Source organism: Mauremys reevesii, linkage group 11 (genome assembly GCF_016161935.1).
Source record: "Mauremys reevesii isolate NIE-2019 linkage group 11, ASM1616193v1, whole genome shotgun sequence".
Taxonomy (NCBI): domain Eukaryota; kingdom Metazoa; phylum Chordata; order Testudines; family Geoemydidae; genus Mauremys; species Mauremys reevesii.
Genome location: NC_052633.1, coordinates 7,964,512 through 8,252,869, shown reverse-complemented (window position 1 = coordinate 8,252,869; position 288,358 = coordinate 7,964,512). Strand labels below are relative to the sequence as shown.

General features: G+C 46.3%; 2 protein-coding genes across 7 annotated transcripts; one reads left to right on the top strand and one right to left on the bottom strand.

Moving 5' to 3' along the window:
* Positions 1-67,089: 67,089 nt before the first annotated feature.
* Positions 67,090-125,634, bottom strand: NDUFA10 (NADH:ubiquinone oxidoreductase subunit A10). Of its 2 annotated transcripts, XM_039494118.1 has the most exons (10): positions 125,420-125,622; positions 120,091-120,259; positions 119,221-119,436; positions 117,927-118,013; positions 110,086-110,207; positions 107,056-107,135; positions 100,944-100,998; positions 91,265-91,350; positions 84,028-84,136; positions 67,090-67,526 (listed from the first exon to the last, which is right to left on the bottom strand). In XM_039494118.1, the coding sequence occupies exons 1-10, from the start codon at positions 125,498-125,500 to the stop codon at positions 67,458-67,460; spliced, it is 1,074 nt and encodes a 357-aa protein (XP_039350052.1). In that variant the 5' UTR covers positions 125,501-125,622; the 3' UTR covers positions 67,090-67,457. The 2 variants fall into 2 exon arrangements, with proteins under 2 accessions (XP_039350052.1, XP_039350053.1); XM_039494119.1 differs by lacking the exon at positions 91,265-91,350 and having other exon boundaries at positions 125,420-125,634.
* A 26,103-nt stretch (positions 125,635-151,737) lies between these two features.
* On the top strand, positions 151,738-276,080 carry LOC120374432 (aryl hydrocarbon receptor-like). Of its 5 annotated transcripts, none has more exons than XM_039494113.1 (11): positions 151,738-152,005; positions 157,878-158,065; positions 229,468-229,586; positions 240,512-240,601; positions 251,148-251,271; positions 251,711-251,844; positions 252,494-252,696; positions 259,669-259,778; positions 270,267-270,408; positions 271,049-273,116; positions 275,063-276,080. In XM_039494113.1, the coding sequence occupies exons 1-11, from the start codon at positions 151,947-151,949 to the stop codon at positions 275,138-275,140; spliced, it is 3,315 nt and encodes a 1,104-aa protein (XP_039350047.1). In that variant the 5' UTR covers positions 151,738-151,946; the 3' UTR covers positions 275,141-276,080. The 5 variants fall into 5 exon arrangements, with proteins under 5 accessions (XP_039350047.1, XP_039350046.1, XP_039350051.1 ...); XM_039494112.1 differs by having other exon boundaries at positions 275,060-276,080; XM_039494115.1 differs by lacking the exon at positions 151,738-152,005 and adding an exon at positions 152,614-152,698 and having other exon boundaries at positions 275,060-276,080.
* Positions 276,081-288,358: the final 12,278 nt, after the last annotated feature.

Genomic DNA, 288,358 nt, shown 5'->3' with positions numbered 1-288,358 from the left:
TAAAGGAGGTCAGGCTAGATGATCATGATGGTCCTTTCTGGCCTTAATGTCTATGAAGGTGACAACAGAGAAGTTAACCTGATTCACTGCTGGACCATGTACTTCCTGAACACTGGATCCGAACACACAACAGGCTCCTAAGCCTGAACCGCCCAACAGCACCCACAACCCGGTCTCAGTCTCCATCTCTGATTTGACACCAAACAGTCCCAAAGCTGTAGATGCTGCTGGGCTCATTTCCAAAATTTTGCTTGGCATTGAGACCCCAGTAGGACAATACTTGGGCTGTATTTTAGTGGTTCAGTCTCTGACACTGAGGGAGTTTGGTAGATGACCCCTCTTCTCTCTTCTTGGGAAGCCAAAACAAATAAAGAGGCTTCCTTGAGTCTCTGTCCTCCTCTTCCCCTTCGATTAAGCATGGAAGCGCTGCGTCTCAGCATGCGAAAGCAACGGCCAGACCTTTAGACCCGGTATTGATTTTCCCCTGAAACGCGGCTCAGATGGTTTTCACTTTGCCATCCCCAGGAGAGACGGAGTGGGGCTGAGATTACATTACATAATTGTGTGTGAGTAAGGCAATCTCTTAGGAAGCACTCTACGAGCCGCATGCCGACTCTGACAAATCGACTCACTGCTCCCACAATAGAAGCTGGGGTCATGACCTCAGCAGCAAATCCCAGAGATCCCTTTCCTTGTGTCTTTGCTAAAGAGTTTTACTGCTGCTCTAACATTTCACCACATGTTTTCCCCCTGCAGTGAATCTCTCACAGCTCCCACTAGTGAAAATGAATTTACAAGGAGTTGAGGCCTGAATCTTATTCACCGGAGGCCCTTGTCTGTGGGTGTGTTGGCCCCATAGCACCCCCTGCTGGCCAGACTTGGCAGTGCAGACACTCACTTCCTCAATTTCCCCTCAGCGGGGTTTTCTGTCTCTCCTGGGGTTCTCGTGGCTCAGTCCTCTGGCTGTGTCGCCCTCCGAGTTCAGTGCCTTTCTGAGGTAACAAAAGTCCAAACAAAACTTCTTTTGCCCACTTGGGCCCTCTTCAGCCTGCCCTCTGGGCTCTCTTTCAGGCTCTCTGGCTCCAAAGTAGAGCTCTGACTCCCAGGCTCCTTCCCTGGAGTCCCCTCAAAGTCTCAAACTGTTTTGTTTTTTCTTTTGGCCCTTTTATGAGGCCCAGGTGATTATCAGGCTGTCACATAACCCCCATTTGTTTAGCCCCCTTAGGCTGGGAGGCAGCTCATTATGGCATCAGCAGGAGATGACAGACTAAGGCCAGCTAGCTCCAGGCCTCCTGGCCCCTAAAGCAGCAGGCCATTGTGCCAGGCCCCATTATTCTGCTCTGGGTCATGAAGAGGGAGTGTAAAGGCCTGAGGTCCAGATCCTCAAATCAATGGGAATTAGGCACCTAAATACCTCTGAAGAGCTGGCCCTTAGTGTAAATAGGAATCAGGCCCCAAAATAGTTTATTGTCATTTTCACCCACTGTCAGGTGGCTTTACACTGACTGGGAAGGCAGGGACATAGGTTAGCATATTTGCTGTGTTTTTTTCCCTTCAACTCCCCACTGCCCCCAGGGCTCATAAAGCAATGCCCAAAATATTCAAAGCAGCTGAGTCCAAGCCCATTCACCTGTCTCAGTTGTTAGCCCTTGGCATGGTGTTTTCACCACCCTTTGCTGCCCTAGTGCTGAAGTGTGTGACCTGCAGATCAGTGATTCCTGGTCAATGAGGGGTTTTAGAGGGCATGACGCCTCTAATGCAGGTCTGTCTCTATGTCAAGATCCCTAGTAAGTTTTGGTACTGGCTGCAGAACTTTCTCATGGGCAGATTCAGTGGGTCCACCCCTACTCAGCACAGCGTTTAAAATGGGCTTAAGCATCGTGCTGAACTCAGCCCTAAATTCTGAAATGGATGCACCCTATACAACTATATAGGAAAACTCTCCCTAGCTACTTTTTAAGGAGACCTTCCTTCAAAAAAGGTGGTTACATGACTTAAAACTCCGTGGGTGAAGTGTGACCTTACTATCGGCGCACATGACATGTTTCCAATTTACCTCAAAGAGGGACAGCACATCCTGGGGCTCTTTGTTTCGTCTAGTTCTAATACAGAACTGCAGAGAAGATACTTGTGAGTCTTTGCCTCCTTTCCCCATCCCAAGGTCTAAAACATTGCTAGTGCCAGCATACACTGTGATGCCAAAGAGAAAATAAACACCAGATTGATCCAAAATGGTGGGTAGAATGTCCCTAGCGGGTTGTCTCTTACCAGCGCCCAGAAAAAGAGCTAACATTGCATGAGTATCATTTTCAGGAGGAGCAACTGAATCTGACTCTGACCTTGGAGAAATAGTAGGCATCCTTCAATCTTGAGAGATCATGGGTATGTGCCGCTGAAAGGTAAAGAATTTACACAGTTGGTTTTATGGCAGCTGTGGCTATGGCTGAAGAGACTCACTTGAGAGAGACAGTCTCTGCTGCATCTGTCACATTTAAAGGTGGTGTTTTGACCCTATTGGTTCTGCCTTTTGCAAGCTCTTTTCTCCTCTGCTAAGCTGGATAGCTTCCTCTAGGAACTCTGGAAACCTTTGTTAAGCTCTTGTTTCCAAAGCTGTGGTCCTGAGTGTGATCTTTCCAGTTATCCACATCCATTTTTTGGAGGTCTCGCTTGCACATGTCCTTGAAACACAATTTTGGGCATCCTTTGGGTCTTTTTCCAGATGCCAATTCACTGTAGAGGGTGTCCTTTGGGACGTGCCCATCATTCATTCAGCACACATGCCTGGGGCGAGTAGAGGTAAGCTAACAGTAGCAAAATAGGAATGCAACTTTGGAGCAATCCTAAAGAGAACACTACTATGGATCAGGATTTCTGGTGTGGGAAATGTTATGTTCACAGCCTACACACAGAGATGTTCAATTAAAAACATAAATATTCTTGCTGGAAGGTTGCAATGTAACACAACTTTGTTTCTTAGACTGCAGAACAATAACACATGAGAATCCAAAGGCCAAGAGAGACAAAGCAGGCTGCTCCCTAAGGCAGTGATATGCAACTCACCCCCATTTACTCAGGCTGGCTGTCTGCAGACTGCGAGCTGCTCCCAGATGCTTCCCTACAGAGCCCCCTAGTCTGCAAGCAGGACAAGGAAAAACCCCTACTCTTAAAGTGATAGCTTGCAGATCCAACACAGTCCTCAGCACACCTCAGAAAAAATAATAACAGAGTTAATTAATTTGAAGGCTCACAGGGTTTATAGATTTAAGAGACTGGACAGAAGAGAAGAAGTGAAGCTGTGGAAGAGGAAAATTTGAAGATAAGACTCGGAAAAACAGTGAGACGTGTATCCTGGCTGATGTTGCAAACAGCGGCTTTGAAAAAAGGATGCCTCTCAGAAACTTGTCATTGCTGGGCTAGGGCTGAGCGAATGAGACAAGTGGAATTCAAGCTGCAGCCAAGGCAGTAGAGCTTATATCTCCTGACCTGAAGAGCAGCATCAGGTGGGTTCTGCTGTCCTTTTGGACAAATGCAGCATCCCTGTGCTATGACAGTGCATTAGAAGATCACTACAATGTTTATCACCTGGATTGCTGGCCAAGAGGAATTCTGCTTTCTCAGAGTCTCCCTTGGGCACGTGGAGAGCTGGAAAGAGATATAGCTACATGGTGAAGTCACCAACTTGGGAGTCAGCTATGCTGTGGCAAGAGCTCATCCTTCGAGCACAGAGGGCACAATGAGGGGTTTGGTTTTGGCAGAACGTGAACCCGCATTTGCAGGTTTCACCCACCCACCCTTCTTGCTGCTCCAGAAGGGGATGGACTTAAGGCTAGAGAACACCACCTGATGTAATTTGACATAATGCCATTGACTTCCATGGATCTGTGCTGATTTAGGACAGCTGAACCATACGTTTTTAGGGGAAAGCTAGTTAAGGTAGCCCTAGAGTTAAGCCCCAAAGAAAGAAAGGGGTTGCTAGGGATAGTCAGAGGAAGTGCAGCCACCAAAGCATATGCCAATATTGTTAATGCCTTTTTTTGTCTGTATCTCAAGGAGAGTTTATTTTGGCAGCAGCAAAGTGTATTAAAAAAGCATAACTCTGTTGTATAGATGGCATATTTCACTGGCGCTGGCCACAGCTTCCAGGATAAGACTGTGTAGATTTTTTTTGAGGACTGACAACAGGGCCAGATCCTCAGCTGGTGCAAATCAACATAGCTCTATGGATTTCAATGGCGCTACGCCAGTTTACCGTAGATGAGGCTCTGGCCCTGGCCTGTTGTTTGTTTGTTTTTTAGCATCTTTTTTGGGCGTCTCATTTTTAATCAGGAAAATGGTGCATTATTGGATGCAAGAAGAATGTGTAGTGAGCGGTTTGGCTCAAGAGCCAGTCAGCAAGTAGGTGGACTCTTTGCACTAAGCCTGCCCCTCAACAGCAAAATCCTGTGTTGTCTAGCAAATGCGTGAAGTGTAGAAGGTGCCACACAAAAATATCTGCATGGTTTGAATGTCAACTAGGTCAAGTTGGGAAGCAGGAGATCTTTATTTCCGAATGAGCTTTATGAACAGCCATTGTGCATGTGTTGTGAGCGCACACGTCTGTTTGTCTGTCTGTATTCTTTTATCATTAAAAGGCTCTGCCTAGCATGGCTGATCTGAAAATCCTTACCAAGCTAGTTGGTCTAATTTTTGGAGTCCACACCATGCTGCCCCTCTATTCGGCCTATCTGAAGCATTCTGGTATGCCAAGAGCTCGATTGCTGTGTGTGTCTTCATGCCAAGAATGGAGCAGTCAGGCTGAATGAAGGTTTTGTCCTCAGCATGTGCACTTGAGTCAGATCCCCATGTCTGTGCTAGGCCCAACTGTCAGAGCAAGTCCCCAAAGCCAGCCCCCAGTGTTAGTTGGGGCTGCTCTAAATTAAGAAGGGTAAGCCAGTTCTCTAGGAACTGTGCTGCCACTGTGAGGTTCAGCAGAGGGCATGGCCTTATGTGTCTAGATACTGAGGTTCTCTGGATGTCACCGACCTGCTGCTTCTTGGTGTATGGGCAACGAGCTTCAGGTGGCATGTGACCAGAATTTGGTCTGCTCATTGGATCATTAGCTTCCCTGGGCCGGGGACTGATGCGGAGCGTAATGTGAATGCTGATCCATGCCCCCTGCCAACCTACTGATTGATCCAATATAGAATTATATCTATGACTTAACAAACATATACCATACATCACTGTGCTGTATCACTCTTATGCTAGCATAACTCACATGTGGGTTGTGTCTCCCTTTGTGCCTGATCTGCAGAGGCTATGGGTCTGCTCCAGCTCCGACAGGGAGCTCTAGCAATTCATGTTTTTATCTCTGGAGGTCGCTGGTTCAGCACCGCGCATATTGGGCCAAGGCGGTGGCTGTCACATAAGTGGGTGCTCATCTGGGATTTGAATTGCTGTAGGCCTCAGACACTCGGAATGAGCTTCCTCTGTCCAGAGGAAGTACGTAACCCACTGGTGAGTCTGTGGCACAGGTTCCCCCTCTGTGCCTGATCCACAGAGGATATAGGAGTCTACTACAGTCCAATCAACAGAGCCTGGCTCTTTAGCTCAATCTGTAGCACCTCATGTTTTTAGCTCTGGAAGTCTCCAGTATATCTCCTAGTGTGCTGGACAAGATGGCAGCCAGCACTTTATTGACGATATAATGTCAGATTAGGACTAGATAGTCCTGAAGTGTGAGTGCAACAGGCTATACGGGAGCCTTCCACACACGCCATGGCCCCAGCACATGAGCCGGATTCAGCCACAGTACACGAGGCCCCGGGGGATTCCAGTGCAGAGAGTGGTGCTAAAGGAGGGGGCACCTGCAGCATCTGGACTCCCTGGGGGCAGTACAGAGCCAAACCTGCACTCTGTGGTGACTAACTAACTGGTCCCCAAGTAAAAGGCTTACGGTCTCTGCTAGCTAGCATCTGCAGCGGTGGGGCTCACGCTACCCTCCTGCCATTGCTAGAACTGAAAAGTTGCCCAGCTAGCTCACTGCCTGACGCTGAATCCTGACCGATCACACAAAGCCAAGCTTCCAATCCAAGGTATTATTTGAACCAGAGGCTTCTTCTGGGGCCCAACTAACCAAACAAAACGCTAAAGATAACTGGGGAGAAAAAATCAAACCAAACCTACAACTGAGTCGCCAGTAAATCAGCAGAATTCTGTTAGTGGTGCCTGATCAGTGCTGTGCCCAGGAAATGAGTCTTAAAGGGGCAGGTCAGTCTCTGGCTAGGAAGAAATGTTTTGGATAGCATCGCTGCAGGGCTCCAGGGCAGGGAACACATCGCTCGAAATCTTTGCGGTAGAGGGCAGCCTATGTGCATTGGAAAGTGGACAGAAGTAATGTCTTGCTGCCCAATTCCCCAGCCAGCTGCCAATTCCCTGCCTAATCCATCTCCCACCTCCCTGCTGTTCCCACCCCAGCCCAGCACAACTCCCAGCTACCGAAGTCCCTCCCACAAAGCTAGGGATGGGTGACCTAGTTCAGACAAAGTGAGAGCTTCCAGGAGCCCTGCTCAGGACTCAAAATGGACCAGACCTGCCTTAAGCTTTGAAGAAGTCTGGTTATTTTTTTTTTATGTGCTTCAGCACATTCACACTGGAAGGTCGCTCTCCTCTAGATTTTTGGCCAGGAGTAGATGGGTTGAATTACCATGAGAAACACTGTTGCTCTCAGTACAACCGGGAGCGATACCAGAAGGCAGAGGGTCAGGAGCCCAACTCCGATGGAAAGTGCATGGCATCTGGGTGGCGAACTTTCTTGGGCTCCTTTGGAAATTCCAGCCCAAAACTTTTGATCTGATCTCACCCTAATGTAACGAAGTCAGGAATCCAGTAAATCAACTGAATGAAGAGCAGTCCCTCTAGGTTTACACTGCTGTAACTTAGAGACCAGATTCACTCTAAAGTCCTGGGCTGGCCCAAACCATCACAGGATGGCTGGCTGACTGCATTGCACAAGCCACAACTCAGCTACGCAGATCCTGGTGGGAGGAAAAAAATAATTCACAGGAGAGACCGAGTCAATGAGATTTACAAGCTGATTTGGCAGACTCAAGAGGTGTGGCTACTCCAGAGAAGCATGCAAACATAAAGGGGCCTCTCCAAGCTTTTAGGTTTGCCTCTCCCTGGTTCTCATGTGGGTATACAGGGCATGTGTTTACTTTGCTGGGTTTATTAATGAACATTTCTGCCCCGAGCTTTCAGCTTAAAACACTTTGCCATTTGCGTCCCCGCCTTGAAAGCAGCAAAGGGGCTGAAATTATATCCATCGCCGTTGCTGTTGGTTGACTGAGCTCCGCTGCCTTCCCCCCAGCCTGTTCCACATTTTTCAAATTTCTGGAGATTGTTTTTCGCCTCCTGATGTTCTCTGGAGCTTGCCCAAGAGAAGCAAACACAGCCTGCCCCTGGCTGGTGGGGCAAGGGGTGGGAGGTTATGCTCTGAGTAAATTTAGCCTCTTACTGGCAGATTTATCTCCCTTAATCAGAATTGTGTGGGGATTGTTTTTGTAGACTTAACTTCCCCAAATGCAGCCCCCGATTGCATAAATGCTTTTAGTTAAGAGCTAATTTCCTGGAGCGTGTGCCAGCACTCTCTCCATGCAAACAAAACAAAAAGGGTGAATACAAAATGTTTCACAACTACAAGGAAGTTTGAGCCAATAAATGTCCAGGAATGAGAAGGTGTCAGTGCACCCTTTCTCCACTTTCCCAACATCATTCGCATGTGTTACAGTGATGCTTCCAGTTAGCGCTGTCCCCTGACACCTGGCCCTTCTGTGGGGACCAAGAGACCCTGACACACATCTATGGAGGGTGTGTCAGGTTGCAGTCCCTTGTCCAGCTCCTCCAGAACCTCTTGGAATCATAGAACTGGAAGGGACCTCAAGAGGTCTAGTCCAGTCCCCTGCACTCATGGCAGGACTAAGTATCATCTCTGACAGGTGTTTGTCTAACCTGCTCTTAAAAATCTCCAATGATGGAGATTCCACAACCTTCCTAGGCCATTTATTCCAGCGTTTAACCTGACAGTTGGGAAGCTTTTCCTAATGTTCAACCTAAACCGCCCTTGCTGCAATTTAAGCCCATTGCTTCTTGTCCTATCCTCAGAGGTTAAGAACAATTTTTCTCCCTTCTCCTTGTAACGACCTTTTATGTACTTGAAACTGTTATCATGTCCCCTCTCAGTCTTCTCTTTTCCAGATTAAACAAACCCAATTTTTTTAATCTTCCCTCACAGGTCATGTTTTCTAGGCCTTTAATCATTTTTGTTGCCTTCTCTGGACTTTCTCCAGTTTGTCCACATCTTTCCTGAAATGTGGCGCCCAGAACCAGACACAATACTCCAGTTGAGGGCTAATCAGCGCAGAGTAGAGAGGAAGAATTACTTCTCGTGTCTTGCTTACAACACTCCTGCTAATACATCCCAGAATGAGGTTCACTTTTTTTGCAACTGTGTTACACTGTTGATTCATATTTAGCTTGTAGTCCACTATGACCCCCAGATCTCTTTCCACAGTACTCCTTCCTAGGCAGTCATTTCCCATTCTGTATGTGTGCAACTGATTGTTCCTTCCTAAGTGGAGTGCTTTGCATTTGTTCTTATTGAATTTCATCCCGTTCACTTCAGACTATTTCTCCAGTTTGTTCAGATCATTTTCACTTTTAATTCTATCCTACAAAGCACTTGCAACCCCTCCCAGCTTGGTATCATCCACAAACTTTCTAAGTGTGCTCTCTATGCCATTATCTAAATCGTTGATGAAGATATTGAACAGAACCGAACCCAGAACCGATCCCTGCGGGATCCCACTCGTTATGCCCTTCCAGCCTGACTGTGAACCACTGATAACTACTTTCTGGGAGTGGTTTTCCAACCAGTTTTGCACCCATCTTATAGTAGCTCCATCTAGGTTGTATTTCCCTAGTTTGTTTATGAGAAGGTCATGCGAGACAGTATCAAAGTTTTACTAATGTCAAGATATAGCCTTTTACTGAAGTTCTGGCTGCACTTTTCCTTTCATCGCCTGATGCAAGCACCAGGGCCGATTTAATCTTTTGTGGGTCCCAATGCCCAGACTGTGGCCCCCACCCACCCGGCCTCTTCTCCCCCCAAGTCCCTGCCTGCTGCTCACACAGGGGGGAGAAGGGGGAGAGAAGCGAGTAGAGGGTGAGGGGGCAGAGGCCGAGTGGCAGGTGGGACCTCACGGGGGAGCGGGGCCATGGTCTGGGTCCTGGGGCTCCTTCTTAGTGTGGGCCCGGCACCACGGTGCCTTTGGCACCATTGTACTGCCTAGTACACCTCATCTGTGGCCCCACAAAATCATGGGACATTCTCGTCAGCTTCTTCCTGGCACTGGCCATGACGGCCATCCGTCACCATGAAAGGAGGAAGCCAGTGACTGTGGGGCTTATTTCCGATCCCTTGTTGTTTACAACTTCAGGCAGAGTTCCCCTGGGCAGTGCCCATTGAATCCTTAGACTACTTTGAGGAGCAGTGGGGGCTGTCGAGGGTTCTCTGCTTAGTGTCCTCCTCTGGATCCCTGATTTTTAACCTTCACTCCCATCCCTGAGTTTTCATTTATTTTCCCAGTACGCAGGCATGGCTTGGCTCCTTTCCCTTGGTTGAGGGGGCGGGCCTTTAGCTTTTGGGCAGACTTCGCCCCATCATCACCATAAAGGATTCCACTTAGTACTGATGCAGGGAGTCCCTCACGGCTGGCCTTCACTAGAAAATTAGGTTGTGTTGGGACATGACCTTGAGGAGATGTGTTAACTAATGCAACCAGAGAGGGACATCATGTCAACTGGCCATGGGAGAACCTGGTTGGCATCATACATTTAAACATTACCAGTTGGTGCCATGTTAAACATGAGTTGGCCCTGGCTACAGAGTCATGTTAGTTAACACAACCTAGGTTTCTAATGAAGACTGGCCCAAAGTTATCTACCACAGCTGAGTCCTCCCAAAGACCTCACAACTTGTGTTTTCTCAAATGATATCTTACACAGTTAAGTCTGGAACTATTCTTTGTTATTAACTAAAACGTCCATCTTTAAACTTTCATGAACTATTCCCAAATTTACAAATTATCCTGATGAAAAAGCCATGGCAGCGAATGCGCCTGATAACTATCCCATAGCTGAGAGAAATGGACATGCTAAAATGGGAGGCTATTGGAATAAAGGATATGGGCTTGCTGGCTGGACATTCTGTGTGAGAAACCCATGGCTTTGGAATTCACATGGTCCCACTTCGTCCAACATAGCCTGAAACTGACGGCATTCTCTTCCCTGCTACATGTGGCTGGGTCCTATGTTGAGCCTGCTATAGGAATGCATCTTTTTCACTCAGGCAGTAGAGGCTCATGCCTTTAGAATACAAGGTGTCGAGTTCAATCCCTGCTGCTGACAACTCACCTAGAGACACAGTGAAATTCAAGTCCTTCCCTCCATAATGCTGGGTTCTGTGCAAGGAACCAGGGGCAGCGGGTTTGTATAATTTTTGGTGGTGACCAGAACGGGTCCAAGTCCCCCCCCACACACACACCTGCCTAAGGGAGTTTGGGTGGGAGGGAGTTTGGGAGCAAGGTGCAGGCTCTGGGCTGGGGCAGAGGGTAGGGGTGCAGGGGAGGGGTGCGGCGCTTACCTCAGGCAGCTCCCGAAAGCAAACTGCACACCCCTCCGGCAGCGGCTCCTAGGCGGAGGGTCTGGGGGCGGTGTCTCTGGGCACTGCTGCCTGCAGGCACCACCCTCGCAGCTCCCACTGGCTGCAGTTCCGGGCCAATGGGAGCTACAGAGTCGGTGCTCGGGGCGGGGGCAGCATGTGGAGACACCCTCCCACCCGGGGCTGTAGGGCCATTCCAGCCTTTTCCGGAAGTGGAGCACAATGAGGCTGTGCAGGAAGCTACCTTAGCCCCGCTGCGCTGCCAGTGGTGGTGGCGGCTGGGGCCCCCTGGGCCCTTTTAAATTGGCAGGGGGGGTGGCAGGCAGGGCCAGGTGACACTCTGGGGGAGGCATGTGGGGGTGGCAGGAAGGGCCAGGGGATGCTCTGGGGGAGGTGGGGCCAGGGGAAAGCATTGGTGGAGCCGGGCCCTCAGGCCCTGAATATTCCTGGAACATGGGCACCACAGGCCCATATAACTCACCGCCCCTGCAAGGAACAACCCCGGGTGTGAGGGAAGAGTCCATTTCTCCCGGCCCACGGATAGAGCACAGGACTGCAGCACAGCGCCTATCCAAGAATAGTGGCCACAGCCCCACAATGCCCCTCTGTGAGGGCAAGGGTTCTGGGACACTGGACCTGCCTAAGTACAGATCCCATGGCCTCCTCTGCACTGGTCTATTTAGGGTCAAAACGGACCCCCCACTCCGCTCTGTACCACCTGAGCAGCAACTCTACCCTCATCCATCCCTACAGGGAGCTACCCTGGGAGTTTGACGCTCTCCGTATTGGGTGAGTAAAGTCTGAGGCCTTTTTCTGCAGCCATATTAAGAAAGCAGCCGCCATGAGCCAAGAAGCAGGAAGTCACATCCTCACATTCCATTTAAATTACATTAAAACAATGTACTGCCAGGCTGTTAAGAAGGCGATCCCGTCCTAAAAGTACCCACCATCGCCAGATAAAGAAACAGATCTTGAGCTGTTTAAAGAAAACTTTCTTTGACATTATTCTGTCTGGCAAGGAATCACTTATCAACAGTTGTGGGTGCGAAATCTCAACAAATAGAGGTTATGGATATTATTGTTTCAGGCTCTTTCACTGGCAAAAGACCCTGCCAACCTGCAGAGTGTAGGGTTAAGCCCTGAGCCCATGGAAGGCTAAGGGTGGGTGCCTGTAGCGAGGCCGTGGGACACCCCACCGCCCCGCTGAGGGATAAACCTCCCGCAACCCCGCTGTGGGCGGAGCCACTGGGTCCTGCGCCCGCCCCTCAGAGGTCAAGGCGCAGCCCTGGAAGTATAAAAGCTGGCCTGCAGAACTCAATAGGGGCCCAGCCACCTCAGGGACCAGACGTCTGCGGCTGCGGCCCGTTGGGGCGCACGCCTGCCCTGCCGAGCCTGCCCCACGCTCGCTACCCAGAGGAGGACTGGCCGAGCCTGCCCCGTGCCAGCTACCCCAAGGAAGACTGGCCGGGACCACCCCGTGCCGGCTACCCCGAGGAGGAGCCGAGCCTGCCTCTCGCCCGCTACTCCGAGGACCCGCTGGGCCTACCCTCGAACACTTACCCCGAGGAGCCGATGGTGGTTGAGACCGCCGGTGACACCACAACGACCCAGGTACCCTACGAGGGGGAGAGTGGAAGTAGCCCTGGGGCAGCCGACCCCAGTCTGGCTGCTGCACTGCCAGAACCAATGTCAGTGTGTTGCGGCCAGGATCCCCACTGACACAGCAGCGGGCTGCCTGCCGCTGTTAGGGCCCGGGCTGGGACGCAGAGGAGGACGCCTGCGTCCCCCCTGCCACCCCACTTATGGGTGGCCCTCTCCCCCTCACACCAACGCTCAGACCCCGGAGCCTGGGCTTCTTGGGGCTTAACTGTTGCTGCTCAGCCCCTGCCTGAGGGCCTGAGCATATTGACGTACTGGTTGTTGCCCCGCCCTGATCGAGGACCGGGCTTACGGCTTTTCGTAGCAAGGCCGTGGGACACCCCACCGCCCCGCTGAGGGACAAACCGTGGCTGAGCCGCGCTACAGTGCCCTAGACTGTGGAGTTATGCCTTGAGCCCTAGGAACAGGGTAAATGTGGGTGCCCCCTGAGTGTGCGGGGAACAGGTGGATTTCATCCTTTGTAGCGGTGGAGAGGCTAATTCAGTCAAGCATCCAACAGACCCATCCATTTGACTCAGCAGTGTCTCTCTCTCCCCATCTGCCTTAAGGCTTTTTAACTGCTGTCCATCGCTGCAGCATATGAGCATCTTACACGTAAAATCAATAGCAATAACAGTGTCCCCAGTGGGCTGCATGGAGTCTCTGGCCCTGCTGCCTTTTGGATGGCAAGGCCTCAGGTGGGGGTATTTTGTTGGTTGCTTGGTTTGTCGTAGCTTTTTATTTCGTTTTTCATTTTTTTGGCGGGTGGCGTTGGGGTAGATTGGGGGCGTGAGTGTCATTCTTGCCATGATGGAAAGTGTTTTAAAAAGGAAATCTATGGAGGCATTATTAGCAAGAAATAGATTCTTCTTTCTGCCTTTTGCTAAGGGAAACAAACTCAGCAGCTTATGTGTGATTTAATTTTCTATGGATTTAGACCTTGGTACAAATGAGGGGACACGTTATCTGCTAGTGGGAATTTTTGGTTCCCTTTAATTCCAAGTCTGAGCCTACTGCATTTATGAGAGCCAAAATATTCCCTATGAATTCCTATCTGTGCTATCCAAAGACACCCATTTGCCTTATAGTTCAAAGTTATGGAATCCAAGTCCTGTATGGATGCAATTATTACTATTAAAATAATTCTTCTCTTTCTCACTCCGTGTTTCCAACACTTCATGATCTTAATCATCAAAAAATATTTTGCATCTATGGGCAAATCTTGCTTCCCCTTTCCCTAGGGGTGCTGGCTGGAGCACAACTGGTGTGGTTCTACCATGATTAGGGACAGTAATCAGGGGCTGGGTGCTCTGCACATCACAAAGCACAGCTCAGCAAGGACTCCTTTCACCTCAGCTTGCACTGGTGGCATGGGGTGGGGCCAATGAAGGCTAAATTGGCCATTCCCTTCAGAAGCACATCAGCTATGAGGGCTAGCACAGCAATGGTTGCGGAGTGTCTTGAGAGAAAGCTTCCCAGTGGAATCCCTCAGTCAACAGTCCTGTTGGCTGGGTTAAAGATTTGGTCCCCAGTAAAAATGCTGAGATAACTATTTGTGGAAGGAGCACAACATACCCCATGGTATAAAGTCTGACTGGCATAGCGTGAGCAGAGGTGATAGAGTGACCAGACAGCAAATGTGAAAAATCAGGACGGGGGTGGGGGGTAATAGGAGCCTATATAAGAAAAAGACCCCAAAATCAGGACTGTCCGTATAAAATCAGGACATCTGGTCACCCTAAGCGGTAACCATACATAGATCTTGGGAAAGTACTTTGCTTGATCTGTGTAGCTCCTTTTTTCCAAATGTTTCCTTGTTCTCGGGGTGTTGCTACTGCATGAGACCTTGCAGAGTGATCAAAACAACACCTGTGAACTCCCACAGCTCTGGACAAAAGAGCATGTAGCTCAGTGTCTGAAGTCTCTGCTTTATGTTTCAGAAGAACTGGAATTGGATTCTAGGTGCAGTTGTATTTTCATTACAATTCTATTAAGAATTCAGCTATAATTGTACCAATGGGGGGAAAAGTTATGTTTTCTTTTGCTTTAGAAAAAGTAAGATCTGCCCTGAAGTATTACATATTCACGAAGCAATTTAGATTGGTAAGGAACAATTCAGCCATGCAAAGATACGGTGGCTGGAAGCCAAAGTTAGAAAAATTATATAAGGAAAAAATATAAGAAACAAAAAAATGCAAATTGGAAAGAAGATGCAAATTTTGTTACAGGGAAGATAATTAACCTAGGGGGCAGATTATAAAAGGATAAGCTGGATTCTCCATGCTTTGCTGCCTTTCACACTGTAGTCCTACCACCAATTATTGAGCTTGATAGCATTTTAATAGGCCCTGATTTAGGCAAGCAACTGTGGTTAACTCCAGCCCATTTCATGAAAGCACTTGAGCTTAACTTCAAGCATGGGCTTATCTACTTTATTGACTTCAGTGAGACTTAGACACATGCTTAAAGTTAAGCACATACGTAAGTGCTTTTCTGAATCAGGGCCTGTGATGGGATCCCCGGGATGCAACCTGGGACTGTGGGACCGCTGTGCCCCCTTAACTCACTAATCTGGGTTGACTCTCACAATGCCTTACTGGTGACAAGCAGCAAACCCCTCCAGGTGCTGTTATCACTCAGTACAACTGCATGTGTGATGCCCACACCCAGGTAGATTGCATGAATGATCCCAGAGCCACTCATGAATCACACGGAGAAAGACACCAGCCAAATCTCCCCAGCTCCCAGACATGTATGTCAGGAATGTACCATTTTGCACTGCTCAAGCGTCTTTCTTGGACAATGCAAGTTTATTAATTGGTTCACCACTTCATTAATGGAAAGCAGATATACACCAGCCTTTGTAACCTGAGCAGATTAACCAAACACTTCAGTCAAACTCACTGATAAGGATGAATATTAGAATAAGTCTATTGATAACAAAAGATAGATTTTAAGTGATTTTATGTGATAGGCAAAAAGTCAGAGTAGTTACCAAAAGAAAATAAAAGATAAGCACACAGTCTAAATTCTCAACCTTATTAGACTAAGCAATATCTCACCCCACTGGATACTGCAGGTTGGGTACAATCTTTCATACACAGGCTCTCCCTGTTAGCATGGGGAACCCATCTCCGCAGCTCCAACGTTCTCGTTGCCTTCAACATAGGTGGAGAAGAGACAGGACAAAAACTGTGCAGCCTCTGCCCCCCATTTTATATCCTCATTCCATGTGCTTGGAGAACACAAGCCCAGTCATATCTGGTGGGCATTGCTGAGCACTTCCCTGGGTGTGCCTTTGTCCAAGTGAGTCATTGAATTGTAGCTCCCTTGCTGGACAATGGGTGTTGATGGTTGTTTGACACCCACCCAGGTGTTGGTTAACTCCCTTGATGTTGTTTCTAGGGGGGCTGATATCTGGGTGATTCCCCAACTGACAGCATATTTAAGTGACAACCATACCACACAATCTCATAACTTCATATGCACTAATGATATACATATTTAGATAGATAAAAGGCTTTCTGCAGATCATAGCCTTTCCCGTGATACCGTACATGCATGTTTTATATAATATCACAACTGTATACAAATGATGAATATGGGGGTTACAGGGCACTCCCCCAAGGTATAGAGTGTCACAGGGCCTAATGGCTCAGACATCAACTGCTTTATGCACCCACGTAAGGAAATCAGCATGTTTAAGGAGTTCCCTTACTTGCTTATGTGACATCGCTGGTCTGGTCATGGCAGTAAGGGGGCAGGTGGGTGGGGAGTGGACAGGCCAAGGCAAGGAAAAGGCAGTGTCTTGGCTCCACCCCAGGACAGCCAGTGCAGCTGAGCTAGTATGGAGCAGGACTTAAGCTGTGCCAGGTATAGGGGTGGTGCAGACTACTTCCCCTCCTTCCAGCTGACTACAGGGGCACTGGGACTGCATTGCGGCTCTCTGAGACACACTTTGATCTGCTCTTGGGGAGCCCAGTAATGGCCTGTTCTTGGCTCAGGGAACATGGAGACTCCACGAGGAACCATTGGGTGAGGTTCTCCGGCTGTGGTATGCAGGTCGGAGTAGAAGCATTGTGCCCCCTTCTGGCTTTAAAGCCCATGATTATCTCCTGGTGGGCAGCTGTCCATCGTGAAGGCAAGTCTACTTCCTGGCTTTCAAAAATTCTCCGGGCTGAAATCCATTCAAGCTGGAGAGCAGCTCAGACACAGCCCAACCCCAGCCGGAAGGGATTGCTCTTGCGCCACCCTGGGATCATTTTCTGTCATCTCGGTGCCTGTGGTCCTGCCTCTTACAGTGGAGATGGTTTCTCTCTGCTGCCCAGGTTAGGGGGTGGGAGCCATCTGTCCCCTTCTTTCAGTATTTTGTGTCCATCCTTTCCCCCATTTTTCCTCATCTGACACACTCCAGCTGCGGGGATCCCTGCTGGTTCCTGGGCTCTCCTCCTCCTGCCCACTCAAGCTTGAGGAGGCAGCAGGGTCCCACTTATAGGTCGATGTTTAACTACTTCGGTTTTGTAAGTTAAAAAATGCTGCAGCCAGCTAGGGAGTGAGGGCAGCAGCTCCCCCTACACAAATCCCCTGCTATCGCTAGGAGTCCGAATCTTACAAAAGGCTCCAGGCTGCAGTCTAAAATCCTCCCAATACTTGTATAATACTTGATTATAAGTAAGGCTACATTTTACTCACAGGTATTTTTAGTAAAAGTCATGGACAGGTCACGGGCAGTAAACAAAAATTCATGGCCCGTGACCTGCCCATGACTGTTACTATATTCCCCTGACTAAAACTTGGTGTGTGTGTGGGGGCACAGCTCAGGAAGGCAGCCCTGGGGGCACTGCGGGTGCTAGAGGGGAGGGCCTGGGGGGGCGCCATGTGTGCTGGGGAGGGGTGTGTGGCCCTGGGGGGCTGCACGGGTGCTGAGGAAGGGGCACAGCCGGGGGGAGGCTCTGCAAATGCTGGGGAGGGTGATGAGGTCTGGGTACTCGATGGGGGGCACCATGGGTGCTCAGGGGTATGGCTCGGGGGGGCTCCATGAGTGCTCGAGGGGAGTGTTACAGCCCAGGGGTGCTGCGGGTACTCGGGGTGCAGCCTGGGAACCACAGGTGCTCGGGGGCTGCAGGTGCTCAGGGGTGGGTGGGTGCAGCCAGGGGGGCGCCGTGGGTGCTTGGGGAGGTGTGTAGGGGGGTTGGTGGGGCTGGGGCAGGGTCCCTACCCAGTTCCTGGGAAGCAGCAACCCCAGCTCCTAGATCCACTGCTGCCTCTGCTCCATCCCAAGCCCCGGTTCTGCAGCTTCCATTGGCTGGGAGCCGCAGCCAATGGGAGCTGGAGGGCGGTGTCTGCAGGCGGAGGCAGCAAGTGGAGCTAGGAGCTGAGGGAGGGGAGTTGCTGTTGCCTTTCCATGGAGCCTCCCTCCACCCCCCAGGCAAGCACCACCCCCAGCCCTGAGTCCCCCCACCCCCGAGGTGGTGGTGGGAGGGGTGAGGGTGGGGGTGAGACTGCCCCAGCAGCAGCCAGTGCGACTGGCCCAGGGGCTGCCTGAGCTGCTTAGGTGGCTCCCCGCCCAGGTGCACCGGCTGCTGCAGAATCCAGGACTTCTGTGACCTCCGTGACAAACATGGAGCCTTAATTATAGGGCCATTGTGATCGTCTACTTTGACCTCCTGCGTAACACTGGGCTTCACTGCAGTATCCTTCAATGGCTGGCAGTACCCACTCCCTTCCATAGTACAGGCAGCCCAGCCTGCAGCCCGTCCCAACATGAGACAGGCGCTGTCTTTAATGGCACAAGCTGGAGCCACCTTAAGGATAAATTTCATTCTAATATCTTTTTTATAAAAAATAAAACCTCCTTGTAGTTCACATGTAAGGTGGGCATGTGTGGGATCCTTTCAAATTCAGTTTATTTTTACATAGCGTCTTTCAGACATTGCATCTCACGTGGCTTTAAAGTGAGAGAGAAAATAAGGAGAGCAAGACACAAAAGATGAGACGTTCCAAGAGGTTGTGAGGACGGGGATGGAGAGACAGGACTCCCTCAGCAAACAGCTGTGGTTTCTCTTCATGAGTCTTGAGGACAGAGTGGCGGTGAAGAGAATGCATTTCCAGTAATTAAGGCACAGGATTCTCAAATGAAGGACAGTCTGTAGGAAGATTCACTACAAAACCTAGAAGATGTGGATCCTATTTATACTGGTCTAACTTCAATGGAATTACTCCCAAATGACACCAGTGTATGTTAAATTATAATCAGGGCCAACATATGCATGGGCATTAGAAGATGCTTTTACATGGGCCATTCCCCTTCCTGTTGTTCTACCACTGGGGGCTAAGGAGGGGAGAGTCAAGCAGGAGTCACTTAAAGGTTGGAAACTGCCCCTTTTCTGCCTTGGAGTCACTTTCTTTAGTGTAAACAGCTGTGAGAAAGACCTAAGGTGATGAAGATACTGGTAGATGTCCCTGTGGCAGAAACCTGGATCCAAACTCCAGAGCTGGAGTCAAACATTGAGTCTCTGTGGTGGGCAGAACAAAACCCACAGCTCTGAACAATCTTAATGGAGGTGCTTGGAATTAGGATCAGTCACTAATTTGGGCCTTGGAATTCAGACTCAACTCCTTATAGAGACGTGGATGAGCTGTGAACTTGGATCAGAACCCAGTAGTTGGGTTTGCATTCAGGAGGTTGGCTCATCTCTAGAATACGTCAAACCAGAAACAGAGTGGTACTGTAGAAGAAGAAAGATGGAATGGATTAAATATATTAATCTCCTATAATACTTACAATACAACCAGCTATCACAATGTCAGTGGCTTCCAACATGTCTCCATGAGTTATTATTTGGGCCTGCCTTTATTTCCTAAGCAAAACAATAGCATCCGGGTCACTGCAGAAGCTGGGGAACCTACACATTACAAGCCTTGCTATTTGCAATGACAGCCAGCAGCATGTTCTCCAGTTACCATGGCAATGCTGCCAAGGTTCAGCTAGTTTTCTTCCACCTGGATTTCTGCTGTTTTCATTTGTTGCTTCATTGGCCATGCCAGCACGCGCCAGACCTCAGTCCTCGCCCATGAGTAGGCTGCGAAAGGGTTAAGATGCCTTGATGAAAGAAGATTCCATGAGGCTCACAGTCACATTGCATAAAGTCCTTGCTTAGGAATAATAGCATTAGAACTTCTGTCACAACAGAGGTAAAACTGAAATCAGCCAGCAGACACTAATAAATCCTCAGCTGTCTCTTCTCGTTAGTCTTAATCGCAAGGAAAAACCCAAAAGTCCTAAACCATTTTTGTCAAGCGAAAGGGAGGGAAAAAAATGAGTGTGTGCAGACAGCAATGTGGAAGGCTCCTCGTTAGCACCGTTACTTCTGGTACAGGTTCTCTAGTTTGGGAAGTCAAATTTTATGTCTTCATCCTCAATCCTCTCGTATAGTATTTTACACTGATCCAAGCACTGCCATGCCTCAGCTACGCTGAGATGGATCCTCCAGCTCAGAGGTCAGAAACATTAGCAGGCCACTGTGCAGAGACTTTTTTTTAATTTATTTTTTCCAGGCACATCCACCAATCACAGGATAGTCTGTTGTTGTTTCTATGAGGAAGCCGGGGCATTGAGATGCAATAATGTTTGGGCCTAACCAGTCACAGTCACGTCTGCATCTGTGTAAATACACCCATGCCGTCTTTGTGCTCCCCACGTACCACTGGAAGGTCCAGACTGTGTTACTGGAAGGTCACTGGAAGGGCCAGACTGTGTTACTCTTTCTCATGCTGAGTGCTGCCGTGGTCCAGGAGTAGTCCCAGTGGGATGATTTGTGGAGGAAGGTGTGAGTCAATGTTAGAGTAAAGCAGTAAAGAAATGTTCCAGAGGGCCTCTTTCAAAGGGGTTTGGGAGTATGGTTGCCATTTAAAGTGCTCCATCTTCAGAGGAACTTTGCACTAATAGCTCATTTGGATGTCAGAGGGAGCTGCAGATGCTCTGACCTCTCCGAATCAATCAGAAACTATGAGCTGAAATAATCAGTGAAGACAGAATGTAGTAAACAATCTCAAAAAGGCCAAAGGAATTAGTTGTCAACCAAGATCTTCTCCAAAGAAACATTCATAATCATTAAATGAGGGGACAGTGGCTATCCTAACCAGAAGTATCAGTGGCTTTAAAAAGGGAGGCCCATGTCAATGGTAGACGTGACCACCCTGTAGAAACTGATGGACTGGGGTGGGGAGCGATGGCTTCTTGATTCTCCAGCACTTCTTGGCCTCTGCAAGCTGTCTTTGGAGCAGCATTAATCTTAGCCCATCCAGAAGGCTACTTAGGCCTGGTCTACACTACAGAGTTAGGTCAACATAAGGCAGCTTACATTGACCTAACTGTGTAAGCTTCTACATTAAAATGAAGCTCCCTCCATATAACTCGCCCTCTACACTGACTTAATAACTCCACCTCTGTGAGAGGCATAACGCTTAGGTTGACATAGTTAGGTCAACGCAGTGTCAGTGTAGACACTGCATGGCTTACATTGCCGTTTGCTGCCATTCAGAAACATCCCACACTGGCAGTTAAATCGGTGCAAGTGCTCCTGGTGAGGACGCGCACTGCCGACAGAAGGAGCGTGGTGTGGACATGCAAAAGCAATGTAATTACTGAGGTGGCTGTACATTGCTGCAACTGAGGTTGACTTAATTTTGTGGGTAGACTCTCCTCATCAGAGAGAAAGCAAGCTTTGCTGAGAAGAGCGTGCAGATATCGGTGCTGACCCAGTGGTTCCGTTTTGGGGAGAGCTGTTCTTCAGGGCAGAGCATTGCAGCAAGAAACCCAGATGTCCTAATGATTTTAGTGGCCAGGCTGTTTAAAGCATTACTGAGACCACAGGGGCTGGCTTCCAACCCCCCAGGCTCTGCCTCAGGCTCCGCCTCCACCTAACCCCTTCCCCCCCAAGCTCCCACCCCCACCCTGCCTCTTCCCGCCCCCGCTCTGCCCCAGGCCCCGCCCCCACCTCACCCCTTCTCCCAACCTCCCACCCCTGCTCCACCCCACCCCACCTCTTCCTGCCCCTACTCCACCCCACTCGGACACTTGCTCTGGCAGTGGCCACATGCTCTCAGGTTCTAGGTGGCAGGACTCTTCTTCCCAGCATCAGCCCCCCCGTCAGGGTTACAATCCCCCTGTGTGACCTGCAGGGCCTCTTGGCTGGGGGCTTGTCTCTGTGCTGGGCCTGCTGCCCAGGATCCCCCTTGCTTTTGCCAGCTGCTCACCACACCCAGCTCCGGACTGCTCCAGCCCCAGCTCCAGCTCCACCGCTCTGCCTCAGCACGGCTGCTGCTGCTGCTCTGCCTCCAGCTCCCTGGGCTGCTTCTCTGGCTTTGGTTGCGCTAGCTCTGGTCCCAGCATTGACCTGCTTCCTGGGTGGCTTCTCTGGCCCCTCTGGCTGGCAGGGCTCTGCTCCCCAGCTCAGCTTGGGCCCCTGCTCTCTCCTTAGCTTGGCCCCACTCTGTCTGATCCAGGCAATTCCAGCTCACACTGAGGATGGGACCCCCCTGGCCTCCTGACTCTCTCATTAACCTGCCTGCCCTGTCAATCAGGCTGACCTGCAGCATTGGCCTCTCCCCATTGTTCCTGGGGACTGTCAGTCTCAGGGTCCTGATTTCCCATTGACCCTTCTTTTGGTATTGGGAGCTAGCCAACCGAAACACCCCACTGAATGTTAGTAAGGGGCCAGCAGTTCCGTTACACATACCAGGGCTGCATAAAGGGGAGTGAGGAGCCCTCCAGCCCTGGGCCCAGCCGTCAATACGACTGCCCATGCCTGAGACTGACACACTGACTGCCAAGAGCAACTTGCCTGAAGGGAGAGTTGCATATGGCGAGTAGGCGGGGTCACAGCCTGCTTCCCCTCCCCCATGTGCGGGGCTACTGGGGGAAATATGCAGCACTTATGAAAGGGCTGAAGCAAATTACTCCTTGGCTGAGGAGCTGTGGGAGGCATGGGGTCTGAACACCTTCAGATGCCCCCAGTGCAGCAGGGCAGCCCTACATGTGACCCCACAGGGCTGTGGCTGAACAGCACCAGTTAATAGAGCTTGATTTGTCACAGCTTGGGCCTTTGGGGCCAGTCATCGAAACTCACAAGCCGCCAAAGCACCCACAGAATTAGGAATCTCCAGGACAGACCACGCTCAAGATGGATCAGAACTGGAGCTCGTCTCATGAAATCAGCCCAATCACCCCTGAGGCCCAGCCATTGCTGGCTTAGATGAAATGGAACCTGGGTCTGAACCACTCTCACTCTGCTTTGGCAAAACTCAGGCCTGACTTACAAAACCCAAAAACGACCTCCTTGTGCCCAGTGGGATAGTGGTGACAAAAATAAAGGAGTAAACTAGCCCAAACTAAACTCCATGTCCCCAAGTGGAAAGTGGGTCAACTCCATTTACTCACCTTTATCCTTGACGACACTACTGCTTGTTTCTTCTCTACAGCAGAAGAATCAGAACACCTACACACCCTCTAACCTGGTCACTAGATTGCCCTGCCCAAGGGTATTGATCAGATTAATTCGGAGCAACAAGAGCTTCAAAACCTCCCTTTGAAAGATATCCCATAGATGTACTGTTCTCACTATTAGGATATTTTTCCTAAGGTTTAACCCAAACTTCTCTTTTTATAATTTCTTCTTATTCCTGCTAGTAATTTCTCCTTTAAGAATCGTACATACTTGTTCCTCTGCTGCTAGAGTAGACAGTTATCTCGCCTCTTAGTCATCTCTTTGCCAAGCAATTGTTAAGCTATAATAGCTTTGTATGTTGTAAAAAAGGATTAGACAGTGGTGGGTGGGTAGAACTCTGACTGAAGTGTGTGGCTCTGACATAGATGGTCTGATTTTTTAAGAGCTTCTTGCCCCGACAACCATGTGGGCACAATGGTGTCACATAATCTACTGGCCTGATTGTGACAAGTCAGGCAGGTCGGTGCATAAGAGCAAGTGACAGCATTTATCTGTGCTTGCAAAAACACACTAGCAAAACAGGAGACTGTTTCTGAAAGTTAGCTGAGAGCTCTGAATTTGCACGTGCGCCTGTTTGCACACCCAGTTACTGGAGCTGCGCACAGACAATCCAGGCCACAACCCAATCTACACGCGCACATAAGGGGGTTTATACAGATGACTGACATTTTGCATTTACGTAAACAGGACACCCTTTAAAAACATGACCAATGACTTTCATTGCCGTTGAAGTACCCTAGTTTGCCTGTATGCCCTACTTAGTGTGCAGCCAATCATAGAATCATAGAATCTCAGGGTTGGAAGGGACCTCAGGAGGTCATCTAGTCCAACCCCCTGCTCAAAGCAGGACCAAATCCAACTAAATCATCCCAGCCAGGGCTTTGTCAAGACTGACCTTAAAAACCTTTAAGGAAGGAGATTCCATCACCTCCCTAGGTAACCCATTCCAGTTCTTCACCACCCTACTAGTGAAAAAGTTTTTCCTAATGTCCAACCTAAACCTCCCCCTCTGCAACTTGAGACCATTACTCCTTGTTCTGTCATCTTCTACCACTGAGAACAGTCTAGATCCATCCTCTTTGGAACCCCCTTTCAGGTAGTTGAAAGCAGCTATCAAATCCCCCCTCATTCTTCTCTTCTGCAGGCTAAACAATCCCAGTTCCCTCAGCCTCTCCTCATAAGTCATGTGCTCCAGCCCCCTAATCATTTTTGTTGCCCTCCACTGGACTCTCTCCAATTTATCCACATCCTTCTTGTAGTGTGGGGCCCAAAACTGGACACAGTACTCCAAATGAGGCTCACCAGTGCTGAATAGAGGGGAATGATCACATCCCTCGATCTGCTGGAAATGCCCCTACTTATACAACCCAAAATGCCTTCTTGGCAACAAGGGCACACTGTTGACTCATATTCAGCTTTTCTTCCATCGTAACCCCTAGGTCCTTTTCTGCAGAACTGCTGCCCAGCCATTCGGTCCCTAGTCTGTAGCAGTGCATGGGATTCTTCCGTCCTAAGTGCAGGACTCTGCACTTTTCCTTGTTGAACCTCATCATATTTCTTTTGGCCCAATCCTCTAATTTGTCTAGGCCAAGTTTAACTATAAACCAATGTTTACTAGCCTTAGTTAAGACACAATTGGACAGTCACTCAAAGGCATCAGAAAGGAATAGGATTGCCAGTTTTGGTTGGATGTATTCCTGGAAGTTCCATCATAGGACATAATCTTTAATGAAAGATGAATCTTTAATTCCTGGAGACTCCAGGACAATCCTGGAGGGTTGGCAACGCTAATTTCCCAGGACAGAGGGTTACCACACAATTGTATGCACTGCATGGTGAGGCTGTGGCTTACTGAGGAGAGAAAGGAACCTGACTAAGGGGAAGAAGCCCTCTCTATTTCTATCTTCTCCTGAGGATCTCTGCTATAAAGCTGAGACAGGTCTAACCTTTCCCCAGGAAAAAGGGTGGAGTCTGCGCAGCCTGTCAGGGAAGCATGAGGATTTATAGGCATTTCAAGGGAATATTGGAAGCCAAAAAAAAATAATAATAAAGTAAAGCAACTAATTAGGAGTCAGTTGTTGGTCTCACATTGTATCACAAGCTGTTAGTAACTGACGAGCTGCTAAATTCTTATTTTCTCACTGCTAAATGAGATTAACCTCTAGTTACCTATGGATAGGAACCAATTTTGCTGGAGCACCAACAGAAAAAAATTAGTGGGTGCTTAGCGCCTACCAGCAGCCAAGCACCCCCCCATCCCCAGCCCCCAGCGCCTCTCACTTGCCGGCGGCCTTGCTGATCAGCTCCTCCCCCTCCCTCCGAGCGCCTCCTGCCTGCGGTGATCAGCTGTTCCGTGCCGGGCAGGAGGCGCTGGGAGGGACAGGGAGGAGCAGGGATGGGGCGCTCAGGGGGGACGAGGCGGGGATGGAGCGGGGGAGGGAGGAGGTGGTGGTGGGGCCTTGGGGAAGAGGCAGAGTAGGGGAAGGTGTGGAGCAGGTCAGGAAGAGGTGGGGGGTGGAGGTTTGGGGGAAGGGGCGGAGGGGAGGCTGAGGGGGAATCGAGCACCCCTCAGGTAGAGAGGAAGTCAGTGCCTGTGCTCTCCAGGACACCCGGTGCGGAGCCAATACAACAAACACAACCCAAAGGAGTTGCTGAAACACTAGGAAAAGTCAAAGGCCTAGGTTGGGGCACTCCCTCTGCTCTGCTAATTTACTGGTGCTGGAATTACGTTGCCTGAGCTTTTCCACCAATTGTCCTCAACGCCTACAAGAGCCACAGCCCAGCAACAGAGACAAACAGCGCTCTGATGCGAGGTTGATTCAGTGGAGTATATAGGCAGGGCCTCCTGGGAGGAGGCAAAAGGGGCAGCTTGAGAGGGTCCCCAAATCGAGTGGCATTGGGACATGGCACACGGGGTCCCAAGTCCACTCAGGTTTGGCCTGGCTGCCATGATAGAGGGGAGGCCAGGCCAAGCTTGAGTGGTGCTACTAGGCCTGGAACCGGGAGCTGGGCCCAGCCCCACAGGATGGGAGCTGTCCCTGCAGGGTGAGTGTGGGGTGAGCCTGCTCTGCAGCTCACTTCCCACCAGTCCCATTTCCCCTAATTTTTTGGGAAGAGTAAGGGGACCTCTGAACATCTCTGTGTGGCCCTGGATCCAGGATAGATCTAGAGACACTCTTGGGATTGGATGTGACTGGCAGCAAAGCTTTCTGCTCGCGCAGGTGTTTGAAATCTCATTCCAGTGGAAATAAGTCGGAATTCAGGACTAGTTTTCAAATGCATCTGATCAAAGGGCAACTGCGCTTTAGGATCTGTCTACACTGCAGTCGGGAGACGTGACTGCAGCACAGGTACACATACCCCAATTAGCCTTGATCTAGCCAGCCTGCCAAAACTAGTAGCAAACCCACGGCAGCTTGAGCTTAGGAGCTTATGTGTTCAGGAGCTTAGCAGGAGGATGCACAAGAGGGAGCAGGAGCATGCTCCCCCCACCAATCAGTGGGGGCACTGAACTCCTCTGGGGCTGGGGCAGAGAGAGCGAGCTCCACGGCCATGGGGATGCAGTGGGGAGAACCAGCTCCTTCAGCTGCGGGGGATGGGGGGAGGAGAGCCAGCTCCTCTGGCCATGGGGAGGGGGAGGGAAGGACAGCCAGCTCTTTGGGGCATGGAGAAGAGCCGGCTCCTCTGGCCGCAGGGAGCACAGAAAGTGCTCCTCCAAAAGTGGCCAAATTTGTATGCCTGTGCATGCCCCTGCTGTTTAGCCTGTGCAGTTGCAGCCACACTGCTATTTTTAGCAAGTTAAATGGATCCAAGCTGGCTCCGGTTTTCTACAAGTGCTGCAATCACAGCTCCTGATTGCTCTGTAGACATACCTCAGTCTGCCGGCATGACCTGTGTTTCCTCTCCCCAGAGGTGGGTTGCACATGCCCAGATGCTCCGCTAGTGATTTGCACTCTGAAACTCTCGGGGCCGGAAGGGTTAGATCACAGTGCTTGCATGGAGTGTCCTGCAGAAAAGTCCCGGCTGTGCAGTTCTCCAGCCTCTAGCCCCTGCTGTGGAGTGGGTACGCGGCCCTCAAGAACTTGCAAGGAACCAAGAATAATCACCCAACTCTAAGGCGTCCCTTGTGGGGGGTACCCCTAGATTTCTGGTAGGCTAAGGCTAAACTTGTATGGCTGCTACAACTGTGCTTGGGTCTGCTGGCTCCATCCCTCCAGTGGCTATTTATCTTATCTTTGTCTCACCATAACACCTAGGAGCTGTAGACCAGGGCCCTATTTTGCTAGGTGCTATGCAGACACGGAACAAAAATCTGGCCCTGTCCCAAAGAGCTGAGCATTGATGTACGAGGAAAAGACAACAGGTGGCAACAGACAGGCATGGGAGGACAAGGAAATGATGAGACAAGCCTGGTCAGCATGATGGGTGGTGGTATCAGTACTGGCTTCTCTCTCAGGAGGCAGAGGCTGCCCGGGAGTAGGCTGCAGCCTCTCCTGAGGCTGATGGATGGATAAATTAACTATACAGACAGATGTACTCCTACGCCAGGTGGCGGTTGCTCGCTCCACTGCTCATGCACATAGCTAAGCTAAGCACATCCCCTCTGACATATGAATGGGCTACCCACAGTCAGTGTGCAAAGCCGTCAAAGCCACATCTGGCACACAGCAATGTGCTGCTAGCCATTGCACCAATGGGCTAGCTACCAGAGCTCTTCCTTGCCAGCCAGTTACCGCTCCACTGAGTCCAACTGCATTCAGGGAAAATAGAGGTCGGTGCTGAATATCTACCCACTAGCACAAGAACACTTGTTTAAATTATCTTCCCCCCGTGTATATTCCATAGGGGGCTTATTTCCCAATTTAGTCTCGCCATAGACAAAAAGGGACAGTATTACGGGCACCAAAATGAAGGGAGAGCATCTCCCACATGAGAAGAAAATAGATGCACTATTTTTTTTTCTGAAGACAAATTAAAATGATGTATCCTTCCCTGGAGGCACATGTACGTGTACAACATTCACAGGAGCGAGGCACATGCATCCTGGGTAAAGCAGCTGTCTATTACGAGACCTCACTCCGAGACGAAGGGTTATCCTGAGATGATTCTCAGCAAACAACGAAGCCCTCCGGGCAGAGCTAGGTAAGAATTATAGGTCTGTCTTTTCCACAGTCCCATTAAAACACCTACTGAATACTTCCAGGACTGCAGTAAATCTCCACACAGAGTATTCAGTTTAAAAAAACTGTACCGGTATCATTAATTAGTTAATGTTTGTAAAGAACAGAGGATGGACAAGCACTATGAGGTGAGAATTACAGCAAGTAAAGGAGTTTGGCACCCAGCTCCCAATGAAATTCATCAGAGAAGTCCAAGGCTACAAAAATAAGCGCTACCTAGGGAGACTACAGTCACGGCGATCAGAGAGATTTTGGTAGGGGCAGAGATGCTATTGAAGAGAGGATGCAGAGGTATTGCCAACCAAAGCAGCCAAAAATCAGGAGGCGGGCCCAAATCATGACATTTTAAAGAAATACCTTTGGGGTTCTTGTTATTGGCTTCCTGTTAGTCTTTAAGGTGCCACCAGACTCCTTGTTGTTTTTGTGGATACAGACTAACATGTCTACCTCCTGATACTTGACACTCAGGGGATGTTCACAAGCTTTTCTCATGACCATGAGAGCTAGAAACATCTTTTTGTAAAAAATGAAAGGGGAGATTCTCCTGTAATCACATGACTGTGGGTGCTTTACCAAATAGAGCAAATATCGCAAGACTTGGGATCAGATCAAATCAAAGATAGTGCAATAACCAGAGCTTAAAACTAACCTCGAACAAGTGAGGAAACACTTGTGATTCCTTTGGCATTTTGATCTCATCAGGAGCTGCTGACTCAGCCTCATCCGAATGTGACTAATGCCACAACATCCCCCATTGCAAGATTTATCCTTCACAAAATGGGTAAACAGACAGGAAAGCAAGTCACGGAGAGGTCCACTGGGAACAAAAGACCAAGCCAAAGGGCTGTGTAGCGGCACCAAGGGGTAGGCATCTTGGTGGCAGACTCCTGGGCAGAGCAATAACTTGCTGGCTCTGCACTGTGCCCTTTCTCAGAAAGGAAAACAATAGAAACCTCTGCAAAAATATCCCCCATCAGCAGCTGGTAATCCACCTCTGACCCTCAACCCACAGTCACCCCATTCAAGTTGGGCGTCTCCGAGCGTGCAATTCCTTCAGCACCAGCGCTCATTAAACTTGATGCCTGCAATCTCTCACAAATAAGTGGCACCGCTGACTATAATTCAGTCACTAAGCTCCGTTAGTCAGCTGCATTGGCTTGCTCTGTAAAGTTTATATGTATGGGAATGGGCGAAAAGCTAAGCCTAAACAAACTGCTGGTTTTTGATCCCTTCAAGCCCAACTTGAACACTGTAAGTTCTACCTGTCCAACAGAGCTACCACTTTTTGGATCCCTCTATATCAGACTCCAAATTGTGACACCACAGGGCAAACCTGATTTTCAGAGGGTGAGCACCCAAAACTCCAGCTGAAAGCACTCAGAGGTGCAGGTGTCAGCTCCTCTGAAAATAAGACCCCGTTGCACTGTGCGACTGTGACCCAGGATTCTCAATGCCAACTGGCAAGGGGTTACAGAAATCTCATGAGTCAGCATGTACATACTGCTCCATGAAGCAATGTCATGTGAGGTCTCAAATTAAAGTTGGCCTCACACAGGCTATTAATATACGTGTGAAATGTATGTACAGATACTATGTAAGGAGTTATAGATATATATATACATTGAAACTGTTCTTATAGTCTGTGCAAGGTATTAGTTATCATTAAGGCTACATTTTAGTCACGGGTATTTTTAATAAAAGTCACGGGCAGTAAACAAAAATTCACATGACTTCCATGACTTCTACTATGTACCCCTGACTAAATCTGGCAGCCCGGGGGTGCCACAGGTGCTGGGGGAGGGCAGCCCAAGGGGCGCTGTGGGTGCAGGAGGTGGGGTGGCCCAGGACCCCTGCGGGTGCTCGGGGGGGGGATGGGGAGGAAGTTGGCAAGGCTGGCAGGTTCCCTACCTGGCTCCCACAAGTCCCTGGAAGCTGTGCCACCCCCCCCCACTCAGCTCCTAGGTGCAGGCGTGGCCAGGCAGCTCTGCACACTGCCTCCGCCCCAAGTGCCAGCTCCACAGCTCCCATTGGTCGTGGTGACTGCAGGTGAAGGCACTGTGCAGAGCTGCCTGGCCACACCTCTGCCTAGGAGCTGAATGAGGGAAATATCACTGCTTCTGGGGAGCCCTCGAGGTAAGCGCTGCCCAGAACCCACCCCACCCCATCACATGCCCCAACCCCCTGCTCCCTCCCACACCCAAACTCCTCCTGATGCTGGGGAGAGTGGGGGGTGCAGTGGGCCAAGATGGCCCCAGCAATGGCCAGTGCCACTGGCCCAGGGGCTGCCTGAGCTGCTCAGATGGTCCCTGGACCAGGTGCACCAGCCACAGCAGAAGTCACAGGGGTCACGGAAAGTGACAGTGACCTCCATGACAAACTTGCAGCCTTAGTTATCATCAGCAGAGGTGAAAATCAGGTTTTTGGTCATACAAGAGATGTTCATTCACCTAGCTCTCTGTTGAGATGTAAATTATGCATTGTAAGCTTACACAATGGATACCCATTTACATATGAAATCAGTAATGAGATTTGAAGTCAACAGGGACATAACACACAGGAAAAAACAAGCCACGGGTGGTTGTCCTGGCTGTGTGCGAAGACAATGAACTTTGGTGGGGTCTATCTAGGAAGCAAAGGAGACACCCCAGCACCCTGCACCTAGGAAGTAAACCATGTGTTAACATTCATGAAAACAGGCTCTCAGCCAACCTGGGTTGAAAATGCAGCAGAGGGCTTTTGGTGACATAAACTTCGTGGTTCACCTGTTGGTTAAGTTTAGTCTCTAGAAAAGGGCATTATGATTTTGTGTCATCTATAACCCTTTGTTTCCAGTATCCTTACTCGCTATCACTTGAATCTTTGATAATAAATCTATTCTTGTTTTCACTATAAATACATCTAAGTGCTGATACATTAAGCAAAGTGCTGATCCTGAGCTGAATCATAGAAGCTGGTATGTATGCAGTTCCTTTGGGAACGGCAGTCATGGCAATTCTGTGACTAGCCAGTGTCAGGGGCTGGAGAGCCCAGGGGAATGCTTCAAAGGGGCTCAGAGACTGAGGTGCACTTACTATTACCCTGCAAGGTGTTGACAGGGCTGGCATAGCCCAGGGAAGAGTGCTTGAGTGGCTAAAAGGCTGGTGGTGTTAGCGAGCTAACACCCAGCCAGGCTCAAGCAAGACTCCCTTATGCTGGAGGCAGGGGGTAACAAGCGGAATCACATTCTGGGTTCCCTGAGAACTCTCATAGCTACATGAGCAAGGGCCTGCTAGCTGATTTGCCTGTGACAGGACCAGTCTCCAAATCTGCATCCCTGGAGTACAGGCTGGTGGAAGTGTCGGGGTTTGGGTTCAAGTTAGCCAGACATTGTGGTCCAAACTGGAATATCAGTCCGAAACCTAACGAATCCTAATTAAGTCACGCTCATATGCATCATCAATTTAGGGACTGATCACTCATAAGCTAAGTAGTACTTCACTCTTCAGGCAGACCTGGCCTGCATGTGGAGAACAGTATTATTAGGGCAGAAGCCACCAGATGATGCTGTTACACACAGTCTTACAAGTTCTTTTCCTTCCTATGAGAACAGTGGGAAGTCTTGGAAGAAATGCTGTATTGTTGTTAGTTTTGTGATGTTTGAGGGAAAGTGGTTGCAAACAGCAAGAATTTTTGCCTTAATCTCTCTAACAAGAGTTGATTCTTAGCGCAGAGTTGCTCACTGGAGATGGGACTCTGGTGTTTGACTGAGATTCCTGAATGAAGAGTTTCCCTGCATGCCATTGGTGACCAGCTCTGTTCCAGGACTGGTGTACATACTATAAATAAACTAGAGATACTAAGGATATAACTTAAGCTATCTTAGGAGCCTGTGTACAAATTCAAAGAGCCTGGGAAACAAGCAGGAAGAATTGGAAGTCCTGGCACCAGGAGCGGCACCAGGGTTTCTGGCGCCCTAGGCAGAATTCGGGGGGCGGCATTTTGTGCGCTCCCCAGGGGGCGCGCAGCAGCTTCCAGTTCCACTCCCATCATGCCGCCGAAGAAGGACCCTCCACCGAAATGCCGCAGGCGACAGCGGCAGTCATTGAGCTGCTCAATTGCCTGCCGCTGTTTTCCGCGGCACGTCGGCAGAAGGTCCTTCTTTGGCGGTGCGACAGGAGCGGAACCGGAAGCTCCCGTGCGCCCCGTGGGGAACCCACAAAATGCTGCCCCCCGAATCCTGGCGCCCTAGGCGATCGCTTACGGTCGCCTAATGGAAGCGCCGGCCCTGCCTGGCACAGTCAAGGAACTATGATGTGATTGGAATAACAGAGACTTGGTGGGATAACTCACATGATTGGAGTGCTGTCATGGATGGATATAAACTGTTCAGGAAGGACAGGCAGGGGAGAAAACGTGGTGGAGTTGCACTGTATGTAAGAGGCAGTATGATTGCTCAGAGCTCCAGTATGAAACTGGAGAAAAGCCTGTTGAGAGTCTTTGAGTTAAGTTTAGAGGTGTCTTCTATAAACCACCAGACCAGGAGGATCAGGTAGACGAGGCTTTCATCAGACAACTAACAGAAGTTTCCAGGTCACAGGCCCTGGTTCTGATGGAGCACTTCAATCAATACCGCAGTGCACAGACAATCCAGGAAGTTTTTGGAAAGTGTTGGGGACAACTTCCTGGTGGAGGAACCAACTAGGGGCCATGCTCCTCTTGACCTGCTGCTCACAAACAGGGAAGAATTGGTAGGGGAAGCAGAAGTGGGTGGCAACCTGGGCAGCAGTGACCATGAGATGATTGAGTTCAGGATCCTGACAAAAGGAAAAAGGAAGAGCAGCAGAATATGGATCCTGGACTTCAGAAAAGCAGATATTGACTGCCTCAGGGAACTGATGGGCAGGATCCCCTGGGAGGCTAATATGAGGGGGAAAGAAGTCCAGGAGAGCTGGTTGTATTTTAAAGAAGCCTTATTGAGGGCTCAGGAACAAACCATATTGATGTGCAGAAAGAATAACAAATATGGCAGGGGACCAGATTGGCTTAACAGTGAAATCTTCAGTGAGCTTAAAGAGAAAAAGGAAGCTTACAAGATGTGGAAACTTGGCAGGAGAGAGATCACTTGATCATTGCCTGTTAGGTTCGCTCCCTCTGGGACACCTGGCATTGGCCACTATCGGCAGACAGGATGCTGGGCTGGATGGACCCTTGGTCTGACCCAGTATGGCCATTATTATGTTCTTATGATGACTAGGGAGGAGTATAAAAATATTGCTCAAGCATGCAGGGATGTAATCAGGAAGGCCAAAGCACAACTGAAGTTCCAGTTAGCAAGGCATGTGAAGGGTAACAAGAAGGGTTTCTACAGGTATGTTATCAACAAGAAGAAGGTCAGGGAAAGTGTGGGACCTCTACTGAATGGGGGAGGCAAACTACTGACAGATGATGTGGAAAAAGCTGAAGTACTCAATGCTTTTTTTGCCTCTGTCTTCACAGACAAGGTTAGCTCCTAGACTGCTGAACTGGGCAGCGCAGTATAGGGAAATGGTGAGCAACCCACAGCGGTGAAAGAAGAGGTTAAGGACTGTTTAGAAAAGCTGAACATGCACAAGTCCATGGGGCTGGATGCAATGCATCTGAGGGTCCTGAGGGAGTTGGCTAATGTGACTGCAGAGCCATTGGCCATTATCTTTGAAAACTTGTGATTGGGGGAGGTCCCAGATGATTGAAAAAAGGCAAATATAGTGCCCATCTTTAAAAAAGGGAAGAAGGAGAATCTGGGGAACTACAGACCTGTCAGCCTCACCTCTGTCCCTGGAAAAATCATGGAGCAGGTCCTCAAGGAATCCATTTTGAAGCACTTGGAGGAGAGGAAGGTAATCAGGAAAAGTCAACATGGATTCACCAAGGGCAAGTCATACCTGACCAACCTAATTGCTTTCTATGATGAGATAACTGGCTCTGTGTATATGGGGAAAGCAGTGGACGTGATATACCTTGTCTTTAGCAAAGCTTTTGATACAGTGTCCCACAGTATTCTTGCCAGTTAAAGAAGTATGGGCTGGATGAATGGACTATAAGGTGGATAGAAAGCTGGCTAGATCGTCGGGCTCAAGGGGTAGTGATCAGTGGCTCAATGTCTAGTTGGCAGCCAGTATCAAGCAGAGTGCCCCGGGGGTCGGTACCAGGGGTCGGTCCTGGGGCTGGTTTTGTTCAACATCTTCATTAATGATCTGAAGAAAAGGACCTGGGGATTACAAGTGAACAAGAAGCTGGACATTAATCAATAGTATGTGATTGTTGTCAAGAAGGCTAATGGCATATTGGGCTGCATTAGTAGGAGCATTGCCAGCAGATAAAGGGAAGTGATTATTCCCCTCTATTTGGCACTGGTGAGGCCACATCTGGAGTATTGCGTCCAGTTTTGGGGGCTCCACTACAGAAAGGATGTGGACAAATTGGGGAAGAGTCCAACAGAGGGCAACAAAAATGATTAGGGGGCTGGAGCACATGAATTATGAGGAGAGGATGAGGGAACTGGGCTTATTTAGTCTGCAGAAGAGAAGAATGAGGGGGAATTTGATAGCAGCCTTCAACTACCTGAAGGGGGGTTCCAAAGAGGATGGAGTTCGGCTGTTCTCAGTAGTGGCAGATGACAGAACAAGGAGCAATGGTCTCAAGTTGCAGTGTGGGAGGTCTAGGTTGGATATTAGGAAAAACTATTTCACTAGGAGGGTTGTGAAGCACTGGAATGGGCAACCATCCTTAGAGGTTTTTAAGGCCTGGCTTGACAAAGCCCTGGCTGCGATGATTTAGTTGGATTTGGTCCTGCTTTGAGCAAGGGGTTGGACTAGATCCCTCCTGAGGTCTCTTCCAACCCTAATCTTCTATGATCTATGATATACCCATATTTCTCCTCCAGTGGGAACCTGACATGCAAGTTCCCAACATCTGCTCCTGCTTGGCAAAGAGATGACAGTATTACTCAGCATCAGCACAGGTAATAGAATCTAGCGCTTAGTAATTTGGGACAGTCTGGTACTATTTGAAATTTCTAGTTACTTAACCGTAGCTGGCGTAACAATGACCTCAGGAAGAAGCCAGACAGTTGGGGTGATCCAAGATAGCACGGAGTTGGATATCTAGATGTTGGTACTCAGTCTGCAGCTGGCAGGCCCTGCATTGTTGTTTGCTCTTTCCAATTTCAAGAGTGGTACTTTGGCAGTTATGCTGAAGAATTGGAAGACACTGATTAGTTGCTGGGACATTGTTCCAGGAAACACAATCCATTTATCAAAGCGCTTGCAGCTCCTGGTTCAAGGCAGGTGAAGTAATAATAAATATTGAGAGCAAAGAAAGTAAACCTTAATCCAGAGCAGTTTAATAAATAAAAGGCTATTAAAAAATTAGTGCAGATCTCTGGCTTGTGCCAGCTCCTACTTCTTCAGAAGCAGCTTTAGGTGCTGGTAGTGAGCATTCAGATCTCCTCGGAAAACCCTGAACAGCTCAGATTACCAGATGGAACCTTTGTAATTTACACTGCAAAATCGAAACCTTGCAAATTTCAAACTGTGATCCAATTTCAGAACAGTTTTTCTAGGCAATATTTCTCCTGACATCACAAATTCTCCAGAACGTTTGTGCTTCTTGCAGTTGTTTTGTTCAAGTTTTAAAATTTCATCTGTGATAAACACTCATGACTTTGCCCTCCAAAATGTCATTTCAGAGCTGCCTGTATTTCTACTTGTGTATATGGTCCTATCACAATATACTTATCAGAGATTTTGTTCCCCAGTCTGCGCATAGGGCTTAATGCAAATGTGGAGGGTAGGGGACACCGCTGCGTAGTTGTTAAACACATCTCAAACACATCTCTGTGCAATGAGTATAAACAGATGTAATACATTATAGAACCATGCAATATGAGGGTTGGAAGGGACCTCAGGAGGTCATCTAGTCCAACCCCCTGCTCAAACAGGACCACTCCCCAGACAGATTTTTACCCCAGTTGGCCCCTTCAAGGATTGGGCTCACAACCCTGGGTTTAGCAGGCCAGTGCTCAAGCCTCCCCTCCTCAGGTACAGGCAGTGACATTCTTGCACAGGTTAAAGGACCACTGAGGATGCCCAGACATAAAGACTTTCCTTAAACGCCTTCATTAAAAGGAAGATGGATTTGAAGACAACTTTTCTGATTGGGAGGGAAGCTGCAAGAGAGATGTTCAAGGAGCAAGGACCAGTTTAAGAGCAGAATCTTCCCAAAGTTCAGAAGGGTTTGGCTGACTAGTGAGATAAGGACCAGCCCCCAAAATTGGGCTCTGATTCCAGCTCATCTTTAGTCACTATTGAGTCTCAATAGGCCAACATTCACCTGCAGATGTACAGTGAAAAAGCAGAGTGACTGGGTCGGCCCACCAGCAGTGAGCTTCCAGACGTGAATGCCAGAGAGCAAGTGTTTTCTACACTTCCTTGCATCGCTTCATGTCCAGAATGGATCCACTGAAGAGTTCTTCAATACCTGGTGCCCAATGAGGGTACACGCTAGACCCTGTGATACTCCTCATGTGAGGGAAAGGAACACTTGCTCCCAACCCCGCTGAAAATAGGGGGCCTGCCACTGGCGTGCAGTACTACAGTGAGAATCGTGGCCGTGCCCAGCCCTGTGACACGCAGGGCTTGGCAGAGCTTGTCCTCCCCCGCCCCCCCATACAGTTCCACTGCCGTTTGTACTTTTCGTAAGCAATCAGGCTTGGCGCAGGGACTTATGGAAGATGGAATTCAGCCTCCAACCCCTGGAAAGGGTGCAAGGTGCAACATAGCCCCTCTATGGCTACTCAGCATCCCTTTTAGGGAGGTTTGGCTCAATAGGTCTGGGTAAGAGAAGACCCCATTGAGCACCATTCCCCAGCCCAGCTCCAACCGCCCCCATGGAGTGGCCCAGAGACCCTCCTTTACAGTGCACAGTCGGTGCAGCTACTGTTCGGGGTGATTGTTCCCTTGACAGCACTTCATAGAATATCAGGGTTGGAAGTGACCTCAGGAGGTCATCTAGTCCAACCCGCTGCTCAAAGCAGGGTCAATCCCCAGACAGATTTTTGCCCCAGATCCCTAAATGGCCCCCTCAAGGATTGAACTCACAACCCTGGGTTTAGCAGGCCAATGCTCAAACCACTGAGCTATCCTTCCTCTGTGCAGTGCTATGGTTGGGGTAAGTGGTAAATTCATTTAACCCCGTGTAGCTGATTTGCACGTAGCTGCATGTGGCCAACAGCGAATATAGCACTCAGTGCATTTGCACACGTGATTACTGCTGTGTTTGTGCAGCTAATTACTGCCCTAGTCATACAATAAATCACCACTGTTTTGTTGCTATCTTACCATGTGAATTTAAAATATTTATTACGCACACACACACTGATGTTACACAAATGTTTGGGACCATTTTAAGCTACCTGCCTTTATTTCATTTGGTCCGTTTAAAAAATGACTATCTAGTAACTAGAAGCAACATGGAAAATACAGAACAACACCAGCACTACACCAACAGGTCAGCAACCCTAAAGTAAGGGTCTTGTGTAGGGCTCGCCTGCTTGAGATCAGATATTGTCTGCAGTGTAGTGGGGGAGACGCCACATTTTTTTAAAAAGAAGCTCAGAATTGGAGACTAAGAAACACCTAATTGCCTCATTATCTGGTTGCACACAAACTGGTTCCCACGAGCTGTGTAGGTTTGGGAAGCTGCACCACAGAACGGTACTTACATGACATATTGTATCCACCTGAAAACTGACACTGCAGCCTTTGGTGGGTGGAACAATAAGTGAATTCCGAGGGGAAGGTGTGTTGGAAAGGAAGAAATGCGGCTGCTCCTGCATTTAGGAAGAACAGGATTTTCTAAATGGCTTAGCATCTGTGGTTTGTATTTCTCAGGTCTGTCTGAGACTATAGTATTCCGAGTCCAGCTGCATATCTTCTGCTTATTAGAAGAATGTCTGCCTTGCAAATTGTCAAATGTGGGTGCCTATAGTTTGACTCCACAGTCCAGATGTAGGCATCTAAATAGAAAGAGGCCTGGCTGCTGAGTAGAGTTGCCAACTTTCTAATCGCACAAAACCAAACACCATAGCCTGGCCCCTTCACCCAAGGCCCCGCCCCCACTCACTACATTCCCTCTCCCTCCGTGGCTCGCTCTCCCCCACCCTCACTCACAGAGCTGGGGCAGGGGGGTGGGGTGCAGGAGGGGGTGAGGGCTCTAACTGGGGGTGCGGGCTCTGTGGTGGGGCCAGGGATGAAGGGTTTGGAGTGTAGGAGGGGTCTCCAGGGTGGAGGGTGGAGACAAGGGATTCTGAGTGTGGGAAGGAGCTGCAGGTTGAGACAGGAGATTGAGGTGTGGAAGGGGGTACGGGCTCTGGGCTATGGGGGTGGGCTCTGGGCTGGGGCAGGAGATTGGGGTTCAGGATGGGTGAGGGCTCCAGCTGAGGATGCAGCCTCTGGGCTGGGGCCAGTGACGTGGGGTTTAAGGTGCAGGATGGTGCTCCGGATTTGGGGATGCTCAGAGCTGGGGCACGGGCTTACCTCGGGTATCTCCCAGTCAGCGGCACGGGGGGGCTAAGGCAGGCTGCCTTCCTGTCTTGGTTCTGCACTGCACCCTGGAGGTGGCCTGCAGGTCTGACTCATTGGCTGCGGTTCCTGGCCAATGGGAGTGCGGAGCCAGTGCTCAGGGTGGGGTCTGCACGTGGAGAGCCATGGACCCTCTGCTTAGGGGCGCGGTGCAGTGCCAGGAGAGGCAAGGACCAGCCTGCCTTAGACCCGCAGCACCACCGATCAGACTTTTAACAGCCCAGTTGGCGGTGCTGGCTGGAGCCACCAAGGTCCCTTTTCTGGCTGAAAACAGGCCACCTGGCAACCCTATTGCTGAGCACCTGCAGGGCCAGTGCAGCCGGTGCAGGACCTAAGCACCTCTGAAAATCAGACCACTTTTATTTAGGAACCTAAACATGGATATAGGCACCCTCTGCTAGAGGAGACTCTGAACATCATTGGGACCAGGAAGATCCTCCGTGCTACACCCAACCTACAGTTCCCATGGTGCCTTGGGGAAGAGAAAGACTTCTGCAAGGGGAGCATGCGGTGGGCTCCCTCTTGGTGGGGAGCTGAGATCCTGGCCGGAGGAGTGAATATTGCTGTGTGGAGCTCTGTCCAAGCCAGCAGCTGGGTCTGAGAAACTGCTGGGGCTTTAAGCAAGCAGGGAGCCCCGGAGGCTATTGCTGGACCTCACGGGAGCCAGGGCAGAGACTGATGTGGTGCCCAGAACTGGCTGAGGTGGGCTTGCATGAAGGCAGTGGGAGTCACCACCACCTTGTTTGTTTGGCAAAGTGCTTGCGGGGAAGGGGGACAGCAAGAGGTGTCCTTGAGCCTGGGCAGAGAGGGAGTTACTGACCTCTGGTGATGATGACTCCCATCTCCAGCATGGAATGACCCCATGGGAGAATTGCTCTCCCCTTGTTGCGTTGGCTGGGCTGCTTTACCGGACTCACAGCGTGCTGTCCTGGGCTTCAAGATCTTCACAAGCGCCCATGCAAGTGTCTAGACCTCTGGCAGTCAGAGGGGTGCACACTCCGGGGTGGGGTAACTGGCATGAGTGGGCAGTTGGTTACGTTTTATTTACTGTTGTAAACTGCCTTTTATTAATTGATTTACTGAAATGCCCCCTGCTGATTTACAGGGGTTGTGACATTTTAATTAAGCTCAGTCTTTTACCTCATGGTTTTCCAGGTGGATAAGTAAAGGTGTGTCTAAGGTAGTCTAAGAGGATATTGGTTGTCTGTTGGATATAACTGATACTCCTGAGCTAGACCTATTGCATAGATCAGCTCAGGTTTACTCCTGGAGGATCCTTTAGGATCAGTTTCCTTTACAAGTAAAAGGACTGCAGCAGAGGGGTGGACAAAGGATTCCCACCTAGCCAGCATCACCACTGGGGTACTCAGGATCGCCTTTACTGTTAGGGTGACCAGATGTCCCGTTTTTATAGGGACAGTCCCATTTTTGGGGATTTTTTCCTATATATGTGCCTATTACCCCCCTCCTCCGTCCCGTTTTTTCACAGTTGCTATCTGGTCACCCTATTTACTGTTGAGGGGAGTGTTGCCTACTCCCGAGTAACCCAGGGAGGAAATGGTGGGAGGGAGCTTACACGGAGTTAGGAGCTGAAATTTAGGTGCCTGGGGTTGATCATTTTGACCAGAATTTTTCACTGCCTAACCTACATTAATTTAGGAATAAACTAGCCCCACTTAATTCCTCTTTCACTGCCCTGCTAATAAAACTTGGTTCACTGATATAAATACCCCAAATCTTCCAGTAGTTTTGGATTTTCATATTTGTTTGCTTTATTTTGCTTCATTGTTAGGCTTTTTTATTATTATTTATTTGTTTATTAATTTTAAAGTTAGGAATTGCAGAAGCTAAGGTTTCACCTCCAGTATTAAGCTCAGCACATCACATATGTGGGGGTAAAGAGACCTTTTATTTTCCTGGTTAAATGTGTACTTAGTTTACTGTTTTTATCATCAAACATACACTACGTGGGCGGTATATGTCTGCATACCCAGGCCTAACCCAGTAGCTCCTTGTGCCCCCCGTGGCTAGTCCATATGTAGCAGCTGATGAGCCTGCTACTGGATTTGAGTTACGGTGTCTGGTTCTGTCGTTCAGACAGTTAAAGCCTTAAGCATTTCAATCTGGGGACATGGACTCACTTCAAATACCAGAAGGCAAATAAAATAGAATCCAAAGTGTGTGTCTCTCTCAGAATGGTGGGGGTGGAGTCCGACTCATGTTTCTTGGATGCCTGGGGTTGGCCACACCGAGTTGGGGAACTGTTAGAAGCATAAGAAAGTAATATCCCACAGCGCACAAATTTATACATGGGAACCAGGTCTAGGCCCAAAGCAAACCCCTGGATAACTCCCCTGCCCCCCAGCCTCTAGAGAAATGCAGCTAGGCCAGAGTTGCCATGTTTGGGTCCCAATCTCAGCACTTCCTTTTTGGGCCTCACATTGGAAGCCGGTTTTAGATCTTTGTCGGAGGGCTGAGAGAGTCAAAGGGCACCTGGGCATTGGAGCTGGAGGTGTTATTGGACATACCAAAGGCCGTGGTGGATTCTCCATCGCTGACAATTTGTAAATCAAGAGTGGATGCTTCTCTGAAAGATGTGCACTAGGAATTATTGTCGGGCAGAAGGTCGGAATAGATTATCACAATGGTCCCTTCTGGCCTTGAAATCTACGAATACCTGCACTAGTTCTGGGGGAGCATGCATGCTAAAAATAGAAGAGTAACTATGGTGGCACAAGTGGTATCTCTAGGGTATCAGAGAGGATTGACTTCAGGGTGGCTGCCCATCCAGCCTCCTGTGCAGCCATGGCTATGCTTTTGTTTTTAGCTGGCTAGTTCAGTCAGCTGCAAATTATACCTCCAACTCCAGCGTAGATGGACCCAAACACACTGGAGTCTAGCTTTGCCTCTAGTGCTACGAACAACATTTATCACAGCCATTTTGGCAAAAGGTCTGTTTGACTCATCTGTTAGTTTAACAGTTGAGATCAAGTCATTATCCTTTTTCCTTTAGAAGTCGAATTGCAATAGCGAGAAATATATGAATTCCATTATGTCTATAAATTTTCTAGCACTTTGGGGAGCTACAGGTGTAACAAAAAACAAACAAAAATCTACACAACTCTCAATCCCTGAAGGCTAAATGTAGTGAATTAAACATAAGGTTTTTATCTGGATGCTTCTGAGAAAAAATATACCCATGAGCAAATATATTCCTACACAAGGCAAATATCCCAGAGTGCATTGGCTACATCAGAATATACTTAAACGTTTTTAGGAGCAGTTTTCAAAACAAGGGTTTATTCATAAAGAAGGAACCTGTACTGAGTTTTTCTTAAGGGGCACCAGCATCCCAGAGGCCTCCTTAAGCATAAATAAGAACATGTGCTGCCATATGATAATGGGAAGGTGTCACAGATTATAGCATGCTTTCTTCTAACACTGAAGGAAAACAGTATCATTTCCAAGCTGTTGCTTTTTCTCTGCTTCACTGTAGAGCTGCTGCCTAGATCCTTCCCAATCCCCACTTTGCATGGCTTTCTGTGGATGTAAAGAAACAGTACACATATTTTTGGACATGCTGAGAGAACATCTGTAAGGCAGTCTATGCTTTTAGCTCAGCTGGTCGGTGCTGTAAGCGGAAGGTCTCTGGTTCAACCCTTCTGAAAGTCATGTGGGAGAACCCAGCATGGGGCCTTCAGATCTCTGAGTTCTGAGGCAATCGGTGGTATCTGCAACCGATGTTATGATTATACTACAGACTTGACTTGCACTGGGGCAACTCTTGAATTTCATACTCAGCTTTATACGCAGGCAAAACGTTCAGCACACTTCACTCCGATTTTTGGCTTAAAAGAGAAAAAAACACTTCATTCCTGAAATATGCCATTCGCACGTAACTCCAAGAGTTCTGATTTGGATGGGACAGCAAAATTCCAAGAACCCAGCAGGCCACAGTAACTTCTTTAACAGCGATTGGAAGGGGTACAAACCGAAACAGTGTTTTTAGAGATTGCAAGAATTCCATTATGGGCCAAACCCCCAACTGATGTAAATCCATGCAGCTCTACTAGAGCCAATAGTATCCATTGGGACTGCTCCATTGAAGTTGAAGGGTGAGCTCTCCAGCTGCTGTAAAACAGCATAGCTACCCTGAAACCCATGGAGCTACGCTCATTTACACCAGCCGAGTATCTGGCTGCATGTTATCGCATACCAACAGGGCCTTTGGGAGAGGCTATGACCAGAAAGCTGCATCCAGGAGTTTTGTGAGTTGCAGCTGTTGTGCAACTGATCTCGGCTCCCGTAGGACTCTCAGAATTGTCTGTCCTGATGCTCCATGCACTGAGCTGCAACAAGTCTTAGCCAGCTAGGAAGGGGCCTTTTTTCCTGGAGTAGTCCAGAGGAATGAAAGCAAGCAGGACAGACAGTCAGCAAATGCTTTGCTTTCATTCAGACTCCATCACTAGTTCACTGAGGGTACATCTACACTGCAGAAAACACGGCAGCGAGCCTCAGAACTCAGGACAACTGACTCAGGCTTGCAGGGTTCATGTTCAGGGGCTAAAAATGGCAGTGTAAGGTCCCCCTCGGCTCACAGAATCACTGCTACAGGGACTTTTTATTTTTGAAGTGTAGATGTACCTTTAGTGGCCAGGAGTTACTTCATCTTCTACCTCAGTTTCCCCATCTATAAAACCTGTCTGACAGGTGTGAGGACTAGCTAATGTCTATACCACATGTGGACAACTTCGGTGCTAAGTATTATGGCCAAAATCTTCAGAGTGAAAGCCCACAGTGAGGCATCAAAATCCATGTGTAGGCACCTACAGATGTGGCCTTCTTGTCAGAGGTGAGCCGATATCAGCATCGGGGAATACACGCACGAGTAAGGACAACTTGCCTGGGGAAAGGCTTGCAGGACCCAGTCCCCGGTTTGAGGGGAAAGCAGGCAAACCCGTGAGGTCCGTGTACATTTTTCCAAGAGGGCTCAAGTTCATTTGAGCTTCACAGACCTTCCATGAGTGTTTAGGCAAACCTGGGGTGGGTTTCAAGTTTGTAACCAAACTAGATGAAGTAAATCAGTATATTTGCTTGAATCCCTAGTTTACAGATAGAAAAACCAAGGCACAGAGAGACTAAAAGACATGAAGGCCCAGAGGAATTAAGGTACAAACACCTCTGAGGACCTGGCCCAGGTGACTTGGCTACCATCACACAAGTGGTCTGCAGCCAAGCTGAGAATACTGTAGGGTGCAAGGCTCCAGACTTGCTACCTGCAGCCCAGGAAAGACCATCCATCTTTCGAGAGTTGCCTTTTCCTTGGATTTCACTGCAAATATTTCACACAGCTCCACCATATTCCCAGTTCATCGATGTTTTGCCTGTGGCTTTTATTCACTAAAACGCTCTTTAAAATGTAAAGTAAACCAAAGCCTTTCAGATCCTGTTCCCAATTAGGCCCAAATACTCCTCCAAACATGGGGAAATTCTCTCTGTAAAGTACTTTTAAGAGCCCCGGTACCATAGTACCTGAGCGCCTCCCAGTCTGCAGTGAATTTATCCTCCCAACACCCCGTGATGAAGGGCCGCACTATGGTCCCCATGTCAGATGGAGAACTGAGATACAGAGGCAATTCCTTTGAGGAGCCAATCCTCAGTGGCTCGTTCCAGGTCACTCGGAAAGTCTGTAGTGGACGAAGGAATTGAATTCTGGGCTCCTAAGTTACAGGCTAGTGCCCCCAATGCTGCTGAGACCCCAGCCACTCCAACCTTCTACTCACACCACCAGCATCCTGCAGAAGATGGGGCAAGCCTGTCCTAGGTCAGACACTCAGGTGCACTGGAGCAATGAATTTTATGTGTGGCCAAAATGGCTGTATAAACACCTCTGAGGATCTGGCCCAAGTGATCATTCCTGCAAACGTCTACCTGGGGGAAAGATACAGTTCTACTGTGGCCTTAAGAATAGAGGATTTTTAAGCAGGGGCATAAACTATACTAATACTAATATACTCAGCATATACTAATTGCTGAGTTCTGTTCCCAACATGCAGCAGAGGCCCTCACCGTGGACAGACTCGAACGGGGCTTCAGGGAAACTGGGTATTGGATCACTGGGCTGGGTAGCTGGCATGGGCTGTTCTGATGCACCCTGCTGCCCTCAGTCACTTGAAGAGCACATCTAGGCAGACCTCATTAGGCGCAATCAATTCCTTCCGTTTTCCATGGCAAAAACCTGGTGACTGCTGGGCTTCCCATCCCATTCACTGGCCTGGATAAGCTAGAGTGCAAGAATCTACCAGGATATTCCACACTCCCCATGCCCCCAGGAGAGGAGGGCTGCCAAATGTCATGCAGCAGGAATTTGCTCCCAGTCCACATCACATCTGCCCGCAGGCCTGATGGAATCTCATGCATTGCATGGGGCTGAGCAGTTTACCCCTCAGTAAGTCATTGAGCAGTTTACCCCTCAGTGAGTCTTCCTGGGGCACCGGCCACAAGGGCAGGGAGACTGTACCTACCATTTTAGTCACCCCTGGGCTGGGGGAACGGCCCCTTACACAGGTTGGATAAAGAAGGAAAGTTCCATTTTTATATGGATTGCTCAATTAACCATGAACCGTTCCAGACCCAGCCTTTTGGGTGCTGTGCGTAGTGGTGTGGCCGTGGCCGACAGGCATCAGTTATGTTGGGGGCTCGCGTACGTCATTTCATAGACCAAACACTAAGGCTAGTTGTAGCACAAGTTGATCCCTGCCTGGCCCTCTTAGGGGACATCAGGATTAGAGGTTTCATTCCTTCCTGGTCCAAAGCATCCCACAGAAGGAAGTGGTGAATTTTGGCTGGGTTTTAGGTTGTCACTGCAACAAGTTTCCAAGAAGATTCCCTGGAATAAAACCACCCAATTCACTTTGGCCCCTTTTCATGATGAATTCCTGCAAATATTCTAGGGAAGTAGTTGGCTGGCAGAGATGTTCACCAAACAGGGAAATCAACGTGAACGCTAAAGAGTAATCATGGAAAGCAAATCTGAAGTTTAGAAATAGGAATATTCACAGTCAGGCTTCTGGTGTCAGAGTTACACGTGCAACCATTTCTACTAGGTCTTGTCAGCAGCAAAAAGGGCCATTCAATTCTGTAGGGGTTCCTTCTAAAGCCAAACACCACCAGCTCAAGCCCCCAGCCAGAAATCTGGGAAAATATAGATACCACCTTGTGTGCCCTAAAAATATTTCTTGTTTGCCCTTGGTAGGCAATACTTCCCCACTCATAAGCATTGAGTGCAGGGGTTTAAAACCAAGAGAACTTTACTGGGTGGGGAGGGAGAGGGAAAAGCACATGGACAACAGAATGAATTTGGGAAAACCAGGAATTAATAAATGAACAGTTTTAGGTAAGACTCCCCCAGCCACCTTGGGTGTCTCGGCAATAGTCCCAACAACCTCACTTCTCCTCTGATAGTTGTAAGTGGCTGAGGCATTCTACCATATCCCTGCTCCCCACTCATTGTTTGTTTTCGTTGTTCGAGAGTGGTGGAGTCCAAGGATTCTAGCAGGTCAGTGGCATCTGGGATGCTATGAGGTGATTTCAGCTTTAATTGCTGGGAAGGGAAGCTTAAACCAGAATCTCATAGGTAGGCTCATCGGTCAGGTAAGCGCTTTACCATTCACTGTTTTGCTGCATTCGCTACTTAACTTTTTAGAGAGAAATAAGTGGTATATAGGATCCTTAACAGAGTACTCACCCACAAAGAGTCATGAGAACAGAACCAGAGCCTACTGTTGCCGAGATCCCTTACCCAATCATGCCCAATTACAGTTTCAGTCAGGGTGACCCCTCATCCCAGGCACATTTGGTGCAGTTCTCTTATCCTTTCATTTCCCAACAGGGCAATAAAATGCTGTTGCCCCCCAGGCTCAAAACGTAACTGTATGTTAACCAAAAATGCACCAAATTGTCACATCGCTGAAATGCAAATACGGTGTGGCCCCCTCAGTCATTTCCCTTTGTTCCCCAACAGATGGCAGCAGAGAGCTCCCTCCCCTGTGTAGCCTTGGTTCATCTGGAGTTCCCAAGCAGCTCTGAGCCATTCTTCTCCCTGTATGTTAGGGTGACCAGATAGCAAGTGTGAAAAATCAGGACAGGGGGTGGGAGGTAATATGAGCCTATATAAGAAAAAGCTCCAAATATCGGGACTGTCCCTATAAAATCGGGACATGTGGTCACCCTACTGTATGTCAACAGGTGTCAATAGTGAGCGCTCTACTCTTGAAGGCTTCAGGCTACAGGACATTACGTATGTCATACCAATGCCGTGGTTAGGTCACCAACAGTGGGAATTAAACCTAGGACATCTGGTTCTCAATGCCTGAGTCTCTCCTGTCTGAGCTAAAAACACTTGTGTCTGTTAGCCAAGCTGGGAGCAATTTCTAGGTGGCCTAGATACCACCAGAGAGGGGAACTGTACCAACTGGGCACGGTTTTTGTGCATGAATATAACATGTGAACAGAAGCCAGACCACATGACCTGTATCAAATCAAACCAACACAGCTCAAATTTAAATTAATGAGCACTCACAAAGAACAGCTCACCAACAGTCCAGGGAGCAAAAAGGATTCATAGACATTATTTGGTGAATAGCTATAGAGGAGTTAGTATTTAAATTAAATCAGCCCCAGGCAAGGCCCCACCTAACTAGGTACTACGCAAACTCGAAGGAAAGACAATTCCTGACACAGAAAGCTTAAATCTGAGCAGAAAATGGAGTCAGTGACTTGCTAAGAACGATTTACTGTCCCATAATAAATGTCATAGCCATGGTTTTAATTTTCCTCTTCTGCTTTTGCAATCTCAAACCAAAGCTTAACGACTTCTTAGCCACTGCTCCTTGCCTTTCTGCTAACGGTGAGCTCAGACCAGGCTGGCTCAAGAGAGCTGGCTGTATTCCCCTCACCTGAGAAGGAAGCAGGGAAGAGGCAGGAAGGGGAAGTTTACGTGGAAATGGTTGAATCATTAGTGGGTTGTGGTTTACTCTAAGGTGCCCAAACCCCACTGAACAGCAGGGGGAATTGGGATCAGATTTTCAACAGCATCTAAGTGACTTGGCTGCTGCTTTGAAAATCCCAGCCCATGGAGGTAATCTTCACAGGAACTAATATTCATAATCACATATATATAACTGGCACCAACACTTTTCCATGCATCTACAATTTACATGAGCTGGATTACTTTAATGCTCACCCACAATTCTTTACCGGCATTTTGCCTAACCATTGTTGTGACTCCTTCCACTAGGTCACTGGTTACGCAGTGGTATTTCCAAAGAGTTTTTGAGGGTAGCCTTATTATCTTGAGCATCCTACACAGCAATGACTCTAGAAAGGGAAGAACTAGCCGAGGTCATATAAGCCAGCCCTAAACCACTACAGGTTCTTTTTTTTAAAGCTGGTCAAATAAATGTTTTGAAAAAGCACATTAAAGCCCTGGCTGGTTTCTCCAGGGAGCGATCAAGATAATTTTCCTTGGCCGGAGCGTGGTAGCAGGGTCAGGCTGTCAGCTTCTATTAAGATTCAGATTTGCGTCATTGCATGCAAAGTGCTTGGCTGTATTGCTTCTCATTAGATTGCTGTAGGATAAATCTAATCATTAACTTACTACACTTGGCTGATTTTAAGGTTAGAAACCTAGCTCTCCAGCTGCCCCGGCGGGGCTGTAACCACACCGAGTTCCCATTAGGAATGACAGCTTTACAGGAACATTACCTGTATTTCTCTGTAATGGCAAACAAGCTGACGTCTGACAAGAGCAACCTTGCAAAGGAGGTGCCGTGGTTTGTCACTGCAGGAGCCAGTGGGGTCTGTCTTCGCTGCACACTTAACACAGACTCTTACCCACGGTTTAGCCCAACCTCCCCTAATCGCCACACACAAGCACTTTTACCCAGCTCGATATGGCATTGAACCTGGGCTTGCTTGCCCAAATGGGGGTGTAAGTTTGGAGCTCAGGATACAGCGGAAGCCTGGGTTACAGAGCTCAGGCTGTGATAGTCCTCCAAGGCCTTCCCACCATTCCCCCAGGGCTGTAGTTCCTACCTTTCTACCTCCTCACTTCCTGTGCACCTCCCAGTTCAAATACACCCGGTCGGTGGTCTTGCCCCTCAGTCTGCACAGCCTGTCCCATTCCCTCACAGCTCGCTTGTCCCGCGATGCTGCCCAGGAGCTCCTCATCCCAGCAGGCTGCCAGCTGGCCAGAGGTGCACACCCAGGGACTGCTGCTGTGGGTCCAGTCATCGCCACGCTTGCAGGAGATGCACCCAGAATCAGCTGCTCTACAACCGCATTGCTGAGAGGCTGGAGGAGAAGACGAAGATGTCTGCACCTCTGTGCCCGGAGAGAAATAAAAGACTGCTAAGGGCCTGTGTGGCAAGGCAAAGGACCCCAGTGACAAATCTGGATTCCCCCATTCACCTGCCCCTACTAAGAGTAATTGGACCAGGTGCTCCGTCCTGCCCCAAGCCCGGTGCCCAGTGCCTGGCTTGATGGGCTTTTAAAGTGAATCAATCTGATTTTTAGACTGAGAGAGAAGGACCGGCAGAGCCAGAGGAGACCTGGGCAGCTGAGGGAGCAGGAACAGCCCCCAGACCAGACCATGCAGCCAGGCCGACTGGAGGATGCCCTCCAGTCCATAGACCTGTCTGGGGAAGGGCTTGGGGAACAGAACAGAGAGGAAGCAGCTTCAGAGGCAGAGTCACAGCTGGGTAAGAAGTCCCCACCAATTCTGTTATAGCCTGGCGGGGAGGTGCAGCAGAAGTCGGAGCATCTTGCCTGTTTATGACCAATGGAATTATTGTCATGGAGGATAATAAGTGTGATGGAGTGGACTTTGCTTCAGTTGAGCGCAGAAGCCACGCCCTTCCCATGGCCCCCTTTCTCCCCCCTATAATGTGTGATTGAAGATGGATTCCAAGTGGGGGGGGAATTACATGCACCCAGTGATTTACTCTAGCTGGGGTTGACCTGCTGACTGCTAAATGAAGACAGTTCTGTACAAGGAGTCAATGCATGGCCCAGTGGGGTGTAAATCTACAGTACTCGGGCGTGCTGCAAGCTAAGTGTCCGTGCGGACTCTGCTGCTCTGCACCGAAAGTTCCCCAGTGTGCTTTGACCGACTCCTGTTTGAAGCAGCAATACGCAAAAAGGGTGCAGGTGTCTCGGCTGTGGGGCACCCCGTGAATGGGCTCTGGGGTGGGGAGGGGGCAGAGAAACAGGAACCGGGTTGTCCTAGTGGTTTCTTTAACTCTCAACTCCGGGGGGGGGGGGGGGGGGGGTGTGTGTGTCTATATTGTTACAGACATACTTACTGACTGGTATTTTGAAATAAATTACCAAAATAATTGAAACTGGCACAATTATATTGTGTTATTTTGACAAATAAAATATGCAGTTTTGCAGAATTATAAAATATTGTGTGCAGAATTTTTAATTTTGGGGGGGCAGAATTAGGAGTAAGATTACATCTCTCTTTATATGTCACTAAAATCCAACCCATCAGTTTGTCCCAGTCCTTAACTTGTTGGTCTTTTCCTGTCCTTATCTTTGTCTTGGGTACTAGCACTTCAGGTACTGGGCTGTGAAGTCACCTCCGAGGTTTGTACTAGGGTATATCCTGTCCTTTTTTTGGGGACACGCCAGTACTGGCCTATTAGTGTGACCTGGTGCTATGGTAAAAAAAACCTCTTATGTCCTGATCCTGATGGTTTTCCTATTTACTGAGGGAAAACTTACTTCAGCTAACGCAGGGTATTATGGGATACAGAATGATAAAAGATATAGGCTAATTTGCGCTATATAATTGTTATTAATATTATGTGTTTAATGCATACTAATATAGACGGTGCAAATACTACATAGAATTATGTGCTAGTCAGCATATATTGGGCAACAGATGCAGCTGCTTCTGAACGGGCAACTGTGCAGAGTTAAATAAAAGTCTACCGAGGAGATAAAAATGTCAACTTGTGGCCTTGCTGTGACGCAGAATGTTTAAAAAGGAGAAACTTTTCTGTCTTTCCATGGACATAAAAAACCCCACACTTGGCCGTGGCAGGGCCTTCCACCTCTGCTGGCCTGAGGCAACCACCGAAGAGACCAAATTACTGGAGGAAAGGAAAGGAAAAGGATCAGAGATGACCTGCTCTAAGAAATGCAGAATGTCAGCAACAGGCTGGACCAGCCCATGAATTCCAGAGGCACCAGCTGGTGTGGAAGAAGGAATGGTAGGAGATGGACCAACAGCAGCACAGGGAGCTGCAGGCTGCAGATCCTAGCGCACTCCTAGTTCAGTTTCAGAGTGGCTTATTTTGGTTTAACTTAAGCGGATTCCTAATCAGTTTAAGATAAACTGAAATAAGCCTGGTTTAAGCTGAAATCAGGGCCGCCACGCTGCCTTTTGCCCCGCTCTCACTAAACCAGTTTAAAAGTCACACCTTAAGTTAAATCAGTGCCTCTTTCTGTATCGATCAGGCCTTAGGCATTGGTCTAAGCTAAACCAAAACAAGCCACTTTTAAAGCAAAATCAGAGTGTTCAAACAGGGGTGTGTGCATCAGTTTAACTGGATGGATTTTCAAAACAATGTCATTGACACCGGTGCAACGTCTGGGAGTAAACAAGCCCATAGGCTCCCTACAGAACTTAGGAAGGGAAAGGTAGATCCTCACACATCCACTAACCCCCAGGCAGAAGGGGAAGCCAAGTACCTACGTCACGCTCACTGTCACAGGTTGCTGCAATGGCACTCGGAAATGAAATTTCACACTTGGGTTTCTCCTTGATGACATTTACAGAAAACCAAGCCACATGCTCCCTTGTGAAGCGGCTCTGACAGAGCCAGGTGAGCTGCTCTGAGCTGGGGGTTTGATGGTGAAAGCGGAGGGCTGTATTTTGTGGCAGGGATACAGCAGACATTGCACAATCCAGCGTTGTATTTCCTAGGCTGTAAGTATTTCTGACAACGGATTCCTGACACTAGAACTTCAGTCTTCAGGCCTGCTCCAAAGCCCATTGAAAATCTTCCCCCATGATTGTTACATTCGCTCACGTGCATTGATATAGATGTAGCATTATGAATATCTTCCTGTTAGCAGCTGGCTATTCCCCTGATCTTTAAAGAAACACACACCTACTACACACCCCAGAAGTTAACTGAACAAACATTTCAAGCCGGGACAATTAGGTTAGTGCTTGAAATGCTGACGCTTTCCGAGGTATTAGTCAGTCTGGCCTGATCGCTTTCATGGAAGGTTTAAAAATAAGCGCTTACTTCTGGCAAAGCGTAATGCACCATGTCAGATCCATTATACAAACCTAGTTATTTACTGCTTCCCCAGCTGAAGCACAGTAATCCTGTGTTCCTAACTGCCTGCTGAATAAATGGCCTTCGTTTTTACATAAGTACCAGGCAGATATCCTTCCCACGACAGCAGATTTACTACCACAAATCTCTGATCATTAATAGCTCACGGGTTCTGAGCCTTCCAGAAATTCTCAGCAGCATGGAAAGTAGGTCCATACGCAGACGCTCTTGGGAATGTAACAGCAAGAATTGCCACTCTGCATTCTCCAGTCTTATAGAACTGATGCTTGCCCTACTTTCACATACCACTTCCTGAACCAGTCCCAGGTTTGGCTCTGGTTAATTACAAAGCTTAGGGCCTGATCCTCAGCCAGTATAAATCTGCATAGCTCCTGGAGCAATGTGATTTTATGCCAGCTAAGGGTCTGTCCCCTGGTCTCTAGCTTTTAAATCAAAGAACTGGTGTTCAAGTCATCTGAAGTTTATTCCCAGCTCTGTCACAGATCTCTTGTGTGATGTTGCCCACTGGCCTCCTCCTCCATTAGATGGACATAACATGCTTACCTGCAACAGATGATGTGAGACTAACAATTGAGCTTTGCCAAGTGTACCGAGCGTCTGATAAAAGACAGTCTCAAACAAACTGTGCACTCGGCCCGTGGTGAAATACGACCCGTTGCAGCCTCAAGAAGTTCTTTCTGATGTGTTTTAATGTATCTACTTTATGAGTGAGCCCCACTGCCACCACCACCTTCTTCTGCGTCTCCTCTTCTCCTCCTCTAGCAACAGATATACATTTAAAAACAGTGGGCCAGATTCTCAGATGGTGTAAATTGGTGTTGGCGTTAATGGAGATACGGTGATGTACACCAGCTGGGGATCTGACCCATTGGCTCCAATGGAAGAACAGCAATTTACACTAGCCTGGGATGAAGACATTGCATTTTTCCTCAGAGGAGCTTTGAGCACTTAACAAAGAGTAGTTCTCCCAACCCCCTCTGACACGAGGGAATAGTCTTACTCCCCTTGTACAGATGGGAAAACAGACATTAACCAGTTAAATGACCTTGCCAATGTCACGCAGCAAATTGACTGCACAGCCAGGCATAGACCCAGATCACATGACTTCCAATCCTTTACTTCAATCACAGATCCTATCTGAGGTCTCAAGCACTTGGAGTGTTGGGAAAAAGCCCACCAATGACCTGGCAAAAGGGGATGTTACATTCTCAGCACCTTTCTATTGCATTTACCGATCAGTAGACTTGGTCCTGCTGACATTAATTTAAACCTGTTTAGCTGAACTCAAAGTGGGTCTGGGCCTGGATTTTCAGTACAATTTCTTCCCATATGTTTTCTCTTTAAAGATCTCCTGCATTTAACAAATATACTTGAACAGACTTTTGTTCCGACATCAAAGGACAGTGACTGGGATTCTCCTGCTCTTCAGTGTCGATAGGCCATTCTTGGCTTCATGCTATAAAATAGCATTTACACTGTCGTTTTTCCCTTGGGAGACAACGGGTCACAAGAAGACCTTAGTCATTTTATTGTTTTTAAAACCTTCAATATTATACATGGTAAAAAAAATCTGCCAATTATTTTTTTAAAGGAAAATGCCTTTTTGATTTAAAAAAACCCCAAACTTTTTAATGAAAAGTTTTTGTTTTTCAGCCAAAAATTTCCAAATTTTGTGATGTTTTTAAAAATTGTTTCAGTGGCGGGGGGGGGGGGAAATTTCTTGCTTTATTACTCCTGTTTTGGGGTATGAAAAGTTTCAATAAAGGAAAGAGAGAGTCTTTTCTCTTGCAAAAGGAAACAATTTGTAATGGTGTAATCCTTCTGCCAGGAGGTGTTAGCAGCAACAAAGACAGGATCCAATATCTAGGGGTTCCCTCTTAGCATTACAGAACAGAACAGGCTCACACTCTCATGCAGAAACCTGGAGAAACTAAACAACCACCCACTAGGCGCCTCGAAGAATCAATGCTTCCCCACTTGCAAGTTTTGAGTCGATGTGTAAAAAAAAACTTGTATTAAGGGGAGAGGAAACACAACATTAGGCTGGGAAAATACTGCAACAATGACTTTGAAAGTATGCAAACTGAAGTAGGGGGCCCACCCCACCATACCCGGGGGAGTTTTGCTTCAGTTTCCCACCTTATGATGTGAAAGTCCAGTGGACAACTGTCCCTTTCACACACCACTCCCCCTTTCCTCTGCTGCATCCCACTCAGGGTTTGTTGTTTGGGGTCACCAAAGTCCCAGAACCCACTGGGGCTGTGTTCAAGTGGTTCACCTCCTGCTCTAAGGGTGGGAGTGATGCCTCTTGCTGCTACCCTCTGTCCAGACCCACAGCACAATGACCACCTAGCCCAGCAGCAATAAGTTATCACAGTGCTGGGGCGAGGGTGTCCTGCAGCCAATACACTGCCTTCAGTGGTGAGGCTGTGTCCTGAGCCTCCACCACCAAGCCCTGTCCACAGTGATTTCAACAGGCAGTGCAGAACTTCACTCCTGCTGCCTCCTCTGCATTCTATCACTGCAGCACCATCCACACACAGCTCCATCCCCCTAGATCTGCTCACAGAATCATAGAATCTCAGGGTTGGAAGGGACCTCAGGAGATCATCTAGTCCAACCCCCTGCTCAAAGCAGGACCAATCCCCAGATGGATTTTTACTTGAGTTCCTTAAATGGTCCCCTCAAGGATTGAACTCACAACCCTGGGTTTAGCAGGCCAATGCTCAAACCACTGAGCTATCCCTATCCCCCAGTGCCCAATTGGATTTGTGCTTGTAAGGTCACAATCGCCTGAGGGAAGTGTGTTCCTCTCCACCACTGCTACTCTCCTACCCCCAGACCTGCAGGGTGTCTACTGCACAGTGGTAACATGGAGAGACTTTCCCGGGCAGGGATGTGCACCCACCTACCTCCCCACTTCTGCACATTTTGGGCCTTTGGGCAGGGCTGAGCCATCACAGCTACTGGAGGAAAAGTTCAGAGGTGACTTGGTCACAATCTTTAAATACCTACCCGGGGAGAAGATTGCTGGTAGAAGAGCTCTCGTTACTCTATTGCACAAAAGCATAATATGATCCAATGGCTGGAACAAATTCAGATTAGAAATAAGGCACAATTTTAACAAGGCAGTAATTAATCACCAGAGCCACTTATGTAGGGATGTGGTAAATTGTCCGTCACTTGGAGACTTGAAATCCAGACTGGGCTCCTTGCAAAAAGAGAGGCTGGAGTAGTTCACCCCCTACTGCTAGGGCCTGTGATTGGAGGAGCCGCTTGGTGACATTCTCCGGCCTGCATTACGGAGAAAAGCAGACGACATGATCACAGTCGTTTCTTCTGGCTTGAAAATCCATGGAGCAGAGGGAAGCAGTTGGAGCACAATATGTTTGATGATTCACAGCCTGGCAGTAAATTATTTGAAAAAGTGCAGTTACTATGAATATTTTGCAAAACACTTTCAAATCCTCAGGAGGAAGGTGTCAGCGTCGTACGTGCAAAGAGGAATTAATTAAGCCTTTCCATACCACCATCTTATAGGTCAGCAGCCTAGAGATGGGGAAACAGACCTTGGTACATCTGCACGGTGATAAAAACCCCACAGCACCGAGTCTCTGAGTCCAGGGCCGCTCAGGCTGTGGGGCTAAAATTGCTGCATAGATATTTGGGTTTGGGCTGGAGCCTGGGCTCTAAGACCATCTCTACTCCCTGTCCCCGGGGTCCCAGAGCCAGGGCTCCAGTCTGAGTGCAAGCATCCACACTGCAGTTTTACAGCTCCACAGTGTGAGCCCTGTGAGCCTGAGTCAGCTGAGCCAGGCCTGCTGTGGGGCTTTTATCGCTGTACAGCCCCACAGATGTCTAGGGCAGCATTTTCAAGTGTCTTATTTCTGGTGCCCAGCCTGAGTTTATGGCAGAGTTGTGACCCAACAACTGAATTACTGGAGCATTAGACCCTGGGTATTTCATAGGTCCCAAGGCCAGAAGGGACCATCATGATCATCTAGCCTGACTTCCTGTATAACCCAGGCCACGGAATTCCACCAAGCGATGCCGGCGGTGGAAAGAATTGTTCTTCCCACTATCAAGCCAATAACCTGGAAGTGCACGACAACAGCGTGGCTTGACAGAGCCATCCAAACTTGAATTGGACAGGGAAAGCGATGGGGCGTCCCCCATTAGCGGCTGCTAATCTGTGCCAGTGCTTAATTCCCCTCACCGCTAACACTCGGTGGTGTCTCTATTCGTATTCCAGGTTGGGCACCCAGGGTGGCCTTAGTGGGCACTTTGGGCCTTAATGACCCACACTTTGCCAGAGCTGCATAAAACACATAGGCAGCCCGACTCCCCCAGCCCTGTTCTAAGCACCAAACCACACTCCCTCCTCATAAAACAAAAGAATTTATATTGCAGGAGATTATGCCGTCATTCAGTTCAAAGTGCTCTCCAGTTTAAACTCTTTCTTTAAGGGTAATTTGTTTCAGTTCTGAAGCAGCTGCTGCTAATTATGCCGCTAGGAAATATTATGCATTAACATTACTCAACTCCCTTTGGCCAGGTTGCCATGAAATGCTATTCCATTCGAAAGATCCAGCCCAAAATGTTTTCTGATCTCCAGATAAAATCCTACGTAAACAAGGGAGAGGCAGTGTCATGGCATGCACTATGGTGAAAGAGGTGACATCACAGGGCTGGCTCAGCTCACTGACTGTTTGACAGAACAAACACCACACCCCAAAAAACGCACGGACCGTTAAACCTTCACAATGGTTAGACAGCTGGTGTGCTCTGATCACTGCCTGTCATGCTGACCAGCATGGTCTCATGATTTCCTTGTTCTCTCCCATTTGTCTGTCTGTCTCCATCTGTTGTCTCTTATCGTATCCTATGTGCAGCACCTAGCACAATAGGGTCCTACTCCAAGGCTGGGGCTCCTGGGCACCACAGTTATACAAAGAAATAATAATAATAATAATGCCATTCCACTAGTGAGCTTAAAAATCTGAAGACAGGCATTTTCCTTCCTTAACCAAAACAGGCTACGATCCCTGGTGCTGAAAATTCAGGCACGTCCTCACCCTGAGAACAAGAAATATTTTTAGTGGAAAACATTAACTCTTCATTATGCACTTAGCAAAGTCGGAGTCATGAAGCGAAGCACTTGTTCAGTGCTTGGCTGGATCGGGGCCTTATTTACTTGTTCACCAGCACCTCAGTGAACAGGTGTAACCCACTGAATCATGGATCAGTGTGTGTCACATGTCACCCTCAGAGGTTGTGAGCCTGTTACAGCCCTCAGCAACAGATCCTGCCTCTTTAACTTAGTCTCTTTGCGCTGGCCAGCCCCAGTTCAATCCCCAGCGTCATTCAATATGGCGGCTGGAGAGGAAATTCTTTACCGTTCTTGAATAAGAGGACTTTTCCCTACAGTTTAGGAGACGGTCATGTGCATGTATAGTCTGCTCAAGGAGGTGACGCTACCCATGCTTATGGGCAGGAACATGGTTTCTACCACATGGAACAAGGAGCTGGTGAAAGGGATATGAAAACTTTGGCCCCAAACCAGCAAGTGAGTCACCATAGGCTGACCCCTCGGGCCACACAGAGCTCAGGAGGGGTTTGCCTGCTTGGAGCAGCTTGCAGGACAGGGGCTGTAGCTTTCTCATGTGGCCTTCAGAGCCCCCCTGTCCTTTGGTGCCACCGGTCCTCTCACTGAGCTAGATTGGCATAACATAGCACAGACACAACTGCGACATACCAGGCTCCAATCCAGACCAATGAGTAGCTGTGTCACCCCTGCCCTTTACACTGCTTTGCTGCTGTAGCCTCCAGCCTGGGCTGCTCACAAGCAGCCTCCAGCATGTAAGTCAGTCCCGGCTACATCTGTGTGTGTGCTGCAGCCAGCCAGCCACACCTCGGCTTTTACCAGCCTTGGTTATACTGCAGGGTGACCCCCAACTCACTCCCCATCCCAGATTTCCCCCCAGAACTGTATGTCCTGTACTGCCCAGCCCTCTCCTGGACAATACAAGTTTATATAAAGTCCGTTATTTCTTTAATAGAAATAACATGCACACAACTTGCCACCCAAACAGAGTTTCCCAGAGTTTTCAATTAAAAATAATGGATTAGATAAAACAGTGAAACAAGTTTGTTAACTACAGATAGAGAGATTTCAGGGAGTGCAAGTAATGAGGCAGAAAAGTCAGCAACAGAAAAAGAAAGATAAAATGCAACTAGTGCCTAACAAACTATATTAAATTCAAAGCAAGGTTTTCTCACCACATGCTCTCAGCAGTCTGGCTGACCGAGCTTCTTAGGTCAGACCCCTTCTCCCAGAGTTCAACATATGCTGCCTTTGTTGCTTCTCATGCCATGAATGCAATAGGCAGCAGGGGGTATCTTGGTGTGTTTGCACCTCCTTTATATAGTTTCAGTCCCTCTTTTGAAAAACATTTCCAGATGGGGACCAAGAGACAAAAGCTCTATATGGAAGGATGTTCCCTGCTGCTTTTTTCTCACCTGTTTGAGCCTCCTTTGTCTCCCCTTCCTGCTTGTTTACTGCATACATGCAAATTAAGCAGAGCACACACTCCTTTGTTTGAGACAAACCTGTTTGCCAACCTCAGTTTGGCACCTGTGATAACTCCACACAGTGGAATCTTATAACTCCCCATACAATGTTGCCACACATTTTATCAGGACAATATTGACCAGCAAACAATGAGTTTTCAAATGATACCTCACAAGGCGTACTTTGTAGAACGATCATCACAACAGCGTGTAGGGTGTGGACACGGGGGTACATTCTGTCACAGTCACCTGTCCTTTGGTGCCATCAGTCTTCCCATGGATTACATGGGCATAACACAACACAGACGCTATACATCTCATATTATAATAGAGCCTACGGGCCCCATTGTGCTAGGTGATCTATAGATACGTAGGAAATAGGCCTGGCCACCAAGAGCTTACAGTCTAAACCGACAAGAGTGGGAAGGGAAACAGAAGGGGAGTGACCTACATGCGGTCAATGGCAGAGCCAGGAATAGAACCCAGGTCTTCTAGCCCGGGGCCTACCCACTGGACCACACTGCCTCTTATCCTGCAGTTCTTATAATTATCTGGGAAGTAAATTCCAATGCGTCATATTCAGAGAGGAAAAAAAATAGTATAAGAAATGGACACAGTGTCTCTGGAGGCAGGAAACACAGGGCTGCTGGAGATGCTGGCTGAGGGCAGTTTGAGTTAGGGGGATGTGCCTTTGGGGAGTTTTCCTGATTTGTTTTGTATGAAGCATTTGCACAGACTCAGCTCCAGCATCCGTCCAGGTGACATCCTAGCCCCCAAAGGGGTGTATAAAGAGAATTCTTTGGCAAATCCTGGGAACAAACACATGAAGTAGATGTTACGAAGTGTTCCTGGGTGGGCTATTTGGCACCTGCCAAATTTGAGCACAGGCACAGGGACCTCCTCTCTATCCGGGAGGAAGTTTGACACCCCCTCGCACGCCACAGGCCCTGCCCCCACTCCACCACTTCCCACAAGCCTCCACCCCTGCTCTGACTCTCCCCACTCCACTCCCTACCCCGCGTGTGCCCTGTCCCCTGCTCCTCTCCTTGCCTCCCAGCACCTCCTGCATGCCGCAGAACAGCTGATTGCGGCAGTGGGAGATGCTGGGAGGGAGGGGGAGGAGTTGATCAGCTAGACTACCAGCGGTCAAGAGGCGCTGGGGGAAGGGGGGAACATGGCTGCCAGTGGGTGCTAAACACCCGCTAATTTTTTTCCGTGGGTGCTCCAGGGCTGGAGTCTGCGCCTACGACACTACAGCCAGAGGAGAACCAAATTCCTTGGATGAGCCCTGTGTCACACCAAGCGAAGACAACTGAAAATCCATGCTCCCAGAGCTGCAAAAGCCTCACGTGTGGTTACAGAGCAGGGGAGGGAATTAGCACTGGGATTGGGCTACAGCACCATTTGCTGTTCGGTTGCTGGTTCAAATCTATGGAAAGCATGCTGGGCCGTGTTCCTAATGGACTTAACAATAGGCCATCTCAAAAGTAAGAATCACCTAGGCACCAAACTCCACAGGGTTCTTACAAATGAGAGAGGCAGAGCTGGGAGCCGACACTGCTAGCGCCCAGTGTGGATTGGGTTTGAGGACTTCAGATGCCCATGCTCTAAAACACAGTTACTGAATTCATTGGGAAATCCAAAGGCAGAGAAACACGGCCCAGCCTGACAATCCTATCCCAGCACCATGCTCCTCTAGAAAAACAGGACTGCAGTGACACCTAGTGGGTGCTGGGGAAGAGCCACATTTACTCCTGGAAGGCAATGGGAAGAGCTGCCCCGACACAGGTTTGCTTCCAGTCAGTGAATACTGATCAGGACAAAGGCCCTGCTCTCTCATCTTCTGCCAGATCAAGGTAGGCGAGTTGCGGGGAAAAGGGCGGGTGCTTTGCAACAGTGAGCACTAAAAGCAAGAACATCCATCCAGCATGGAGGCAAGCACACTGCTGGGCACTGTGCTACTGAATCCACAGCCAATGGAGATATACCTGTCTCATAGAGCTGGAAGGGACCCCCCAGGGTCATTGAGTCCAGCCCCCTGCCTTCACTAGCAGCATCAAGTACTGATTTTGCCCCAGATCCCTAAGTAGCCCCCTCAAGGACTGAACTCACAACCCTGGGTTTAGCAGGCCAATGCGCAAACCACTGAGCTGTCCGACCCAGCAGCAGCAGGAATGGGCATGAAAGAGAGAATTCAGCTTTCAGGCACAGTGACCAAAGGACATAGGCCTTAGCTCCTTCCCAGACGTGCTGTCTGGGATTCTCTCTCCAGGGCAGTGCTGTGTACTAAATGTGCCAGCATTCGCAGGAGAGGAGGGCGGGTCTGTGTCTTTCCTTTATGGAGACAGCATGTGTGGGGCTGGTTAGGGAGCCTTGCTATCTCTGGCCGTGCTCTGGACACACTAAGCTAGTGGTCCCCAACCTTTTTCATCTGGCGAGTGCCAGACGAAGGGCCATGGTGGCGGATGACCATCCACCAAAATGCCGCCGAATTTCGGCGTCATCCAGAGGCATTGCCGCCGAATTTTGCTAATAGAGATGGCGTCGTCTTGTGCACCCCCAGAGTGTGGGTATTGGCTGACCCCTGACATCGTGTTAAGGTGGAAGGCGGCGGGTGGCAGAGATGCACAAAGAAAGAAGCCCACCAGCAACACAACCAGCAGGAGATTTAGGCACTGGGAGGTTAAGCACAGGCTACAGCCTGTTGTGATCTTGCTGTGAACACGCATTTGGAAAACAAAAAATTTCAGCTGGCAGCTTAGTGAAGCAGAACCTGCCCATGTTGTGCTCCCCAGGTGCCTCTCGAGCAAACACCACGATGCTATCTGCTTAATAACTAGGGGTGGAACCTGCCGTCTTATCAGGGTTAAAAGGGTCAGATCACACTAAGTGGTTCTTGCTGACGGCTTGTGAGGGGGAAATGGTTTCCCTTTTCTCAGAAGAGCTCCCTAGCGTGCGGCACCTGGGCTCATTTTGCTAGTGCGATAGCCATCTCCAGCCTGTGAAGCAACAACTGCAGCTCTGCACCCTGCCACGCAGCTGCTGGAGGGGCAGGGTGGGGTCCTACACGCAATACTTAAAGCTAGGATTCAGGTAGTAGCCGTGTTAGTCTGTAGCCGCAAAAAGAACAGGAGGACTTGTGGCACCTTAGAGACTAACACATTTATTTGAGCATAAGCTTTCGGGGGCTACAGCTCACTTCATCAGATGCATAGAATGGAACATACAGTAAGAAGATTATATATATATATATATATATATATATATACACACACACACACACACACACACACACACACACATACATATATATACAGAGAACATGAAAAGGTGGAAATTGCCCTACCAACTCTAAGAGGCTAATTAATTAAGATGAGCAATTATCAGCAGGAGGAAAAAAACCTTCCTTGCAATGCCCTCGCAGTGCTCCCAGCTGGAGGGACCCTACTCTGCAGATAAGGATGTAGCTCATCTTCCACAGACCAGACAGGTCTTAGCCCCCAGATTTGTTCAGGTCAACCAGGGTGAGGATGTATGTGACTGGGAGACCCTGCAGGCCCTTACAAAGACACTTGTGTACTTCTTTTAGAGCTAAGTATTTTATTGCATAGGGTCTTGTTACACTAAAAGACCTTGCAGTGCTCCTTTGGAAAGCTGTGCTCATGCAACAGATTGGTAACATTCCTCTGTATTCCCATAGCACATATTATCCCAATGCTTTAGATCAGTGGTCCCCAAACTTTTTACATTAGCCCCCCCTACCCCCCTTGGCTGTAATGTGATCTGTCCACTGGCCCTGGGAAACGGTGGTTGGGAGCCTGGGCTAGGAGCGGGGCCGTGGTTGGGGACTGAGGCAGAGCCTGGAATTGCGGCTGGGCCGGGAGCCAGGGGCTGTGGCTGTTAGTGTGGGCCAAGCCAAGGCCGGGGCATGGCTGGGTGGTGCTCCCTCCTCACCCCCAATGGGGGCTAGCCCAGGCCCTGGTGCACCCCCCTGTGATGAGGTGTGGGCACTGCATCTAGTGCGGGGTGGGGGCTCCCCATCCTCCTTGCATGCAAGGGGGTGTTCCCAAGCCACAAATAAGTTCACCGCACTGTTCTAGGTCCCAGAGTTACAAGGCCTAAGAACCAGCATTCATAGGATTGCCCTTATCCGTAGGGTGATCAGGCCTAATAGCTAGAGTCCACTGGCTTGCCCTTATCTGCAGGGCGGTAAGACTCAAGGACAATGAGCCTCACCTAGGGGTGGGTGGCAGCCAGAATAGGGGGACCTGAGCCCCCCATACTTCACTGGGTCCCAGCCCAGGGCCTGGTCAGTGGCAAGGGACTCCGCCACAGAGTCAATGGGGATCCAATTGCAACACACCAACAGTTATCAGCCCTGCGGCTGGTGTCCCCCATGGGCTACTTCCTACTCTGTTCCTTGTAGTCATGGTCCAGGCATCTCCACACTCGTCGGCACAGATGGCTCCCAGCGATCCTGGGTTCTCCTGGATGTCTGCATCTCCGCCTGGGTCTCGGCGTTCCTGGCTCCCGCTGTCGGTGCTTCCTGGGCTGGAGCCTGTAGCATGCAACCGTCCTTGTCCTTCAGCTGTCTGCCCAGACTGAACTGAGCTGCTCCTCTTTATACTACTGCTGCACTTGGAGCATGCCCAGTACGGCTTGGTGGGCGTGGCTTCCTCAGCCCACAATGTTGATCTCTCTCAGTCTAGCGCAGGTGAGTACACCCCATCATCCCCCAAATATTCTTCCTTGCCCCCCTAGGAGGGTGCATCCCACTGTTTGGGGCTCACTGCTTTAGACACAGTAGTTTTACAACCTTTCATATATGGGGAAATCCAACAGAGAATAAAGGCCTGATTTTCAGAACTGCAGAGCACCCATAACTCCAGCTGAGATCAATGAGAGCTGTGGATGCTTAACAGCTCTGAAAATCAGGTCCAAAATTACCTGCCCAAGATCCCACATAACCCAATGAAAAGACCAGGAAAAGAAGGAAGCCCTGACATCCACATGGTTTTGTTAAATAACTTCTGTGTCTTAAAACCAGGTATCATGTAGCTAGGCTGTATGCAGTCATCTCCCATGAAGTGTAATCACAGCACATTACTCCTGAGCATAAGACTCTCCTAATGACAGATGGCCAAAAAATGGTGTGGTTCTCCCAACAGGAGGAGGAGTTGAGACCTCTGACCTCAGTACACTTGTGGTTTTGCCCCCAAGGCTTGATCTGAGAGCTCCCTATTTACCACTCCCCTACTTAGCCTCTGCTACGCTTGTTTCTATCAACCTGTGCACAAATGGTGTTTTGCCAGCTCCTTTGTAAAGAACATCCCTAGCCCGCTAGAACGTGTTGTGGATCTAAATTACATTCTCTCCCGGCCTTTTCTACGCTGCCGCTGTAACTTACGTTGCTCAGCGGGGTGAAAAAGACATACCCCCGAGCGACGCAAGTTACACTGACCGAAGCGCTGTCCCCACCGTCGCTTTGTCTGCAGGAGACGCTCTCCCATCTGCACAGAGCGTCTTCAGCAGACGTGCTACAGCAGTGCAGCTTCTCTTGTAGACCTACCCCCAAGCAAGCTTTTCTGCAGAGGCGCATGGTTTGAATTTGGTCTGTGGTTGGGGTACAGCAAGTTTGTCTTCTGTTCTATTTCAGTAGAGGAGAGTTTATCACTGCATTCGCTCTCGCCAAAAAAGCCGTGTGGTTAACATCAAAACCATCTCGTTAGAAAACATCAGGAGGCACCTTAAGACAGGGAGCAGAGTAACTCATTGGATCCCATAGCCATGGCCCTGAGCCAATGTCACTGCTCATTCTCTAAAAGGGAAACATTTTTTTAGGAGGGAGGGAAGGCGTGGAATTCAAACGTCAAGCTGAAATACAGCGTTTGCTCTGTGGTTCAGGGTGCATGGAGATAACAAATGTAGACAGACTGACCCTGTTAAACGCCGGAAGATTTAAACTCTCCATCAGCTGACACGGAAACTACTAATGGACAATTCAAATGTGAAAACACAAGCCAGTTGTCAACTGCAGGGCGGGTTGGAGTGGGAGGGTTTACTGGGAACCCAGAACCCCGGAAACCCATGTGAACTAAGGTCATGTCTACACTACCACTTACATCGGTATAACTTACATTGCTCAGGGGTATGAATAAGCCACTCCCCTGAGCAAGGTAAGTTACACTGACCTAAGCACCAGTGTGGACAGTGCTACGTTGGCAGGACAGTGTCTCCTGCCGACATAATTACTCCACCCCCGAGTACCGGGGGAGGTCTCTGATGGGAGTTGCACTGCTGTAAGCTCTCTAGCATAGCCATAGCCTTTGTTTTAAAATTGGACAGGGGTGGGCATCAACACGTAGATTTTTAACAGCCGGAAAGGCCCATTGCGATCATCTAGTCTGAACTCCTGGATAACACAGGCTAGGGAACTTCACCCAGCGATTGGTTCGGTTCATATCTGTAGCATTTTGGAGACCTTAAACTCCAATGGGATTCGCACTCTGCGACTGGCAAGAGGTCTTGGTGACAGCGCAGACTAAAGCTGATATTGCACAGACACTGGATAATACAGAACAAACTTTAACAGATGGTGTCTTGATGACTGTAGATACTTAACCTTTTCAAATCTACTAAAAGGCAGGAGAGAGTTGACCGGGGATGTATAAGTTGACGTTGGCATGACACTGAATGCTAATTCATGGAATTAAAATCTAAATACCTTTTTCAGTGTTGGTTCAGAGGGAACTCTTTTCCCAGTAAGGAAAAAGTAAGAGCAAACAGAGAGAAGTTAGAATCAGGAGGAGGAACGTTGCTTTTCTTATATATTTAGTTTACAGTCCTCGAAGCTCCAGTTAAATCTGGAGAGGTTTATGCTCTATGTTTTGTGTCATAATGTGAGCTGTGTGCACATTTTTTTCTGATTGGAATTATGTTCCATCTAAAGCAGGGCTTGGGGGACATGCACTTCGTCAAACAGGACTCTTGGAATTTTAGGGGAAGATTTGTTTCTTTGCTTCTGACTGCTCCACACCACAGACAGACAGAGCACCCACCCTGGAAAATTAAACAAAGCGCCTTTTCCAGCATTCCAAATACCAGAACTTCACATTCCAGCCGAGGAGCTTATACCACACTTGCACACACAATGCCAAGTGAGTTACCAACGTCCGCAGAACACTGAGGACTAGCTTATGGACAGTGTTAGACCTCTCAAAAAAGGACTTGTAAGGTCACAGAAAGCCCAGCAGATGTCATCTCTCCTCCACCCCTCCTTAATGATTGCTTGTAGGGTGGCACTCAAAGCACGGAAGGAAAAGCTAGTAAAATATATCCCCAGCACACTCACTGTTCAGCTTGCATCTCATCTGCAAGGCTAATACAACGTCCAGGTGGCAAGAGGAGCCTCAAAACCGGCCCATGCTGACGTGAGAGCTGGCACACAGCCAGCTGGATAGGTGTGAGGACTACGGAAGTGTCTGACAGTGTTGCCAATTCCTGCTGCTCTCTTTGGTCCCTAGACCTGCCTGTCTCCTGTGGCAGTCAAGGTTCTGAGTGGTACCTGCATATGCACATTTCCACAGGGGGAAATGCCAAGCTCCAGCCTTGGGGCTGGAGGATCTGTCGAGGCCCTCAGCCTGAGAGCTCTGCAGTGCTCCAGGCCGGTCTGGAATGGGGGGCTGCGGCCCAGGTGGTTGGGCACACGCATTTGTCACTAAGGACTTTCCTGCTTTACTTGCACACCTGACATTATGCTGGAACCGCAGAAGCTGATCTGAAAGCCCCGGCGTGAACGGGGCATTGGCAATACTCTACCAAATGGAGCAAAACCGCTGAGTTTTGATCAGCCCAAAGAAATAGGCCGGAAGGGGGCTTGCCTATCTCAACATCTAACTGGGCCCCCAAGGCCGTTTTTAAACAAGCCTTTGCCCAGTAGGCTTGGCGCAGGAAAAGGGAGCTGGCCAGAAGTGGTTGCTTAGACAAAAGCCCTGCTCTAAACGCTGGAGTGCCTGGCAGCATTTTCATTCAATGATTGAAGAACTTGGCCCCTAGCTGGAAATGCAGAATTACAACAGCCTGAATCTGGACAGCGCTGCTAGAAGTAATGCCAGGAAGCCTAATTTTTATGATTGGTAACTAAAGCCAAATGAATCATTTATTTAAAAGAACTCTGTAACTTAGATTTTTAGAGACATGTAAAATAATAATGACTTTTAGTTTGTCTTTTACACTCCAATATTTTGATTTATGGTTTTATATTAGAGAAAGAAATTCGTGCTCAACTGCTGGCAATTATGATGAAATCTTTACAGTTGTAAGTGCAACGAATACTTTGTTGTTTAAATGTGACCGCTACTCATTTCCCCTCACTCTTGGTGGCTTTTTTAAAAAATATATATATTTGTTTGCTTTGATGTCAATACCTATGAAAGACCTATTTATAGAAATACAGCTGCAGCAGAATGGTGTGTCTAACAGAACTGTGTGCGACGGGGATGGAAATATAAATTGAAAAAATCATAAGGATACAGGTTTTATTTCTTTTCAGTCAAACAATCACAATCCTGTATAATATGAAGCCCCAGTTTTGATGGCGATTCCATGTTGATCTTAGAAAGGCTACCACTGCAATGTCGGATTATTACAATTATTGGGGATCATTCTAAAATAAAAATGAGCTGAATCCACAAGGAGGCAAGACGTTTCCTTCAATTAAATATTGTGGTGGTTTGAAGCCACTCTTACACTCTAATTTCCAAATCATTTACACGTGTGTCCTTTGTGCTCCATATACAGTAAATGGTGAGCAAAGAGATTGAAAGCAGCTTCTTTCTCATTCAAGTTCTGTGGCCATTCAGAGTTAGGGCTTCAAAATGTGGCGGGTTTCATTTCAGGAAGATCCACTTGTCCCCCACCTCGGAGTTGTAACCTTTGTCAAAATTGCGACCAGGAAGCTAGAACAAACAAACAAGCTCAGTCAGGGCTAGGCCATTTTTATGATAAACCATTTTTTCCTTCTTCTTCCGCACTTCACCCCCCAACACCTTTGGCCATGTTTTCAATTTAAAAAAAAGACTAGTGATTTTTGGGTGCCCAATTTTCAGCACTTTCTAAAAAACAGGCCTCTTTAAAGTAACTTCAATTGGGCATCCACAATGAGAAGTTGCTTTAAAAACCAGTGGCCAATATGTCTCTTGGTTGACAGCTTCAGAAACCTGGACACCTTCCTATGATCTCCTAATGAGTAGTTGTAATGAGAGGGGAACCTGAACGTTTAAAGGGTTCATTGTAGTTTGTCTCACAGAAATGGAGTAAGAGTGTAGATACTAATCCCAAAACAAATGCAAATGAAAATACAAAAGACGGCATGCATGAAAAATCCAGTTCATTATTAAAGGAAAACTAATCAATTTAAAACACATTAATATTCAGCCTTTATATGCAGACCTAACTCGAATTCATTAAAACAGAAAACTTTTTCAAGGGGTCAGTATTTTCACTGCATTTAACAGACAGCTTCTTCCTAATTTTCATGGCAGTTAAAGTTCCTATACCATTTATTCAGGTCTCAATGACTTCATCTGAAAATAAAGCGATGACAACCTTTGATTGGGACACATCACAATCTTATTACCATATGCTACTTATGCACAGTGTAATGCATTCCCAAATAGAATTATACATTACTTAACACACCATCCCTTTAAATGGAAACCAGTCTTCTGGAGAGATTTTAGGCAGCTTTCCCCTTAACATTCTAGTAAGTTCAGTTCTGCCCAAGCATCTCACGGCCCCTTCAAGTGGGATCCCAATGGACTCTCCAGCTGGCCTGATCCAACTTTTTAGACAGTTCTGGTGAGAGACTCATCTAAAAACAGTTCTGGCTGACAATTTCTGTGGTATAGCCCAGGTCCAACCCTCTGGGATGTGTCAGCCTAAGACCATAAGGGAAAGGGAAGCTGATCAGAACTTGAAGTTGACAGGTAAGAGGAATGAGTGGAGAGAACCGTGTGAAAACCAAGCAACAGGTGGGAAGTGCAGAGAAAAGGGGAGAGGCCAGGATTGCAAGGAAAGGGAAGCAACTGTGGGATCCATGTCTGAGGTGGGCAGGGGATCAGCAGACCTTCTGAGTGTGAGAAAGAGCATGGAAAATTCAAGTGCAATATGAAAAAAGACAATCCTTTTAGGGATAGTCTCATGCAATTTCTCATTACACACACAACTCTTCTACTTCAAGAACTACTCCCTGCATGGAAGGTGGAAGGAAAGAAGTGCAGGCAGCTTTGCTGAGCAATGCCAGGACAGCACAGTCCTGCTTCCTGTTCATGTGCACAGGCAGGGAACCAAAGCATTACCCAGCCTACATTTTCAGTATCCAGGAACACCACAAAACCACCCCACGGTACATCATGAGAAATCCCACTGCAATACAGAATTCAATTTCAAGCTACTAAGATTTTGGGGTGGAGGCAGTGGGGTGTTTCTTTTGAGTATCAGCATTTTTAAAGGATTACAAATCACAGTGTCTAAGTCCAGGCCTACACTAGGAAAGGTTTGCTGGGATAGCTATCCTGCCAACTGGCAAAAAGGTGCTCTGGCTGTCAAAGCTTATTTCAGTTCCCCGAGTGAAAGACATTACATCAGCAAATGCACTTTAACTGCGGCTATGTTAGGCCTATGGTCGGTATAGAAACATAAGAAAAGTTACACCCCTATCCAATATTAATAAACTAATGGAAGTTTTAACGTAGACTCAGTGTAAACTGACCCACCCAGTACAGAGACAAGGTGGGTGAGGTAATATCTGATTGGCCCAGCTTCTGTTGGTGAGAGAGAGATAAGCTTTCAAACTTACACAGGAGCTCTTCTTTAGGTCTTGGGACCAACACATTTATAACACTGCATGTATTCAGTAGACACATACTGAGGCCTGAGTCTACAATCTGATCCATATGAGTGAAACCAGACATAAAATAACTACTTTGGCAACAAATCCCCCAAATTCAGTGAGACGCCAAACAGAGGGAAATACATTTCTGCCTTTTTTAAACTCTGAGCTGTTAACAATTTCTCTGAAGGAGGCACAGGCAATGGTCTAAGAATGCCAGAAGTTCTCAGGCTCCTCTTTGCAGGATCCATCAGATAACAAAAGCCATCTATCCCTCTAAAGAGTTGGTACATAACTAACATCAAATATACAAAGCACATCACAGTTCTGCAAGATGATGCTCAGCACGTGAAGAAAACGTAACACTAAAAATCTACTGTGACCTCAATGATTTTTTAAAAATGCCAAACATTGATCTGTGATGTACAAACTCTTCCCTGCCTCGTTTCCCCACACATATAGTGGTGATACACCAAGAACCACAGGCTTATCGTTTTTCTTTTTTAAACAACAAATTAAGTCTGGACAAAGAACTATTTAGAGTAAGTGCACCTGTTCACAGAATGGGAAGAGGGGTGCAATTAGGTATTGATGTGGTCAATAGCAGTTTGCTATGCCACAGAATATTTATCTATTTAATAAAAATGGCCTCATCCTGGATTAAGGTCAGAAAGCAAGCAACATCTGTTACGACAGAGATCAAATGAGTCACAAAAGGTTTCCGTGTTTTGAATACAAACACACGCACCCACCCCACCTAGTAGAAACTATTACAAGTCACCCTTGATCAGATTCTCTGAGGTTTTTAATTTAAAAGTTGCTTTTTAATGTCTCGTCTAAATATCAGGGGCAATCACGCAGTCCTGTTAACAGCAACTCCTGCTGATTGAAGAGTAGATCTGTGATAGCATAAGTCATTTGTTTCCATCTCTGCAACACAAATTTACAGTGGAAAGCCGGAGAAAAAAAATCTATTAAGGCATCAGGCCTGCTGTGTCCGGCCTGCATCTATTAATTCTAGCATAAAAATTGCTCTCCCCAGCTTTGTTAAGGCAGATTTAAAGAAATTCCCAGATGATGATAATCAGATTATTAAAGCAATGGGGGAAGAGGGGAGAGGCGGGAAGGGGAGGAGGGAGGGGTCATCTCTGGGGGGGGGAAAAACATGAATTTTATTATTTCATTTCTGAGTAAATATCCATTCTAAAAAAAACCCATATCGTACCTCCACCACAATTCAAATTACCCAGTACAAAGATGCCATGTGTTTTTTGTTAGAGATATAAAGTACATGAAAGCCATTGTTATAATACAGGGGTTGGCAACCTTTCAGAAGTGCTGTGCCGAGTCTTCATTTATTCACTCTAATTTAAGGTTTCGTGTGCCAGTAATACATTTTAACGTTTTTAGAAGGTCTCTTTTTATAAGTCTATAATATATAACTAAACTATTGTCGTATGTAAAGTAAATAAGGTTTTTAAAATGTTTAAGAAGCTTCATTTAAGACTAAATTAAAATGCAGAGCCCCCCGGATCGGTGCCAGGACCCGGGCAGTGTGAGTGCCACTGAAAATCAGCTCGAATGCCGCTTTCGGCATGCTTGCCAAAGGTTGCCTACCCCTGTTATAATATGTATTCATCGAAGGAGGGTTATTCAGTCAGACTTTTGGCAAAGACATTTGTTAAAATACAGAGCCAAGATTATATAAATTTGGGGACGTATTACTAGACAGGCTCTTAAATTGCTAACAATTCAAAGGGAAACAAATAGAGTTAAATGAAGTCACATATCTAGTAAGCCATGCCATGCAGCAACAGCTCTGAAAACAAACCTGCAGCAATGAAGTCGATACAAGGGGTCTTAACTAAAAAGTGATGTAACTCCATAATTATTATAGAAATATATATGGTTTGTTCTGAGCACACTTCACAGAGGATGCCACCTTCCTCTGAATGTAGAATGACTGAGAAAATCTTTTCCAGTGATTCTAGTGAAGTCCTTTTAGGTCATTTAAACATGCATTTAAAAATAACTGGTGGGTAAGTACAGTTTAGTCATAAGTCAACTTTTTCTCTTTATGTAATAGGCAGAAGCAGAGCAGGATTTGTACTTGAAATACACTGCATCTCAGTCCCATTATTCCCTCCCCCCAAGCTGGGCTCCTAGGAGGGGGTTCCACCTTACCTACCCACACCTTTTTGGTCAGAGGTGGGGGAGGATCGCCCTGATTACCCGCTACATCCCCTTTTGTTCAAACAGGAGTTAGAAAAGTTCTAAGTCTCATGGAGAACAAACAGAGTTCCTCAGAGAGCAGTAATGAAAATCAGTTAATCCACACCATTAATGAGAGTGGCTGGCCTGTGCTTGAGAAAACTGGTCAATTTCACTAAGGCTTGAATTAGACTAAAGGGAAGATGCAGCTGACTGGCAAGGTAGAAATCCGAGCAGGCATTCTCCTCATACAGTTAAGAGAGAAACATTTAGGGCCAGGATCCTGTCCCAATTGAATGGCCAACCAAAGAATCCCCGGTTTAGAGGATTTCTCCAGTGGGGCAGGAGCTGAACCTATGGTGTGTGGCCAGGGAAAGGGGCGTAGCTGGAACACTGCTATCTCTGCCTATCCCCAACTATTTGAATTACCCCTGGGAACAAAGGCAACCTGAAGTGCCATGATTAGGGAGGGAGGAGAGGTATGAAACACAGACAAAGCCACCTTTGTCCCTTTAATTCCTCCTGGGCCTTGCACTGCACACAGCATGGCCAGATCTGCGGACTGTGTCATTACTAAGGTTCCCAAGTAGAAGAGGATTGTGGGGTGCAGTTTATCTTCATATACAAATCCCAGAACCCACTTTCTGATAAAGTAAACAAAGCCAAGTTATCTGTAGTACTGGAACAACATCTAGAGGGCTTGGCCAGATGCTGTGCCAACACAGAAAACAAGTGTCTGCCCTAAAGAGCTTCCAATCAAACACAAGATGGAGTGAAAGACACACATGAGCAATGGAAACACCCAACAGATCATTCTAATACATCTCCCTTGCAAAGAAATGTGCCTTCCAGCACAGTCACTGCTGAGTAATGCAAAACATAAGAAAAGCCAGCCTGGGTCAGACCAAAGGTCCAGCTAGCCCAGTATCCTGTCTTCTGACAGTGGCCAGTGCCAGGTGCCCCAGAGGGAATGAATAGAACAGGTAATCATCAAGTGATCCATCCCCTCTCGCCCATTCCCAACAAAGCCTTTTCTACTATCCTAGCAGAGAGAAGTACGGGACCAGGAATCAAGCCTGGATCTCCTATGTAACTCTGCACTGAATTAATCAAACTTGACCAAAGGGCCCATCTTAACAAGAGTATGTGACACATAACTCCTCAAACTGAATTGCTGCTCCAAAGACAGAAGTGACTCATACAAAGGAATTAATTTGCTCAGATTTTTAAAAAGCAAATTACATAAAAAATAAAAGATCACTTTACTACTTAACTTAAAAACTATACCACAGAAGTGTGTGTCAAGACCATGAATATGATGAAATGCCTCTTTAAAATGGTATATGTTATAGAATAACGAACAGCTTCAACGAGGTGTTTACTGTACACTACAGTTGCATTACACAGATCCTCCAAAAAACTGAAAATCTGGAAATATCTAAATCCATCATGGAGTTTGGAGCCTGTCTTATTTTCCAGAATTTCTGGACCAAAGAGAAGAACTACTCTCCTTCCCCCAACTCCTTGGCTGCTTTTATTAACTGCTGTGCTTAACAGCTAAGACAGGTCCATAAATAACAGGTTTTGAACACTGTTGATCAAAGAGTATTTAAAAACACAAGACATCACTCTGCAAAGCACGGAGGCTTTTACCAATCTCCAAGCCTTTTCATTTGCTGACCATTTATAGTAAGTACCATAGCAGCACCTGTCATTGCTGCTATTAGTTAAGGTCTATTGCTGTTTCCATTAGAAGCCCTGGTTTTCAGAGGTTTATAGCTAAGGTGGTTTATTTTAGCTGGCTGTAAATTAAAGTGCAAGCTTTTCACTTCAGATACTGTTTCTTCTTAGAACTCTTTAAACATTGGTTGTGCTGGACTTTTTGGGGGTAGGCTTGGTATTACTTGCTCCAGTGCAAAATTATCTAATAGAAAATAAAAAAAACATCTGTGAGCCAGATACACATGCTTCAAAAGAACAGCACACTAATTAGGATGCTAATTTTTAAGGCGCTGCTACAGTTCCTGATTTTGGCAGAACTCCCAACGAAGTCAATGGGTTTTTTAGCCTGAATAATGAGTACTGACCTAATATTAAAGTAACCTATTCTTCACTGAAGTACAAAAAGTTACAATATGAACAGATGAGCAACTGTCCTGCTAAGCTGACAGGCTCATTATTAGAACAGGTATTAATGGTCTCTGGTTTCCTCTAGGTTCTTAATGCATAAAATGTGTCAAGTTTCTCATCAGTGATTTGATTTTGCCCAACTCAACAACATCTTAAAGGGCCCTGATTTTCGGTCACCTCTATTGCTAGCTTCTTATGCTTGGCCTAATACATGTGTACATAGACATGAAAAGGGTGATCTAAGCTGCAGTTATGATGCCAATATAAGCAAGAGTAACGTCAGGGCAATCCAAATATTTTCTATGTTTTTGCTAAAAAATAAAGAAAATGAAATGCATACAATTTTTTTTTTAAGTAACACGGACGTTCGCCACACTTTTTTTGCTGACATGTTCTGAAATTTTACATAGATACATGTATGTTGCTGCATATAAACTGAGCTGTACTGTAAAGATTTTGGTCATCAATTGGAAATTATGAGACTTCTCTGCTGGCATATCCAGAATGCTGAAAAACAACAAATATGGTACCAGCAGCATAAGAGTACAATGCCAGGTGAAATATTTTCCATCCAATAGTCATATTGGGTTAACTGTCAGAAAACTACTTAAGGCCCTTTAAGAGTGCTGAGAAGAGTCATTAACAATGACATCTCTGGGACTCCTTGTTTGTTTTCTTTCACCGATTAACTTACCAAACTTGCTCAAATTAATAGTTGATTTCTCCAACTATCAGCACTACAGACAACCTAGAGCAGAGCTGTGTTCTTGCTTTTACAATGTTGCCAATAATAAAGATTCAGGCAGCAGAATTTAGAGAGATTAGTAACAAAATTCTATACTTCTATAACGGCAAATCACTACATCATCTATTCTAGGCACTCATATGCAAGGCAGAACAGAATCCACCTTGCTCTTTCTTAGTAGAACAGTGTTAATAGCAAACATTGACTTTAGTCAGTAAGGTAATACCTAGCTCTTACTTAGCTCTTATCAGCAGATCTCAAAGCACTTTACAATGGAGGGCAGTATCATTATCCCCATTTTACAGGTGGGGAAACTGAGGCACAGGGAAGTGCAGTATCTTGCTGCAGGTCGCCCATCAGGCCCAGTGGCAGAGTGGGGAGCAGACCCAGATCCCCACATGACACCACAGGAAGACGCTGTAGAGCCAACTGACTAGTGCCAGGCTGAATAAAGTATAACTGGGTATTTATTTTTCTGATTAGTCGGTACTAAAATACATCTGAAGCCTCTTACCTTTAGGCTTACTTATGGTTAGTGTCACATTAACGTATTTTAGCAAGGTAGCGGCAGGCTTTAGAAATGCCAATTTTAACCCCAGAAAGTTAGCTCGACACATAATTCAGTTTGTGTGTTGTCGGAAGTGCTTCTTGTCAGTGAGAGCTTCCAAAACAATGTTCCCCACGAACCAAGGAATTCAGAAATTAGAACTGACCCTTCAGTTTTAGGCTATGTAAAACCCAGCATATAAACTATGCAATATTTTCAATTCCTGGAGAGCCCTGCAGAATCCAGCCTTACAGAGCAAGTCAGGAATAACCAAAGGGAAAATAATGGGGCCAGTGTCCTTTGGACAGTAAAGAATCTAAAAAAAAAAGGCAGCCTGAAGTCTTTCCCCATTCCAAGAAAGAGTGTCCTATCTAAGGCCTGGTCTACACTAGGAGTTTATGTCGAATTTAGCAGTGTTAATTCGACTTAACCGTGCACCCGTCCACACCAGGAAGCTAATTAGTTCGACCTAGAGGGCTCTTTAGTTCGAATTCTGTACTCCTCCCCGACGAGGGGAGTAGCGCTAAATTTGACATGGCTATGTCGAATTAGGCTATGTGTGGACGGAAATCGACCTTAGTAGCTCCGGGAGCTATCCCACAGTGCACCACTCTGTTGACGCTCTGGACAGCAGTCCGAGCTTGGATGTTCTGACCAGCCACACAGGAAATGCCCAGGGAAAATTTGACACGCTCCGGCGCCTTGTGGATGTTCTGCAGGACCACAGGCAGGAGGACAGAGCCCCCCTGCACTGTATCTGCAACCGCCCTCCCCCACCACAAAGTCCCAAACCCCCCTCACCCAAAGTAACAAGAAGGAGGGGCGCAGGGGCCGTGAAAACTGTCACTGCACCCCTGCAGAGTGCACAAATACAAGAAGGCTCTCATTCCCTAAATGTTGAGAAGTCCTTCCCTTCCTGGCTCACCGAAGCCCCAATCCCAGTTTCATCCCCTAACTGTGTAGTTGATTATTAAAAGTAGTTTGCTGTTAATTACTATTTTCTACAGAAGACTGTCTGTGAAGGGCGGGGGGGAAGGGGGTTGTTAATTGCATAGGACAGTCACCTTTACCAGTGTACAGACACGGGGGCAGGATCAACAGCAGGTCACACACACAGTGCAGTCAGTAGGCACCCTGGTCGGTCTGGGAGATGTTTTCCATGTTCTGTGTGGGTGGGGGGTACGTGACTTTGTGGCATGGGAGGGCGGTTACAGAACTTATGCAGCGGTCCTTGTCTCGGACCACAGAGCCACGCAGCAGGGGAATCTGTAACCGTCCTCCCCCGCCACAAGGTCACATAGCCCCGGCACACAGAGTCCCGAAAAGGAGGGATGGCAGGCTCCGTTGAAACAACCAGTCTGGCACTGCAGACCGCTCTAGGAGCAGGAGCCTATCATTCCTTGAGTGTAGAAGCGGTATTAACATCACTGCACACCCTACTCACCACAGTCTGCGTCCCTGTTTCAACCCTTTAACGTGAATTCATTAATAAAGAAAATGTTGTTAATTAACAATGTTCCATTAACTTTATTTTTAAACGTGTGTTGGAAGGGGGGAAACGTGGTGAACGGGGTATGTAACCGCAGAAGAAAGTCAACAGTAACTGAAGCAGGGGCAGGTTCAGCTTCTCTGTAAAGAAACTGAACAGTCACAGGTTACCCTGCTCCCTGAGGAACCTAGCTTTCAAAGCCTCCCGGATGCACAGCGCTTCCCGCTGGGCTCTTCTAATGGCACGGGTGTCTGGCTGAGCATAATCAGCAGCCAGGCGATTTGCCTCAACCTCCCATCCCGCCATAAAGGTCTCCCCCTTGCTCTCACAGAGATTGTGGAGCGCACAGCAAGCTGCAATAACAATGGGGATATTGGTTTCGCTGAGATCCGAGTGAGTCAGTAAGCTCCTCCAATCTCCCCTTGAGACGTCCAAAAGCACGTTGAATGATGACAGTTATCCAAGACCACCCTCAACACATTTTTCCCCCCAGCATGCATTGGGGGGAAATCCCAGAATTCCAATGGGCAGCGGGGAGTGCGGGAACTGTGGGATAGCTTCCCACAGTGCACCGCTTCCAATGTCGACACTTGCCCCGTTAGTGTGGACTCACAAAGTCAAATTAGTGTCCTTAGTGTGGACACACAAATTCGACTTTGTAAGGTCGATTCCACAAATTCGAATTAAGTTAAATCGAACTAATCTGGTAGTGTAGACATACACTAAGAGATACTAGGATCATAACCAAATCTTGTCCTCCCTGATTTTGGTGGAGGCCTCCTGGGTGGCCCAAAGGAGGGGCGTGGGAGCTCTCTGACCCCAGAAGTGAAATAGCCAGGGTTTTAATCTTTAACAAAACTTTTTTCGCAGCTATTTGTTTGAATTAAACAGGCATATCTGAGGAATCACCTCTCCCCCCACCATACTGCCATAGCAGGGGTCAGTAGAAACACTCAAGGTGGATCTCTCTTGTTATAAAGGAGGCACTCTGTGAGGGCTACAGAATTCTGAAACTTGCTTGGTCCAATATAGCCTGAATTTGGTGACTTTACAGGCATGTTGCAAAAGACATCCGCTCACCAGGGTCATTGGAGGGGGCTGATGGCACGCTTCTCGCAACGATGAAGAGAGATTTTTTTTTTTTTTTTAGGTTTCTTGCTGACCGGGTTCCTGTTCGAAATGATTATTTTAATGGTGTTGGCATTTTATTGTATTAGTAATGATGTCCCAAAAAAGTTCTGAAGCAGTCTACCAAGCCTTCAAACTCATCATTTACACTGGTTTCACTTCCTTTGTACTCTACTTTGTAATCCTACTATTTCTTTAGCTGTCTAAAGATTCTTCCAGGGAAAACAGGGCAGGTAAGATTTAAACTTCTAAAGCAAAAAGCAACACAGAACAAAATAAAATGAAGCATAAAAGATTTTTGAAGTAGTGAAAGAAAAGCACAGAACACCCATTTTCCCCCGTTGCAGGTCAGCTTTAAAGATAATTTGGTAGTTCATTAAAAATGTACTGGTTTTTGTTTGTTAGACTCTTAAGGATATTTTTATCAGACAACAGTCTTTTCACATAATATGCACAAACATTAAATTTGGTGTCAAGAACAATTTTATTTACTGGAATCTGCTAAAAAAAGTAATTTTGAAGAGACAAATATTTCACAAAGCAGAACACTTAGAAATTAGAGCCTTTTCTTGTTTATTGCACGTCTGTCCTTATTAAACTTTTTCTTCCCAGCTCTGAGAACAGACAGTGCTCTGTATTAAAGCTGTCAAATATCTCCATTAAAATAAAAAATGGAAAGGGAGACCTTGATCCAGAAAAATGAAAACAACTTAAGATGGTAAAGGAAAAAATAGCAGGGGAGAGAAAACAGAAGATGGTGTTGCCATAGCAGCTGTCTTTGATAAAGTCATACATAAGGAGGGAGGGAGTTACCCTAACAATAATTAGCCTCCTTAATTTTGGAAAAACCAGAGAGAGGCTAAACTGAAACACAATTTACAATGTAATTACTTACATTAAAGAAAGAGCTGCAGTGTTCTAAAAACATGACATGTCTGGCTTGGAAAGAATTTTTTCTTTTCAACATTCTGAGGACATTTTCTGTGTAGGTAACATGCTGATTGTCTCAATCACCATATCTAAAATCAGAGACCAATGGCCAAACTGTTTATTACTCCACACTACAATTATTTCGGCGTTAACCCTACATTTATTATTCTGCCACAATCTCCCTGTTGCTCACCCTGACTCTGGAATCCCACAGCATCTCTATGGTGTCCTTGTATTTATTGTACAGGGAGGATTAGTATGGAAGCCCCGAGCGCTCTGTACTAATGAAGAAGAATGGGAAGATTGGAGGCTTGCCTGAGTGTTTATTTTCCACTCTAGGCATCATCCCTACCTCAACCAGAGCTGCCAGCATGTGTCCGAGTAGCACTTCACACACAGTGAGGGCCCATGCTGTATCTTCTTTTAGTTAACTCACTTCTTGGGCTAGTATCATTATTATACAATAAAAATACATCTCTTTATAGAGGTCTTATCTGTGGGGTTTGGGGTTTTTTCTGGGGAGGGAGGAGTAGGCATTCAGTGAAACTGAAAGGTGGGAAATTCAAAACTGATCGAAAGAAATACTTGTTCACCCATGTAATTAGACTGTGGAACTCATTGCCACAGGATGTAATTGAACAAGATCCTAAGAGGGAATGGACATTAGTATGGATGACAAGCATATCCACAGTTATGTCAGTTAATGCCTAAATAAATGGGAAGGGATATTAAACTTTACGTTTCAGGCCTTAAGCCAGATCTCTAATAGGGATCAAGACAAGAGTTACAGGGAGACAAGTTATCTTACATTCGTCTGCTGAAGGGTTTCTCAGACCCTCCTCTAAAGGAGCTAGTTTAGGTACTGTAGGAGACAGGACACTGGACTAGACAGACCACAGGTCTGATCCTCTAATACAATAGCTATGTTTTCTTCTTGTTCATAGACGAATGAGAAGGGAGACGTTCATCTATTGTAATTATAATATACATGCCAGAAAAGAGACAAATTGCTGGGCTGCATGGTTATTAATTCAGAGCTGCACTTCGAGAAATCCCAAGTGAACCTGACACACTGAAAACGATTTTGCATGCTGTTTACAGCCCTGAACAATGTACAGGGAGCAGTGGACTTCAGTACCAGCCTCAGACTCAAGGATGACTAGTGATAATTAGCCCCCACTAATTTTATTTGGCTCTCAATTAACAGCAATATCAAAGGTTTTCTAAGAGTGCGTGTAGGGGAAACACTGACTAGTCTTCCTTTGATCTGCAGTAAGAAGAGAAGAATTATCTAGCTCTGGTTTCTGAGGTACAAATGCTGCTTGCGTTAACGTTTCCCTTCAAATAATCATCTGCCTAATTTTGGGAGAAGAGAGAGGACATGTCTGGAGGGGTGAGAAAAGAAGTCCCTAGAAGGTTCCAGCAGGACTCACTGATTCAGTTTGGGAGCGTGAACTGTAGTGTTATTTGATTTCTTCCCCTCTGTGGACACCTCTAAGTAATCTAGCATTACCCCAGGAAGGCCGAGGACTTTGGAGTATTCTCTGTCAGAAGCTGTCTATCACTGGAAAGAGAGAAGGGGCACTTGTTAAAGAATTCTAAAGTCTTTTGCTGCTTCCTGTCAGAATTAACATGCTTATCTTCCAGTGACTTGACACAAAGTCATTTTTGTTTTTACTGAGTTTCCTTTTATCTCCCAACACACATCTTTAAATTTTATAAAAAGCTGCTGAACCGAGCCAGATACTTACTTAAAAGTAAAAGAAAGATGCAGCAAGTCTTGTCTCAGAGAGATCATTTAACAACAACAAAAAAGAAAAAAAAATTGAAGGAAGGAAGTTATATATAAGGGTAGAATTCCAATCAGTGGAGGTTTTTAAGATCTGGTTGGACAAAACACCGATCAGGGGTGGTCTAGGTTTATTTGGTCCTGCCTCAGCGCAGGGGGCTGGACTTGATGACTTCTCAAGCTCCCTTCCAGATCCATATTTCTGTTACCGTTTGAAGAAGGTAAAAACAAAAATCTTATGCAGCTGCCTCACTACCGTAAAATAAAAAGGTTGGATATGCCTTAAACCTTGTTCTTAGGAAGGTGTTTTCACAGGTCCTCATACCTAATGAGAATTTGAATGAAAAACAATTTCTGCCTATAATTTAAGAAACCTTGAAACTGCCATTATTAAACAGCAAAACAACATGCATGCGCTGGTCTGGAAAGCCTAGAGGTTAGTGATCTATTTGTAAGCCTTGGGACTGATGATTAGATCCAGGGCTGTGATTTTGCCTGAACCCTTGGAGGTGGGGAAGAGAAGCACTGGGGGGAAAAAAACCAGCCACGTGAAAGGTTTATGAAACATAGGCACATACTGTGCAATTCCCTTTGTAAGTGTATTATTTCCACTAACTGACTAGGCCTACAAGCTCAGACTTTCTGTAGCACTGTGCTCTGTTACGCCCCCTCCATGACACTGGCTCTGGGCTTCCCTAGCCACTCGTGGCTTTTGTATGGCCCCCTAAGTCCAGGGGTGTTTCCTAGCGTAGGGGAAGCTGGTTGGCTGGAGGAGATGCTTCTTATGCCGCACTTCTGCAGGAACAGGCTTGTGAGGGAAGGAGGGACGCTGCCCAGGAGCAGACAGGTTTCAGATAGGAGTGGGAGGAGGAAGGAGGGAGCTGCTGGGTCACATTTGCAGGAGGGAAGTGGAGAGGAAGGAAAAAAAGAGCCCAGCGGTTGAAGGGCAGATTGAGGGCAGATACATCATTTGGGTAGGAATCCTTCTCTAGAGCGGCCATGTGAGAGTACAGAAGGGTTATTACTATCATTTAAACATACTGGCCAAGCAAAAAGAAAAGACGAAGAGAAAAAGCAGTAGGATGTATGGCCTCAGTACAGGAAAGTACTTAAGCACAGTCTCAGCTGGATGGTTTTGGTCCCTAAGACTATCATGCCTTCCTTGATTGGCATCATGGAGAAACCGTGTGACTTGAGCTTCCTGTATTCCTTTCTAGAAGGCTTGCACGGTTCTTCCTCCCAAAAATCCTTCCACCATATCTGGGAAGTGGATCTCCCTATTTGAAATCCAATTTCCAACTCAGACAGGGCACCCTTGCCTTGTTGCCGAACACAAGATCGTCAGCTACACAAGTTAGGAAAAAAGCGTATTTAGAACTAGCATCCCTAGTTTCCAATCTGCTGCACCCCGGTCACCTACTGAGGGAGCTCAACGCACACCTACAATTCTGAACTCCATCACAATGTGATCCTTTAGCAGGGAAAGCCTGTTTTCTTACACAGAACAGGCATAGTAGGTACAGATGGATACTGCACTGATGAGAGTGCACATACTGGAGCAACACCCTTAAATATGCAATGATGCACACAAAGGTTTCTGTTTCATGTTGAAACACAAGAATCCTAATAATTCTTGGAACAAATATACTTAGTCATCAAGTCCAAAGTTTCAGATTCATGCTGGAAATGATGCCAAAAGCTACCATAAAAGGTATTTAATTCTGGAAATATTTTTTCCTCAAACTTATTAGGGAGTATTCTAAGCCATCAACTGACTTGAACTTATGCAACAGCGAGAAGCCTTCTGCTATTCTAACTCAATTTACAAGCTGTAGAGAATGCTTTCTAATAGAGATCTCAAAAGATGTGGAATTTGTATGAACCCAAAGCATCTTTCTCTACAGCCAGGTATGTACAGACTGAGTAGGAGCAGAGAAGGGGTAATGTTTATTGGAAATTCTAAACCTAATGCATAGATTCCCCCCCCCCCCCCAAAATAGTTTGCACTCTCCAAATGGGTCTCAAATACCAGAATTTTACACTAATTATAGATACCACAAGTGATTTTTCTAACCTTGCTAGTGCACTAATTAAACTGCTTTGACTCTGCAGATAATAGTTTACTACAACTTCCAAACACACCTGCCCCAGTTTCCCCAAGCAGTCAGCAGAGAAAAAGTTTCCATACAATTTAAAAAGATATAGACACCACCATCAGCTGGCTGTTCAATTTGTACAAACTAAGAATTTACAGTACCAAGTCCTACAGAAATTCTGCAGAGTACCTTGAAGAGCAGGTGATGTTAATTTTCGCCAAGTCCCACAAGACCCCATGCGGATCATACCACAGACTGACTGCATAAAGGTAGGAAGCCAATTACAGGCCATTATCTCCAAAACCAGCAAGGCAAGCAGCTGATTTGTTTGGGAGTCTCTGGGTATGTCTACACTGAAATTAGGGCTAGTCTACACTTACCAGAAGGGTCGACGCGGTGAGTTCGACTTCTCGGAGTTTGAACTATCGCGTCTAATCTGGACACGATAGTTCGAACTCCGGAAGCGCCGCGGTCGACTCCGGTACTCCACCACTGCAAACGGCGGTGGTGGAGTCGACCTTGGAGCCGCGGACTTCGATTCCGCGGCGTCTGGACGGGTGAGTAGTTCGAACTAGGGTACTTCGAATTCAGCTACGCTATTCACGTAGCTGAACTTGCGTACCCTAGTTCGACCCCCGCCCTTAGTGTAGACCTGCCCTTAGATGCAAGCCGTTTGATTCGGGCTTACGAGACTCTGTCTAAGGGGACCCTTGCAGGGTCCTAGAGCCCAAGTTCTAGCCTGAGCTCAAACGTTTACACCTCAATCAAAGAGTCCCTTAGATCTGAGCCCGAGTCAGCAGCCACAGGCCAGCCATGGGTTTTTAACTGCTGTATAGACATATCGTTTGTGGGCTGCAGGAAGGGGTGCAGCATATTGCACGTTTATAGGAACATGTTTATTTAAAGCAATAACATTTCACTGAACCAATGAAACATTCACATCCTCAGCATCTACTGTTCGAAAGCAACAAGTACTTCATAGTTGTATCAAAAAATATGTTTCAACAGGGATTCAAATTTCTCTTTGGACTTTAAGGAGTATTTTAGATTTATCAGAGGGCAGAAAGATGAATATAAAAAGGATTTATCTTTTAGTCCAAATTTAGAGAGAAACATGAATCAGCTTATAGACCTAATAATTTGCTTAATTATTTCCCCTAAATAGGAGCTAGATTTTAAGAAAAGTTGGGTTCTACACAAAGCTAGTACATATAATAAGAGGCCCCACTCCTGGGAAGACATCAGCGTATTATGCATAAAATTGACATAAAAGTGTGGTTGTAGTGGTGCTTGTCCTGGGATATTAGGGAGACAAGGTGGGTGAGGTAATAGCTTTTATGGGATCAACTTCTGTTGGTGAGAAAGAAGCTTTTGAGCTACACAGAGCACTTTATACGTGGGCTCACACCTTCACAGGGTTGGGGCCAAATTCTGGAATATCTTCTCCATTCCCCAAACTTTTCCTGTCCACAACATTTTCACTCCCTACAGACATTTCTTACCGATCTGTATTGGTGATATGTTTTATCAAATTCATAGCCTCCAATTGTGATTTCTGGGATGTAGTGAGGGACAGTTGTAGGGTGCACCACTTTGTGTTTGTCCTCCATACTAAAGAAAGAAAGAAAGAAAAAAACAGTTATGTTTATCCTTCTTGGAAATAAATCAATCAACTTTGCAATTCAGAGACATACATTAATGCAAAACAGAAATGCATTAATAATCTGGATGCAGAGGACAATAAAGAAGTCATTACTTCAGGCAAACCAAATACAAAAAAATTGATTTTTTTTTATACTTTAACTATATTTCTGCAGATGTAGGGTTCTCTTTTGGCTATATTGTATGCATGAACAGACTGCCTGCTGCACTCTTCCCTACCACATTTCAATATAGCCCTTTTCCCATTTGGCCTTTATTTGAAAGAAAGGCTAACTTTTCTAATGGTAGCTCTGCAGTTGCTGGAAGCCTGGTGTGTCAGAAAGCTGCAGCTACTTGCTTCTATGAAACATTTCAATGTCGTAACTCAGTAACAGATATAAATAAAACAGATGGATTTTTTGTACTCCGTTCATGTTTTGCAAACAGTGTCCATGCTCTGGCATTTCATTTTCAGTGGAAGGATGCTTTTTTCATCAATATTAATCTATATTTCCATCTTTAGTGAAATGAACAAATCACACATCTATGGCTCTGTCCCAGATACAATTTGAGCTTAATAGAACAGCTTCATATTGTTCTTTTTTTAATCTAGTTTGCTTAAATTGTGTAAATTAAGTTTAGCCCAACTCATGAAACTAATAGAGATCTTACTCACATTTTCTTCTAAATGCATTCAAAATCATTTAATACATTCTCATTTCTTAAGGGCTCAAGAACAAGTGAGGGAATAGGTCTCCTCTTCTATTACGAGGGTATAAATATTCAGCGTCTAAATTCTATTACTTTTTCAGTAACAGTTTGCATGAAAATGTTTTTAAATGGACCTGGCAACATACCAGGTGATACATGTGCACAAATATTCAACACAACAAGAACTGGCCCAACGGTAGCTCTTGACATGGTCACATACAACACCTGCTTCAATTACTGGCAATCTCCCAACCGGTAGGATCTGAGGCTAGAGTAGAGGAAATATGCTCAATGTGTAGAGGGTATGCTACCATTCTTCACAGCAAAACTCTGTTTTACCACCGTGTGGAGCTACAGTGTTCCTTAGGTTGGCTCAGATGATGTTAGTCAATCCTTCTCTAGCCTCTCTCAACAAGATGTCATGGCAGGGGGTCATGGGAAAGAAAACAACAAGAGGGGAGACTAGAAAGACAAGTGCCAATGACAGCAATATGTTTCTGAGCTATCCACAACTGCCCAGTTGTGATGGAATGCACCCCATATTCGCAACCTATACACCATTGTAATAATCTTTGTGCAAAATATGTCTGTGAGGTATCACTTGAAAAGTAATCACTCACTGGTCAATAACATCATGATGAAATGTGTGTAGCAACATTATATATAAAGTTATGAACTCTCCCTGAACGATGTTGGTAGCATATATTCAAACCCATGTAGCCCCAGTTAGGCTAGACTGGTCAAGCAGGTCTTAAAGAAATGTGTGTTTACCTCAGTTTACATGTAAGTTGTAAACAGAGTCCTCAGATAGTGAGAGGGAGAAGATAGGAGACAAGGAAAATCTGCATTTCAGCACAGGTGAGAAGAAACTGCGTGCAACCTCTTTCACCACCAGACACCACGTTGCCTTCTTTACTGTTTGAATGAACTTTAAATAGGGGGTAATCCTCAGTACAATGTATTTCAAAGGGTGACTGAACTATGAAAGTGAGGGGCAAAACACCCCAAGTTCTCTCTCCCTCTCCATCTCTCTCTCTTCACCTCAGATGACAAAAGAAACAGGTGTTGGACTTTGGGAGAATTTGGTCAACAATGTTAGTGGGAATGGACTTCATCTTGACCCAAGTCTAGTTTGTTGTTAAGTTTAGAAAATATATTTTATCTTTATTTCTCTTGTAACCATTTCTCACTTTAATGCCTTATACAGGTACTCACTTAAGCTCTCTCTTTATAGTTAAATAAACTTGTTTTATTCTTTAATTAAAACAAATCCAGTGTTGTCTTTAAACGGAATTGTGTAGGTAACGCCATTTAGAGTAGCAAACTGTTGTACATGGATCCACTCAGAGAGGCATTGGACCTAATATATCTGGACTGCCCAGGAGAGGGACACATGTTTTCTGGGGGAAACCCAGGACTGGCAGCGTGTTGGGGTCACCCTGCAGGCAGTAACCAAGGCTGCTAGAAGCCAGAGTGCAGCTGGTGAGTTGTTGGGGGGCAGAATTGCTGGACCGGGACTGTGGCTCTACAGACACTCAGGGTGTTACAAGCATGCTGTCTGCGAGTGGCCCAGGTGGGAGCTACAGCAGCAAAGCACTGTGAAGCACCCAAGTTGCAGGGCAGGTGATGATACAGCCCCTCACTGGTCAGGATTGCACCCCAGAATGTCATACTAATGAACTCCTAACAAGTCCTCTTTCCCATCTAAGGAGAAGCATAGGACTGGGGGAAAGATTAGGTGCTAATTGGACAAGACACTCAGAAGCAAGAGAAGTTACTGACTTTTGTAGAAGTGGTCCGGTTTTTGGAACATCATATCTCAAAAAATTGCTATGCCCATAAACTGGATAGTGCATCCTGGGGATATAGATAACACTGTTCTGAGTAGCATAACCCTGCATTTCCATACTTTCAATAGCTGCTCCAGGTGTTTTGAAAGTTTTGAAGTTGAAACAGTTTTAAAATATATATTGCATTAATTTACTCTCTTGCTATATTCCTACATCAAGTTCATCACTTTGTCATGTTTCATCATAAGAGTCATATAAAAAATTGCCAAGTAGACAAGTGAACCTAAACAGGACAAAAATATTGGATTCATGCTCATCTCCCCAAAAGTCCTATCTGAAATGTTTTAGTTAATTAACCCTCAATGTTACATGCAACAAGCAGTAACAGAATTTCAACTGGAAACATTATTTTGAAGTCAGTAGTGTCCCTTTACCAGAATAGGAACATTCTATTGCTATCATGTGCTATTAGGATTTTGCTGCAGTTCACCTCTGACTAATACAGATATAAGCAGCAATCCACCACAAAAAGGATACTCTGTGGCAACACTAAGCATATTCAAAAACCTAACATTTACTTGAAGAGCTTGAGAAACTGCTAGAAAAGCACAACTATTTAGATGAAGAAATTATATTCAGAGGAACAGTGCCATCTATATAAAGTCTGAGGAAAGCACACCAATCATGGTATTGCAGTTGACAATGAATTCAAAAACAGAGGTACACAAACACAGCTGTGCTTTTGGTTTTCAGGGATTGTCATTTCTCTAGAAACATTTACACCAGCATGCAAAGGAGTAAACACGGTGCAGAAAAGGGTTACTCACAATTACTACTGTTAATCATTTGTATTATAGTCGTGCTCCAAGAGTTCAAATCAGGACCTAGCTGTGCTCAGTGCTGTTTAGAACATAGGAGAACACAGTCCCTGCTTAGTTAGCTACTTAATTCACAACTGAATACAAACCCAAACGGTTTGTGAGTTAAGATATAAATCTACGTGCCACTCTATTACAGATAGATAACATAAAAACAACTCTGAACTGACAACCTGAATATTATTCCAAGATCAAAAAATGAATAAAAATAAATGCTCATTTTTCAAAGTTAGGATGAAATAATGTCAAAGAAATTCTCCTACAATTGAAAAGATTGTTCATACTACCTGCTATAAAACTTGTGGTTTCCCCTTAATCAGAGATCATTTTTTCCCTTCCAATTTAGTATATTGGGGCAGGAGAGGACTGGTACTTTGTTTTTGGGGATTTTTTTTTTTAGAACAAGTTTGGGGGTTTATAACCCTATCTGCAAGATGACGTTTACCAGGAAAACCAGAGGAGTCCTGGGTGTAACAAGGAAGCTAGGTTTCCAAAGCCAGCACCATCCACAAGTTACAGGACAGGAAGATGGGCCCTCCAGCCAAGACAAATATGGGTCTATTAGGAGCCACGCTGCCAATGACTCTCCCCACACCTGCACCTTCATCTCCTACCCCAAGAGAAGCAGAAACTGAAGGCAGAGTAAGTTCTGCTTGGAAGAACAGTATAAAAATCACATGTGATTCCCCCTGTGAATTCCATTTGCTCAGCAAAGAGCATTTCTGTCCTTGCCATATGTTAAATCTGGTCCATATAGGTTCTGTAGAACAGTGACAAGCCATTAAAGTGGAATTAACTTAGCCTCCTCCCATGCAGAAGTGATCTCTCCAAGTAGTAGTCTGCCAGCACTATAGAATGTAAACTCTCTGAGGCAGGGACCACCTTTTTGGTCTGTATTTCTACAGAACTTACCAAAATTAGGTCTCTGAGACCCATGATTAGATCTCTGAAGCACCTGTTTACAAGACATCAAACCATGGCTATTGACGTCAATAGGACTTTGCACATGGTTAGCATTAGGCATGGTGCTTAAGTACCTTTCTGCCCTGGGGCCTAAAAGCACTGGCTTTATATCATCCTCCAATTTATCAACAGTACTGTCTCATTCTAACAGCGGCACTAACCCTCTGCCAAACCACAGCAGACATCCTGGGCTTTGCAGGTTAGCTTCCCAGGGGAAGCAACACTCAGTCTGGGAATATTCCAGCTGTAACTTATTTACACACACGAGTCCGGGAACAGAGGATACTCCTTTGTCTGCCCCAGAGTGGGCTATTGCAATGGGCTCTACAAGGGACTAGGCATTAACTCCAGTCAGAAGCTGAAGCTAGAGCGGAATCCAACAGCACACATGTTAAGTGAGTAGGTCACTGGGAGCCCATGACACCAATGCTCATAAGATGCACTTCAAACCCATTGGTTTCAGGAGTTTAAAGGTGTTAAATGGCATGGGATCTGCCCACTTGAGAGAGAACCTCTCTCTGTTTCAGGCAGCAATCACACTTGGGCTTCCCTTTGGGTGTGATCCAAAGCCTGTTGAAGTCAATGGGAGTCTTGGAATATAGGAATGGGAGATACTAGTAAAGCATTCTCTGAGAGGGCCCTTGACTTCTGATCCCCTTTCCCCACACACACTGAAATAGTCAGGATCTTTTACCTTCAGGCTATGGTGTAGAGGCCCTTCATTCCCTCCCACAAAGTGTTTGGGATGGAAAGAGGACAGGGAGGTAAGAGATTTTATTACACAGGGTTTGTTTTTTGTGGGAATGGTCTGCTCTTTTGTTTAACTTATTTATTATTTGCATATTATTTGTTGGGAATCGTTAAGGGATACATAAAACAGAAAATATCGTATTGCCGCTATATAAATCCCTGGTATGCCTGCATCTTGAATACTGTGTGCACATGTGGTTGCCCCATCTCAAAAATATATATATTGGAATTGGAAATGATACAGAAAAGTGCAACAAAAATGACTAGGGGTATGGAACAGCTGCCGTACGAGGAGAGATTAATAAGACTGGGACTTTTCAGCTTGGAAAAGAAACGACTACGGCGGGATATGTTTGAGGTGTATAAAATCATGACTGGTGTGGACAAAGTAAATCAGGAAGTGTTATTTCCTCCTCATAACACAAGAACTAGGTTCCACCAAACGAAATTAATAGGCAGCAGGTTTAAAACAAATAAAAGAAATCATCTTTTTACACAACGCACAGTCAACCTGTGGAAATCCTTGCCAGAGGATGTTGTGAAGGCCAAGACTACCAGGGTTCAAAAAATAACTTGATAAATTCATGAAGGATAGGACCATCAATGGCTATTAGCCAGGATGGGCAGGGATGGTGTCCCTAGCCTATGGTTGCCAGAAGCTGGGAATGGGCAACCGGGGATGGATCACTTGATGATTCCCTGTTCTGTTCATTCCCTCTGGATACTGGGCTGGATGGACCTTTGGTCTGACCCAGGATGGCTGTTCTTATTCATAACAGCCCCATTGTGCTGGCCTTTGCACAAACTCAGTTAAAGACAGTCCCTGCTCCAAAGAGCTTGCAATCTAAGAAGTCAAGTCAGACAAAGGTGAGAGGGGAAATGGAGGCACAGAGGTGGGAAGTGACTTGCTCAAGGTCTCCCTTCAGGCCACTACCAGAGCTGGGAATAGAACCCAGGTCTCGTTTCCCAGTCCTGTGCCCTAGCCACCAGATCATGCTGCGTCCATGTATTTTAGTTAATGGCAGGGAGCCTAGAACAGGCTTCTTTCATATTAAATCAAACTAAAGGGACTGGTGTTGCTCTACACAAACTGGAAGGAATTTGGTGTGAATTATTGTGATGTACAATTATAAAATGCATGATGCTATATTTGAGAATTATCTTTATGGACAGGACTATATGATGGTGTTGTCTGCAACAGCAGGGGACTGGACTTCACGATCCAAGAGGTCACTTCGAGTCCTATAACCTATGTAACTCCACCACAGAACGAGGCTTTAACTTAATAGCTTATCCCTTTTAATGTCCACACGGGGGCAGCATGTGCATGAACATGGACAGCAGCTCACCCAGCACTCGAGAAATATATAAGTAGATTCTTACATAACAAATAAAAGCTTTTAACACTTGGCAAGTCACACATAAGTAGGGCTTGTGCAACCAGGGCAGGCTCCTTGAGTTCTGCTGAGGAAAAAACTCCATAGTTTTTTAACTCTGGGAATTCAGGAAAGGAGCATGCTATAGATTATCATTGGTGGCTAGAGCTATATAAACAGCTTGGCATGGTTACTGTTTGGGGACAAGAGTATTTACACTGATGTAACTTGCACATTGAACACAATTTCCCAAAGCTCAAAAAGCCACAGTTCATGGCAAAACTCTTATATTATGAAATAAGCATAGGATTCTGTGGTTTGGGGATTGATTAATGGGGTATGGTGCCTTCATCTGTGGGTCTCTGGCTGAATCTAGTTCAAGTTGGTAGTAACCAAAAAGCCACCACCATCTGATGTCCGGCTTACTAAAGTTGGTGATCCCCAGACCAGACTAGTGGCAACCATCCTCTCACAAAAGGCTACTATACCATGGAATTCTACTATCATTGTTTACTTCTGACAGACAAGTATAAAACTAAGTCTTGGTGCAAATATGCATTTTTTTTTAAATGCAAAGACAATAAAAGTTTCCCCTCAGCGGCAACACTGAATAGGATTAGGTTTACTTACTAAAGCCTCAAGTGATGGAAACTAACATCATCTTGTTCCAGCCAAGGTCCCTTATCAAACTTCAGATACTCAATATCTTCAATTACCTGAAAGAGGGGCATACGTTACAATTACAAGAGTTTATTAAAATTTATATCCTCAGTCAAGAAAAATAAAAGTCAGTCAAGCAAACAATACATACAACTAAACAACAAAGCTATCCCAATAAGTGATTTGCTATCACCTTCCAACAGTAATTCAAAATGTTAGTAACAATCACACGTTCAGACCACTCCAAAGCAGTGACCGGAGTCCTTGAGGAACTCTTGCTGAGTTCAGTTACTGATGCTTTACGTCCCTATGGAGGGCTAGGTGGGGAATACTTAGGGTGGTGGTAGGGGCTTTGTTTGTGCTGCTCTCAAAACACTCCAAAGTGACTGGCTAAGATGTTGACTAGATGCACACGTAGTCCAGACTGCAGCTGTTACACAGAGACATCCCTTAAGAGAGGATCTATCAATGGATATTTTCTATGTCCTAGTAAGGAGGAGAGGATGGAAGATGATAAAATACTGGTAGGATCTGATGAGAAACAGTCAAATGAAAAAGGGGCCCATTCAATTACATTATGTAATGCAGGGGTGGCCAACCTGAGCCTGAGAAGGAGCCAGAATTTACTAATGTACATTGCCAAAGAGCCACATACATCAGCTCCTCACCAGCTCTTCCCCCACCCTCTAGTGCCTCCCCCTCCCTCCCCACACAGCTGTTTCATGGCATGCAGGAGGCTCTGGGGGCGAGCAGGGAGGAGCGAGGGCATGTCAGGCTCAGGGGAGGGGGCAGGAAGGGGTGGAGTGGGGGCAGGGCCTGGGTCAGAGCCAGGGGTTGAGCATTCCCCGGCACACTGGAAAGTTGGTGCCTGTAGCTCCAGCCCCGGAGTTGGTGCCTATAGAAGGATCCACATATTAACATCTGAAGAGCTGCATGTGGTTCCGGAGCCACAGGTTGGCCACCCCTGATGTAATGGCAGACAGCTAAAAAGTGACAATTTTTTAAAGTGCTTATATACCAATGCCAGAAGTCTAAATAATAAGATGGGAGCACTAGAGTACCTCGTATTAAATGAGATATTGATATGTGGAAGCAGGAAAAAAATTAATAAGAATTTGAAGGGGATTTTAATGCATGTTAGTCAGTTAGCAAAAGTCAGGCCATACTGTAACCCTAATAACGTAAAATTTGTAAAAGCAAAATAATGTAAGACAAAGTAAACTGTGTACAAAGTTATTGCGACCTTGCATTAATAACCAAATATGCAGGCTTGCTTTTTCTTAGTAGTAAAACAAATAAAATAGCAAAAAAGCTTATGTATAAACAAAATGTATTTGTTGCTTTTTATCGTCTGTATTATTGCTAAAAATTGTCTGTAACAAATGTATAAAGCTTGCTGTAATTGTTTACCAGTGGAGAGACCTGTCTGGGACTGGGGTGACCCTGTGTCCTATGGCACTCTCTCCCTCCATTGTAATTACTGGAGAAATAATAAAGTATTTGATTTTGCTGCACCCAAACAAAAAGCAAAAACTAAGTTTTTTTTCGACAATTTGGGGGCTCGTCCGGGATGGCAACGCCCACGGACCCACAGATATAACAGACATCACAGAAACTTGGTGGAATGAGAATAATCAATGAGATATATTTTATACACTGGTATTACTGTATCAGAAGGACAAAACAGGTCGTGCTGGTGGGGGAGTGGCACTATATGTGGGGAAAAAGCATAGAATCAAATGAAGTCAAAATCTTAAATGAACCCAACTGTACTACAGAATCTCTATAGATAGTAATTCCATGCTCGAAGAAGAAGAATATAGCAGCAGAGAAATATTACTGACCACCTGACCAGGATGGTGATAGTGACAATGAAATTCTCAGGGAGATTAGAGAGGCTATACAAATAAAAAAACTCAGTAATAATGTGGGATTTCAACTATCCCCACATACACAGGGTACATGTCACCTCAGAATGGGATGCAGAGATAAAATTTCTGACACTTTAAATGACTGCTTCCTGGAGCAGCTAAGTCCTGGAACCCACAAGTGGAAAGGCAATTACTGATTTAGTCTGAAGTGGAGCACAGGATCTGGTCCTAGAGGTGAATATAGCTGGACCGCTTGATAATAGTAACTATAATATAATCAAATTTACATCCCTGTAGCAAGGAAAACACCACAGCAGCCCAACAGTGTAGCATTTAATTTCAGAAAGGGGGACTACACAAAAATGTGGAAGTTAGTTAAACAAGGGACGTTGCGAAGATCAAGGCTATAACAGGATTCAAAAAGGAACTAGATAAGTTCATGGAGGATAGGTCCATCAATGGCTATTAGCCAGGATGGGCAGGGATGGTGTCCCTAGCCTGTGTTTGCCAGAAGCTGGGAATGGGAGGAGGGATAGCTCAGTGGTTTGAGCATTGGCCTGCTAAACCCTGGGTTGTGAGTTCAATCCTTGAGTGGGCCATTTAGGGAATGGGGGGTTAAAAAAACAAAAACTGTCTGGGGATTTGTCCTGCTTTGAGCCGGGGGTTGGACTAGACCATCTTCTGAGGTCCCTTCCTACCCTGATATTCTATGAATGGGCGACTGAGGATGGATCACATGATGATTACCTATTCTATTCATTCCCTCTTGGGCACCTAGCATTGGCCACTGTTGGAAGACAGGATACTGAGCTAGATGGACCTTTAGTCTGACCCAGTATGGCTGTTCTTATGAGGTGGGGATTAACAGCTGGGGAAAATTTGGGAGGATGCAGTGAGGAGGGTAGTTCCTAACAGGTCTTCCAGGAAGACCCTTTAGATGAGTGGCTCTCAAACTTTCCAGACTACTGTACCCCTTTCAGGAATCTGATTTGTCTTGCGTACCCCCCAAGTTTCACCTCACTTAAAAACTACTTGCTTACAAAATCAAACAAAACTACAAACGTGTCACAGCACACTATTATTGAAAAACGGTTTGCTTTCTCATTTTTACTATATAATTATAAAATAAATCAATTTGAATATATATATTATACTTAAATTTCAGTGTATAGTAAATAGAGAAGTATAAACATGTCATTGTATGAAATTTTAGTTTGTACTGACTTTGCTAGTGCTTTTTATGTAGCCTGTTATAAAACTAGGCAAATATCTAGATAAGTTGATGTACCAACTGGTAGACCTCTGTGTCCCCCCCAAGGGTACATGCACCTCTGACTGAGAACCATTGCTTTAGATGAAACAGTTAGCAATACATCTACAAGGCCAGAACCTGAGCGGGTGTAATTGTTATAGCTCCACTGACTTGAAGGGATCGATAATCTACAGCAGCAGAGTTTCCAGCCCACTTGTATTTATCTATCTATTTACTGACACTTACACAACAGACATTTCTATTCTATGCTACATAGTACGACACACTATGTCCATATGAGCTGTATGGTAATCACTACCCTGTATCTCACAGAGCATCAAATGCTTCTTGGCATTTAAACAGAAAGGGGTGGCAAAGGTATCCATTGTTTATATTACAAAAGGCTCTTTATTATCTAAACAATTCTGCTTTGTTCCTCATGTTAAGTAGGAACAAGAGTTAATTTACACAGGTATGACTAATTGAATGATCATCATTTGACTTTGAGCACTGTAGTGTACATTTCTCTTAAGACCACCTAGTTGATGTAAACTTATAAACAGCTGGTTGATGTGCGATAGTCTCAAAACCTGACAGAATCTAAAGAAAACCCTGAATCCTCTATGCCCACTGTTGATCTGTTACTAACTGCAATACTGGCAAGATAAGGGGCTAAATTAACTGTGCCAAAGTCTATAATGTCTATGATTTATAAAGCATGAACCTTAGCATTATATAATATCCCATATTTCACTGTCTTTGATTTCACTAAATATTTCTTGGGGAACGGTATGGCAAGTTAGTTTAAATGCCCCTTCCTTATTCTTAATTTTAGATTCCAAATACTCAAATTAGATACCATATGTTTCACTTGACAAATGTGAAAGTAATTATTTTTCATGCCGAGGTAACCCTTTAATCATTGCCATTTAATGGCTGGTGAAAGCGCCCTCGCATTAATTTTTAAAAACATCATGAATCAGCATGTGTGAAATCGATCAGTACTCTAATCAGTTGCATTTACTCAAGAGACTGTAGGAAAGAGCATTTTTTCAGCAGCTTCTTATCCATATCACATCATTGTATTACTGTGGGTGGGTGACAGTGTGCATGTGCATGTATTTTTGCCTACAGAATCTATAGACTACAAATGATTTTGTCCGTCTTCCATCAGCTTTTAAGGAAAATTTCACTTTGATAGGAAACAACCTCAAAAAGGGAAAATATAGCATAAGTTCCTTCTAAGCAGAATTAATACCCATGTTTGTGGTTCCCACTTGGCATCTAACTTGCTAAATTGTATGCTATTCTTGCAGTCCGTGACTGCAAATAATAAATTCCTACTCTACTCCAGATCTGCTCAAATCCAAAATAAAATGGGCGTGACATGGGTCATCAACACACTCCCTGGCCATGTACTGTGATGATGTAATACTGCTGGCCTGGAGGAATATCTGCTTGAACAATAAGAGCTTTAGACTACTTTAAACCCCGATTTCCAGGATTAAAATAAAACTGTCAGCAATGGGATTTACTAAAAGTTACCAGGAAAGAATAGAAGGGAAGTAAATTTTTTCTCCTAAATCCTCTCCACTTCCCTATCAAGCCTGTGACTATCCCCCTAACCCTACAAACTGGGATCATCTTTTGATTCCTCTCACCCCTCCCACACAAACAGGTCCTGTCAAATCTTGCTGCATCTTCCTCTGCAACATATTGAAAATCCAACTGTTTCTTTCATCAACACCCTGATTATTTCCTCTCGTTTATAACAGCCTCCGCCTCCCTTGCATATCTGCACATCTTTCCTTAGTGCACCCAGAATGAAGTACTGAACATGTTATTCCTTGCCTGTTGATCTGACCACATCACAATCCTTCTTGAATCCCTTCACTTACACCACATTGTCCAACACCTCAGATTTAAGACCTTTTTCTTTTGCTTTTAAGGGTCATCTGACCTCCTCTCATATTCTCCAGCCCCACCTCTATCAATGACATCTACCTTGTTACCCTATTAAGCTCAATGCTACCTTTTTTATCCTGCTCTCTGGGTGCTCTACCCATTGTGGCCCACTAAGGGTTTGTCTACACTGGTATTTTGTCATTAAAACTTTTGTTGTTCAGGGGTATTTAAGAAAAAACATCCCCAAACGACAAAAGTTTTACCGACGAAATGCACCGGTGTGAACAGCGCTTTGTCGGCAGTTCTAAGCAAGCTTTCAATGACAGCTATTACACATCTTTAGCTCTACAATAATTATTCTGACAATCATTTAATAACCACCAACATGAGATGCAAATCATTGCTTAGAAATGTGTGTTCTGGAGAAATGGTTAACACACTCCATCATCATATGCACACTGAAACAACCAGCCTTGTTTGTGATTTTGAAATCAAGCTGCCTGACAAGTCCCTCAACCAACCACTGAAATCAGATTTTCTTAATAGCCTTTGCTTATTCAGTGTTAGGGAATTTGGTTACAACACAGTAGTACCCAACACACATCTGTATTACCAACATAAAATGGACTAAAATGTGCAGCAAAGTGTAGTAACAGGGATAATGAAGCCCAAGGCTTTCACACAACTCAATAACACAGTTGGACAGTTCAGACCCCTCTATGCCAGCAGTTCTCAATTAGCACACAGCTGCAGCCCAGCTGTGTGCTAAAAATATTCAAACTTTGCAGCTCTGACCTAAAGGGGGCGGGGCTGACTGAGGGGCACACAGCATCTGGCAGCCTGCTGGAGCGCTCCTGACACCAGGGGGCAGGAGAGTGGGTCTCTGGGCAGGTTTGGGGGAGAGAGGTGTTCTGGGCAGTGAAGGGGTGGGAGGTGCTGGGAACTAGGGGTTTGTGGTGGTGCTGCAGCACCCCAAGGTTTTAGGCTGCCCAGCCCCACAGCTCTGCTCTTGACCCCTCTATGGAGGGGTCTCTGGGCGGGGGGGCACTGGGCATAGGGAAGTGGGGGGGGGCTTTGAGGGGGGCACTGTGGTTCTCAACCTGTGGCCCACAATGATAAACAGGTTGAGAACCACTGCTCTACACCGAACTGTGTTGAGCATGACCATGAGGTAACTACCGGGGGGGGCAAGGGAGACAGCTCAGTGGTTTGAGCATTAGCCTGCCAAACCCAGGGTTGTGAGTTCAATCCTTGAGGGGGCCACTTAGGGATCTGGGGCAAAAATTGGTCCTGCTAGTGAAGGCAGGGGGCTGGACTCAATGACCTTTCAAGGTCCCTTCTAGTTCTAGGAGATTAGTATATCTCCAATTATTTTACTAGCTTCCCCAACCCAAGATTTTAATAGAGTTGACAGGACATAAATAATGCCAGTTTGCTCATCCCACCAAAACTAATCAATAAGAGAGGGGAGATTGGACCAAATTATTAGACTTTACCATCTGGATTAAACAGTTAAACATGCATCACCTGGGATGAGGTTTCATTTGACATTTTTTTTCCCATGAGATGCAGCTAAAACCCTAGGCTGCAATACCTGCGAATTAGATACATCTACCAATTGAAGGTAGGTATTACATCATATGCCTCCCATTCTCTGCCTTGTACTGCTCCTGGTCAAAACACAAACCCATGTCATCCCACAATTCAGAAAGTGGAATTTATACACATATTAGCTAACATGAATTAATAGGAATTACAGAGATGATTCCAACAGAAATTGGGTGGCACAAAGATTTTCCTGCTGCCTGACAGAGTCTATTCAGCTACAGTTCACAATTAGTTTTCTCTGAAGACTCCAAAGGCAATTGATTTCAGGATTTCCATGGTTCATTTGTACCCTGATGCTGCATTATGTCATTATCAATGAGCGAGGCATAGTGACAGCAGGTAACTTTCAACAAAGGTTTTAAAGCCGTTTAACGCTAAAAGGCAAAAATCCTAGTATAAAAACTTCACAAAGGTAGCAACATGGTAGCTAGGTCAGAAGCCTCTTTTGCTATTAACTGCCGATCTACATTTAAATATGTTCAGCTAAGCATCTCGTTGCAGACCAGGTGGAGAAGAGAAACTCAAGATCCTTGTATGGGGAAGAAAGAACCGGCAGCATGGTATTAATATACCAACCTGAATGCTATGAAAATCACCCCCCAAGGCAAATTTAGGCGTGCGGCTCATCACAGAAAAACACTCTGAAATTACCACCCAGCACCGAAAAACAATGCTTTTATTACATAAGATTGCACAGACTGCAAAGTTATGCAAAAGACTTGTGGATAAGCTATTTTCATAGCTAAAACAAATCAGGTTGGCATCCTCCCAGTTGTACAGAGGTGGAAAACAGACGTATACTTGGATCTGAGTGCTGCACTGAATTCAAATGTACATCCCATTACATCCAGGTTCTTATAGCCCACTCCCTTCAAAAATGCACCACTTTTCATTAAAAATAAAATCAGATTAATGAACTGCTCCAACATGAATTCACAGTGTTAAATTTTTGTTGATGTTTTCAGCCTTATCAAGAGGCAGAACTCTGAAAATTACAAAGCTACAACTTTGCTTTGCTGTCTGATTGCTCAGCAACCAGGTAAAGCTGAAATTCACATCTCTCTCACATCCTTGAAGTATACTGTCACCATCAGAAAGTTACCCTCATGAGGCTTCATTTTTTATCAGACCAAGACATAGCATAATGGAATATTATGGTTGAACTTGCCCATGTTAACTACTTAACCCTTTTGTTTAACCATTTCTGGACTGGTCCTCAAATGTGGTTATTTACCCACTGATCACCAAACGGAAGGTGGGCTTTCCACGGCAGCAGGAAATTCATGAAAGTTATGAGATGTCTGAATTCTTCTACTTTTAGGGGTGTGTTTATACTGCACTTGGGATGGCATTTCCCAGCATGGGTAGACAGAAATACGCAAGCTCTCTTTGAGCTAGAGTGCTAAAAATAGCAATGTGGCCACAGCACCACAAATATGCACGCAGGGAGTCAGGCAGGTTTGTACTCAGGTATTCGGCACAAGCCACTGTGGCCACACAGCTATTCTTAGCGCATTAGCTCAAGCGGAGCTGCTGAGTGTGTGTCTACCCATGCTGGAAAAAACCACCTCAGCTGCTGCATAGACATACCCAAAGGGTGAAGGAGCAAGATCCTTTTCACATGATGGCAGAAACTGTATTATTAACCTGTATGTTTATGTACAGCTGTTGTCAGCATGGGTTTTAGCACATTTTGTAAGACCAATATGCATCCCTGTGTTTAATTTTTTATCAAATGTTGATAAAAACCTCCCACTCCACACTTGCCATGGAAACCTGGATAGAACATTTTCCACTCCTGATGCATCAACAGAGCTGATCCTGAGACAGTTTCATCCGTAGCAAAGTCTGGGTTTAACTAGGAGGATTACTTTGCTAGTAGATCCCTGAACCAATCAAGTCCCCATCTCCTTCAGGAGGTCACCGTTCTGTAAATCCTCTCTTCCCAACCCTCCTCTTTCAGAAGCAAGCAACATGCTACCATGCAGGGGTCTGGGTCTCATCTCTCGGGCTATGCAATCAGCCCTGGGCAGGATTCTCTCTCTTTCTCTAGCAGATGAGAGGAGTTGAGTTAGACAGGCTCCTGATGAAAACACAAGGAAGGTCACTATAACATCAGGCCTTCAAAGCAACAAGTATGAGGAGAATCAGGTTCAGTTACATTGGGGGAAAAAAAAAAAAGATATGGGTAATGTAGATCTTGGGAGCTGTGCAGAACCTTATCACTTGTATAAAATTTGATTGTACTTTTAAGGAGTTGTGTACTGAAAATGAAAGATGATCCTTTGATGAGGGATCAAATCTACTACACACTTTTCCAAAGCTATAGAAGACAGTGAGCAGGCATTAGAAACTAGCCACAACTGTAGATACAAACCAACAAACAAGAGGAGAAAGGCCTTAATTATCCCATTACGAATCCTCTACAACCTTCTCCGACTTCTCCACACACTGTGACCAAGTGGACTTCATTTTTCCAGAATAAAGTTACAGTGAATCAACCCCAGGTAAATCAAATTGGATATTGTAAACTGGCCTATTATCCTGCAATTTGGTTGATTCTCCCCATGTCCACACTGATTTGCACCGATCCATTTGGAGAGAAGAGCTGCAATTTGCAGATACCATATGCAACTGTCGATACAGATCAAGTGACTGGCCTTTTAGCAGTCTCAACATTTGTAGTTTCATGACTACTTTCCAGCAGTTGGCTCTTACAGTTATCACAAACATTTTTCTCAGATCAAAGAATCTGTGGGATGGTAAAAGGAGTCAAACTTTAGATCCACTAGTAGTTGTCTAGCAAAGTAATAAAATATTCCCTTTAATTTTTAAATGAAACTAGCTCCAAGACTAGAGTGGATTATTTTATGTTGCTGTTACTCTAAAAAGACAGGACTAAATTGCAAATCCAAGATTAACGACAAAAGATGGCCAGAACAATGCATTTCAAAAACCAGATTTCCTGAATCAAAGCTTCATGATATCAACTCCATGCAGCAAGCCCTTTTACCTTCTCCACATCCTGCGCCTCGCTCGCTGTGTACTGTAAAACCTCAGAGGTCTCACTGCAAAGAAAAGAAATAATATTACAATGACTGGATATAGCTACCTTGCCCCCCAGAAAAAAAAGACTCCAATTATTCATGCTGAAATGAAATTAAAATGTAATACATCAAGATAAAGGGAATAATTTCAAATTAAGATTTTTGGTGGAGGAGTTATTTGGAGAAGTTGTTGCAGCAGAACGCTCCTTGTATTGCTCAATGTTTCTTTCCTGCAATGAAAGCGTTTAAAATTCCAAATGTCAGAATTAACTGAAAACTATCTTAGTACAGCTGAATCTAGGAGTTTGCTAATACGAGACTTGTCCTAATTATGCACTTCTGCTCCTATCCAGTCCAGACAACCACTCTCCAAACTTTTAGCAGCTGTCTGACCCAAAATTCAGTGAGAGTCTTGCATTTTACTACAACCACTACATTTGTGGATTATTTCTGGAGAGGATTAAATTGTTTATCTTTATTTACCAAGATAAAAGGTAACAAACAATATCAGAGGGGTAGCCGTGTTAGTCTGGATCTGTAAAAGCAACAAAGAATCCTGTGGCACCTTATAGACTAACAGACGTTCTGCAGCATGAGCTTTCGTGGGTGAATACCCACTTCTTCAGATGCAAGAAGAAGTGGGTATTCACCCACGAAAGCTCATGCTGCAGAACGTCTGTTAGTCTATAAGGTGCCACAGGATTCTTTGTTGCTTTAACAAACAATATGACATTAAAGCTGGGTCCATACTTATGGATGGAAAAACGCCCACAAAACAGACTGTAAGCACCCTGGCTCAAGGACCATCTTTCCGTGTTTGTACAGAACCTAGCATAATCAGGCCTGGTGCCTAACTGGAGCTTCTGGGCACTACCGCAACAGAACAAACTTGGTTGCATTTGCTCCTTTGAGTCACAAACACTTTTTGCAGTGCTCTAACTCCATGCTTGTCCCACCCCGTCTCGTCCCCCAGTTCCTCCCAAGTAACCCCCTGTGAATTCAAAAAAGACACCCCTGTGCTTTTTATGGGAACAAATAGCAATATTGGACCCTTTTATTTTCCTTCTAGGTTCTTTAAAGATGGAAGTTCACAGCCCAGGCAATTTTTAAGTTTGGCATTTTATTTAATTTGCAGCTAAAAAGTTCTGAGAAAAATCACCTTTTGCTTAGGAGAACAACCTGCAAGTCCAAAGTGGAAGTAAAACTTGGCAATCTGAAGCCTACTGCTGGCAGCAATCATGTTACCAGTAAGTGACAATTCAGGACAGCAGCAGCATGGAGGCCAAAACCAGTGTGAAGCCTGAGTTAATAGTGGCCCATCTTTGTTAATAAGAAACATATGCCCTTTATTTCAAAGGATCCCAAAAGCACTTCACCGCACCGATACACAGTCAGTTTCTGGCTAGAAAGCCCCTGCCCAGGGCACTTTAACGTTTAAACAGTTTCCTGGTTACAAGACAGGATTTCATTATTTTGTTCTTTTTACTCATTTTGTGCAATAATGATGGTTCTTCAAGACGTGTGTCCTTATGGGTGCTTCACAACCAACCCTCCACCCCTCTACTTTGGAGTTCTTGTCAAGGATTCTGTGGTTAAAAAAGAACTAAAGGGAGTTTGACCGCACGTGCTGGTTAACCACATGGCGGGGCACGAGGGGAGACAGAGCACATGCAGGCTGAATGGACACCGATACCAAAGTTCTCCAATCAGCAGTGCAAGGACGCAAGCACACCTACAATGGAGCACCCATAGGGACGCTACTCGAAGAAGAAGCTGTAAGATTCTTGAAAACTTCAATTCCAACATTCATCTCCCTACAGTCAACTGGCAGAGAAACAAAACTGCCTTGTTTTTTTACCCTCAAAGGGGACTGTTATCACAATGCAGCACAGACGTTTGCATCTTCAGTTTCAAGTTTCACTAAACAAAGGCTAGTGGGTTGTTTTGACCAAATACAGAGTTCTAAACTGGCAATTGCATTATAGAGTGGATCAAGCCACTTGATACTTCGCAAGCTTTCACAAAGAGGAAGCAGCTGCTCAGTGATAGCAGAATTAGATATGAAGATTAAGAACAGATTTGCAATTTTAGACTTATGGCCAGGAAAAGATCACCAAAGGAATTGAAGTGGTCTGTTCAACATGTTGAAGAGAGTACCTATCCCAGCATTAGTCAGATGATGCACTGAGAGGTTCTGGTATCTCCAGTATGACATCAATCTCCTGTTTTCATCTAACACAAACTACTGATAAGTTTCACACAGCGATGGAATTCAAGTGTCAAACATGTTAAAAGTTTTAACATCATAGGGGCAGTGTCCTCCTTTGAAACCGAGTACAAACTTCAGTTTGACAGGCTGTTATAAACCCATACACTGGAGATGCCAAGCAGAGTGATTGCTTAACAAGTGTATTAAACCACATACAGATGAAGAGTTGAAATCACAGCAGGACCAGCTAGACCAGGATTTAACCTGAATGAAGTAACAACGTGGTATGTTTCAGGGGCTCAATTTGATCCAAAGAATAAGCAACATTTTCCTCCTCACTGGTGAATTAAAACAACTCTGCCCTCAGGGATGGGAGTACTAAGGTTTCCCACCCCTTCTCTTCAGCCTTTAGTTCCAGCTTTGTTCTGACAGCTGTGCACTAGCTGCTAATCAATGGGGGTGAACTCACCAAGGGAGGCAGCTGACCTTAGCTGCATCAACACCTCAAGCTCCAGATGACAGACAGGCTTCAAGACAATGACATGAAATTATTCAGTTCAATTGCTGGCAGCACAATTACCCTGATTTATCTTGGGAGTCGCAGCAAGAAAACAAGAGGAGACAGACTATATACCTTAAGGTTCGTTCTGACTTACATCAATGAGACTAGATAACTAGGTGTAAATACAAGCTAACCAGTATTCCCTCTAATTTTTCCCAAGCATGTGTGGAATGAATTTTGGTATGTGCATCAATATGGAGGCGATGTGTCATACATCACCTCCATATTGATGCTCATACCAAAATTCATGTGGTGGGGGTGGGGCCGAGGGGTTCGGAGTGTAGGAGAGGGGCTCAGAGCTGGAGCAGAGGATTGGGGTGTGGAGCTGGGGCTCTGGCTGGGGGTGAGGGCTCTGTGGTGGGGCTGGGGATGAGGGGTTTGGGGTACAGACTGCCTGGGGGCTACAGCAGGGAGAGAGGACTCCCCCCAGCAGCACCTGGGGTAGGGGGGAGAGGAGCCTCTCCTCCGGTTGAGGCAGGTCCATGCTGGGAGAGAGACGCCTCCCCCCGCTGCAGCCCTCAGCCCTTGCGCAGGGCTTAATAGTTGGCCACGCAGCTTAGAGGGAATTTAGAAGCCAACCCCCAGCTTGATTATACTTACCTTGTTTTAATTCAAAGCAGGATTAGCTTTGTGACCTTTGAAAGTTACTCTTCCTGACCAGAGTCATCACACCACGACATACCATGAATGACCTGGTCTACACTTAAAAGTTAGACCAATATAGGTAGTGTGCTCAACGGTGTGAAAAATTCATCCCCCAGAGCACCATAGTTAAGTCTACCTAAGTAGATGTGTCTAGGTCAAGAGAAGAATTTTTCTGTCAGACTAGCTACCACTGCTCAGAGACAGATTAGCTACAGTGATGGAAAAACCCCTTCCATCAACGTAGGAAGCGTCTACACTACAGAGTTGTAACTGCAGCACCTGTAGTGTAGAAATGGCCTATGTTAATCACCCCAAAGACACCTACTTTCATGCAAATTTAGCCCACAAGATAGTTTTGATTTTGATGGCTCTCTCCTATAAGAACTGGAACGGGGACAAATTGAAATGGTCTCCATGGTATTGCTCAGAGCTGCCATACTGCAATCTCAAATTCAGTTCCTAGGTCCTTCCTTCCTACCCGGACAGAGCTAGGAGTGTTGCAGAGAAGAGCACATCCAATCTAACAGGTTAGGGAGGAGTGAGTGTCAATTAACAGAAGCTCCACACAAAAAAAAAAATCAACTAAAGAGTCTTTTCTGGCCACAGAAGACTGCTCAGAAAATGGTTGCCACAAGGGGATAGGAGGATAGAGAGTTAAAGCAAGAGATGGATATGAAAATCCCCCTCAATTATTTTTTTAATCATAAGTTGTCCAAAAAAATAAAAATTAAAAAAACAGACAACTATAGAGCTACCACATGAGAAGGTTTTTTGTTTTTCTTTTGTGTGTGTGTGTGTGGTGGTTTTTTTTTTTTTTTTTGGGGGGGGGGGGGGGGCAAGTATTCTCTCCCAACAAATCTGGCAGGTGATCATATTAGGACACCTCCGCTCCTCCTCATCTTGCAATGCCCCTTCCCCCACAAACACAGACTACAATAAAGAGCTAAAGCTACTGGACACCACTCTAGGAAACTGCTCTCTTCACCTCTATAGGCTGTCCACAGTATCTTGTCAACCGGAGAAGCAGCCAGGATGCTAATGCCAAATGCCCACAGTATATCACTAGAAGAGAGGCAAGCAACACATCTCTCATAGCTGGAATAAAGAGCACAGCAATCTCCGATCCTGGGATTTATTCCTTGCTTTATCACTGACATACTGTTTGGTTGTGAGCAAGCCAGTAACTCTCTGCACTATTGTGCACCCTTCTGTAAAATGGGATAATACTTCCCCACCCAACTGTGGAGTCGTGAGGCTGTTTACAATGTGCTCTGAGATACTAAGACGAAAAGCACTGAATTATGGATTTGGGTCCATAAACCATGTAATATATTCAATGCTTCTACCACACAGGAATTTGAGTTCAGTCTTGAAATCCAGTTGAGTTACAATTCAAGTGTCCATTAGCAACTACTCTGCCCTCCAAAAATAAATTTTTGCTTTTAGAAAGCTGGTGGAAACTAAAAGTTCAAATAAAATCTTTCATCTTTCTTAAGCCCCTTGAAGCAAGTCTAAGGGGAAAAGCAGTTCAAGAGAGAGTTGGAAGTTTTTCAAAGACACATTATTAAGGGCACAAGAGCGAACTATCCCACTGAGTAGGAAAGATCCGAAGTATGGCAAGAAACCATGACACCTTCAATGATCTGAAACTCAGAAAAGAGTCCTACAGAAAGTGGAAACTAGGGTCAAATCACAAAGGATGAATATAAACAAACAGCACAAGTATGTAGGGACAAAATTAGAAAGACCAAGGCACAAAACGAGATTAAACTAGCTAGAGCCAAATGGTAACAAGAAAACATTCTACAAATGCAATAGAAGCGAGAGGAAGATCAAGGACAGCCTAGCCCTGTTACTCACTGAGGAGGGGAAACAGTAACAGAAAATATGGAAATGGCGGAAGTACTAAATGACATTTTTGTTTCAGTTTTCACCAAAAAGGTTAGTAGCAATTGGACTATTATTCACAATCTAATATAGTGAAACTCGAGATAGTCCAGAGAAGAGCAACAAAAATGATTAAAGGTCTACAAAACATGACCTATGAGGGAAGATCGAAAAAATTGGGTTTGTTTAATCTGGAGAAGAGAAGACAGAGGGGAAATAACCTTTTATGCACTTGAAAACTGTTGTTGTTACAAGGAGGAGGGAGGGAATTGTTCTCCTTAACCTCTGAGGAGAGGACAAGAAGCAATGGGCTTAAATTGCAGCAAGGGCAGTTGGACATTAGGAAAAACTTCCTAACTGTCAGGGTAGTTAAGCACTGGAATTGCCTAGAGAGGCTGTGGAATCTCCATTATTAGAGATTTTTAAGAGCAGGGTTGACACCTGTTGGGGTGATGTAGTTATTATTTAGGCCTGACATGAGTGCAGGGGAATGGACTAGATGACCTCTTGAGGTCCCTTCTATGATGTTGGTAGCCAGGGTTCCCTGACATTAAGGGTAACTGCAGTGAATAATTTCAAAGGGTAAATTTCAGCACTAGGACCCAACTGTGTAGGTGCACAACTTACTACATCCACAGTTGAATATGGTAACAAAACACAAGGAAGATTTTTACATACAAGCAGTTTGAATCAAGTGTACATGTGGCGATTCTAGCTCTACATGCACGAATAGTTTTGCATAAATATGTCACACAAAATGGCTTAAGCTGCTAACCTGATCTGTGGCAGGAAAGATTTCTTGTAGACATCTTCAATGTTCTGGAGGTATGCAGGAGACACCTTTTTCTCATAGGGCTAAACACAAAGAAAACAAAAGGCTGTGAAACGTGGGTGTTTGTTTTCTTTTTACGCTGGTACAGATTCCAGAGATCCCAAGTAGAAGCCATGGCTCCCACACCATTTGTTGAAGCACAGCTCCTGCATTAAACAGCCAAACAGTCATTTACATCCACCTGCATTTATGAAGACTTCAAAATTACAAGTAACATATGGAGTATTTGGGATTAGAGAATATTGCATTAACATATTGAACACTACATATGTGGCAAAGGAAATAAGTTGCAGCTGCTGTAGAATCATAGCTTTTCACTGTACTTTTCTGTATGTTCTCCATAAAGCTGAATGCATTTGTTTTGCAATTCCTTTAATAACGATACAGATAAATAGGATTCTCTTGGTATAGGAGAGAGTCTGGAAAGACAGAAAAAGGCAAGCACTGCTGAAGAAAGCACTAAAAGACACTTCTCTACCAGGCCGAGAAGAAAGAATCTCAATTTTTCTAAGCTTACACAAACAGAATTACCAACCAAGAACAGGCTCCAGACAGATTAATTTCCAAACAGATGACTAATCCTACTCACCTACACATTTAAGGAAGTTATGTATAGTCAGCGGGTTAAAAAAGAAAAAGAAAAAAAGGATTGCCCACATCGACCCTTTCAGCACATTGATCAGAATGGGCCAACTATCCATCATTTCTTCTCTGGAGGACTGATTACATGATTACAGCATGCACCCCAAATATAATCCTCCCTAATTTTCAAGCAAGCAGATGAGCATCAGTGCACGCAGTACAAAGCCGAAGAACTTTTTCTTATAAGTTAAGTGGACTTCAAATCTACTGTCAAGGGGTTACCCATCAACTGCAAGCATCAGTTACTCTATATAGCTCTTTCATCACGATTTCCTGCTTCCCTTAAGAGCAGATCTGTTCTGCTCTTTCCCTACCCATTTACAGCCTGATCCTGCCGGTGATGCACAGAATGCCCTCACCTGCATGTCAGAGATGGAGTGCAGCACCTTGGGGAATCAGGCTCCTCAGTTAGTTGAGCACACAGAGGTACTTTTCTATTCCGAGACTCTAATTACTGTTCAGTCAATGCCAACTACAAGCCATTAATGTAAACAGACAGAAGAGATCCAGGGGCTGCTGCTAACAAACAATGATATATTAATAAATACATTCACCCTTCAAGGCCTCTACCTCTGAGAAAATATTATTGTAGGAGCAGTTTGTGCCAGAATAAAAAGGACTGCAGGGTCAAGGAGACCAGTTCTATTTTCCCCAAGATGAGCAGAGGGCGGTAAAAATTAGAAACCTCTCATGGGGCTTCATAAGGTATCATTAAAAAAAAGCAGCTTAATTTAAACGGAGTAGCTCTCCTCTAGTTAAGAAACAGTCCATTATTACTGTTGTATAAAGTAAGATCCTGTTCTTTAAACAAAAGAGTAATGTTCAGTCATGGTTTGAATATCTGTCGGGCATTTTATTATATTAAAGAAGTGCAAGACTGTGATATACAAAGCAACTCAGGACCGTGAGAAACCTGTTTCCCCCCCGACTACATATACACCTTTCCTGGACAATGGTCAACTTTGCTTTGACGCGAGCACAGCAATTTCCAAGCACAAAGCTGCCCTCCCAGATAGTCTAACATACACAGAAAGGGCTTTGGAAAACAGAGGCGGTCAAATGTTTGTAGATATCTGAATAAAAGGCTTTTTAAAATTATTATTAATTAGACTTCTCATGGTTAAATTTCTCACTCAGATCCAATTTCCTGTAACCTTTGAACAAGGTGCAGGGTAAACATCATTTTGCTCTTGTAGCACATCTGGGAGCAGTTACTGATACATGGCCCAATATCATTGGGGGGGGGGGGGCGGCGGGGGAGAAAACTAGTTCAGATTATCTGTTAAATGAGAACACTCCACAGCTCTCCTGCTCTCAGACTGTTACTGACCCAATTTTCTGGAACCATTAGAGGGGTAGTTTTAAAACATGTTGCTACAGAATACCAGAAGTCAAAGCATTCAAGAAAACTTTCAGTACCATATGTTAACAAAAGGCAGATTCTCTCTCTTCTCCTACAAAACTATTCTACTTTTAGAAGACTTTGAAAAGAAAGGGAGAAAACCCTTGAGTTTCACAGAATATCCTAGTTTCAGGAGAGTTCAGGCACCAAAATTTCAGACTGGGAAGTGAAATCATCTCTATGTTACAACAAATAATTGAAATAGCCAAGTCTCTGTGTACTCTGCAATAAGCGGGACTTAAGAACCAGCCTCTGGTTTCTGCAGCATGTGGAAACCTCTATGGCAATTTCATTTAAATATATAAAAAAAGATTTTTACTGAATCATAGATGAAAGTTAATAGCAATCAGTACAGTAGCCTTCATGTTATTTATCCGAATACCAAGTTCTGTTTGACACTGACCATATGCTGACGATATAACACTGCACGTTAAAGGTTGCAGTTGAGTAGAGAGGCTGCTAAGATTTTTGGGATAAGCTCAGTCAGAGCAGGATGTTTGTACTAAAATGATTAGCAGTGAAGGCCAGGATTTCCAATAGAAGTCCGGCATCTAATTCCCCTGGGCTCCTTGGAAAATTCCAGCCAAAAGAGTTTGCAATGCAGACATTTTAATAGTCAGTCAACTTTCTGTAGCAGCAGTAGTGCCCCGTGGAGATAGTCAGAGCAATTCACCTGTCAGAGCTGACATGTCAGGCTAAGTGCATGCCCAGGAAGACAGAACCTCACTGATGGGACTCCAAACGTTTCTGAAGGTTTTCTTCACAAGAAGATGAAACACAATTTAAAAAAAATGGAACTTGAGATTCTGGAGCACAATTCTGCAGCAGAGGGACAGACTCTGCAGCAAGTTCCACAGCTGCATGATTCATGGACAAGGCCCTGATCACGACATTTTAACACAAAAAAGCAAGCTAACAGCTAGAATTACCTTTCCTTTCTCTTGGATCCTTTTCTGTATCTCTGAGACTGGTACATCAATATAGATCGCCAAATGAGGTGGCAGGAATTCACAGATACTGATGCCCTTGACATCATTATAATGATCAACACCTGAAAGAAAACAAAACAAGAGCAGGGAATTCCTTAATCGGAGAATACAGACGGTTACGTATTTCTATGTATGTAATAAAGCTCAAGAACAAACAGAAAAGAAACAGTTTAATTTTGATCACCATCATCCCACCCACCAGGTAAATGATCAATACAGCCTCTTGAAAGGATTCTGTCAGCATTTGTAACTGCATTTCATTTTCAGAGAAGTCTGTCTGCTCAGTAGAAGTGTTTATGAAGTCTTATCTCCCTGCAAAGATTTCAGCCGGAATACACAGTTCAGGTTGGGGTTTTCCCCGAGGCAAGGGGATTTAGCAAATTTAAAGCTGAAAGAGCCTTACAGAAATAGAAAATAAGCAACAAATATTAGTCTTTCATATGCCACTATTACATTATAGGGTAGTTTACTTCTGACTTAAATGTTGCCAGAGTCACTGAGGTCATTGTTCTTAACAGGAAGAATCTCAGCCTAACAAGCCACAAATCTCAGTTCCCTCTAATTATTTTGCATTAGCCCGTTTGCCTCCAACCCTCCCTCCTTTCATGAACTTGCAGAAAAGTGACCCTTCCCCCTGCACAGGTAGGTTCTTATAGAAACAGCAAAGGACAGGGGCAGAGGGAGCTGTAGACACTGCCTGAAGGCAGCAGGCTGCTACTTCCAATAGCCACAGTATGAGGAGAGCTGCACCCACTGAGAACATGGAGGAGGGGCAAAAGGGGTTCTAGAATCATGGGTTCTCAGGAGTCTAGGGAAGAAAAGGAGGAATAACCACGACACGTCACTCCACTAAAAACTCATCCTATCTAGTCTTAAAGAAATCTGAGGGGAAGCGTGAGAGGCACATCTGTCCTCCCACAACACACGCACATCAGCAAGGGACGTCTCGGAGGAAGGAAAATATTGTTGGGGTGCCCAGCATCTGAGTGCACTGATCTGTGAGCTCAGTGCTCGCTCCCACTACAGTCTGTGGAGCCCCCAGACTCTCTACTACAGTGGTTCTCAACTTATTACGCATAGTTGGCTGCAAATGCATCCCACAATGTGTTACCTGGGCCACAGCACTGGCTGGCTGGCCCAGACCCCTGCTGCGTGGCTGCCCCAGGCCCTGGAGTTTGCGGGGCCGGGCAGCTGCCCAGACCCCAACCCAGCTATGCTAGGGCAGCCTGGCCCACTCTGCGCCAGAGAGGCGGGAACCTCTCGGACCCCAGCACACAAGCCTGCCTTCATCACACAGCTGAGCTGGTTTGCAGCTCTGAGCTAATCGGGCAGCATGCAGTCCACAGGTTGCGGGTTGAGAACTGCTGCTCGACTGCTACTTTCCCAACAGCTCTGGGCTCTCTCATCGGGAAAGACGTTAACCTGGGTGATCACCAACAGATCTAGGCACCTGAGCTAGCTTAGTCCAGGTGTAAGCGTTCCCACAAAGCCATACTGTGCCCTCAAAGCTTCTACACTTCCCCAGGCAGCTCTGGGGCCATAGCCCAGGGTTCTTTGTGCAAAGAAGCTTTAGGGTTCTTTCCCAGACGATTGTGGGAGAATCTCTCTGTACCTTGCAAAGAATTGTGGGAAGGCATGGGAGAATTATCTACACTTGAATGATCTTGCCTGCATCCTCACAGCAAAACTGGTGGATTCCAGCCAGAGTTGAAGTGGAACCCGGGCTCTAATGCGCAGACTCAGTCAAGTAAATTAGCCTGGGCTTAACACACCTACAAACCTGTTTTTTTTGCATAGATGGTGGGGTGGAGGATGACTAGTTAAAACCCAGATTCAGCTTGCAGTAAAGAAAGACCCCCGGGTATGTCTACACTGAAATTAAACACCCGCGGCTGGCCTGGGTCAGCTGACTCAGGCTTGTGGGGGTCAGGCTACAGCACTGTTTAACTGCAGTGCAGATGTTCAGGCTCAGGCTGGGGTCTGGGCTCTGGGACCCTCCCCCTTCACTCAAACCATGACCGAGGTCTCTGGGCACAACCAGAAATAACCATCCATGAACAGATTTCTATGAAAATCTTTTCTTCTGTAGTAGCTTTTTCAACTGTAGCCTAGAATGCCTCCGTTAAATTCATCTTTAGTGCGTTTCCAATGAAGTCTGTGGAAATTAACGGCGAATTTGGCTACATATATTTTATTGTGTTCTAATCCAAATAGTTGGAGAGATTTCCAGATTTGCAAGATGATCTTTAGCACCACTGATAAAACACTGTCACTGTCTTTACTGAAATGTCCATATTTATGGTTAGTACAGTATATGTTTGAGGATATCAGTATTGCTGGGTGTTTCGTAACAGATTAGTTGCTTCCTACAAAAGATTTATGCACAAGGGTGTGTTTCTAAATAAGATGTTATTGTTCTAAGGTTCCTGAGCTGTTTGCATGAACAAAATAATGGGCTGTGACTAACTTTCTATTATAAGCCTTATTTTGAAACACGCCTTTCTCCACAAAATTCCTCCAAATAAATTCATTCTGCATGAAATTTCTCCTCTGTGGTTGGGACACTAAACATCCCTGTATTCACACCTTACACATGATTGTAATAATCTTTGTACATAATATGCCTTGTCAGGTATCACTTTGTATTATGTATGTACGTGGTGGGTATAAAGAGATATGGACACATGCAGGAATGTTAACTAAAATATTTTTAAGCCAAGTATGTAAGGCGAGTTGTTAAATGGGTCAATCTTAAACTATGGGCTTGGCTACACTTGCAAGTTAGAGCGCATTAAAGCAGTCCCAGGCGCCCTAACTCATGACCCGTCCACACTGGCAAGGCACTTAGAGCGCCTGGACTCTGCAGCTGGAGCGTTCCTGGTAATCCACCTCCATGAGAAGCATAACACTTGCTGCACCTCGGCTGAAACGCCCCAGCATCAGTGTGAACAAGGTGTTACATTACAGCAGGGGTCCCTGCCATGGCGCCCGCGGGGGCATCTAAATGTGCCTGCGTCCTGGCCGGCGGTGGAGCGTCCACCAAAATGCCGCCGAATTTCTGTGGTGACACCTCTCGATGACGCCGCTTGCTGCTGACAAGCAACGTCATTGAGGGGCGTCGCTGCCGAAATGCTGCAGAAATTCGGCAGCATTTCAGCAGCTGCTCCACCGCTGCCACAGTCCTTCGTCTGGCGCCCACCAGATGAAAAGGTTGGGGGACCACTGCATTACGGCGCTGTGATCGGCCTCCGGAAAAATGACCCATAATCCCCTTAAGTCAAGTGGCCACTCTTCCTATTGTTTTGGAATCGGCTGCAGGAATGCGGATATGCACTTTCAGAGCTCCGGGACAAAACAACCATTAGTGTGGAATGTTGCTTGCTGTGAGTGAGGCTGTGGCTACACTTAGCACTTCAAAGCGCTGCTGCGGTAGCGCTGCCGCGGCAGCGCTTTGAAGCGCTAAGTGTAGTCAAAGCACCAGCGCTGGGAGAGAGCTCTCCCAGCGCTGTCCATACTCCACCTCCCTGTGGGGAATAACGGACAGCGCTGGGAGCCGCGCTCCCAGCGCTGGGGCTTTGACCACACTGGCGCTTTGCAGCGCCACAATTTGCAGCGCTGGAGAGGGTGTGTTTTCACACCCTGCTGCAGCGCTGCAAATCTGTAAGTGTAGCCAAGCCCTGAGAGAGAGAGAGAGAGAGAGAGAGAGAGAGGTGGGAGGAGGGAGGTCTGCTGTTGTCTGAACTTACAAGACAGCATGCTGACATACTCTCAGCTCTCCAAAAACCCACTGTTTCTCCCCCCCACATACACACAACACACTCACTGTCCACACCACCTCCCTCCCCCTCCCCCTTTTGAAAAGCACATTGCAGCCCCTTGCCTGCTGGGATAGCTACCACAATGCACTGCTCTCTGTGGCACTGGAAGAGCTGCTAATATGACCATGCAAGTGCACTGGAATCTGACAATGTGGACACACTGCAGCGCTTTCCCTACTGCGCTCTCTGAGGGCTGGTTTAACTCACAGCGTTCTACATCTGCAAGTGTAGCCATGCCCAAAGGAATGTGTGTTTTCCTCAATTTTACATATAAGCAGCAAACAGACATCAAGCAAATGAGGGATGGAGGCAAACCTCACACTAGCAAGTGGCATCTACACCCAGCAGGAGAGAGAGAAGCGTGGTCTCAAAGAATTCATTTCAACGGTTTACTGGTCTATAAAGACAGGGGACTGAACCTCAAGTGGTAAGCAACTGAAACAACAAATTGTATACAACATTACTGCAATGTAAGCGCACAGAGTGAGGTCTTCTCTCAAAGATAATGCCACACTGGTGATTAATAGCACTGTGAAATGTATATATTAACACTACAGAAGGAATTATGGATACTCATTAATATTATGTTTTAAAGCATGTGGCTGAAGAAAGGAAAGAACAGTTCCCACCCAGACAGGTTACCTCACAGCTATGTAAATTAATCTAGGTGTGACCAGAAACAATGGAAGCTGCATTTACATGGAGATCAGCAGAGGGATAGTATCAGAGGGGTAGCCGTGTTAGTCTGGTTCTGTAGAAGCAGCAAAGAATCCTGTGGCACCTTATAGACTAACAGATGTTTTGTAGCATGAGCTTTCGTGGGTGAACACCCACTTCTTCGGATGCAAGCAGTGGAAATTATGGATAGGACACTCACAGGAAGGGTAAAGCAACTGAGTATTATCATGCTTCTTGAAACAAAATCATTTAACTTTTGGTGATATAAACAAGGACAGAAGCCATCGTTGGCATCCATCACTAGACAGACACAAGAAAATATAGCTCTTACAAGCCGAGAACGATGGGTCCTTCAACTCTCACTAAATATTAAAAACAGTAAGGCATTGATTCAAAGAGAGCCATTTAAGTATACAGAGCAGCGTTTCTCAAACTGGGGGTCCTGACCAAAAAGGAGATTGCAAGTCTATTGTGTGTGGGGGGCGGGTCATGGCATTGCAACCCTTACTCTTGTGCTGCCTTCAGAGGTGGGCGGCGCTGGCCAGGCACTCAGCTCTGAAGGCAGTACTGCCACCAGCAGCAGCAGAGAAGTAAGGGCAGCATATTGAACAGTTGCCAGGGTCTAAGATGGATGCCTTGTCCCCCTCAAACCTGAAGAGTTACTCATTGCTGTGGGTGAAACATGCATAGTCAGTGTCCCCCCCAAAGCTTCTCAGACACACACACACACATGCACCAGAATACATTCCATGCCTCCCCGTTTCAGAGCCTCTGGTCTAGTACAGACACTTTGGGGTGTGACCTGCACGCATGGGAACTATGATAGCAAAACATTGTGAGGCACTCAGTGTTACAGGTAAGAGGTGACAACTCTGCACTGGTCTGGACTGAACCCCATAATGTGACAGTGGTCTCTTGCAACAGGTGATTTTGTTTTTAACTAAATCCAACATGAATCAGACAAGACATTTGAAACATACAGGATAAGACAGACAAGGGGTTTTCATTTTCTGAAAAATGTTTAACTGTTCTGAAACATCACCCCAGAAACAAACTCCAAACAGGCTTATCTACCTGTACTTGACAAAAACAACCATGCAAGAACAACTGATTTTGGGGAAGGTTTTACGCTTCATTTCAGAGTCATTTCTACAGACTTCTGAATCTTTCAGTAGCCCATGAGCTCCCCCTTGAAGCTTCTAAGGACCATTCTCAGCTGGTATGAAATACTCCTGCATGGCTCAAGAAGCTGCCTCACTTCTCATAGACTCAAACTTTAAAACCAGAAGGGACCATCAAGATCTTCTAGTCTGACCGCCTGCACATTGTAGGCCACGGAACCTCACCCACCCACCCTAACCTCTGGCTGAGTTACTGAAGGACTCAAATCATGATTTAAAGACTTCAAATGACAGAGAATCCACCACTTACATTAGTTTAAACCTCCAAGTGACCCATGCTCCACAGGAAGGCGAAAACCCCTCAGGGTCTCTGCCAATCTGACCCAGGGGAAAATTCCTTCCCGACCCAAAACATGGCAATTGGTTAGACCCTGAGCATGCGGGCAAAACCCACCAGACACACATCTGGGAAAGAATTCTCTGTAGTAACTCAGAGCCCTCCCCATCTAATGTCCCATCACCAGCCGCTGGAGATATTTGCTGCTAGCAGTCACAGATTGCCTACAATGAGCAGGAACGCAGTTTCATCTTACCATCCCCTCCGTAAACTTATCAAGCTCAGTCTTGACACCAGTTAGGTTTTTTTCCCTCACTGCTCCCCTTGAAAGGCTGTTCCAGAACTTCAGTCCTCTGATGGTTAGAAACCATCTAATTTCAAGACTAAACTTGTTGATGTCCAGTTTATAGCCATTTATTCTTGTGTCCACATTGGTGCTTAACTTATATAACTCCTCCCCCTCCCTAGTATTTATCCCTCTGATGTATTTACAGAGAGCAATCATATCTCCCCTCAGCCTTCGTTTGGTTAGGCTAAAAAAAAAAAAACAAGCTCTTTGAGTCTCCTCCAATAAGGCAGGTTTTCCAGTCCTTCGATCATCCTAGTAGCCCTTCTCTGCACCTGTTCCAGTTTGAATTCATCTTTCTTAGACACAATATTCCAGATGAAGTCTCACCAGTGCCTTGTATAATGATACTACCACTTCCCTGTCTCTACTAGTAATACCACGCGTGATGAATCCTAACACTGCATTAGCCTTTTTCACAGCTGAATCACACTGGCAGCTCATAGTCATCCTGTGATCAACCAATACATTCAGGTCTTTCTCCTCCTCTATCCCTTCCAACCAGTAAATTCCCATCTTACAGCAAAAATTCTTGCTGTTAGTTCAACTTGTGAGTTGAAGCATCTCAATAATTCCACCAGGGGCAGGGAAGGCAGGCACCAGATGCAGCATGGTCAAGTGCACCGAGCAGAGAGCTGGGAGCCAGGAACACCTGAATTTTATTCCCAGCTGTGTGACAGTGTGGATTTAATAATATTGTATTGTATCTTTCTCCTGCCTGCTGACCACCCAAGTTAGCTCTTCCTCCTAATCTGCCCCATTTCCCTTGCAGATTTACTGAAGGACTATTTCCATAGCAATAGATTATGATTTAATGAAAGAACAAAAAATTATGGTATCACTAAATCCAGGCAAGACTAAGGGGATAACCATAGGAGAACTGTCCCCTATATACACTCAGATGTTGTGATATGAAGTGTGAAAGGAAATGTAGAAGAACATCACACCACAGATTAAGAGGCTTGGGTAATCATTAAAAAGACTGTAGAAGTAACTTTGCTTGATTTGTTAAGAATACCTTTACCCAGCGTAACAAGATGGCTTGCCCTTTAAATGGAATCGGGCCTACCCCTAATCAGCTGTCTCCCAGCTGGTGTTATGTGGTCAGAGATCAGGTAATAGTTTGAAGATCACCTGGTCCTCATTAGAGGTAGCAAGAGACAATTAGGGGGAGAGTTGCAAGGAGCAGGAGTGCTTCTGCAGATATTCCCCAATCAGGGAAAAGAACATAATTGATAGGAGGAACTTGTGTTCAACAACTTTAATGTTAAATAAATAAACCTGAAGCACTGAAGAAAAGGGACTGGAATCCTGCAGCTAGAGAGTTCCTTGGTGCACAGGTCAGTAGCACAGCCTACTGGCTAAATGACACCTTCAGACATTAAGGATTCAGACTTGCTGCCTTTCCATCTGTTTACATGGCCATCATATTCCTCAGACAGTGTTACAAATTAAGTTTCTTTTTGCAGATAGGGACTTACATCTTTTGTGGATATAGCCTTGTTGAAACATCGCCTCCATGAACACAAAGTCGCTGTAGATGGAGCGTTCCATCACTACACCTTGTCCTATGATTACAAACAGGTTCTAATCATGAAAGGCTCAATAAAACTATGCCACAACAACATCTCAAGTCATCTCTATTAGATCATAAGCAACAGTCAGGTTCTTACAGTTACATAATCTTGGAACACACTCATATCTGGGCAAGTTAACGTATCAAAATTATTAAAGATTTCACCCCTCAACATATCAGGCATATGTTCAAACAAACATACATCTCTAGCACCACTGAACGTACCAATTGATCAATTCTATTCATGTTTTTATAGCACACCTATCACCATGATATCCAAATGCCTTCCAATGATGCAATAAGCAACACATCATGAGGAGACCCCATCTGAAATGTAGTTTGTTAATGTGAAGGCAAGTATATTATTGTTCCTCCTTATAGGAAAGAGCTCTCGTGTCTAAAATACACTCAAACACTACAGTGAGGGCTACCCTAGAAATACATGTAACAAACATAGCAGGTGCCAGATGGCTGAGTTAATGCTGCTGCTGGAACCTTAGTTAAGGTACAAAAGTGGAAATGGAAATAGCAACTTCTTACCTAACCAATCTGTTCCGCTCATTTGCTTACTTTACACTGATTATAATAAGATTGTTATTTTTTTCATCTCTGTTAATGAGGCAAATCTGATACAGCTATAGAAGAGGGAGACTTTTTTTTCTGGTTTACACATCATCACAGAATCTGTATTCCTGGTGATGTGTGAGCCAGAAACACCACAGCTTAACTTTCAGGTTCCAGGTCAAGCTTGCAGGACTGAATGTTAGAAAAACCACTTTCCTGCCCCCTAAGCTTCCAGATCAATTCTGCTTAGACATAGAGTGGCCACATGTAAGGACCCTTACAAGGCAATGTGCATTTTTATCCTGAAAGATGACTGTACAATTGGAGTTGTGTATTTTTGGACTTTGATTTTAACTGTGCCACCTTAATGATTATATTCAAAAAGCCACATTAACAGGTCTAAGTGAACTTCCCTCTGGAAAATTCTGCCAAGTTGACCTGACAGATTACCAACCTGACTCTGCTCTCCCCCTGAAAGAGCTTTATAAAAAGGACTATTCAAAAACTAATGGAATAATGAGATTTTATATTTTAAAATACAGCTATGGGGGGCAGTCAAACTGTAAAAGGCATCTTAATCATTTTAACAACTCTAGAATCCAAATTCACCAATTAATTTAGAAACAAAGCTTAACCTGTAGACAGGAGGAGCTCCAGTGCGTCGGAATACTGTAAAACACGATTAGTGTACAACCAGGCTTGTAGGCGATATGAATTTCCATCAGGACATTTAGGATCATTGTAAAATTTCTCTAGATTACAATGGCCATTAAATTTCTCATCCAGTAGTGTTCCATCTCCTGTGACCCTGTCCAAATAATGCACATCTGCTTCTGGGAAATACTGCATACCTGAGACAAAGAGGAATCAAGATCATAAAATTGTTTGCTTTGGTTTAAAATAGACATTTCCGATTCATTTTAGTTATTTTTAAAACTGTAGTTTAAAGTGACATTATTTTATTTACAGGCATGCATACATAACTCATCTCCACAAGTTATGAGCAAAATATTACTACACAATGATCTCCAATAAATTTCATCATGCCATCATGATTAGAGATGCACAACCAAGTTAAGAATATCTTTCAGTTTCTTCTTCCTTCTTCAAAATGGCCTCTAAACTGTTGTTCTGAGCAGCTGTTTCCCTGTCCACCCTTCTTATAACCCCAATCTATTGCTGAGAGAACATCCTTACTGCAGTGTAACCTAAGACAACCTACTGAGAAAACTCCCACTGACTTCCCTAGGGCCAGGATTTCTTCCACCAACACCCCTACAATTGCCCACACATTTGGAAAATGTGACATCCAGAAATCCCAGTGTGCCATATATTTGGTATTCTCATTGCCAGTCAAACCACTATATTAACTGCAGCAGCAAAGAACTATTCAAGCCACCCCAAACCACTGATACTTGATGAATCAGTGCCTTTGCTTGTACAAGGATTGCAATGTATTATGTTCCATAAAATATTATAGAGGACAGAAAAAGAGTCAGCCATACCTAGCTTTTCTGCTATTTGTTGTGCAAGTTCGCCCTTTCCAGAAGATAAGTTGCCATCTACAGTAAAGATTTTGCTGTATTTATTGAACTTTTTAGTAGTTCTCTCTCCCAGCATATAAAACAACCAACCATACCGCAACTTCTGCTGAGCGCTCACGTGAATATTTGCCTGCAAGAAAACACAACTAAGCTAATGAATTCAAGTTGTAGATTTTAACATAACATTTATATTAATACGACACAGAGGCTCCAATCAGGATTAATGCCTTTATTAGTGTGTATAGTGCCTAACACAATTAAAGGCATCATTCCTGCCTTGGAGTGTTTAGCATTTTAGGACCTGATCTTGTAATCTGATCCATGAGAGTACAACTATCTGCCCTGCAGACCTGATTGTAGAATCAAATGATTAAATTTGTTTAACTGTAGTATAACCCAGGAAGTGAAAAAATATTATCTAATAAAAATCAGGAGTGATTTACACTGATTGAATATATTACCACAAAACAGAACTTGGCCAGAAGAAAAGGATTGATATCCCTAGTCTAAAATGTGCCAAAAGATCTTTAATGACTTATTTTAAGGGACAATTTATTTACTATGGACTAACATATTTAGGGATCTAAAGGCGGAAGACGCCTGGGATTACTTCAGGTTGAAGTTGCAGGAGCTGTCAGAGGCCTGTATCCCAAGAAAGGGAAAACGGGTCGTAGGTAGCAGTTTTAGACCGAGCTGGATGAGCAAGTGTCTCAGAGGGGTGATTAAGAAAAAACAGAAAGCGTACAAGGAGTGGAAAATGGGAGGGATCAGCAAAGAAACCTACCTTATTGAGGTCAGAGGGTGTAGGGAAGCAGTGAGAAAGGCAAAGAGCCGGGTGGAGATAGACCTAGCGAAGGGTATTAAAACCAATAGCAAAAGGTTTTTTAGCCATATAAATAGGAAGAAAACCAAGAGGGAAGAAGTGGGACTGCTTAAAACTTTAAACGGAGTGGAGATTAGGGATAATCTTGGCATGGCACAATATCTAAACGAATATTTTGCCTCGGTCTTTAATGAGGCTAATGAAGGGCTAAGGAATCGTGGTAGAGGGATTGATGGGAATGAAGATATGGGGGTAGACATTACGGTATCTGAGGTAGAAGCCAAACTTGAACAGCTTAACGGAAGTAAATCGGGGGGCCCGGATAATCTTCATCCTAGAATATTAAGGGAATTGGCGAGTGAAATTGCAAGCCCGTTAGCGATGATTTTTAATAAATCTCTAAACTCGGGGGTTGTACCGTTCGACTGGAGATTAGCTAATATAGTTCCTATATTCAAGAAGGGGAAAAAAAGTGACCCTGGTAACTACAGGCCTGTTAGTTTAACATCTGTAGTATGCAAAGTCATGGAAAAAATTATAAAGGAGAGAGTGGTTACGGACCTTGAGGCCGATGGCAACAGGGACAAATTACAGCATGGTTTTACGAAAGGTAGATCGTGTCAAACCAACCTGATCTCCTTCTTTGAGAAAGTAACAGATTTTTTAGACAAGGGAAATGCGGTGGATCTAATATATCTGGATTTCAGTAAGGCGTTTGATACGGTACCGCATGAGGAATTACTGGTTAAATTGGAAAAGATGGGGATCGAAATGAAAATCCAGAGGTGGATAAGGAGCTGGTTAAAGGGGAGACTGCAGAGGGTCGTATTGAAGGGTGATCTGTCGGGTTGGAGGGGGGTTACCAGTGGAGTTCCTCAAGGTTCGGTTTTGGGTCCGATTTTATTCAATCTATTTATCGCTGACCTCGGAACCAAAAGTAGGAGTGGGCTGATAAAGTTTGCGGATGACACCAAGTTGGGAAGTATTGCCAATTCTGAAAAGGATCGGGATATCCTCCAGGGAGATTTGGATGACCTTGTAAACTGGAGTATTAGTAACAGGATGAAATTCAATAATGAGAAGTGTAAGGTTATGCATTTAGGGATGACTAACAAGAATTTTAGTTATAAGCTGGGGATGCACCGGTTGGAAGTAACGGAGGAGGAGAAGGACCTAGGAGTCCTGGTTGATCGTAGGATGACTATGAGTAGGCAATGTGATGTGGCCGTTAAAAAAGCTAATGCGGTCTTGGGATGCATTAGGCGAGGTATTTCTAGTAGAGATAAGGAGGTGCTAGTCCCGTTATATAAGGCATTGGTGAGACCTCATTTGGAGTATTGTGTGCAGTTTTGGTCTCCCATGTTTAAGAAGGATAAATTCAAACTGGAACGGGTACAAAGAAGGGCCACTAGAATGATCCGAGGAATGGAAGGCCTGTCGTATGAAAGGAGACTTGAGGAGCTCGGTTTGTTTTCCTTAACCAAAAAAGGATAAGAGGAGATATGATTGCACTCTTTAAATATATCAGAGGGATAAATACCAGGGAAGGAGAGGAATTATTTCAGCTCAGTGCTAATGTGAACACGAGGACAAACGGATATAAATTGTCAGTTAGGAAATTTAGGCTTGAAATTAGACGAAGGTTTCTAACCATCAGAGGAGTACAATTCTGGAACAGCCTACCGAGGGAAACAGTGGGGGGCGAAGGACCTCCATGACTTTAAGATTAAGCTGGATAAGTTTATGGAGGGGATGGTATGATAGGATAACGGGTTTAGTCAATAGGTCAATAACGTGCCACACTGGTAATTAGTATAAAGGGTCAATGTTGGGATACTGTTAGCCTTTTCCAGAGGGTCTGGCTGGAGAGTCTTGCCCGCATGCTCGGGGTTCAGCTGATCGCCATATTTGGGGTCGGGAAGGAATTTTCCTCCAGGGTAGATTGGCAGTGGCCCTGGAGGTTTTTCGCCTTCCTCCGAAGCATGGGGCAGGGGTCGCTTGCTGGTGGATTATCTGTTACTTGAAGTCTTTAAGTAATTATTTGGAGCATTCAACAGCAGAGTCAAGGGAGAGAATTAGTTCAGGAGTGGGTGGATCGGCTTATGTGGCCTGCATCTTGCAGGAGGTCAGACTAGATGATCATAATGGTCCCTTCTGATCTTGAATTCTATGATTCTATGATACTACTAATTTTATACATATCTACATCCACTACTCAGGCCAGAAGAGACCATCCTGATCATCTTGTCGGACCTTCTGCTTGCCAGACCACAGAACCTCACACAGTAATTTCTGCATCTGTTGAACCATAGCATATATTTCAGAAAGACATACAGATTTGTTTTAAAGATTTCAAGCAATGGAGAAACCACCACATCCTTAGGTAAGTTGTTCTAATGGTCAATTGCCTTCACTATTAAACATTTGCTCCCAATTTCTACTCCAAAATTGTCAAGCTCCAACTTCCAACCACTGGATCTCCTTATGTCCCTTTTTCTGCTAGGATTAAAGGGCCATCTATTACCAACAATTGCTTCCCCGTGTTCATACCTGCAGACAATGATCAAGTCACCTCTTGACTTTCCTTTGACTAAACTAAATAGATTGAGTTTCTTTAGTCTCTCATTGTAAGGCAGGTTTCCAGATCTCTAATGATTCTTGGAGTTCTTGTCTGAACTCATTCCAGTTTTTCCAATTCCCTTTTGAAGTGTGGACATCAAGACTGTACAAAGCATTCTGGTAATGCTCCCACTGGTACTACATACAGAGTCCGTGGGTATCCATGGACCATTTCTGCGGATAGCAGCGCAGATGCCAATACAAGTTTTGTATCCACACAGGGCTCGGATGGTGAGAGCCGGGCGGGCAACTATGAGGAACGGCAGCACAGATCCTCCACCTGCCCTGGGCGGGAGTCTGGGGCGCAGGGACACTGAACGAGGGGCTGCTCAGGCCCCCTGCCCAAGGTAGGTGGAGGGTCCGCCACAGCTCCGCCCAGCTGCCCACCCAGCTCTTATCGTGGCCAGGTCTGGGAGAACCACGCTGGCAGTTGTGGGGAGCCTGGGTCTCTCCACCTGCCCTGGGCGGGAGGCTGGGACACTGCCCGTGGGCTGCTCAGGACCCCCAGGGCAGGTGGAAGCTCTGCCGTGGCTCCCCACAGCTGCCAGCGTGGCTCTCCCAGACCCAGCTCCAGACAGGAGCCGCAGCCTGGCCAGAGTAAGAGCTGGGTGGGCAGCTGTGGAGAGCCTGGGTCTCTCCCCCTGCCCTGGGTAGGGGGCCTGAGAAGCCCCCGGGCAGCTCCACAGGTCTCTCCCTCCCAGGCCAGCATGAAGCTCAGCCATGGAGCTGTTGTGGACCCTTCACCTGCCCGCGGTGCATCACTAGTTGTCTCATCACCATCAAAAAGAACAGGCAAGAATATTGTGTATTTAGACTGGTAAAAATGAACAACATGTTTGTAAGACTCTTAAATGTAGAGTTCAGGCTAGTCTCTAAGAATAAAGAAAATAAATAGCGCTTTGCAACTCTATAGTACTCTCCACCCAAAGCTTTCTAAACACCTTCCAAACATGGGTGAATCAAGCCTCAAGTCTTTGGAATAGTACCCTCGTGTATCAGGGGCTCCATTTTACAAATAAAAAGCTGGGTTGGACTTGTGACATGACTTGTGAAAAGAAATCTGTATCAGAGCAAAGAGCAGAATGCGGATTCTCTGACTCCCAGCCCTGTGCCTTAATAACAAAACCATTTTTCCTGTCCAGGTGATCTGTTAATGATTACATGTAACATGTAGCCAAATTCTTAGAAAACACAAGGAATGTCTTCAGATTTGTAATGAATTCCAGGTTAGAATATGAATTAAGTTCACCTAGATGCGTGCGTGCATATTTTATCTAGATCTATATAATGTGGGTGCCAAACATGAATTTTATAAAGGATCCTCGTGTCAATTTTTTCACTCTAGTCTGAACCCTTGCAAAAGGTCGAGTTGCAGCACTTCTGTGGTATCCAGTCACTTGTGACAGCAAGACGAGATCCCGATCCTGTACCCTTCCCCAGGATTATTACTAAACACAGCGTGAGGTAACATTTGAAGGACGCAAGAAGTCATAGAATTTAAGGCCAGAAAGAACGAGTCCCACCTCTTGTAGATCACAGACCACCGCCCCGCACACTAAACCCAGCCACCAAAACGAGACCGAAGTATCACCGCCTACAAACGCCTAGACTGTTACGCGCCACAGGAGGGGCCGAGCTGCACCAGCGCCCGCGGCCCCCCACAATGGCAGGGCCCGGCAGGGTCGCTGCCCGTGAGCCCTGGGGGAAACTCCCCCCGCCCCGCGCGGGGGCCTGTCAGAGCCTGAGCAGGGGGGCGGGGGCCGGGCCCGCCAGGCGCTGCACGGAGCTAACGAGGGGCCCGCCCCGCCCTAGGGCACGGGACGCCGCGAGCCCCCCGCCCCGCCTCACCACTCGCAGGGCGCCGAGCCCCAGGCGGCCCCGAGCGGCCGCAGCCCCCGGGCGGGCGAGTCTCGCCAGGCGCAAGGACATCGCGGACCCAGCGCAGCAGCTGGACGACGCTCTTCCGCTGCGACCAACGCGACGCCGGCGGCGGAAGGCCCCACAGTCGGGGACCTAACCGGCTGCGGCGCGGAGATGACGTAGGAAGACCTGGTGCATAGGTGGCTGCGGCGAGCGCCTGAGTGGAGAGGGTGAGTTATGGGCGAGGCGCCTGCTCCCAGTCCCTCCTCCGCTTGGTTCCTCTCCCCTGACCAGCTTCCTGCGCCACGGGGAGTGTCTCGTTTGGCCGGGTAGGGGGAGCTCCGGTCCCCGCTGCGCCCCCGCGGGCCGGGCCGGAGCATGGCCCCTCCCTGCGGGCTGGAAGGGGGGGCCAGGCCCCAGGAGACCCACGTTCAAGTCCCTGCTCTGCCACAGGCTCCCCCGAGACCTTGGCCAAAGCACCAGATACAATGTATCTGTGCCTCAGTTTCCCCAAGTGACCCATGGGGACAGCAGCACTGTCAAGAGCAGGGCAGGCTCAGCTGCTACACTGATGGGGTCGGGGGATAAAGTATCTGTGGGACAGGGTGTAATGATCACCATGCACTCCCTATGTCGGGGGTAGGCAACCCATGGCACACATGCCAAAGGCAGCACGCAAGCTGATTTTCAGTGGCACTCACGCTGTCTGGGTCCTAGCCACCAGTCCAAGGGGCTCTGCGTTTTAATTTAATTTTAAATTAAGCTGCTTAAACATTTTAAAAACCTTATTTACTTTACATACAACAACAGTTTAGTTCAATATTATAGACTTAGAGAAAGAGACCTTTTAAAAATATTAAAATGTATTACTGGCACACGAAACCTTAAATTAGAGTGAATAAATGAAGACTTGGCACACTACTTCTGAAAGGTTGCCAACCCCTGCTCTATGTCACCCCAGGAGAGATGAGCAGTCCACTCAACTTGTCAGGGAGGAGTAGCTCAGCTGTAGGGCCACACATTATTTGTTAGCTCTGAGGACATGTGTGGCCCCGCACAGAACAAAGGGTAGACAAAGGACCTACCATGTCTTCTGAGAGGTTACTTTCAAAGGCCACTGTCCTGCAATCAGCTCCATAGGGAAGTGCTCCTCCCTCCCCATGTTCCCACCCAGATTCTGTTTGAAATCAGTGGTGCGCTACATGAGTACAGGAGTCTGCCTGCCCATTGCTCTAGGCAGCTGTAACCAATGTTAATTCCCAAACTGTTTCCACTGTTTAACACTTAAAGTGCAGACATGCTACTCCAAACAACACAGACACCTTGTATACAGTATTAAAGAAAAATAAAGCTATGGCAATCACCATAAGTTAATTATTCAAGTCTGACACCATACTTAATACAATTCAACTCACTGGGTTTTGTTTTTTTGGTGTGACAAGCTACGCAAGGATTGCCAGACAGTAAAAAGAAATGGGTCAGGTTATCTGTCAGCAGTAGGTACAATCAACACAAGACAGAGCTACATGTCCATTTCTTTATCATTACTGTCCATTCCTCTTCCGGTGGCAAGTTTCTGTGTAGTGTGATGCCACTTTGTGATTCCACAAACAGTGGAAACTCAGTCAAATTACAAAGGATGAATATAAACAAATAACACAAGTATGTAGGGACAAAATTAGAAAAGCCAAGGCACAAAATGAGATCAGACTACCTAGGGACATAAAAGGAAACAAGAAAACATTCTACAAATACATTAGAAGCAAGAGGAAGACCAAGGACAGAGTAGGCCCATTACTCAATGAGAGGGGAAAGAATAACAGAAAATGTGGAAATGGCAGAGGTGCTTAATTCTTTGTTTCGGTTTTCAGCAAGAAGGTTGGTGGCAATTGGACGTCTAACATAGTGAATGCCAGTGAAAATGAGGTAGGATCAGAGTCTAAAATAGGGAAAGAACAAGTCAAAAGTGACTTAGACAAGTTAAGTATCAGAGGGGTAGCCGTGTTAGTCTGGATCTGTAAAAGCAGCAAAGAATCCTGTGGCACCTTATAGACTAACAGACGTTTTGCAGCATGAGCTTTCGTGGGTGAATACCCCTTGCATCCGACAGGATTCTTTGCTGCTTTTAGACAAGTTAGATGTCTTCAAATCACCAGGGCCTGATGAAATGCACCCTAGAATACTCAAGGAGCTGACTGAGGAGATATCTGAGCCACTAGCAATTATCTTTGAAAAGTCATGGAAGCCGGGAGACATTCCAGAAGACTGGAAAAGGGCAAATATAGTGTTCATCTATAAAAAGGGAAATAAGGACAACCCGAGGAATTAAGCTGACTGATCTGTAACTTCTGTACCTGGAAAGATAATGGAGCAAATAATTAAGCAATCAGTTTGTAAACACCTAGAAGATAATAATGTGATAATAGTCACCATGGATTTGTCAAGAACAAATCGTGTCAAACCAACCTGATAGCTTTCTTTGACAAGGTAACAAGCCTTGTGGATGGGGGGAAGCGGTAGATGTGGTATATCTTGACTTTAGTAAGGCTTTTGATATGGTCTTGCATGACCTTCTCATAAATAAACTAGGGAAATGCAACCTAGATGGAGCTACTGTAAGGTGGGTGCATAACTGGTTGGGAAATTGTTCCCAGAGAGTAGTTATCAGTGGTTCACAGTCAGGCTAGAAGGGCATAAGGAGTGGTGTCCCCCAGGGATCGGTTCTGGGTTCGATTCTGTTCAATATCTTCATCAACGATTTAGATAATGGCATACAGAGTACACTTAGAAAGTTTGTGGATGATACCAAGCTGGGAGGGGTTGCAAGTGCTTTGGAGGATAGGATTATAATTCAAAATGATCTGGACAAACTGAAGAAATGGTCTGAAGTAAATAGGATGAAATTCAATAAGGACAAATGCAAAGTACTCCTCTTAGGAAGGAACAATCAGTTGCACACATACAAAATGGGAAATGACTGCCTAGGAAGGAGCACTGCGGAAAGGGACCTGGGGGTCATACTAGATCACAAGCTAAATATGAGTCAACAGTGTAACACTGTTGCAAAAAAAGCAAACATCATTCTGGGCTGTATTAGCAGGAGTATTGTAAGCAAGACACAAGAAGTAATTCTTCTGTTCTACTCCACGCTGATTAGGCCTCAACTGGAGTATTGTGTCCAGTTCTGGGTGCCACATTTCAGGAAAGATGTGGACAAATTGGAGAAAGTCCAAAGAAGAGTGACAAAAACTATTAAAACGGTAGAAAACATGATCTATGAGGGAAGATTGAAAAAATTGGGTTTGTTTAGTCTGGACAAGAGAAGACTGAGGGGGGACATGATAACAGTTTCCAAGTACATAAAAGGTTGTTACAAGGAGGGGGGGGGGGGAATTGTTCTTCTTAACCTATAAGGATAGGACAAGAAGCAACGGGCTTAAACTGCAGCAAGAACAGTTTACGTTGGACATTAGGAAAAACTTCCTAACTGTCAGAATAGTTAAATACTGGAATAAATTGCCTAGGGAGGTGGTGGAATCTCCATCATTGGGGATTTTTAAAACCAGGGTGGACAAACACCTGTCAGGGATGGTCTAGATCAGTGGTCCCCAACCTTTTTGTGGCCAGTAGCACATTCATGTTTTCAGAAGAGTGTGGCGGGCGCCAACAGTTTTTCAAGGCTTATTTTGTATTTGTACATTAAATAATACGAAAAACATCATATTTAATATAACATAATATATGAATCCAGAGAGAAGAGAGAAGCCGGAATGAAGCTGCGAGGACAGAGAACACAGGCGCCTGCAGCCCTGGAGTTCTCTGTCCCCGGCAGGCGCAGGGATGTGGCTTCTCTCTGGCTTACGCCACGGCCCCACACCTGCCAGGGACCAAGAACACCGGCACCCACAGCCCGCAGCCCCGGACTTCTCTGTCCCCAGCAGGCGCAGGGCTGCGGCTTGTCTCCCCTGCTGGGCACTAGGCGGGCCCCACGCCTGCTGGGAACAGAGAACACCGTGCTCGCAGCCTGAGTTCTCTGTCTCCGTCAGGTGCCGGGCCATGGCTTCTCTCCCCTGCTGGGCACTAGGTGGGTGCACATAAATGCCACGGCGGGCGCCACGGCGCTCGTGGGCACCACATTGGGGACCACTGGTCTAGACAATACTTAGTCCTGCCTTGAGTGCAGGGAACTGAACTAGATGACCTTTCAAGGTCCCTTCCAGTCCTATGATTCTGTCTTTGCCATATATCTCCTATCTCCTAGGATTAGGCCCTTTCTGCTCCCCCCACCCGCCGCAGCCGGAGGAGCTGGCTTTTCTCCCTTCCCCCACCCCTCTTGCCCAGAAGAGCTGGCTCGTCCCCCGCGGCCAGAGGACCTGGTTCTCCCCAGGCCTAGGAACTGCCATCCCCTGGCCCAGCCCTGGAGGAGCTCGCTCGCCCCAGAGGAGTTCTGTGCCCCCATTGATGGGTGGGGCCTGTAGCCCTGCTTGCCCCACTTGCACATGCCCTGTCTGCATTCACACTTGCCAGAGTCCTTTTTTGTCTTTAGAGGCACGAACAGCTGTGAACTATCCAGGAAAGGGCTGGACATTCCAGAGCACATGGTTTTGGGAAAATTTGAGATTGGGACTGTGTTGGGCTCACCTTGCTGGTTGTAACCAAGGCTGGTGGAAGCCAGAGTGGGGCTGTGGACAGGCTGCTGGGGTCCGAGCTGCTGAACCAGGGCCGTCTAAGCCCACAGACACTTCAGGGTGTGACTTGCATGTTTGCAGGCTGGTTGGGAGCATCCCAGGTTGGGAGCTACAGCAGCAAAGCATCATGAGGCACTTGGGTTTGCAGGGCAAGTGGTGACACAACCCTTCACTGGTCTGGATTGTCCTCCAAACCCTGTCACATGCTCTGAAAGTGGAACTAAATGGGAACTCGGGGGAGGGGGGAGTTTATAAATAAGAAGTTGGAGCCAGATGACAGGGCTGAGCAGTGTGAGTAGCACAAGGGGCTGTTGTAACTATTGTGGTACAGTGACTTTGCCTGTTTTGTTGGATTTTGAGTTTCTCCCCAACTTAGAAATGCCTGGATTTGCAAGCGTTGCAGTATAATGGAGCTTCAGGAAGAGAAGTTATAATGATAGAATATTATGTATATGGTACTATCTACTGGACACTGGGCTTTGCATGAACTGGTCTATCAGAGATAATGTAAATCTTGGTAATATTATGTACTGTATAATCCTTCTAATTTCCCCATCACTTTAGTATCCAAGAACTGGCTCTACGGACCATTGACTTTAACTGCTTTAGAGTCGTTAGTTTTCTGGAAACTCAGATCTTTCACTGTAGATTAACTGTTTGTTCCTGTTTAGTCTTCTGTGATGTGATGTACCCTAACACGGAGCATGTTGTGTCTGTCGTGTCTCTTTACATTAGCCCACATGTGATGAGATGTGAAGGATGCAGTCACTGTGCTGCTGCTGCTTCCCATCGCCAGGAATCAGCTGGATGGTCTGGAAAGATCAAAGAAATGTCAGATTTTAGGGGGTGTGAAAATCGCTATTATCCATGAAAAGATTAGCTAAGAATACCATGGGACCTTCAGAACAGTTAAGGTCCAGTTCAGACAGTGTACTGCACCAGTGCAGGTGGTGTCAAGATCTCCAAACCTGTACTTTCCTCAAGTTTTTCCAGGGAAGAAAGGCTGAAATTCAACCCTGCCTGTTTTCTAGCTGTTAAAAGCACCTCTTGTAGTCAGGAATTTGCTCCCGCTCCTGGTATAAACTTTTCTCGCCACACACACTGGTCTTTGGGGGGAAGGATAGCTCAGTGGTTTGAGCATTGGCTTGCTAAACCCAGCATTGTTTAGCTCAGTCCTTGAGGGGGTCATTTAGGGATCTGTCCCCAGAGATGGTACTTAGTCCTGCTGTGAAGGCAGGGGACTGGACTCAATGACCTTCCAGTCCTACACTTCTATGATTCATCATTTTGAGTCATGCTTACCATTAAACAGGTGCAACATCCATCTGCAGTAGGAATTGTATGAATAGATCTAAGGGCAGTGTGTGGTCCCAGTTTTGTAAGCACTTTTGAGTATTTTCTTTCAGATGAGCTGTAAAACTGTGATCTTCACCATTTGTGTCCACTAACAATTCCATGTCACTTCCACAAAAGGAGTGATCTGCCCAGATTCCAGTTAGTGTAAATACATTCTTTCTACCTGAACTGCCCTACAGGTATAACGAGATACAATATTATTTTCCAGTTCTAATCTCTTGCATGGGATTGCTAGGTGTGGGTAAAAAGCTGCCACCTTCCAGCCAGGTGGTGAGGATTCTTTCATTTCTTTGTATGTATTGAGCAAAATCTTACTCCTCACTTCATGAGTGTATTGGTGAATTGTGCCCCCCGCAGCAATAGGCAGGACTAGAAAACACTGCTCAAGTGAGCAATGGTTTTAAATGACCAGTAGGTTGGAGGAAGAGACAGTGCCTCAGCTAGTGCCCCCTAACCTTCAAGGGACATGCTTTGCTGTCTTGGGATGTCAACATAAGAACATAAGAACATATGTTGACAGATACTGGGCTAGATGGACCTTTGGTCTGACCCGGTACGGCCTTTCTTATGTTCTTATGTAAAGGATAAGCCCCACCTGAGAGGTATCTGGTCATTCCTGGAGCCAGGTTTAAGTGCTGGTTTAAGATGGGCAGTGAGGACGGGGGGAATGCACCTACTGCAGGATAATATTTAGCTTTTTCATCCATAGATCTGAAAGCCAGGTCATTTTCTCCATTTCACGGAGGGTGGGGGCGGGAACTGAGGTGGGAATTGACTTGAATGACCACCCAGCAGCATAATAGTAGCACTCAGACTAGACCAGAGGTGGGCAAACTACAGACTGTGGGCCACATACAGCCTGCGGGACTGTCCTGCCCGGCCCCCAAGCTCCTGGCCCAGGAGGCTAGCCCCCGGCCTCTCCCCTCCTCTCCTCCCTTCCCCGCAGCCTCAGCTCGCTCACTCCGCTGCCGGCGCAATGTTCTGGGCGTCGGGGCTGTGAGCTCTTGGGGCAGTGCAGCTGCAGAGCTCGGCCTGACACGGTGCTCTGTGCTGTGTGGTGGCGGCAGTGGCGGTGTGGCTGGCTTCAGCTGGGCAGGAGAGCTGTAGCGCCACCAGCCACCGGTGCTCCAGGCAGCACGGTAAGGGGGCAGGGAGCAGAGGGGGTTGGATAGAGGGCAAGAGAGTTTGAAGTTGTGGTCAGATGGCAGGGGTGTGGATAAAGTTTGGGGGGAAACAGGGTTGAATGGGGGTAGGAGTCCCGGGGGGCAGTCAGGAAGGAGGGGGTGTTGGATGGGGTGGCAGGGGGCAGTCAGGGGCAGGAGTTCTGGGGGCAGTCAGGGGACAGGGAGAAGGGGCAGTTGGATGGGGCAGGTGTCCCAGGGGGGCCGTCAGGAATGAGAGGAGGTGTTGGATGGTGTGGCGGGGGTCTGGGGGCAGTCAGGGGACAGGGGTCCCAGAGGGGCTATCAGAGAACAGGGGGGTTGGATGGGGCAGGAGTCCGGGGGGGGGCACATAGGAGGTGGGGGCCAGGCCCCAGCTCCCTCCCCATACCAGCCCTCCATACAATTTACGAAACCCGATGCAGCCCTCAGGCCAAAAAGTTTGCCCGCCCCTGGACTAAAACCTTAAACTTCTTACCTGCTAGTCTATCACTATGGCCACTCAACCACACTACCTTAACAGAGCTCACTTTTGTGAGGGACGGAGCTCATCTATACTTGCAAAGAGCTGCGTTTGCTGGGCTTCTCTAACAAAGTTCTCCAGTAAATCTTTTTTGAGCTCAGATTGGGGGATGGTGGGGACAGGGCCAAAAATGTTGTCAGAATAGTTTACAAAAACTGTCTTAGATTGTCTTTAGTTAAGACTATAGCCCAGATATGTGTAACAAACAAGCCCTTGCTGTAAAAGAGGGGAAGGAACATGTTAGTCTGATCCCCATGGGACCTTGCTAATCAAACAGTAAAGGCAATAAAACCAAAAAAGCCACCTCCCACACTGGAAGGCTGGGAAACATGGTGGACTAAAATACGAAATGTGTGGGCTACAGACTCTTTAGATGGAGGAGAAGTACAGACTTCAGTTACAGTATAAGGAGACACCCCTCTGTATATTAAACAGTATCCGATACCTCAGGAAGCAAAACAATCACTGAAACAGGTCATAGAAGAACTGGAAAAGTGAAAACTAATCCGGAGATGCTCAGCGCCTAATGCAGCCCCAATTTCGCTTGTAAAAAAGCCAGATGGAACATAGAAATTAACTATCAAGGTTAAATAAAACCGCTAAGAGCCCCCCCCCCCGCCATTCTAGCTGCTTATCTTGAGCTGCTGGAGGTAGTGTCACCCAAAATGAAGTGGTTTACTGTACTTAATGTGGCAAATGTTTTTTGAAGCTTACCTTTAGGCTCAGAATCCCAGTATCGAATGGCTTTTGTATTCCAGGGTACTAAATATTGCTGTAATGTTCTGCCTGTGGGGTACTGCGATGCCCCCACAATATTCATATTGCTGTAAGGAATATGTTGGAAAAGGAAGGATTGTTGCAAATGGGTAAAGTAGTTCAGTGTGGGAATAAGACCTTGGTAGTAAGCAAAACAGAAGAGGAGCATGCAGGGTTAGTGTGGAGGTTACTGTGTTGCTGCCAGGCATACACTTGAAACTTAACCCTTCTAAATCCCAGATCAAACAGAGAGAGGTGCAGTATCTGGGAATCAGACTCCATGCAGGGGGAAGATCAGTAGATAAGGAGAGAGAGAGAAGTGTATTGTAAACATTCCAGTGCCAGTGGATACTAAATTCTTACAGTCTCTTTTGGATCTCACTAATTTTTGCCGAGAATGTATGGTGGGATATGCAGAAAAAGCAGGACCCTTGTATGAGGTACTTAAAAGACCACAATGGACCTGGACAGAAGCAGCAACTTGTTTATGGGAAAGCTTAAAAAGAGAGTTAATGGAAGTGCCTACTTTGGCTGCCCCTAACAATGAGTTCCCCTTTGTGTTGTATCCTGGTGTTAAAAATTTCAGTATTGTCAGCTTGATCACTCAGGATACTGGTGCTGGGGAAAAAACAGGGCATATTATAGCCAAGCTTTAACAGCTCCAGAAAGCAAACTGGGAATCTGTGAGCAAAACTGCCCTTGCTGCCTCCTGGATGCTGCAAAAGGCACAAGCAATTATTGGAGCAGGTAAAGTAATTGTTAAAAGTCATCATGCTCTGGAACAATTAGTAAGTCAGGAAAACTTATCTAAGGGGCATGTGAAAGTGCATAAGGCTATACAATGGGTCTTTGCTCCCAACACAGAAAATGCTTAATTGGTTACCTGAAAAGAGCCTGAAATATCTGGGGACTAACTTTAATGGGTCAGATACATCTCTGTGAGCCCTGTCTTTAAGGTAACCCTGGTTAAACAGGTAATTGGGGGAAAAATCTGGTTTGTGAATGGTAGCTCCTATTATAAGGAAGGAAAGCAAAAATAATTATTGGTACTGATTCAGACTATGTTTGCAAGGGCACAACCATTTAGCTTCCATGTTGAGTAGTATAAGGGCCCTATGGTCAATTAAACGTTAACCCCACCCCTTGGCCCTTTAAGAAAATGTATTTTAACTAAAAGAAAAAAATATAGCCAAAAGCAGCCCAGTTGTGCAGACAACCTAATCCCCCAACCCAAGATCACAACAGGGAATGTTAGGGGAGGGGTACCTAAAGCCCTTAAATATCTATTAATTTAGAATTGTGGTGATCGAATCAACCTGCTAACTACAGACTTTTGAAGTCTGTTTATAACAAAAAATTAGGATGGTATAAAGCCTCTGTTTTTTGGACACTGTCTTCTTTCAACAGAAATTATGTTGAATTGAATTGTTGCTGGACTCCAAGAGGAGGTATGCTCCCTGCTTTTAACTCTGAAAATATATATTATATAATGTCACTCTTTGGCCATACTGTCCTTAGTAAATAACGGTACTTATCTTTATTGCAGTGTGATCTGTTTAGCATGGAACCAGTAACTTTAAGTTGCATTTCACCACCAGACTAAGGTAAAAACCAAACCAAAAAAAGCCAAAACCAAAAAACATTTTTAACCACAGTTTTACTTAATACTGTTAAATTAAAAAAAAAAAAGCCTTCAGGTATTACATAGGTTGCATAGGGATTTGGGGGTAATACTAACTAACATTTTTGCTTGTTCTTTAACCCATAGACCTGAACACACATGGGGGGGAAACAGAACAACCACATTCCAGCAACCCTTTATCCTGTGGTGGAAACTAATTTTCTGCAATTGTTTTTTAAAGCATCTGTGTGTGTGTGTGTGTTTAATAGCTGTAATGTTTAAATTGTGAGTTAAGGGCTGTTCAAGATATACAGTAGGTTTTTTTTTTTTAAGTATATTGCTAGGGGTTTTTATGGCGGCAAACTGCTGATAGTATTTTGTTGCAAACTTGGTTATAAACTGCTTGGGTTTTATGGCAGCAAATTGATGGTATGGTGTTTTTCTGTGCAAAATGGTTTTTAAAAGTTGGTTTTTAATATCAGTTTGGTTTTTATTCTGCAAAAAAAAAAAGAGATGTGTGGTTTGTTTGTTATTTTTTAAATGGGGTGGTTTGTCTTCTTAAAAGACTCTTTAAACCAAAAGAGTTGGCTTTAATGTTTAAATTGTTAGTGATTCAGGGGCCTAAGCTAGAGATAAGTGTGTGTTTAAAAATTATTTTGTTGCAAAATGTTGGTTTGGTGTTTTAAACTGCTCTGTGTGTGTGTGTGTGTGTGTGTGTGAGAGAGAGAGAGAGAGTTTGTGCAAAACAGATGTGCTTTTTTAAAAGTATATTGCTAGGTTTTGTTTTTTTCAAGTATATTGCTGCAAACTATTGGTTTGGTGTGTTTCAAGCTAATAGAGGGTTTCTGTGCAAAATGTGTTTTAAAATGGATTTTTAAAGCTGGTTTTTAAAGCAGTTTGGTTTTTATTCTGAAAAATGAGACGTGTTTTTCAAAATGTTTGGGGGGGGTATTTATTTTTTTGAAGTTGGTAGAAATTAAGTAAAACCTGTGTTTGTTGTACAGCCTGAAATGGATTATTTTGTTTAAAGCTCTGACTTTTTAAATAGAATAACAGTCTAATGAATATTTTATTTTTAAGTTTACAAGACTGTTTTATGTGTTTTAAAATAATGTTGTCTGCTCCACAGTACAGTCACAACATGAGGGACCTTTAGATTAGAGGAAAAACAAGCTCAAAAGAAAATGGAAAGAGATAGCTGAAAAGTAAAACTCACCAGCATCAGTGACTGATGGCTGGATGAAGCCCAGTAAATATATTTTGCTTATTGATTTGGTTGTTTTATGGGGTTGTGTATTTTAAGTAAATACATAGGTGTGGGGGAGAAAGATGGTAAAGTTAAGTTTTGTAAAATGTTTTTGTCCCCCTAATCAGGCCTGGGCAGCTATCCTGCAATGCTGTAGTCAGAGCTACAGGGACACCTCCACCAGAACCGCCAAAGAACCAGGAATCTGCTTTGAGACCTTTAACAATGCCAATGCAAAACAGCACAAGAGTGCAGATGAAGCATCAGGGCAGTCCAAACCTCATATACGTCAAACCCAAGGACAAAACAAAAGACTCTGGTAAAAACCAACCACGCAAACACAACTCCAGTTCCTCAGTGGCCACCTCCACACCAAGCCCTGAGAAAACTGTGAGCGAAAATGCCCACGTTCACAAACAAAACCAGCTTGGGATTCCCTGAATTCCAACCACCCAGTCCCAAACCGAAACTGAACTAACCTAACTCCCTCCAGCCAGCCCCTTCCTTTGTCCAGCTTCCCGGGCAAAGGTGCTGACACCCCTCCCCCCTACCTGGCTCAGGTTACAGGGTTAGGTCCTGTCCCTCACCTAAAGTCATCCCCTGCTCTCCCATCCCCCACACAGACAGTCCCTACTCCATCACATCTCTCCCCACTTCGAGACTGAACTGAGCGGAGTCACTCTGCTCAGTGACCTGGGGAAGTTCAGGGCCCCCTCTCCGGGACAATGCATCCGCTATCAGATTGGCACTTCCCTTCACATGGACCACGTCCATGTCATAGTCCTGCAGGAGCAGGCTCCACCTCAGGAGCTTGGCGTTGGCTCCTTTCATCTGGTGCGGCCAGGTCAGGGGAGAGTGGTCGGTGTACACGGTGAAGTGTCGCCCAAACAAATATGGTCTAGTTTCTTAAGGGCCCACACCATGGCCAGGCATTCCCTCTTGATGGCCGCGTAGTTCTGCTCCCAGGGTAGCAACTTCTTGCTCAGGTACACGATGGGGTGTCTCTCCCCATTTTCATCCTCCTGCATTAATACTGCCCCCAGTTCCATGTCTGAGGCGTCAGTGAACACCATAAAGGGCTTGTCAAAATCTGGATTTGCCAGAACTGGGCCACTAACCAGAGCCTCCTTCAGCGCCCGGAGAGCCTGCTGGCACCGGTCGGTCCAGACCACCTTGTCTGGCTTCCCCTTCTTGCACAGCTCAGTGATGGGGGCGGCTATGGCGCTAAAGTGGGGCACGAACCTTCAATAGTACCCCGCCATCCCAATAAAGGCCTGGACCTGCTTTTTGGTTTGGGGAGCGGGCCAGTCTCTGATCACCTCCACCTTGGCTGGTTCCAGCTTTAGGCAGCCGCTCCCCAGCCGATGGGACTCAACATCAGTAGGGGGTTGTACTACAAGTACCAACCATTTAACAGATTTTCCCCTTGGGTTGCCATAGAGAACATGACATTTCAGCGACCTCTGTTCCCCTAGTCTCAGGGGGTGACATTCACCAGCAAAAGATCTATGCATCACTAAAATCTCACCCACATTATGAACCCTGTCAGGGGGAGGGAATGCTGTTGAATTAGAGAGGGCTGCCAGTTGGAATCCTGCATTAGACTTGGAACCCTTCCCGTGCTCCTGAGGACACAACCTGGCCCATAACTAACAGATGCTGGGAAATGTTTCTTCTGTATTCTGTTAGCCTATGACTAATCGCAGACCAAGTATTCTTCTTCTGATCCACAAAAGTTCGCAAGTGTACAAAGTCCCAGACTAAGAGGCGATGCAACTGGAGTGCAGTTCCCTTTTGAGCAGGAAGAGTTCAGCCTCTCTAACAGCCCATGGTTGTCACTGATTAGAGGCCTTACTTCACTCTGGAAAAGTCAGCCTTTAAAGCTCTTGGGAAGCATGAGGGCTGTGGCAGGTCCCCAGCGCTGCATTGGGAAGGGGCTTGCAGACTCCATGTGATGACACTGCCATGGTGCCATTTCTTTAAGAAGCAAACAGGTCTGGACTGAAATGTATAGTAAGCCTAAAGCTGCGCTTTCCCCCCCCCCCCCTAAACTGTAAAGGTTTGATCTGCCTGGCAGCACAACAGCAGATGTTGGGCAGTGGTGAATGAATTCATGACTTATTCATCTGAGCTTCACAGAGTGCATTTCACAGCTCATTCCTTCCTGCTTCTGGAGCACCCTTGCAAATGAGAAAGCTGTGAGCTAATCATCTGCACACGCCAGGATGGCTTTCCTTGCTTTCCTATGGGATGGAAGGGAGGCAGGGTCTTCCTTGGTTCCATACAGTGGGAGCAACTGGGAATGGCAGCACTTCTGATGTGTCCCTCCATTTCTCTCTGCTTGCTCTGTTATGCCCACTTCAGTCATTCAAGCACATGCAATGCTGCCTCTGTTGTCTGTCTGGAGGGCCGACCTGGGCTGACATCCCTGCTGTTCCTGAACTTCTTTGAAAGACAGCTGTTCATAACATCAGCAGATGTCAGCCAGTTGGCTATCACCAACCTCCTTTTCCCCTCCCCTCTGCCGCTACAATGGAGACATGCATTTCAAGACATCTAGATCAAGACACAGGGACCTGCATTTAGTCAGACTCTCTCAAAGAGGAACACCATCGCATGTAACTCCAATGAAGTCTCCAGGCTCATCTCACCTATGGGAGCTCACTGTACAGTTGCTTGCCAGTTCCTCTCTTGAATGTAGTGGGAGCTTGGCAAGGGGAAGGTACTTAGGTGGAGGCCTGGGAGGTAGGTGACTTGGGTTCTATGCCCATCTTTACCATGGGCCAGCCATGTGACCTTGGGCAAATCACTTTACTCATAGACTCATAGACTTTAAGGTCAGAAGGGACCATTATGATCATCTAGTCTGACCTCCTGCACAATGCAGGCCACAGAATCCCACCCATCCACTTCTATAACGAACCCCTAGCCTATGTCTGAGTTATAGAAGTCCCCAAATTGCGGTTTGAAGACCTCAAGCTGCAGAGAATCGTCCAGAAAGTGACCCATGCCCCATGCTGCAGAGGAAGGTGAAAAACCTCCAGGGCCTCTGCCAATCTGCCCTGGAGGAAAATTCCTTCCCGACCCCAAATATGGCGATCAGTTAAACCCTGAGCATGTGGGCAAGACTCACCAGCCAGCACCCAGGAAAGAATTCTCTGTAGTCACTCAGATCCCACCCCATCTAACATCCCATCACAGACCACTGGGCATACTTACCTGCTGATCATCAAAGATCAATTACCTCTCTGTGCACCTGTTTCTCCTCCCACCCTTTCTCTATCTTCTCTACTTAGGTGGTAAGATCTTCAGGGCAGAGAATGCCACTCGTACAAATATATAGTATAGCATTAGCACAGTGGACCTTGATCTCAGTTGGTGACTCTAGGCATTACTATAATATAAATGGTGATAATAACAATAATTCTAATTTTGCAGTGATCTGATGCCAGATACTTGCTTAAAGGCTATCTCGCTGCTCTCTAGGGCTTTTTCCAGTAGATTACTCTGGAGGCTACTATGCATTTTCTGGAGGGAAAAAGGGAATTACTAGATAAAGACTGGGAGCGGATGGGTCATTACACAAAGTAAAACCTATTTCCCCATGCTAATTTTCCCCCTACTGTTACTCACACCTTCTTGTCAACTGTTGGAAATGGGCCATCCTAATTATCACTACAAAAGTTTTTTTTCTCCTGCTAATAGCCCACCTTAATTGATTACTCTTGTTATAGTTAGTATGGCAACGCCCATTTTTTTCATGTCCTCTGTGTATATATATCTTCCTACTGTATTTTCCACTGCATGCATCTGATGAAGTGCTTTTTAGCCCATGAAAGCTTATGCACAAATAAATTTGTTAGTCTCTAAGGTGCCACAAATACTCCTCATTCTTTTTACTAAATAGTTGATCACTATAAAGCAAACTTTCTAATCTTTTAATCATCCTTGTGGGTCTTCTCTGAACCTTCTCCAATTTAGCAATATTTTTCTTGAATTGTGAACACAAAAACCGGGCCCAGTATTCCAGCAGTGGTCACACCAGTGCCAAATACAGAGGTAAAATAACTCACTACTCCTACTCAAGATTTCCCTGTTTATGCATCCAAGTTTTGGCTGCAGCATCACACTAGGATTCCATGTTGAGCTGATTATCCATTATGACCCCAAGTCTTTTTCTGTCACTGCTTCCCAGTATAGTCCCCCATCCTGTAAGTATGGCCTACATTCTTTGTTCCTAGATGTATAAATTCAAATTTAGCTGTATTGAAAACATATATTGTTTTCAAGTGATCTAGATCACTCTGTATCAGTGAGCTATCATCATTATTTACCACTCCTCCAATTTTTGTGTCATCTGCAAACTTTATGACTGTATGTTTCTTCCGTCATTGATCAAGATGTTAATTAGCATAGGGTCAAGAACTGATTCATGTGGGACCCCATTGGAAACACACCCGCCTTACGATTCCCCATTTACAATTACCTTTTGAGACCTATCAATTATCCATCTTTTAATCCATTTAATATGTGCCATATTAATTTTATATTACTGGAGTTTTTTAATCCAAATGTTGTGAGGTATCAAGTCAAACACTTTACAGAAGTCTAAGTCAACACTATTACCTTTATCAAACAAACTTGTCATCTCATCAAAAAAGATATCAAATTAGTTTGATAGGATCTATTTTCCATAAACCTAGGTTGATTGGCATTAATTATATTACTGTCCTTTAATTCTATATTAATGTATCTGAGCACCTCATAATCTTTAACATATTTATCTTCACAACACCCCTATGAGGCAGAGCACTACTCTTATGTCCATTTTACAAATCAGGAACACAGAGAGAGATTAAATGAGGGCCAAGGTCATATCAGATGTTTGTGGCAAAGCAAGGACTTCAACCTGCGTTCCCAACTAGCACCTTAACCACTGGGCCATTCTTCCCATTTAGGAATGCTAGGGGGCATGTCCTACTGAAGAAGGCCCCAGTCTCAGCCTCAAGGAGCTAGGCCTGTAAAGGGGATTTTCAAAGGTCCAAACAGGAATTAGTGTCCAGGTCATACTGATTTCCAGTGGGAGTTGGGCACCAAACTCCCATCTGTGCCTAGGACAATCTCCCTCTAGCTCAGGGGGAGTTGGGTACTTCCTGAAAGTCTGAGGCCAAGTTCCTACACTGATTGTTAGCTGAGATTACTGTGGTTTCCCTTCCCCATTTGACAGAGATTCGGAGAGCAGTTTCCAGAGCTAAACTGAATCTTTGTCTTAAATTATGTAATTGAAATGCTTGTGGTCTAGCTACATTTCTGATCCTTAAGATGTCAACATCTAGTCTAGTTAGGTCATAGACTAATGTCTTACCAAACTTTTCATAAAACACTGATATCATCTCATCTGACCTGAGGAATTTTTGCTAAAATCTTTCTAGTAGCAGTAGCAACTTCTGCTTAGCCCCGGAGCAACTACTAATTGCATTTCTTCCAAAGAATGTATCTTTGGAATCTACAAGCAACTTTAAAAACCCCTCTGGGTTTCTTAGAAATGAAGATTTTTTTGTTATCCTTTTCTTCTTTTCTCTTTAACACCTTGGCATTCTAGGCTATCCTTAGCAAGCATTTCTTTCCAGGTGTTCTGCTTGAAAGCTGATGACTGTTACTCTCATAGAACCCCTCCCCCAAACCACACCATTTAGTTTGTCTTTTGTGTCATAGAAACAGGAAGATTTAGGCTGTGGCTACACTTAGCACTTCAAAGCGCTGCCGCGGTAGCGCTTTGAAGCGCTAAGTGTAGTCAAAGCGCCAGCGCTGGGAGAGAGCTCTCCCAGCGCTGTCCGTACTCCACCTCCCTGTGGGGAATAACGGACAGCGCTGGGAGCCGTGCTCCCAGCGCTGGGGCTTTGACCACACTGACGCTTTGCAGCGCCGCAATTTGCAGCGCTGGAGAGGGTGTGTTTTCACACCCTGCTGCAGCGCTGCAAATTTGTAAGTGTAGCCAAGCCCTTAGAGAGGAACTGGATGCATCAGGCCCTTGTAGTTATCCTATGTAATGTTACTAATCCTACTATACTGATCTGGGGGCAGTATGTGTGACAACCACATGCGGTACCTTTCGGGATTGCATTCTACTCTACGGTGGAGGGTTGTTGCATTCCCTCAGGAACTAAAATGTCTGGGGGCTGCTTGGTGCAGAAGTCCAAAGCTGGGTATGCAGGTAACCAACCCTTTGAGGTCTGACTTCCTGGGGAGAGGGGCAGTGTCTAGATTTACCTGGAAAGCAATGCAAGAGCTTGGGTATAAAGGCCCAACCTCAGGGCCTGCCTTTAGACTGAACCAGTGGACCTGGCCTTTGGCCCAAGGCGGGACCCAACCTTGGGAAAGACTGGAACCTGGCAGGGTCTCCATAGGACTGATGGGGCACTACTGGCAAAGGCTTTCGATTCTGTTTTGGGGTTCTGTGGTTTTTTTCTGTATGCTTTTGTCTTTGAATACATGTACTGTGCTCTGGAAGAGCTGTGTGGTGAGTGGTAAATCACTGCCATTGTTCCCAGAGTGACGCTAAAGAGCGGGGGGCTGGACGTTTGTCAGACCTGCTTGGGGAGAATCACAGTGCATGCTAGGTGACTGCAGCCTAAAATGCATGGCGAGAAGGAAGTGGGACATGGGTCCCTGACCAAAGAGAGGTGATGGCTAGAGAAGACCATGGAGGCAGGGAACAGTTGCTGATAGTCTGAAACTGATAATATGACCAAGTGGAGACTGCAATGAGCTGGGAATCAGGCTGTATCTCGGTGCCTCTGTTTGCCCTCCCATTATTTTAGCTTGTCTTCTTTTTGGTAAATTCTTCAAGGCCGAGACTGTCTCTTACCACCTTTTTGTACAGTGCCTAACACAATGGGATTCTGATCTCAGTTGCAGCATCTAGGTGTTATTGTTATACAAATGACATCAATAACCGACCCATTTTTATTTCACATCTTTGATTTCTGTCTCCCCTTCCCCTCGTACTGCAACACTCTCTTGGAATACAAGTCTACTAACGTCTCGTATTATTATTCATAGCCTGTTTTTGTTAAAAGGACACCGGCAGCTTAAAAACAAATCACACACCTCTCTGCATCTTTTCACCTCCTGTTGTTGCAAGCAACCCTCGTGATTCCTAAAACTGAAAGATCAGAAAAGATACTTTCTTCCTTTCCATTGGTTTACTTGGTGCATTTGACAGCACTTTGTCTCTAGAGTCATTTTCACTGTATCCACTGTCCATTTCTCCTTGTTCTGTGACTGGGTCTTCCACCGAGCAACGGGAGAGAGAATTTTTTTTTTAAGAAAACAGGAAGATGCGCTTATGAAGCCACACAAATGGGCAGCGCGTTCGAAGGCAGGTATAGTGCTAACACTGTTTATACTCAGTTTTTAAAAAAACAGAATATATTTCAGTAAAGCTGGTCAAAAAATGTTCCATCAAACAGTTTTCTATTGAAATCAAAACATTTTGTGGGAATATATCCATTTTGATTAAATTTTGAAATGGGGAAAAGTCAAAATGATTTGTTTAGACAGTAATATTAAAATATTAACTTTAATATTTATATATTATGAAAGTCAAAATGAAATTAAACAAAATGGCACTATTGAAACAAAACACTTTGCTGGTCCTAAAGCAAAATTTTTCAGAATTCTTGTTTCAAGGGAAATTTTGATTTTTTGTTTCTGATTTGAAACCTTTTTTTCCCACCAGAAAGTTGGAATTTCCCAAAAAATGATAATTCCAGTTCCCACCTACCTCTAGATTCAGTTTGAGAGGGTCTCTCTAACTTTTTTCCAACTGTTTTTGAAATTATTTCCTTCAAACGCTTCTTTCCTGTAACTCTGAAAAAGGTTTGTCTCATTTCACTGGTAGGTTTTTCTGTTTTAAACTTTAAGGGTACAATCTTGCATATGTCCACTACATCCAGGATTATTCAGCTATCATTCCCTATGGGTATCTTCTGCTGATGCTTGCTTCACATAACTGATTGTAGAAGTCTACCATCTGTTCTCAAAACCATCTGTCTGCTGTTACCAATTTTCTCAGACATACAATTAAAATCACCCCCTAATGGAATAAGTAAGGAGCCAGAGGCAACCATTTTATTTCTTATGTGCCTTCATAGATTGGAATTCCTTCCACATCGACCCAAGAAATGCCTACAAATAATAAAAATCATTATTCTGTTGGATTGTGTTAGAACCAGAGAGCCCTTTAGCACACAGCAACTCATTCCTCAATAGCCAGGACACTGAAAGAAACATGCTGACTATAGGCATCTTTACCATGGCTTAGGGAGCAGGTGGTCCTGTTGATGGGATCACATGGTTCAGTCACTCCTAGATCATGGAGTAGTTGGCACTGCTCAGAAGATCACATGTAAACCTGACAGCTGGGGATTTCCTGGCATCTCAGTCCAAATGGGCCACAGTCAATTGGGATATCACATCTTCAAATGTAACTTCATTGGCAGGTGAAGCAGAAAAAACTGAGCTGTCAGGAGGAAACTCTTCTTAAAACCTAATTTGAGAGAAAAAGATATATGGAAATATTGGCTAAATCCGTTTCCTTCTAGATAAATGTTCCTTTTCAGAATGCTTCAGTGTGAAGATCCCGCTAACTCCTCTTCCTCCTCAAGATCTCCTTCAATAAGAACAAATGGTTCACCTGCCCTCAAGGATCGAAGATTTTGTTCCTCTAGTCACATACCTTGCCTCTAGCAGAGACCAATAGCTGAGGTTTCAGAGGGAAGCAAGAGCTTCTAACCCGATAGAGTAATGTTGTACGTACAGCGTGAGAGAGGAGAAGGGAAATGCCTTTCTGCCCCCGGAGGCAATCCGCTTTACTCTGAGGTCTGAGATCTGACTAAGAGTAGTATCTCAGCTGGCTTTAAAAATGAGAGAGAAACTGTTGGCAAAGAAGTGAGTTGATGCTAGTCCTCTGAGAGCCACGCTAGTCCCCTAGTCACTGGGCAATCCTTCTTCTCCAGCTCATTTTTTCCAATGTGGTTTCTATAGAGATTATTCAGGAAGCAAGGGGAAGCCACAAGAGCTGTCACACACCCCTCCCCAGCAGTGTGGGTGCATCATTTCGGGTACCTGGAGCAGTTGGCATAGAGGTAAAAACCACTGGGGCGGTGGGCGGGTGCAAGGCTGAGGACACCCTGGCCAGTGGGTCCTACCCTGGGCCGGGGCCCTGCTGCTAGTCCTGTCTGGGCTGGGAAGGATGGGACTTCCTTTTCCCATACAAGGAGCAGCTGGGGCTGGGGCAGACCCATCCCCAGAAACCTCACCCAGTTGCAGGAAACTCTGCACCACACCTCCTCACTTCCTGCCCCCATCACTCCTCGGCCACACACCCAGACTCCCACACCCCGATAGCCCCACACAAAAACCTTTTACCCCACACCTGGATCCCCACCCACTGAACCCCTCCACACTTGGATCCTGCCAGGGTGAACTTGCTTGCCCCACACCCAGATTGGGGGCCAGGGCTGGGGATGTGGCTGAGATTTTGTCCCTCTTGCTTGCTATCTTGGTGTGCCTGGTGTGGAGGGGCAGGGCCCTGGGGTGTTTCTGAGGCAGGCCCGGCCCTTGCACTGTGTAGCCTCACCACCGAGTCTGTGTCCTGGGGGGCACTGCAGAGTGATCTCCCATCTCCGGGCAGCCAGTGGTCTGTGCTCCCCACTGCCATGCGGAGCATCCACATTTATTTATTAACAAATAAAATATGCAGAATTTTAAAATAGTATGTGCGTCATTTTTATTTTTTGGTGAATTTTTAATTTTTTGGCTCAGAAGTAAGCCTTAAAACCTATTAATCTATTAGTTCAAAGGTAATGGCTTGACTAGGGAAAGTAGTCATGGCTGACATAATGTTGGCTAATACAACACCAGCCATGGCTTTGTTCCTGGTGTAGAAAGCTTTTAACAGGTGTTAGCTGTTAACACTGTTAACGGTCGACCCTAGACTCCTTCAGAAGGTTGACCACAACTAGCTAATGCGCTAAAAGGTGTCTGCACAAAGGACAAAGCCATAACATGTTGTCAGTCATGACCTCTTCCTAGTTGTGATAGAGTGCTGAGGTCTAAAAGATGGGTTAGCCCTCTGATCCTTGTAGCATCAATTACTTTCCCTAGTGACAGCTGATTGAGGAAATAGGGATGAAATAGCTAATCAGATGGGGAGGCTGGGTAAATTAAGGAACTAACTGGCCCCTCAGATGACTATCTTGATAAAAAGCAGGAAGGAAATGTTATTGGGGTAGGGCAGGTCTGGGTTTGGCCCCGCCCTAATCTGATCCATGTAAGGGAGACCTCTTTTCCTCCCAGAGCTTTGATGAACAGGGGCTGACAGTAATAGGTATTGCACTCTACAGGAGTTGGTGGAGAAGACTTGAATAAATTATATGGAGCGTACACTAAAAGAAGAGGGGCTGGAGAATTATGCCCCATTACACTAGTCAAGACTAGGCCAATGGGAGTATTCACATACATAAGTGATTCCATGAGAGAGGCCTGATTTAAGACAAGACACAACAAGGAAGTATGACAAACATTAGCAGGGGAAAACAAGAGGAGGGTAGAGCTAATAGTCATAATATTACATGGTTAGATATGCTAAGTATCAGTATCTATTTTAGTACTTCTTCCTAACACTCTCCTTTGCTTGCTTGGTGTCTTTATTTGAACAGCAGTTTCTACTAAATGTTGTCTTACTCTCTGCCTGTTCCTACTATAAATGAAGTCAGGTCTGGGGAGGTGTAAACTTTGGGTAATGTTAACCAACAGAAATAAATACAAAACAAGAGGCAATGTGTTAGCAGAGCTACACCAGGAGGTAGTCCGGGCTCAAGTATCAAGAGACACATAGCTCCTTACAGCACACCACACTCTCAGCAATCAAAGAGACAGGAGCAGAGCTAGTTGGAAAATGTTGAGAAAAACAAATAACTTTTGTGTCTACATTTTCAGCTGAAATTTTCTTTTTTCAGCAAAAAATTGAATATCAGAGTATCTGGGCCAACAAAATGAAAGATTTTTTTATTTGGAAATGCTGTGCTGCCTCATGGGAGTTGTAGTTCAGGTTGCTACTCCCGCTGCTCCCATTGTTTTCTAGGGACAGGGCTCTTTAGTTGGACTACATCTCTCATGATGCATTACACTCTTCCTTTTGGAGAAGTGGGGCATCATGGGAGTCCCAGGCTGTGGTGCAGCATGAGAGATGTGGTCTGACCAGTGAGCCTGACCAATAGACTAATTGAAGAGACTATGGATTTAAGGTCACCAAACTATATCTTTCATAGGCACTGCAGCAGCATGTCCAAATCACATTTGTTTTTGTGTGTTCTTTATTTAATGAAAAATCTAAATTTCCCATGGAAAGCAGACACTTTTTACGAAAAAAGTAGTTGAATTTTCTATGGAAAAACAGTTTTGATGGAACATTTCCCACTAGTCATATCTAGTATGTTACTCACATAATGATAGTACTAATGGAGAGTGATCTGTGCATTCATCCCAATGGAAGAGTTCCCACTACTGGCCTTGGAAACGGATCGATCTGGTCTCGCCATAATCTCCATTAGGAATTTTCTGATATTTAGCCCTTATGACAACAGCTAGACCTGACGTCTCTTGCATCTCAGAAATGGTCATCGGTGCCTTGGGTTTGTAGGAAAGCCATTGAGTTTGGAGAAGGGCTGTTATTGGCAGAGAAGATAAAGGGCATGGGGCCAGTCCCACACTCTCCATTCAACCTCCTGGGAGGCTCCCTCTGTCTTTTGCTGCTCCCTGGTCCCACTCTCCTGCCTCTGACCCAGCAGCAAGGCAGGTAGCTCAAAGTGGCATCGGTAGCTTGTGGCAGTACAGCCTAGTGCAGCTCTGTGTTGAAGAGGCAGAAAGGGAGCATTCTTTGGGCAGTTCTGGAGGACTGGGGCAATCTAGGGTGGTGGGACAGTATCACAGAAAACAGACACAAAGGATAGAGTTAAACATGAATCCTTTTACATACTGAAGAAAATACACAGAAGGGAAAAGAACATAGTGATTGCCAGACTGGATCAGACCCGAGGCCCATCTAGCCCATGATCCTATCTCTGACAGTGGCCAGTGCCATATGCTTCAGATGACGGTCAAGAACCAGGTGTGGGATAACCCACACCCATACTGGATCTGATCCTGGTCTCTAATAGTTAGAGATTGACTTAAGCCACGTAACATGATGTTTAATGTCTCTTCCAAAATGTTTTGGAACCATTAATTGTGATCATTCTGGATATCCATATAAATGTCCAATCTCTTTTTTGATCCTTGCTAAATTTTTGGCCTTAAAGACTTCATGTTGCAATGAGTTCCACACTTCCACTTCATGTGGCAATGAGTTCTAATTAAACTTTTTGTACAAAAAAGTATTTTGTTTGATTGGTTTTCAGTTTGCTACTTTTCAGTTTCATCGAACATCCTCTTATTCTGAGGGAACAGGAAAAAAAAGGAGAAAAGGATGGATCTAGACTGTTCTCAGTGGTAGAAGATGACAGAACAAGGAGTAATGGTCTCAAGTTGCAGAGGGGGAGGTTTAGGTTGGACATTAGGAAACTTTTTCACTAGTAGGGTGGTGAAGAACTGGAATGGGTTACCTAGGGTGGTGGTGGAATCTCCTTCCTTAGAGGTTTTTAAGGTCAGGCTTGACAAAGCCCTGGCTGGGATGATTTAGTTGGGTTTGGTCCTGCTTTGAGCAGGGGGTTGGACTAGATGACCTCCTGAGGTCCCTTCCAACCCTGAAATTCTATGATTCTATGAAAAGAACAGAAAACAGAATTAATTGTAAATTCTTCTTACTTAGTTGAAGGTTGATAACTAGGTAAATATATCCTAGGAAGAGAGATGCCATGCATCAAAATTGTGGTGTTACACCTCCTCGGCACTCTTCCCAGGCTACCTAGTGAGAAACCTGTTTCTCCTTCCACCCAATGGTTAAGAGATAGAACAATGTGTTCACTATTCCCCTTTCTGCCAGTTCTCTTTCTGGGGGGGGGGGGGGCACAAAAAATCCTCTCACGTGTCTTAGATGCAGGATTTTAGAAGGTTGCCACCTGTGGGTGCTGGGGTGTGGATTATTCTCTGAAATGTGCACTCCTCAGCTGTGTTCACCATGGTGGGGCCTGATCCTGTTTCCTTCACCCCAAAATGCCATTGACTGCAGTGGGAGCATGGTTGGGCCCCATATGCTGCAGAAACACTCTGGATTTAGATGTTACAAAGTCAAATCACTCATCAGAAATGTACTGTACAGGAAGTCTCCAAAGAAAAATAGAGCCGTTTCAGTGCCCATCTAGCTTCCCAAATGACCCATTGTCATACTGGCTCTTCTGGTATAGAGGAACAGCGGGGGAGCAGGGCAAGGGAGGGAGTCCATGGTAGGGCAGGAGTGAGCTGTGCAGAACAGCCCTGCTGAGTGCCTGGGGATGATGCCTCTTCTTCCTTCTTTGCAGTTTGGTCCCTTTACGTTTATCTTAAATGCGCTCTCTGCTGCAGGGCATGGCTGAGCGGTCATGTAGCGCTCCCCGTCAATGTGCAGTCAAAAAGGTGAACAGAATGTTGGGAATCATTAAGAAAGGGATAGATAATAAGACAGAAAATATCATATTGCCTCTATATAAATCCCTGGTACGCCCACATCTTGAATTGAGTGACCACATCTGCACGCAGTATCTCAAAAAAGATATATTGGAATTGGAAAAAGTTCAGAAAAGGGCAAAAAAAAATGATTAGGGGCCTGGAATGGCTGTATGAAAAGCGATTAATAAAACTGGGACTTTCCAGCTTGGAAAAGGGACAACTAAGGGAGTAATATAATAGAGGTCTATAAAATCATGACAGGTGTGGAGCAAGTAAATCAGGAAGTGTTATTTCCTCCTTCTCATAACACCAAATGAAATTAATAGGAAGCAGATTTAAAACAAATAAAAGGAAGTTCTTCTTCACACAATGCACAGTCAGTCTGTGGAACTCTGCCAGAGGATGTTGTGAAGGCCAAGACTATAACAGGATTCAAAAAGGAACTAGATAAATTCATGGAGGATAGGTCCATCAATGGCTATTAGCCAGGATGGGCATGGATGGTGTCCCTAGCCTCTGTTTGCCAGAAGCTGGGAATGGGAGACAGGGGATGGATCACTTGATGATTCCCTGTTCTGTTCACTTCCTCTGGGGCACCTGGCATTGCCCACTGTAGGAAGACAGATTGATGGGCTAGACCTGGGCCAGGGAAGCTACTGATCCAACCAGGACCACATTTGGTGATGAATCCTGGTCAGGTGCCACCTGGGGCCCTCTGCACATATGCTAAGAAGCAGCTCTCCGCTCAGGAAGATGATCTTAGAACAGTGTTTTTCAAACCGTGAGTTGTAACCCAGTTCTGGCCGGGCTGCGGCAGGTAAGGCACTGGGTCGCTTTGCTCTGGTCAGCACCCGAGTGGGACGTTAAAAGCCCTCGGGGGTGCTGCCCAGCTAAGGCAGGCTAGTGCCTACCTGTTCCGACACCACGCTGCGCCCTGACAGCGGCCAGCAGTGGGTCCAGCTTCTGGGCAGGGGGGCCATGGGGCTCTGTGCGCTTTCACCACCCCGAGCACCGGCTCCGCACTCTCCCCCAAACCCAGAACCCCCTCCTGCACCCCCGCGGAGCTGGCAGCAGGGGGGCGAGGGCCATGCGGGCCCCAAGAGGGCATCAGGAAAGGGGGGCAGTGGGAGGCAACGCCCCAACCCCACTGCCAGGGACTCGGTGCCAACCTTCCGCTCCACCTTAACGCATCTCCCCGCGTGGCTGCGATTCCTGCGTGGGGTGTTGCCCGGGGAGCGGAGGGGGCTGGCGCGCGGCCCCGCCCTGCAGGCTTCTCCCTCGCCAGCTGCGTCAACTTTGTCTCAGTCCCTGCTGGGTCGGGACGGGGCGCGTGGCGTGGGGCTGCCGGGACCGGCCGCGGGAGGGGGCAGCAGCGTTGGGGCTTTTCCCGTCGCGGGGCAGGCCGGGCTCGGTGGGTTTCCCCTGGGAGCCCGGGCTTCCTCCCCGCCGCCCCACTGCGTGCCAGGAAGAGCAGAGGGACCTTTCCCCAGCGGTGGCCTGTGTCCCGGGCTCGTCATGCTGCGCACGGGAGGCGATTATGCCGTGAGAAAGAGGAAGAAGCCGGCGCAGAAAAGGTAGGTGTGTGTGGGGAGGAGCTCCCCTTCCCGGAGCCTGTGTAAATCGGGGCTTTGCGGGGCTGGCTGGGCTCCGCTGCCTCTGTTTGCTTCAATCAAAGGGCAGGTGTTTCCTCTGCCCCTGCTCGCCCCGGTGTTCAGGCAGGTTGTCCCCTGGCTCCAGTCCTTCTCACTGGTGCTCTTCAGCGTCCTGGGGTTCATTTCCCCCCTGCCCCCTGGACAGACCTCACAAGGCTTGGTTCTCTGCTCTCCCTTTCCTCCCCCTTGGCTCACCTATGTCTAAAGTATTGGCTCCAGAACTGGTTGTAAAATACACTCAGAGAGAAGCCTGGGTCTCTGGGATGGGGCTGCTGAAACAGCTGGCGGATTCTCTGATGCCACTTACATCCCATCTGGACTGCGCTGTTTGACTCTGAAATCCGAAATTCTCCAAGGACTCCCACACAAGTTCACGCTGAAGATATGTGCTTCCTCAGGCTCACTTAGCAGCTCCGCTCCAAAGACAAGCTGACTCTTAAAAAAAGCCATTCCCAGGGAGCACAAGGGTGTTGTTTCCTGCTTTGGGAATTCTAGTCAAAGTCCTTCCCAGGTCTTTTAAAGTTATAAATCCCCTTTGGGGCTGTGAGAACTTGACGGAAATCTCCAGGAAATGGAAAGGGCAGTGGTTTGTGGAGTTTGGGACATTTGCGCCAAGTAAGCTAAGGATGACAATCTAGGCTCTGGGCCGGGTTCTTAGGATGTCCTACAAGTAGGTCGGCTGGTGGAGACACTGGCCTATACTTGTACTAATAAAACGAATCAGGTTTTTCTTCCCAGTGCCCTAGAGGAAAGAACAGGAGTACTTGTGGCACCTTAGAGACTAACAAATTTATTTCAGCATGAGCTTTCGTGAGCTACAGCTCACTTCTTCGGTTGCATAGAATGGAACACACAGACAGGAGATATTTATACATACAGAGAACATGAAAAGGTGGAAGTATGCATACCAGCAGGAAGAGTCTAATCAATTGAGATGAGCTATCACCAGCAGGAGGGAAAAAAAACTTTCCTTCCTCTGGAGCTGCAGTGAGAGAGGGAGAAACCTTTGCCCTTGCTGGAGTGCCAAGTCAGGGCAAAAGATAATGGCTCTGATTCGCCACAGCTTTGCGCCTGTGCAGTCACTAAGGCTTTCAGATCAGAAAGATGAGTGCTTCTCGCTCACTTTGCATGGGTGTAAATGATTGCACAAGTTTTGGGGAAATGGGGAATCAGGTTTCCCCTGCTGTATCCTTGAGATTTACAAAGCACTTACCATTCCAAAATGTCTACTGGGTTAGTGTTGAAACATTATCATATAAATGTTTTATATACGTATCAGATTAAAATTAAGTTTAATATAATATAAAAGGAGTAATGAAATGCCTTGAAACAATAAAGTTGAAATGAAACAATTTGACATGATCAGAATGATTCATTTTGACTTTTTCCCATCAAAAAAATTCATTGAAATTGACACATTTTCTGATGGAAAACTGTTCTGTCAAAAGTTCTGCAACTAACTCTACATGTGACCATATCCCAGACCCAGAGCATTCCAAGCACTTGGCAGTCCCTCCTCAGACTGTGCCAGGACTGGAAGACAGAGAGGCATAGGTAAGAAGGGAAATTATGTCTGTTAAAGCAGAGCTGTTTGGTCCAATGTCAATTCATTCAAATTGTTGGGTGGTGGGGAATAGGTTAAATACCATTTGTAAATATAATTAATATATGAAATGCTATTAATAGGCATCGCATATATGCAAGACAAAGTCATGAGTATGTATCTACTTATCTTGCCTCTCAGTTCTTTGTTTAACTATGCAATATACATTGCTGCCCCAAACAGAAAACCCTAACTGATGTTATTAATTTACAGCACAGGCACTATTGCAGGTTCACCAGCTTGCAATGGTTAAGCTTCCTGCAGTGTTTCCCATGCTGAGTGTAGAGCAGTGGTTGGTGACCCCTTTCGCACAATGAATGCGACACCCCCCCCATATAAATTAAAAACTCTTTTAAAATATTTAGCACTATCATAAATGCTGGAGGTAAAGCAGGATTTGGGGTGGATGCTGACAGCTCGTGACCCCCCATGCAATAACCTTGCAACCCCCTGAGGGGTGACAACCCCCAGTTTGAGAAGTACCGGTGTAGAGGAATACTGTAGCAAATGTAAGTAGAATGCTGTGGGGTGATAGTGTATAACAAATCCAGTTGTCTTTGCCCTGTTAGAGAACAGTTTTATTTCCAGCAACACCCATGCTGTTTATGTTGGTGGCGCTAAGTTTGTTGACAGTTCCATCATAAATTCCGGTGGGAGAAACTTGCTTTGGGCCGCAGCCCAGTGTGTGTTTGCTGAGTTTCGCACTGTAAAACATACACATATAATATAGCTGTGTCTTGTCATGGCTCCGACAAGTAAACAAATTCACAGAGCTGACCCATTTAGTTGCTATGCTCTGCCTTCTGATGCATGTGGTTCAGTTTATGATGCTAGTTGATAATCGCCCGATAGCACCCCCTATTGGGAAAATATTTGTTGTAGCACCAAGTGGGGAGCCTCTTATTACTCAACAGTAACTCCTTTGGCCAATGAAGGAGCAGTGTTGCTGGGTACTCCTGTGCAGTTGTTGGCGGGAAGGATTGCAGTTTGTGTGTGTTTGGGTCCTATGAATGGGGAATTAAAGAGAGTGAAATGGGATAGTAGGGGGTCTCATGGGCTTGATTGGGACACAGGAGCTAGACAGACCAATTTTTAATGTATTAGCCCTGCAGAAGAAAAATCTCAAGTTCTAGTGTGGAAGAACTTGCTCTAGGAACTCCACTGAACCACCTTAAAATAGGAGAAATAGGCTGTCTAGTTTGGATGTGAAGGGACTTCTTCATTTCTCATGCTGGGAGCTGGAAGTGCTTATGAGCATAATTGTACTGTTCTCTTTAAATCTGGAGTAAAAAGCCAGGCTGGCAGGGCTAGGGAAGGTTCTAAGAGAAGTGCTACAGTAAAGCAGGGGCAGAGTAGCTTTAAGGATGATACTGGCTTCCTGATTCTAACACAGACCCTTGTTCAATGTGTGAAGAAAGTGACTTTCAGTGGTTTTTTACCAGTGTCACATGGCAGTGCTTTTATGCAATGTTAAGGCCAGCGTGCGTGGGGAGAGGCAGGAGTGGATTGCGGAGCACGTTAGTGTAACTTGGTATTGTGAACCGTCTATATGGTCAACATTTTCTGGTAGGAATTAGGATTTCATTTCTTCGAGAAAGAAGTTACGTTACACAACTTTGAGTTAAACGAGGCAATTTGAAATAATACTCAGCCCTTATAAAGTGCTTTTCATCTGTAGATCTCAAAGCACTTGACAAAGGATGTCAGTATCATTATTTTGCATCTGGGAAACTGAGGCACAGAGAGGTGGGCCAAGCAACTAGCCTGAGGTCACCCAGCAGGCCAGGAGCAGAGCTGGGACACCTGAATTCCAGGCCAGTGCTTTATCCACTAGGCCAAGTTTTTAGAACATTGGGCACCACGAGGGCTTGAATCTCTGTTCGCCAGCACTTTGCTGTCGTTTGCACTAGTGCTAAGCAGGTGGCAAACATTGTCAGATCACAATGGTTGCATATTATGCCTACTTAGCCCTGATGAAAAGCACTGCTCATGGAGCTGGGCACTGGCAAACCAGATTCATTTTGGACACAAGTTGTTGTTGGTTTGAAAGGCCTGGTCTACACTAATGGGGGGTGTCGAACTAAGGTACGCAAGTTCAGCTACGCGAATAGCGTAGCTGAACTCGAAGTACCCTAGTTCGAACTACTCACCCGTCCAGACGCCGCGGGATCGAAGTCCGCGGCTCCAAGGTCGACTCCGCCACCGCCGTTCGCGGTGGTGGAGTTCTGGAGTCGACCGGAGCGCGTGGGGAGTTCGAACTATCGTGTCTTGATTAGACGCGATAGTTCGAACTCCGAGAAGTCGAACTCTCCGCGTCGACCCGCGCGGTAAGTATAGACCTACCCAAAGAAATAGCAGTTGACAAAAATGTCAGCTGTATGATGTGTGAGCGTGGTGAACGTCTGGAGGAGGCTCCCTTGAGGAGAAATAGTTATCCTTTGCATTACAGCTGGATTAAATACTGCTTTGAATCACATTACTGTGTGTGAGCTCGCTGGAGGAACCAGATCCAAGAGGACTGATTGGGTGATAGGATGGGTAATGAGCTAGGATATCATCCCCCAGGTTGCTGTGTGAAACCAGCACAGGCTGGCAGTAACTGACATTGTGTGAGCTAGGTAACAGCTGCCTTTCGGACAGGAGCTGGTCTCGCTCCAGCTACACAGTGGATGTGTGTGTGCTTTACAGATGCCACTGCCAAGGCAGCCTCAGCAAAGAGGACAAGCAGGGAAGTGACGTAGGACTGAACTGTCCTTCCACCACCAAGACAGGTGGTCTGGTCAGGACAAGGTGAGACAGAAGGGCAAGGTTGTAAAGCTTCAGATCTGAGCAGCTGGGAATTTCCCTGGTATACATTATTTACTTTATGGGTAAGTAGTCTGGTTAAGGTGGAACCCCAGCTATTCTGTACAGACTATCCCTTTCCCTAGGATTTCCCCAGTGTCTAATGAACAACCTGTGCCTCTTTACAACATCTTCTCATCCATGGAGACCTTGGGAGTTCCTTGTGTGTTGAGCCAGGAGCATTAAAGAAGAAGCTATTGTAGAGGCTGTTTAATTTAAGCCTTCTTCCTAGTAACCTAAATTTAGCTCCCTCTTTCTGACACTTCCCTGCATCGTTGGTGAGTAGGTACCATAGAGTCCTCCACAGACCACTCTCAATGTTCATCTGGATGCTACAAGAGATCCTCCACCCTTGTACCTGACTGGCAACTCACCAAAAGCCTCCCACTGCCTCAGCATACTCAATTCTCATTATTTCTGAGGAGAGCCTCTTGTATCATTGCTGTCTGGCTTAAAAATCACATTGTGTGAGCTGAAAATACTGGGAAATACTTTGACCATAATACTTCCACTCATACTGAGTAGCACCTTGCTGCACAAGTGCTGCTTCAGCGTGGATGTGTTGGGGTGAGAGCTGCTATTGAGCATGGATAGCTGGATCACATAATGCAGTATCAAGTGCTGAGTAGCCTTGTATGCATCTTTGTGGATCTCTCCCATCACTTCCTGGGAAAGAAGTGGAAGAGTATTAAGGAAAGGGTGTTAATTTTCTAAGCGCAGCTCTCCAGCTCCAGACTACAGGATTTCCTTCTAGTGCTACTAACAATCGCTGAGTGAGCTTTGATGTGAACAGAGCTCACGTGGAGTTCAAATGCAATTGCCTCTGGTCATTCTGCTTGCTCTTGGTGACTGTAGTGAGCAGGTGATGACCATGTAATCTTGAATGGGGAGTCCTCCTGAAGCCTGTCTTTGGGAGATTGGTCCCTTCACCACCCATGCTGGTGCCCACCTAGACCTCTTTAATGACATGCGGCTGCATGCCTGTAACCCACCATTGAAAACAACCTGCCAGTTTTCTTGTTTTGTTTTTTTTAAGTGACTTACCCAAGGGCTCAGAACAGCTCAGTGGCAGAGCCAGGAATAGAACTCAGGTAGGGCTCTTGGGTCAAGCCACTGGCTAATGTTATAGCCACTGGCTAATGCTGCCTTTCTCTTGCTAGATGCAGTTTTCTTGGGGTTCTCTTAAACAAGTGGACAAAGAACATGCAAGCGACTATTTGATGATGATTAAGATGACAGTGGTGCACAGATGGAGTTTGGGAAGGGCCTAGCAGAGGGGGATGTGACTTGTGCCAGGTTTACGCTGATAGTTCCCTTCTTATTTGCATTTTTCTTTCCCTCTGTTAGCCCGAAGCCACCACCTCCTGAGGGCGTCCTGTCAAACCCCTCCAAGCGGCACCGGGACCGCCTCAATCAGGAGCTGAACAAACTGACGAGCTTGCTGCCCTTCCCTGAGGATGTCCAGGCCAGGCTCGATAAGCTTTCCGTCCTCCGGCTGATTGTAGGATACCTGAAAGTGAAGCGCTACCTCGTGGGTGAGTGTCAGCAACTCAATGAGACTCCTGTGCTGGGACTGGGAGGGCTTCCTGGCTTGATGGTGTTCAGGGATCTGCTAGGCAGCATTTTATCTTCTTCTGACCCAGACGGCGTCACAGTCCTGAATGCAATTTGTGCCAGAATGAGCTGCCACTGGAGAGGAGGGAGCAGTCTTAGGGCAGGACAGACCATGCTTCCTAGGAAGCTGGATTGATGCTCCCTGTTTGTTCGTTGAGGCCAGGAGAGCAGAGTGGCTCAGGGCTGTGCTTTTAACTCATTACTATTAAGCTTTAGTGGTCGGAGGAAACGGGCCATGGGAGATTTGTCCTTGCTTAGAGGATGGATTTGGGAGGTTGAGGCAGAGCAGGCTAGCATACCCACCCTGAGTGGGGGAAGGCAAGCTCACTTGTCAAACTCTGAGCAAAGACTTCGGGGAAGAGGAGGAGTCTGAGGCCCTTTTATAATCGTCGCTGTTCTGTGACTTAGTCAGTGCTTGTGAGAGTAGCTTGTGGGAGGAGGTGCTGCCCAGGTAGGAACATTCCTTCTTGATGAAGCCTGTTGGCTCTGTGTTGGAGAAGACCTTGGGGATCAACATATTACTAAGCACTTTGGGGAACGGGCCTGTACGCAGGTTCGTGAGACTGTCTGGTTTTGAGAATCTGCTCCATCTAGATATTCATCAGAGGGTTGGCTCCAGAAATCTCACTTTCCGGGTGCAGTGCTTCTAGGAATGAGGATAGAAATCTCACTCCTTCCTCCCCTGTCTGTTTGCTTTTGCTCCTGGGAAATACAGAGGATGCAATGGGGAAAGAGGAGATACTTGTAGGTGGCCAAGTGCTTAGAAACATAAAATGGAAAGCACCCAGACTCACCATTGCCTGATGCCTGGAGTTGCAGGGAAGGTATCATGGAGAACGCTAGTGGAGGATCCCTGTGCTTTTGAGAAAGATGAGAATCTCAGCCAGGGAGTCCTAGGCCAACATTTTATTCTTGCTCTTTGCTTTGACTAATAGTGCAAGAATGCATGTGGTAAAGCATCTAATCCTATGTAGGCTCCTCAGGTAACCTTGATGTCTCATGCATCCGACGAAGTGGGTATTCACCCACAAAAGCTCATGCTCCAAAACGTCTGTTAGTCTATAAGGTGCCACAAGACTCTTTGCTGCTTTTACTTGATGTCTCAGTTGTGGTCCCAGTTTTAGGGGAGCAAGAAGCAAAACTTTCAGCCATAACCTTCCTCTGTCTTGAAATCTTTAATATGCTAAATATTGAAGAGGGGGTTTCAAAAATGCAGTGTTGGCCTATCTCTGCTCCCCACTGATGTCAAAGGTAAAACTCCTACTGCTGTCAAGGGGAGCAGTTAGACCAATGCTGAATGATTCGGAAAATCCCTATTGTGATAAGTTTTATCCTAATTTTAGTTGAATGATACTTATCTCCATGTGTAAGCCTTAGTAGCTCTACCCAGCGGACAGAGGGATTGAGGTAGGGTAGTATTTAGCGAATGTAGGACACTCTAAAAAAACAAGTCACTTTTTCTGTCTGGGAATTTGAGAGAGTTGTTCTGGTGTCCATTTTCAATGTAGAATCTGCAAGGTGGTTTGTGATCCCACTGAGCACATCCTAGGTCGGGCTGGTCAAAATTTTCCCATAAAAAAAAAATATGGTGGAAAATTGTGCTTTTAACTAATTGAAAATTGTCACAGAAAATGGCTGCTATCCTCAGTTTTCTGATTTTTAATTGGAAAATTCCCTCCCCTTCCCCCACCCCCAAAAATAAATATTCAGCTACAAGCCAAACAATGTTTCAGTTTTGGGTTTTCAATGAAGAGTCAAAATTTCCTGTAAGGGAAAAAATAAAAGTCTTTTATTTTCATCTAGCTCTGGTCCTTGGTTGGCCTGGGCTTGGCTGAAATACCATGGTATTGTAAAGGGGCTGGTTCAAGACAAACTACATCCTGTTTCCGCATCACAGAAACGTGCAGACTTACACAAGGAGAACTGAAAGAAAGATGTAGGTCATGGGTGGGTGTATTATGTATCTTTGGAACCGTTACGACATTGTGGGAGCTCTAGTACTTTTCACTGGGCACAAAATGAAATGTGAATCTTGATGCTTCTGCTTAGTTTTCCAAACTCCTGGAGCGGGGTAGGGGAGAAAAGTACAGTTGTGTGCGTGTCTGTGTTTGATAGACAGCTCTGGACAGCACTCACATATGGGGATGGACGCACTGTAGGTACTTAGTTATAACAAGAAGATATTGTCAATTGGAATATTTTATTCAGTACAATCATGTAAGTTTTAAATATTTCTGTTGCATCAGGCTGCAGAAAATCTCTGCATTTGAGCTCGGTAAGGGTGGGACTTGTTCTGTACTGCCTCCCTCAACATGATTTATTTCATAGCAAAGAGATAATTGATCTGGGCTGCTATACAGTCAGATCAGCCTTTGATGTGGCATCCTGGGAAGTGTTTCACTTTGGAGAGAGGCTGGGATGGGAGGATGGAGTCACTGTCTATTTTTGGTCTTCCTCTGGGTAGAGAGACTGTGTTGTTGCAGAGAGATGCTGTATCTGTGCCCCCACTGCATTGGGGCACTGTGGTGTGCACCCCTGTGTGGATTAGCAGGATTTTTGAACTGGCTGTGGCTCAGACCTGAGAACAGCAGGGCCAGTTTGTGGGTTCAGGGAGGTGCTCAGGACATGCCGGGGGTGGTCTTGCTTGCAGGGAGGGGTCATGGACTTGAAGTTGGGAGAGAGCTGAGCTCTAGTCCTGCTTCTGCTGCCACTGACCCACTGCGTGCCCAGGATGCACTCATTTGGGGGTCCTCCATGTTTGGAGGCTGTGCACCCATGGTTTCGTCACTGCTTATTGGAGTTGTGGATTCTCATCCCCTCCAAAAACCTTAGGTGTCTCAAGAAAGAGGCTTTTATGAAGACTTTGGCCTTGAGGTCTCTACCTTTATTTTTCCTGTAAAATGTGGCTTACAGCTTCTGAAGAGCTCACAGGGCCATTGTGCCTTAATGGTTTTGTGCTGAGAAAGCACTTTTGGATCCTCCAATGGGAGCTGGAAGAGTGAGGGCAGAGGATTAGAAGTGCTTTGTGTCTGGCTGACTAAGGAACAGCACCCATGGTTCCATTCAGCCCTCCGTTGTTAGAAGAGTGGTAGCTCTGGCAAGCCTTACCCAGGAGCTCCCATCGGAAATGCAGCATCTTCCTGGCTGTCTCATGGATGTGCAGGTCTCCTGGGAGTTCCCATCTAACTACAGGATATGAGGAGTTCATAGCCCACTGCAGTTAATTTTAATAGTTTAATTTTCTGCTCAGGCTGCAGTTAGAACAAGCCCCACTCTGAACCTTTGCCACCAACTATACAACCATCACCTCTGTTGGCATCAGCTCGGGCATCTCCCGTTGCTCTTCACCCCACTGCCTTCTGTAAGAAGTCCATTACCGAGCCTGTCCTACTTGTCTTAGAGATAGGGTTGCCAACTTTCTTGTTTGCCGAAAACCGAATACCCATGCCCTACCTCTGCCCTGAGTCCCACCCCATGCTCCCGCCATCCTCCCTCCCTCTGTCACTTGCTCTCCCCGACCCTCACTCAATCACTCATTTTCATGGGGCTGGGGCAGAGGGTTGGGGTACGGTGGAGGGAGGGCGAGGCCTCTGGCTGGGGGTGCAGGCTCTGGGGTGAGGCCAGGTATGAGGGGTTTGGGGTACAGGAAGGCACTCAGGGCTGGGGCAGGGAGTTGGGGTGTGTGAGGGGATGTGGGGTGTGGGTTCTGGGGGGGAGTTTGGGTGCGGGAGGGGACTCAGTGCTGGGGCAATAGGTTGGGTTGCGAGAGGAGATTTGGGGTGTGGGAGGAGATTTGGGGTGTGGGCTCCAGGCAGTGCTTACCTCAGGCAGCTCCCGGAAGCGGTGAAATGTCCTCTGGCTCCTAGGCGCAGGGACGGCCATGTAGCTCCATGCGCTGCCCCTGCTTCTAAGCACTGTCCCCACAGCTCCCATTGGCCGCAGTTCCCGGCCAATGGGAGCTGTGGAGCTGGCGCTCGGAGTGGGGGCAGTACGCAGAGCTTCCGTGGCTGCCCCTGTGCCTAGGAGCCAGAGGGACATGCTGGCGGCTTCCCAGGGGTGCCTGCCCTGCTGTGCCACTGTCCAGACTTTTAACAGCCCGGTTAGGAGCTGCCTGGGTCCCTTTTCAACCAGGCATCGAAAACCAGACGCCTGGCAACCCTACTTGGAGATGAAGGCCACCTTGTCTCAGCAGTGGCAAAGAATTTGGTGGTGTCTGCAGACATTCATCATTCCCCACCCCCCAAAAAGAAAACCGTAACAATTTTAGCAAGCTGCTTGCTGTACCAGAGCCTTTGCAGGTATCTGATTCAAGATGGACATACTCTTAGCCCTTTTCTGGTATGTACAAGGGGAAAACTCAACTGTGGCAGAAAAGTGATACTGAAAGAGCTGGGAGGGGAAAAAATCTCATTTTGGAAATATTTCTCCAACAATTCTGTCACAGCAAAGACTTTGTCAGATTTGAGGCCTAATAAATTTATTTTCGAACTGTAAACAACCAATTGTGGAAAATTGTGCAGGTTCTGGAGAATTCGTTTTTATTGTAATCCACCACTCTTCAAAATGTTTTATTAAAGAATAGACACTATCTATACCGGGGACTCTGGAGACACACTAATCTCTTCTGCCCCCTCTGTGGCTTCTTCAGCAGCAGAACTAATGCACTGGTGTTTTTAGAGCTTTTCTGATTTTTGTGATTTATGCTGGAGGTCAAAAATATGAGAGATCAATAGGGCAAAGTGTTATGTAAATAAAAGTTAAACCAACAAAAAGAAGACCATTGCACTAGGTGTAATTTGACTTCTATGTTTGGGGGGAGGAGGGCAGCTCCAGTCAGGTCAATGGGGCTGCATGTGGGGGGAGGGGTAAATTCTACACCTGCCCGAGGCTTGCAGTTTCAGGGGGCAATGCCCCCTGCCCCATGCCCTTGCAGTTCAGTTAATTTCTAACGTGTTTGGAATGGGAGTGGTTAGAATAAGTCAGACCTTGCCAAATGGAAAATGGCATGATTGGTAAGCAAAGAAATATAACTGTAGAAATGGAATTGTTGTCACCATGCCTCGGTGGGTCACAACTGAGAGTACCAAATTCAGGACGAGCTGCTGACCAGCCCAAAACTGGTGGTTATTCTTCCCTAAGATGGACCGAACCAGCAACAAAAGTAAACTTCCGTCTCACCACACTGGCTAAGAAGAAGACAGAAGTGCAGCCTCCTTAGGGATCCCAGTCCTGGATTCAACACCCAGACACTAGTCTTGAAAATGAGTGGTTATTTAAAGCCAATTTCATCAAACCAAAGGGTTCTTCTGATCCCAAAGGACCCGCCACACATCCAGGTCAATACATAACTCAGATCTTATCCAGAAATCACACTGTTGCCAATCTCTTAGTATCTAAAATCTAAAGGTGTATTTATAAAAAGAAAGAAGGAAAGGTGAGAGTTAAAATTGGTTAAAGGAATCAAATACATACAGTTCTTGGATCAGCTTTGGAACAGAGATGGAATAAACTGCTGGCTTGTTAAATCTCTAGTTGCTTCCAAATCATTGGAAGGACCTCTGTCCCTTGGTTAGAATGCTTCCATTAGTATGAATCCATAATCCAGAGGTTTGAGCAGGAAAGAGGCAAAATGGAGATGTTTCCAGGACCTTTTATAGCTTCTGCCATGTGGAGGGAAACGTCATTGTCCCAAAAAAGCCCTCAACGTAGTTTGTGGAAAAGTACAGGCACAAGGTGGAGTTTAGTACCACATGATCTAGTCACATGCCCTTGCATGCTTCCATGTGTCATAGCAGGGGCCATTACCCATATTCTAGCTAGAACATCCATCCGGAAAGTTCATTAGCTGGGGATAGGCTTCTTCCATGGCCTATTGTGTTCGTTGATGGGTCGTCAGCTTAAACATTCCCAACATGGTGAGCTGGCTAGAGTGGATGTAAATACCTTGTGGGTGTTACCCAGGAGCAAACACATTTGAAATGCGGGTACATAGTCAATATTCATAACTCCAGATACAGAAATGATACATGAATGTGATTATCCTATTTGTATTCAGTAAACCCTAACTTTTCCATTCACACCCTACATGACATAGGCAACTGCTACAAAACTTGTACAAACTAACAGTGGTAGCAACAATGATCTACGTGGCCATATTTTAATCATATAACATCTCACTTGTTTAAAATGTGCCACTGATAAGTTTTGGATTCTGTCTCAGCCCTGACCTAAGTGATGGCTCTGTCCGTCTTGAAATCCCAGGGCCTGGGCTAAGTGACTCACTGACAAGCAGCCCTGAATCTGTTGTGGGTGGCTGATTTGATACAGTTGCATATGCTCACAAGTCCATCCAGCTTGCTCGCTGCTGATCTTTCCCTAGGCGTCTGGGAAGAGAGGAGTAAAATGACATGTCCCTCTTTCTCTGAAGTGCCCGTCTGGGAGAATCAAATTCTCGTCAATTGCAGTGTTCAGCCAGTTAAAGGGAATAAGCTGATGTAGTATGTGTGAATGCACTTGCCATGAACAGCGAGGTTTCACCCAGCCTGGAAGTGGAGGGTTTAGTGCTGTTGCAGCTCTTGCATTGGACAGTAGATCATCTGGATCTCTTATTTGTAAACTGACGTCCCGTTCTGACTTTACGACGCTCCATCCCATAGTCTTCCTATGGGATTCAAGTTACAACGTTTTCAACTTATGACGCGGTTCTCATGAACCAATTGTGTCATAAGTCCAAGGACTGTCTGTATTAGTATGATTGCAGTAGCTGCTAGGGGTCCTAATCCAGATCAGGGCCTGATGGTGAAGAGTGCTGTATAAACACATGGTAAAGGAGAGTTTACAGTCTAATAGACAAGGCAGGTAAAGGGTGGGGGAAAAAGGGAGCTTTATTATCCTCATTTTACATATGGGGCACTGAGGCGCAGAGAGTAAGTGGCCAAAGTCACACCAGGTGTCTGTGACAGAGTTGGGACCGGACCACGGAATTTGTGCCTCAGTCCAGTGCATTCCCCACCAATCGTCCTTTCCCTCAACAGGAAGGAGGTTGCAAAATAGGAAAGACCATTGGGACTGGGTGAGTTGGGTGCGGATGCCGATCTGCTGATACAAGCTTCCTCTAAAATGCTTGTTCAATTCAGTATCTTCTTCACTCCGTTTTCTTCCCCCATCCCTTTGTGGTCTCTGAAGCTGTGTGTTGCTACAGCCTTAGAAAACCCCTGCCGGGATCAGCTGTGATAGATGGAGTCAAGAAAACCAAAGGATTTGTTTTTCCAATAAGCATGTTTTATGATATTTAATATGACACATGATACCCAGCGAGCCCAATTCATTTGTGCAGGAAAAGACTTTAAACTGATTTATTTGGCAAACCAATCTACTTGTGTTTGCCCCTCCAGCTGTCCTCCATAACCGGCAGACTTCCCGTGCTGGCAACTTACTCCTCTCCTCGATGGCACAGAAAAGAAGGGAATAAAGCGTATCATAAATTAATGGATTCTCTACTCAGTGAGCTTCTCAGTATTTTATCCCATGGGTGGCATTGCTGATGATTTACACACTTCTAATACTACTGCTCTTCCCCTAGCATGCCTGCCGTCCAAGGGTATGTCTACACTACCCGCCGCATTGGTGGGTAGTGATTGATCTATTGGGGATCGATGTATAGCGTCTCGTCTAGATGCGATACATCGATCCCCTCACGCACTCCCCATTGACTCTGGAACTCCACCAGGGCGAGAGGTGGAAGCAGAGTCGACGGGGGAGCGGCGGCCGTCGATCCCGCGCTGCGAGGACATGAAGTAAGTCGATCTAAGATACGTTGACTTCAGCTACGCTATTCTTGTAGCTGAAGTTACGTATCTTGGATTGATTCCTCCCCCACCCCCAACCCCTGCCCAGTGTAGACCAGGCCCAAGGGGCTCCAGTATAGAACATAGTTCAGTTGACAGAATTCTCTGGTGCTTCACAAGCTGATACATCACCCACACTGTGGGTGATGTATAGGTGGGATTGCTTCCTCTGCTGACATGCCGTCTGTTTAAAAGCATAAAGCAACAATGTTGATGAAGTTCAGGTTATTTTTGACATGAGCATTTGCACGGAAGGCTTATATTCCTCCTCAGTGTACATGCTTTAGTCTAAATTAAATCCACATTGTCCCCACATGCCATAGTGGGGAACCTGCAACCCACTGAGTATAGCTCTAATTCATTTGTTTAGTCCTCCATCTTATTAGCAAGGAAGGTGCCACCAGTCTTCAGTATGGATTTTGCATCTCAATGCAAAGCTATTGCAGGAGTATGGCGTAGCTTTTGGTATGTGCCATGCAGTCTTGAAGGTGCTCGTGCTACTGATTGATTTTTCTAAAGAGCCCTTGGGCATTGGGATAGGGCACCCAGCTTCCCTTTGCTCCTGTACCCAGAGGAGAGGTGGAAGGGTCTCTTCCATTATCCAGGAAGCCAGAGGAAACTCTGAGCAGGGAGTGTTTAGACAGTCCTGTTGCAACCCAGATACCATATACTCATTATATCTTTTGTGGGTCAACTCCATTGTAACGCTCTCTAAGGGCCTCAGGCCCTCCAAAGTGCAAACTGAGCTGTGCATACCTACAGTATTGAGGAGAGAGGCTGAAATTCTCTCTAGGTCAGCGGACTGTACACCTGCCATTCCCCAGTCATCTGCCCACCAGTTAGATATTTTTCTACCTTTTTATTGGTAGCAGAAGATGACAAGTACTGTCAGCATCCCTATGTCAGTTAGGAAACCTGCCTGGATCCCAGCAAACACGCTTCCAAATAGAGTGATCACCTATTGAATGGAGATCAGAAGAGGGCAGTTAATCCTAATCTGCACAATACTGTAACCTACAGATAATTACTTAGGCCTGGTCTACACTAAGGGGGGGGGGGGTCGAACTAAGGTACGCGACTTCAGCTACGCGAATAGCGTAGCTGAAGTCGAAGTACCTTACTTCGGGCTACTCACCCGTCCAGACGCTGCGGGAACGAAGTCCGCGGCTCCCCCGTCGACTCCGCCACCGCTGTTCGCGGTGGTGGAGTTCCGGAGTCGACGGGAGGGCATTTGGAGTTCGAACTATCGCGTCTAGATTAGACGCGATAGTTCGAACTCCAAGAAGTCGAATGCCGCCCGTCGACTCGGCAGGTAAGTGTAGACCTACCCTTAGCAACAGGCTGTTGTGCTGGCAAATGCTCTCCTTGTGGTACACTGAAAATATATTAAAACAAGGAGGAGTCCTTGTGGGACCTTAGAGACTAACACATTTATTTGGGCATAAGCTTTCATATTTCTGTGGTTACCTGGAATCCTACACGAAAGCTTATGCCCAAATAAATGTGTTAGTCTCTAAGGTGCCACAAAGACTCCTCCTTGTTTTTGCTGATACAGACTAACACGGCTACCACTCTAAAACCTGAAAATATGGTGTCTTGGCAACCCTAATGAGAAAAGTCATTATTTGTCCCCTTGACAGGCTGGCTGCACGGTGCAGGTTAGGGGCTGCATCTAGGTTCCTTTACTCTATAGGTGAAGTTTAAATTGAACTATTTGGATAGCGGCTACATCGTATTTCTGAATTTCGTTTTCCTCTTGCATTTGGCTTGGAGAGGTGTCCCATGGCAAGTAGAAATTGTTCCCTACTGGACAACAAGACACAGGAACAACAGTGTCACTCTGCCAATTTACACTAAATGAGGATCTGCCACAAAGAATCTGATGTGCACAAGGGGGTCTTTTTCATTCTGTTTGTGCAGCGCCTTAGGACAGGCCTATTATGCCCTGACCTCCTGCATAGCACAGGCCAGAGACCCAACCAGTGACTGACCTGTTGTTTGGTAGAGGCGGTTGAAATTTTTCTAGTCTGAAGCTTTGACAATTTCAAATTTGGACGTTATGAAACTGAAAAAAATAAAGAGGGGGAAAAAATGTAGACAAAACTTTTGCAGATTTTTTATTTTGTTTTTGACCAGCTACAGAACTGGTCAAAACGTTTCAAATTTAAAAAATAAAAAATCTTCGTACAATTTACACACACACATACACACACCCTTTCCAGCATTATCATGCAGCTGGTCTGTTCTTACACAAGCTCACAGCCTTAGGGTTTTATAAAACTCCATAAAAGTTTTGGCTAACTTTTTATTCCATTTAAATGCCTGTCTAACCACTGCTTTGAGCTACTGTTTCCCCATTACAGAAGTTCTTCTGTTTCCCACCTCTTCATTTTCACCTATGTAATCCTTTATCCCCCATCCTCTTACAGAGACAATTATTGCAATAACCTTTCCACTAGGCTAGGAACTGTCCAGCTCAGATTCTTTGATCCAGTTCTGGGACGTCTCTTGCAAGATTCTTTCACGGTGGAAGCTCCAATTGCTCTGCCTGTGACTTTCTTTTTGTCTTGCCACTGAAGAGGCCCAGTATGTTTCTTCAATAAGACTGGCACCCCCAGCCGGCTTCTGCCCTCCCTGGATTCTGCAATGGACTTCTAATGGTGTGTTTCTGACACGACCCGTTGTCAACAAAGGAATCATGATGTCACACACAGACTCATAGGTTTTAAGACCTAGTGGGACGATTACTTAACAAAGGCCGTAGAATTTCACCCAGGAAATCCTGCATCAAGCCTGTAACTTGCAGTTGAGCTAGAACACATCTTTCAAAAGACATCCAATTTTGTTTTAAAAGCTTCAAAGGATGGAGAATCCACCAGGAACTCTCATTGTGTGGGCGGGTGAGGGAAGTTTCACTCGAAACACGTATTTTTCCAATTCATATTTGAAATTATGGAACAAAATTGAACAAACGTGGGCTCCAAGAATGTGTCTAGGTCCCTTTGTATCTTATCCTTGCCCTCAGTGTATCTACTCTACCCTACCTATCCTATTCCTGCCTTCAGCATATCTACCCTACCCTACCTATCCTATCCCTACCCTCAGCGTATCTACCACTCCTCCCAGTTTAGTGTCATCTGCGAACTTGCTGAGGGTGCAGTCCCCGCCATCCTCCAGATCGTTAATGAAGATATTGAACAAAACCGGCCCCAGGACCGACCCTTGGGGCACTCCACTTGATACCGGCTGCCAACTAGACATGGAGCAATTGATCACTACCCACCTTATAGTCCATTCATCCAGCCCATACTTCTTTAACTTGCTGGCAAGAATACTGTGGGATACATCTACGCTGAATCCATGAATACATCTACCATGGTTATTTTTAGTGCCATAGTTGGACCCCTGTGAGTCCAAGTCTGTAGAGCCAGGCTCTGAGATTCACTGCCATAGGGGGGTTCTTTTTTGCTTTGTAGTCGCACCCCTAGTGCACACCCCAAAGTGTGTGGGGGGAGCATTGCTCATAAGTTTTGCATTGCCTCAGTAAATCTTCTTAGGGAGACAGAGCATAGATAGGGAATTCTGGGGTGGAGGCTGATGGCTCGTGATCCCCAGGTAATAACCTCACAACCCATTAAGGGGTCACAACCCCCAGTTTGAGAACCTCTGGTCTACAGAGACCTATTGAAGCACAACACAGTGATGTGCTTTAGAAATCATAGTCCATAGTCAGCATTACTGCTTTGTGTAGATAAGCCCTTACATACAAGTAACTAGGTCTGGGGTTTGCCCGGTATATGTTACGTAAACAATTATTTTTCGTGTGTGTCACAGTGTTTTGTTGGTGTTAGTTACAACCGAAAATCAGATGTCCTATGTATAGACTAGAGATAAGGGGAGGCAGTGGGCAACTGCTCATGTGAGTTTGAGAGGGAATCATTACTGAAGAGATGAGGCCTTGAGGCCCTTTGAGTGAATATTTCTCATTTCTGTGGAGTCATGGAACCGCTGTCTGCATGCCGGGTTGGCTTTGTTTGTTAAAGCACTGCACTGTGTGACTGAAGAATTTGTATGGGAGAATAGTGGATAGGAAAAAAGAAATCCTGGAAGGGAGTAATCAGGCCTTAGAAGAGGGCAGTTCCATGTGTGACAAAGAAAGTTCGGTGTTCGTTTGGAGAAAGCGAATATGTTTCAGATTTTGGTTTTAAAAAGCCAGCTCAGCAGAGCTGATGGTGAACATGAGCAGGGCAAATAGGTCTGATGCGATAACACCTTGCACTTCTATAGATGTCAGTGATGCTACATCTTAGAACTTTTGTCCTAACCCAGGTTCCAGATGGGTGGGAAATATGCTGCTATTTTCATTTGGGAGGATTCACTGCTCATTCATGACCGAATTTTTTTTTCAACCCTTTGGGTGTTACTGGTTCTTCCTTGACCTGTGAAAAAGAAACGTGCCACCTTGCCCAGCAGCTTTTATAGTTAAGAACCAGTAGAGTCTGTACATGATGGTGTGACGTGCAACAAAACACAGGTGTTGTGCATGTGGGTCATTTTTCATGTATCGGTAGGCTTAGAAGTTGAGAGGGATGGTTCCTATTTACCTCTTCTCTCCCCACCCTTCAGAGCAGCAGGGAAGCAAAATTCCTTTCTGGGGTGGTACATCTACTTCCCATCCCATAGACAGGGCTAAGTCTTCTCCTTAATCTTCTGAATGGTAGCTGAATCCTTTTAGCTGTGGGTGGGTGGGTGGATGTTGCAATTTGGGCTGGGGTGAGTGGTTCTCTTGTTTTCTCAGGAGCACTATTATTTAGTCCCATTTCACCCTGAGATACTATCAGTGAGTTTCACAGCCCAGGATTTACACGTCTTGCTTCACTGGAGAAAGCCAAGCATGCCTCTAAAAACTGGGCCGAGCCCCCTGTTTCCTGGCAAGGTCACTCGCTACTGAGCAGAGCCCTTTGGTCGCCTCCTAGTCCAGGCCTCTAGGTTCAGTGCGCTTTCCCGATGAAGGCAAATGGCAGGTTTTCAGACCCAGTGGAAAGCCAGTGATGCTTTATTGTGCCTAGTGTCTTTTTAGCCCAGCCTAACTTCCAAGACTAGCACTTCCAGATCTTCCAGAAAAGATTCTGGGACGCGTTTGAATCCAGACGAGTTACCTGTGATGTTATCCGGCATGTACTATTGCTGATACAACATGGGTGTGTTTGTGTACAGCATGTTCGTTTAGGCAGAGAGCAGTCCTGTGCAGTAGGGAAGGAGAAGGGATCCTTTAAAGACACCGTGTCCTTGTCACAAACACACAGTTTTAACTTATTAAAGACTTTCTCTGAACCATAGTTAATCTTGGACTTTATCTCACCCATCCATAATTTGTTGGGGGGCTGGAAGCTACAGTGGTGGGGACCTGTATCTCACTAGGGAGTGAAACTCAATTCTGGAAAATCTGGAATCTAAATCCCCTCTGTGTTCAGAATGTCAGCATGCAGCAACTGATAATGTCAGATTTGATTTGCCTCTTGATGTTAAGTCTCTGCTGCTCCTCTTGGGTTTTTGAGGGTAAAACTGAGTAAAACAGGCAAAAAACCAATCCCATAAAAATACCACTGTCCTACTTAACTGCCTCCGTGACCATAGTATCCGAACACAGCACAATCATAAATGAGTTTATCCTTCACAGCATGCCTGGAAGGGAGGGGGCTGCTGTCTCCACTTTAGAGATGGGGAAACAGAGGCACAAGGGAGATAGAGGGCTTGTCTTCCTGGGACATTCAGGAATGTTGATCTGAATTAACTAAAGGTATGAATTTAAAAGAGATTTGTTAAACTGCATTGAACCATGTGTGGATGCCCTTATTTGGAATTAAAGTGATCTTTCCTCAATTTAGTCTAATTCATTTTAATTCACTTCAAAGTGAGTTAAACTAAATCAAATTCAGAACGCTTTATTCTGAATAAGAGCACCCCCTCAGGCATTTCAACTAATCCACTTTAGAAGCGATTTTTAAAAAAACCCAGTCTTCTGGAGTGTTCTGTGTAGACAAGCCCTGTGATTTACCCAATGTCCTACAAGTCTGGGGAACTGAACCCAAGCCTTCCAAGTTTTAGTCCAATGCCTTAACCACAAGACCTCCCCTGCTCCACTGGTGGGGTCTGATCCACCATAGATCATGCCAGAGAAATGCACTGCTTTTTCAACATCAACACTCCACACTGATATAATGAGATGTACCGGGCACTGCCAAGTTATCTCGGCCTATGCAGCAGCCATATTAGCAGAAACAAGCACACAAACAGAAGTGAAGCTTCTTCAGCTCATCTGATTAATCCCACAGAGAAGGCAGTTCCTCACACCTGAATCATTCCGCTTTGCTTTCTGCCAGTAGGACAGGAACTTCAGTACCAAGAATCAAGCCGTGGTGCTAAGAAATGCTGAAGGGCTGCCAGCTGGGTTATTCTGACAAGCTGGTTGTGCAAGCAGCTGTTTCAGCATTGCAGAGCAGTAACTGTTAGATAAGAGAGGCTTTTGCAGCTGAGAGCAGAGATACTCTGTTGGAGGGGAGGGCCACGAGAATTTGTGCAAAGGCAAGGCAACCCATCTCCTTTCTCAGTAGATCCTGCTGGTCATGGATGTACCAAGAACAAACCATGCCAAACCAGCTTGATTTCCTTCTTTGACAGGGTAACTGGTTTGGTGGCTAGGGGAATGCAGCTATGGCTTTTTTGGTGTTCCATATTTGTCTGAATGAGGTAGTGGAAGCTGCTTGCATTTAAAGGAGCAAAGACGGTACATGCGCAGGGCAGAGAGTATACAACATTCCTCCCCAGTCTCCTTGATGCTGTACATTTGGTAAATGTTTTGCAATGTTGGCTCCAGTGGGAGGCACCTGCTAATAAAAGAATGAGGTATCGTGTCTTCAAGAGATGGGAAGACTTGCTGCTGATTTTTCAGTGCAAAAGCCTCAATTTTAAGGTGGACTCCCTGGGAGATGGGGTGGTCACTGGGAAAACAGGTGCTGACCCTCTGTCATAGTTACTATCATAACCATAAGAGCAATTTCAAATTGGTCTCCATGACCTTTGACTCAGTGCCTGTAGCTATTAGTGGAAGGAATCAGGTCAGAACTCTCCTTTAGTTTTTCCTTTCTTGGATGATATGTCTGAAAACTCTTTGTATATAAAGATCTGAAATATAATTCTGGACCATGGCTTGACTGGCTTCCAGTGCTACGGATGTGGCGCTGCCAAATGGAATGGCCGGGTATGAAAGGATGGTCTTGGCAGAAGTGACAGTACCTGGCAAAAGTGACTAGTCACCTGACCAGTATGTGACAGTTAAGTATCGTTTTGGGAGGCAGGCCAAAATCAGACAACTAAAGCCTTTGTATCAGGAGCGGTATTAAATCCCTGCACCTGCAGCCATGCTTTGGGTCTCCTGCTCTCATTGGCCTGAAGTTCCTGTACCTGACCTGCCAACAGATTTTGCAATATTCCTGCATGCCCCATTGGCTGAGCTGACACTGGATGTAATTGCCTTTGTTTGTCTGCCTTTGAGAGCAAACCCTTGCTACTTGCTGTTGACATTCGGGAATTGCACTTCTGGTAGCGGCATGTGAAGAGCTGTCCATAAGGAGCCACTTGCTGTACATCACAATGTCTTTGCTTCTACAAAACCAATGAAGACGGTATGTTACCTGCTTACAGGTGAACAGACACGCATCTCTTTTCTAGAGCATTCTCCTAACACCACCTAAAGCAAACAGGTATGGAAAGATCAACATTGTTTCCCACGGAGCCAGAACCTTCCCAGTAGTTATGGAAGGCCTTTGACAGCTCTCTGTCCTGAAGATAGAGCTGGCAGCCTCTCTTCCATGCTGAGGGAATGCACCATGCCTCTGTTTCCAGAACAGTAGCAATGAGATGGGATGTCTTTCCTCCTAGTTGTCTACATCATGTCAACACTGAGCATAATTAAAATACTGAAGCACCTGGCAGGAGAGCTGGGTCCATTTTGCTCCACCTAACATTTTACAGATTCACCTGACGAGAAGCCTTTCTTGCTGTGTGTGGGCTGTATTTATAGTATATCCAATTACATGGCCATTTCTGCATCTCCTGTGTAGGTGGCCTCCATGTGTGGCACTTAAAGTGAGTTGATCAGTGATGCTGACACACCCTCATGAGACCACATGTAACAGATGAGTCGCTTCTGAGAGGAGCAAGATAAGATTTGTTTTCCCTCCATTTTTGTTTGCTCTTGGTGGGATTTCCTTTGGGGGTGCTCAGCCTGCTGTCTGTTCATACAGTGTAGTCATTTGAGGGGATCTGACATTTGGGAGTTTTTTAATGTTTGTTTTCTCAAATCTTTTTAAAACCTCTTGGTCCAGATTGTAGCAGGAAGCCCAGCACTCAGAGCACATATGCAGCCTCCTGGGCAGGGTGAGTTCTGTCCCCCTGTGTGCTGGATATGTGGGTGATATGTACTTGGGAGCATAATATGATAAATTTCAGAGTAGCAGCCGTGTTAGTCTGTATCCGCAAAAAAAACAGGAGTACTTGTGGCACCTTAAAGACTAACAAATTTATTTAAGCATGAGCTTTCGTGAGCTAAAGCTCAAGTGAGTGCTCAAGCTCATCTTAAATAAATAAATTTGTTAGTCTTTGTCTCTAATACTCTGTTTTAATTTAAATGTCACTCCATGGGCCAATTAGTGACAGAAAGGTAAGTGTGTGTGTGCGGGGTGGTGGTGGTGATTTGATTCGTAAAAATCTACAGAATCATCATTTCAGTGGTGTCACCCTCTGCACCATGGCAGGAGGGACTTGCTGCCCTGCCGCCCACCTCCAGGTGCTCTGGGTGGTGGAAATTTTGATAATAGTGTCGTCAGAAATGGGTCGAGTTGGGTATCCTTTGAAAGCCCTTTCACCCCCAAACACAGTGGTACCAAACATGACAAACCTAGAGCAATTATGTAGATACATATTCGAGAAAATGTTTAAAAAATCAACAGTTTTTAGTTATACTTTACTGCAGGGATGCGTTATTTACATAAAAAAAGGCATTGATCTTCGGGAATCGTAGAGAAGTTGGCCCTGACATGTACGACTGAAAATGTTTATTTGTCAAAGTCATCATCCGTGTAATCTCAGTCTAAGGCACTGCCGCTAGACATGTTATCACACTGATCCTTGCCCGTGCTGTGCACACACATCTCCTTACAAGGCAGACTACTGGCCAAATATTTGCAGGGTAGTGAGCATCTGGTCTTTGCACACCAGCATTTGATTTGGGAGCCGAAGGACTGATTTGGGAGCACACATAACTGGTCTGATCAGTCCATCCTCCATGCCTGGCAGGAGGATGCACTCAATCATCTCAGACTCATTCCATTGCTTGATAATTTGTCTTCTTGATGGGAGGTATAAATGCAGCCCTCATCGGTGGCAATTTATCTCCATTTGTCTACTTCTTGGAAAACATCCACCAGCGTAGCTCTGCAAGTGTCATAATGTTGGTCTTCAAATGGTAAACTTGGCATATGGATGCCTCCAGTGCAATTATGACCTCGTCTGCGACTGGCTCAGCCATTCTGAGCACCTTCAGAATGAGGAGTGACTCATTAGAGGCTGAATTAAATGCCTTCCAGTAAGATAATTTGGTCTTTCCAGCCACCCCCCAGCAGTGTCACATCCTGAAAGGATGTGAAAACCTGACACAGTGGGGGTTTTTAATGGTCCGAGTGATAGAGTTTTAGTTTCTAGCAGAAGGCAGAAAAACAGAAATCTTGCGGAGGTCTCAGGTAGAGTCTTACTGAGAGCACTAGAATGAAAATCCAGAGTTTAGTAGCACCTCTCAGTGGCACTGATGACATGCAAGGTTTAGTGTCAGCCTCCTCCTGAGAGTTACAGAAGAAACTCCACTGAACAGTGTGAGGCAGCAGCTTCATTATGCCATGTGATGACAACATTCTTTAAGCAATTCTTCACATACTGGAGCATTTGTCCTGCAAGCTATGTGGTTCACTTGTCCTTTGGGCAAGCATGAGACAGTAGCTTCTTCATTTTGATGTTGGAGATGTTTGTGGAGTCAATGATTTTCTATTGGACATGACATCTCTTTTTTCTGGTAATATTTTTAATTTATTCCTTTGCATGCATTTCAGACTTGAGGTAGACTTTGTCAAAGGTCCAGTATTTTCTCTGTAGCCTCATAATGAAGTGTTCAGCCAAATCTCTGCAGGTGTTTCTGCTTTGTCGAGAGCTTGTACCTCAGCCCTACCATCCATAGCTTGTGGCTGCATGAGTAGCTCTCTAGCTACCTAAACCCCAAAAGGGTTACTTACAGAAAATGGAAGGAGGGGCATGTCACCAAAGTAGTATACATGGGAATAGCGCGAGCATAGTGGGACAAAATCAGGAAAGCCAAGGCAAAGAATGAGTTACAACTGACAAGGAATGTTACAGACAACAAGAAGGGGTTCTTCAAATACATCAGACAAAAAAGAAAGATCAGGAATGGTGTGGGTCTGCTGCTCAATGGAGAAGGTGAACTGGTAATGGAAGATAATAGGACGGCAGAGCTGCCCAATGACGACTTTGCTTCAGTCTTCTCACAAAAAATAGCATGTGGCTGGATGACTAATGAAGTTACCATAGACAATAAAGGGGAATGGATGCAGATCGGGATAAATAAAGAACATGTCAGAGATCTTCTGACCATTTTGAATGAATTCAAATCAGCGGGACCTGATGCTGTTCATCCCTGGGTACTGATGGAATTAGCTGAAGAAATCTTGGAGCCACTGGCAATAATATTTGCAAACTCATGGATGACAGCAGCAGTCTCGGACTGGAGGAGGGCTAATGTAGTGCCCATCTTTAGAAAGGAGAAAAAGGAGGAGCCGGGGAACTCTATAGACCAGTCAGCCTGACTTCAGTACCTGGGAAGCTACTAAAGCAATGTATAAAACCATTCAATTTGTGAATACCTGGAGGATGACGGGGTACTCACTAGCAGCCAGCATGGATTTACCAAGAACAAATCATGCCAAACCAGCTAGATTTCCTTCTTTGACAGGGTAACTGGTTTGGTGGCTAGGGGGAATGCAGTGGACATAATATACCTGGACTTCAGCCAGGCTTTTGAAACAGTCGCACATGACATTCTGATAAGTAAGCTGGAGAAATGTGGGCTTGGCGGAACTACCATTAAGTGGATACATAACTGGTTACACAATCGCAAACAAAGACTAGCTATGAATGGAATGATGTCAGATTGGAAGGAGGTCTCAAGTGAGGTTCTACATGGATCTGTTCTGGATCTGGTGTTGCGTAATATCTTTATGAATGACCTGGATGTAGACAGAGCCTACTAATCAATCAGCAGATGACAAAGATTGGGGGTGAAGGGTGGCAAGCACGGTGGAGGACAGAGCTAAAATTCAGAGGGAGCTTGATAAATTGGAGAACTGGGCTATAGACAACACAATGAAATTCAACAAAGACAAATGTAAGGTGCTACAGTTAGGGAAGAAAAACCAAATGCACAAATGGGGGATAACTGGCTTGGCAGGAGCATTGCTGAGAAGGATCTGGGAACTGTGGCAGATCACAACCTCCACATGAGTCAGCAATGTGATGCTGTTGCAAAAAAAGCAAATGCAATTTTAGGTTGCATTAACAGAGGCATAGCATGCAAGTCACTGGAGGTGATAGTACTGTTCTGCTCGGTGCTGATTTGGCCTCAGCTGGAGAAATGTGTCCAGTTGTGGTCACCGCTGTACAGAAAGGATGTAGAGAAACTGGAAAGAATCCAGAAGTGTGACAAAGATGATCAAAAGGATGGAATACAAGCTATATGGCAAAGGCTGAAGGAACTGGGTATATTTAGTTTGGAAAAGAGAAGACTAAGGGGGGACGTGATAATGGTCTTCAAATACTTGAAAGGCTGCCATAAAAAAGTTGGAGAAAAGTTGCTTTCTTGGCACAGAGGGCAGGAAAAAAGGCAATGGGTTTAAACTACAGCATGGCAGATTTAGATTAAATCTCAGAAAAAAACTTCCTAACTGTGAGAACAGTAGGACAATGGAACAGACTGCCTAAGGAGGCCATGGAAACTCCTTCCCTGGAGGTTTTCAAAAGGAGGCTGGACATTCATCTGTCCTAGATGGTTTAGACACAACATATCCTGCATCTTGGAAGGAGGCTAGACTAGATGATCTTTGTGGTCCCTTCTAACCCTATGGTTCTAGGATTCTATGATTTGAACACGCTTTCAACAAGACATTGATGCACTCTGGTCTGTCATATGCAAACAGATTCCCAGTGTGAGCACGCTCATCCTGTAGCTTTAAAATTGCCCCTTCTTGGCATTTAATGAGTCTAGATGGTACATGGTTACTTCTTGGGAAGTCCTCCCAGACACACTTAATGTTTCATTCAGAATTCAATGGAGTTCTGGGGTTGTCAGTAAAAGAGCATTTGGATGTTGTGTTATGCCTATCAAGTCCACAACACTTCCCCCTGCTCAGTTTTTGTGTTCTAGGGCTTCATCTGAATCAAATGCACAGAAGGGAAATGGTAACCTTTTAACAACCTGATTTCCTTGTCAAAACTCCTCCTGTATGGCAGGGTCAGGCTTTTCTACACAACTTATTTCAGCGAGATACCAGGCAATCATAGCAAACAGTTGGTTAAATCTAAAGCAGAAATGCATTTCACTAAGTCTTCCAGTGCTGCCAGGTGCACGTTCCAATCAGCAGTCCTGACAGATAGAGTAAAGAGCAGCAAAGACTCAAGGATCTTCATGCATCACCACACCATCCCAAAGTTGTCTTTGTCATCAATTCTCATTGAATTGCTTGCTCCGTTCTGTGATACTGCAGCCCTCCATCATGCGCAATTGGTCAGTGAGAGTGGAATGTACACTGGATATGTGGAACTGGTCTTGCAAGTCCTGAACCCTTTGAGAAATGTCTTCAAACATATCTGTCTGCTTTTCAGCTAAGACATCTAATTATGTTATGTAACTATGGTGGATTCCAGCAATATCTGATTGGATGCTGATATCTTAATCAGTGCCTCATTACAATTCTTCAGCATAATAAACCAAGCTGATAATCAATACCACTGAATTGCTTCCTTTTTTTTGCTGATGACAGCAAATCAACTTGAAGCACGCCTTACAATTCCAGTAATCTGTAATAATAAAACAATCAGGTACCATGTACAAAGGGGGGAGAGAGAGCTCAGTGGTTTGAGCATTGATTTGCTAAACCCAGGATTGTAAACTCAAGCCTTGAGGGGGCCACTTAGGGATCTGGGGGCAAAAATCTGTCAGGGACAGGACTTGGTCCTGCTGTAAAGGCAGGGGACTGGCCTCAATGATCTTTCAAGGTCCCTTCCAGTTCTACGAGATAGGTATAACTCATATAAAAAAAATGTACTGAGCATTAATTGATAAGAGAGTACTGTCAGTCAAGTACTTAACTTTGTGAGGGATGCATGTTTGACATGGCCTGTGTTAAGAATATAATTTAAAAAGTTGATTTTTAAGCATTTTCTCCAATGTATATCTGCAAAATTGTTCTAGGTTTGTCATGTATGGTACCGCCGTGTTTGTGGGAGAAAGGGCTTTTGAATGATACCCAGCTTGGCCCATTTCCAGCAACACTGTATCATCAAAATTTCCACCAGCTGGACCGGGTGCTGGGGCAAGGAGCCCGCACCCTGCCATGTCACAGAGGGTGACACCCTTGAACATTCTGAGTCTGTAGATTTTTACAAATCAAATGACACCTCCCTTACCTTTCTATCATTAATTTATCCACATAATTACACACATTCCTTAGGTAGAAGGGTTTTGCTCAAGCTGTAGGGATCCAGGCTTTTTCCCAGTTCTGGTCCTGGAGTACTGGGGGCAGAGTGGGACAGGGTGGAGCCCCTCTCCACCCCCTCATGGGGGCTGGCCCAGGCCCTGCCGCACCCCCCTGGATGTTCCTGTGTGCCACCCTCCCCCGCATGTGGGGGGAACCCCACAGTTTGAGGACCACTACCCTAGATAGAATGGGAGGAGGGGTGTCTATAGCAGGCTCTCTCATGATGTGCGCCATACTATAAAATATCTACAGGCTTGTCAGAATTGGATTTTTCTATATAATTTTGGTTTGGTATTGATTATTTTTAGACCTTTGGTTCAGTTTTTATCAATATAAAATTTCCCAGCTGCGTGAAGTTATGCCATGTGAGGCAACTGACGGGTCAGACAGTTTCTAATGACAGTAGATGTTGAGATTCACAAAGTTAAAGCTTTATAACAGTTATAGACGCATTGTCAGCATCACATGTCAAAATATGCCAATTAAATACCCTTAAATCCAACCTTGAGTTCTCAGTCAGGATTTTTCTCACTTGACCTATCTGTAACTATTGATTAGTCCTGATGGAAATATTTGTTGATTTGCGTGTGTCTGATGAAATTGATATTTACCACTAAAAATTGAATCCTTCCAAGCATACAGATCTACAGTGTAGCATTTGCCAACCCCTTCCTTAATTTGGCTATTTGCTCACTATTTTGCACATGCCAGCTTGCCACTCTCTTCTTGCAGGATGTGGACCACGCCCAGAGACAATGCTTCCATGCTCCTATGTAGTTTACTTTTCAACCAGTGTTTGAGGGGTAATTGTGTCCATGCGTTGCTCTATTTACAAATAATCACATGCGTCTGTGGGTTTTCTCCATAGTTCCATTCTACCTCATGTGTTACAGTACTGGAGTATGGGAGGCAGGCATACTCTGGCTTCAGATACACCCTTGTAGCTCCTGTTAAGTTGACAGGAGGCAGAAGTGAGGGAGGGAGAGAAGGAGCAGGAAAAGAATGAGGGTAGGAAAAATAAAGGAGTTAAAGGTGGGGCAGGGGGGAGATGCCCAGAAGAAAGACAAGAAGGTAGAAAAAGGAACAGAAGGGAAAAGAGAAATGAGAGAGAGCTAGTGGATGGGAAAATGGTGGCAACTGTGCCAAGACATGGTGCAGGTGGATACAAAGGGAGTGCGCGTGCCCTAATAGGGACCTGTAGATGGCCAGAAAGTCTAGTGGTCAGGCCATGGTCAAACACTCTCTTTGAGTCTTGGGACCACTCTTCTGGGCTGCCCGAGCAGGCCCTAGTGACCAAATCACCCCCCCCTGTTCCCAGAGTCCTCTACGACCTCTCAGTAGGTCAAAGAAGGAGGGAAGGATAGAGGGATCTGGGCCGCCTCCTCCACCAGGTCCTGGCCCAGGGCTGAGAGGTGAGAGGCAGCTCAGTCCCTTCTGGCCACTGCTCCAGATTAACTTCCCCTGGGCCATTTCCTGTCTTTCCTGGCTAGTTTCCCTTCGGTTTGCGGTGTGGCCCCAGCCCTCCGCTTGCAGAAGTTCAGAGCCTCAGCTAGGGGGAGGTTCCATCTCATTTGAAGGTATGTCTACACTGCAGCTAGACACCCACGGCTGGCCTGTGTCAGCTGACTGGGGCTCGGGCTAAGGGGCTGTTTAGTTGCAGTGTAGACATTTGGCCTTGGGCTGCAGCCCAGGCTCTGAGAGTCTCCCATCTTGCAGGTTCATAGAGTCAGGGCTCCAGCATGAGCCCAAATGTCTACACTGCAGTTAAAGAGCCCCGAAAGCCTGAGCCAGCTGGCACGGACCAGCTGTGGGTTTGTAACTGCAGTGTAGCCATACCTTTAGAGTCCAGTTGTTCCTCCTGCTCAAGAGATGAGGGAGAGTCGGGTCCTGGCCTCCCAGCAGAGTCTCACTCGCAGTCCCAGTCCCTCCCCCGTAGACCCCTCTGTCTTAGCAGTTGCAGCCTGTCTGCTTTCCTGCAGCCAGTCTCTCCGTCACTTCCCCAGCTTCCTTTGTGTGGGGGCTGTAAACCGCAGCACTGGGCCCAACACGCAGTGGCTGGGAGCAAGGCCCCTTGGGCTTCCAGGCAATCTTGCAGCCAGCCCTCCTGGAAATTCAGCAGCAGCTTAATTCAGATTCAAACTGGAAGGGGTTTTAGAGAATGAAATATGGAAGGGGATGATACGGTTTTGTGCAGTGACCTCCTGACCACATTGGGGTGAAAGCTCACCCACCTGCCCATCCCAATGTGAATGAGTTGATTGTAGAGTAACTAGGAAAATCCCTTTTAATTTCAGTTGTTGTTATTATTCCTTACAGGCAATGGGCAGGCTCCCGGGGTTCGGGAGGGCATGGCGAGGTGAGGGCTGGGAGATAGAACTTTGTTGCCAGCTGGGAGACCTGAGCCCGAATACCAGTGATGGGACCCCGTGGAGACATCACATTGCATCAGAGAGGGCTGAGGCACCCCCTTGACAGGCGCCTGTAAAAAGGAGCCTTTCCCCCAGGGTCTCCTCGGCTCACCTGAACTTCAGTCTCTATCTGCATCGCTCCGGCATGGAGCAAGGAGGCACCAACCATAGGCTGTTCTCTGTGATTTGGGGCCAAACTATCGCTGGAAGGCTGGAACTAGCTGTGGAGCCTGAGGGATTTAGCCACTTGGTGGCCACTAGGATTTGGACACCCACATGTCTCCTTTTCCTTTGACAATCCTAACCTGAGGTGTCAGGCTCTGTGGCCAAATTGAAGTCTCTGTCTTTGTAATCCTCTCCTGGTAACACATGCAGCCTAACCTACACTGCCACACAGTCTTTTCCTCCCCCACAACACATGCTTTAAAATGTAATTGTAGCTTGTGGGCAAAGCACGAGGCCATGGGAATGGTCTGCTATTGGGAACCACCCCAATGTCTGCAGGTCCTAATTAGACACGGATTGCGTTGCTGAAGTGGGGAAGGGATAGTTCAGTGGTTTGAGCATTGGCCTGCTAAACCTAGGGTTGTGAGTTCAATCCTTGAGGGGGCAATTTGGGGATTTAGTTGGGAATGGGTCCTGCTTTGAGCAGGGGGTTGGACTAGATGACCTTCTAATGTCCCTTCTAACCCAGATATTCTATGATTAATGAACTTTCAATTGAGTAATCTCAAGCTATCGTCTCAAAAACAAAGTGAACTGCCAGAAAGATGAAAGGCAGAGAGCTGCCTTTCCCAGAGGGCCATGTTATAATGTTCTATTGGCTTGAATACATTTCTCTTACTTCTTGCAAACCTCCCAACTGTTCTATCACCTGGCAGTCCTGCTCCAGTTTCTCTTCCACCAGTCTTGAACAGGGGTTGCTTTCTTAATAGAAACTGGGACTTTTTCTTATATAGGCACCTATTACCCGCACCCCCTGTCCCATTTTTTCACAGTTGCTATCTGGTAACCCTAAGTACATTGGCCTGAGGGCATCATACAATGTTACAAAAGTATAGTCAACAATGAAAAAAAATGAAGAGTAATACAGTATGCTATTAAAAGTCAATGTATTAACTTATTTAAAACTGTAATGCGAAGGGGGGGTTAATAAAATATAAACACCTGGAACTATTCCTTATGTGGTCAGTAACACTGATGATGATCTACACTAACAGTCTATCAACATAGCTGTAATGGCAGGAACTTTTTAAAGTAACTATTCATACAAAATACGTTGCCACTTTTAACAAACATTCTTCCCAACTACTCACAGCAAAGAATCAGACATGCTGAACTTCATACCTCAGACTGCTTGTCTAGTCCATGAGGCCCCGCCCCCATTCCAACCCCTTCCCCAAATCCCCACCCTGGCCCCGCATCCCCACCCTGGCCCCGCCTCTTCTCCACCTCCTCCCCTGAGTGCGCCGCATCTCCACTCCTCCACCCTCTCTCCTGGAAAGTCCTAAGCACTGCCAAACAGCTGTTTGGAGGCAGGAAGCACTGGGTGGTAGGCAGAGGAGCAAGAACATGGCACGCTTCGGGGTGGGAGAAAGGGGGTCGGAGGGAGAGGGGAGCTTGGCTGCCAGTGGAGTCTGTGCCTATGGCGGGCTGTAGGAAATCAGTCTGCGGGCCGCATGCCACCTGCAGACCGTGTGTTTGAGACCCCAGTACTAGATTACATGGATCATTGCTCTGATTTGACATGGTATGTCCTATGTTTCTTGGTTTAGTAACACAGGGCAGGTACAGTGTGGCTGTGGAATGTCCCTGGTAGAGTCATTAGCAGCAGAAGGGTTACAGTGGTGTAGATGGGAACCAAGGTGCAGCTCTGTAATAAATTGTTGACCAAGGAGAGCAATGTCTTGTCCTTTTCCTGGCTGTGACTAAGATTCTGACTCTGGATTTAGATATCTGTGGTACAGGTGGCTGCACAGGTTAAAAAAAACCTTTCACTGTTCAAGTAACTATAAAATTATTTGAAGGGCTGAGCCCATCTTGGGCTGAGAGTCGTGTTTGTCTTCAGGTTTTTGGAGCCAATATTTGAATCCTCATGCCAGTGAATATGACATTGGCTGTGAAATCAAATATTACTAGAAATGGATTATTTTTCTCCCTATTTCTCTTTCTCAGCCTTCTTTTCCTCTGTTTTCGAATTTTCCCCTTCTTCATTTCTTTTCTCAAGACCACATCAAACATGCATGATCTTGACTATTTTGTAGGGCCAAAGACTGTACTCCTTATGAAAAAGTCCTACAGAACTTAACCGGGATAAAACCAGAGCAAATTGACATTTGTTTTAATGTGAAAGTTTTTGGGGGAAAGGGGATATTTTTTGGCAAATTTCAGGAATTCCCCCTTTTCCCTGACTATTTTCCATCCAATTATAGAACTAGTCAAAACTCTTTTTTTTGAATTTTACATTTCAAAAAAGGGGAAGTTTTGTGTGTTGGGGGTGGGGGGAGGTCTGAATTTCCCCCTGTCTGTCATTCCTTTTTTTTAAACCAGCTCTAAATGAATCAAACAGGGTAGAAACTACCACAAAAACTTACAGTATTTAACAGAGAAAGATCTTCATTTTCTAGACCTGTTTTGCATCTTTCTGTAGAATTCTACACCCAGGATGTGATTTCTTCTTCAATTCTACTGCAAGCCTCAAAAAGCCTATAAAAAGATGGCTGAGGTGATATTGGACCAGCTTCTGTTGGTGTGAAAAGGAAGCTTTCGAGCCGCACAGAGCTTTCTTCAGGTCTGGGAAAGGTACTAAGAGTTAAATACAAGGTGGAACAGATTATCATAAGTAGTTAACACATATTTCAAGGGACCATTCAAGGTGAAAAGAACAGGAGTACTTGTGGCACCTTAGAGACTAACAAATTTATTTGAGCATAAGTTTTTGTGGGCTGCAGCCCACTTCATCAGATGCATAGAATGGAACATATAGTGAGGAGATATATATACACATACAGAGAACATGAAAAGATGGGAGCCATTACACACATTGAATCTATTTCCCCATATTAAGTATTCTCACACCTCTTGTCAAACTGTCTGTAATGGGATCATTATAAAAGTTTTTTCTCTTAATTAATTAGCCTCTTAGAGTTGGTTGGGCAACTCCCACCTTTTCATGTTCTCTGTATGTATAAATATCTCCTCACTATATGTTCCATTCTATGCATCTGATGAAGTGGGCTGTAGCCCACGAAAGCTTATGCTCAAATAAATTTGTTAGTCTCTAGGGTGCCACAAGTACTCCTGTTCTTTTTGCGGATACAGACTAACCTGGCTGCTACTCTGAAACCATTCAAGGTGAAGTGGCCCATTAACACCCCTCCAGTCATGGGGCAAGGAGGTGAGAAGGGAGCTGTCGGGGGGGGCAAATGGGGCTGGGGGTTGTTAGTGGGTTACAGATTGTTGTAATAAGCCATAAATCCAGTAGTGTCTAGCAAAGTTATGAATTCAAGCTCCCATGCTCGTCTTTTGAAAGTGTTGTGCAGGTCTCCTTTGAGGATGAAGACTGATATGTCAGACATAGAGCAATCGCTTTGTGAAAAATGTTCACCCACAAGCAGTGATGAGCTGCCAAAATATTAACAACCGGTTTCCTTCTCCTCACCCCACGAGGGAGTCATGCCCCCCCCCGGGACCCCTGCCCTATCCAACCCCTTCCCTGTCCCCTGACTGCCCCCTGCCAACCCATCCAACCCCTTCTCTCATTCCTGATGGCACCCTGGGACCCCTACCCCATCCAACCACCACTTCTCTCTGTCCCCTGACTGTCCCTGGAATCCCTACCCCTAACTGCCCTCCACTGCCCCATCCAACCCCTGCTCCTTCCTCACTGCCCCCCCGGGACCCTTGCCCCAGTTCAATCCCCCTGTTCCCTGCCCTCTGACCGCTCCGACACTAATCTACCCTCCCAACTCCCCTGCCCTCTATCCAACACCCCCTCCCTGCTCCCTTACCGTGCTGCCTGGAGGTGGGGGCCGGGCTGGGGCTGGGACCGTAGGCTTCCTTCTCAGCCCTCCCAGGCTTCCCACGCGAACAGCTGATTTGCGGGAAGCTGGGGAGGGGAAGGAGAAGCCGGAGGAGCGTTCAGAAGAGGAGGCAGAGTGAGGTGAGCTGGGGCCGGGGGAAGGGCAGGGAGCTGCTAGAGCTTTTGTTAAATTTAAAAGCCCTTTTGGAACTAGTTGTCCCTCGTGGGGCAACCGGTTCTAAACGGGCTTCTAAATTTAACAAACTGTTCCCGCGAACCGGTAGGAACCGGCTGCAGCTCACCACTGCCCACAGGTGACAGGGTGTTTTTGTCTTTTATCATTTTCCTGTGTTAAGTTCGTTTGAGAGTGTAGCGATAGTGACCATTGGGGCATTTAGTGCATGGGATGAGATTTGCAACGTGTGATAGGCATGTGTAGGACCCCTGGATCTTGAAAGGAGTATTGTGTCAGGTGTTGATCATTGTAGCAGTGGAACTATGCTTGCAGGTTTTGCATCTGTTGTTTTGGCAGGGTCTGGAGCTGCTTTGAGTTCATAGAATCATAGAATATAGAATATCAGGGTTGGAAGGGACCTCAGGAGATCATCTAGTCCAACCCCCTGCTCAAAGCAGGACCAATTCCCAACTAAATCATCCCAGCCGGGGCTTTGTCAAGCCTGACCTTAAAAACCTCTAAGGAAGGAGATTCCACCACCTCCCTAGGTAGCCCATTCCAGTGCTTTACCACTCTCTGAGTGAAAACGTTTTTCTTAATATCCAACCTAAAAATATTGGAGATATAATCATATACCTATCTCCTAAAACTGGAAGGGACCTTGAAAGGTTGTTGAGTCCAGCTCCCTGCCTTCACTAGCAGGACCAAGTACTGATTTTTGCCCCAGATCCCTAAATGGCCCCTCAAGGATTGAACTCATAACCCTGGGCTTAGCAAGCCAATGCTCAAACCACTGAGCTATCCCTTCCTCCCCCAAGAGAGTTGGGGTGTCCTAGTCTGTGAGGAGCTTTCCACTTGGAGAATTTGGGGTTGGTTTGAAGGTCTGAAGAGGGGTTCAGGAAAGATTTCTTTCAGGATGGGATCCCTGTCGAGTATGGGTTGTAACTGTTTGAGGCTACCCTGTTTGGGTTCCAGTGTGGGGTGATAGGTGACAACTAGGGGTGTGTGATTGGAGGGGGTTTTATTTCTATATTGAAACAGATTATCTCTGGGTATTTGTGTGGCCCATTCTATGATGTGATCTACTTCTCTAGTGGAGTGTCCTTGTTTGGTGAAGGCAGTTTTGAGTGCATTAGCTTGTATATCTTACACAAAATATAGTTTGAGGAGAAAGTCTATCTGAGTGCCTGGCTGTAGATAACAGATTTCTTGGTGTGTTTGGGGTGGTTACTGGATCTATAAAGGTAGGTGTGGTGATCTGTGGGTTTCTTGTATGTAGTTATCTGTAGGATTCCAGTGTGGAAGCTGATTGTGGCGTCCAGGAAATTGTTGCTGGTGTGGGAGTGTTCTAGAGAGAGTTTGATAGATGGGTCATGGTTGTTGAAGTTGTGGTGGAACTCTATAAGTGAGTTGAAGTTGTCTGACCAGAGGACAAAAATATCATTGTTGTATCTCAGGTTATCATTGGTTTCATGATGCATTTGGCCAGAAATTCTTCTTCAAGATGTCCCACGAAGAAGTTGGCTTTTTGGGGAGCCATCCCAGTATCCCTGGCTGTTTCCCATGGTTTGGACAAAGTGATTGTTGTTTTATGTAAAATGGATATCTGAGGGTTGTCCATTGTCTGATAAGTATTTGAGGCAAGTATATTATGCCATCATTGTGGGGGATATTGGTATAGTGGGAGGTGACAGCCATGGTGGCAAAGATGGTGTTCTGAGGGAGGTTGAAAATGTTATGAAGTTTGTGGAGGAAGTTGATTGTGTCCTGCAGGAAGCTGGCCCTTTGTGTGGTGTGTGGTTTGATGATGGTTTCTATCCGTTCCAGTGTTCTCTCAGTAAGAGTACAGTGGTCAGATATGATGGGTCTGCCTGGGTTTCCTTATGTGTGTATCTTGCATGTAGGTTCTTGGAGGATGAGTTTGTAGAGTTTCTCTTGGAGTTGTTTGGGGAAGGATTTGATGATATCCTTAAATTCCTGGGTAAATTTTGGTGTGGCGTCTTCTTTGAGTTCTTTACAGTAGGTGACATTGGAGAGTTGTTGGTTGGCCTCATTAATGCAGTCGTCATGGTCGAGGACTTTAATTAACATGGTTGTGTTAATTACTTATGCTATACAATCTGTTCCATGTTGTATTTAGCTGTGACACTCCAAATCCCTTTCCCAGACCTGAAGAAGAGCTCTGTGTAAGCTCAAAAGCTTGTTTTTCTCACCAACAGAAGTTGGTCCAGTAAAAGATATTACTTCACTCACCTCGTCTCTCTAATATCCCGAGACCAACATGGCTACAACAACATTGCACATCGAAAGGTTAGCATTTTCTGTGGGTCTCTATAGTGTTTTCCAAAAGGTATTCTGATACTGTTTTGAGTATGAATTGTGTGAATGTCCATTTCATGGTGTCTCCATCAGTTTGTAGTTGGGACTATGAATTGATCCAGATATTTATTTCCATGCATATTTTGCTAAGAAGGCACACACACAACTACACTTTGGCTAATTGTATTTGGAATGGATTATGATGCATAAATTAATTTTACTGTCTATTATAAATGTTTATATGGTGTTTTTTGTAATTGTCCGGGGCCTCAAACCATGGTCCAGTATGTTCCATCCCACCACTCAATGACCTGTTAACTGTCATCAGAACTCAAAAGCTCAACTCTGACAAAGGACTCCAGTTCTAGGATCTGATTGGTGGAACTCTGCGGGGGTCTGAGTGGTTCCCTGCATCTAGTTAAACCAAGAAGCAGAACAGAAAGTTGTCTATGCAACTGGGTTAACCCTGCCTAGGGCTGAGTCCCCTGTGCTACCTGTTCCTGCTGCCTGACTCTGATTTCCTGGTAACCTGGCCCTGCTTGCCTCCTGACACCTGACTCTTGTTTTTCTCTCTGGTCTCTCTCAGACTCTGATTTGGTATCCTGACCTGGCCTGCCTCCTGGCTGCCAATTCCAGTTCTGACCACTGGGCCTGACTGCCCATGTTCCAGCTGTGATAGCAGTATCACTATATACATGGTACACATGCAATGAATAGGAGATGGGGATGGAGAGCCCTCTGAGATTGGCAGCCTTGCAGTATTTCGGACTGTGGACTGGCACAGTCCTGACCACTAAATCTATCCTGTTAGGGGGTGTGTTTTGTAGCCTTTATTTTAACTATTTTTTCATCCTAGAGAAATTGTAGAAGGCATAAGGATGAGATCCCATGAAGAGGTCTGCAACAGACCTTGGCTTTTATGTGTTGAATTTCTCTAAGTCGTCCTGCACAAGATTTCCTACTTGAAGGTGTATTCCTCCTGTTTAACTTTGTGCAGGTACTGAAGGCTATCCCTATTCAGCAAAGCAATTAAGTGCATGCTTCAGCTGCATTGAAGTCAATGAGCCAGAAGTAGGTGTGGCGGAATTCAGTTTTTACTTTTGTGTAATTTTGACAGATAATATCAATGTTTAAAGTTAAAACTTTATAACCATTGATACACATATTGTCAACACCACATGTCAAAATATACACAGGAAATATCCTTAACTCAAACTCTAAGACATTCTCACATGTCACTTTTCTTACTTTGCCTATCTGAAAATGTCAGTGAATATCGATGGACATATTTTTTGTTGGTTTATGTGTTTATTAAAATCAATGTTTAAAGACATCTACTGATTAAAAAAATTGAATCCTTCCACACCTAGATGTAAGCATGTGCTTAAGCACTCTACTGATTAAAGCGGGAAGATATTGCTGGAGACCTGAAATCCAGTCCTTCCAAACTCATTTCACATGAGACCTGGAATCTCTGTACCATCATAAAACTAACCCCACACTGGCAGGACTAGCACTCTGCACTGCAGAGCACAGTCTGGGGAAGTGCAGGGGGCCAGCAGCGAAGGAGTGCCGGTTATGCCTCCAGCCTGTGTTTCAATTTCAGCAGCATCTAATTCACAATGATCAAAAAAAGCCCAGAAGTTGGGGAGCTTTTCACCACCCCCAGGTGCTGGCATTACCACTGGGTGTTTACATCGTTCTCATTTCTTCCTTAATTCAAGGGCTGGGCAGGAAATGGTTTTACTTTTCCCATCCCAATTTGGAAACTTTTATTAACTGACAAACAAAAAAATATTGGTTCGGGTAAATTGAAATTTTTTTATTCTTGTCTTTTTAGTTCACCCTGTTTTAGAATCAGTTTGAGCTGAAACTTGACATTTTGAAACTGTCAAATTGTGACATTTCAAAATTATTATTATTATTTATTATTATTATTGGGCTTAGGAAGCTTGTTGAAACCAACCCTTTCCCGGGAACAGTTTTGGTTTTGGACTTGGCATTTTTCAGTGAAATCATATTTTGTTGAAAACTTCCTGACGAGCTCTATGTAATGCTGCATGAAAACAAAAGGGAGTATGCACTAGGAACCACATTTTTAAAGGTATTTTGGTGCCTAACACCCAGGTGCTCTAGTAGCTTTCCTTCCCGTTGACCGCTTTCACTAGCCAACAAGGTTCTTGGCATGTTTTCAATAATCATTTCTAGAAATGCATGTGGTAAAAACACACACTGCTTGTGAGTCAGAGTTCATTCACCTCCGTGCTAATCAGAGCCTTAGGGCAGGGTTGGGAGAAGGATGTGTACCTACTGTGTGCATGTGTGTGTTTTCTTAAGTCCCCTCTCAATCCCCCACCTCACTGTAACGCTCCCTTGCAGCATAAGCATTGAATTCCTCGATGCCCAGGGTCTGTACACTGTGCTAAAGAGAGACATGAAAAGCCAACCCCTCTCACTGGGCTCGTGCATTTCAGGGGTTAAATCTCCGAAGGCAACTAAATACAAAACTTTGCCCTCAGTGCGTCAGCAGCGGAGAGGCAGCTAGTTCTTGTTTCCTTTTTGTTTTTCCAATATGTGTGATCTGGATTGTCATCTTTCTGGCAGCTGGGATTGTAACCGATTCACAAACGAGCATCTGTGTCTACCCCCAGGGAATGCAGCAGAGAACTTTAGGGGGAGAGGGGCTTTCTGGTTTTAAATCCAAATGGTGCAACAAAGACCCTGCCCTCTAGAGTTTGTTTTGTAGTGTGAGATTGTTTTTAAACCAAAAATGTGTGGTTAGACTGCACGACTCAATGCATTTTTTTGTAACAAAGGAGCTTCAGGGTTACGAAAGAAAAGCCTTAGAATGTTGAAATATATTTAAACTTGACATTAAATATATATATTTCATAGGGTGACCAGACAGCAAGTGTGAAAAATCGGGCCAAGGTGTGTGTGTGTGTGTGGGGGGGGGGAATAAAAGCCTATATAAGAAAAAGTCCCAAAAATCAGGACTGTCCCATAAGATCAGGACATCTGGTCACCCTAATATTTCATAATAGATATGTGTCTACATATATTACATAATGCACATGCTCTAAAATGTGTGTGTTTGTGTTATAAGTTGCCCAACACTTACCATTAAAAGAGTTGGAAAATCCACTATGGGGGGGCCATTGTTATGCAAGCATGGGGGTGATTAACCGCCTCCTGCTACACAGGAGTGTGTCTGTCAAAGAAGAAGTGAGCTTTAGCTCACGAAAGCTCATGCTACAATAAATTTGTTAGTCTTTAAGGTGCCACAAGTACTCCTGTTTTTTATGCAGCACACAGTGGATCGATTTGCAGCCGTGGGGTTCCTGAACTGCAATGGAGCAAGGGAAGACATGCATATCCCTATTTTGGCACCAGACCACCTTGCCACAAAGTACACCAACAAAATTAGCTACTTTTCTATGGTTATGCAAACACTGTTGGATCTCCAACGATGCTTCACTGATGTGAGTATTGGGTGGTCAGGGAAGATGCATGACACTTGCATCTTTAAGAACACAGGACTGTTCAGAAAGCTACAAGCAAGGAATTTCCTGAGTGGTGGATTACAAGGTGTGATGTTGAAATGTCAGTAGTGAACCTGGGAGACCCAGTCTACGTCTTAGTCCCCTGGCTCATGAGGATCTATACTGGACAGCACCAAGGAAAGATTCAGCTACTAGCTCAGCAGGTGCAGAATGACAGTTGAATGTGATTTTGATTATTAGAAACGTCGCTGGTGTTGTTTATTCACAAGATTGGATTTCAGTGAGAAAAATATTGCAATGGTTATAGCTGCTTGCTGTGTCCTACATAGTATCTGTGAAACAAAGGGGGAAAGTTTCTGGGGAGGCAGAGCAGCTATCTGCTGAGGTTGAACAGCCAAACACAAGGGATATTAGAAGAGCTCAACACGGAGCTATATGGCTCAGGGATGCTTTGAAAGAGCACTTCAGCAGTGTCCCTTGGTAACACATATTGATGTACTGTGCTTTACCTGGCCCTGCTTTTTGGAGCCTGTTAGGAATTGTGAGATGCTTGGTGCACATGTGTGAATAGAGCACTGTCAATAACCTATTATTTTTGTTAGTCACTCTTCCTACAAGTTGTGTCACACTGAACAGTAACAAGTAAGTGGGTGCTTTCAGAACTACTAGGCGCTCTGCAGCCAGGGCTGGCCTTACCATGAGGAGAACTGAGGCGGCTGCCTCAGGTGCCAGACTCTGGGGGGCGCCACTAGGACCCAGAGTGTAGAAAATGTGTCTGCTGCTGGTGCATATGTATTCTCTCTGCTCTAGGTGCACAGAGCTGGTGGAGTGCTGTGCTGGAGGAAGGAGGGCACAAGAGACGTAACAGGCAGGCAGGAGAAAAGGTGAGAGGGAATAAGAGAAAGCAGCAGGAGCTGCAGGGAGAGAGAGGAGGAGGCGCCTCTTATGTACCTCTCCAGCACCCCCAGGAGCCTGGACTGATTCACACCAGCTTCTCAGGGAGCTTCCTGTTTCCTGCTGCTTCCCTGAACCCGCTTGAGGAGAACAGGCTGTCACCTGACATAATAGGAGCCAGTTAGGCCCTCAAGATGCTGATATCTTCCCTCACTCAGGCCCTGCTACCAGCCTGCTTATTTGTCCCCTTCCACTGAGTGTTGAGAGCCACTCTAGCTGGCACAGAACAGCAGTCATGAGTGAAAGAAGAAAACACCCTCCGGGGCAGCATTCAGAAAAAGAAAGAAAGCAAAGGAAGCTTTTCTATCTAAGCAGGAAGGAGCTCTCCTGAGATACATAGACACAAATGTTCACCGTGAGCCTTCCGGCCCCAGTGATGATGTGAGTGGTGAGGAGATGCCTGATCTTCCAGTTAGTCAGAGTGCAGGTGACCTGGCAGCTACTGCAGCATCCATATCTCCCATCTCAAATGGATGTAACCAAGCACATTCCTGAAGAAAAGCGTAGATCAGAGAAGAGTGTGGTGGAGGCACAAGAAACAGCTGCTGCTGAGTTTAGTTCCTTAAGTCTAGATGATCCAGGACTGTGGACCCACTTGAGCAGTAGCCTGAGGGACTTCCTTGTAGTGCATGGGCCACAGCAAGTGAAAAACTTCATGTTCCCCAAAGACAATGAAAACAGAAGTTTCCATCTAACACATTACTGGCGTGAAATCCCCAATGGTGACAAAGTGGCCATGGCTTATGTACTCAAAAACCCAGAATACTGCATATTGTTTTTGTTGCAAACTTTTCCAGTCTAATGTTCCAGCCACATTGGGTTCTACTGGAACAAAGGACTGGAAAAATCTGGCTAGAAATCTGGCATGCCATGAGAAGGCAGCAAATCACCAGAGAGCATTCCATAGGTGGAAAGCGCTTGAGATGAGACAAAGATTAAAGACTACCATAGATGATCAGCATCAAGAGACGATTACATCAGAGTCTCTTTACTGGCAAAATGTTCTGAAAAGGCTCATTGCCATTGTGAGAATGCTAGGTTTTGGGTAACAAGCACTGCATGACACTTCAGATCAGCTGTATGTGCCAAACAAAGGAAACGTCCTTACAATTGTCGACTTGATGGCTGAGTTTGATGCTGTAGTCCAGGAGCATCTAAGAGGAGTCACCAGCCAAGAAATGTACACACACCACTGCCTTGGAAAAACAATTCAAAATGAGATCATACAGTTACTGGCAACAAAAGTCAAACAGAAGATTGTGGCAGATTTGAAGCCAGCAAGAGATTATTCTGGACTGCACGCCTGACATCAGCCATACGGAACAAATGACTTTAATGGTGCCTTTTGTAACAACAACAGAACCTAGTGAAAATGTCCCTGCAATGGTGACTGTCAGAGAGCCTTTTCTAGAATGTATTGACATTGATGCTACTACAGGAGCTGGTATGACATGTGCTTCTTAAAAATGTTCTTCTTAATGTAATTCAAAGCATCTATATATTCTTCTCTGCATCAACTCATTGATGGCAAATTTTGAAGCAACATCTGGGAACATCCTCTCTGACACTGAAACCACTGAGTGCCACACAATGGAAAAGTTGACTGGAAGTGATAATGCCTATCAAGGAATGGTTGCAGATGTGCCGAAACGCTGGCTTAGCCAAGGGAAAAGTGAGGGTTTAGAGAGAGACAAACAGAAAACGCCAAACAACTTGCTGTACCACCTGGTGCCTGAGGCCAGAGGATGTTACTTGTTCCAGGGGGTGCGTCGTTTTTTATGTCTGTTCTTTAAAGACCACATGGCATGAATGTGGATGGAGGACGCCTCCTGGTTCTTCCATTTTATCTGCTGCCAAGTCCCCATCTTTCAATTACAAAAAACAGCTCCTTGGTCTTGTGCCAAAGCATTAGGAGTGGAAGAAACCTCAATCAGTCAAACATGCCAGGACTGTACCACATGGCAAGTTCACAGCTGGGATAAGGAAGGTCTGGGAGGCAGAAGGACTTGATTTTAAAATCTGTCCTCTCATGACTCATCTCCTGCAGCTTTCTCCAGGCTGCCTACTCGGGTGTCCCATGTTATCCCCCAGTATCCCAATAATAGGATAGATAACCACATCTATTATACACCTTTTTCTATCCACCCACACATGTCTGCGACCATATTTGATAAGGTTTTGGCCCTTGCCCATACGTGGTATTCTAGTAACCATAGTTAAACTTCCAACCACTGACAGAAGCCTCTTGCAACAATTAAAGTCTATGTAGTTTTGTTATGTTACAACTGTTAGCTCCATGATTACCTTTTTGCAAAAATACTCTAAGATGCTGCCATAAATGTGGTTTTGGTTTAGCTATTTATCACAGAATGCATAGCTAAACTACTACAAGGTACATATTGCTAAATTTTATATCCTTAGGTGAAGCACATATTACTTACGTTAGCTTATGCAAACTGCTAACTTCTACAGAGCCTCACTCTAAACCCTTTAATGTTTAATACAAGTACCTAAAACCTATACCCAAGCCTATTTTTAATACATATGTTTTGATTCTTCTGCTTGTTGTTACAGCTTCAATAACGCCCATTATTATTTATTTGCGAAGCATGCATACAGAGATTGCATTTTACCCAAACCCAAATTCCCTCTAGCAGTTGTTGCCGGGGGCAGGGGGGTGTCAAACAACAGCTAGAAAAGGAAACTGGGCTGCTTCTCTGTTATGTGGATATGGTCTTGTTTGGCATCTGGGGTGGAGAAGAGCTTACAGTTGGTGTACGGCAACACTTGTGCTGTGAGATGTACCCTACTGGGGCATATTCATGTGTGCTCATTGTGCCGTTTCATTGTTGAATCTGTGCATTACTTTAATGATGGGTTAGCCTTTGGCATAGGAGAATGGAATGTGAGCCCTTTGCTGTTATCCAGCCTGTTCCATGAAGAGGGGAGGAGGGGAAAGGAAGACAAAGAGCAACTACACCTTTCTAGGCCTTTTGTTGTTGCTTCAGTTTTCACCCCGTGCCTTACAACTCCTTGCAAACGGAGGAAGCACATGCATTTTTCTGGGCTCTCTGCAAAGCTATTGGTGTTTGACTGATGGGTTTGGGAGGCTGTGGGGATTGGGCAAGTGGGGTTCTCAGTAAAGTCTTCAGGCAGTGACTGCTCTGGGTGCGAGCAGATCTGAGGGCTGCAGTTAACGTTGTGGTGAAGACTGTTCAGCCGGTGTGAAAGGGATGCTCAGCTTTGGAGTCGGAAGCATGGTTTTTTAGGTTGAATTCAAGGGAAGGCTGAAATACCCCAGTGATTCAGGACTTTGGATGCTTGCACATGCTAATGGAAGAACAAAGCTGTTAGGAGCTCTGTCTGTTCTCCAGAGTCTCTGCTTTCCTAAAGGCACAAGTTCTCAAACTTCATTGCACTGCGACCACCTTCTGATAACAAAAATTAACTACGTGACCCCACAAGGGGGGACCAAAGCCTGAGCCCGTCCAAACCCCGCTGCCCCGGGCAAGGGGATCAAAGCCGCAGCCTGTGCCCGACTGCTATGGGCAGGGGGGCCAAAGCCCAACGGCTTCAGCCCCAGGTGGGGAGTCTTTAACCTGAACCCTGCCACCCAGGGCTGAAGCCTTTGGCCCCAGCCCCATCTTATGCAAGCCCCGGCGACCCCATTAAAACGGGGTTGGGACCCACCATGGGGTCCCGACCCACAGTTGGAGAACCATTGAGCCAATCTGTAGCTCTTATGGTTGCAGAGAATCCATGGATGCATCTTCAGAACTTGAAGCAAGTGTAACAAAGACTGAGGTGTCAGGCTGTGTTTGCAAAGAGCGTGAAACAATAGCCGTGTTGTGCGCATGTTTCCGTGGGCTCGGAGGTGGAGGGTGCTTTCAGTGTCTGCATTGTTCACTGTTTCCATGACCGTCGCAGCATGGCAGGCAGGAGAGAAGATCAGTGCACTCTCCTCTGAGGGAGTGCTTAGTTCGCTGCCATGCCTGGCAGCTGGGAGAGAAGAGGCCCTGCGCCATCTGTAGCACATGTGGAGCAACCCAGCCCTGAACATCCCAGCTGTGTTACCACCACCATCCACTCCCTTCCCCGCCAGGGCCACAGAAAGGAGAGTACTAGGCTAAATGGCACCAACGGCCTGAAAGGACAGGAAAAGGGCTCTGCCAAGAGCTATGCAGCAGCAGCAGCCTGTGCTGTCACAGCCTTTCCGCAGTGGAATGGTTTCAGTCTGAAAAGCTGACACGTGTATTTAAATAAAAAGCAAAGGAGAGAGAACATCAGAATGGCCACACTGGGTCAGACCAAAGGTCCATCTAGCCCAGGATCCTGTCTTTCAACAGTGGCCAATGCCAGGTGCCCCAGAGGGAATGAACAGAACAGGGAATCATTGAATGATCCATCCCCTGTTGTCCACTCCCCGCTTCTGGCAACAGAGGCTAGGGACACTGAGCAACTGGTGAGTTCTTCAGAATGTGAATAATAATTTAATCTTCTCGACACATGCTGTCTGGAACTCAAATACCAACTGCAAATACCTTTGAAGCCTCCCAAACGTCAAAGCCATTCTTTGTGAAGGTCACAACAGAGACAAATCCAGTTGTGAGCTAAGCATAACACCCTCGCTCTGTGTGTCTGTGATGCTTACAGAGCTTACTCTCATTTTTGCCCTGGGTTTGAAAGCGATAAAGCATGCTGTTCGCTAACCAGCAAGAGCTGAAGAAACGTCTCATTGCTGAGCTGTGTTCCTTATCTCACATAGTTCCCAGCTGATTTCTTTGAAGTGTTTGCCAAGGAACTCTTAGGGTTGCTCTTAATTTCGGGAGATGAGGAGATGGAATCGCGGAATAAAAAACGCAATTTTACTTTTTGAAAAATTCCTCGGGGAGCTGATCTGAAGGGAAAGGAAGGAAAACCAGATCACTTTGTGATGGCTTTCAAAGGGCCATCATTGTGCTGATGGGGTGAGTGTTTGTGTGCTGGAAATGGTCTGGAGGGAAATAAGTGTGTGTGTATAGAAAAAATTAATAAGCCATTTTTAGCTCCTTGCCTACTGTAGAGATTCTTAATACCCTGGAAAATAGTGATGGGGGAACATTATTGAACGAAGGGTTTGGAGATAGGCTTGAGTATTTCTGTATTCCATTGCTCTGGCTGAACAGCTGGATTTGTTTTACGGGATTAGGTTGATTGGACTGGGGTTGATTTGTTTAATTTACCGATGATGTGATTCTTTTAGTGCTGTAGAAGCACCTAGAGCTATTGGGTAGGGACATTCTCACAGTAATATGAACAAGACATAAGGTGGCCCCGACCTCGGACCCTGCTGTGGGGGCTGGGCGGCAGCCCCGACCCTGGATTCTATTGTGTGGTGCCAGGTAGCAGCCCTGACCCAGACCCCACCGCCCTTTAGCACACAGCTGGGCCTCAGCTGTGTGCTAACTGGGCCACATATGGCCCGCAGGTTAAGAACCACTGATCTAGACCACAGGGTTGCCACCTTTCTAATTGCTGGTAACCGGATCCCAGAGGCCCTGCCCCGCTTCTTCCCCCCAAAGCCCCACTCCTGCCCCGTCTCTTCCCTCGAGGCTCCACCTCTTGCTCCGCTCAGAAAGACTGTCTGGTTGAAAACCAGGCACCTGGCAACCCTAAATGGCGCCCTGACACAGAAGCCAAAAGCTGGACTGTCTGGGTAGAACCCAGACAGGTGGTAACCCTACTAGACCATGCAATCCTGCACCCTGGACCATCCTCCTGTGCCTCTCCTGAGCACAGACTGCCTGCAACGGAATGGTTTTGTGTCTGGTACGAATGCCCCAGATCTTGAGCTGAAAGATGAGAATTTATACTAAGTAGTAAAGTATTTTTAATTACTTCATTATTGGATCAGAAGTGGTGAAGTTAGGAAAACTTAACGGGAGTCAGAACACAGATGACTATTCAGTTAATGAAATCCACTCACCAGTGTACGCTGGACGCCAGCAAAATGATAGTCTGTGCAAAACCAGCGAGGTGTATGCCATATAATAGCACAGGTGCCTCATGTGTAGTGTAATGAACAAGCAATTCTTTTAATATCTAGCTATCTAATATCTATCTTCTTCCCTCACCGCCCCAATCTAAGCAGAAGTGTCTGTGTCTGTGTCTGTGTCTGTGTCTGTGTCTGTGTGAGAGAGAGAGAGAACAACAAAAAGCAGGCCCATGGGATCAATGCCTTTGTCCAGAGAGGCTGCTTCCTGTAGCTGGTTCTGGTGCCCAGTGCTATGTGTCAGAGGAATGCCCTGATGGGCTCAGATTGAGATCTTGCCAGTAATGGCATTCCTCTAGCTCGCTTGGCTTAGTCTGAGTCTTCCCTCTCCACTGAATTGTATTAAACCGTGGGGAACATGCTCTGTTAAATTGTTCCAGGGATTTCCCATGCTTGATAGAACGGGAATTGTTTTGCTCTGATCTGCTGTAACTCCATGGGTTTTGAATTGCAATAATAATTCTCCTGCGTTGCCTGTGTCTCCTGGAAACAAATGTGCTTTGGTGACAGGATCTCTCAGGTGCCTGCCCCAAAGGCAAAGACCTTCTCAAAAGCTCCTTTTGTTGCATTATCTCTGTGCAGAGCAGGGCTGGGTTCATTTGTGGTGTGGGCAGCGTTAACAGACTCAGTCCTGTTTCCTTCTGTGGCCTCAGAGGTGCAGTGAGCCCGACCCATGTAATTTACATGCCAGAAATATTAAACACTAGTGACTGTTATAGTTGCTGTTTATTAGTTGTTTGTATTGTGGTAGCACCTAGAAACTTCTATCATGGACCAGGACTTCATTGTGCTCTGTGTGGTGTATTGAGGACTATGTTGGAATTGCAACCTATCCCTTTAAGAATGGGGAGTTGCCTGGTCCGGGTTGCAGGCTAGGGGGCTCTGCAAGGAAGCGTGCAATCAGAGTCAGTCTGTAAAGAGCCAGCCTGGAACAAGGTGAGGCAAGTTATGCCTCCCTGCCTTAGGGAGCAGCCTGCTTTGTCTCTCTCTGTTTTGGGGTTCTTGGTGTCTACCTTGCACCTTCTAGTAGTTTTCATTTTTATCAAACTTCTCTTATGTATACTGTGAACATAACACTGTACAAGCACACAACAAAAAGAGGGTCTCTGCCCCAAATAGCTTAAACTCTCAGTAAAAGACACAAGACCAGAGGTGGATACTGTAAGGTGATGGACCACTCCTGTGCTAGGCTCCAGCCAATCCATAAGCCAGAACAGGTCATGTGACTGGCAGACCAGGTATATAAGCCACACGGGGAACAGCAGTTCACTCTGCTCAACATCACTCCAGGGCTTGGAACTCATTCCTGCCTCACAGTAGCAACGAACTCCCCAAGCCTTAGCCTGCTCCAGACTTGCTCTTGCTCCAGCCTCGCTCCAACATTGCTCTAGACTCCTGATTCTGGCTCTGACTGCTAAGCATGGCTGCTCCAGCTCTGACCACTAGGCATGACCATCCCCATCACAGTTTCTGACATATGTCTCATTATGGCTCTGATCCAACTTGCATTGACATCAGTTGGTGTCGGTTGGAGCTGGATCAGGTCTCTTAGTATAAGGAAACCAGTAATATCTTGCTTCACAGTAAAAATCCAAAGGATTGTTTTAACGGTACCCATTGTAAAAAAATAAATATTTTTAAAAATACCTTTTCCAAACTGGAGAGTGGGCTGGGGAACGACATCCCTTATTTACTCTCAAAAGTGACCTATCGTGCTTTTAGAAAAACAAAGGACAATCCCTGCAAAAACTTCAGTATATGTGTCATTTTACTCTGGATTTACATCAATGTAATTGACTTTAGAATCTGGCGTGAGGTGTTTCCTGTGTGTTTATTGTGCATTGAGCTGGGAGCATGTGACCCAGAGACCCTGTAATGCCAATGGGGTTTGTTGTTCACAGTTCTTTACAAGCAACTCCTGTCTCAGATCTGACAAACTCACTACACTTAATATACCACTTTCTTGGTATTTATCCATAAAGGGTAGCAAGTGAGGTCTCTGCTGAAAGTTACAACTTACCAAGATTCACATATAAGGAATATTGTAACTGTATTGGAAAGTATGCCTGGTGGTCTTGGAGTGAAAGTTAGTCACCAGGGAATAATATGTCTTAGTGATGCCTCATTCTAGTGGGAGGGAGTTGTCACCCATCCCTGGCTAGTCACTTACATAATCAATTGTCCATCATTGCAACCACACAGAAAAGTCAATGAAAAACCATCAAAAAACAGATTATAGACTGGAAACCACATGGAGGTAAAAAGAAAAAGTAGAACAGCCAGGGGATGGTTCTGTCTGAGGAAAGACAAAAGACTGATTCAGTGTATCACACGATGGGGGAAAGACTCTCTGGATCCATTCACAGAGGAGACCTCTCACTGGGCATGGGAGTTTCATGAAAGATTGGCTCCTGCAGTTCCTGGTGATCTCAGTTCCTGGTGATCTCGGCCAGTTCTGAACAAGCTGAACTTTGTGGGGGAATCCTACGTTATTAGCTAGGAAAGGTAACTAACTCCATTAACGTGTATGCCCTAGTTGGCGTTTTATGATTTGGTTTTGTGTTATAACCATTTGTTTCTGTTTCTCTCTCTCTAATTTCTAGTGGAACCTCTGTTCTTTCTTAAATGAGCTTTTCTTGGTTTATTATAGGGGCTCACAAGTGCGGTGTAGTACACAGGAGCAGTGGTTTAAGGCAGTAGTTCTGAACCGAGTCATGCGTACCTCGGGATATGCAGAGTCTTCCAAGGGGTACAGCAACTCATCTAGAGATTTGCCTAGTTTTACAACAGGCTATGTAAAAAGCACTAGCGAAGTCAGTACAAACTAAAATTTCATACAGACAATGACATGTTTATACTGCTCTATATAATATGCATGGAAATGTAAGTGCAATATTTATATGCCAATTAATTTATTTTATAATTATATGGTAAAAATGAGAGAAAGTTAAGCATTTTTTCAGTACTAGTGAGAGAAAGTTAAGCATTTTTTCAGTACTAGTGTGCTGTGTCACTTTTGTATTTTTATGTCTGATTTTTGTAAGCAAGTAGTTTTTAAGTGAGGTGAAACTTGGGCAAATCAGACTCCTGAAAGGGAGTGGTCTGGAAAGGTTGAGAGCCACTGGTTTAAGATAAAACTAGTAAACTGGGGTAACTGCTCTTTGGGGCAGAGGACCTGGGATTTCTGTGAGTAGCCAGTGTCGGGGGCTGGATGTCACAGGGGAATGTGTCAAAGGAACTTGGGGACTTAGGGGCACCTCCTGTTAACCTGCAAGGCAAAAGACAGGGCTGGCACAGCCCAGAGGGGAGGGCTTGAGTGACTGAAAGTCTGGCAGTGTCGGAGCTGACACCCAGCTATCATGGGCACAGCTCCCTCTCACTAGTGGCGGGGGTGGGGGATAACAAGGTGACTCTCCGTCCTGGATATCCCGAGAACTGCACTCTCGGCTCTAGGCTGCAAGGGTGTGGCTTTGGAACCTGTTAGCACACACCAGTAGGGTGCTTGTTCCCTAACGTATGGCTGTGGAAAGCCACGAGAACATAATCTCCAAGCAATCTGCAGTGTTGAGTGGATTCCATATAGCCCCATTAATTCAGTTCAGTGATGTGCTGGGGCCTGAGCAGGCCCGGGGGAAGAAATAAACTTGCTTTTAAACTTGCCTGAAAGGAAAGACCAAGATCACCTGCATCAGCTGCCTTGACCCAATGGGACTGTGTTGCTGGCAGTGGTGGGTTTGCACTTGGGTTTTCATCCTGGGGCAGAGGGTAGGGAGTGCAGGGGCAGCTTTCAGTGAAAGGAGCGCTCTTTCCACCCACTGGGGTTTGATCCAGCTAACTACTGCAGTGTGTGTTTCCCTTCTGAGAGGAGCAGGGGGACGTACCCTGACATGGCTGTCAGTGCCAGCCTGTTCCACACTCCAGGAGCTGTTCATTGGGCTAGCAGGTGCTCCATTCTCTGAGCTAATTCCATGGGCTGGCTCTTTCCTCCTCCTTGTTCCCGAGTTAGGAAGTGAAATTCCAGTCTGCAATAGGGACATCATAGGAAAGCCAGAGTCAGCTGTTAGATTTTATGGCAACTTTTGGTGAAGGAGAAAACATTACAGATCCCAAATGAAAGATCCAGTGAAGTCTTACATAGTAATCCTACAAGACATCAACCTTGTCCTGATGGGCGTCTCGCTTGTTCAGTAGGCATAGCCTTGGCATCATGCAGTCTGCAAGGAATAAGTTGCTTGTCCTATTGGATGGCTTGTCCATCTCTGTAAAATATCTATTATAGCAGTAATTAAAAAGAAATTGAGTGGGCAGTGGGGGACCTCGCAGAGCTCCTGCACCTATTTCAGATTCAGGACCAGACATAGTATACACTTAAATTTGAATCCTCCAGTCCTTGCCAGTCACTGTAAACAGCACATATCCTAAAAGGAAGAAACACAGCCAAACCCAAACAAACGTTTGCAGAATATTAGTGACTCAAAACACCCTACAGGGCTGCACGACTTCATCATGTCCATGCCTTGGTTACCCACCAGCACAACATTTGGAAATGTCACCACAGTAGTTTGTCCTGCAGAGAGGTTACTAAAGGTGGCCTTGCTGTTCATTGATTTTAAGGTTAGAAGAGACCATTATGGCCGTCTCATCTGACCTCCTGCATAGCACGATCCAGCAAATATCACCCAGTAGTTCTTGCATCAGGCCCATATCTTGTGGGTGAACTAGAGCAATCGTGTTACATCCCTCCCTAAACATTTCATTCTCAGTTATCAGAGAATCTTGGATTCCAGGATGTCCATGTCTAGGCTAACTAAAATCCTGAGATCCTAGCATAGAAACTGGGTACCAGGGTTTTGGTCATTGGCGTGGATTGGAAAGCAGCCTTTCAAAATGAAATCTGACCAAACATTATGGACCTATTTGCAGTGATTAGAGTCTGGCTCTTCGCCTTGTATTCTGGAAAAGCTGTATTTGAAAGCCCTGTGTAGGATGTGCCATATGCATAATAAAAGTTCTCATTAGAAAGTAATACCTACACAGTACAAAGTAACTACCTTTCAGCACTGTTCATCAGCTCATGTAGCTCCACTGAAGCCAAAGGAGCTACTCAGCTTTACCAGCAGATGAGGATCTGGCCACTAATTTCTTGGCTCTCCATATTTTTGTTATGTACCAGAAGCAGTTGGGTGGTCTGAAGTGCAGCATCTCATAATTAATAAATACATTAGTTTTACAGGCTGAACAATGCCTCTGCAACTGTTAAATTCATGGTTTATTAGCACACCTAGAGCTTGTAAATGGCTGAATTGATTGTCTTTAAATGTGCTTTAAAAACCCCGGTCTGTGCAGAGAACTTGAGTGCAACATGTCAGCCTGGGATTCATCTTATTTTTTTAAAATGGGAGCATTGAGGTGAGCTTGTCACTGAACTAGGGCACACTGGAATCCTGCCTTGCCCCCTATGTGCTCTGGAGATCGGTTCCTTTGGCGGAGGAGAGACTGAAATGTGGTGCATGCTACCACTCGCCTGGAACACAGCATGGCTGTTTGAGAACAATGGGCAGGTCTGGAGCATTGTCTGATTTGGGGGCCAGAGTCACGGGAAGTGGAAAATCCATGTTCACCTAACTTACAGGAACCTGGTCAAGCTGATTAGGGGCAAAGCTGATTTTCATCCTGAAAGTTTTTTTTTTTTTTTTTTGAATCTCTGGTTTCCTCCTAGGGTAGCTTCCCTTTTAAAAAAAATTGCTCATTGTTGAACTGGGGAAACCTTTATTCAAATTCAAATGCCTGTTTCTCGCAGCTTTAGAAGTGACACAAGGCATTGGATTGTAAGTGTCTTTAACAGATGTGCCATCAAAACTTTTCCAAGGAAAGTCCAAGAGATATCTCCATAAAGGTGACCTTTTATAGCAAGTTAAATCCATAACAGCTTGACTGTGTCCTGAACTTGGCTTTCCTTTGCTACCTTCATTACCATCCCAAGCCCTTGAGTGATGGCTGCAGGCAGATGTGGTTAAGAGTTGTCCTGGAATTGGCAGCTCCCCATTGCTGGTACCACAGGGAAATCTGCCAGCGCTGCAGAGTGAGAGGGCTTAGTCTATGATGCTGGCTTGATGGTTCAGCCTGTCATTTTAGAAAGACATCCAGTCTTGATTTAAAGACTCCAAGTGACAGGGAATCCCTCTCGTCCCAAGATAAGTCGCACCAATGGTTAATTACTCTCTCTGATTAAAAAAATAATTGTGCCTTATTTCTTGCTTTAATTTGTCTAGCGTCAGTTTCCATCCGTCAGATCTTGTTATGCCATTTCCCCAACTGGAGCAGAGGGAAACAATCCCATAGTTGGGACCCTCCTTCCAGAGGATGATGTGGTATCCTCTCACACTGAGGATACCTTTCCGGGGATGGGGGGAACTCCAGTTATTGGGAAGATACAGGTAATAGTTATGGGGGATTTGATCATTAGAAACATAGATAGCTGGGTTCAGTACCGGGCAAAGTGGTTGAAACTATAGTAAAGAACAAAATTGTTAGACACATAAATAAACATAATTTGTTGGGGAAAAGTCAACATGGCTTTTGTAAAGGGAAATCATACCTCACCGATCTACTAGAATTCTTTGAGGGGAACAACAAGCATGTGAACAAGGGGGATCCAGTGTATATAGTATACTTAGGGTATGGCTACACTTACGGTTTGCAGCGCTGGTAGTTTGCAGTGCTGGTCATCCAGCTGTGCAGGGCCAGCGCTGGTGTGTGGCCACACTCACAGCTACCAGTGCTGGTGTGTGGCCACATTTGCAGCATTTGCAGCGCTGTTAGGAGTGATGCATTATGGGCAGCTATCCCAGCATTCAAGTGGCCGCAACGTGCTTTTCAAAAGAGGGGGGTGGAGTGGGGGGAGAGAGAGAGGGGATTTTTGGAGCCAACACTGTGTGTTTAGCTTCCTGCCTTGAAAAATCAGAACATGTTTCCGACCTCTTAGTCTTAACGCTTAATTGCAAACAGCCTGCAGCCAACACGACTCCCCGCTGTTTCATTCACTGCCTGCCTGCCTCTCATTTGATTGTTTACAGCCAGGTACAGATGATCACAGCAAACAGGAGCTCTGTTTGTTTTTTAGATAAGCAGCAGTGGCAACGGAGCTCCGTGCGGAGCTCGTTCATAACAAAACAAAGAGAGGCTGCATAACAAAACAAAGAGAGTAATTTATAAAAGCATTCTGGGATACACCTTATACCCTGGAGGCCAATCACAGCGCTGGTGTGTGGCCACACTTGATGACCAGCGCTGCAGCACCAGCGCTGGAATCCTTATTCCCCATGCTGAGTGAGGTGTATGGCCAGCTCTGCAGCCAGGGAGTTGCAGCGCTGGAAGTGCCCTGCAGGTGTGGCCACTTACTAATTGCAGCGCTGGTGGAGGCTTTCCAGCGCTGCAACTCGCCAGTGTAGCCATACCCTTAGAGTTTCAGAAAGCCTTTGACAAGGTCCCTCACCAAAGGCTCTTAAGCAAAGTAAGCAGTCACGGGATAAGAGGGACGGTCCTCTCGTGGATTGGTAACTGATAAAAAGATAGGAAACAAAGGGTAGGAATAAATGGTCAGTTTTCAGAATAGAGAGAGGTGAATAGTGGTGTCCCCCAGGGGTCTGTACTGGGCCCAGTTCTATTCAACATATATATAAATGACCTGGAAAAAGGGATAAACAGTGAGGTGGCAAAATTTGCAGATGATACAAAACTACTCAAGATAGTTAAGTCCCAAGCAGACTGTGAAGAGCTACAAAAGGATCTCACAAAACTGGGTGACTGGGCAACAAAATGGCCGATGAAATTCAATGTTGATAAATGCAAAGTAATGCACATTGGAAAACATAATCCTAACTATACATATACAATGATGGGGTCTAAATTAGCTGTTACCACTCAAGAAAGAGATCTTGGAGTCACTGTGGATAGTTATCTGAAAATATCCTCTCAATGTGCAGTGACAGTCAAAAAAGCAAAGAGAATGTTGGGAATCATTAAGAAAGGGATAGATAATAAGACAGAAAATATCATATTACCTCTATATAAATCCCTGGTACGCCCACGTCTTGAATACCATGTGCAGATGTGGTCTCCCCATCTCAAAAAGATTATTGGAATTGGAAAAGGTTCACAAAAGGGCAACAAAAATAATTAGGGGTATGGAATGGCTGCCATATGAGGAGAGATTAATGAGACTGGGACTTTTCAAATTGGAAGAGAGACAACTAAGGGGGGATATGACAGAGGTCCATAAAATCATTACTGGTGTAGAGAAAGTAAATAAAAAAGTGTTATTTCCTCCTTCTCAACACAAGAACTAGGGGTCACTAAATGAAATTAATAGGCAGCAGGTTTAAAACAAACAAAAGTAAGTATTTTTTCACACAATGTACAGTCAACCTGTGGAACGCTTTGCCAGAGGATATTGTGAAGGCCAAAACTATAACAGAATCCAAAAGAGAACTAGATAATTTCATGGAGGATCAATGGCTATTAGCCAGGATGTGCAGGGATGGTGTCCCTAGCCTCTGTTTGCCAGAAGCTGGGACTGGGTGACAGGGGATGGATCACTTGATGATTACCTGTTCTGTTCATTCCCTCTGGGGTACCTGGCATTGGCCACTGTCGGAAGACAGGATACTGAGCTAGACGGACCTTTGGTCTGATCCAGTACAGCCATTCTTATGTTCTTATGCTTGTTATAGGGTCCTTGGACTGGAACCCAGTGTAGAGGGTGGGCCTGGGTTCCCCTGTCAGGAACTGAGACGTGACACAGGAGTTTGAGAGATGCCAGTTGGACAGCTGGTCCATAGAGTTACCCCAGAAGGGAAGGAGTATTGTGGCCTGGCTGGAGGGCTGAGTCACAAAGAAGGTGCACCCCAAGGCCTGGAGAGAGAGGGGCCACAGGGAGGAGGTCATAACACCTGAGTGGAGCTAATCCCCAGATGTGGCCAAGGGGAGGTGCTGCTAATGGTGAGTGAATCCTGTAACAAATAGGTTTATATATCTGGAAATTTGCCCCATCATCTTGGCAGCTTAGGCTTTGGGCAGGCAGCTTTCTTTATTTGGTCCAGATGACAGTTCATGCCTAGAAGCTACAGAAGTGATACTTTTAAGTCAGCAAAACTTTGCAACAATTAACTGCTGTGTCTCTGTGCCCTTGCATATCCTCTGGCTTTGTCTGAATGGGAGGGAGGAGAGAGAGATGTGTGTTGCACTCTTGGGTGGATGCCTGTGGGGGGACACTTCAGTGCTGGCAAGAACTAATGAGTCTTGTGTAGTAGCCAGAGACTTCAGCGATTGGGGGAGGAGGAAGTGACTGAAAACAGAGTATATTAACCTGACCTTTTAGGGCTATTGGAAAAAGTATCCAGCTAATTTGTTCACACAGACATGCACCCACAACTTTGGAGTGCCTCCATTCTGAGACTCCAGTGGCAATTTGCCCTCTTCTTTATCTCTCTTCAGGGTGTGCTCTGATGAGTTCTGTTTGAGTTCGGCTGAGCTTTTGTGAAATGGGGATGGAGGGAAAAGTAGCTAAAGCAGAGAATAGTTGGGATTATTTTTTCCAACATGCATTACTTTGCACTTAGCATTGAAATACACCTGCCATTTTGTTGTCCAGTCACCTAGTTTTGTGAGATCCCTCCTTACAGTTAGCTTTGGACTTAGCTGTATTGAGTCATTTTGTGTCGCCTGCAAATTTTGCCACCTCACTGTTCTTACAAGGATGCTAAATTTAATTACATTATGGTTGCTGTTACTGAGTGGTTCACCTCTTGGACCAGAGCCTGTGCTCCACTTTAGACTAAATCAAGAATTGCCTCCCCCTTGTGGGTTCCAGGACTAGCTGCTCTAAGAAGCAGTCATTTCATGTCTTTAGAAATTTTAACTCTGAAAAAAGCTCTAGCACTGCTATGTTTGTGGGACACAATGTGAAAGGGCCACTTGAACTGAAATGTGAACTATTCAGGAAGGAATTTTCCTGTACCCACTCTGGTCTAATTTACACTTCAGTTTTCTCACCCTGACTCAAATGCTGGTAGATCTGTGCACTGGGTTTGCCAAGTGTCAGGATTCTGAAACGGTGGCAACCCTAATTCTTAGCACAGGTTGACCTGGTCCACTTCAGAGGTCGCTGTTCCAGTCCTTGCAGACTGTCAAAGGGCAGTGCTGACTTTCGACACCAGCAGTAGCCCAGGGTGGTTTCCTCCTATCAACATTGTCACTTGTTGCTAACAGTATGGCAGGTTTCTTTTAAGAAGAGAATCCCTAACATTGCTATGTGTGTGGGGAAGAGATTGGGCCATGGATGGGGGCTAGCAGGTTAGATTCATTCCAGATAAGATGGAGGGGAGCAACTGGAGGATATGGCACCAGTGATCTCTGCCCATTTCATCAGAAGGTGCAGATCTACCATGTGTGGGTCAGCGTCATCATCATTACCTGGTTAGACTCCCAGCTGCTACCAGTAGCCACAGCCAGGTTGGCGTTTATTATTATTTCTGATTTAGATAACTGTGGCACCTAGGAGCCCCAGTCATGGACCGGACCCTGTTGGGCTAAGCACTTTGCTCCCCGGTGGGCAGCCAGATGGTTGGCACCATCACTTTTGGATGTAGACGCTGCCACTGTTACACACCATGGCTTTGTCACCTTGAGATTAGACCATCGGAAACATGCTCCACGTTGGGCCACATCTTAAAGCCATCTGGACATTGCAGAATTCGCCAACGTGCTTGTTAAGTGGTGCATCTGTCCGTGCAGGCACGTTAAACCTGGGCTCTGCGATCTGCCTGTTGATTTCCAGGTTGACTTTAAAACAGGGATGGGCAAACTACTGCCTGCGGGCCACATCCGGCTTGTGCGATTGTCCTGCCCGGCCCCCAAGCTCCTGGCCTCCCCTGCTGTCCCTCCTCCCCCTCAGCCTCAGCTCACTCGCTCTGCCGCTGGCGCAATGCTCTGGGTAGTGGGGCTGTGAGCTCTTCGGGCATCGCAGCTGCAGAGCCCGGCCTGACCCGGTGCTCTGAGCTGCGTGGTGGTGGCGGTGGTGGCGTGGCCCAGTTCCAGCTGGGCGGCGCGGCTGTAGTGCTGCCAGCCACCGGTGCTCCAGGCAGCGCAGTAAGGGGACAGGGAGCAGGGGGGTTGGACAGAGGGTAGGGGAGTTCGGGGTGGTGGTCAGGGGGCAGGGGTGTGGTTGGGGTCGGGGGGGAACAGGGCGTTGAATGGGGGCAGGGGTTCCAGGGGTCAGTCAGGAAGTAGGGAGGATTGGATGGGGTGGCGGGGGGCAGTCGGGGGCAGGGGTTCCGGGGGCAGTCAGGGACAGGGAGAAGGGGTGGTTGGCTAGGGCAGGGGGTTCCAGGGGGACCATCAGGAATGAGAGGAGGGGTTGGATGGGGTGGCGGGGGTCCTGGAGCTGTCAGGGGACAGGGAGCTGGGGTGTGTGTATGAGGCAGGGGTCCCAGAGGGGCCATCAGGAAACGGAAGGTTGGATGGGGCAGGAGTCCCCGGGGGGGAGGGGCAGATAGGAGGTGGGGGCCGGGCCACGACCCCCTCCCCTAACTGGCCCTCCATACAATTTACGAAACCCGATGCGGCCCTCAGGCCAAAAAAGTTTGCCGCCCCTGCTTTAAAATGATCCTTTTGACCTTTTATAAAGCCCTGGATGGCCTGAAACACACCTCTCCTCATCAGGGTGGGCAGCAGAGCCCACGTTGATATAAGAGAGAGCGGGATGCTAGCTGTGTCCCTGTTAGCATCCTGGATCTTCGTGCCTTGCCTGCTCTTTCTGTGTCTGCCCATGTTTGCAACCCCCCCACAGTACGGAGATGAGAGGGATGGAAGGCTGGGAAGGAGGTGACTGGAGAGCCTCTGGAGGGATATACATTAAACTTTTGGTCTACTGCCATTTTCTTTGGCTAGAGTGACGGAAATTGAGAGATGAATTAATAGATGTTTTCTGTCTGCTGACCTTGTGTGTAATTTTGCTGACATTGGGATGCTTTCTGTGACTGTTGTTCAGAACCCCCAGGCTTTTAGCGAGAGAGCGGGTACTTCACAAATAAAGCTGCTATTATTACAATGTTAGTGCTTGGCATTCTCCTGGAGATTCTATCTCACATCTGAGGCTCCAGGAGGGAATTCCAGTTTTTCTAGCTCTAGAATCCACAAGACGCTTCTCTGTTTATGCCCAAGGCAGTGAAGCTGAACAGAAACCTCCCAGCTTCAGTCTGCTAGCTCAGTGGGTTGGTAGGGACTTGATCCTCTGAAGACTTGCATGCATTGTTATATAAGCTTGGAAACTGTCAGGAATGGATGTTCTAATGCTGAGACCTCCAAAGGGATTTGGATGCCTCATCTCCATTTAAATTAATCAGGCATCCAAATCTCCTAAGAGACTTAAAGGTGCAAGTCAGAGACCAGACAAGCTGCTTAGCTTGCTTCTCGCCCCATTCCTAGTGCGTAGCAGACATTCAATGGGACCAATTCTGGCACCATAACTCAAATCAATGGCCTTGTTCACATGGTAAGGTGCTACTCCCTGGGAATAAGGATGGCAGAATCTGGCTCAGTATTATTTAAAGGTTGTCGGTATGGCTAGGTCCCAAATTTGTGCTGCTTCTTATTTTTTCGCATCAGTTTTTCTATACATCTCTCTATATGAATGCTCTCAAAACCGCTTCTTCAATGGTCATCCCCATCTGCCAAGAGGAACCCTACAATAACAAAGGAACGAGAGGTAGGCTTTCAGGAAGAAAACAAAGCCCACCTTTCAGCTTCTAAACAAGGAATTGAAAGAATGATGTTCAGAACGGCCCAACCCCCCAGGGGGCTGGTCCCCCTTCTCCCGGATTACCCTCCCTGGAGGAGCTGCAGTGTCTTTGGACAGAGTGCTGCTTTTTCCTAACCTCAGACTTATTCAGCACGCAGTACAGCATCGGAGGGGCTTATGAGCAGTAACCGTTTCAGTCCTGGGGGAGATGGCGCTTCTGTTTATGCTGTTGCATCTCCATAACCCCAAACCGCCAGTCTCTAGGCCTAACAGCCTAGCATGAAATTGACCCCCGGCAGTGAGTAGGCGAAGAAGAAAATTTGGGATATACTATGCAGAGAAGGGAAAATAGTGCCCTCCTATTTAATCATAACATCGGCAATTAGTTCATCAAAACTGGCCAATGAAGTGTGCCAGATGCAACCCTCCCCTGGCCTATATCTCTAGCTCCTTACTGCGATGCACACTGCATTGCTTGTCAGTCTTGCACCTGCACTGCTGCAGGCTATGTCTTCACATAAAGCAAAAGGGAGAGCTCAGAAATGAAATCACTCCTCGACTCTAGCCCCAGCAATTCATTTTTCCTCCAGGTCTCAGGGGGTGGCCATGTTAATCTGTATCCACAAAAACAACGAGGAGTCCGGTGGCACCTTAGAGACTAACAGATTTTTTGGGCATAAGCTTCCGTGGGTAAGAAGTGGGTTTTTTACCCACGAAAGCTTATGCCCAAATAAATCTGTTAGTCTTTAAGGTGTCACTGGACTCCGTGTTGTTTTTTCCCCACTATGCTTCGTGCAGGTGGCATTTAAACCTTTTCAGCTGCAATCCAATGTCATTTTCTATAAAGAACAGCAAGCAGGATTGCATCTCTGGCCTTATTTTGGTGTTGCTGGTCTCCACCTGTGCATATGTGGGAAGTCTCTCTTTCCATTGTAAATGGCTAAAAGATTAAACCCTTTGAATTTGCTTGATTGCAGACTAAGCCCAGGAAGAGAGCCAGGGCGCATTGCACTGGCCCTTCAGGTCCAACGGGCCCCTCTCCCTCCATGGTAAAACACAACAATTGGCTCTTCAGTAATTTTGCTCTTTCCACTGAGAGGTCCCAACAGGGAGTGCAGGACCATTGCTCATATTTTCATGGATTCTTACCTGTAAGGACCTGGAGGGTTGCACACTATTATCCCTGTTAGGTATGTGCATAGAGCCATGGGAGACGACAAGAGATTTTATGGATTTGTTCATTATAGAATCATGGAGTTAGAAGGAACCGCAAGGGTCATCTAGTCTAACCCCCTGCCAAGATGCAAGATTTATTGTGTCTAAACCATCTGAGACAGATGGCTCCAGCCTCCTCTTGAAACTCTCCAGTGAAGGAGCTTCCACAACTTCCCTAGGCAGTTCCAGTGTCCTGCTGTTCTCACAGGTAGGAAGTTTTTTCTGAGATTTAATCTAAATCTGCTATGCTGTAGTTTGAACCCATCACCTCTTGGCCTGCCCTCTGTGGCAAGAGAACAACTTTTCTCCATCTTTTTTATGGCAGCCTTTCAAGTACTTGAAGACTGCTATCATATCCCCCCGCCCTTCTCTCCTCTTTTCCAAACTAAACATATCCAGTTCCTTCAGCCTTTGCCCATATGGCTTGTGTTCCATCCCTTTGATCATCTAGATCCTTTTTATGTAGCGGTGACCAAAATTGGACACACTACTCTAGCTGAGGCCTAACCAGCACCGAGCAGAGCGGTACTATCATCTCCCTTGACTTGCATGTTATGCCTCTGTTAATACAACCCAAAATTGCATTTGCTTTTTTCACAACAACATCACATTGCTGACTCATGTGGAGGTTGTGATCCACCACAACTCCCAGATCCTTCTCAGCAGTGCTGCTACCAAGCCCGTTATTGCCCATTCTGCTGCTTCTTAGGGTTTTTCTTCCCTAAGTGTAGCACCTTACATTTGTCTTTGCTGAATTTCTAAGGCCCAGTTTTCCAGTTTATCAAGATCCCTCTGAATTTTAGCTCTATCCTCCAAAATGCTTACAACCTCCTCCCAGCTTTGTGTCACTTGCAGATTTGATCAGTACTCTCTGCATTCCTACATCCAGATAATTAATAAAGATGTTATGCAACACGAGGCTCAGAACAGATCCCTGTGGAACCCCATTTGAGACCTTCCTCCAATCTGACATCATTCCATTCATAGTTATTCTTTGTGGTTGTTTAACCAATTATGTATCTACTTAATGATAGTTCTGCCAAGCCCACATTTCTCCAGCTTTCCTATCAGAATGTCTTGTAGGACTGGTGTCAAAAGTCCAGGTATATTATATCCACTGTACTCTCCCTATCCACCAAACCAGTTACCCTGTCAAAGAAAGCAAGCAAGCTGGTTTGGCATGGTTTGTTCTTGATAAATCCATGCTGGCTGCTAGCGATTATCCCGTCATCCTCCAGGTATTCGCAAATGGAGTGTTTTATTTATTACTCTAGTAGCTTCCCAGGTATCAAAGTCAGGCTGACTGGGCTATAGTTTTCTGGCTCCTCCTTTCTCCCCCCTTATAAAAATGGGCACTATGTTAGCCCTTCTCCAGTCCTCCAGGATCTTTCCTGTCATCCAGGAGTTTGCAAATATTATTGCCAGTGGCGCCGAGATTTCTTCAGCTAATTCCTTCAGTACCCTGGGGTGAATAGCATCAGGCCCCGCTGATTTAAATTCATTCAAATTGGTCAGAAGATTTCTGACATATTCTTTACTCATCCTGATCTGCAGCCTTTCCCCTTGATTGTCTTTGATAACTTCGCTAGTCATCCGGTCACATGTTATTTTTTGTGTGAAGACTGAAGCAAAGTAGGCATTGAGCAGCTCTGCCCTTCTGTCATCTTCTGTTACCAGCACACCACCTCCATTGAGCAGCGAACCGACACCTTCCCTGATCTTTCTTTTTTGTCCTGACGTATTTGAAGAACCCCTTCTTGTTGTCTCTACCATTCCTAGCCAATTGTAACTCATTCTTTGCCTTGGCTTTCCTGATTTTTTTGCTACATGGACAAAATCCATGGAAGAATTAGGTAAAATTCTTCCACTATCTCATGCAAATATTTCAGCCTAGGAATTATTTGTGAGCTGCAACTGTTTGAGTGTTCATGTGTGATTCGTTATGTTGGTCACATGGTATTGTTTCTCTTCCCTGATTGGATGACTGAAATTGCTGTAAACAGGAGTATGGCTAGAACAAGTCACTTCCACTCTGAGTTTTCCTGTGAATACGTATTAGGGCAAGTAACAAACCCACTTTTCTGAACAAACAAATCTTCCTGGACAGGGTCAGACATACCACTAAACTGGTTTCAAGAGTTTAGTTTGAATGGTCATCCCTCTGGCAAATGAGAGCGATGTCATAAGAATGGTCATGCTGGGTCAGACCAATGGTCCATCTAGCCCAGTATCCTGTCTGCCAACAGTGGCCAGTGCCAGGTGCTCTGGAGGGAATGAACAGAACAGGCAATCATGGAATGATCCATCCCCATTATCCATTCCCACCTACTGACAATCAGAGGCTAGGGACACCCAGAGCATGGGGTTGCCTCCCTGACCATTTTGACTAATAGCCATTGATGAACCTAGCCTCTATGAATGTATCTAATTCTTTTTTTAACCCCACTACAGTTTTGACCTTCACAACATCCCCTGGCAACGAGTTCTGCAGGTTGACTGTGCATTGTGTGAAGAAGTACTTCCTTATGTTTGTTTTAAACCTGCTGCCTAGTAATTTCATTAGGTTCTTGTGTTATGTGAAGGGGTAAATAACACTTCCTTATTAACTTTCTCCACACCATTCATGATTTTATAGACCTCTTATCACATCCCCTCTTAGTCATCTCTTTTCCAAGCTGGAAATTCTTGGTCTTTTGAATCTCTCTACTCAGATGGAAGCTGTGTATTCAAAGTGTGGGCGTACCATAGATTTATATACCAGCATTATGATATTTTCTGTCTTATGATCTATCCCTTTCCTAATGATAATATTCTGTTAGCTTTTTTTGACTGCTGCTATACATTGAGTGGATGTTTTCAGAATAATATCCAGAATGACCCCAAGATCTTTCTTGAGTGGTAATGCTAATTTAGATCCCTTCGTTTTCTATGTATAGTTGGGATTGTGTTTTCCAATGTGCATTACTTTGCATTTATCAACACTGAATTTCATCTGCCATTTTGTTGCCCAGACGCCCAGTTTTTGACATCCCTTTGTAACTCTTAGTTAAATGCAAAGCAAACTTCAATCTTGAATAATTTTGTACCATCTGCAAATTTTGCCACCTCAATGGTTACACTTTTTTTCCAGATCATTTGTGAATATGTTGAACAGCACAGGTCCCAGTACAGATTCCTGGAGGATACAGCTATTTACCTCTCTCCATTATAAAAACTGACCATTTATTCCCACCCTTTCTTTCCTGTCTTTTAACTAGTTATTGATTCATGAGAGGACCTTCCATCTTATCCCATGAATGCTTACTTTGCTTAAGAGCCTTTGGTGAGGGACCTTGTCAAAGGCTTCTGAAAGTCCAAGTACACTGTATCCACTGGTTCACCCTTGTCTGCATGTTTTGACCCCCCTCAAAGAATTCTAATAGATTGGTGAGGCATGATTTCCCTGTACGTCTGTTCCCATTAAAGAGGAGAAATCAGTGATGTGAAGTCTAGTATATTTTTATTGTAACTTGTTTGTTTACACTATGTATATCATTCCTGGAACAGAGATGGTTCTAAACCTCATGCAGGCAGTCCCCTGTTTCTGGGTTCCCATGGAGGAACTCTGCCCCAAGAATTGACTCTAATTAGAAAGATTAAGACAGAGAGAAAAGCTCTTTGCAACAGCTTCCCCACTGAAACTGTATCACAAAACTAACAATATATGATTTCGCTATGCTGTTCACACTCAAACGAAGGAAGAGCCTGTAGAAGTTTGTATAACTGTTGCCATCTGGTGGTACCTTCCAGAAGAGGGTGACCAATTATGGAACAATTTCTTGTGATCGCCCAGATCTGCTTGATACTCTGTCACTGTTGGAAATGAAATTTGTATTCAAGTGTAATATGGGCAAACTTCAAGGGTTGAAATTTTTGGTCTGCAGTTGAATAAGATCCTCAAATGCCGCAACTTCTTGAATCTGCAAAATTTATAGATTCCAAGGCCAGAAGGGACCATTGTGATCATAGAACTTCCCCTAAATAATTCCTAGGCCAGATCTTTGAGAAAAAACATCCAATCCTGATTTAAAATTGTCCGTGATGGAGAATCCCCCATGAGTCTTGGTAAATTGTTCAGATGGTTAATTACTTTCAGTGTTAAAAATGTATGCCTTATTTCCAGTCCAAATCTAGCTTCAACTTCCAGGTCTTGGATCCTGTTATACCTTTCTCTGCTAGACTGAAGATCCCATTATTAAATATTTTCCTCCATATAGGTACTTATAGATTGTAATCAAGTGACTCCTTAACCTTCTCTTTGTTAAGCTAAATCAATTGAGCTCTTTCAATCCATCACTATATGATGTTTTCTAATCCTTTAAGTATTCTTATGGCTTTTCTCTGACCCATCTCCAATTTATCAACATCCTTCTTGAATTGTGGACACCAAAACTGGACCCAGTGTTCCAGCAGTGGTTGTACCAGTGCCATATATAGAGGTCAAATAATCTCTTTACTCTTCCTGAAAAGATTCCCCCAAATCTTTTTCAAAGATGCTGTTTCCCAGGATAGAGCCCCCTCCCCCTTACATTGTGTTTGTATCACCTAAATTGCATTGCAGACTCCTGGGAACAGCCTTTCTAGTAGTATTTGGGGATTTCATTATGCAGTGTAGGCTGGAACCTAGCCGCTCAGAGGTAGGTATAATTGCAAAATGTGGCTGTACGTTTTAATCAAGGAGCAATTGAGCCAAACTCTTTTTTTTTTAACCTCAAACTCTTTTTGGTTTAGGCTTGAGTGCAGGTTTAGGAAGATTCTTGTTATCTCCTAATTAGATTCAGAGATTCATAGACTCTAGGACTGGAAGGGACCTCGAGAGGTCATCGAGTCCTGTCCCCTGCCCTCATGGCAGGGCCAAATACTGTCTAGAGCATCCCTGATAGACATTTATCTAACCTACTCTTAAATATCTCCAGAGATGGAGATTCCACAACCTCCCTAGGCAATTTATTTTAATATCTGTCTTAAGTCACAGATGTAATAAATTAGCTAGTTCTTCTGAAAATTATTGTTAATATCTGATCATGTGAGTCAAGGAACTAGAACAGCTACTTCATCTTTGTCTCTCTTTATTTTGTGACTCAAAGAGGATGCATGGCACAACGAGAATCTCTCTGAATGAAAACGTACGCAATCTGTGCACAGCTTCTGGGCTTCCATTCACCAGGAGGTGGGCCTGCCAAACCTCCCTACTGTGTTTTGATTTGAATGTTGTTTTCACCAAAGTGAGACATATCCCCAATGTGATTTTATCAGGGTGGGGATTAAGCCATGCAAAATAGCAGGACAACCTCTGTTTTTGTTAGTGATTTCAGTCTAAACCCCCCAGGAGATGGACTGAGTTTGCCTGAAATAGAGCCCAGGTTCAACAGGAGGTTTGTAAACCTGGTCCATCTTTCAGGATTGTAACTATATGCAAAAAAAATTGATACAGTGACGCACTATGGCGGTATCTGACCAGTTGTCTTGACACTTGATTTCTGCTGGAAAAAATAGTTCCAAGGTGAACAGATCCCTCATGAGATCATTGACAGGATAGCTCAATGATTCATTGGGACACTGATAGTGGTAACCAGATCTTTAAAGGTTTGGATCCAAATGTTCTGATGCTTCTCTGTTCCTTCGACTGATCCAGAGTCCTCAGCACTGAGTTGGAAACTCTTCCTGCTTCCGGTCAGGCCAGAAAGACAATGTGGGAAAATGTTTTGCTTGCAGCTTTCCAGCACTTCTGGTCCATGCCAGGAACAGGAAACTTAAGCCCGACTGGAAATAGATGCTGCCCAGACTTTTGAACCTTAGTGGAGATTTGGATTCCAGCTCCAGGCAATGGTAGGGATCAGTTCCTCTGTGGATCAGTTCTTTCATCTTAGCCAAAGTGGCTCATCCAGCCCTACAAACAGGTTGTGCTGTAGGACCAGCATGACTTCCTTAGTTGGAGTTGGTCCTGCTTTGAGCAGGGGGCTGGACTAGATGTCCTCCTGAGATCTCTTCCAACCCGGATATTCTATGATTCTATCTGCGTGGTCTATTTGCAGGCAGCTCTTCCAGGTGAGCAGTAACAGAGGGCACCTTACTCCATTGTTCCTTTTCCAGATCACTGAGTGCTGCAGTCTGCCGGGACTGCTGGTGTTGCCCGTACCCGTCATCAACACTAACAGTCCAGTCTCACTGTATTAACATGGGCGGTGCCCCTGAGGACAGTTTAAATCAGTTTCTGCTCTTTCCCTTCCCATTTGCTGTTCACCGGTTGTCCCCTCCCCCCCCCCGCCCTTAACCCTTCTCCAGAGTCTCTCCCCAGGGGCAGCAAAGGGCAGATTCTGAAATGCTGACTGTGAAACTTCTCGAAAGCCAGCTCTGCAGTCCTCTGAGAGTGAAATGGACAAATGCCAAACTGTGGCTCAAATCACCTGCCAGAGCAAAGTCGAATGCCACAGGCAGGGACCACTCTGACCTGGCTGCTGCTAGCTCAGATTTGCTTTTGGTGACCAGCCAGTGAGCTGCCAGTTCAAAAGGGGAAATGGCTTTATTCAACTTCTGGCTCTGAATTCTTCATTCTGTATAAGCAGAGGGGATGAAATCCTGGCCCCATTAAAGTTGATGGCAAAATTCCCGTGGACTTCAGCAGGGCCCGGGTTCCATCCGTGTTATTGTCAGGTGTCTCCCTGAGTAGCAGACATGATGGCTATGGCAGCTGGAGATGGAAAGCCAGCAAGGTGCACATCTGAAAGGAAAACGTCAGATGAAAACTGAAGTGTGGTAAGATCAGTGGGGTCAGACTAGATGATTATAATGGCCCACTTCTGGCCGTACAATCTATGACTCTATCCCCAGGAAAAGGCCTCTTGCCCTAGGTGGGCAAACAGGAATTTCCTGGCTGTGCGAGTTTCAGTTAGACCTTTCATGTTCTTTTACCATAGTCTTGGGTATGTATTAAGGGTGACCAGATGCCCGGTTGAAAAGCGGACCTGACAGTGCCCGGTCAGATCTACTGACTGGGTACTCAAAGTCCGGTTACTGCAGGCAGGAGAGGCGGGGAGGAGCCGGGTCATCACCTGAACCATCCTCTACTCAGCCGGGGTTGCCTCCTACCTGCGTCAGGCAGCTGCAGCTCCCAGCCCCAGCTCTGCAGGTGAGTCCCTCCCAACCCTGGTAGGGGACAGCAAGGGGACAAGAAGGGGACAGGAGGAGAGGGGAAGAGGAGTGAATGGGGGGTGGGGCCTTGGGGGAAGAGGTGGGGCGGGGTGGGGCCCTCGGGGGAGTGCGGTAGGGTCTTAGGGGGAAGAGGCAGGGTGGGGGACGTTCCGGCACTCCTGCTGGAGTGTCCGTCTTTTAACTAGTACAAAGTTGGCAACCCTACATGATAAGAGCTTCACTTATCCATACTAAGAAGATATGTGGAGTGAGGCAATGCAAAGCTGTAAAGATTTACTTCTTTCACAGCCCAGTGTGGAAACATGCTAACGATTGGCAGGAGTTGGTTTCCAATCGGCTGGCTCATGCGGGTAGATCCAGGGGCTGTGAGACTGAATCCTTGTACCAGGGGACTGGAGGAGGCAGGATGCCAAACAGGGAAATGAGGGAAGGTAGAGATGGATGCCAGAACCCCCCAGATCCATTCCAAATGTGGGTTCCTGAGGAAAGCTGAGCCTGGATTGTTTGGATTTTGATGTCATTCACTCTGCTGCCTTTCCGTGAGGCCTTTGAACAGAGCAACTTTGAGGAGGACACATTCATTTTCTTTCCTCCCCTGGGAGCTGCTTTAAATCTCATTTGCATTGTACAGAATACAGTGGGTGTATTGTTCCATCCTGCCCTGAGGGAAAATGGCAGAACCTTTTATAAATCCTAGCGCGTGCTTTCATGTGCAGCCTGTGATTGGCCATTTCTAAGTGAAGAAATAATCCTCGCAACAAACATTCTTTGGTGCAAAACAGCTGCTTGGGACATAACTCTTCAAAAGCAGCCATTGTGCTGGAGGTCTTTGTGCTAATGGAAAGTGGGGCAGATGTTCTGCCTGGGGATGCAGCTCCCTTGATTATCAGGTGTCCCGACTTGCCTGAAAGTGCACATGCAGAGTCATTGCTCTGAACTGTTTAGAGGCACAAGGCCTCTCTTGTTCATAAGCCTTATTTTGGTTGCCACCTTTGGGCACACTGCTCTATTTCAGTCACCAGCGGCCAGGGGCAGATCTATGTATTTTGCCGCCCAGAGGATTCAGGGGGCCTGGGGTCCTCGGAGGCGGGGGCCCCCACCTCGGTGGTAATTCGGCAGCGGGGGGTCCTTCTGCTCCGGGACCTGCCGCCAAAGTGCCCCGAAGACCTGCAGCGAGGGGCCCACGCCGCCGAATTACCACTGAAGACCCAGCTCTTCGGCGGTGGGTCCTGGGGCGGAAGGGCCCCCCGCTGCGGGTCTTCGTGGCACTTTGGCGTCAGGTCCCGGAGCGGAAGGACCCCCTGCTGCCGAATTACCGCCAAAGTCCCGGAGTGGAAGAAGTTCCGGGGGCCCGGGCCCCACAAGAGTTTTCTGGGCCCCCAGAGAGAGTGAAGGACCCCCTCTAGGGGCCCCAAAAACTCTCATGGGGGCCCCTACAGGGCCCGGGGCAAATTGCCCCTCTTGCCCCCACCCCTCTGGGCGGACCTGGGTTGTAACACCAGGAGCTGAGCCCCACGGTGCCCAGGCTACTGACCACTTAGTAGGTGGGAACAATGTATGATCCCTGCTGAGCTGGGTTGGAGTCTGGCTACTGACCAAAGGTGAGAGGTTCTGCAGTGCATTGGCAATGCCCAGCAGCAGCCAGCCCCCATCAGCGCTAATGTGATACCTTCAGGACCAAGGCTTCCTTTCTTTAACAATGGGTGTATTTATGCTTGGAGCAGACACAGGCAGAAGCATCCACTGTGAGATGCCCTGGAGAGATTCAACTTCAAACAGCAAAGCAAACTAGAGCCCCCCTCCCCACCTAAGAAATTCCTCCCCACAGTCTGACTTAGCAAAGGCTTCCCTGGGGCAGGGTTGCTGGGGGGGAAGGGGAAGGAGTAGATGGCTTGTGCCTCTTCTTATATACCCTTTCGAGTGCTGAATCCGGGCACCTTATGCAGGCAAAACTCCCTGTGAAGTCAGGGAGGGTCTTCGTGGTGTTTTCATCACATGAGCAGGTTCCCATTGTCCCTAGCTGCTCTTCGCACCTGGAGCTAACAGTGAGACTCACAAAAGCTGTTGCTAAGCTAGACAATAAAGATCTTAAGGTAATAATTGGAGATATACCAATCTCCTAGAACTGGAAGGGACCTTGAAAGGTCATTGAGTCCAGCCCCCTGCCTTCACTAGCAGGACCAATTTTTGCCCCAGATCCCTAAGTGGCCTCCTCAAGGATTGAACTCACAATGCTGGGTTTAGCAGGCCAATGCTCAAACCACTGAGCTATCCCTCCCCCCTCTTCTGTTCTTATGCTCCATACCTAAACAGAGCTCCATCAAGGTATTTAAACATAGTGAGAGATTCAGATCCACGGACGGCATCTAAGGACCATGGTGATGCTGCGAGGGTCTGGAGGAGAATTTCTCTTTCCTGGGCACCCCGTAGGACTGCCATAAGCAGCCTCACACTGCCACCTCACAAACTCCAGTGCAGGAGATAGGCAGGCTAAGACAGGGCAGGTCTACAGCACATTGCACTGTGAGGCTCTTGCTCCAACTTATGTCCAGGGCAGTTTTGGCCCTGGTGGATGCTAAGAATTGGACCTACAATGCAGTAGGCCAGCCTCTCTTGCCTTTCTTTTCCATTGTATTCAATAAAGAGTCATTGGGCAAAGTTTGCCTCTGGGTAAGATTCTTGCCCATGTTTGAAAAGCAGTTCATTCTGGAGCTGTGATTGACCCAAACTAGGGCGAGTTTTTCAGTGTGATATGAAGTTCATTTAGAGCAGTGCATGAAAAATATCTAGATGGCAATGCAGTCAACATGCTGATCTGTGGGAACTTGAAACTACTGTTTCTTTTATCTCTTCCCATGTGGAAAGAGCTCACACAGAAATCCCAAAGTTCACCACAATCTACCTTGAGGGCCTGTAATTAATGAGAATTAGCAATGATGGGCAAAAGAAATGAACAATGATCCGAATCCTCCCCCAAGCCACAAAAATACCTTTGTTGGGTGGTAACATTTAATTGCGCAATGCAGCCAGCCCCAGAGAGTTGTCAGCTAGCAATGCTCAAAGGTGGGAACTTTTCACAAAATAACGGGAAGATCAAAGATCCTGTCTTTGCAGTGAAAGTGCAACTGCAAACAAAGGAACCAGGGATGCCAGCTTCCAGGGACCATGGCATTTCCTAGTGCAGCAAGCGAGCCTGCCAGTGCCCGGTGGTGGAGATGGATGAAGCAAGGAAAACAGAAATGTCAGGCACCAGTAGAGAAAGAGTGAGGGGCCTAGGAAGATGGAACCAATGGAATGTGCTTGTTGATCTTGGGGAAATAGGGCTCCCTACTGAGCTCTTACTCACATTACCAAAGGTTGAGCCTAGGAAACTTGTGAGGAAAGCATAGGAACGGCACCAGTGATTCTAGTAAATGGCCCTGTTTGGTGGAGGTGTAACACCAATAGATGCCAGTCAGCGGGATTGAACTTGGAAGCTCAGTGCATGAGCCTTTACTGCATGAGCTATAAGCCACATGGCTGGTAGCTAAGGCTATAGCAGACTATTTAATCTTTAAGTAGCATCAGTGCCACTAGAGGGGCCAGAGCACCACACCCAGGAGGTGTGGGGGTTACACAGGCACCATGCATTAGGTGGGATCTAAAAGCAAATCCCAAGGGTATAACTCGCTGGTGGTCATTAAAGGTCTATTGTCACTGTTCGAAAAGATCGCTTAGCTCAGGGTATGTCTACACTACGGGATTATTCCTATTTTACAGAAACCGTTTTTTTAGAACAAATTGTATAAAGTCGAGTGCATGCGGCCACACTTAGCACATTAATTCGGCGGTGTGCGTCCATGTACTGAGGCTAGTGTCGATTTCCGGAGCGTTGCAGTGTGGGTAGCTATCCCATAGTTCCCGCAGTCTCCCCTGCCCATTGGAATTCTGGGTTGAGATCCCAGTGCCTGATTGGGGCAAAAAACATTGTCGCGGGTGGTTCTGGGTACAGCCTCACCCCTCCCTCCGTGCAAGTAGCAGACAACTGTTTCGTGCCTTTTTTCCTGGGTGAACTGTGCAGACGCCACAGCATGGCAAGCATGGAGCCTGCTCAGCTCAAGACAGCAGTCATGGACATTGTAAACACCTCGCGCATTCTCGTGCAGTCTATGCTGAACCAGGACTTACAAAACCAGGCGAGGAGGAGGCGACTACAGTAGCGCGGCGATGAGTGATGAGGACATGGACATAGAATTCTCTCAAACCGCGGGCCCCTGTGCTTTGGAGATCATGCTGGTAATGGGGCAGGTTCTAGCCATGGAACGCCGATTTTGGGCCCGGGAAACAAGCACAGACTAGTGGGACCGCATAGTGTTGCAGGTGTGGGACGATTCCCAGTGGCTGCGAAACTTTCGCATGCGTAAGGGCACTTTCATGGAACGTTGTGACTTGCTTTCCCCTGCCCTGAAATGCCAGAATACCAAGATGAGAGTAGCCCTCACAGTTGAGAAGCGACAGCCCTCTGGAAGCTTGCAACGCCAGACAGCTACCGGTCAGTCGGGAATCAATTTGGAGTGGGCAAATCTACTATGGGGGCTGCTGTGATGCAAGTATCCAAAGCAATCATTAAGCTGCTGCTACGAAAGGTTATGACTCTGGGAAATGTGCAGGTCATAGTGGATGGCTTTGCTGCAATGGGATTCCCTAACTGTGGGGGGGCGATAGATGGAACCCATATCCCTATTTTGGCACCGGAGCACCAGGGCACCCAGTACATAAACCGCAAGGGGTACTTTTCCATGGTGCTGCAAGCACTGGTGGATCACAAGGGACATTTCACCAACATCCACGTGGGATGGCCAGGAAGGGTTCATGATGCTTGTGTCTTCAGGAACACTACTCTGTTTAAATGGCTGCAGCAAGGGAATTACTTCCCAGACCAGAAAATAACAGTTGGGGATGTTGAAATGCCTGTCGTTATCCTGGGGGACCCAGCCTACCCCTTGATGCCATGGCTCATGAAGCCATACACAGGCAGCCTGGACAGTGGTCAGGAGCTGTTCAACTACAGGCTGAGCAAGTGCAGAATGGTGGTAGAATGTGCATTTGGCTGTTTAAAGGCGCGCTGGCGCACATTACTGATTCGCTCAGACCTCAGCCAAACCAATGTCCCCTTTGTTATTGCTGCTTGCTGTGTGCTCCACAATCTCTGTGAGAGTAAGGGGGAGACCTTTATGGCGGGGTGGGAGGCTGAGGCAAATCACCTGGCCGCTGATTACGCGCAGCCAGACACCAGGGTGATTAGAAGAGCACACCAGGAAGCGGTGCACATCAGAGAGGCTTTGAAAACCAGTTTCATCACGGGCCAGGGTACGGTGTGACTGTTGTGTTTGTTTCTCCTCGATGAACCCTCCCCCCCCCGATTGACTCATTCCCTGTAAGCCACCCCCGCTCCCCCTTCAATTACCGCTTGCTTCCTAAGGAAATAAAGTCACTCTCATTTAAAAATCATGTATTCTTTATTAATTATAAAAAGAGGGAGAGAACTGACAAGGTAGCCTGGATGGGGTTTGGGAGGAAGATAGGAGGGAAGCAGGGGCGGCTCTAGGAATTCCACCCCCCCAAGCTGGGCAGCGCGCTCTGGCGGTCGCCGGTCCCGTGGCTCCGGGGGACCTCTTGCAGACCTGCCTGTGGAGGGTCCACTGGTCCCGTGGCTCTGGTGGACCTCCTGCAGGCTCGCATGCGGATGCTCCACCGAAGCCGCGGGACCAGCGGACCCTCCGCAGGCATTTCTGCGGGAGGTCCACCAGAGCTGCGGGACCAGCGCCCCCTCCGCAGTCATACCTGCGGGAGGTCCGCCGGAGCCGTCTGCTGCCCTCCCGGCAAAATGCCGCCCCAAGCGCATGCTCGGCACGCTGGGGTCTGGAGCCGGCCCTGGAGGGAAGGAAAAGGCCACCAAAAAAAATTTCAAAATAATGACAGCCTTTTGGTTGGGCTGTCCACGGGGATGGAATGGGCGGGTGCCTCCCCCCATGCGTTCTTAGTTGTTTGGTGGGTGAGGAGGCTAAGGAACATGGTGAGGGGGGAGGATGGTTATACAGGGGCTGCAGCGGCACTCTGTGATCCTGCTGCCGGTCCCGAAGCTCCACCAGACGCCGGAGCATGTCCGTTTGATCACGCAGCAGCCCCAGAGTTGCATCCTGACACCTCAGATCTTCCTGCCGCCACCTCTCATCTCGAGCGTCTCTCCTCTCCTCACATTCATCCCTCCTGTCCTCACGTTGGTTCCTCCTGTCCTCACGGTCACTGGCATCTTTCCTGTACTTTGATACCATGTCCTTCCACTCATTCAGATGAGCTCTTTCATTGCGGGTCACTTCCATGATTTCCGAGAACATTTCATCTCACGTCTTTTTTTTTTCCGCCGCCTTATCTGAGAAGCCTTTGGGATGGAGGAGGGAGACTTGAAAAATTTGCAGCTGCACTACCTCATCTTCCCCGTCCGCAGAATCCTCAGGCATGGCTGAGATTACCTCCCCCACCTCGGAATCCATGCTCAGGGGTGGGGTAGTGGTGGCAGACCCCCCGAAAATTGCATGCAGCTCAGCGTAGAAGCGGCATGTTTCCGGCTCTGCCCCGGACCTTCCGTTTCCTTCTTTGGTTTTCTGGTAGGCTTGTCTGAGCTCCTTAACTTTCACACGGCACTGTACTGAGTCCCTGGTGTGGCCTCTCTCCATCATGGCCTTGGAAATTTTTTCAAATATTTTTTCATTTTGTCTTTTGGAACGGAGTTCTGTTAGCATGGAATCCTCTCCCCATACAGTGATCAGATCCAGTACCTCCCGTGCGGTCCATGCTGGAGCTCTTTTTCGATTCTCAGACTGCATAGTTACCTGTGCTGATGAGTTCTGTGTGGTCACCTGTGCTGATCAGCTCTCCATGCTGGGCAAACAGGAAATGAAATTCAAAAGTTCGCGAGGCTTTTCCTGTCTACCTGGCCAGTGCATACTACTCCAGATTGCTGTCCAGAGTGGTCACAATGGTGCACTGTGGGATAGCTCCCGGAGGCCAATACCATTGAATTGCAGCCACACTAACCCTATTCCGAAATGGCAATACCGATTTGAGCACTACTCCCCTCGTCGGGGAGGAGTACAGATATCGATATTAAGAGCCCTTTATATTGATATAAAGGGCTTCGTTGTGTGGACGGGTGCAGGGTTAATTCGGTTTAACGCTGCTAAATTCGGTATAAACCCATAGTGTAGACCAGGCCTCAGGGTCTAATTCTGGCACCTACATTCAACAAACTTAAAATTCTCTCCCACCGCCCTCCCGCCACTGTCTCTCTCTCAAACACACACTGACTAGGATACTCTTCCCTTTCCAGCCCAAACTGTAATGTACGGGTGTTGTGCACTATTAAAGAGCCGACATGTTCCACTCCGGAATGGGCTGCTATTCTGTATATGGTAGGTACAAAATACTGCTCTTGTTACTTCAGTAGCAGTTGAAGTAATCCCAGCACAGCTTGTAAAGCACGTTGGAATGAAAGACACTTGTAGAGCTGCAGGTATTGGTACGTATCACTTATACTTATAAGCCACAATTAATTTTAGATGCAATTTTCCCCCCATTAGATAGACATGAACATCCACTCCAAGAGACCCATGTCACTTATCAGCCTGCTGTTTCCGTTGATCCAGCCTTTGGTCCTATGGGAGCTCTATGTGTATCAGAGATGAGTTCCATGCTTGTGCTTTGACTCCTCTGATGTACTCAGCAGCAGTTGCAGTACCAGTGTTGTCACTGCAGGCCACAGTGGCTCCCAGGATGCTTTGCACACGTCGGTTAATTCAGCCACACATTCAACCCTGTTAGCTAGGTAAAGACTATACCCATTTTACAGGTGAGAACGCTAAGGCACAGAACAATTACATGATTTGCCCATGACTACATGGAAAGTCTGTGGCAGAGCTGGGAATTGAACCCAGGTCTCCTAGCTCCTAGTCTTGTGCTTTTAAAAAAACAAACAAAAAAAAACCCCTCCTTTGGAGCCACTTAGCGCAACAGCACTGTGATAACTACAGAACACTTGAGAGCTAGGCAGCTGGTATGCTGTGGCCATGGCTTACCATATTGTTCCTAATCATCTCATTGCTAGCTTGCATTGAATCCACCTGTTTTCTCTCATCTTATATTTAAATTGGAAGCTCTTTGGGGCAAGGGCCACTTGGCATTAGCACAATACAAATGGTTATCCACAATCATCTTCCTGGTGTCCGTCACAGCTTACAGAGTCTCTAGTGACCAGTCTACTTTATTCTACCCTCTCCAATAATAACATACTGCAAAATACATGACCTAAATGCCTTCTGAAGGTGGTGCCATGGTTCCACCTTCCTTGCCCATCCTGCCAACATCCTTCTCGCCCCAGTGAGCCCATCCCAGCTAGGCCTTTCTCCACAAACCTGGTGTCTAAAGGTCCCTACAGTCACTGACCTGGAGTGGACTAAAACCCGTTAGAAACACTACGGTAACTCCATAGGAACCCAGGCTGAAACAGCTGTCCTATTGCCCCTCTCACGGGAACCTTCTGGAAGCAATGTGAGGTCCAATTAAAGTCAATAAGAGTTCAGTGTCTAACTCCCATTTGTCTTGTTGTGTTTTAGCTCTTCTGCTTCAGCTCCTGGCCTGAACTCAGTGGGTGAAAGGTGCTTGAACATGAGAAGGAGCAGGGAGGGGCGTTTATGTCTTGGACAGGGGATTGCTAGCTATCTGTGCAGCCCCTGAGGCAGATGGAGCACACAGCCTCTCTGCACCAGCTCTCCTTTCAGCTCCAGGTTTCATGTTTCAGCTCTGCCAGGTTGGAAGCATCTGAAGCAGGCAGCATGAGGCAGCTGAAAGAGAGTGAGGCTCCTCAGATGTGAGAAAGAAGGGAAAGAGTGGCAATGCCTTCACGGTGGGCTGATATCACTGTCCTCTCTCACCCTCTTGCTCACAGCCACTGTGCCGAACCACGGCGGCCACCTAGCAGATCAGCCCGGGATGCTTGGAGGGAATGGACAGATGAATCTGCAGATCAACGGGGAAATGTTCTCCGAAGGGGACATGCTGCTCCAGGTACCATATTATATCCTAGCTCTCTATACTCAGAGTGAAAAGAGCACTTTTAAACTAAGAAATATCCTGCACTTCAGTTGATGCTGTGCAATGGATGAACGTGCTGTGGCAAAGTCACTACTTTGAATCCTGCATTACTGCTTAGCTGTGTGTGCTTGGACATCCCCGTGCCTCTGTGTAATCTGCCTCTGAAATAAGTCTAATGCGAGTGTTGTTCCTGAGTGCTGTGAGATTTTTGGGTCTGTCTTCGCTGCAGGGTTAACTTGAGCTCTTACCCAGCTGTTGCCCCTGGCCCCCATCCTGTCTACACACAAAGCCCTCTCACCCAAGTGGGGTGGTGCTTTACACCCAAGCTTGCTGGCCTGTAGGCTAGAGGTTGGGGGCAGCTTGCATATGGGCTGATAACCTACCCACTTGGCCAGTGAGGATGCAGGCTAAGTCGTTCCATGCTGGTTGTCCTCCAGTGCCTTTCCCACAATTCCTCCTGTGTCCCCAGATGGACAGACAAGCTCTCCCACAATTCACTGGGAAAGAATCCCAGAGCAGCTCAGTTACTGCAGCCCAAAGACCCCACGGAAGCCTTAATGACACACACAGGGAAGTGGAACACCAGGAAGGATGCAGGAATGCCAGTGTAACTTTGAACCATGGCTACTCCCACCTGGCCCAGGCCAACCTGGGTGCCAATCACCCAAATTAACTTTGCAGTGAAGACATACCCTTAATTAGTCTTGGATGGCAGAGACTACTATATATATCTGATGGATAATCACTAGGGCTGTTGATCAATCGAAGTTAACTCGTGGGATTAACTCAAAAAATTAACTATGATTAAAAAAAATAAACACGATTAATTGCATTGTTAAACAATAGAATACCAATTGAAATTTGGAAAGGTGAGAGGTAGGGGGCGGCACATGTGAAAAGTGGATGGGCCAGGCCTGTCCCCTTTCAAAAAGTGGGAGGGGCATGGTCCCTTGGACCCTAGTGTCCTGGCGCCCCTGATGCAGACTCCTTGGGCAGCTCTGGTTCTGCAATGCACCAAGGCTCGTCTTCACGGCAGCATCCTTACTAATCATCACTGGAGTTCAAAGTCTTCTGCCAGCTGATGTCATCATCGGCCGTGGGTGAGGGGGAATGCGCAGTGGGGAGTAATGGTGCCATGTCTCTGCCAAAACCAATTTGGCTTCTCAAAGGGTTAGGGTTAGGGTTGCCATTTGAGAGCTGGCCATTTCCCCCCTGGCCTTGTGTGTCTAAACCAAATAACCCACCTCCAGGATTCCTTTGTGATAGAGTCTTGGGAATGAAAACAAGCAGCAAGATGTTATAAAGGAGAGCGACTTAGGCAGGGCCGGCTCCAGACCCCAGCGCGCCAAGCGTGCGCTTGGGGCAGCACTTTGCCGGGAGGGCGGCAGGCGGTTCCGGCGGACCTTCCACAGTCATGACTGCGGAGGGTGCGCTGGTCCCGCGGCTCGGGTGGACCTCCCGCAGGCATGCCTGCGGATGCTCCACCGGAGCCGCGGGACCAGCGCACCCTCCGCAGGCACGTCTGCAAGAGGTCCCCCGGAGCCGCGGGACCGGCAGCTGGCAGCGCGCCCCCTGTGGCATGCCGCCGTGCTTGGGGCGGCCAAATTCCTAGAGCCGCCCCTGGACTTAGGGCAGATCCCTGCTTCCGCGCGGCTGCTCATAGCCTTCCCCCAGCTTCTCTTGCTCTGTTTCCTTTCGGTGACCCTCCCAGGGGTGGTTTTTGTCTTATTTAATTAATACCTTGTCTTATTGCAACTGTCACTGGTGCTGAACACCCCTCCAAGGGCCTTGCATGCTCTGGATCCATTGGGACTGAAGACAAAGTACAAGTCCCGACATGAGAGTAAAAAACACTCTCACGTCATGGACTGCTCCTATGTGCAGCATTTCCTCCCAATTCGGATGAGGCTGGGGGAGATCTTGCATGCAACCAGAACAGCGTCCAAGCCTCCCCGTGTGGAGGGTAAGGCCAGGCACAAACGGGATCCGATGGTACCGACTGCCCTGGTACCCACATGTCCAGAACACTGATCAGCATGTGCACCGCCCATCTCGCCAGTGCCTCTGCTCCCCCAGATAGGCCGACCCCACAGACACCAGGTGGGCCAGACACACACCAGGGACTCTGAGCCTTTCTTACTGACGGAGGAGCTGATCCTTCCGTATCCACTGCCTCCACGTCTCTCTGGACCCCCTCTCACCAGTGTCATTCCCCACTCTGGAGGACGAACCTCTGCTGCGACTGCCGAAGAAGCCTTGTCCCATTGCTGCATCACAGCCCTTCAGTACCAAAGGTTCCTCCATTGCCGGAACCATCTTCGGAGTCCTCATTTTCTGGAATCGTGGCCCAGGCTGCCTTATACCCCAGCATATGATCCAGCAGCAGAGGCCTGGTACTGCTGCCCGCAGTGCCCACCACATCCTAGGGACCCTTCTTTTTGGCCATTCTGGACACATTGTGATCCCTACCATGGACACCAGGCACCATCACCGGCATCTTATCGATGGTTCCCCATTTGCCCAAGGGCTCCATCGGCCTATGGGGAAAGGGCAGACATCATTGCCAGACGAAGCGTTCGTTCCTCTCCCACGCTCTCTGCCCGAAGACCATCGCCAGTGCTAGGACTTGCTCCAGAGGGCAGCAGTAGACTTTAGGATTCGGTTGGAAGAGATCAGGAACCCACAACAGCAGCTCCTGGACTTTCTCCAACCCCAGGAGCCCACTTGGGTGGCTCTATCAATTCTTCAACTGATGCGGGCAGCATGGTGCACTCCTGCGCCCCCACACTGAAGAGGGTGAAGAGGAGGTATTTCATGGCTGTTAAAGGGGCAGATTTTCTTGTCACACACCCACTCCCCAGCTCTCTCATTGTCCATGTGGCAGCAGAGCGGGCACGCCAGCACCCACAGAAGTCTACTCCTTCAGACAGGGCGGCACAGAGGATGGACCTGCTAGGCAGAAAAGTGTATTCCTCGGCGAGACTACAGTTCTGGATTGCAAACTACCAGGCTCTGCTAGCTAAGCGTGACTTTAATAACTACAGTAGGCTAGCGGAGTTCAAGGACAACTTGCCACCGGACCAACAGCAGCAATTCGAGGCACTGGTAGATGAGGGGCGAATGGTAGCCAGGGTGGTCCTCCAGGCTGATGGAGATTCAGCCGATATGTCCTCTCACTCTCTAGCCACCCTGGTCATTATGCACTGGGACTCGTGGCTACAATTGTCCGGCTTCCCCAGGCAGGTCCAAAATACAATCAAGAACCTCCCCTTTAATGAGCACAAGTTGTTCCACGAGAAGATGGACAAATCCCTTCATTTGCTGAAGGACTCCTGGGCTACGCTACGATCCCTTCATATGTACACCCTGACCCCAAGACGCAGGCAGCAGAGACCAGCATTCCATCCATGTGAACACTCTCCTTACCTGGCCTACTGCCAATGCCAGCAGGAGGTATCATGTATGCAGCATCATTCGCAGTGGCTGTACTTGCCCCCTTCACCACAGTCACCTCTTTGACTCTTTCCCAGCAGCAGCCAAAACCTCAGTTTTGACATGCAGGTTGAGACCTATGAACCTTCCTCCATGCCACCCCCGGCGCCCCATATCGTCTTTGGGAGCCGTCTTGCCCTATTCATCCACAACTGGGGTACATGGAGAGTTGGGTACTAGAGATCATCCACCACAGATACTCCATAGAATTCCTCTCGTTCTCACCTCATCAACACCCCGCCCTGGACTTCCCCAGGGGACCCATCCCATCAATGTCTTCTCCAACGAGAAATGGACACTCTGCTTTTCAAGGGGGGCATAGAGCCTGTCCCACCTCAATACAAGAGAAGAGTCTTCTACTCACTGTACTTCCTCATCCCAAAGGAGGGCAGAGAGTGTTACCCATTCTAGATCTTCAGGTGCTGCACACCTTTACCAGAAAGTCCAAATTCTGTATGATAACTCTGGCATCGATTACTCCCTCCTTCCCCCAGGGAGCCTGGTTTGTGCCTTTCAATGTGAAGGACACTTACTTCCATGTAGATGTTGTGACAAAGTTCCGCCTCTACCTTGCTGGGTCCTGCACTTATTGGCGGATTTGCTCACCTCACAGATTCACCCTGTGGTTCGGGAAACAGCCCAGAGACCTTTCCCTCTGGTAGAAGCCACAGTCCAGGTCAATTCCTCCTGTGTTTGATCAGGAGTTGGGAGGTTTGGGGGGAACCTGGGCCCGCCCTCTACTCCGGGTTCCAGCCCAGGGCCCTGTGGACTGCAGCTGTCTATAGTGCCTCCTGGTACAGTTGCGCGACAGCTACAGCTCCCTGGGCTACTTCCCCATGGCCTCCTCCCAACACCTTCTTTGTCCTCACCACAGGACCTTCCTCCTGATGTCTGACAATGCTTGTACTTCTCAGTCCTCCAGCAGTACGCCTACTCACTCTCAGCTTCTTGCATGCACTTCCTCTCCTCTGGCTCCCTGGCTTCCCTTGGCCTGACTGGAGTGAGCCCTTTTTTAGCATCAGAGGGGCCTTAATTAGAGTCAGGTGCTTAACAGGCTCACCTGACTCTTAGCGGGTTAATTGGAGTCAGGTGTTCTCATTAGCCTGGAGCAGCCCCTGCTCTGGTCACTCAAGGAACACAGAACTGCTTCTCCAGTGGCCAGTATTTCTCCCTTCTACTACTCTGCTGTTCCCAACTGGCCTGGTTCTATCACAATGTTCACCCAGCCCACTGCAAGTTTCTCCATTTTCAGGTAGGACACCAACACTACCAGTTTTGGGTCCTTCCATTTGGTATATTGACAGCTCCACAAGTGTTCAAAAAGGTTTTCGCTGTGGTAACAGCCCAGATGTGCTGCCTTGGCCATTTGTATACCAGTACCTTAACAACTGGCTCATCCTGGTACTATCACGCCAGAAAGTAACCTCTGCGATCCTATTGGCATCTTCAGGTATTTGCATCAATGAGGAAAAATCAGTATTGAAAGCTACACAGATGATGCACTTTATCAGCGTGCGTTCTGACTCCGTCGTGGCGAGAGCTTTCCTTCCAGTAGACCACTTTGCAACACTGACGTCCATCATCGTGGACCTGTGTCACAGATCCCACACCATGGTCCGCCACTGTCTCTCTCTCAAGCCTTTCGCCCACTCATTCAGTCCTTCCATTTTCAACTGCTCTCCGACAACATGGCAGTAGTGTACATCAACCAGCAGGGTGGCACCAAGTCACCCTCCCTCTGCTTCGAGTCTCTTTGCCTTTGGAACTGGTGCATAAAAACCACATAATGCTTCAAGTCATGTATCTCCCAGGCACCTAGAATTCCCTGGCCTATGCACTCAGCAGGACTTTCTACTTCAATCACAAGTGAGAGCTGCATGATGCCACCATGCTACGGTATCTCTTTGAGAACTGGGGTGCCCCTTGGTGGGACCTCTTTGCCACTCATCAGAACTGGAACCTGCCCCTCTATTGTTCCAGCAGAGCAATAGGGGAGGACTTGTGAGGCAACAGGCTCCTCCTCCCCTGGACAGAAGACCTCTACTACACCTTTCCTCCCATTCCCCTCCCGCCACAAGTTCTAGTCAAGATTCTCTGGAACTGCCACTGTGCTACTCGTAGCTCCAATCTGGCCCTGTCGGTTCTGGTTCACGAACGTGGGCGGCGCATATGAGAGGCTTGGGGAAGCTAAGCCCCCGCAAAAAAGGCTAGCCATGTAGGGGGCAAGAAATGCAGGTTGCAGCGTAGGTCACCACCCTTTGGAGGCATGCCAGCCTGCCGCCTTTGGAGTGCCACCACTGGAAGCTTCTTAGAAGCTGGATCATGGTCCCATTTGCCCTCCACCCCAAGGCCCCGCTCCCACTCCGCCTCTTCCCCCAAGGCCAGCCTCTCACTCTTCTCCATCCCCTGTCCTCCACTTGTTGCTCATCCTTAAAACAGGAAAAAGCGATGGGGCCATGACCCCTTGGCCCCCTACCCGTTCCAGCACCCCTTAGCTGAGTTGCTCCGGCATCAGCATGCACAGCAGGGGAAGGAGTCCCAGAGCTGAGCCAGGCAGTGTGAGGCTGTGAGTGCTGATGCTGGAGGAATTTAAAATCTAAGTTGCTCAGTACCTTCAGTCTTGCTCCTGCAGTGCTTTCTGCTTTCATATTCAAACCTAACCCGTGGGATGATTTTCTTAGTTCTTGCCCCTCTGTTAATTTCCCTGGCTTTCCTGTGATCTTTCATTTCTTAAATCTGTGCTTTGACTTTCTATTTCACTTTCTGTGACCAGTTTCTACGCCTGCCTGGGGGCATTTGGAATCCAGTTCTTCTAGTAAGTACTTTGAAAAGCCACTTGCTGCACTGCATATGAACCCCAGGAAAGTATTCCCTGCTTATGCTAACTCGTTCAGTGTTATCAGTCTGAAAACCATTAGCCATCATTGTTTGCCCTGATCATGAAATAAGCTTTCTAACATCATACCTTAGCTATGGCAGTAATTTAAATGTTATTACACAGTATGCATTACAGTCTGAATTTACTTAGATTGTAAGCTCGTTGGGGCAAGGATCATCTTGGGGCAATAATAATACGAATAATTATTAATAAACAGCTGATTATCATCAGGGGCCTCATTTCAGAAAAATTCCTGGGGGCAGTAGAAGTTGTGTCAGCATGTAGAACATTCTGCTTAACATTATATCCTGGAAAGCTGGGGCACTGGGCGGGGGGATAGGGAGACAAAAAGTGGAAGACATAATGGATAAGACTGAGAGAATAAGACTGAGAATATATTATTGCCCTTATATAAAGCCATGGTACGCCCACATCTCGAATACTGTGTACAGATGTGGTCTCCTCACCTCAAAAAAGATATTCTAGCACTAGAAAAAAAGGGGAAGAAAAAAAGAAAAAAAAAAATGATTAGGGTTTAGAGAGGGTCCATATGAGGAAAGAGGGCTAGACTCTTCAGAAAAAGAGAAGAGAGGACAGGGGGGACATATATAATATATATAAAAAATGTGATGTGATGTTGTGAAAGTAGATAAGGAAAATTATATTTACTTTATACATAAACTAGGGGTCAAAAATGAAATTAATAATGCAATTAATAAAAAAAAAAAAAAAAAAAGTCTTTCTCTCACTTTCACAGTCAACTTGTTACTCTCCAAGGAGGTGAAGAGGAGGTGAGGACTAGGGTAATGTTTAAAAACTATAAAGGACTTGGAAATTCATGGTGGCTAAGTCCCATAAGCTAAGTCCAGGAATGATATGTGGTCCATCCTAGCCCCTAGCCTCTGTGAGAGAGATGGATGGGATGGGAGGAGAGAGAGATGATCATTCTGTTGTTACATTCACTCCTCCAGGCACCTCCACCAGGCCACTGCTCAGAGAGAGACTGGGCTGCTAGGGATCCTGGGTCTGACCCCATGCCTGCCTTTCTTCTTATGTTCTTATGTTTTTATCATATAGACCTATGAAAAGTGTGGGGATGCCAACTGTCCTCCCTTACCCTATAGCAAATGATGCCGCTGCTATCACTGGTGAGAGAGAGAGATTTTAAGGTCAGAAGGAATCATCATGATCATCTAGTCTGACTTCCTGCACACTGCAGGCCACAGAAGGGGAGGTTGCTTACCTGTAACTGGAGGTTCTTGAGATATACAGTCCCTATCTGTATTCCACTGAGGGCCTTGTTCAGTATATCCAGACTGAAAGATCACATCTCATCACACAAGATCTTAACTTGTAACAGGAGCCAACAAGATATGGATTAGTGCATCTACATTAAAAAAGACTGTGGTGTAGGGAGAAAGAGCTGGTCCTGCAGCATTCTAATCAATGGGAGCTTTACAGTTCACTTCAATAGGCATAGGATCAAACTCACATAGTATCGACCTTTTAATATAGCAACTCTGAGAGCAAAAGTCCTTTTGGAACACACATCAAATGGTTTAAGAAAAACTAGCTCCCATAAAAAGTTTCTGTAACCTGGAAAATCTGACTGTTGAATCACTGTGGAGAGTGCACAAACAAACATAGCAGGACGGACTGAAGACAGCACTCCAAACAGTCAGTACCATGAGTTGTTCAGTTGAAGCCAATATTGAATCCAGTTGACTGAAGGGGTCTGATTTTTCTTGGCACCCTTGCAAGTGCAAACGTTTAATAATAACATCAAGAAGCTAAACGCACATTGTTTACCGTTTTTTTTTTTTTTTCCTTGTATCATTTTATTTTTTAACAAAAAAAAAAAACAATTTACAAATTACATTTACAAACAATTTTTCTTAGGGTTATTATTTTTTTTTTTTCTTCTTTTCTTTCCATACAAATAAGGAAGCTATTTTCTTTAGACCAACCAGGAATCCTGCATTCTTTTCCTGGGCATAGAGTATTCTACATGCTGCTCCTGTTGGAGGTTACAAACCAAGGGTGAAAGATTTCTCACTACTCAAGTTGCAGGTGGCCTGTGCAGGCCTGTAAAAATATATTGGGTAAGTAGAAAGCAAGCAAGTCCTACAAGAGCACCACAAACACACACAACTGGTGTGGGGGACTGGGACTTTACCAGATTTGAGAAGAATGCAGGGTGCTGGTGACTTGATATTTTTAGTAGTTAGGAAGTATTTTAGTTTTACATTATTATCATGCAGGTCATGTGCATGCAGGAATTGCAAATGACAAAAATACAATGATCAAATTTTTTTATATCACTTTTTGTGGATGTTTGCTCAGTAGCTCAGTGCTCGTACAGGACACGGTAATATCACATTCACATTAGATCATTCACTGACACTCAATGGTTCTTCAAATGTCAATGGTGGTGTTGAGTCATGAGAGATTTGGCATTGATTTCATTATTCACCATTTTTTTTCCTTTCTTTCTTGGAATTTAAAACTGCAAAACAATTCACAACTGCTCATTCAGCAGATTTATTATAGTAATATATTTTTAGTTTAAAAAAAAAAGAAATGCAAATGGTTTTGGGGGGGTGGGGGTTTTCATATATCTGAGCATTGTATATATGCATTGTATATATCAAATATCTCTCTCTTTTTCTCCTATTTTGATTTTGATGCATGAATATTATTTTACCATAACCACAATTTTTTTATTTTTGGGCCATTTATTTTTTTTTGGGATTTTTCATCTAATTTAGAGCTATATTTTTTGTTTTTTTTTTTTTTTTTATTTTTTTTATTTTTATGATTTTAATATATAAGAGTGAAATGTGACATGAATACAATACACATGACAGATGAGTATTAGATTGATACAGATTAGGTCCTTTTATCTAGCATTTTTGAGGGTGGGTAAAGTGCACTCTGAGTGCAGGTGCAATGCCAGTGTGATTCTCAGTAGAGTCTCAGGTGAGTGAGTGAGATTTTAGACATTATTTAGATTTGGCTGGATATTAGCACCAATGAGCTGTGAAATGGGTGAAACATGTGGTGTGGGTGTGTGTGAGATGCAGATGGGAAGCATGCTATTGCCTTCTTGAAGTTATCAAAAAGAGAAACAAAAAATTTAATAAGAGAGAGAAGACAACAAACAACATCCCACAGATCAGGGTAGGATCGGCATCGATCCCAGAGGGGCACAGGCAGAGGCAAGGGGGCAATAGGGGCTCCTATTAGGTCAGTTATTTCTTCTTCCCCCTCCCCACACCCCCCACCCCCCCCTCCCTGTCCCCAGTCCTTATGTTAAGTGTTAGTGGCCAGTGCTTATATTTATTTATTATATATGCGCCATCATCATGGATACAGCATGGATTGGGGCAGGGATGAATAGCAGCAGGGCAGAGCTTAGGCTGAGCTTGGCTATATGAGCTATTGCTGGAGCTGGCTTGCTCAGGCTGCTGCAGAGCTGAGAGAGACAGAGACCCTGTAGCACAGGCAGACACCACATCTCACACATGCACACGAGCACACAAGTATTTTTGGTATTGTTGATGGTGGCAGTTGTGGGGTGGTGTGGGTGTGATTGGTGGGGGGGGGAGGTGTGCAGAGTGTGCAGAAGTAGTAACCTAACAGCAACCTATCTGACCAGCTACCCAAATGATGAATGGAGTACTCAGAGCACTGGAGAGAACTAGTGATGATGAGACCTGATCATGCTTGAGATGCATGCACTGACACCACATGCCAGGCTCCACTGTGCTAGGCCCAGGCCAGCCAAGGGTGACAGGATAGGCTCTCAGCAGAGTCTGGCAGCAGGCAGCAGCACTCACAGCTGCTTGGAACTCTCTTCACAGTGGCAGCTGCCTTTGCAAGCCTTGCTCTAGCGCTGTTCCTAGCCCTGCTCCGGCCTCGCTCTAGCCTCCTGATTCTGGCTTTGACCCCTGGCTCCAAGCTCTAGGCCTGACCGCCTCCCATCATGGTCTCTGACAGTGGTAAATCTTCAGTTCAGGAATGATCCAAAAAAGGGGCATTTGCCAAGTAAATTGGCAACTGAATTGCAGTGAACAATCTCTAAAATAGGCATTGATTCAGCAGAGCACTTTAGCCTGTGCTTAAAACTCATTGAAGTCAACAACACCTAAGTTAGTGCTTTGCTGAATCAGAGCCCAAAGACCCACCTTTCTTTACAATCCCCCATCATGCACCTCAATCTGTTTTGCCCCATGGCTATCAGCCCCGGGTGGCTGGTGGTTCAGTTAATACAGAGAGATGGATAATGGAGGCTCGGATAATCCGGGTTCTACTGTATATGTTTTTATTTTTTCATAAAATGTAAAAACTAACGATTTTCTGTAAAAATGCAAATTCCTGTTTTTCTGCGGCAAAGGGATTTCTAGGATCCCAGGTAACAAGTTCACACCTAGTCCAGTGGTGTTTTCCCCCATGTCATGAACCTATGCACGTGCACAGAAAAGATTGTTGACACTCTCTCTAGGACTGGATCTCTTCTTTCTTTCAGGCACTCGATGGATTTGTCATTGCAGTCACAGCAGAGGGTTTTGTTTTCTACGTCTCACCTACAGTTCAGGACTACCTGGGATTTCATCAAGTGAGTAGCATTTTTTTCCTGATTTAAGAAAAGGGTGGTGTGGTTTAAACGTGATCAGTTGCTAATGTCCATTACTAGCTGAGATGCTGGTTCTTCTCTTGGAAGATCATAAACCTCTATGTTATGAAATCAATTGCATTATCCTGGGATAATGAAAACAAACAGCCACTGTCCTTAATATAATGTTAGCACATGCAGACAGCTGTGTGCATGCACTATATTGGCAGACAGCTCATACCTGTACCTTTCTGTCTAGGACTTAAATCAAGCTTATTAGCATATGTTATAACATATGGTGGAGGGATGTGTGTTTGTTAAATATGTGAGTTTAATTCAGTGCTCACAAAAGACAGGGTACCAATTGCACTGGGTTGCATAAGACAGAGTACAAGCATTTTCCGTGCAAGGTTCCCAAGAGCAATTCTGCCAGTGCTCCTCTATACTGACCTCTGTTCACACACTTCTGCTGCCCACTCTCCCATCCCCACCTCTGTCAATGTATATCAGGGCTGGTCTACACCACACAGTTAGGTCGACCTAAGGCAGCTTATGCCAACCTAATTATGTCAGTGTCTACACTACAGCCTTCCTCCCTCCTCTTGGTGAGCCATGAAGTTGACAAGGCTGCCTGGCTCCCGGAGGAGGAGGAGAAGCTGGGGCAGCTGGACCTCGCTCCCTGGGGCGAGAAGCCCCCAGGCAGTTTCCCCCGGCTCTTGGCAGGGAATAGGGAAGGGAGATGCCTTGGTGGCTTTGGACCCAAACCCAAAGGGGAAAGGAGAGGGGGCAGACTGGGTTCTCAGCTCCCCACACTGCCCTTCTTAGGTCAGTAGAAGAACCCCTGGTGTGGACGTGCACCACCGCAGTAATTACTGCAGTGGCTGTAAGATGACCTAATATAGGTTGACTTACATTTCTAGTGTAGACGTACCCTTAGTCTTAAGCAGCATTAGTCCTGGGCTTCTGATGAGTAAAGTCAGTAGGAGAAGCAGGAGGTTACCACACTCATTTTCATTGTGACTGAAGCTGGGATTTGAAGCCAGATCACTCGAGGTAGAAATATAGTTGATTTTTTGTGGTACTAGAGAGACTAGCTGGGTTGCAAAACAAACAGCCTGAGAAGATTTCCCTTACAAAGTCACCTGGATTGTGAGATTTGACAGCCTCAGGTGTCCTGAATCAGAATGATTGAAAGGAGCCTGGGAAGCATTTTCTGAAACTACTGCACCTTTAATAAAGTAGTGATACAAAAAAAGAATAGGGCCCAATTCTGTAAGGAGCTGAGAACCTTCTGCACCCCCAGTTAACTTACTGAGTAAAGGGTGCTCAGCAGAACCATGCCCCTCTGCAATAATTTTAACAATAACTCTACCTACAGCCTTCACTCTGGCCCCCGATGTGTGTATAGTTTGATGCAGATGTAACTATAGAGCAGTGATACTCAGACTGAGGTTTGGTAGCTGCAAGTGGCTCTTTAATGCATCTCCTGCAGCTCTTTGCAGCACATAATATTAAAACACGGTGTGGTTCAATTAATAACCAGTCAGGATGTTATTAACCAACTACATTTGCTGAAATAATAATACTTGGTCAGTCATTCTGTTGTGAGAATAATTATACACACACACACACACACACACACACACACACACATTTTAGGGCTGTTGATTAATTGCAGTTAACTCACATGATTAACTCACAAAAATTAATCACAATTACAAAAATTAATCATGATTAATTGCAGTTTTAATCGCACTGTTAAACAATAGAATACCAATTGAAATTTATTAAATATTTTGGATGTTTTTCTACATTTTCATATATATTGTATTTTGTGTTGTAATTGAAATGAAAGTGTATATTATTTTTATTACAAATATTTGCACTGTAAAAATGACAAACAAAAGAAATAGTATTTTTCAATTCACCTCATACAAGTAAAGTAGTGCAATCTCTTTATCGTGAAAGTGCAACTTATAAATGTAGATTTTTTTTGTTACATAACTGCGCTCAAACACAAAACAAAGTAAAACTTCAGCACCTACAAGTCCACTCAGTCCTACTTCTTGTTCAGCCAATCGCTCAGACAAACAAGTTTGTTTACATTTACAGGAGATAATGCTGCCCTCTTCTTATTTACAATGTCGCCAGAAATTGAGAACAGGTATTTGCATGGCAATTTTGTAGCCGATATTACAAGGTATTTATGTGCTAGATATGCTAAACATTCATATGCTCCTTCATGCTTCGGCCACCATTCCAGAGGACGTGCTTCCATTCTGATGAACCTTGTTTAAAAAAAATAATGTGTTAATTAAATTTGTGACTGAATTCCTCGGGTGGGGGGGGATAATTATATGTCTTCTGCTCTGTTTTACCCACATTCTGCCATATAGTTCATGTTATAGCAGTCTCAGATGATGACCCAGCACATGTTCATTTTAAGAACACTTTCACTGCAGATTTCACAAAATGCAAAGAAGATACCAATGTGAGATTTCTAAAAATAACTACAGCACATAACCCAAGGTTTAAGAATCTGAAGTGCCTTCCAAAATCTGAGAGGGACGAGGTGTGGAGCTTGCTTTCAGAAGTCTTAGAAGAGCAACACTCTGATGCAGAAACTACAGAACCTGAACTACCAAAAAGGAAAATCAACCATCTGCTGGTGGTGTCCGACTCAGATAATGAAAATGAACGTGTTGGTCCACATTGGTTTGGATTGTTTCCGAGCAGAACAAGTCATCAGCATGAACGCATGTCCCCTGGAATGGTGGTTGAAGCATTAGGGGACATATGAATCTTTAGCGCATCTGGCACTTAAATATCTTGCGACGCCAGCTATAACAGTGCCATGAGAACACCTGTTCTCACTTTCAAGTGACATTGTAAACAAGAAGCTGGCAGCATTATCTCCTGCAAATGTAAACAAAATTCTCTGAGTGATTGGCTGAACAAGAAGTAGGACTGAGTGGACTTACAGGCTCTAAAATTTTACATTGTTTTACTTCTGAATGCAGGGTTTTTTGTACATAATTCTACATTTGTAAGTTCAACTTTCATGATAAAGAGATTGCACTACAGTACTCGTATGAGGTGAATTGAAATATACTATTTCTTTTGGGTTTTTTACAGTGCAAATACTTGTAATCAATAATAAATATAAAGTGAGCACTGTACACTTTGTATTCTGTGTTGTAATAGAAATCAACATATTTGAAAATGTAGAAAAACATCCAAAAATATTTAAATAAATGATATTCTATTATTAACAGTGTGCTTAATCACGATTAATTTTTTTAATCTCTTGGCAGCCCTAAAATAAATATGTATATGTATATAAATATGTGTGCGTATGTATATATTTGTGTGTGTGTGTGTATGTATGTATGTATGTATTAGGGTGACCAGACACCAAGTGTGAAAAATCAGGATGGGGGTGGGGCGTAATAGGAGACTATATAAGAAAAAGACCCAAAAATCGGGACTGTCCCTATAAAATCGGGACATCTAGTCACCCTAGTTTGTGTGTATACACACACACAAAATATTTCCCTCTCATACTGTTTACATAGAAATATATAGTACTGTAGCAGGGGTCATCATAGAATATCAGGGTTGGAAGGGACCTCAGAAGGGATCTAGTCCAAACCCCTGCTCAAAACAGGACCAATTCCCAACTAAATCATCCCAGCCAGGGCATTGTCAAGCCTGACCTTAAAAACCTCTAAGGAAGGAGATTCCACTACCTCCCTAGGGAACCCATTCCAGTGCTTCACCACCCTCCTAGTGAAAAAGTTTTTCCTAATATCTAGCCTAAACCTCCCCCTATGCAACTTGAGACCATTACTCCTTGTTCTGTCATCTTCTACCACTGAGAACAGTCTAGATCCATCCTCTTTGGAATCCCCTTTCAGGTAGTTGAAAGCAGCTATCAAATCCCCCCTCATTCTTCTCTTCTGCAGACTAAACAATCCCAGTTCCCTCAGCCTCTCCTCATAAGTCATGTGCTCCAGCCCCCTAATCATTTTTGTTGCCCTCCGCTGGACTCTTTCCAATTTTTCCACATCTTTCTTGTAGTGTGGGGCCCAAAACTGGACACAGTACTCCAGATGAGGCCTCACCAATGTCGAATAGAGGGGAATGATCACGTCCCTCGATCTGCTGGCAATGTCCCTACTTATACAGCCCAAAATGCCCTTAGCCTTCTTGGCAACAAGGGCACACTGTCGACTCATATCCAGCTTCTCATCCACTGTAACCCCTAGGTCCTTTTCTGCAGGACTGCTTCCTAGCCATTCGGTCCCTAGTCTGTAACAGGGAATGGGATTCTTCCGTCCTAAGTGCAGAACTCTGCACTTGTCCTTGTTGAACCTCATCATATTTCTTTTGGCCCAATCCTCTAATTTGTCTAGGTCCCTCTGTATCTTATCCCTACCCTCCAGTGTATCTACCTCTCGTCCCAGTTTAGTGTCATCTGCAAACTTGCTGAGTGTGCAGTCCACGCCATCCTCCAGATCATTAATGAAGATATTGAACAAAACCGGCCCCAGGACCGACCCTTGGGGCACTCCGCTTGAAACCGGCTGCTAACTAGACATGGCACTGTTGATCACTATCCGTTGAGCCCGACGATCTAGCCAGCTTTCTATCCACCTTATAGTCCATTCATCCAGCCCATACATCTTTAACTTGCTGGCAAGAATACTGTGGGAGACCATATCAAAAGCTTTGCTAAAGTTAAGGAATAACACATCCGCTGCTTTCCCCTCATCCACAGAGCCAGTTATCTCCTCATAGAAGGCAATTAGGTTAGTCAGGCATGACTTGCCCTTGGTGAATCCATGCTGACTGTTCCTGATCACTTTCCTCTCCTCTAAGTGCTTCAGAATTGATTCTTGAGGACCTGATCCATGATTTTTCCAGGGACTGAGGTGAGGCTGACTGGCCTGTAGTTCCCCGAATCCTCCTTCTTCCCTTTTTTTAAAGATGGGCACTACATTAGCCTTTTTTTAGTCATCTGGGACCTCCCCCGATCACCATGATTTTTCAAAGATAATGGCCAATGGCTCTGCAATCACATCCGCCAACTCATTTAGCACCCTCGGATGCAGCGCATCTGGTCCCATGGACTTGTGCTCATTCAGTTTTTCTAAATAGTCCCGAACCACTTCTTTCTCCACAGAGGGCTGGTCACCTTCTCCCCATGCTGTGCTGCCCAGTGCAGCAGTCTGGGAGCTGATCTTGTTTGTGAAGACAGAGGCAAAAAAAGCATTGAGTACACTAGCTTTTTCCATATCCTCGCTCACTAGGTTGCCTCCCTCATTCAGTAAGGGGCCCACACTTTTCTTGACTTTCTTCTTGTTGCTAACATACCTGAAGAAACCCTTCTTGTTACTCCTAACATCTGCAGCTAGCTGCAACTCCAAGTGTGATTTGGCCTTCCTGATTTCACTCCTGCATGCCTGAGCAATATTTTTATACTCCTCTCCGGTCATTTGTCCAATCTTCCACTTCTTGTAAGCTTCTTTTTTGCGATTAAGATCAGCAAGGATTAGGATTTCACTGTTAAGCCAAGCTGGTCGCCTCCTCTATTTACTATTCTTTCTACACATTGGGATTTTTTTTCCTGCAACCTCAATAAGGATTCTTTAAAATACAGCCAGCTCTCCTGGACTCCTTTTCCCTTCATGTTATTTTCCCAGGGGATCCTGCCCATCAGTTCCCTGAGGGAGTCAAAGTCTGCTTTTCTGAAGTACAGGGTCCGTGTTCTGCTGCTCTCCTTTCTTCCTTGTGTCAGGATCCTGAACTCGACCATCTCATGGTCGACAACCTCATGGTCGGCAACCTCTGGCACGCGGCTTCCCAGGGTAAGCACCCTGGTGGTCCGGGCCAGTTTGTTTACCTGCCGCTTTGGCAGATTCGGCGGATCGCGGCTCCCACTGGCCGCAGTTTGCCGTTCCAGGCCAATGGGAGCAGCGGGAAGTGCTGTGGGCCAAGGGATGTGCTTCCCACCACCCGCATTGGCCTGGGATGGCAAGTGGGAGCTGCGGTCAGCCGAACCTGCTGACGCGGCAGATAAACAAACTGGCCCAGCCCTGGCGAGCCGCGTGCCAGAGGTTGCCAACCCCTGTACTATAGTAAATAAAACGAGTTCACACTACTGTGGCTCTTTTGGGTCATGATCGCTAATTTGGCTCCAGAACCCCTGCGGTCTGAGTATCACTGCTATAGAGTTTCCAAGTATGTAATTATAGCATTAAACTGCACTTCCCTTGCTGCACATTGTGCCAGATTCATAATTTTCCTCTGCAAAGTGCGTGTGCATGCTTTGCCCTGGTGGAAATGACCTAGGGGGGAGGGATAGCTCAGTGCTTTGAGCATTGGCCTCCTAAACCCAGGGTTGTGAGTTCCATCCTTGAGGGGCCCATTTAGGGAACTGAGGTTAAAAAACAAACAAATAAACAAAAAAATGTCTGGGGATTTGCCTTGCCTTGAGCAGGGGGTTGGTATAGATGATCTCTTGAGTTCCCTTCCAGTCCTGATATTCTATAATTGTAGGCTAGATATAGGGTACCAACAAAGCAGGTCTGTTAAGTAAAGCAGAGTAATGAACATTTGCTGGTGTGTTGGTAGCCCACCTAATAGGCTTCATGGTGAACTCAGCCATCTCCAGAATTGCAGTTAAGAGAGGCAGCATTTCAAATCCAAATGCAGCTGTGTTACCTTCATACTTACAGAGTGAAATCCTGGCTCATTGAAGTCCATAGCAAAACTCCCATTGACTTCAATGGGGCCAGGATTTCCCTCAGGGCATTATTAGAGAAAAACAACATGCTTATGTCATTAAAGACGGTGTTGTAACACATATGGACAAAGGGACAGAAATAAGGGTGTACAAGGAAGCCTTAAAGTTAGAAATTGTATGGAGTATACATGTATCTTCTCTTTACACAATTCCTTCTTGTGAAAGATAGATTTTGTTTCCTGCCACAGTGTGGTTATAAAAGCATTATCCAAAGGTAACATATTTTTTCCCCATGTTGGTTTCTGAAACAAGCCTTCTGCTTCATCTCATCTGGAAAAAGGCAACAATCTCAGTAGGATTTTTTCTTTTTTTCTGTAGTTTGTGAAATGCCCAGAGCTGAAATGTTAGTTCCCATCTTAGTGCCTATTACATTTCCCAACATAAACAGAGGTAGACAAATGTTTGTTTGTTTGTTTGTGTTTGTTAGTGATTCTCTCTCTCTCTCTCTTACCCACACACATACAATGACAAAAAACAATTGTTTTGGGTCAACATTTTTCAAAAATTTTCAGGAAATCAGTTAAAAAAATATTGTTTTGGGTGAAAATGAAACATTTCATTCGACAAAATAAAAATGTTTTGTTTGGATTCCAACCATTTACAACATTTTTATTGTGGTTTTTTTTAATGAAAATTAAAGGAACTTTTGAACCAAAAAGTTGAAACCTTTTGTTTAGAAAATGTTGAAACAAAACATTCCATTTTTTTCAGTAATTAATTTGTTGAAATCAACATGAATTCACAGAATGTTTCCATGTTGCCATATCTGCATTTTTCTCTGGAAAAAGTGATTGCAAAAAATGTTGCCAGCTCTGAACACAGTCCCCTCCACAGAACCAAACAATCAACTGTAATTTTATTGACTATTCTTAGCATTAGTTGCAGTGTATTAACAACCTAACTCACTTCATTTTATTCTCCAAAGCATTTCCTTCCTTGATTTGCATTTATGTCAAAAATAGCTATCCGATATCAGTATGTAGCACTTCAGGGGTTGAAGAATGGCACACTTCTACTTTATTCTCTGCCCCATCTCTTGTTGCTAATATTTAGCATGATTAGCTTCTGTTTACGTTAAATCCAGGTTCTTCCCATTCTGTTTGTTTCGAAGTTTGGCACAGTATCATGCTTTGAATGCTAAAGACATAGTAGCAAGTTTAAATGATTTTAATGTATAGGAACTCTAAAATAGTTTAGAGTTCCTATACAACCAGGAGGGAGCCTGGTAAATACTGTGACATGCTCAGGTACTACAGTAATGCGACTATATAAGTAGCTAAGATGTGATGGTCAGCATAGTTTTAAGGCCAGAATGATCATCTAGTCCAGTGGCTCTCAAACTTTTTTCCTGGTGACCCCTTTCACATAGCAAGCCTTTGAATGCGACCCCTCCTCATAAATTAAAAACACTTTTTTATATATTTAACACCATTGTAAATGCTGGATACAAAGCGGGGTTTGGGATGGAGGTTGACGGCTCACGACCCCCCATGTAATAACCTCGCGACCCCTTGAAGAGTCCCGACCCCCAGTTTGAGAACTCCTGACCTAGTCTGACCTCCTGGGTAACTCCCAGAAATGTCTGCAGCAAGCCCATATCTTATGGGATATTCTCTTATTGTTGGGGACAAATTCAGATCTAGCGTAAGATGCTGTTAACACCAGGTCTAAAATGGCCCATAGTGGAATGTGACAGCATCAAAATGTTGTGAAGCGATCACGACAGTGCAGAGTTTATCCCAAAGAGCAAACATTTTGAAGAAGGCCTTGCCAGGGAAAATCAAACCTTACCTCCTGGCAATAGCACATGTATTAAGAAAAGGATTATATTTTAATCAAAGCGTCCAGTGGGCTGCTGTTAATCACCAAGAATAAAAAAAACGTTGCACAACTTTCTGTCAAGGACTTGGCAGTGCCCTTTTTTAAAAATACGAGAGCATCGTTCGTTTTAGTCTCCTGTCTGGCTGCAGCGTACAAGATACAGCTGCAGTGTGAAGTGGCTGGGCTGAGAACAGGAGCCCATCCTGGCAGTGACAGGCAGCTACAGAACCTGCTGCAGGGAAGTCACTGCTGTTACTCGGTAATGCGGAGCCATGCCGCACGCTGCAGAGTTACAGCCTCTTTGTATCTGGCACCAGCTCCAAAGCACTTCCCGTATTCCCAGGGCGGTGGAGCTATGTCTTCCTGCAGCATGGGGATTCTGCCATCTCTTTGAGTTACGTTTGCTGAACCAGAGTTGAGTTTCTCTAGCTGTGTCCCTTTTCTAGTCCCACACAGGGCAACTTGAAAAGACCTCAGGCCACGGTGAGGCTCAGTGCAGGGTTGTTAATAGCAAGAGCGGGGCATTCCCTGTACTCCAGCTGGTGCCCTCTTTGCCCAAAGAGCCTTCCCATGGATTGGTGGGTGGGAAGGGACAAGCGTCTCTTTGCCAGCCCCTGAAGACCGAGGGGTTAGGAGGTACAGGCCAGCCAGTTATCCCCTAAAAGGGGAAGGGCATCGGAGATCATTTTTGTCCCCTCTAGCCTCAACCCAAGGAGACACACAAGAAGATCAATTGTGTAGCCAGAAGTTGAGGAAGGCCCTACATCTGTCAAATGGGAGCAGCGTTGTGGAACGGATGGTCCAGGACGGGCCTTACGAGAGTTTTGAACTCCACCCCCAGCAATTTCAAATTGTTCCCTCTTGTACTTTCTCATTCGTCTGTGAACGTTCAGCACAGCCCCTCACCGTACAACCAGGGTACGGGTCATTTACAAATTTTTAAACTTGTCTGTCTTGCTTTTTGATGGAGGGAACAAATCCAAACCAGTTGGGGCGTGCTGCTCCATTAGTCCGTACAGATGGAACGCTTCACGTAGCAAAGAGTTTGGAACAGAATCCTGGATTTTAACACTCCTGACCCCGGGAGAGGCGCAACCTGAAAAGGCATTTGGTGGCCTAGGCTTATAGGTAGTTTTAAAGATTGCTGTGCACAGGTCTTGCACAGCAGGTGGCCTGGGAAGAGACTATGGACCAAACATTGAACATGGTGCCATCAGGGAAATCAGGTAGTGTTTGTAATGTTTATTTCTATTTTTCTGTTGCTAACAGTTGGCTTTCAGCTGCAACTGTTAATTCTTTGATGCTGAATTAAAAAGTAACCTTAAAAGTCACCCAAACTGAACTTCATGAATGCCCTCCACCATGGCCTAAGCAGCGGGAGAAGGGGAGAGGTACATTAAATGAAAGAGTCTGTTTGATTTCCAGGAGGCGTGGGAGGAAATCCTCAGGCACACTGGTTTGAAAGTCGTTTTATATTTTGCATAGCCTGACGGATTGATTCAGTTCACGTGTCCTTTGTATGAGGTCCAGGAAGCTGTTTTCGCCTTTCTGGTGGGAATGCTTCCCAGCCAGATGGCCTCTGGCTTTGAATGCCACAGTAATACAAGTCATAAGATTATAGCCCCACTTTCAGAGCCTCCATTCTCCAGCTAGTCTGAATGACTCGAATATGCGGCTGATTTAACCGCTTTGCTGTGCACTTGTCGCCGTGGCAGTTGTCAAAGGGTCGGCCCGCTACACGTCGTCAGTCTGGCAGTGCTGAGGGAGCCAGACCATGCACAGGTGTTGAACCACAGACAGGGGATATGGGCTGCAGAGCAGTGCTGCTGCGATGAATTAGTTGTGCCTTTCGGTTCTTGCTCCATGTGTCTCCCAGCTGAGTGGGCGTTCAATGGCGTATTCCCTTTGATTTCTTTTCAGTCAGACATCATCTACCAGAGTGTGTTTGAGCTGATCCACACGGACGATCGAGCCATGTTCCAGTGCCAGCTGCGTTGGTCCCTAAACCTGCCTCCATACAAGGAACCGGATCAAGGCACAGACGGTGAGTGACCAGGGCTGAGGGAACACAAGACTGTTTGTGCAGTGAGAGCCGTGACTACTGCTGCCTCAGTGAGCTCTACAGGAAAAGCCCCATGGAGACTGACGAGCCTGAAGTGCTAAAGCAAACAAAGGGTTGTAAGGCACAATGGGACCTGCAATCCCATTGGGAACCCTCTCCAAAGGCGGTGTGGCGGGGGGAGGGGAGCTGGCAATGCAATTTGTGGCTGCTTTGAGCAGGATGCTGTTCTGAAGAAAACTTATTCTTAGTGAGAGCATCAAATCTGTTTTGATGGGCAATAGAGAGCCAGACCAGTCAGAAAGGTCAAGGAATGGAGGAGCCAGTGCCTGGTGGACATTAAGGACTCAGCATAACAGGAATGTTCTGAAGTGGTTTCAGACAAGATGAATACATTCTCTCTTGTTTTGGTTTGGTTTCCCAGCCATGCCTCATGTAGACAGCAGCAGCACCACCATGGATGACCCCCAGCACCTGCCACCTGAGAAGTCCTCCTTCTTAGAAAGAAGCTTCATCTGTCGCTTCCGTTGCTTGTTGGACAACTCCTCAGGATTCCTGGTAATCCAGCCAGCAAGGCATTTGGGCTCGGATCCCCAGAGAGATTTAGGCACCGACCTCTCAATGGGAGCTAGGTGCTTAAATGCCTTTGAGGATCTAGGTCTTTCTCCCTTGCTGCACTTGCCCCATGACAGTCACACCCTCGGGAACAGACTCTGAGCCTGGCTTCTCGAGTAGGTGCTAGTTTCTGCTGTGGGGTGGTGCAAACCTGACCAGAGATGATGGGAGTGGATGGAGAGTATTGGGATATTTCCCCATTCATGCCATACTGTGGGGAGTCCACAGAGCTTTGCCAGGCTCAAGCTTCCTCTGGACAGTTGGGATGTTGAGATGAGACAGTAGAGAGGAAGGATGGCCTGGTGGCCAAGACCCTGCCCTAGAACTCAAAAGAACCATGTTCAACTCTCTATGTGCCCTGGGGCAAATTTCATCGTGCCTCTGTTTCTCATGTGCCCAATAGGGATAATGGCAGTGTCTTATCTGTGAAACAGGGATAATTTTTCCCAGCTCATGGGGGATATATTCAGTAATGTCTGTGTGATACCCGAATACTACAGTGGTGTGAGTTGAATGGAGAGATTTTGATATGAATGATCCATGTCACTAGTGTATATCTTTGTCATCCCCACTTCTTCCTTCTTCCCCAAAGGCCTTGAATTTCCATGGCCGTTTGAAATTTCTCCATGGGCAGCAAAAGAGAACAGAAGATGGGACCCTCAGGCCTCCCCAGCTGGCTCTGTTTGCCATCGCAACTCCACTCCAACCGCTTTCTATCCTGGAGCTTCGAACTAAGACCTTCATCTTCCAAACAAAACACAAGCTGGATTTTACCCCCCTGGCCTGTGATTCAAGGTATGGCACAGAGTGAGGGCCAAGATGCCACATGCTCATAGCTCTCGTTAAGTTTGCTGGGGATATAAGCAGACAACATGCTATAACAGATGTGAAATGCGAAACAAGAGATGCTAGTACTGCTGTTGTGGAAACAGAGAAAACTTTAGATTGTAACCCTGGCCAAATGCCAGATTAAGGGAATGGAGAAAAGAAAATCTCCTATGCAAACTTTGTCCATTGCATTACAAATAACCTACATTAAACATAATTACATTCAGAGGGACATCATCGAGTTAAAACTCACTGTGTCTCAAAACATATTTCCAGCTATCGGCATAGGCTGGGATTATCACAGCAGCATAAAGAAGTTAGGTGCCTGTCCATGGGCCAGCTGCCTCCTAAGAGCTTGCTCATGGCCTGCGGTCACTCTGCAGCATCCCTGCCTCGGTTTCCCTTTTCTTCAGTTCTGGGCCTATAACTTAAACTATCAGAAAAACTCTTCTTAAGTTCAGCATAGAATCATAGAATCTCAGGGTTGGAAGGGACCTCAGGAGGTCATCTAGTCCAGCCCCCTGCTCAAAGCAGGACCAACCCCCAACTAAATCATCCCATCCAGGGCTTTGTCAAGCCTGACCTTAAAGACCTCTAAGGAAGGTATTTAAGATTCCACCACCTCCCTAGGTAACACATTCCAGTTCCTCACCACCCTACTAGTGAAAAAGTTTTTCCTAATGTCCAACCTAAAGTTGCAGAGGGGGAGGTTGAGACCATTACTCCTTGTTCTGTCATCTTCTACCACTGAGAACAGTCTAGTTCCATCCTCCTTGGAACCCTCTTTCAGGTAGTTGAAAGCAGCTATCAAATCCCCCCTCATCCTTCTCTTCTGCAGGCTAAACAATCCCAGTTCCCTCAGCCTCGCCTCATAAGTCATGTGCTCCAGCCCCCTAATCATTTTTGTTGCCCTCCGCTGGACTCTCTCCAATTTATCCACATCCTTCTTGTAGTGTGGGGTCCAAAACTGGACACAGTACTCCAAATGAGGCCTCACCAGTGCTGAGTAGAGGGGAATGATCACATCCCTCGATCTGCTGGAAATGCCCCTACTTATGCAACTCAAAATGCCATTAGCCTTCTTGGCAACAAGGGCACACTGCTGACTCATATTCAGCTTTTCGTCCACCGTAACCCCTAGGTCCTTTTCTGCAGAACTGCTGCCCAGCCATTCGGTCCCTAGTCTGTAGCAGTGCATGGGATTCTTCCGTCCTAAGTGCAACACTCTGCACTTGTCCTTGTTGAACCTCATCATATTTCTTTTGGCCCAATCCTCTAATTTGTCTAGGTCCCTCTGTATCCTATCCCTACCCTCCAGCGTATCAACCACTCCTCCCAGTTTAGTGTCATCTGCAAACTTGCTGAGGGTGCAGTCCACACCATCCTCCAGATCGTTAATGAAGATATCGAACAAAACCGGCCCCAGCACCGACCCTTGGGGCACTCCACTTGATACCGGCTGCCAACTAGACATGGAACCACTGATCACTACCCGTTGAGCCCGACCATCTAGCCAGTTTTCTATCCATCTTACCGTCCATTCATCTAGCCCATACTTCTTTAACTTGCTGGCAAGAATACTGTGGGAGACTGTATCAAAAGCTTTGCTAAAGTCCAGAAATAGCACATCCACTGTTTTCCCCTCATCCACAGAGCCGGTTATCTCCTCATAGAAGGCAATTAGGTTAGTCAGGCATGACTTGCCCTTGGTGAATCCATGCTGACTGTTCCTGATCACTTTTCCCTCCTTTAAGTGGTTCAAAATTGATTCCTTGAGGACCTGCTCAATGATTTTTCCAGGGACTGAGGTGAGATTGACTGGCCTGTAGTTCCCTGGATCTTCCTTCTTCCCTTTTTTAAAGATGGGCACTACATTAGCCTTTTACCAGTCATCAGGGACCTCCCCCGATCGCCATGATTTTTCAAAGATAATGGCCAATGGCTCTGCAATCTCATCGGCCAACTCCTTTAGCACCCTCGGATGCAGTGCATCCGGCCCCATGGATTTGTGCTCGTCCAGCTTTTCTAAATAGTCCCGAACTACTACTTTCTCCACAGACAGCTGGTCACCTCCTCCCCTTACCGTGCTGCAGAGTGCAGCTGTCTGGGAGCTGACCTTGTCTGTAAAGACAGAGGCAAAAAAAGCATTGAGTACACTAGCTTTCTCCACATCCTCTGTCACTAGGTTCCCTCCCTCATTCAGCAAGGGGCCCACACTTTCCTTGACTTTCTTCTTGTTGCTAACATACCTGAAGAAACCCTTCTTGTTACTCCTAATATCTGCAGCTAGCTGCAACTCCAAGTGTTATTTGGCCTTCCTAATTTCACTCCTGCATGCCTGAGCAATACTTTTATACTCCTCCCTGGTTATTTGTCCAATCTTCCACTTCTTGTAAGCTGTTTTTTTGTGTTTAAGACGAGCAAGGATTTCACTGTTAAGCCAAGCTGGTCGCCTGCCATATTTACTTTTCTTCCTACACATCGGGATGGTTTGTTCCTGCAACCTCAATAAGGATTCTTTAAAATACAGCCAGCTTTCCTCGACTCCTTTCCCCGTCATGTTATTCTCCCAGGGGACCTTGCCCATCAGTTCCCTGAGGGAGTCGAAGTCTGCTTTTCTGAAGTCCAGGGTCTCTGTTCTACTGCTCTCCTTTCTTCCTTGTGTCAGGATCCTGAACTCGACCATCTCATGGTCACTGCCTCCCAGGTTCCCATCCACTATTGCTTCCTCTACTATTTCTTCCCTGTTTGTGAGCAGCAGGTCAAGAAGAGCTTTTCCCTAGTTGGTTCCTCCAGCACTTGCACCAGGAAATTGTCCCCTACACTTTCCAGAAACTTCCTGGATTGTCTGGGCACTGCTGTATTGCTCTCCCAGCAGATATCGGGGTGATTAAAGTCACCCATGAGAACCAGGGCCTGTGATCTAGCAACTTCTGTTAGTTGCTGGAAGAAAGCCTCGGCCACCTCATCCCCCTGGTCTGGTGGTCTGTAGCAGACTCCCACCACGACATCACCCTTGTTGTTCATACTTCTAAATTTAATCCAGAGACACTCAGGTTTTTCTGCAGTTTCATGCTGGATCTCTGAGCAGTCATACTGCTCACTTACATACAACGCAACTCCCCCACCTTTTCTGCCCTGCCTGTCCTTCCTGAACAGTTTATATCCATCCATGACAGTACTCCAATCATGTGAGTTATCCCACCAAGTCTCTGTTATTCCAATTACATCATAATTCCCTGACTGTGCCAGGACTTCTAGTTCTCCCTGTTTGTTCCCCAGGCTTCTTGCATTTGTGTATAGGCACTTAAGATAACTCGCTGATTGTCCTGCTTTCTCAGTCTGAGACAGGAGTCCTCCCTCTTGCAGTCTCCTGCTTGTGCTTCCTCCCGGTATCCCACTTCCCCACTTACCTCGGGGCTTTGGTCTCCTTCCCCCCGGTGAACCTAGTTTAAAGCCCTCCTCACTAGGTTAGCCAGCCTGCTTGCAAAGACGCTCTTCCCTATCTTCGTGAGGTGGAGCCCGTCTCTGCCTAGCACTCCTTCTTCTTGGAAGACCATCCCATGGTCAAAGAATCCAAACCCTTCTCTCCGACACCATCTGTGTAGCCATTCGTTGATTTCCACGATTCGACGGTCTCTACCCTGGCCTTTTCCTGCCACAGGGAGGATAGACGAGAACACCACTTGCACCTCAAACTCCTTTATCCTTCTTCCCAGAGCCACGTAGTCTGCAGTGATACGCTCAAGGTCATTCTTGGCAGTATCATTGGTGCCCACGTGGAGAAGCAGGAAGGGGTAGTGATCCGAGGGCTTGATGAGTCTCGGCAGTCTCTCCGTCACATCGTGAATCCTAGCCCCTGGCAAGCAGCACACCTCTCGGTTTTCCCGGTCAGGGCGGCAGATAGATGACTCAGTCCCACTGAGGAGAGAGTCCCCGACCACCACCACCCTCCTCCTCCTCTTGGGAGTGGTGGTCGTGGAACCCCCATCCCTAGGACGGTGCATCTCATGCCTTCCAATCAGTGGAGTCTCCTTCTGCTCTGTTCCCTCAGATGTATCCTGCACTCCACTCTCTGCAGTAGTACCTGCAGAGAGGACATGAAAACGGTTGCTCACCTGCGTCTGTGTTTCTGGTACATGGACGTTTCTGGTACTCTTTCCTCTTCTGGAAGTCACATGCCACCAATTATCCTCGCTGGCCTTCTGTCCCCGCTGCGTAGCCTGCTCTGAATCTTCAGAACATTGTGCCCGCTGAAGCTGATCCTGACGTCTATCCAGGAAATCCTCATTTTCTTTTATGGAACGCAGGGTTGATATCCGTTTCTCCAGACCTTGAACCTTCTCTTCCAAGATGGAGATCAGCTTGCACTTTGTACAGACGAAGTCGCTTCTATCCTGTGGAAGGAAGACAAACATGGCGCATCCTGTGCAGGTCACAACAGCGGATCGCTCAGCATCCATAGTCTCTTCCTTCTAAGGGCTTCCTTACTTGTGGCAGACGCTACTCGGAGAAACCTGCGAGAGGGGGGCCTCAGTAGGCTCTCTCCAGGCGGACTCCCAGGCAAACTCTTTCTGTTTGCCTCTCTGCTGTTCGCTGCTCAGCTGGTTCGCAGCTGACTGCGTTTTTATAACAGTCAGGCCCAGCTGGAACAAAGCACTCCCAAATCAAACTGGTCAAACAAGCAATCAAACAATCAAGCACACAGTCAAATTGCCAAACTGCCCCTAGCAGTTCTCCCTAGACTCCCAAAACAGAGTTCTCAAATCTTCCCCATGTTCCTACTCCTAATCTTTCCCTCCCGACCTTCCCCGCCTCAAGTCTTTTCTTTAAAAACTCCCAGAGCCTGCTCATGCTCAGCACCCTCTGTAGTCTTTGCCATTTCCCACTGTAGTCCCTCAGTTCCCACCTGCCTCCTCTGGGTTTCCTGCTGGAGTCTATTCACACCCAGCAGCCATTCCCTGCCTTGGCAGGTGTCTGCTGAAATCTCTCCCTCCAGCCTCACTCTTGTTCTTTCCCTCCCTGAGTGAGCAAGCTAAGCAAGCATGCAGACATGGGACCCCCTGCTTCCTGCTGCTCCTTATCGAACAATCAGCTCCTCCAAACCCTGCTGGTTCTACTAATGAAACTCCACGCCCCATTCCAGCTGTGGAAGGCAGGGCTAATGGTGTGGTCCTGGCCAGCTCCAGGCCTCTGGCTGTTAAAGGGGCTGGCCACCCTGTCACAGTGCCCAGCTCCCACTGAAATGGGCAGCTAACTCGGGCTCCTTTGAAAACCCACGCATGGTTATTTCAGGGCATTACTTTTACTTTACAATTATTATTGCTCTTCTACCTTGTCCTTCCACGTAGAAGGCATCTTGCTACAAATTCTCAGCTTGGAGAACATCCAGAAACACCTTTAAAGCAGTGGTCCCCAAACTGTGGGGAGCGCCCCCTAGGGAGGAACATTCAGGGGTGGGTATGTGGTGGGCCAGCCCCTACAGGTAGCAGGGAAGGAGCGCCATGCTTCTGTCCCTGCTCTGCTCCCAGACCAACTCCACCCCCAGCCCCGCTCCTCCCCCTACCCCAACTCCCAGTCCCGCTCTGTCGCCAGCCCCCATAGGGGTTGGGGAGAGAGCACCATGCCTCCAGGCCCAGCTCCGCCTCCAGGCCAGTTCCGCCCACAGTTCCGCTCCACCCTTAACCCCAGCTCCACTTCAGCTCCTGCACCACTCCCAATCCCGGCTCTGCTGTCATTCCCTCTCCATCCCAGACCAGCTCCTCCCCTACCCCAGTTCCGCCCCAGTCTCCGCCTTCAGCCCAAGCTCCTCTGCTGAGGGAGTCTTGGCTGTGCAGTAATGGGGGGGCAGATTCCATTACTGGCAAGGGGGCAAAGTTTGCACACCATTGGTCTAAACGCAAAGGTGCAGGGAGAAGGTACTGAAGATGACTCTTCCCAACTGTTCTTCCGTGAAGTGAGCAGAGTTGGATGGAATTTTTGGCTGGAACATTTTTCTGCTGGAAAATGTTGATTTGCTGAAATCAAAACATTCTACAGGAACTTGACAAAATTACAGTGGAACCCAGCCAGGGTTCGATCCAAAACCTGGTTCATTCCAGCTCAGATGTCCTGCTCTTCGGCAACCAGTCCGCTGGGCTGAATGGGAGCTGAGAGGCTAGAAACCCAAGCTTATATGCAGGCCGTTCCTTGACAGCCCAGGCTTCCAGGATCCTCAGTCTTGGGTAGCTGGCTGGACAGGCCCCAGCTCCCAGGCTCCCCGAGGAGTTAGGAGGCTGGTTTCCTGTTCGGGGCAGCTCCCCTGAGGACCTGGACAGCCCAGCAGGCCGGCTCCTTGGGTAGGCAGGTTGTCTAGTTTCCCAGCTGGGGCAAAAACAACGAGGAGTCCTTGTGGCACCTTAGAGACTAACAAATTTATTTGGGCATAAGTTTTCATGGGCTAAAACCCACTTCATCAGATACATGGAGTGGAAAATACAGGAGCTGGTGTATATACACAGTACATGAAAAGATGGGAGTTGCCTTACCAAGAGGGGCCATCAGTGCTAAGGAGCTAATTCAATTAACAGTAGAATACCAAGGGAGGAAAAGGGAAGAATACAAAGGGGTGGTCATTCTGCAATACCCGTGCACACCAGCTGGGGTAGTCATTCTACAAAAAAAATTGAGTTGATTTTTCTTTGGTTTGTTTTATCCTGATGGGGACTGAAACATTTTCAAAATCTCAGAATTTTTCACAGAATGGAAAATGCCTCTTCACTCAGCTGGAGGGATAACTGTGGGTGGGCTAAGCCCACCATAGCTTTCCCTGTTATCAGATAACTGCACAGATTGGGTTAAGCCCTAGCTAATGGACCCACATAGCGGTGTTCTGCATTCATCCTTGGTCCTAAAAGTTCCGTGAACTCCATTTCTTTTTTTGTTTGTTTTATTTTACAGAGGTAAAGTTGTGCTGGGATACACAGAAACTGAGTTCTGCATGAGAGGCTCCGGGTACCAGTTTGTCCATGTAGCAGACATGATGCACTGTGCAGAGAGTCATGTGAAAAGTGAGTTTGGGGCCAAGCTGTAAGATCAAAGATCCCAACTCAGCTAACATGATTGTATTGTCCTATTTTATGCAGGGCTGGTCTGCTCAGGGGAGATTACTGCGGGGGAGGATAGCTCAGTGGTTTGAGCATTGACTTGCTAAACCAGGGTTGTAAATTCAATCCTTGAGGGGGCCACTTAGGGATCTGGGGCAAAATCAGTACTTGGTCCTGCTAGCCAAGGCAGAGGGCTGGACTCAATGACCTTTCAGGGTCCCTTCCAGTTCCATGAGATAGGTATATCTCCATATATTATTTTAATTATTATTATTTTACCAGCATAATTATAATTCTTTGTATGCTGGTCCCTTTGCGTGTTCCACATGTGGGTGCGCGCCACACAAGTGAGTCTGGAAGTTTTTCCAGGCAGTGTCCAATGACCAGCACATGAACAGTATCTTCCCTTGTGCTCCCCAACCGAAGGTATAGGGGGCAGTGTTGGTGGATACCTCTCCAGTTCCCTCTTACGGCCACACGGCCTGAGTCAGAATCCTGTCCTCCTTCGCTCTTGAACTCTCAAGAAGAGTTATGGTACATATTGGCTGCAAATAATTATCCTGTAGTTTAGAAATCTTAGTTGTACGTCATATCATAGAATCATAGAATCTCAGGGTTGAAAGGGACCACAAGAGGTCATCTAGTCCAACCCCCTGCTCAAAGCAGGACCAAACCCAGCTAAATCATCCCAGCCAGGGCTTTGTCAAGCCTGACCTTAAAAACCTCTAAGGAAGGAGATTCCACCACCTCCCTAGGTAACTCATTCCAGTTCTTCACCACCCTACTAGTGAAAAAGTTTTTCCTAATGTCCAACCTAAACCTCCCCCTCTGCAACTTGAGACCATTACTCCTTGTTCTGTCATCTTCTACCACTGAGAACAGTCTAGATCCATCCTCTTTGGAACCCCCTTTCAGGTAGTTGAAAGCAGCTATCAAATCCCCCCTCATTCTTCTCTTCTGCAGGCTAAAAAATCCCAGTTCCCTCAGCCTCTCCTCATAAGTCATGTGCTCCAGCCCCCTAATCATTTTTGTTGCCCTCCACTGGACTCTTTCCAATTTATCCACATCCTTCTTATAGTGTGGGGCCCAAAACTGGACACAGTACTCCAAATGAGGCCTCACCAGTGTTGAATAGAGGGGAATGAACACATCCCTCGATCTGCTGGAAATGCCCCTACTTATACAACTCAAAATGCCATTAGCCTTCTTGGCAACAAGGGCACACTGTTGACTCATATTCAGCTTTTCGTCCACCGTAACCCCTAGGTCCTTTTCTGCAGAACTGCTGCCCAGCCATTCGGTCCCTAGTCTGTAGCAGTGCATAGGATTCTTCCATCCTAAGTGCAGGACTCTGCACTTGTCCTTGTTGAACCTCATCATATTTCTTTTGGCCCAATCCTCTAATTTGTCTAGGTCCATCTGTATCCTATCCCTACCCTCCAGCGTATCAACCACTCCTCCCAGTTTAGTGTCATCTGCAAACTTCCTAAGGGTGCAGTCCACACCATCCTCCAGATCGTTAATGAAGATATTGAATAAAACCGGCCCCAGCACCGACCCTTGGGGCACTCCACTTGATACCGGCTGCCAACTAGACATGGAACCATTGACCACTACCCGTTGAGCCCGACCATCTAGCCAGTTTTCTATCCACCTTACCGTCCATTCATCCAGCCCATACTTCTTTAACTTGCTGGCAAGAATACTGTGGGAGACTGTATCAAAGGCTTTGCTAAAGTCCAGAAATAGCACATCCACTGTTTTCCCCTCATCCACAGAGCCTGTTATCTCATCATAGAAGGCAATTAGGTTAGTCAGGCATGACTTGCCCTTGGTGAATCCATGCTGACTGTTCCTGATCACTTTTCCCTCCTTTAAGTGGTTCAGAATTTATTCCTTGAGGACCTGTTCCATGATTTTTCCAGGGACTGAGGTGAGACTGACTGGCCTGTAGTTCCCTGGATCTTCCTTCTTCCCTTTTTTAAAGATGGGCACTACATTAGCTTTTTTTCAGTCATCCGGGACCTCCCCCGATCGCCATGATTTTTCAAAGATAATGGCCAATGGCTCTGCAATCTCATCGGCCAACTCCTTTAGCACCCTCGGATGTAGTGCATCCAGCCCCAAGGACTTGTGCTCGTCCAGCTTTTCTAAATAGCCCCGAACTACTTCTTTCTCCACAGAGAGCTGGTCACCTCCTCCCCATACTGTGCTGCAGAGTGCAGCTGCCTGGGAGCTGACCTTGTCTGTGAAGACAGAGGCAAAAAAAGCATTGAGTACACTAGCTTTCTCCACATCCTCTGTCACTAGGTTCCCTCCCTCATTCAGCAAGGGGCCCACACTTTCCTTGACTTTCTTCTTGTTGCTAACATACCTGAAGAAACCCTTCTTGTTATTCCTAACATCTCCGGCTAGCTGCAACTCCAAGTGTGATTTGGCCTTCCTAATTTCACTCCTGCATGCCTGAGCAATACTTTTATACTCCTCCCTGGTTATTTGTCTAATCTTCCACTTCTTGTAAGCTTCTTTTTTGTGTTTAAGACGAGCAAGGATTTCACTGCTAAGCGAAGCTGGTCGCCTGCCATGTTTACTTTTCTTCCTCCACATCGGGATGGTTTGTTCCTGCAACCTCAATAAGGATTCTTTAAAATACAGCCAGCTTTCCTCGACTCCTTTCCCCGTCATGTTATTCTCCCAGGGGACCTTGCCCATCAGTTCCCTGAGGGAGTCGAAGTCTGCTTTTCTGAAGTCCAGGGTCTCTGTTCTACTGCTCTCCTTTCTTCCTTGTGTCAGGATCCTGAACTCGACCATCTCATGGTCACTGCCTCCCAGGTTCCCATCCACTATTGCTTCCTCTACTATTTCTTCCCTGTTTGTGAGCAGCAGGTCAAGAAGAGCTTTTCCCCTAGTTGGTTCCTCCAGCACTTGCACCAGGAAATTGTCCCCTACACTTTCCAGAAACTTCCTGGATTGTCTGGGCACTGCTGTATTGCTCTCCCAGCAGATATCGGGGTGATTAAAGTCACCCATGAGAACCAGGGCCTGTGATCTAGCAACTTCTGTTAGTTGCTGGAAGAAAGCCTCGTCCACCTCATCCCCCTGGTCTGGTGGTCTGTAGCAGACTCCCACCACAACATTACCCTTGTTGTTCATACTTCTAAATTTAATCCAGAGACACTCAGGTTTTTCTGCAGTTTCATGCTGGATCTCTGAGCAGTCATACTGCTCACTTACATACAACGCAACTCCCCCACCTTTTCTGCCCTGCCTGTCCTTCCTGAACAGTTTATATCCATCCATGACAGTACTCCAATCATGTGAGTTATCCCACCAAGTCTCTGTTATTCCAATTACATCATAATTCCTTGACTGTGCCAGGACTTCTAGTTCTCCCTGCTTGTTCCCCAGGCTTCTTGCATTTGTGTATAGGCATGTAAGATAACTCACTGATCATCCTGGTGTCCCAGTATGGGGCAGGAGCCCTCCCCTCTTGCACTCACCTACTTGTGCTTTCTCCCGATATCCCACTTCCCCACTTACCTCATTTAGAACAGCTTAGTAAACCCCTCCCGCACTGTCGGGGACTGTCTTTGTCTTGGGGACTATGCCCAGGTTCCTGGGCTTCAAGAACTGCATCTTCTGCCTCCGCTCTTTTTACGTCAGCGATGGTCAACAGTGAGTCTACTGTCTGGGTGAGACACATAGGTTTGAGAAGTGTCCTTCCTGCCCAGAACCAGAGAGGCCCAAGGAAGGACTCAGGCTGAAGAAGCACCTAATGGAAGAGGCTTTGAGGCCCTGCTTTGATCCGGGCCAGAGGGATCTCCCTGTACTTTGGCCTCAGCTGACCAGCAATGCCCCTCCAAGCATGAGCCATGGAGCAGAGCCGCTGGCACCAAAGACCAAGGACTCAGGACACAGGGCTCCCCATGTGAGTAAGAAACACACTTATGTGCATAAGGGCAGATCCCCGCAGTGGACTGCGCACAAGGAACATGTTTGCTACCCAAGCCATGCCTGGCCAGGTGATATGTCATGTACAGATCCCATGGAATTGGTGCCAAATCCTCCTTTGCTGGAGGATAAGGCAAAGAAGAAAAGGGATCCATCAGTCCCAACAGTGAGTGCAGTATCGGATCAGAAAGACAGGCCAATCCCATCCATGAGGGCAGGTCCAGATGTACCATTGGTACTGCCTTGGCAATTCAGAGAGTGGCCAGCTCTGATGGATAAAGCGGGTCCCTCTGGTGCCTTAGTGGGAACTCCGCACACTCTGGGCATAAGGAGAATTTTCTGACACCAGAGGATGTCTTTCTCCCCCACCCACAATCTCCACTTCTGTCGGGCCCTGCAGTTCTCAGGGAAGTTCTTAGGCAGGAGGCCAAACTGTTGCTGCTGTCACAGGAGAGACCTATCCCGATCCATCGGACAGAAGCACCTCAGTACCAACAGCACTACCATTTCTGATGGAACCTCTTCAGACTCGGAGGAGTCAGAGGCAGTAGCTCCAGCGATATCTGCAGGAAGGTGCAGGAGCCCAGACAGCCACAGAACCCCGAGCCTCTTGACTTCGACACCCCCCTGCCCAGGGACACCTGGTCATTTCCCTTGGGTATCACCACAACCGATAAATCCCTTCTTCTGCCTGTACTGGGGCCCCTGGGATCCTTATAGCAGATGCCCAGAACTATCGCAAGGGTCCTACCATTCTTCCCCCTCTCGTCGGCCAGTTCCATCGGTGTATGAGGAGAAAGAAGCAGTGCCGGTGCTGCCAGTTCTGACCGGAGCCTCCTCGTGACTGGACAACATGATCATCCAATTGCCATCCTCTCTTCAAGATCTATTCCAAAGGGTGGCCGATGACTTGCAAATCCCACTGGAGGAGGAGGCCTAGGGCCCCCAACACCATCTCTTGGACATCTTGCAGCCACAGGGACCATCCCTTCCAATATACGAGGCCATCCTGGGACCGGCTAGAACGGTTTGGCCTACTCCAGCACTGTGTGCCCCCACCCCGCAGTGAGCTGAGAGGCATTGTTTAGTACTGTCCTGTGAGATAGCCCCACCCCGGTCCCATTGTATGTTGTTTACCTTCTTTTCTCTCCCAGTTGGTGGCACTTGGGGGAGTTCTCTGAGGCAACCACACATGGGCAGAAGGTTGGCTCCTCCTCTTCCCTTCCCCTTGCAAAAGAGGAGGATCTGCCTGGAAAGAGGGCCAGTCTCTCAGACAGCCCCTGGATATTCAACTCCAAGGTGATTAATCTCCTAGAGTCTATTGCTTCTATTGCTCCTTCATGGGGTTTGCCTTCTACAAAGGGGAGGGATAGCTCAGTGGTTTGAGCATTGGCCTGCTAAACCCAGGGTTGTGAGTTCAATCCTTGAGGGGGCCACTTAGGGATCTGGGGCAAAAATTGGTCCTGCTAGTGAAGGCAGGGGGCTGGACTCGATGACCTTTCAAGGTCCCTTCCAGTTCTAGGAGATTGGTATATCTCCAATTATTACCTTACCTATTACCACTCTTCCTGGGGCATATTGCTTTGCTGTCAGTCAGGGAGGCTTTGGGAGTGGTGTGTCTTGTGGCTGTTCCCTCCTTGGCTAGGACCAGCAGTCTTTGGGTGGAGCAGCCTTATTCCTGATCACTGCCCCTTCCTATGGTAAATTCCCCTTTTTAAGCTCCTCTTCCTGTAGGCTGAACAAGTCTTGAAGGTACATCTTGTTACCATGGAACTGGCCCATAAGAACTCTTTAGTTTCCTTCATATCAGCGTGATGGTGTGTCCCTTCCCATACTTCACCCCTCAAGATGGGAAGGCCATTTGGGGTTGGGTTGTCTCCATCCCCGATCTCCTGTGAAAAGAAACTGGGGTTTGTGTGGTCCTTTCCCACCTAGTGTTGTACTTGGAAGCTATAGTGTTGTAGTGCAGGCTACCATCTCGTCATAGGAGGCTTCATATCCCCCGTTGTCTGGATCCAGCATAGGGACATGTAATCAGTGATCAGGGGAAAGGGGCTACACAACAAGTAATACCTGAGGGCATCTACTGCCCACTGGAAAGTTAATACTTCCTTGTCAATAACTGAGTACGACTTTCCCTAGGGAATAGCTTCCTACTTAGGTATAGGACCAGGTGTTTTTCTCCTTCAAAGTCTTGTGAGAAGATGGCACAAGATCGACATTCGAGGCATCTGTGTGTAGTATGAATTCCTGAAAAAAATCGGGGATGAAGAGCACAGGTGCCTAGCATAGTCGTGTTTTCAGTTTCCTGGATGCTTCCACACACTTCCTATCGTAACAGATCTTCTTAGGGTTGTTGTCAGGGCTGGCCTTACCATGAGGCAAACTGAGGTGGCCGCCTCAGGTGCCAGACTGTGGGGGTGTGGACATCACAAGGACCCAGAGTGTAGAAAATTGTGTCTGCTGCTGGTGCATATGTATTCTCTCTGCTCTAGATGCACAGAGCTGGTGGAGGGCTGTGCTGGAGGAAGGAGGGCACAAGAGAGATAACAGGCAGGCAGGAGAAAAGGTGAGAGGGAATAACAGAAAACAGCAGGAGCTGCAGGGAGAGAGAGGAGGAGGCGCCTCTTATGTACCTCTCTAGCACCCCCAGGAGCCTGGACTGATTCACACCAACTTCTCAGGGAGCTTCCTGTTTCCTGCTGCTTCCCTGAACCCACCTGAGGAGAACAGGCAGTCAACTGAAGTAGTAGGAGCCAGTTAGGCCCTTAAGACACTGATATCTTCCCTCACTCAGGCCCTGCTACTAGCCTGCTTATTTGTCCCCTTCAATTGAGTGTTGAGAGCCACTATAGCTGGCACAGAACAGCAGTCATGAGTGAAAGAAGAAAATGCCCCTCTGGGGCAGCATTCAGAAAAAGAAAGAAAGCTTTTCTATCTAAGCAGGAAGGAGCTCTCCTGAGATGCATAGAATCATAGATTATTAGGGTTAGAAGGGACCTCAAGAGATCATCTAGTCTAATCCCCTGCTCAAAGCAGGACCCATTTCTAAATGGCCCCTTCAAGGATTGAACTCACAACCCTGGGTTTAGCAGGCCAATGATCAAACCACTGAGCTATCGCCCCCCTGACACAAATGTTCATGGTGAGCCTTCCAGCCCCAGTGAGGATGTGAGTGGTGAGGAGATGCCTGATCTCCCAGTTAGTCAAAGTGCAGGTGACCTGGCAACCACTGCAACATCCATATCTTTGCATTGTGCAGGAGGTCAGACTAGATGATCATAATGGTCTCTTCTGACCTTAAAGTCTATGAGTCTATATCTCCATCTCAAATGGATGTAACCATGCACATTCCTGAAGAAAAGTGTAGATCAGAGAAGAGTGAGGTGGAGGCACTAGAAACAGCTGCTGCTGAGTTTATTTCATTAAATCTAGATGATCCAGGACTGTGGACCCACTTGAGCAGTGTTCTTCACCTTGGTTATTTTTGAGGACTTTAAGTGGAAAAATTGTTGTATTGTTTTTTGTCTTTTCATTTTCACGTTGACCTGCAACATATAAAAGAGATATGAATAAAGTAAATGTTTTGTTAGGATAATGCAAATTTAACATGAGGATAATGCAAGTTACACCAAAATACATAACATAAATTTCCATTCCCAGTCACAAATCTAGCATTCTGGAGCAAAGTCACTAAAATACAGTCCAACAAACCAGATGTTTATTTAATGTGCCCCTCACTTTTCCCTCCACCGCACTCCACTCACCGGTGTTGCCCTTGGTCAGTGGAGACTCAGCGTTCAGAGGTGCTTTCATGTGAGTACAGACACCTCCCAGGTGGGGGGCAAGAAGGCACCTTGCTTGTTCCTCCAGCTGCTCACTGTTCGCTCTGACCATCGCTGTTTCTTGTGCCACCGTTCACTCCACCACTCTGTTGACAATGGCCCTGCGCCATCACCTTCTGCTGCCACCTGCCAGCGTGACGTCTGCGAGTTGGTCTCTTGAGGTTCCACCAGCTCTCAGTGATTTCAGCTGAGCTCTCAGTGGGGGAACCTCGCTGCTAGTGCAGTCTGGGCTGTGTCTTCCACAGAAACGCTGTCCCCACAGCAGGACTAAGCACTTAGACCTGATTATCAGTGAGTTCAGCTGCAGTGGTCACTTAACAGAAAAAAAGACTCTCTATGGAGCCTAATCAGCTCAGTCTTTAAACAGTGGAGAGGAACAGGTCCCCACCCTCTCTCTTGATGCCCTCAATCAGTACAGTTCTACTGCCCTTTACTCATACAATAAGAACAACATTTCATTTCCCCTCCCCCCGGCATTCAAGTGATTTGTAACCCAATCCCAGCCAAAATCTATCACTTGGGCAACACAGCTGTTTGCTGGATACCTAGGTAGATTAGGTGTGCATGTAAATTCAATCTGGTCCTGAAGCCTTTCCCCCCAGCCCCAGCCCCCAGCTCATCACTAGCTGTCAGCGAGAGCTCATTTAGACTTTGCTTACAAATCATCATTTGAAATTATTAGGTTGGCCAACACCACCAAAATGAATGCACTGACATTGTCATAAAAAACAACAGTTGTCTAAGAAAGCTAGTCTATGTTCATACTTTTCAAAGCTATTAAAATACGTGTATCTGAAAAAGTACATCATACACTGTATATGCTTTTCAAGTGTGTAGTAATGTTTCAATTTCAATTCAAATTTCCAAATAGTCACTAAACTGGCATGTAACTAGTTCACAAAACTGGATGGGGGGATTGGGGAAATTCAAGGGGGGGGGGTGTAGGGAAATCACTGTTACACAGTGTTCCATAAAGAGAGAGTCTCCCCTCCAGCTACACCCCAAATTCCTCCCCAGAATTGTTTCCAAATTCCATATCAACCAATCAATTCACTTACCTGTATTTTTTCCAAAACCTCATGCTTCTCCTGGGACAGGAAACTGCACTCCCTCGCCGTCAGATGCAACCCAGTGTTCTACCTGCAGAGAACCAAACCCATCAGAAAATCTCTGAGGCTCTTTGTCGCCATAGTGAAAAGGTCAAGGGGCCAAGCTGTAGCCTCACAGAGAATTTCGAAGTGGGTCTCAGGATGAGTACTGAATACTATACGATAGCAAACCTTCCCCTCCTAGGGGTGTTACAGCTCACTCCAGGCAGACACAAGCAGCCTCCATGGCATCCTTATCAGATGTCCCATTGCAGGACATTTGCAAAGCCACAATTCAGTGATTGGTCCACAGGTTTATGGCTCACGATGCCCTGACTCAACTGGTACTCCGGATGCAGCAGTAGGAATGGCTGTTACAAACAGCTCTGCTAGCAGCTTCCTCGCACCCACTGATTGCTGCTTGGACGACACCCACCTGTAGAATACACGTAGGGACCCACCCTTGAAAAAGAAGAAGACGGAGAAGAGGTTTCTTACTGTAACTTGAGGTTCTTCAAGATGTGTAGTCCCTATCTGTATTCCACTACCCATCTTCCTTCCCCTCTGCTGCAGACTCACTTGCATTGTGGTAAGAGGAGGAACTGGAGAGGTGTCGACCTGCACCGCCCCTTATGCCCTCGTTTGGAAGCACAAGGGAAGGCACTGCACACGTGCAGGTCAACGGACACTACTTAGAAAAAATTCCAGACCCAGGCACATGACACAAATGCATGCCCACATGTGGAATCCAGATAGGGACTGCACATCTCGAAGAACTTACCTCCTATACATATAACTTCCCAAAGAGTGCCTCTGAGTATGAGCTAAGCCAGGTAGCTATACTGGCATAACTAGAGTGGTATAATTATACTGGTAGAGTTATGCTGGTAAATTTCCACATGTAGACAAGCTCTGAATTCTGACTTGCAGCAGCCCATGTTAGTTTAGTCCTAACCTTGTCCTATCCAGAAATTGCCCATTTTGTTAAGCTGTGCTGTGTTTCTGTGATGTAGACAGACATCCACTAGGAATCTGACCAAACCTTCTGAAATCACTCATTTGTGATCCAGGTTTGATTTGACTGCAGCCCTCCAGATGTGAAAAGCTAACGGACAAACATGTCACACCACCAAGACTCAAACGTCCCAAAGCCACTGAGAAAATTCATTGGAACATAGGAATAGCCAGACTGGATCGCCCCCGAAGTATGTGTAGCCCAGTATCTTGGCCAGCACCAGATGCTTCTGGTCTTGTTCTCATCCCTAGTAGTTATAGGTTGGTTTAAACCCTGAAACATGAGGTTTTATAGCCCAGTGCTGATCCCAGGCAATGAACTCAGGGCCAGTAAGGATTTCCTTTAACATTATGCACTTTGCCAAGTGAGGCCAGGGCGTAGCTATGCAGTCTCACTGCAAAGGGTTTGCCTGCCTGGTTTGTGAGTTGGACCGTGAAATGGTTCTGCAGATCTCAGTTGGTAACGTTTTTCTGGATGTAATAGGAGCAGGCTGAGCGCTATTTCTTGCTGCATTTTGCTAAGCTTAGGCTGCTCCTCCTTCTGTTTGCCCTAGTTATGAAAACCGGAGAGAGCGGAACGACCGTTTTCAGGCTGCTGACGAAGAAAGCAGGCTGGGTCTGGGTCCAAGCAAATGCGAGACTGGTGTATAAAGGAGGCCAACCGGACTGCATCATTTCCAGGCAGCGGGCCCTGTCGTAAGTGTCCCTCCAGATGGCAAGGGTGAAATCCTGGCCCCATTGAAGTCAATGACAAAACTGTTACTGAGTTCGCTCAAGTCAGGATTTCACCCCACAGCCCTCATTTCCTCAGGGCATGGACAAAATCACCTGCCATGCTGAAATGCAGCTGTGTTGAAATTGTACCTGGTCCCAAGCCTCAAAGATGGCATCCAAGTTTCCCCAAAGTTTAGGGGTGTTCAGATCTGGGGCAGGTCTGTAGATCATAGGCTGATACACTGCCTGGTGTTCTTCAGGTCAGACTAGATGATCATAATGGTCCCTTCTGGTCTTAACATTTATAAAACCTATGAAAAATAGCCTTTCAACAGAGCTACCTAAGCCACACTGACACTCGGCACAACCTCTGGCTCCATTTATCTGAGTTGGGAGTATTTCCCATTTCAGAGCAAGCCAGAAAACAAAGCAATTTGTCCAAGCCCATCCCCCAAAAACAACCAACCACCCCCCAATTGTAGGGTTTTAAGTAGATAAAACACCCAAACCAATGCCAACTTGTTTGCTCTCGTCTCACTCTCTAGCAGCTGCTTTTTGCCCAGCCCTATGTATTTCATTGTCCTGTCACCCTCTTTTTAATGTCCCATTCATATACCTGCAGGAATGAAGAAGGAGAGGAGCATTTGTGCAAGCGGAGCCTGCAGCTGCCTTTTCACTTTGCCACGGGTGAAGCAGTCCTATACGAAAACAATCTGCCATGGTTCCTGGACTACTTGCACACCAAGAAGGTTTCAAAGGCAAAGAGAGAGACCCCCCTGAAGCAGGACTCAATTGATCCCAACTCGCTCCTAGGGGCCATGATGAACCAAGATGAATCCATATACGTCTCCCACGCCGATAACGTGCCACAGTTCTCCCTGGCAGATATTGTCGACGTACCGGAAGAGCCATGGCTGGATGATGGAAATAAGAGAGCTGTCAAAGAGAATGACTCACTCCTAGTCATCATTGAAACACTCTTTGAAAAGAGCAATGTGGATGGTGACATCTCTAAGACTCTGCAGAGCCTGGAAATGGATGATCTGGAATTAAAGCAATGGGAGGAGATCTTGTGCAGCATGGACACCAAGGAGCCAGTGGCCCAGGGTTTCCAGGAGAGGCCAAATGACGAGGTGACCTCCTGTGTGGAGGAGATATTGTTTAAAAACAATAATGGAAAGAATCTGGGGTTCCCACGGTATGATGTGATGGCTTCATCTCAGACCCTTATTCAACAAATTCCTCTGGAACAAATTCCACAAAGCACTCAGCTAAACAGACTTCAAAACCAGCTTGTCAATAATAGGAAATGCAATCAGCAAAGCAATCCTCTGGTGAATTGTCACCATTTCTGGGGGGCTAATTCAGCAGCCTCTGCATCATCTGGATTCCAAAATCCAATGTATACTTCACAGCAAAATTCACTAGACCATGATCCTCAGGGTCTTTTAGTCACCAATATGTCCCAGGATATCACTTCTAAACCAGAAAAGCAAGCACGTTTTGATCAAGCAAATTTGCTAAGTGGGAATATACTAAGTTCCAATAACCAGCAAACTACAGGAATTAATCTAAAAAATCCTGCACAGGTATTTCAGCCAAAAGCTCCTGCTCCAGTTTCCTGGGGGAATGTTATTCCTAAAAATCAGATACATCGGGGCTCAACTCTGATTGACTCAAATCATCCAGCTCCATTAAAAATGAATTCACAAGAGAGTCAGCGGCCAGACCCATTGGTTTCAATGAATCCAGTCATCAGTTTCAATCAGAATAATTCTCCAAGAGGTCGCTTATTAGATGTTTGGAAATCTGCCACTCCAAATCAGCTGGGAATCAAACCAATGGAGACAGAGTCACCAACTCTACTGGCAAATAACCAACAGAATCTTTTTGGATCACAAGTAACAAATCCATGGATTTCCTCATCACAGCCTGCTCATAGCAATGATCAGGGCATGCAAGAATTCAGCATAATGCAGGTGTCTCCAGTGCAAGCTCTACAGAATGAAATATCTGGTTCTCTTGAGCAAAAATCTAGTCCATTAGAAGCTGGCCACCTGTCTGGAAGCCATTCCTTTCCCCAACATACCTCTTCACATGGACCTCACTTAATGCCACATTTTTACAATAAAGAGCAGCAGCAGATGCTTCAGAACAAACAGTTGTCAACACAGCAACAGCAGCTGATGCAAGCAAGGATATATCCTCAAGCTCATTGCAGGCCAACTCAAATGCAACACAGTGGACTTCCACTGGCCAGCTCCTTGGAGCCAAGTAGCTGGTGTCACATTCGCTACCGGGTGGGAAACCAGCAAATGGACAATATTCTTGAAAGCTCATTGAAGTCCTCATCATGTAGCACGTTATCTAGTGATGTCACGTTAGCTTCATGGGAATATGAAAACAGTGGCTTATCCTTTGAAAATGATGTTGCGTTTCCTAAAGCCACTCATGTGACATCCCTTTCCCAGCAACAAAATACCATGCCCTGTCATGCTGAGAGCAATCCAAAATTGTGTAACTACCAAAGGCTTAAGGAACCCGTTCTGGGTTCCTCACTGACTCCTCCCACAGAAGCTGGTTTGAGAGGACCTTTCTACCAGTTGGAACCAAATTTTCCTCCCGTGTCATTAACAGCTAGGCAGATGAAGAGTCAGCAGCAGCTCTTCACTTACAATATTCAGTTCAAGGTGAGGGAGGGGGGCATATGTTAAGGTGTGAAAACTGGACGGACACAAGAACAACCAAGCTGTGCATGTTAAGTGACAAGCTGAGACATATGAACATTATATAAGGTTTGGTTTTGTAATTATTGTAGTTATACAGACACAATGCAGATGGATTTTGAATATGTACAGATTCATTCTGAAACTTGCAGCTGAGAGCCAAACGCTTCCAGCCCATTGAGGAAGGAAGATGTCTGAGATATCAGTATTTCTTGAAGGCCATTGTTCTATAAAAATGGCTTTAAAATGTAAACAAGACCCCTTTTTATCTTAACAATGCCATTTCAGCATATTCTTCTTCACAACCCCTTACACAGTCAGTGTTCAAAGCACTATTTAAAGTCTATTATAATAATGATCCTTGAACCAACAGTACAAATGATTTCTGGCTTACAAGCCACATTTTGAGAAGTGGCTAGTGATATTAGATGCCTAATTTTTGTGGGCACCTAACCTGAGACCCCTTAAAGGGGCATCTTTCACAAGATGGGTGCTCAGTACTTCCTAAAAATCACAGCCATTTCCAGTGACCCAAACTGAACACCTGAAATAGAGTTGGTTGGGATTTTTTCAATAATACCACCCCATTCCCCGCCCCCACCCTCATCAGAAAATGCCGATTCATCAAAACTGAAACTTGTCATGGAAATGACACATCAGTTTTGATGGGAAGGTTTCTCAGGCCCAGGATTAAATTTCTGTTCAAAGTGAAGGACCCACCTGTGTGAATTCCAGGTTCAAGTCTTAGATCAGGGACTTGAACCTGGGTCACCTACATCCCCATTGAGTGCCTTCCCCACAAGGCTGAGTCTATCTGCAGGCCCAGGAATATTTAATGATTTATACAAAATAGGACAGCTCCAACAGGAGCAATTAAGAGAGACCCTCTAGAGAATAGCCTAGTTGTTAGAGCATTCACCTGGATTGTGGCAGACGTGGCTTCAAGTCCAGAGGACAACTGTATTCTAATATGTATTTCCAATCGAAGAAGATAAATATATTTTCTCAGCTCTGCAGCCAGCTGTGAGCAGTCTCCACATCCAGCTTCAGGATTATCTTCTACAGACAAAGAATGTAGGCCATGCTTACAGGATGGGGGACCCTATCCTGGGAAGCAGTGACTCTGAAAAAGATTTAAGGCTGTGGTAGATAAACAGCTGAACATGAGCTCTCAGTGTGATGCTGTAGCCAATGGAGCTAATGTGATCCTGGGGTGAACAAAAGGGGAAATCTTGAGTAGGAGTAGAGAGGTTATTTTACCTCTATATTTGGAACTAGTGCACCTGCTGCTGAATACTGTGTCCAGTTCTGGCACTCACAATTCAAAAAAGATGTTGGTAAATTAGAGAGGGTTTAGAGAAGAGCCACGAGAATGATTTTAAAGGATTAGAAACCAGGCCTCATAGTGATAGACTCAAGGAGCTCAATCTATTTAGCAGAATAAAGAGAAGGTTAAGGGGAGACTTGATCACAGTCTGTAAGAACCTACATGAGGAACAAATATTTGCTGATGTGCTCTTCAGTCTAGCCGAGAAAGGTGTAACACAATCCAGTGTCTGGAAGTTGAAGCTAAAACAAATTCAGACTGGAAATAAGGTGTAAATTGTTAACGGTGAGAGTAGTTAACCACTGGAACAATTTACTGTAGGTCGTGGTTGGATCCTCCATTGCTGACCATTTTCAAATTGAGATTGGATGTTTTTCTAAAAGTTCCGCTCTAGGAATTATTTTGGGGAAGGTCTCTGGCCTGTGCTATACCGGAGCTCAGACTAGATGATCATAATGATCCTTCTGGCCTTGGAATATATTAATACTCCCCTTTCATCGCTCTACTGAGATGCTGACACTTTCCTCCTTTTTTCCTTGCCTGATTGCAATTCTAACTCATCTCTTCTTTTTCTGCTCAGCAGTGTCACCAAAATGAAGAGAATGCCTCCATGGAATTTACTCCTACAATTGCTAAAGACGGTGTGTGTTTCCCCAAGTAGTGAGAGGGAATGTAGCAATAGAGAAGGAAAAGACCCTGCTCCCAGCTGTGGACTGACTTCATGGCCTTGGATCAGCAAGACTTTTTTCTTTCCCCCTACTGATGTGTGAATATTTCAATATTATTATAATTGTTGCTGCTGGTGGCTTTTTCTTAGTGAACACACACGCATTACTGAGACACTCTACTGTGGATTCCACAGAGACGAACTTGAACGCTCATGCATTTTCTATTGAAGAAACTATACCCCTCTCAACCAGTTGTCTTCTGCTTGATCATCTGAGCAGAGCCAAGGAGAATTAAGCACCAATAACTGGATTAGGCACTAAAGTAACTGAGCCACAATAAGCTTTAAAAAACTGGGAACAAGTACTTGGAGTTTCCAGTGAGTTTTCCAGGTCAGGTAATTACCAAGACAAAGGACACAGATGTAAGAAAAATGTCTGAGATGCTGCAATAGAAATTCCATAAGGCTGCTGTCTGATCTCCTGCCTGAACACTAAGGCCATGAGTTCTAATTCAAGGGGGTGAAGATATGGTTGCAGTCTTTGCAAGCATTATTTGTGCATGTGCTCTTGTCCATTGGGAAGTCGTGTGTGATACGATCTGGATATGGAATGGGGGCACTTATAAATCCAAACAGCATCTACTCCTTGAGTGGTTGTACATGACCAAATGACTGAAATCAACTCAAGGGTATCAGTGCTAACAAAGATGATAGGCCTTGTACTGACTTATTTTACTTTTCAGGGGTTCTCAAACGTCATTGCACCGTGACCCTCTTCTGACAACAAAAATTACTATAGATCCCCAGGAATGGGGACCAAAGCCTGAGGCCACCCACTGTCCTGGGTGTGGGGGCCAAAGCCTGAGCCCCAGTGCTCCAGGTGGTGGTGCGGGGGGTCAAAGCCAAAGCCCAAGGACTTCAGACCCAGGCAGGGGACCTGTAACCTGAGCCCTGCTGCCCAGGGCCGAAGCCCTCAGGCTTCTTCGACCCCTGGCAGTGGGGCTCAGGCTTCAGCTCTGGGCCCCAGCAAGTCTAAGCCAGCCCTGGCGACCCCATTAAAATGGGGTCGCGACCCACAGTTTGAGAACCGCTGCTTTACATGTAGCCAAGGCTTATGGTAACTTTTCTATGTACTAGGCTGACTTGTTTATCAAAAGCCATGAGAGTCAATAGAGAGGGTACGCTGCATATTGTGTTCTATTGCATTGTATGCAACAGCAATGACTTTGGTCGAGTTGCACAAGATGTAGTTCAGCCCAGAATTTGGCTCAGCTCATATATAAGGACACTGGGCCAGATTCTCCTTGTTTCCCCCATGCAAGTCCATTGAAAAGTAAATGGGAGAAGGGTTTGGCCCAGTGTGATATTTACTGGTGTGTGATGTTCTATACAGTGGCTGGGTGATGCCAAATCTCTGAACCTGATTGGAATATAGTTGTCTTAGAGCCATTGCTCCATGTGGCTGCTTCAACGCCCTGTCTAGTCATTCAGTATAAATATAGAATGCGTAATGCTTTGATGTGGCAAGGGATAATTATCAATGTGGGAATGTGTCATTGCCTGGCAACAGTCTTGTTTGTATACTAATGTGCGTTTTATTTGTCTCTCCCTATCTGCCTACAGGATACTTGAGCATATCGCCTTAGCCCCTATTTGGGCATGCAGAGAAAATACCACATTGAATACTGTGTGCGCATTTGTCACTTATTCCTCTGGGATTTCAATTGAACTCAACCAGGTGACCCAGAAGGCTCATAAAAAGCAATCAGGGATTGAGTGCGTGTATTTTTGATCACTCAGCTCAGGAAGATTTTATCCAATCCAAACTCATTTTCAATGACCTGCCAAGGGAGTTTTTTGTTAATTCCCCCTTGCCCTTTTCTAGCTATGAAATATGGGATCTTAAAGCCAGATGTATCCTAGTTCAAGAGTTTATCTATATTTTTGTCATGTCACTGATTATCCATTATAACAAATTTCTGGACTTTCACAAAACTTAATACATTAGTGCCTCCACTAGGGTTCTGCCCCCGAGCAAATTTATCTGTGCCCCAGTACATATCTGTTGTCCTTTTTCTGGCCCCAGTTCACCAAACAAATTACCCACATGCTAAAGTTAAGCATGTGTTCAATACGACTGAAGCACCTAATTAACTTCAGCATGTGCTTAGCTCCATCTCTCTTTAGAAAAGAACTTAAGTGCTTTGCTCAATCAAGTCCTCTGTATTTAAATGGAGCCACAATGACCCAACTACTGTCAGTTAGGTGGAAAAAATATTGGGAAGTTTTGTGTACATTTGGGGCTGGTCACAAATTTTCTGTCAAACTGTTTTTTGATGGAAAATTGGGGTTTTGACAAAATGCAATTTTACATTGAAAGTGTCTGCTTCCCATGGACATTTTTGATTTTTCATTGAATAGCCAAGTGCCAAACAAATGAAAATTGTTCAGATTTTGGCCAAAAATTGAAATATTTTATTCAGCAGTACCTTATGGGAGTTGCAATTTGGGTGACTCATGTCCCCATTCTCCTCTGTGGGCTGTGCCCCCCAGCCAGACTTTATTGCCCATGATGCACCATGCCTGGGTGATGTAGTCCAACCAGGGAGCCAGGCCTGTAGAGGAGAATGGGAACACAAGGTACCCGAACTACAGTTCCCAGGAGACACCACTGTGGCATTTCTAAATGGAAATATTTGGGGAGCTGATTTTTACACCAAAAAGTTGAAATGTTTCATAGGGGAAAAAAAGTGCAAGTAATGCAAAGTCTACATCAGCCCCACACAATACTCCTGCTTTCTTTAGTATAGTAATTTTAACTGTTTCTACCCTCATTATAAACAGATATTAAGAAGGCTTGGTTAATAGTATAGAATGTCTGTTATTTGGATGAATAATTTAAAGCCTGATCTTTCAGGTATCAAGTGTCCTTAATTCCCACTCAACACAATGACAACTTTGAGCCCTTAATAAAGCCAAAACTAAAAAGAAATAGGCATCAGTAATTTCTTTTGATTTCAAAGGCCTACAGGGCCAAAGGGGTTTTAAAATAAAACAAAAAAAGCTATTGTAAACTATAAAAACTAAGCAGAGTTTTAAAAAAAAATGATGCTGTTCTCTGTTATAATAAAGAAGGTGCCTATAATCTGCATCAGAATCGTAGACAGCACCAAGTGCAAGTTTTCAGCTGAAAAAGCAACTTTGAGTTTACTTATAGTTCCTAAATTCACCCTCCCCTTGGCAGGTCAAAGCTGTGTCCAGGGTCTGACTCCCTCCCCGCGGTGTGTGCCTACCTCCCTTTACTACTAATAGGAATGACGTTGACTTTGCCAAAGCCCTCAGCGTTGGCCCAACTCTGCTCCTGTTGAAGCCAACAGGAGAGGAGTGAGGGCAGTCTGGACTAGAGGGGTGTGCTTTGTAGCATGCTGTAAAGTCTTGCCCTCTAACTGCCACAGGTAGACCCTGCTGGTGCCAACTAAAAGATACCTAGTTTGCAGGGCCGGCTCCAGGCACCAGCGCAGCAAGCAGGTGCTTGGGGTGGCCAACGGGAAGGGGCGGCAAGTCCCTCAGTCCCTTTCAGAGGGAAGGACCTGCCGCTGAATTGCCGCCGAAGAATGAAGCAGTAGAGCTGCCACCGAAGTGCCAATTGCGGCTTTTTTTTTTTTTTTGCCGCTTGGGGTGGCAAAAACACTGGAGCTGGCCCTGCTAGTTTGCATTAACAGTTTCATACTAAGCACTTTTTTAAAACCCTTCCCTCCTTGTACACCTCATGGCTTTGTCTATACATAGTTGTACCACCAACTATGCCAGTCTAGTTAAAGTAATCCAGTGCCCCTACTGAGCACACTTATAACTTCATCAACAGCAGGGGTTGGGCTGGTGTAACTCATTCTTATAAAAATCAGCCCCCTAGCTGACGTAATTATACTGCTACAAAAACTGTGTGGCGCAAACCTAAGAGAAGAATAGAATCCTAAAATCTGTAGGAGTTGCAATGAAGACAAAAGCTCTGTTCATCACCCTATTGCAGCAGACGTGCAGTCAGAAGGAGACTGTACTATTGATCAGGGTTCAGAGAAGAGACTTCAGTGCATCCAGCACCTAGCTCTGTTACTTATGACTTGCTCTCCCTATATTATGTATATTCATGTATAATGTTGGGGGTACACTTTGATTATTTTACGCTTCATGATTTCCTTGTATGTTGTGAATTTGGAGAAAAAAATGTACTTAAAGTTAACCTATTTTGTTATACATTAAAATGCAGTTTGCTTTTAATTGATTGTTGGTTCAAAGCATTCACAAGAGAGGTGCATGACTGAGAAATGCCAGAGAGACTGAGCTGTGGTTCCAAGGAGCTGTTTTGTTACTATCCAGTGAGTCCAGTTAGCAAGAAACCATTTACTGAAATAGAAACACATCTATTACATGTTCAAGTGCCATTATACTTTGAAAAAATACACTGCAAAACTGGCATTTGGGGGCTCCGTGTTTGATACAGATTTGCTGATTGGGACTTAGATCCTGCAAACAACTCTATGTAGTCAGGCACGTCTGTCCGCCATGAGCCTCACTGATGCTAAGGACTTGTCTACATTACAAAGGCTTTGCTGGCGTAGGTATACCAGTAGAGCTATGCCTGAAAAGCCCCTAGAAGAGACACGGGCTATGCTGACACAAGGAGTTCTTTTGCCAGCACAGTTAACCCCTTCCGCAAATGACATAAGCTATGTCAGTGGATTGACTCTTTTGCTGGTATCTCTGCATCTACTCTAAGGCTTTTGCTGGCCTAGCTATGTCAGCTGGGATGTGTGATTCCCCCCTCCCCACACACACACTCCTAGCTCGCATAGTTATGCCAGCAAAACTTTGCAGTATAGTCTAAGCCATGGGGGTCTGCCCTCCTGTTGCTCAGTCTAGGTTCAGAGTCTTAGGGCAGGTCTACACTACGGGGCTAAGTCAACCTTAGTTACACAACTCCAGCTACGTTAATAATGTAGCTGGAGTCGACAAACGGTAGGTGAACTTTTTGCGGTGTCAACACTTTGCTGCGTTGATGGGAGAAACTCTTCCATCGACTTACCTTATGCTTCTCATTCCAGTGGAGTACTGGAGTCGACTGGAGAGCGATCGGCAGTCCATTTAGTGGGTCTTCATTAGACCCACTAAATCGACCCCCTGTGGATCGATCGCCACGCATCGGTCCCCCAGTAAGTGGAGACAAGCCCTTAGTTGGCAAGTCCATTGATCATGCACAGCCCCAAAGAATCCAACCCTCTCTCCCATAGCTGTGTTCATTTTTTCAAATGCTAATGAGTAAAAAGTAATAGAGATTTAAGCTACGTCAATCCAGTCAACAGCTATGACTCCAGATATGCACAAGGAACAATTTGTTGTGCGTGAAGGGGCCAGGTCGAGAGCGTCCTTTGGTGGACCATAAAGGATGAAGCGATGGAAATGCAAGGCTGCAATGAGGGAGGAGGATACAAAAAGGCATATGCAGAGCAGCTGTCTTCTCTTGGTAGCTTTTCCTGCTACGTTACAGCCTTCCCACCCCTCTGACGCTGCCTTCATGCTGTGTCGCTTCAGTGAGATAAGACTGTCCCCTCTCCTTTCACTCCCCATATCTGGGTATGAGAAGGACAAAGGATGGACTTCTTCACTCTAGCATGGAGGGTGGTGCCAGCCAGCATAGTCGTTGCTGACCCCCAACCCTCCTCTCCAAGACTCTGTGAAGGCCCCTCAGAGTCCAGGATGCAGCAGGAGAAGGTGGCAGAGATAAGGCAGGGAGAGGGTGGGCACACGTTGCCCTTCCTCCAGCCGTTGATACAGTGTGATGGTGTGTTATGTGTTGCCACCCTGCCAGACTCAGGAGCAGTTGTGACTAGGGAGCCGGGGGCCCAAGAGAAGCCAAATGCCAGGATCACGTGCCTCATGTAGACACATGCAGATGAACACAAGTATGGCGTGCTGGGAATTAAGGACCACACAGAGTACTGGGGGAAGAGACACAAAGTAGCTCCTCTGTTTGTCATCCTGGCCTGTACCCATCAGGCCAAACATCTGCTACACATACTCATGGTGTTTGTCTTACCTCTAGTTCATTGTGATCTACAACATAGGGCTGGGAGGGCATATTTTTACAGGCATCTGCTGAATGTCTGGAGCATTCAACTGACCTAATTGACCATAAACAGAATTCCTCCAGAATGCTTTCAGGTCAATCTTGCTGCAGGAACAATCATTGCATGAGTGTGTGAGACCTTTGGAGCATCTCCTCACTGTCTTAAAAGTCATCGTCAACTTTCATTTTGCCAGGTTCCTTAGGAAGGCTTTCTTAAATCTTTGATTTATTGGCCATGGGAATGCATTTGTGGTGTGCCTAACCTTCCTGCCTTTTTGAGTACATGTAAGGAATTTGTCAGGGATGCAAATAAAAATATCTTAACAGGAGAGAGATTCTCTTTAGCAACCCATATTTAATCCCCATGTCCTGTATAGCAGAGACCTCTGGCTGATAGTGGAAAGCAAGGGTTTCCTAGAGCAGAAAGCAGATCTTGGCAACTTCCAGTCCAAAGGGACAGAGAATATTTACACCACTGTTTCTATTGCAGAGCTCTGAGCTATGACAGCCAAAGTCAGGTGCTGAGAGATCATTGAGGGATTAAGAGCCCAGCAGCCAATTTCAGAGAGAAGGAAAGTCTTCCCAAGATGTGCTGGCAGAAAACAGTGCACCTCTGGCAGAGCCATCTTCTTTTAAGCGTAGTAAGGTCCCTCACTGCTTGGTTTCCAGAGAAAGTCTACATCTCAGTCACAGGATCAGGCAAGAGCAGAACACTCTCTTCCAGGGTGGTGCAGGGGAGAAGTTCACCAAATGGCCTGCCCGGCTCAGCTTGCACAGGAATCTCCACTGGCGCTCACTAGTTCTGCCTTGAACAGTTAACGTACATATAAACAGCAGGGATGGGCCAGGAAGCTGGGACAGGGGCCCCCAGCAGTTCTCTTTGAGTTTGTTATTCTCATGCAGGCCGGGTTCATGCTTGCTAGAAGTCACCTTATGGCAGCTCTTTGGTGCCTTAAATTAAATCTCTCAATATGATTCTAGTGGACCAGAGTCCACAAACCTGAAGCCACCCTGACTGCCACGACTTGGCTTTCTTGGTGCTCATCTCAGTAATGAGGCAAAGGACTGACTGGAACTGCATATCCCCTTGGAATAAAAATTTTGGAATGAAAAAGATGGACCAACAATAAATTATTCCAGGCAGGAAAGTTATCCCCACTTCTGCCATCAGAAGCGTGTGAATTGCCCACATAACTAGTGTGACAGGGTCAGGCCAGATGGCTACAGGAGAGTGCTCATATTGGGTCCCGGGAAGTGGGTGGGTGCAAGGCAGCCCACTGCTAAAGGACCCTCCCCCAGCCTGTGGGGAGAATCCACAAGGTCCAGGAATTCAGAATATTACAGGGGACAACCAAAAATATAACAGGGACAGGTGTGAAGGTCAAAGGGAACCTGAAGGGGACACAGAGCAGAGAACCCCGGACAGCTCCCACTGCTCCTCAAAGGTGGCAAGCGGACGCCGCCCAGAGGAACTCTGCCTGGATATGTGATTGAAGGCAGGATCAGAAACAGGTCCCACAGTTGCAGGAAACCCCCTCAGCCAACCTCCTCTCACTGGTCTTGTAGATGGCCCCTTTGGCCATCACCAGGAGAGGTTGACAGGGAGGTCCCACGACTGTGGGGCCATGGATAGGGTGTGACTATAAGAAAAGGTGAGAGGAAAAGTGCAGCCAGAAACGTGAAAGGATGTCCAGGAGGAGCCGGAATAGGGGCTGCAACCTGGCACACTCCAGGTACACATGCGCCAGGATCTCCCTTATGCCGCAAATGGGGCAGGTGTTAGGGATGGGGCTGAACCGTGCCAAGTACATGCCCGTGCTCACGGCTTCGTGGAGGAGCCACCAACTAATACCCTGACGGACTGTGGGACTAGGGTGGAATATAGGCTGGCCCACCAGGGTGCCTCACCCTCAAGAGGTGGTAATAGGTCCTGCCACTTCGTAACGGGGCAGGACACGAGGGTGAGGAAATAAAGGATGTGGAGCACGAGTGTGTACAGATGTTTCCTTGGAAGGCAGGTATACTAGCCCCAGGATAAGCAGGTCCCTTTTCCCTTGGTAGCGGAACAGGGGTTACTCTAGGTTAATTAGGACACTTGGGGCCAACCAAGGGCCTGACTGAACCTGGTAAAAGCCTCCCGTCCAGCCAGATAGGGGTGTGCAACAGGAGCTGAGGGAGGAAGGCGAGCTACTGGAGAGCTGGGCAGCACAGACGCTGACAAGCATTAGGAGAGAAGCCACACACTTACAGAGGTGAAGGACGGAAGATCCCTGCCCAACAGAGTGGATGGTCTTTCTGGGCCCCAGAGGTCTGAAGGAAGAGACCCTGCCAGAGGGGAGAGACTGAACTGCGTGTCTGGTCTGTTGCCACCCAGAGGGGCTACCAGAGACTGAGAGGCTCCCCTCCCCTTCCCCGTCCCCCCCCCCAGGGAGGCCGAGAGGGTGTGGACAGTAAACGCAGGGGCATTGGGAAAATCCTGAGGGAAAAGAGGAATACCCCAGCCTGCTGCTAAATGGAATCGCGGGACCCACTGAGGTGGAGAGGAAGCTTTGTCACACTAGCAACCAGTAGGGGCAGTTTCAGAGAGGGTAGGAATTCTGCATAGGAAAGGGGCAGCGTTAACCTAAAAGCTGTCATATCACCCTCCGCTCTGGTGCCTGAAGAGCCAACTGCAGCAGATGGGTGGTCAGACTGACAATCAGATCAGCTTTGACAGTTCTCGGGGGCTGGAGTCAGAGGCAGCTCCAGACCCCTGCATGCCAAGCGTGTGCTTGGGGCGGCATACTGCGGGGGGCGCTCTGTCGGTCACCGGGAGGGCGGCAGGCGGCTCTGGTGGAGCCGCTGGACCAGCGGACCGTCCGCAGGCACGCCTGTGGGAGGTCCACTGGAGCCGCGGGACTGGCGACCGGCAGAGCGCTCCCAGCGGCATGCCGCCGTGCGTGGGGCGGTGAAACCTCTAGAGCCGCCCCTGGCTGGAGTAGGCACGGCCAAGGGTATCCACAGAAGCATGTCTCAGTAGGGAAATGAGAGTTAGGAATGGGACTAATGGCCAGAATTTCAGGAGAGATTATATCCCAAAACTGGCAGCAGTCGGCGGTGGCTCAGAGAGGTGCACCTGCGATGGGTGTGTGGTTACTCAAGAGCTGCTACTTGGAATCCTGTTTACTAGTGCTTCTTGCACACGGTTAGTTCCACCCTGACGGCTCTGGAGTGGAGCATTCACTTGAGCATGTGCTGTTAGAAATGCAGTGTGCGGCTGCATTCACACGGCACAGCAGCGTCAACAGGTTTCATCTCCATACTCGTAATGCACATCAAGCGATTCAGAGGCATGACATAAATGAGTGCCCACAATGAAAGTCCATTTCCCAGTGCTTACAGGTCCCAATACACATGTAGTGTCAGTGAGACATTAATAGCACACCCATATCACAGCAGCACCGCACAACTCACACATTCTTCAAGTTCCCCCAGGAGCAAGGACCCTGGGCTGGCACCAGCATCTACCGGGTCTCTGTATATGACTGGGGTGGAAAAGATGTGAGTGAAAAATACCTTGCTCTTTCTGAAGGAGAATATACTGACCAGCCCTGAACATGCACCCTTTTCCAAAGACCACGCCCACCTTGTCTACTTCAGAGTCTCAAAAGCGAGCAAGCCCTGCACCCCATACAGTGCACCCTTACCTACGATGGCAGCATTGTGAACCATTTCTGCGACAAGTGGGTTGAACTCGAGTCCTTTGTGTCAAATCCCCACAGTTCCCAGCAGAACACGGGGCTCGAGTAGAAGAGGGAATGAATCCTATTCTTAGGTCTTAATTTTCCAGGAAAGAGTCTTTCTAGGACCTTTTTCCACTTGGAGATGCTGCAATGAGCAAACCACTTTGCCCATTGCTAAGGACACGCTGTGGGATTGCTAAGGAAATGCCTGTGGCATCAAACCTAAAACAGAGACATCCCTTCAATGAAAGCGGCAGGCTCTTGGCATCTTCGAGGAGCTGGGGCCTGGTTTCCTGACTCTCGCTCCTGTCTCTCACTCCTGAATGCGGGTAAAACAGAAATTCTCCCCCAAGGAGTTCAGTCACAAATTTAATTACTGCTTATTTTTTTAATGAGTGTCATCAGCATGGAAGCATGTTATGTTTCTGAGGGCAGTTATGTAACAAAAAAAAATCTACATTTACAAGTTGCACTTTCACAATAAAGAGATTGCATTACAGTACTTGTGTGAAGTGAATTGAAAAATACTATTGTTTTTGTTTATCATATTTACAGTGCAAATATTTGTAATAAAAATAACGTACACTTTGATTTCAATGACAACACAGAATACAATATATATGAAAATGTAGAAAAACATCCAAAATATTTAATTATTTTCAATTGGTATTTGTAATAAAAATAATATAAAGTGAGCAATATACACTTTGTATTCTGTGTTGTAACTGAAATCAATATATTTGAAAATGTAGAAAATATTTAATAAATAATAGAATATCAATTGAAATGTAACAGTGCGATTTAATCACAATTAATTTTCTTAATCACAATTATTTTTTTTTAGTTAAGCGCATGAGTTACCTGGGATTAATAGACAGCCCTACTTTAAATCTTATTAAACTATGTAGAATCTGTTTGGCCCACAAAAGGTTGTACTTAGGTGTCATAAGGTTGAGCACCACTGCGCTAGAAGGTTGCTGTCACAAGGTGGCTGTCCCTTTCCGGGTATGGATCACAGCCCCATCAATGGCATAGTGAGCTCTCCTCTCCCCAGGTGTGGAAAATGATGGTCATGTGACTGGTGGGTCATGTGACCAATCAGACTTCTGGGGTAGACAAGGGAGATTTTGGGTGATGCAGAGGTTTGAGCTAGAGGAGTAGGATGGCTCCTGAGACACCGGTGGAGCAAAGCCTGCGGTGGTGTGACCAGGTTGTGGAGGGAGGCTGGAAGACTGCACCCAGCAGTGATGCCTGGGAGGAAGGGCTGTTATTGTGCATGTTCTGTTGTGAGTTCTGTTTCCTGAAAGACTTTGTTTCCGGCCTGGCTGGGACCACGGGGGAACACAGCACACGCCCTAGAAAGAGTGCTGTGAAGTCACTGGACCAAGAGGGAAGGGTTTAGGCCAGGAGGGCCACTGGAATCTGCATAAAGACTCCAACAAATTAGATCCCAGAAGGCAAATCATGTTTTAAATAGTTTATTCTGTGGAGAGTTACTGGGAGAGCCAGGAGACAAGACAGGGTGGGGTGCTGTAGGGCCACCTCCTGCCATGAGGGGGAGCTTTGGAGGCAGGGTCCTCACCGCAGCTGCTCTGGTGCTGTGAGGCTGAGTCCATTAATGCTTGTCAAGCACTTTGCAATCCAGCTGGAAAGCCCTGAAGTGTTTGTATTTCAGCAGGGACTCATTTCAGTGACGTGTTGTAGCAAGTCCTTGAGACAGGACACTGGTGACACGAGTTGGTGGCCGCACTAGTTGCCCCACGTGGAGCTGACACAATCCTTGGAATGAAAGCCCCATGCTGGAACCAAGTTCTTTTGTCTGATTTTTCTTATCAGGCCTGTGTCTGTTACAGCTGCCTCCCTGCTGCATTCCCTTTTTTGTTTTCCTCTCTGTGTGGCCGCCCCTCCCGGCCATGGGGCTAGCAAGAGTCATAGCCTGGCCCTGCTCAGTGGAATGGCCTTTGCAGACTAACCGGAGCCATTGCTCTGCTCAGGTGGGGGTGGGCCTCTGCCTCCTTTGTTCAGACCTGGGCTCGGTGTAGGGGGCGCTGCCCAAGAATGCAAGACCTTATATGGCCACATAGCTGAGCATGTAAGTCATGCCTGTGACTTAGAACTAGCCCAGACATGTCTGTGCTCACCTGAAGTCTTTTTCCTGCTTTCTCGCCTCCCCTCTAAGAAGGGGAACCAATCAAAGTTACTGGCGGGAAACTGCCTAAGTCTGCCTATATAACCAGACATTTTCTAATCAGACCTCGGAGAAGGTCCTTGCTTTGCCACCTGGTCTGATCAGCTAGGGGTCTTTGGGAGGCCCTCTCCCCACTCTCGTTTGTTTTTGAGCGTACCCCTGTTTTTAAACTCCCCTCCCATGAACAATGAATTTTGCCTGGAGATCTCCTGATTATTGTGAGCGAATTGAGTCCTCTCTGCGTCCTCTGATGCTGCTGCTGTGCCTGCTTCTGCCTTTGCTACTGTCCTGGGGATTGGTAAGAACTGCCTCTTGCAGACCCGCCCTGTTCTAGCTGCTGGTTTTTCTTTCCCCAACAGACAGACCCAAGTTAACTCCTTGGTCTGCATCTGTAATCTGTTTCTGGTTCTGCAGCTCCTTTGCTGCTAGAAATAAACCTGTGCCTCCCTGGATTCTATCCTGGGCAGCTCACTTGCAGTTGCTCCACTACTGCAGCCACACCCTTGGAGAACCACCCCTAGTATAAGGTGCACTCATTAGGTTAAGTTAGGTTTAGCATTATACTCTGTAAGTTGTTAGAGAATTGTTGCATTGTGTTTTGTTACTTGCTAATTTGTGTAGTCTTGGTTAAGTTAGATCATAGATAATGTTGGTGTCACTAGGCATAAATCTAGGTAACTCGGGAGGATGACTTTGGGCCTATGTGACCCAAAGTACCTTTATGTAAAGTGCTTTTGTTAGCCTTACTAAACTTTTGTAACCTCTTGTGTTATGTGCTGACTACTGGCAGCTGCAAGGCTGCTTGACACTAGATGTAGCCAATACTAAATAAGATAGGCGGAAAGCAGATGCTGTAATTAAAGTTATATGCATGAGAACGTAGCCCCCACGGTGGGAAAGTACAGATAACTGTTCACAGAAGAGGTACTAACGAGCTAAAGTGGTTTTTGCCAAGTATGATTTAACCTGTTTAGTGTAATTGCTATTGCAAAGTGTATTTGGTACATGGGAATAGACGGGAGGGGCAAGAAGGGGGGTAAAGGGGGATGAGGAGTGTGGGGGGAATGGAAATGCTTAGCTGAAATCATGTATAAAGAGAGAGAGCTGTTTGTATCGGTGTGCAGGATTTGAGATTGCTATGTCTCCCTTGCACCTTATTTGGGCTCAAATAAACCTGG

What these genes read in the sequence shown, in the direction of transcription:
- LOC120374432 (XM_039494112.1), top strand. Translation starts at nt 151,947, where the DNA reads ATGCTGCGCACGGGAGGCGATTATGCCGTGAGAAAGAGGAAGAAGCCG. An exon ending in AAGAAGCCGGCGCAGAAAAG is followed by an intron (nt 152,006 to 157,877) that starts GTAGGTGTGTGT and finishes TCCCTCTGTTAG; the next exon opens with CCCGAAGCCACCACCTCCTG. An exon ending in ACCGGATCAAGGCACAGACG is followed by an intron (nt 251,272 to 251,710) that starts GTGAGTGACCAG and finishes TTGGTTTCCCAG; the next exon opens with CCATGCCTCATGTAGACAGC.
- NDUFA10 (XM_039494118.1), bottom strand. Translation starts at nt 125,500, where the DNA reads ATGTCCTTGCGCCTGGCGAGACTCGCCCGCCCGGGGGCTGCGGCCGCT. An exon ending in ACAAATAGCAGAAAAGCTAG is followed by an intron (nt 119,437 to 120,090) that starts GTATGGCTGACT and finishes TCTTTGTCTCAG; the next exon opens with GTATGCAGTATTTCCCAGAA. An exon ending in GGAGCTCCTCCTGTCTACAG is followed by an intron (nt 118,014 to 119,220) that starts GTTAAGCTTTGT and finishes TTGTAATCATAG; the next exon opens with GACAAGGTGTAGTGATGGAA.